Source organism: Staurois parvus, unplaced genomic scaffold (assembly GCF_062004578.1).
Source record: "Staurois parvus isolate SC_StPar_1 unplaced genomic scaffold, SC_StPar_1.0 ptg000720l, whole genome shotgun sequence".
NCBI classification, from domain to species: Eukaryota; Metazoa; Chordata; class Amphibia; order Anura; family Ranidae; genus Staurois; species Staurois parvus.
In genome coordinates, this window is record NW_028318516.1 from 1,550,343 (window position 1) to 1,838,700 (window position 288,358).

A 288,358-nucleotide genomic window follows, 5' to 3' on the forward strand; every position below is an offset into this window, starting at 1 on the left:
GACGATTGCGAGGGCTTGGAAGACTCCTGTTCTTAGCTTTGGGGCTGTCAAAAATCGGATGAACTTCATAATGGTCAATGAAAAACTGACGGCCATATTATTGGATACCCATACAAAATTTCTGCAGGTATGGCGTCCCTGGCTGGATGTAGCCCAGCCCTCGAGATTCGACCAGTCCCTTCTATCGATATGAGGATGGATTCTGCCGTGATCCCCCCGGAGCCCCTCCCTCTTCGTTTTTTTTTTTTTTTTTTTTTTTTAGTGTCTGTGTGTGTTGTCCGTGTATCTCTACTATTTGTCTTTTTCTACTCTTCTGTTTACTCTGTCCTAACACATAATTTACAGTTTGTGCCTGCTGTTCTCTGTGCTGCATCCACAAGGCTATTTATGCAATCTAGATTTCTTTTTACATTCTAGGTCATGAATATGTATTGTTTTTTTTTTTTGATGCAGTCTTTTCTCAGGCCTTTCCTGTTTTTTATAATGTTGATGTAGCAATACTTCCCTTTGGAGTTTATATTGTTATTGACCCATAAAGGTCTGTTATCTGTTCCTTCCCAACCTCCCTCCTCATCCCCTCCCTCAGGGCACCTATGTAAACTTTTCGGATTTTGCTTTTATCTATGCATGCCTTGCATCAGTTCCCCTTCATTCATTGTAATGTGTACATGTTGGTCATTGAATTCTTGCTTTGACTGCCTGTTCATCTTTGCTTGTTATTCAATAAAGCTTTTTGTAAAAGAAAAACAAAAAACAATTTAATAAAAAATTTAAAATAATAAAAAAATTAAAAAAAAATTTAAGAAAAATGTATATATATATTTTTTCATACTGTCACCAGTCAGTGTCCCTGATCACCGCCATGCCAGTAATATGATGACGCTGTACTGCACTGGTGACAGTATGTAAAAAAAAAAATTGTGAAAATTATTTTTTGCATTTTTTCATTTTCCGAAAAATGATGACAAAAAAAATACAACTTCAAACAACTTGCCATGCCTCTTATGAAGTACGTCAGACTGTCTACTCTGCAAAAAGGGGTCATTTGGGGATATCTGTACTGTTTTGACATTCTGGGACCTCAAGATATTAGATTGGCCGTCAGTACTTCAGGATTGATCAATTTTCAGATCTATCCCATAGTTTGTGAACTCTATAACTTTCCTACAAACTAAAAAATACATTCTAATTTGGGTTATTTTCACCAAAGACATGTAGCAGAATACATCTTGGCCTAAATTTATGAAGAACAATAATTTATTTGCAAACTTTTATAACAGAAACAAAGAAAAACGTGGGGTTTTTTTTCAAAATTTTCGGTCTTTTTTTTGTTAATTTAGCAAAAAATAAAAACCCAAGCGGTGATTAAATACCACCAAACGAAAGCTCTAGTTGTGTGAAGAAAATGATAAAAAAAGAAAAATGATAAAAATGATAAAATCACCCAGTGGTGATTAACCGCTTGCCGCCCTGCCACTGTATATATACGTGTGCAGGGCGGAACTCAGGCGCAAAACCACGTTTTAAAACGGGTTCCGCGCTCCCGACATTTTCGCCGGCAGGGGGTGCGCGCGCTCCCGCCGACCGGCGGGTGACACCATTCGATCCCGGAGGGATCAATCATTAGATTTCAGCCAGGGATGTCTGGCTGAAATCAGATGATCGGTCCCTGTCCTATCCTGTCCTGTGTTGAAGTTTACACAGGACAGGATATGATGTCATTCTTCTCTGCCTGGACACATTCCGTTCCAGACAGAGAAGAAGAAACAGTAAAAGTGAGTAAAACACAACACATTTACAGTTAGAACACACCTAGGTCACATTTACCCCCTGATCGCCCCCCCCCCAGTTAACCCCTCCCAGATAGCACCAGTTTGCCCGCCAGTACACCAGTAATCCCGTTTAACCCCTTAATCCCCCCCCAGTTAACCCCTTCACTGCCCTGTCACCAGTGTCACTGATCAGTGAACCGATTTTTACTGATCACTGTATCAGTGTCGCTGGCGACTTCCGATAGGGTTAGCGCCCCTCCCAGATAGCACCAGTTTGCCCGCTAGTACACCAGTAATCCCATTTAACCCCTTAATCTCCCCCCCCAGTTAACCCCTTCACTGCCCTGTCACCAGTGTCACTGATCAGTGAACCGATTTTTACTGATCACTGTATCAGTGTCGCTGGCGACTTCCAATAGTGTTAGCACCCCTCCCAGATAGCGCCAGTTTGCCCGCCAGTACAACAGTAATCCCATTTAACCCCTTGATCGACCCCCCCCCAGTAAACCCCTTCACTGCCCTGTCACCAGTGTCATTGATTACAGTGAACAGATTTTTACTGATCACTGTATTAGTGTCACTGGTGACTTCTGATAGTGTTAGCGCCCCTCCCATATAGCGCCAGATTTCCCGCTAATACACCAGTAATTCTGTCTAACCCCTTGATCGCCATCCCCCCCTCCAGAGTTAACCCCTTCACTGCCCTGTCACCAGTGTCATTGATCAGTGAACAGATTTTTACTGATCACTGTATCAGTGTCGCTGGCGACTTCCAATAGTGTTAGCGTCCCTCCCAGATAGCGCCAGATTTCCCGCTAATACACCAGTAATCCCGTCTAACCCCTTGATCGCGCCCCCCCCCCCCGAGTTAACCCCTTCACTGCCCTATCACTAGTGTCATTGATTACAGTGAACAGATTTTTACTGATCACTGTATTAGTGTCACTGGTGACTTCCGATAGTGTTAGCGCCCCTCCCATATAGCGCCAGTTTGCCCGCTAATGCACGGGAAAAACATGTAGCAGAATACATTTTGGCTTAAATTTATGACTAACTTCCAGTTTACGATATATTTTTTATAGCTGAAAGTAGAAAATATTGTTTTTTTTCGAAATTTTTGTGTTTTTTTTGTTTATAGCGCAAAAAATAAAAAGCGCACAGATGATAAAATACCATCAAAAGAAAGCTCTATTTGTTTGAAAAAAGGATGTAAATTTCGCTTGGGTACAGCATTGCATGACCGCGCAATTATCATTTGAATTAGCGCAGCGCCAAACAGCAAAAAAAGGCCTGGTCATTAAGGGGGGTAAATCCTCAGGAGCTCAAGTGGTTAAATACCACCAAAAGAAAGCTCTAGTTGTGTGACAAAAATGGTCAAATTTTAGTTTGGGTACAATGTTGTATGAGCGCGCAATTGTCATTCAAAGTGTGAGAGCGCTGAAAGCTGAAAATTGGCCTGGGCAGGAAGGGGGTAAAAGTGCCCGGTATGGAAGCGGTTAAGCACTGCACTATAGCTACTTGACATTGGGCAGCTGACAGTTGGCAGTTTTTGAAAACAAGGGTCAGTTTGACAGAGTCTATACCTGGTAACCTCCATAGCACAGTGGTTAGAGTGCCCGTCTAAAGAGTGCATGGTCGTAGGTTCGAGGCTTACCTCTGCCAAGTGCGTCTTTCAGCATGACTATGCAGTACTGGACATGAGATAAATGGATGTTACCAAATTTTTTTTTTTTGGGCTTTGTTTTTTTTTTTTAACATTCATTTTCTCTCATTTTATCTATTTGGAAAGCCTTTCATGGTCCCAGTGCGGGTAAAAGAGTCCGGACTGGAAGTGGTTAACCACTTGAGCTCCTGAGGATTTACCCCCCTTAATGACCAGGCCTTTTTTTGCTGTTTGGCGCTGCACTAATTGAAATGATAATTGCGCGGTCATGCAATGCTGTACCCAAACAAAATTTACGTCCTTTTTTTCACACAAATAGAGCTTTCTTTTGGTGCTATTTGATCACCTGTGCGCTTTTTATTTTTTGCGCTATAAACAAAAAAAACACGAAAATTTTGAAAAAAAAACAATATTTTCTACTTTCAGCTATAAAAAATATATCGTAAACTGAAAGTCATAAATTTAAGCCAAAATGTATTCTGCTCCATGTTTTTGGTAAAAAAAAATCCCAATAAGTATATATTGATTGCTTTGTGTGAAAGTTATAGCGTCTACAAACTATGGTATAGATAATTTGAAATTTACACAGCTTTTACTTTCTGACCGCCCATCACATCTCTTGAGGTGGTAAAATACCAGGATAGAACAGACACCCCCAAATGACCCCTTTTCGGAAAGCAGACACCCTAAGCTATCTGCTGAGAGACATATTGGCCCTGATTCACTAAGATGTGAGTGTAATAGCAGAGACTGACCATTCAGGCAGACTCCGGTCAATCAATCAGTCGTCTGACCAGCGTCTAGCAAGCTCATTGACGAGCGTCTATTGACTACTTTGCTATCACTGGCACATTTTTAGGTGCAATACCGGATATGTTCGCTAGATGGCGCACAAGCGCGGGCTTTATTTACATTGGCGTTTTCATGATGGCAAAAGAATTCTTAGAATGTTATAAATACACCTGTACACCTGTATTAGAATTTTCTATTTTCTTCTATTTATTTTCTTGCTGTGTCTCCAAAATGATCAGGAAACTAATGCATTTACTAATGAATGTCATACATTCTGTATTCAAATGTTAAACATTTTCACACTTATATCTCAAATAATTTATATACTTCTAATTTCCCAATATAATTATATATCTTCATTCTCTTTAATCACGTAACTATTCTATGGTAAAGACAAGTGCAGCGCTATAAATGCATGTGATCAATAATGAACGCATGTAAAAACCAAAAAGTGCAAAGAATTGCAACAATGATGTAATATTGTAAATGGTGCTAAAATAAGTTCATAGAATCATTCCTGAATAATGGAATGTCCTTGGTGTGAGAGTACCAACTCAGAGAGTGCCTATGAATGGCACGTGTGGTCTCTCCGTGACGGACAGTAGTGCATGAACTCGTGAAAGGTAAACCACCCTTGGGACTGGTCTACACTCACCAGAACAAAAGTATTAACGTGTATGGGTTATACACTCCACACATCTGGGGGTGCAGCGGTATGCTGGCAGTTATGGGTTAGTCATCCAGCTCCATCCATCCATCCATCCATCCATCCATCCATCAGGGTGGGTGCCCAAATGGTCCTGGGGAGGAATTAGCTCAGCCACAGGAGCCAGAAAGGTGCTCAATAGTGTAGTACACTGTCACAGGGGTGGATGACCTTTCACGAGTTCATGCACTACTGTTCGTGGTTATATTTATCTTGTGTAATACCATTTTACTAGTCTATATCATTTGACCAGCGCTCGCTCTATCATTTTCAAACAATGGAACTATTCTACATTATAGCTCAATCTGTGTCTCCCACAGTGGTTTAGTGGTTAGAGCTCAGAACTTACAGCACTTGGGTCATGGGTTCTAATCCCAGTCATGGCTACATCCTAAAAAATGGAGATCAATTTTCTGGGTTGTGTCAGTGCCAGGAATATTGATCAAACAATTATGATTTTGCCTAATGACTAGAAAGTGGATGAATGTACTCTTCTGCCAATTAGGAAATGTGCCATTTTCATGCCGTGTATATTTCATTGTAACATTTTTCTCTTTTAAATCTGTCTCCTTATACAACTTGACCCCCTCCCCCACCCCATCATCACCTGTCCCATATGCAAATCTATGGATCACCGCCCCACTCTTTAACTATCTATTTACTGATCAAGTGAATGTGTCTCATTTTCTATCAGCTACAGCTCAGATCTCACATTATTATACAATTGCTGATTGTATTTCACCACTAGTCTGATTGAATTCACAATTCCTGGTCAGTCCTGTTCCCTGACCTCTAATAAACTTTAGGGCCAGTTCACACTACATGTGTTTCAGTTGCTTTTTCGGCATCACAAACGCACAGAAAGAAGGTTATATGGTTGTCAATGTCATAGTTCACATCAGCACTTGCATTTTCAGTGCATTGCAGGTGCTGTAAACAAAGTTGACCACGCTGCATTGTTTCTGCACAGAACTGTACTGGAACACATTGAAACGTCCTTGAATGTACTAAAACGCACATGTCCCTAACTACATTGAATACAAAGAAAATAGAAAAAAATAAGTGGAAGGGATATAAAAATGCAATGTAAACATGTCCAAAACGCATTCAAAATGTACTGGAACACACTAAACATGCATGCCAAAAGGGCATGAAAAAAACCCATCAGGAACACATCTAGACTGTTTCTATAGTGTGAACCAGCCCTTAGGACTTGTTCACACCATTAGTGGTGCAGAAACGCATGCAAGAACACACATTTTCCAGCACAGCAAAGAAATGCAATGCCCTATGTAGATGTGCGCAGGTACCATGATGAAAACGTTGTTGCACCTACACACGTCTATTAAAAACAGCCCCATTCACAGCCACAAATACGCATGGCACCACACTACTGTGCGGTTAGGTGCGACACACTTGGAAAATAACATAAAAATAAGCCAACATGGCTAAAACATATCTTGAAAATATGGGGACTCTGATATCCGGCGACAGTCCGTTCACCAACGAGAAGCAATTCTGCACCCCTAAAACCAACATAGAGGAAAGGGATGGTCAAATTGCTGTGCTGCTTCCAAACCACCTCTGGCATGCCAGGGTCATTATGCAGGTCCTCGATGCCAGTTCTTGCCTGCAGCCACAAAATATCCACTGGCCACGAGTGAAGGTGAGTGGAGGACGTGAAGGTGGATTTCTACCAGCTTCAACCGCAAGCAGTACCACTCCTGAAAAATGAGAGCAAATAATCATTGACACGTCATCATGACAGTCAATTCTCAGTGCAGGCTATCTAGAGTGTCTTTCCTTTTTAACCATTTCAAGAGTTCAAGGAAACATTCTTGGAGCATCTACTGTGTTTGGAAAGGCCAAAGGTCCCCCCCTCCCCCAGGCACACTAATGCTTATGCAGGTCATAGACGGGGAGAAAAACAGCCGATTTTTCTTTTAAAAAATGAAAAATTGGTTGTTCAAGCGGCCGACGTTGCCAGCAATGGTAAAAAAAAAATCGGCCGATTTTCATCCCGTCTACAGCCGGCAAAAAGTGTCTCTGCAGAGAGCTCCGCTATTTCTTTGACAGTTCCTTGACATTTACAGCGGTTGCAACAATGTATCTATTTGTATCCATTTAGGATACAGATGTTTTTATTCGGAAACAAATAGATACAATGTTGCAACCGCTGTAAATGTCAAGGAACTGTCAAAGAAATAGCGGAGCTCTCTGCAGGGACACTTTTTGCCATACTGGAATTCCTCTCATTTTTCATCCTTCTTCTTCTTCTTCTTCATCATCATCCTCTTCTTCTTTTTCATCATCATCCTCTTCTTCTTTTTCATCATCATCCTCTTCTTCTTCATCCTCTTCTTCTTCATCATCTTCATCCTCTTCTTCTTCATCCTCTTCTTCTTCATCATCTTGATCATCATCATCCTCTTCTTCTTCTTCTTCATCATCATCCTCTTATTCTTCTTCATCATCATCCTCCTCTTCATCATCATCATCTTCTTCTTCTTCTTCTTCTTCTTCATCATCATCCTCTTCTTCTTCATCATCATCCTCTTCATCATCATCATCATCCTCTTCTTCTTCTTCTTCATCATCCTCTTCTTCTTCTTCTTCTTCTTCTTCATCATCATCATCCTCTTCTTCTTCATCATCATCATCCTCTTCTTCTTCATCATCATCATCATCATCCTCTTCTTCTTCATCATCTTCTTCATCATCATCATCCTCTTCATCATCATCCTCTTCTTCATCTTCTTCTTCTTCATCATCATCATCATCATCCTCTTCTTCTTCTTCTTCTTCATCATCATCATCCTCTTCTTCTTCTTCATCATCATCATCATCCTCTTCTTCTTCTTCATCATCATCCTCTTCTTCTTCTTCATCATCATCCTCTTCTTCTTCATCCTCTTCTTCTTCTTCATCATCATCATCCTCTTCTTCTTCTTCATCATCATCCTCTTCTTCATCCTCTTCTTCTTTTTCTTCTTTTTGTCTTCCTCTTGCAGGTCACTGCTCATGTGCAGATTTTTTATCAGTAAAAAATCGGCCAATTTGCCCATCATTGCCGCGAAAATCGGCCGATCGGCAAATTCGGCCGTTTTTTTTTCCAACTTTACCGAAAAAAAAAATCTGCCAAAATACCGAAAAACGGCCGAACAAATAGCCCACTAACGATCCGAAAATCGGCCGATTTTATTTTCGGACGAAAAATCGGCCAATTTTCGACCCATCTATGGCCTGCATAAGATATGGTGTGGCCCTAGGGTCAATGTGTGTTTAGAATACTTCCAAAATGCACATACAAAAACACTCCATCCAAATGCATGTTGCATGTCTATAGCATGTTAAACAGAAAAAAAATGCACTTACATAATGTTAACATGCGCAAGTAAAAGTAGACAAAATCCACATCCTTTTATTGTGGCTTCACATACATGCATTGTGGTCTAACACCGCACTCCTGGGCAAATCACATGCAATTTGTGTGCGTTGCAATTAGAGACAAACATTTTGCACACCTCAAATTGCACCGCATCCGGGCCAAAAATGTGCAGGACCCTTTTTCAGGGTATGCACATGTATTGTACTGTCCAAGGCATTGCACACTAAAATGAGAGCAAATAATCATTGACACGTCATCATGACAGTCAATTCTCAGTGCAGGCTATCTAGAGTGTCTTTCCTTTTTAACCATTTCAAGAGTTCAAGGAAACATTCTTGGAGCATCTACTGTGTTTGGAAAGGCCAAAGGTCCCCCCCCTCCCCCAGGCACACTAATGCTTATGCAGACCATAGACGGGGAGAAAAACGGCCGATTTTTCTTTTAAAAAATGAAAAATTGGTTGTTCAAGCGGCCGACGTTGCCAGCAATGGTAAAAAAAAAATCGGCCGATTTTCATCCCGTCTACAGCCGGCAAAAAGTGTCTCTGCAGAGAGCTCCGCTATTTCTTTGACAGTTCCTTGACATTTACAGCGGTTGCAACAATGTATCTATTTGTATCCATTTAGGATACAGATGTTTTTATTCGGAAACAAATAGATACAATGTTGCAACCGCTGTAAATGTCAAGGAACTGTCAAAGAAATAGCGGAGCTCTCTGCAGGGACACTTTTTGCCATACTGGAATTCCTCTCATTTTTCATCCTTCTTCTTCTTCTTCTTCATCATCATCCTCTTCTTCTTTTTCATCATCATCCTCTTCTTCTTTTTCATCATCATCCTCTTCTTCTTCATCCTCTTCTTCTTCATCATCTTCATCCTCTTCTTCTTCATCCTCTTCTTCTTCATCATCTTGATCATCATCATCCTCTTCTTCTTCTTCTTCATCATCATCCTCTTATTCTTCTTCATCATCATCCTCCTCTTCATCATCATCATCTTCTTCTTCTTCTTCTTCTTCTTCATCATCATCCTCTTCTTCTTCATCATCATCCTCTTCATCATCATCATCATCCTCTTCTTCTTCTTCTTCATCATCCTCTTCTTCTTCTTCTTCTTCTTCTTCATCATCATCATCCTCTTCTTCTTCATCATCATCATCCTCTTCTTCTTCATCATCATCATCATCATCCTCTTCTTCTTCATCATCTTCTTCATCATCATCATCCTCTTCATCATCATCCTCTTCTTCATCTTCTTCTTCTTCATCATCATCATCATCATCCTCTTCTTCTTCTTCTTCTTCATCATCATCATCCTCTTCTTCTTCTTCATCATCATCATCATCCTCTTCTTCTTCTTCATCATCATCCTCTTCTTCTTCTTCATCATCATCCTCTTCTTCTTCATCCTCTTCTTCTTCTTCATCATCATCATCCTCTTCTTCTTCTTCATCATCATCCTCTTCTTCATCCTCTTCTTCTTTTTCTTCTTTTTGTCTTCCTCTTGCAGGTCACTGCTCATGTGCAGATTTTTTATCAGTAAAAAATCGGCCAATTTGCCCATCATTGCCGCGAAAATCGGCCGATCGGCAAATTCGGCCGTTTTTTTTTCCAACTTTACCGAAAAAAAAAATCTGCCAAAATACCGAAAAACGGCCGAACAAATAGCCCACTAACGATCCGAAAATCGGCCGATTTTATTTTCGGACGAAAAATCGGCCAATTTTCGACCCATCTATGGCCTGCATAAGATATGGTGTGGCCCTAGGGTCAATGTGTGTTTAGAATACTTCCAAAATGCACATACAAAAACACTCCATCCAAATGCATGTTGCATGTCTATAGCATGTTAAACAGAAAAAAAATGCACTTACATAATGTTAACATGCGCAAGTAAAAGTAGACAAAATCCACATCCTTTTATTGTGGCTTCACATACATGCATTGTGGTCTAACACCGCACTCCTGGGCAAATCACATGCAATTTGTGTGCGTTGCAATTAGAGACAAACATTTTGCACACCTCAAATTGCACCGCATCCGGGCCAAAAATGTGCAGGACCCTTTTTCAGGGTATGCACATGTATTGTACTGTCCAAGGCATTGCACACTAACGCATTGCACACTAAAAATGTCAAATACGTTAGTGTGTACAGTGCATGAGTGTAAAATGCGTTAGTGTGTACAGTGCATGAGTGTAAAATGCTTTAGTGTGTACAGTGCATGAGTGTAAAATGCTTTAGTGTGTACAGTGCATGAGTGTAAAATGCTTTAGTGCACACTGCAGTGTACAACGCATTGCACACTGTAATACACTGTAATACCGTGTACACCCACACATTGTAGACTGTAATGCACTGTACACTATCATGCAGGATGGAGCAACGCATTGCACACTGTGATACCGTGTACACCCACACATTGTAGACTGTAATGCACTGTACACTGTCATGCAGGATGGAGCTACGCATTGCACACTGTGATACGCTGCCCACTGTCATGCAGAATCCAGCAACGCATTGCACACTGTAATACCATGTACACCAACACATTGTAGAATGTAATGCATTATACGCAGTATACATGTCCAGATATTCAAAGATTAGCCATGAAGGCCTAGCTGGTTACCTATTGGGCGACCGCAGATAGCCGAATAACGCTACACTGCATCCAGGCAGCTCTGGGAGGGTGTCATATGACATCCTGGCAGAACGCACTCTCCATGATTGCTGTGTCCTAAGGACACAGCTGATCACGTGATGTGGTAAAGGCCAATCACAGCGGCTTTTTACCATGTGATCAGCCATGTCCAATGACACGCTGATCACCGGGAAATGCATTTGCCGGGTCTTGGCTGCACTTTCATCACGCTATCAGAATGTGTGGAAAGTACTGCCGAGAACCAGCAGTTATCAAAGCAGGGGTCGGCCCCGATGATCAGTGCCCACCAGTGCCACCCAACAGTTACGCCCACCTGTGGCCAGCAGTGCCACCCACCAGTGCTGCCTCATCAACGCACATCAGTGTTGCTAAATTACCAGTTTACCAAATGTTATAATATAAACAGACTTTTATTCATTATGAGCTATTTTGTGGTTTATCGAGCAAAAAGTAAAACACACAGCAGCAAGTCAATACCACCCAAAGAAAGCTCTATTTGTCTGAAAAAACTGATATAAATTTAAGATGGGTACAATGTGGCATGACCGCACAATTGTCATTCAAAGGGTAACAGTGCAGAAAGATGAAAATTGGCCAGGACAGGAAGGGGGTAGGAGTACCCAGTAGGCAAGTGGTTAATATCATTGACCCATCAATACCCAGGAGCTAATGTACAGATAAGTAGCATGTGCACCAAGTGAGATTCTGCTAGGCCCCACCCACAAAATTGCAATTACCTGTCCCTCACATGTTATAAACATGTTTGCAATGGCCACACTTACTGTACATATAAGGATCATCTCCTCAGTTGATAACTGTGCTCTCGCCATGTCCAAATGCCAATAAGGTTATCAAAATTTTCAACCAACACAAAACCTCCAACCACTTCTCATCCACTTACACTCCCCACAACCACTTCCGGGTGCGCGCGCACGTGATGACGGACTTCCAGGATAGCCGTTCATGCGCCATGCGGACACCTGTTTGGTGCTTATTTGTTTGCAATCGCGCATTTTTATGTGCGGCTATGATAGCTTTCGCAAATGTGTGTTTCTTATTGATTTGTTTTTTTTAACCTTGGCTAATATTTGTTGCCAAAGGCCAAAAATCAACAAAGTGTGGACTATTTTATTACTGTAAATCGAATTGTAGAAAACCTGTAGCTGGCTGCACAGTGAATGTGACATTCATTAGTACATAATATTGTGGTGCAAGTGGGTTTTTTTTTTTGGTTTTGAAAAAGCCAGTTTGCACCCACTTGCATATTCACGCTCTTACAAACTACATTTGAGCAGATTATATAAGTATACAAAGTAACTATTAAGGTTGTTCATATATTGAACATAAAATAAACACAAAAACATCGGTCAAATATTTATTGATCAAATATATCGTCATTTATTTGGTCAGCAGGAACAAGTAGGTACAGTCAATATCTTGGTGAGTCACAAAAATAGGATTGATGTGGCAAAAATAAAACACTCCTGCTCATAAGAGCTTACAATCTAAAGATACTTCTAGTGAACTGTGTGTGCTCAGGTTATAGCAGTAAACAAAGGGGAAGATGAATCAAGTAACATTTTCATGCACATAGGATTTACTTACACAATCACGTAGTATAAAGATCCATTCAAAAAAAAAAAGTCTTCAGATCAAAATATCAAGAAAACAAAGCATGTGAAAAAAAACCCTCCCACCTCTACAAATCCCCTCCCACCTCTACAAATCCCCTCCCACCTCTACAAATCCCCTACACATACATTTGTCAGCAGGTTTGTAAGAAAAATGCATTGGAGTCTAAATAAGCAAGCAAAATTAAAACAAGAGCAGATTTTAAACAAAACGATTGACATGTGTGAGGCTTTCAATGCAAAGAGAAAAAACACAATCATTGTGCAATAACACACAAACACTTTACAAGGCCAAAAATATGCCAACATTTCCAGCCCACTTCCAAACACAGCCTGAGTGGTGTCTGGGGCAATTCAGCACAAAATCTCTTCCTCCCCCAAACCACTACAAGCAAGGACTTAGTCACAAACCACCCGGCCTAGTAACAGGCCAAATCACTCCCTACTGCACATGTTTATATAAGCTAGGTTGTATTTGGAGCACGCCAAACAAGGCCCCACCCCCAATGAAGCCACACCCACCACTGACCTTAATTTGGTCAGTGAAAGTGTTTTCACCTGATGAATCCGCTTCCTACCTGCATTAACCCTTGGTATACAGGCCCCACCCCCAATGAAGGCCACACCCACCACTGTCAGTGAAAGTGTTTTCACCTGATGAATCCCCTTCCTACCTGCATTAACCCTTGGTATACAGGCCCCACCCCCAATGAAGGCCACACCCACCACTGTCAGTGAAAGTGTTTTCACCTGATGAATCCGCTTCCTACCTGCATTAACCCTTGGTATACAGGCCCCACAAATCAGAAAGATATATACAGTGAAATGTACGTGTGCAGCATACAACAGAACATTGAGCAGGGATGTGAAAGGGAACCCCAATTGGAACCTTTATTGCTACTATGGTCACAATTCCCTCCAGATTCTCGCATGAGTTAAGACAGTCACATGACCACATCTTGTATGCAATACTGAAAATGACAAATCGATTTGACTAGTATGGTGAATTTCCCATCAATTGGCAAAACACTCCAGAAATCAAACATCACCAAACATTACACTCTGGGCAAAGCTGATTTACAAATCCTGCGACTTACAGTAAAGTTGACCATTTCAATGCAATTTTCAAGACATCTGACACAGATCTCTATGCAAATTGCCACTAAAGTAGTACATGTACTACTATAGAAATCAGTGTTTGAAACGCACCCATGTGGTCGCTCTAATAGCAGACAATAGGGTGCGACTTTGCAGACGATTTACAACTTGCATGTTGTGCAAATCACATGCCAAGTCCCACTCAATGAGCTGCTATTGGAACGTTCATATTGTTGTGGTTCAAACTTGGTAGGAGCCGCAAGTAATAATAGAGTAATGAATACACTACTTTTCATGCAATTTGCTGAGAGATCGATGTCGAATGTCTTGCAAATTGCACTTGAAATCACCATGTACCCCGACTTTGAAATCATGCAACTTCTATGCAAGTCACATGATGTGACTGTGGTGTCAATAACACCACTTAGAAATCTGCTTTAATGTGACCGGGTAGCCCCCAGTAACATTGTTTGCGATTGCCATGCAATTGGCATGACAGGCGACTTGCAAATCGTAGACCAAGTCGCACCCTATTGGCCACTGTAGGCTCTGTTCACATCCAATTGGATTGTGAACTTGTGCAACTTCACTGTAAGTTGGGCAATTGCCGCATCGGATTAGATGTGACAGTGGTGTTAGCCCCCAGTAACATTGTGTGCAATTTGCCATGCAAAGGGCAAGCTGCTGGCCATGCCAATCACATGACAAGTCGCATCCAGGGTGTGCAATTTCAGGTGCGATTTGTGCATTGACATCGTACCTGATATTGGATATAATGAATGTGAATGTGAGTGTATTAACGTACGCCATTTGTTGCAGTGAGAGTTCAAAGGTATTTGAAGATTTTGGCCATTTATTAGCAATTTAACATCTAGACTCAAATAGAAATCGCAATGCTACACACAATTGAAAACACAACTAGTTAGTAATTCTCTAGAAAACACAGTAAAATTGGCAACTTAAACAGTAATTTTCATTTGCATATAGTGTGAACGAAGCAGGAGAATTAACAAAGGAAATAAATCTTTGAAGGCGTGCGGTACCTGCCTGCTGGGATAAGGGTCTGCTATGCATTTGGTGGAAAAATCCATACCAGTATTTGTGACAAGTTTGATGTGTGGATTCACCAACCAAGTCTTTTCTCTCTCGCTCACTCTTCTTTGTCTCACTGGCTCGCTCTTCTCTCTCGCTCACTCTTCTGTATGTCTCTCTTTATCACTCTTCAGTATGTTTTTCTCGCTCCCTCTTCTTCATCTCACTGGCTCGCTCTTCTCTCTCTCTGTCAGCTCTTTGCTTGCCAAATCCTTCACAAATGTGGGTTGAGTGTAAACCATCATTATCAAATCTATTAGTGCTCCAGGCTCTTATCTTACCCCATTGTATGACATTCACATAAGGTGCAGCTTTGATGGTGTTTCAACAGACAAGGCCTCATTCTAATTCACATTTTAGGGATCACTTAGACAGAAAGCAAAGATGTTGCCAGAACATGTATGTGAAGACAGCCACACACGGAGATCATACTACTTCCTTGCCGGGGTTGGGATTCAAACCGACAACTCTAGAGTTGTGAGGCAGTAGTGCTAACCACTAATCCACGGAGCTACATTGCTAATCCAGCCTGTATTTCTGTGCTGTGAATCAATCTTAGGTCCCTGGGCAAGTTCAGTGTAACTACCAGATATCTCCAATGTGACACAAATGTTGTGCTATGTTGCCAATTCACATGTATGATGGTTCTATGTATCCCAATACAAAGGATTGCAATACTAATACAGGCGTACCTCGGTTTACCAATGCCTCAGGGAACGTCATATTTGGGGTACAAATGCCAAACCATTTCAGTTAATTGGTCTGTTTACAAATGTTTGAATAATTTGGTATGGGCATGTGGCCTGGTATGGTTCAGGAGGGGGGGAGGCGCTCGCTTGTCCCCCCCCCCTTTCCTGACCTGCTGGGCTGCATGCTCAGATAAGTATGTGTTATGGATTTTGGGGGGTACCCCATGCTGTTTTTTATTTAATTTCAGCGTGGAGTTACCCCTTAACATCCATACGAGACCCGAAGGGCTTAGTATGGATGGGAGGGGGGACCCCACGCCGGGTTTTTTACAAATTGTTTATAATTCCCTGCAATACTTTTACATCAACTGTCAGTGGGGAACTCCGCCGACAGCTGAAACATGAGCGCTGCATTGGTTTTCGCTACTAAAATGCTGCATGAGTTGATAACATAACTCATGCGGGATTGTAGGAGCAACAGCCATGTGTTAATGTTTCAACTGTCAGCGGGGTTCCCCACTGACAGCTGAATGTAAAAAAAAAAAAAAAAAGCGTGGGGTCCCCCCTCCCATCCATACCAAGCCCTTCGGATCTGGTATGGATATTAAGGGGGAACTCCACGCTGAAATAAAAAAAAACAGCTTGGGGATCCCCCCAAAATCCATACCAGACCCTTATCCGAGCATGCAGCCCGGCAGGTCAGGAAAGGGGGGGGCGAGCGAGCGCCCCCCCTCCTGAACTATACCAGGCCACCTGCCCTCAACATGGGGGGGTGCTTTGGGGAAGGGGGGCTCCCCCCCAAAGCACCTTGTCCCCATGTTAATGGGGACAAGGGCCTCTTCCGTTATTGGGATAATTGGTCAGCCATTTTTTGGGATTTTAGCATATTTTGTTTACCAGTAAAGTTGAAAATTTTTTGTTCCAAATTTACTGATAAAAAAAATGTGCCAAAATCCCGAAAAACAGCTGACCAATTAACCCACTAACGGCCCGAAAATCGTTCGATTTTCTTTTCGGCAGAAAAATCGGCCGATTTTAGACCCATCTATGGCCTGCTTTACATGGGTCTAAAATCGTCCGCAAAAAAAATCGGCTGATTTTCAGCCCGTTAGTGGGTTAATTGGTCAGCCATTTTTGGGGATTTTGCAACTTTTTTTAATTGGTAAATTTGGATAAAAATTGGCCGATTTTGCAGATCGGCCGATTTTAGCTGCAATGATCGGCAAATTGGCTGATCTTTTAACAGATAAATAATCTGCACATGAGCCATGGCCTGCAAGAAAAAGAATAAAAAAAAAGAATAAGAAAAAGAAAAATGCAGGCCTTAGATGGGGCGAAAACTGACCGTGTTAAAAAAAAAAAATCGGTTGTTCAATGGGCCGACGTTACCACCAATGGCAAAAAAATTGTTCTGATTTTCGCCCCGTCTACGGCCTGCAAATATAATAGCGAAGTAATTACTTCTGTCCCTGCAGAGAGCTGCGCTATTATATTTGACATTAAAAAGTATAAAGGTTGCAACATTGTATCTATTTGTATCCGAATAAAAACATCTATATCCGGAATGGATACAAATGGATACAATGTTGCAGTCTCTATACTTTTTAATGTCAAATATAATAGCGGAGCTCTCTGCAGGGACAGAAGGAATGTTTCAGCTGTCATCGGGGTTTCCCACTGACAGCTGAATTTTAAATTATTTCCGTGAATTAAATAAATAATAAAAAAAACAGCGTGGGTCCCCCCTCTCATCCTTACCAAGCCCTTCAGGTCTGGTATGGGTATTAAGGGGGAACTCCACGCTGAAATTTAAAAAAAAAACAGCGTGGGTCCCCCTCAATATCCATACCAGACCCTTATCCGAGCATGCAGCCCGGCAGGTCAGGAAAGGGGGGGGGACGAGCGAGCGCCCCCCCCCCCTCCTGAACCATACCAGGCCACATGCCCTCAACATGGGGGGGTGCTTTGAGGCAGGGGGGGCTCCCCCCCCCAAAGCACCTTGTCCCCATGTTGATGAGGACAAGGGCCTCTTCCCCACAACCCTGGCCGGTGGTTGTGGGGGTCTGCGGGCGGGGAGCTTATCAGAATCTGGAAGCCCCCTTTAACAAGGGGGCCCCCAGATCCCGGCCCCCCCCCCCTACGTGAACGAGTCTGCGGTACATGGTCCCGCAGACTCCTTCACAAAAAAACTAAGTGTGGTGTAAAAAAAACACAGTACAGGGTCTTTGACAAGTCCTTTATTAAAACAATGTCCCCCGAAGTAGATCCAACGTCAATCACGGCGGCGGCGGCAGGGACCCGAAAAAAGAAAAAAAAAAAAGGTTCCGCTCCCGTCGGAGGCTCCCAGCCTTGTGAAGAAGAGGCTAGCTGACAGTTCTTATATAGGTATGGGGCGGGGCCAGCCGGGCACATCATCCTCCGCCCCTTACCTATTTGAGAAATGTCACCCTGTCTCTCCACTGAGGCTAACTAGCTGAATGCAGGAGACAGTCTGACATTTCTTATATAGCTATGGGGCGGGGCCAGCCGGGAACAGCAAGCATGTGACATGGGGCGGGTCACTCGGATGATGTCCCCGGCTGGCCCCGCCCCATAGCTATATAAGAAATGTCAGACTGTCTCCTGCATTCAGCTAGTTAGCCTCAGTGGAGAGACAGGGTGACATTTCTCAAATAGGTAAGGGGCGGGGATGATGTGCCCGGCTGGCCCCGCCCCATACCTATATAAGAACTGTCAGCTAGCCTCTTCTTCACATGGCTGGAAGCCTCCGACGGGAGCGGAACTTTTTTTTTTTTTTCTTTTTTCGGGTCCCTGCCGCCGCCGCCGTGATTGACGTTGGATCTACTTCGGGGGACATTGTTTTAATAAAGGACTTGTCAAAGACCCTGTACTGTGTTTTTTTTACACCACACTTTTTTTTTTTGTGAAGGAGTCTGCGGGAGCATCTACCGCAGACTCGTTCACGTAGGGGGGGGGCCGGGATCTGGGGGCCCCCTTGTTAAAGGGGGCTTCCAGATTCTGATAAGCCCCCCGCCCGCAGACCCCCACAACCACCGGCCAGGGTTGTGGGGAAGAGGCCCTTGTCCTCATCAACATGGGGACAAGGTGCTTTGGGGGGGAGCCCCCCTGCCTCAAAGCACCCCCCCATGTTGAGGGCATGTGGCCTGGTATGGTTCAGGAGGGGGGGGGCGCTCGCTCGTCCCCCCCCTTTCCTGACCTGCCGGGCTGCATGCTCGGATAAGGGTCTGGTATGGATATTGAGGGGGACCCACGCTGTTTTTTTTTTTAAATTTCAGCGTGGAGTTCCCCCTTAATATCCATACCAGACCTGAAGGGCTTGGTAAGGATGAGAGGGGGGACCCACGCTGTTTTTTTTTTGTTTTTTTTTATTGTGGACCTTTATTTTTACATTCAGCTGTCAAAATATATATTATCTAGACCTTTGAAATAAGTAAAATCATTACAGAAATAATTATAAAGGATAAGAAACAAAAATAGAATCACTAGAACTAAGGAAATCTAATTAGATTACATGAAGATATGCCGAGTGCTGTTTATTAAACACAATAGTCGCGAGCGAGTGCCGGCTCTCAGAGGAATCCACAATCAGATTCACTATTAGTCAGTGGCTAAAAAGCAAACGCCCATGGCAGAAGTCTAAAATGTGTTCTGCACATGCTCAGTTGTATCTGCCAAAGACACTGCACGGGCTTCTAGATTTTTACTGTGTCGATTTCCTTGAAAAAAACGATTTTTAACACATTTTTAATTTTTTTGGAAATAGCAGATATTGTTTAAAGTGAAGTCCTGATATTTGGCAAAGCAAATTTCTAAGTGAACATGTCTCTGCAGTGATTTTTCATGGTTTTAGACTTGCTTCTTAGCAAGTCTGTTTTGTGAGTCTGATTTCGGGCGTGTGTCTCTTTGTGAATTAGATTGGGCATCTGCTTATGGGCTCTGCTCAATAGTGAATTAGGTTGCAGGGTAAAAAATGACGGACGCCCATGAAAATTGGGCTTAAGCCCATAAATATGCGCCCACGCCCAATAGTGAATCAGGGCCTAAGAGATTGTATAAACACAGTGCAGTCATTGACCAGACAGGCTTTGTGTAAGCTCAGCTTTGTTCAACCCATACTGCAGACATGGACAGATTTGTTGCACCCAGCCTCAGTCAGCTTACAAAAACCCAGTCCTGTTTCTAACTCTACTCCTGTGTTCCCAACAGCTCCTCCAGTTACAGCCCAGTATACTTGGCTATCTACCGCATGTCAGTACCCTGTTCCCACTCGCTGCACCTATCCTGCCTTTAACCCTGTAAAAAAGCCCTCTGTAGCAACTGCTCCCTCTCCTGTTCCATCCTCCAGTTTTTCTCTGTCTCCAGCTGCTCCATTCGTTTGCAGACCTGCGTTTACTTGCAGTGCTCCAGTAGTTAAAACCAGAAAAAAGCGAAAATTCTTTCCAACCAATACCATCCTGCCAGTATCCAAACCGGTGAGCCTGCCTTCCGTGACTCGGCCTGAAGCCTCTACTCAGCCTGTCCTGCCTTCTCTGCAGTTATGAAAGGGTTACAGAGGATTACAGGCAGTATAACCTTTGATGTCCACACAGTAACGAGTCGATGATTGATAACCGATGATCTTTTACTGATAACATGTGATCATAATGAGAATGAATGAATGTGCGGATGAATGTGAATAAATGCGGTAAAACTGAAATACAAACAGAATAAACAAACATAAGTACATATCTAACTTCCTAGCTATGTGCATAACATTCCACAGTACATAGGAAGGGTACTTACAGACTTTGGGGGTCTAATCAAGCCCATATATGAAGAGGGAACAGCATCCCACATGTACTTGCATTGTAGAATTTCTTTAGTCTGAAGAGATGAGGTCACTTCCTCCCAAGTTAGCAAACAGGACGTCCCTAGCCTTAAAGGGACAGACACTGCTGAATGCTAAAGAATGCCTTGTGTAATACAAGGCAGCACACTCCCCACCTGGCATAATAATGATATGCCACTATTAAACTCCTGGAAGGAGTAAAACGACTTCCGTGATGGGTCTAAGGTACACCTTAGGGGTGCCCTGTTTTACTACTCTGACCTCTACTTTCCTGACTCTGCTATCACTACTAGCATCAGTCCCCACAATGAGTCCAATTGGCCACTCGTTCCTGTGGGCCTGAGAGTCTTTTAGTAGAACAACATCTCCAACTTGTAAGTTGGGCTTGTCGGCTTGCCATTTGTTGCGTGGTTGGAGGGTCATCAGGTACTCCTGTCTCCATCTCTTCCAGAAGATATCACATCTGATAATGGTGACATTGGCTTGCTCAAGATAGTCATTGTTACCCTGGTCAACACTGGCTGTTTTGCTGAAGGATCTGGCCAAGCAGATGAGTTTCCCTATGGCACGGAAGAGTGACTTCCAGCTGGAAAACCTTTCGAACCTACATGAGCCAAGACCTTCTCTGGTGGTTAGAGTCTTGTAAACTGCAACTAGAGGTCTTACCTCTTTGTCTTGGTCTGGTTCTACAAGCTGAAAAGTTCCTTTCTGATCAGTCTCTTCAGTTTCTGGTCCAGTCAAGAAGGATGGACCTGTGAACCAGTTAGTCTGTTTGAGGACAGCAGCTGGTACCAGTCTAGTCCCATGGTCAGCAGGGTTCTTGTCTGTACTGATGTGATGCCACTGTTCTGGACTTGTACACTTTCTGATACGTGTTACTCTGTTTGACACGTATGTGTAGAATCTTCTTGAAGCGTTGTGGATATAACCTAAAACAATCTTGCTGTCTGTGTAGAAGTTCACTGCATGGATCTCGATGTCCAGTTCTGCAATGAGTAAGTCTGCTATCTCCACAGCTAGGACAGCAGCACAAAGTTCTAAGCGTGGAACCGTGTGAGCAGGTCTTGGAGCCAGTTTGGACTTTCCCAAGATGAATCCTGCATGGCTTTGTCCCTGAGTGTCTATGACTCTAAGGTAGGCTACAGCTGCTATAGCCACGGTGGATGCATCTGAAAACACGTGTATCTCTCTTCGTTTTGTAACAGACAAAGAAACAGAGACGTATGGTCTTTGGATGCTAAATCGCTCAAGCTCCAGCAAAGAGTCTTTCCACAACTTCCACTGCATTTCTTTCTTTTCAGGTAGAGGTGTGTCCCAATCACTTTGTTCTAGCTCAGTTGTAATCTCTCTCAAAAGAGCTTTGCCTTGCATGGTGATGGGTGCTACGAACCCCAAGGGATCGTAAAGACGGTTGACCGTAGACAAGACACCTCGCTTTGTGAAAGGCTTCTCTTCCCTGGATACTCGGAAGGTGAAGCTGTCAGTTTTCAAGTCCCAACTAAGCCCTAAGCTTCTTTGAAGGGGTGGTGAATCTGTACCTAGATCTAGGTCTTTGAGGTCTTTTGCACGGTCTTCTGCTGGGAATGCTTCCATTACTTTGCTGTTGTTGGAAGCCACTTTGTGCAGTCTTATGTTAGAGTCTGCTAGCAAGTCTCTAGTGCTTTTCAAAATGTCAATGGCTTCTCCACTACTGGAGAAGGAAGCAAGTCCATCATCTACATAAAAGTTTTTCATAACAAATTGTTTGGCTTCAGGGTTGTGTCTGTCACCTTGCTGCGCTGCTCGTCTCAAGTTATAGATAGCGACAGCTGGTGAGGGACTGTTCCCAAACACATGTACTTTCATCCTATACTCTATGATACCTTTGTTGAGGTCGTTGTCTTCATACCATAGGAACCTCAGGTAGTCTCTGTGGTCTTCACGGACAAGGAAACAGTAGAACATCTGCTGTACATCTGCTGTTACTGCAACAAGTTCTCTTCGGAATCTGATAAGGACTCCAAGAAGTGTGTTGTTCAGGTCTGGTCCGCTGAGAAGTACATCATTAAGGGAAATACCTTCATGCTTTGCACTGGAATCAAATACTACACGTATCTGACCTGGTTTTTGAGGATGGTACACTCCGAATATTGGCAAGTACCAGCGTTCTTGTTTTTCATGCAGTGCTGGTGCTTTTTTAGCTTGATCTTTGTCAAAGATTTTCCGCATGAATTCTTGGAAGTGTTCTTTCATGTCTGGCTTTCTTTCAAGAGTGCGCTGCAATAGCGCAAGGCGTTTCTCTGCTTGCACTCTGTTGTTGGGAAGACGATGCCGTGGTGTACGGAATGGTAGTGGGGCTACCCAACTGCCTGCTTTGTCTTTGAAGACTTCTCTATCCATGATCTCAAGGAAGAGGTTATCTTCAACAGATGGTGCTAGTTTGTCATCATCTTGAGTTCTCTCAAACACTTTGTGGCCTAGCTGATCTGAATCTTCAGCTGAGGCTGTATCTTCCAGGAACCTCTGGATGTTCTGGGGATGTGTTGGGTTAGATAGTTTCTCTTTAATCTCCATGCTGTTGTTACATGGGCAAAGACATGATGTGCGACCGTTCTGCAGCAGATTTGTTCTGTAGACATTCACCTTTGCGGGTTTGTGAAGTCCGTTCAGACATACATTTCCAACGATAACCCATCCAAGATCAAGACGTTGAGCAAATGGTGCATTGTGCGGCCCATTGTATTGTTCTCTGACCTTGTGCACTCTCAGTATGTCTCTTCCTAGTAGAAGGACGATTGCAGCATCTGGGTTGAGTGTTGGGATCTTGTCTGCTATTCGCACGAGATGAGGGTAGTGACGTGCCACTTCAGGTGTGGGAATCTCTGACCTGTCATCTGGTATCATGTCACATTCTATGAGGGTAGGAAGAGTCAGCTGTGTCTTTCCATCTAATGACTCGATGGTGTAGTTGTTTGCTCTTCTCCCTGATGTCTCTATAACTCCAGAACATGTCTTCAAGGTGTATGGAGTTGAACTTCCTTTGTCACCAAAGAGGTCGAAGAACTCTGTCTTTGCTAGAGACCTGTTGCTTTGTTCGTCTAGGACTGTATACATCTTCACTGCCTTTTCTCTGAGACCGTTGGGATACACTTTGACTAAGCATATCTTGGAGCATGATCTAGAGAGTCCTGGTTCTGTACAGATCTCAGTACACTTTGAAGTTATCGCTGGTGTTGCACTTTCTTTTTGCTCCCCACCATGATCTTCTTGAGTTGCTGGAACTTCTGATCTCCATGGTTGTGGTCCTGGGTGCAGTGCTGACAGATGTCGGTCATTGTTGCATTCTGTGCACCGTATTTCTCTCTTACAGTCTTTTGCAAGATGTTGCATTGAGGCGCAGCATCTGAAACAAATGTGATTGTCTTTAAGGTAAGCCTTGCGCTCCTCTAATGTCTTACTTCTGAAACTGCGACATTTTCTTAGTGGATGAGGCTTGTTGTGTATTGGGCACTGTTTGTCTGGATCCTCAACTTCTTTGGTTGTGTTGTCTTCCTGATTGGCTGCAGCCTCAGGCGGGACTTCTGTCTTCCGCACAGACACTGTTGCTCTGCGTTCTTTGTAGTGTACTGGCAGCTGCTTCTCTGTCCTTGGGGAGCTTGCAACTCTCTTGTTCAGGAAGGCGAAGCTTGGGTCATTGCGTGTCTTAGCTTGGTCTACAACGAATTCAGCGAGGAAGACAAACGGTGGAAATGCAACTCGATAGTCTTTCTTGTATCTGGATGCTTGAGAGACCCACCTTTCTTGCAGGTTGAAAGGGAGCTTCTCGATTATGGGCTCTACTCCACGTGCTGTGTCTAAGTATAAGAGACCTGGCAGAGTTCCACTAGTCTTTGCTGCTTCTATCTCTAGGAGTAGGTCTCCGAGCTCTCTCAGCTTCTGATTGTCTTTGTTTGTCATTTTTGGGCAAGTTTCAATTTTCTTTAAAAGTGCTTCTTCTATTACTTCAGGTGACCCATAGCAGTCTTCCATTCTCTGCCAGACCATCGCAAGTCCTGCTGTTGCATCATGGACATGCACTGACCTGATTCTTTTGGCCTGCTCTGAGGACTCTGGTCCTAGGTATTTGGCAAGTAGGTCGAGCTTCTCTCTGTCTGTCAGCTCTAAGTTTTGGGTGCTGCTTAGGAAGGATGACCTCCAGGCCCAGTAGTTTTCAGGACGATCGTCAAACTTCAAGAGACCAGTGCTCACCATCTCACGGCGCATCAGGTATTTCGACATGTCTGTAACCCTTGCTGTGTCAGGTGCGTTTGTTCTGGGTACAAACGCGGGACTACTGGCTGATAGTGACTGATGGGTTCGTTGAGGTATTTGACTAAGTCTATTTTGATCAGATGGTTGCTCTCCTCTATTGTAGTCTAGATCTGGTCTTGCACGAGGAGAGGTTATATCGCCATCTACTTGGTTTCTTAGCGTGTTGGCGGTTTGGTATCTGAGCACGTGATTGGTTGACTTATCACGTGGCGGTTCAGGTTCAGTCTTGTAGTGATGCGTAACATCAAAGCTGTCTGCTCCCAACTGGGTCCTTGATGGTTTCGGTGCGTCACTAGGCTGTTTATCAGGGTATAGGATTGCTTGTGATTGTACATACTCACGGGTGCGTTGGAATGTACTGAGAGGTGTTATCAGGGTTTCCAGTACATCGCTCTCTACAAACTGAATATCTGCAGCTCTCGCGAGAACTTCGGCTTCAGCTATGGCTGCTGCAGCTATTTTCTGTTGCTGAAGTATGTGTAAAGAGGCTTGCACTTCTGCCTTTCTCCTAAGCGTTTCTGCTTTTCTCCTAAGCGTTTCTGCTTCTGTCCTTTTTATTTCAGCTTGACTCTTCTGCTGCTCTTCATCTAGGTAGCCTTGCTCTTTCATAAGCTCTGCTTCCTGTATGGCATAGGAGGCCATGGCGCATGCGGCCTCGGCCTTGGCTTGTGCCCTGGCGGCGATAGCGCTGACTGAAGACAAGTTTGTGACGCTAGAATGTCTGGAACTTGTATGCTTACTCCTGGCTGCCCCAGCACTGACTGACGATAGGTCTGTGACGTTTGAATGCCTGGAACTTGAACGCTTAGATCTGGCGGTTTCTGCTTTGGATGACGACAGATCCGATTTGTTATAAGTTCTCGGCGTGCTGCATTGTGACCTAGTTTCCAGCGTACTGTGCATATTTTCTTCCTGTTTGCACGAGATTTTAGGAAGGGTTAATTTAGTGATATCTTTCATATCTTTCTCTGTGTCTGCGTGCTGCATTGTGCTTGAGTGGAGTACACAGTGTGTACACGAAGCTGAGTTAGTTTCACTTTGCTATGCCTAGACTGGCTGTGCTGTGGGGATTTCACACACACGTGCTGCTGTATTAACAGTTAAGAGTCTTTTCTGTGTTGTGGGGCTTGCTGTAGTGTTTTCACACAATGTGCTCTGAAGTAACCGAGTAAGTCTTTTTACTGTCCTGCCTTCTCTGCAGTTATGAAAGGGTTACAGAGGATTACAGGCAGTATAACCTTTGATGTCCACACAGTAAAGAGTCGATGATTGATAACCGATGATCTTTTACTGATAACATGTGATCATAATGAGAATGAATGAATGTGCGGATGAATGTGAATAAATGCGGTAAAACTGAAATACAAACAGAATAAACAAACATAAGTACATATCTAACTTCCTAGCTATGTGCATAACATTCCACAGTACATAGGAAGGGTACTTACAGACTTTGGGGGTCTAATCAAGCCCATATATGAAGAGGGAACAGCATCCCACATGTACTTGCATTGTAGAATTTCTTTAGTCTGAAGAGATGAGGTCACTTCCTCCCAAGTTAGCAAACAGGACGTCCCTAGCCTTAAAGGGACAGACACTGCTGAATGCTAAAGAATGCCTTGTGTAATACAAGGCAGCACACAGCCTGAAGCCTCTACTCAGCCGGATGCCGGTACGCAGCCTGATGCCTCTCTTCAGCCTGATGCCTCTCTTCAGCCTGAAGCCTCTCCTCAGCCTGAAGCCTCTCCTCAGCCTGATGCCTCTCTTCAGCCTGAAGCCTCTCCTCAGCCTGAAGCCTCTCCTCAGCCTGATGCCTGCATTCAGCCTGATGCCGCTACTCAGCATGATGAACTGATCCAGCCCGACGATCCTATTAGGCCAGTTGACTCGATGCCCGCTGTTGATCCAGATGATCCGGTACCTGATCCAGTGCCCGCTGTCGTGCCAATTGACTCAGAGCCCGCTGTCATACCTGGTGACCCGGTGCCCACTGCCTTGCCAGATGACGCGGTGCCCGCTGGCAAGCCAAATGACCTGATGCCTGGTGACCCAGTGCCCGCTGTCATACCTGGTGACCCGATGCCCGCTGTCGAGCCAGACAATCCGGTACCTGATGCCCCGGTGCTCACTGTCGTGCCTGTTGACTCGGAGCCCACTGCCTTGCCAGATGACGCGGTGCCCGCTGTCGAGCCAAATGACCTGATGCCTGGTGACCCAGTGCCCGCTGTCCAGTCAGACGATCCAATGTCTGACCCAGTGCCCGCGGTCATACCAGTTGACTTGGAGCCCACTGCCTTGCCAGATGACGCGGTGCCCGCTGTCGAGCCAAATGACCTGATGCCTGGTGACCCGATGCCCGCTGTCCAGCCAGACGATCCAATGTCTGACCCAGTGCCAGCGGTCATCCCAGTTGACTCGGAGCCCACTGTTGTGCCTGGTGACTCGGTGCCCGCCGCCCCGCCTGGGGGCCCGAGACCTGTCGTTCCGCCTAAGGGCCCGAGACCTGTCGCTCCGCCTGGGGGTCCGGCACCTGCCACTCCGCTTGAGGGCCCGAGACCTGTCGCTCCTCCTGGGGGTCCAGCGCCCGCCGCTCCGCCTGAGGGCCCGAGACCTGTCGCTCCACCTGGGGGTCCGGCGCCCGCCGCTCCGCCTGAGGGCCCGAGACCTGTCGCTCCACCTGGGGGTCCGGCGCCCGCCGCTCCGCCTGAGGGCCCGAGACCTGTCGCTCCGCCTGGGGGTCCGGCGCCCGCCGCTCCGCCTGGGGGCACGATGCCTGTCGCCCCGCCTGGGGGCACGATGCCTGTCGCCCCGCCCGGGGGCCCGGTGCCTGTCGCCCCGCCCGGGGGCCCGGTGCCTGTCGCCCCGCCCGGGGGCCCGGTGCCTGCTGCCCCGCCCGGGGGCCCGGTGCCTGCTGCTCCGCCCGGGGGCCCGGTGCCTGCTGCCCCGCCCGGGGGCCCGGTGCCTGCTGCTCCGCCCGGGGGCCCGGTGCCTGTCGCCTTGCCCGGGGGCCCGGTGCCTGTCGCCTTGCCCGGGGGCCCGGTGCCTGTCGCCTTGCCCGGGGGCCCGGTGCCTGTCGCCTTGCCCGGGGGCCCGGTGCCTGTCGCCTTGCCCGGGGGCCCGGTGCCTGTCGCCTTGCCCGGGGGCCCGGTGCCTGTCGCCCCGCCCGGGGGCCCGGTGCCTGTCGCCCCGCCCGGGGGCCCGGTGCCTGTCGCCCCGCCCGGGGGCCCGGTGCCTGCTGCTCCGCCTGGTGGCCCGCTGCCTGCTGCTTCGCCTGGTAATCCGATGTGCCTCTGCCCGGAGTCCTGCCCGATGTGCCTCTGCCCGGAGTCCTGCCCGATGTGCCTCTGCCCGGAGTCCTGCCCGATGTGCCTCTGCCCGATGTGCCTCTGCCCGGAGTCCTGCCCGATGTGCCTCTGCCCGATGTGCCTCTGCCCGGAGTCCTGCCCGATGTGCCTCTGCCCGGAGTGCCTCTGCTCGATGTGCCGCTGCCCGGAGTCCAGCCCGGTGTGCCGCTGCCCGGAGTCCTGCCCGGTGTGCCAGTCTTTGCTATCCCGCCAGTTGCCAGACCCGGGCGGTGGAACATTTTGCCCAGCTAGGACTGTTTGGAGCGTCCTGAGGCCGCTCCTTGAGGGGGGGGGGGGTACTGTTAGGAATGGACTGGCCAGCAATGGTGGGACTCACCTGCCTTTTGATCTGCAGTACCAGGGCTGGCCAGCGGGTGCTCCCAGCAATCAGAGACTCAACCTTTCAGCCAGCTAACACCTGGAACTGATGATACTGGGGTATTTAAGGGATGGCCAGACTTGCAGACTCTGCCTTGGTGTTGTGTTTGTCCTGGGCCCTGTATCTGTCCTGCATCCTGTTTCTGTTCCTTTGCTGACCCTGATCTGAACTGCTGCTGACTTCTCCTGCTCTGATCCTGGCTTGTGACCCTGACCATCCCTCTGTCTGACCCTCTGTACCTCGCTGCTTGCTACCTGCTGAACCTGGCCTGTGACCCCGACCATTCTCTGCTTGCTCCCCCCGTACCTACCTGCCCAATTGATATTGACCCGGCCTGCCTGACGACGCTTGCTTGTATGTACTGTTATCTGTGGGTGGTTGGTTTGGTTTGTTTGCACTGTATTATGTTTAGTATTGCCCTGCGTTTATGTTTGTATGGTTAGTGTTAATAAATTATATTGTTTATCACATTTCTGAAGTCTGCGTTTCCCTGCATCAGTCACACATCTCTGGTCATACCTGGGAGCCCTGACAGCTGGCCTGGTACAATGATCTGTCATCTGGTGGACACAGCAGGTGACATATCAAGATACAGCAGAGCCACTAGACTTGGAGGACTTCATATGATGTCCACCCAGGATGGGAGAGATCCCGCTCAGCTGTCATTCTGCTATAGGCCTGGGGGGAAGCAGTTCATTACAGGGGACAGGGGACACTACAGGGGACACTGTACAGGTTCTATATGTAGTCTGAGGGCCCCTGTGGAAGTCCATGTGTGGACATTCCTACCTATGATAAATGACAGGCTAAACCCACCTGGAGACTTTCTCCACACCTGGAGTGTGCTGAGTTCTTGGAGAACGTCTACACAGTGTTTCCAGATTGGCTTTATCACCCCAACGAGCTCGCTCCAGTTCATGGATGTCATCATTATGTTTGGAGGATCTCACCAGTCAGGAGCCTTTCCTGTCATCCTACATGTTCCCTTCTGAGGATTGTTCTATCCTTCCAAACAAATGTATGAAATCATGGATGAGTCCTCCTTCTATGTGATCTAGAAGATCTTCAATCACAATGTCTTTATGGATGAAGTGGATGGCCCAGTTTATATATTATTTATTGCTTTACAGCTTTATTCCCTCCAGGATTCATTCTTTATTTATAGAACCATTCAAGGAAGTGTTCTTACTGTGAGAGATCTCCACCACCATTCCTCTGTGACCATTACATCCTTGTCATTTATGTCTAACATCTTCATTATCAGTGGATTGATAGATATTATTATACTTTAGGATGTATTTTTGCATTTTTTTTACCCAAAAAGATCTGTTTTGGAGGTCTCTGTTTTATTATGTATTTTGTTTTTATCTTGTGTTCTGTGTCTTTAAGACTTTTCTATCTGTAGTAAAATATATTATATAAACAGTTGGTTGCATAAGAGTTAGGTTTATTGTTTCTTACTTTTTTTAGTTCTTTTTGATCTTCCCTGGTATCTCTGTAAGGTAGATACAATGCTGGAATGGTTATTAGGGGATGTTTCTCAGGGCTGCAGGTCACCACAAGATGGTGATCTCATTTCTCCCCAGACAGGACTTCTCTATGGAATACAGACAGGAAGTGATGTCAGGGACAGAGAGGACATTCGGAGAGGTGAGTTGGGAGGAAATAGATCAGAGACATTGGTGGACGTGGCAGCAGAGGAGGTAATAAGATGTTATTTCCTATTTACACTCAGTAACCCCCCGTCATGTCCGTCCTCTTCCTCCATAGTCGTGTCCGTCCTCTTCCTCCATAGTCGTGTCCGTCCTCTTCCTCCATAGTCGTGTCCGTCCTCTTCCTCCATAGTCGTGTCCGTCCTCTTCCTCCATAGTCGTGTCCGTCCTCTTCCTCCATAGTCGTGTCCGTCCTCTTCCTCCATAGTCGTGTCCGTCCTCTTCCTCCATAGTCACGTCCGTCCTCTTCCTCCATAGTCACGTCCGTCCTCTTCCTCCATAGTCACTGTGACGTCTTTTATCTCCAGCAGATGATGATACACACATATATAGTGTGGGAACCCAGATGAACCCCTTCAGGGGCAGAACATTCCCCCACTTCCGGGGCCGGAACATTCTCCTCATTGTGGAGATAAATTCTAGTAATATGGTCCTCTAAACAAACAGCACTGACAATAAATAGACAAGACAAGGACCATCCTGACCATACATGGCCTACAAAGGGCAATGATGACACTACACAGGCAGCCAATGGGCAATCATTACACTATGCAGCCAACACAATGATGGAGTGCCGGGGTCAGGAGTATGGAGCATAGAGCCCCTTACATTGCTGCTCAGGAGGAAGAAAATATTCCTTTGTAACAGAAAATGTATATAAATCTGAGGCTCTTTTAGGAATGTCCGGGGAGTTAAAAAATGAAAGGGGCTTTATAGCGATTAAAACATTTAATATGTGTAACATTGCGCTGTTTATCTCCTCCTCCCCTCCCCCGCCTGTCTCCAGCACCGCACCCGGGGACTAGCAGGGAGGGGAGAGACCTTGCAGTGTAATGAGAACCGATTGGCTGCTCCTCAGGAAAGGGGAGTGTCCGGCTTATCCTTTCTCCCTTTCACTCCCAGAGCCATTTTTGCATTTTTTGCACATTTAAAAAATCATTTTATCCTGAAGATGACACAAAACCCCCCAAATATAGGTTTTCTAAAAGTAGAGACTTTAGAGAATAAAATAGCGGCAGTTCTATTTTTTTATGTCACAAAATATTATCACAAAGTCTAGGAAATGCCAAATTTCACTAAAAAATATACTTACGTTAATTTCAGGGCACAAAAAAGCAATAAATGACCCATTTATGTGTAAAAATATAAAAGCCGAGGTTGCAGCGAGTAAATAGATATCCAACATGTCAAACCTTAAGTTGTGTGTGCTGAAATGGTGACAACCTTTAGTCCCCGGTATTATCTATAGGTGACACATTTATAGCCCCTTCTAGGTCATCAGTATAGAGTACGGAGGAGGTCTGCTCCTAGAATTATCCTCTCATTCTGGTGTGACCGGCGATATGTAACGTTTATCACAATCAATGTTATCACATGTAGGCCCTCCAGCGTGTGCTCTTACATTTGGGCGTGCATATATGTGGGGGAGGGGGGGCCTTAAAATTTTTTAAAGGGATGAGTTATGTACTTGGGTGTAACTTTAATTGTTTGCATTTAAAAAAACATTTTTACTTAAGGGGACAAAGTCCTCTATGAGATGACTTTTGATGAGAGGTTCTCTTTATTGAGACATCCAGGGTCTAAAAGACCCCCAATGTCTCCCCTGTACTGCATTGGATGTAATGTAGCGCACATCGCACCGCATTACATTCTTTGCTGGCCTCAAGTGTGGGGGAAATCTGTCATAACGTCACTTCTGGGTCAGGACAAGAAGGGAGTGAATGTGTCCGCTCTCCTCCGTCCCCTCTACCCTCCGACACCCGCTGACCCGGGCCCACAGATGGGCAAGCAGAGCCGGGGAAGCATAGTAGGTACAGGAGAGGTTCACACACACGGGGTTGCAGAGGCTGGCACCTGAAAGGAGAGCCCTGCGGCTTGCCCTCAGCAGGGATAAAGATTAAACACAATACTTGCCCGGCCCCCAGAACTACATGTCCCGGGCGTCGGGTGATGTAAAGTGACCATCCCGGCATGATGAGCCGACATTGACCTCACAGCACTGCCTCAGAGCAAACTAGTCATAGGAAGGATCAGATTTATCATTCCTTGTCTGCAGATCTAAAACTCATCAAAACCAGTTCAGAGACCAAACAAACCCAACAGAGAAAAGGGGCCCCGGACCTCAAAATTGTAGTAAACACTAAACAGTCCAAACAAAATGTCTTCCCATGAGGGGAGTAGTTCTTCAATGTCCATCAACCCTCCTATTCCCCCCTCACATCCACATCCTATTATTGTGTGACCAATACCATCCAAATCATTCTTACTTTCATTTCCCAAAGTTATCCGTCTACAAGGAGACCTGTATAGATCACATGATGGCACCAATGAGGATGGAGGAGGACCGGAGTCACATGACTGAGAAGATACTAAACCTCACCCTGGAGATCATCTACCTGCTGACCGGAGAGGTGAGGAGGATTCTGGGAGGTCACATGACATCACTCTCATCTCTATTAATAAAACACAGACCTGACCGGAGAGGTGAGGAGGATTCTGGGAGGTCACATAACGTCACTCTCATCTCTATTAATAAAACACAGACCTGACCGGAGAGGTGAGGAGGATTCTGGGAGGTCACATGACATCACTCTTATCTCTATTAATACAACACAGACCTGACCAGAGAGATGGGGAGGATTCTGGGAGGTCACATGACATCACTCTTTTCTCTATTAATAAAACACAGACCTGACCGGAGAGGTGAGGAGGATTCTGGGAGGTCACATGACATCACTCTTGTCTATTCTGGTCAATAGACCATTTTATTTTTGCACACATTTAGATGATGTCAGGTGGTTGATATTGTTTTATTTGTCTCCTGATCTGTAGGATTATGTTGTAAAGAAGAAGTCTAGTGGGGAGCCAATCTCAGGAGGATGGAGCAGAACCCAGAGCCTCACCATGGTGCCTCCATCTCATTCTCTGATACCTGAGAGGGAGAAAGAGCAGAAGATTCTGGAACTGACCACCATGATGGTCCATCAGCTGACAGGAGAGGTGAGCGGTGCCGGGAATTCTGGGACATTCTCCAGTAACAGACAAGGGATGTGTCTGGATGGTGACTGTATCATTGTGTGTGTCAGGTTCCTATAAGGTGTCAGGGTGTCACTGTCTATTTCTCCATGGAGGAGTGGGAGTATTTAGAAGGACACAAGGACCTCTACAAGGACGTCATGATGGACAATCAGCAGACTTTGGGTTTTGTGAAGATTGTAAGGAAGGAATTTCCCCGGAATGAGACGATATTGAAGCTCACCCTGGAGATCCTCAGCCTGCTGACTGGAGAGGTGAGTGTAATGAAGGGGTTAAATCTGACTCGGCTGTACACTGGGAGGGATTCAGAGTCACTTGAAGTCTTCTGATGTTCTGTAATCAAAAACGACATCCACACAAGTACTATGAATACATAAAGTGTCCGGACTCTATGAGATTTGGTTATAGAACAAGATGGCGGCATTGGTTATAGAAGAGAACAATCTCAGCTTTAGTCCAATCAGGGAGACCCATGATTACCAGCATGCCACGCCCACTGACCACTAAATCCATGGGTGACATTTCCTGGTGGGTCAGTGAGCCTTACTAGTAAACCATTAGTGACTCTATTATATGACTTCTAGAAGGAGCTATAAATCTGACCCCATTGTCATCATATCATTGGATGGAGATGTCTGTCCTTTGCTGAGTCGGCACATTGTGGCCAATCCCTGGAGAATAAATCTAGAGCTGACCATAGAAGTGAGGGATTATGGGAGAGTGAGATTTATCTTTGTATCACACAGAACTGTACAGGAGTCATGAAGAAATCTACCGACAATGACACCAGAAGGAGATCTCATCGTATGACCACAAGATCCTCGAGAATCCAGAATCCCATCACCATCCCCCCACCTCCATCCCTGATCCCTACAAGACAGAAGACACAGAAGATTCTAGAAGTCACCAAGAAGATGATGGAGCTGCTGACAGGAGAGGTGAGCGGTGCCGGGAATTCTGGGACATTCTCCAGTAACAGACAAGGGATGTGTCTGGATGGTGACTGTATCATTGTGTGTGTCAGGTTCCTATAAGGTGTCAGGGTGTCACTGTCTATTTCTCCATGGAGGAGTGGGAGTATTTAGAAGGACACAAGGATCTCTACAAGGACGTCATGATGGACAATCAGCCGCCCCTCACATCACCGGGTAAGAGGAGACTTTATTGTAAAGGAGAGAGCAGTACGGAGGATCCACCTAGATCCCCCATCATCTGATAAACACATAGAAACAATGGATTCAGTCAGTGTGTGTGTTTCCTACAGATGGATCCAGTCATGGGAACCCACCAGAGAGATGTCCCCGTCCTCTGTATTCCCAGGATTCCACACAGGAAGGTCACACCATCCCTCACCATCATCAGGTAGATGATGACAATTATTGGTAGTTGTGATTTATACACAGCATGTTTGTTACAATGAATGTTTTATTATATCTTTCAGAGTGGAATCCTCGGGGATGATAATATTGATGTTAAAGAAGAGTATAAAGAGGAGGATGAGGAGTATGGAGTGATGGAGGAGTTTTCAGAAGGACACAAGGATATGATGGAGCCACCTAATACCAGGAACCCACCACAGAGATGTCCCCGTCCTCTGTATTCCCGGGATTCCACACAGGAAGGTCACACCATCCCTCACTATTACAAGGTTGGTGGGATGGAGAATCTAGAACATGGACTTGTAGAGACTATGGGCTCCAATCACAAAGCGGTATCTTCCCGTATCCCAGTATGTAGTAAGATGCTGCATTCTGTTTTTTAGTAGTGAAGCCTGCGGGTAATTTACCACTGGTGTCCATAGCAACACTTGTAAATAGCTTGTTGTTAAGGAGAGGGCAGCCGCCAGTGTCCTCAGCAACCAGTAAACAAGGAGCGGACGGCCACCAAGTTCCCCGCTGACAGCTGTGACAGGTCTGGTATGGATTTTGAGGGGATCCCCGATGCCAAAATAATAAAAATAAAGGCGTGGTTTCCCCTCCAAAATCAATACCAGACCCTTAGTGAGTGCCCACCTTCCTCCTGAACCATACCAGGCCACATACCCTCAACATGGGGTGGGTGCTTCAGGGCAGGGGCGCTCTATCCTCCCAAAAGCACCTTGTCCCCATGTCGATGGGGACAAGGGTCCTTCCCCACAACCCTGGCCAGTGGTTGTGGGGGGCATATTGGAATCTAGAAGTCACCTTTAACATGGAGGCCCCCAGATCCCGGCCCCCCACAATGTGAATGAGTATAGAGTACATAGTACCCCTATTCATTCACCAAAAAAAAGTAGTTTAAGAAAAAACGAAGTCATTTTTGAAAAAACAAAAATAAAGAACAATATCCCCCTGATGTAGATCCATCGATGATCCAATCACGATACTCACTGTCATTGCCTTCTTGTGACATCACCAATACAACATGCCCCGGTCAGTGACATCACCAATACAACATGCCCCGGTCAGTGACGTCACCAATACAACATGCCCCGGTCAGTGACGTCACCAATACAACATGCCCCGGTCAGTGACGTCACCAATACAACATGCCCCGGTCAGTGACGTCACCAATACAACATGCCCCGGTCAGTGACGTCACCAATACAACATGCCCCGGTCAGTGATGTCACCAATACAACATGCCCCGGTCAGTGTCGTCACCAATACAACATGCCCCGGTCAGTGTCGTCACCAATACAACATGCCCCGGTCAGTGATGTCACCAATACAACATGCCCCGGTCAGTGACATCACCAATACAACATGCCCCGGTCAGTGACGTCACCAATACAACATACCCCGGTCAGTGACATCACCGAGTGGCACCGTCCCTCAGTATATTTAGTGGCAGGAGGTAGCAGAGCTGTCAGACAGAGGGGAGTCTTCATTGGGAGCGGAGCTTTTCTTTCTGAGTCAGCGGTGACAGCGAGCATCGTGATTGATGATGGATCTACACCGGGGGGGGACATTTTGCTTTAGTTTTGCTTTTTAATAAAGGACTTGTCAAAAACTGCCTGCTGTCTATTTAACAGAATACTTTTTGGGGGTGAATAATTAGGGGTACCATGTACCCCATACTCATTCACATGGCGTGAGAGATCTGAGGGCCCCCTTGTTACATTTTGTAAGTCCTCTGCCTGCAAACCCCCACAGCCACTAGCCTGGGTTGTGGGGAAGAGTCCCTTGTCCCCATCAACATGGACAAGGTGCTCTGGGGGAGCAAAGCCCCCCCGCCCCAGAGCATCCACTCCATGTTAAGGGCATGTGGCCTGGTATGTTTCAGGAGGGGGGTCGCTTGCTCATCCCCCCCTTTCCTGACCTGCCAGCAGCATGCTCAGATAGGGGTCTGGTATGTGTTTCTTTCATTTAGGCAAGGGGTCCACCTCAAAATCCTTACCAGACCCCAGGGGGGGGGACCTTACAACATTTTCTTAATATTTTGTTGCCGGTAATTTTTTTTTTTTTTCGTGATTTATCGGTTGGTTAGGACGCAGCGGCCGCTCGCTCCCTAACAACCATGTTGTTTACTGGTTGTTAAGGATGCCAGCGTCCGCCCACTCTTTACCAAGCAGTACACATTTCCTGAATGCCGCATGTCTCCACCACTAATTAATGACCGCATGCATTTCATTCTTTATTTCCTTCTGTGAATGTAACGCCTGTTCATGCGGTATTTACTGAGCGTGTTCAGTGTTTGTGGTCAATACCGCAACACGGGATAGGAAATGGACAGTTTCAGGATGGCATGCGGTATTTAGGGGAAATGTACCCACATATCACATGTGATCTGCTTCTGTGAAGGGAGACAATGTGTGGATTTTGTGTGTGATGTCACAATCATAAATCTTACATTTTACAGATGATATTTTCTCTCATTTCCTTGATTTAGAGTGGAGATCCAATCGATATAGAATTTGAGGTGAAAGCAGAAGAAGAAGAGGCGTATGTGAGGGATGATCAGCAGTCTATGGAGGAGGATGGAATAACGGGGACATTTATAGAGGAGGACACTCCTACAGAGATCAGCACAGGTGGGTCATGAACACTAAATCCATTCCTCCACCCATACTGCTCACTGATTGGTCCAGAGTAGGGCGGGGACTGGGTGATATCAGCCTGTAATCCCCTGGTCACTTTCCTGAGCTGTGTTCCCCGTCCTGTATTCCTGGATTTCTCTCGGATAATCTTCCTTCTCTGTGCTGCAGACACAATTTATGTATCTAGACTGGATTTATGGAGGTTCTGGGGTTCAGCTGGCAGCAAAATGTTCATTTCACCATAAGTGTTACTAGACCTAGGCACCTGGGGTGTGTGTATTGGGTGTCCTTCCTCATGTCCAGATCTATTAAGATCTCTGACAGAACATTTCTCCCAGGGTTCCTTGCTCTGTGGTCTGCTGGCTGTGCCGGGTGGAGGGATATGTCTGTAGTGTCTCAGACCCAAGTCACTGAGTGCAGTCTCAGGAGATGGGAGGCAGCGGTGTGGGATCTCTGCAACTTGTCTACAGTAAACATTTAATATTCCACTGATTACTGAATACCAATATTATGAGTCCTGACCCTTACACTGTATATTGTACATTACATACTCCTGACCCCTGCACTATATACTCCATGTTGTACATTACATACTCCTGACCCTGCACTATATACTCTATGTTGTACATTACATACTCCTGACCCCTGCACTATATACTCTATGTTGTACATTACATACTCCTGACCCTGCACTATATACTCTATGTTGTACATTATATACTCCTGACCCCTGCACTATATACTCTATGTTGTACATTACATCCTCCTGACCCCTGCACTATATACTCTATGTTGTACATTACATCCTCCTGACCCCTGCACTATATACTCTATGTTGTACATTACATACTCCTGACCCCTGCACTATATACTCTATGTTGTACATTACATACTCCTGACCCCTGCACTATATACTCTATGTTGTACATTCCATAGTCCTGACTTCTGCTCTCCCCCTCCCCCTCCCCCCACTGCTATATATACACATAATATGGATTATCTTTTGTTCTACCAGCTGGACATTTTATATCGGACGATGTGATTGGAGCACAGACTTTTACATGGTGATAATAATGTGATAACATCCTCCAACTTTGGACCCTTAAACAGAAAGTGATAATGAGGGAGGAGTCAATACCCCAATGATGGTGGTCTTCAGGATCAGTCCAGTCTCCATCTTGGTTGTTCTCCCCCCATCCTCACTCTCTGACCTCTGGTGGGGCTCAGCCCCGCTGTTCTTCATGACTAAATCATGGACTTAATAAGGAAGTGCAGTACTTCTTGTGTTGGGAAGATGGCGATGAGTGATAGAGGGGGTGGGGACCCTCGTCCTATAATCCCCTCATCACTGTCCCTCCTATAAAAGACAGTTCTGGTTGTTTCCTCACTCTCTGACTAAGGTCCATGAATAAAGAAATGACCTGGTAGGAGATCAGAGGAGCCATTTCCTAGTTCCCTTGAGGGTGGAATTGTAAGCTCCTCGGAGAACAAGCTGCCTGATGTGGGCGGAGTCCTGGTTTGGGGGAACCAATCAGCTCCTGTCTAGTAATCCTCTTTGTCTTTGTATTTTAGTCCATGGCCGGGAGATGAGGAAAACCTCCGAGGATTGTCTCACTTTGTCTCCAGACTGGAAAGTAGAAGATGAGGACATCACACAGTATAGTCCAGGAGAAAACCCGGCTCCCTCCAATGTCCATCCGGCACCACCCAGTGTAGATGGACCATCGGATTCCTCGTATCCTGAGGAACCTCAGACTGTGCGGGACCGGGCTGGCCTTCCAACAGGGAAGAGCTTCTCCTGTACTGAGTGTGGGAAGAGGTTCCGTTCTAAATCCTATCTTAATGTGCATAAAAGATCTCACACAGGGGAGAAGCCACATTCCTGTCCTGAGTGCGGGAAATGTTTTTCAGTGATGTCCAATCTTTACAGACATCAGAGATGTCACACGGGGGAGAAGCCGTATTCCTGTCTTGAGTGCGGGAAATCTTTTTCTAGTAAGTCAAATCTTTACACACATCGACGGTGTCACACGGGTGAGAAGCCGTATTCCTGTCCTGAGTGTGGAAAATGTTTTTTAGACAAAGCTAGTCTTCACGCACATCAGAGATCTCACACGGGGGAGAAGCCATTTTCCTGCCCTGAGTGTGGGAAATGTTATTTATCAAAGTTCCATCTTTTCAGACATCAGAGATCTCACACGGGAGAGAAGCCATATTCCTGTCCTGAGTGTGGGAAATGTTTTTCAGAGAAGTACAGTCTTTACACACATCACAGATCTCACACAGGGGAGAAGCCATATTCTTGTCCTGAGTGCGGGAAATGTTTTTCACAGAATTCCAGTCTGCACAAACATAAGAGATCTCACACAGGGGAGAAGCCATATTCCTGTCCTGAGTGCGGGAAATGTTTTTCAGAGCATTCCAGTTTGTACAAACATCAGAGAACTCACACAGGGGAGAAGCCATATTCCTGTCCTGAGTGCGGGAAATGTTTTTCAGAGAATTCCATTCTACACAAACATCAAAGATTTCACACAGGGGAGAAGCCATATTCTTGTCCTGAGTGCGGGAAATGTTTTTCAGACAAGGCTAGTCTTCACACACATCAGAGATCTCACACTGGGGAGAAGCCATATTCCTGTCCTGAGTGTGGAAAATGTTTTTCAAAGTCATCAAATCTTTACACACATCAGAGATCTCACACTGGGGAGAAGCTGTATTCCTGTTCTGAGTGCGGGAAATGTTTTATAGAAAAATCAAAACTTGTCAGACATCAAAGATCTCACACGGGGGAGAAGCCATTTTTCTGTCCTGAGTGTGGGAAATGTTTTTCAGAGAAGTCCAGTCTGCACAAACATCAGAGATCTCACACGGGGGAGAAGCCACTTTCCTGTCCTGAGTGAGGGAAATGTTCCTCACTGAAGTCCTGTCTTCCTGTACATCAGGGGTCCCACACAACCCTGGAGGTGTATTAGTGCCTTGAGTGCGGGAAATGTCTTCTAGATGAATGTTGCTGGACATCCCAGCTCTCATGTGGGGAAGAAGCACACCCTGATATACACCTCAGATATACTCCATGGCTGATCTTCATCATGGAAGAAACAGTTCATAAGGAGATCAGAGGCCCCCAAAGACATGGATGAAGTGTGGGACCGGGTTGGCCATTGATGGCAGGAGAAGAATAAAAATGGAGTCCTGCCCTGTGATTGGCTGAGTACATTTTGTGGTAGGAGATTTCACAAACACTTGGAGGTCTATGGAGAACAATGTTGAATGGATGTGACCGGCATTCTCCAGCTGGGAGGAGTTTTGTCTGTATTTTATTTCTTATGATCATTGGCTCCATCTAGTGGCCATAATATCATATTGGGCTAGTTTTACTGATGGAGATATTTCAGAAAAATCACCTCATTGTGGCCACTAGATGGAGCCGGCGATCATAGGAAATCACTGTGTTACTTAACATAGGGCCGGATGTTGTCACAGCTGGAGGAATGATTGTCTCATTGGTCCAATGAATGTTCTATAAATAGAGCCCTTGGTTTCCTTCATCAGACAGGGCTCCATACTAATCCCTGAGGTCACACTCGCACTCTGAGGTCACACTCCCGCACTCTGAGGTCACACTCCCGCACTCTGAGGTCACACTCCCGCACCCTGAGGTCACACTCCCGCACTCTGAGGTCACACTCCCGCACCCTGAGGTCACACTCCTGCACTCTGAGGTCACACTCCCGCACTCTGAGGTCACACTCCCGCACCCTGAGGTCACACTCCTGCACTCTGAGGTCACACTCCCGCACTCTGAGGTCACACTCCCGCACTCTGAGGTCACACTCCCGCACTCTGAGGTCACACTTCTGCACTCTGAGACCCATAAATCTTTATTTTGGTGGTATTTATTCACTGCTGGAATTTTTTATTTTTTTTGCTATATAAATGAAAATGTCCAAAAAGTTTGTAAAAAAAAGTGTTTCTCTTATAAAATATTGCAAATAAATCTTTCTCCATAAATTTTGGCCAAAATGTATTCAGATATCTTTTTAGTAAAAAAAAAACCCAAATTAGTTTATAACCAAAAATTATAATTTTTTAAAAAAAATTACATTTTTATTTTTTTATATTATTATGTTTTTTTACACCCATAAAGGCTGTAAAAGCAATAATTTCTCCTTCTCTCCAGCTGCATTCCTGCAGCCATTAAGAAATACTGTGAGAGCTGTGATTGGTCACAGCTTGTCACATGGAACAAGTCTGTTGGGAATAGCCCTGTACCATGTGACCTCGTTGATCACTCACAGATTTCACTGGTAGTAAGCAATGATATCAAGAAGTGACATTCTCCTTACTACTGTTCATGTGATCACTTGTCTTCAGTTCACTGGTCTTCCCAGTGAATGGCTGTGCAGGGAGGGGAGATGTCAAGACAAGTCTAATGATTGGAGGAGAGCAGACTGAGCTCCCAGCACAGCTACAGAACTGACCATGCTGAGCTCTCATACCTACTGTGGTCAGTTTTTAATAGGAAATCAGAGGGACTGGCAGGATCACCGGGGATCTCACACAAAGGAAGCAATACAGAGAGAAGAGGAATACATATCAGGAATAGGACATGTTGGAGGAACATATTCTTTGAAGGAGAAGTTCAGGCAAAGCTCTTTTGTCTGTACTTCTCCTGTGGATCAGAGGAGTTCAGTTCATTCTGATCTCCTGTGACCCATTTTCAGGTGAAGCCCGCTGTCAGCTGACGTCACTCAGCCGGTCCAGGCTGGGGAAAGATCCCGACATCAGAGTCTGGACCAGCCGCACCCTCCCCCTCCACAGCCCAGTGAGTGTGGGGGGGGCAGGGCAGAGAGCGGTGACTGACAGTCACCACTCTCTGCTCAGAACGGCTGTGAGAACTCATGGTCAGTAATCACGTGATCGCTGAGTTCTCACACTTGGAGCCGGCGGGGGATGGGTGCAGCACCCACCTAGGGGCAAGGATGATTTTACAAAGTCAATAAATAAATGCCATACTTTTCTGGCCTTTAGATGGCGCTAAGTATCATAGAAATTAGAACCATCTTATTGCCAAATGTGGTATTCTCCATTTTATATCCATGGAAACCATTCACCCCGCCCAGCACAGAGCCTACTCCCTCTACTCCCCCCATCCCATTCACACAGAGGGAATGACAGGCACATTCACCGGGTGTATTGCTGTGCAATTGTTTTATGAACAGACTCCTAGATGATTACAGCTACTTATGTAGGGACATCAATTTACATATTTATTACCCATCAATCCCCGCCCTTGAGGAGCCTATAGTCTAAGGTCCCTAACATTCATACATACACATACTAGGGGCCAATATAGACAGGAGCCAATTACCTTCCAGCATGTCTTTACCCACGCAGGTACCTGGAGGAAACTAATACAGGCACAGGGAGAACATGCAAACTCCAGCCAGGTATAGCAGTGATTGGGATTTAAATGCCAGTTCTGCTAGGAGGAAGTGCTAACCATTTATATGTTTCTATAAAGATGGGAAGTATGTAGCAGTGAATAGACCTCCCAGCAATGTTATTACCAGGCTGCAGCTAGGGGGCGCTCTAATGTGTACAGTGTGACCCCAGCAGAGTGATCCCATCTAGCCCACATTAACCCTCTCACTGCCAGAGCTGTTTCTGCATTATTTTGCACACATGGGAAAATGCAGATTTTAGGCCTGAAGATGAGATAAACCCCCAAACATCTATTAGCAGAGGCCCTGGAGAATAACGTTTTGGTAATTTTCGGGGAATTCGGGATCATCATATACTAAGCAGGATTTGGATCCCGGGGAGAACTTTCACCCCAAGAAAAAATGAGGGTGAGGTCAGCAGAGGAGCCCATAGTAAAGGAGGAAACTCTGAAATGTTTTCTTCAGAAGGTCGGAGTTTACTGGACAAGTGAATGTAAAATACACCATCAACGCGTTTCATGGCTTCAAAGTGTCACTTCATCAGGACAGGTGTAAGAAGACGATATAAAAATAGGGAATGAAGTAACAGTCCAGTATATCGTATTATAAAGACCCGAGTCACATACAATTCATGGACAGGACTGAGATTTATAGCATTCAGGATTTGTATGATGTTAGACAAGGTGAAGAGATATATGGAGAGGATGATCAATACATGGAGAAATCAATCTATTCTATCATAGAAGGGAATCAATACATCAATCAATGACATCAACCAATCAATAGGATCCATTTCATGGGATAGATTTATCATTCTGTGCACTGGTTATGTTGGAGGATCAAACCGTGATCACTGGATATTGGAAACATTCCTATTGATCTGATGATTGCTGGCATGGATTCCTGATTGATTATTGCTGGGAATAAAGTCCAATAAACACGCAGATTTGATGGGATTATTGATAGAAAAATCTCTTCATATTCCATGGAATAAATATGTGTAGAATAGTTTGGATTTGATGGAATAAATCTCTATAAAAAGACTTTGTGGGGTTTGTTGGTTCTTTTCTATTCCTCTCTAGGTCTGGATTTCAGGAAGAAGAAACAATTCCTCCAATTTCTAGTGGATGGTGAGGAGGGGAGAGATTTGGGGGAGTTTTGTACATACAGGAGGTAATAGAGAGAATCCGGCTAGTAATTGATGAGAGGAGATTTCACTGGAGAGTTCCATTGGTGAGAATTCAGGGCTGGGGGCGCCGCTGGGGCCTGGAGGGTTCTGATTGGACCACCAGTACATGTGTCATATAAATCTGGGGGTGTGCACTGCTGGGGCCTGGAGGGTTCTGATTGGACCACCAGTACATGTGTTGTATTAATCTGGGGGTGTGTACTGCTGGGGCCTGGAGGGTTCTGATTGGCCCACCAGTACACGTGTCATATTAATCTCTTTTCCTGATCCTGTTCTGGTGACACCCCAAATCTCAGGATTTTATATCACTTTCGGTAATAATTGTAAACAGGACAAATAGAGAGGCTGAATCTCCCTAAAGGAGGCCGAGGCAGCAATAGAAACCAACAGGAGGTCTAATCCCTCTCCACTCTCCAGAAAATCAATGCCTTTAGTTCTTCTGTAAAACAACCCAGTGAAGGGATGGGGGGGGGGAATATGTTTGTCTTTTCCAGAAGGTTGGATGCAGAATACTTTCATGTCCAGCATACTAAATGGGTCCAATACTGGAATCATCTGAGAAAATGTGTTCTGTATTCCTGGGAGGGAGGCACCTATGGGTTGGTGTTTGTAGAAAATGAACACAGTGAGGACAATGGCAAGTGTTGAATGGCAGAGGTGACTGCATGGAGTCTGTAGTGCCAGAAACCTACTCAAATGTATTCCCCTCCCATCCTCTCCATGGCCCTTCCCCTCCCCATCCTCTCTAGGTTCCTTCCCCTCCCCATCCTCTCTATGCTCCTTCCCCTCCCCATCCTCTCTAGGTTCCTTCCCCTCTCCATCCTCTCTATGCTCCTTCCCCTCCCCATCCTCTCTAGGTTCCTTCCCCTCCCCATCCACTTTAGACTCCTTCCACTCCTCATCCTCACTAGGCTCATTCCCCTCTCTATGCTGTCTAGGCTTCTTCCCCACTCCATCCTCTCTAGGCTCCTCCTTTCCATCCTCTCTAGGCTCCTCCTTTCCATCCTCTCTAGGCTCCTTCTCCTCCCCATCCTCTTTAGGCTCCTTCCCCTTCCCATCCTCTCTAGGCTTTTCCCTTCCCCATCCTCTCTAGGCTCCGTCCTCTTTCCCATCCTCTCGGTTCCTTCCCCTCCCCATCCTCTCTAGGTTCCTTCCCCTCCCCATCCTCTCTAGGCTCCTCCTTTCCATCCTCTCTATGCTCCTTCTCCTCCCCATCCTCTTTAGGCTCCTTCCCCTCCCCATCCTCTCTAGGCTCCATTCCCTCCCCATCTTATCTAGACTCCTTCTCCTTCCCATCCTCTCTAGGCTCCCTGGCGGGATGATTATTTCAGATTTTTGGTTCTGAAAGCGGTACATTATTTTGCATGGAAATATGTAGTTTTTTATTGTAGGCTGTGATTTTTAGGAATAACTCACTGAAATCTGTCTGAACAAGAGTCTAGTAAACATCCCGGGGAGGATAAAACTTGAAACACAAAATCATAAATTATAATTTAATAAATTCTCATAAAAAATAATAATATAATAATAATAAATGTAATTCAATAATATAATCAAACCAAAAACACTGATATTGGAAATATGGAACCAAGTTCGCACATCGCTGAGCAAAGTCGCAGAATCGTTTTCAGTGTCTGATGAGGAATTTCCCCCACGAATCATTATCACTCAATTCTGCAAGTGGTTCTGATTTACTATCGCTGTTCTCTAGCCGGTCTAAAACCGCGTCTGACCTAAAGGGACGCTTTTTGGACGCCATGGACGTTTCTGTTTCCAGGCAGAAAGAACAGTCAAAATGCAGGCAGGACACAGGACAAAGCACTCGGGACAAAATGTATGTGAAATGGTTTGATACAGGAATGTTTTACTATGTAATATTTGTTTGGAAAAAAATGTTTTTTTAAATTTGCCGCCGGTTCCGGCACCCATACGTCCCGACGTCACAGTGACAGGAACACGGAAGCCGGATGCCGGTATCGGCCGGAGGAGATGGCCGGGGATGCTGCAGGGGACACATCGTGGGAGTGAAGGACAAGGTAATTGCTGCAGCGACTCCCTGAACAATGCCGCATGGTAAGCCAGAGTGTAGCTCGGGGTTACCTCTCTTGATACTGAAATTTTACCCCGAGCTACACTCAGGAATACTGCTGGGGAGGCTAGGCTTCTTTCACTCCTCATCCTCGTTAGGCTCCTTCCCCTTCCCATCCTCTCTAGGCTTCTGTCCCCTCCCCATCCTTTCTAGGCTTCTTCCCCATCCTCTATACTTTCCTTCCCTTCCTTTTCCACCCTTCTCTCCAATTCTCCTTAGGTTTCTACCCCCCTCCCATCCTCTCTAGGCTCCTTCCCCTCCCATCCTCTCTAGACTCCTTCCCCTCCCATCCTCTCTAGGCTCCTTCTCCTCCCCATCCTCTCTAGGCTCCTTCTCCTCCACATTCTCTCTAGGCTCCTTCCCCTCCCATCCTCTCTAGGCTCCTTCTCCTCCCCATCCTCTCTAGGTTCCTTCTCCTCCACATCCTCTCTAGGTTCCTTCTCCTCGACATTCTCTCTAGGCTCCTTCCCCTCCCATCCTCTCTAGGCTCCTTCTCCTCCCCATCCTCTCTAGGCTCCTTCTCCTCCCCATTCTTTCTAGACTCTTTCTCCTTTCTAATCCTCTTTTGGCTCCTTCCCCTTCCCATCCTCTCTAGGCTCCTTCCCCTCCCCATCCTCTCTAGGCTCCTTCTCCTCCTCATCATCTCTAGGGTCCTTCTCCTCCTTATCCTTTCTAGGCTTCTTCACCTCCCCATCCTTTCTAGGCTTCTTCACCTCCCCATCCTTTCTAGACTTCTTCACCTCCCCATCCTTTCTAGGCTTCTTCACCTTCTCATCCTCTCCAGGTTCCTCCTGCTCTCCATCCTCTCTAGGCTCCTTCTGCTTCCCATCCAAGTGCTGTTTGCTAATACATTGTCTTCCCGCTGCATAGTGGAAGTGTAGAGGTATGCCGTGTAGTCATCTGTGGATAATTAGTCTGCAAAGAGGTCTAGTGTGTCCGGTGTGGTGTGGGCTGAAGAAGCTCACGTGACGAAACATGTTGACATCACAACATCATGACGCCCGCGTCCCCGGCATCCAGGCATCTCCACACGGCCTCACCACCTGGCCACACCGCTCTGGACACACTAGACCTCTTTGCAGACCTCCTCATCCACAGATGTTTACACGGCGTGCCTCTACACTTCCACTATGCAGCGGGAGGACAATGCATTAGCAAACGGCACTTGGATGGGTGAGCGGACTCTGTTTTTTGGACTAAGGCACTAATACACTGCGGGAGTCCCCATTCATGGAAATTGCTTGGCTGAGCTCCACCTGTCTGATGTCCTTGTTCCTATCGCTGGCACACAGGGCTCTATCAGTCTCATATTTCTGCTCACCCACTGCCTACTGCACTATCTATCCTGTCATTATAACCCGCCATCCATATACTGGCAACACTGCTATTACCACAATTATCCGTGGATGACTACGTGGATTACCCCCTATGGGATCTATATGGGTCTGCCATGTATGTATATGACCTCACTGAGGATTGAGGGACTCTCCTGTGCTGAAAGTGAATGGTGACCGCTGCCTCCTTTGACTCTACAAGTGCCCCGTTCCGTCATCTCTTTACATCCATCTACTGGCTGTCTTTGTGCCAAGTGTGAGATAGCAGCGTGTGGCTTTATCTGATATCTCAGTGACTATCATCTACATATGAGGATACCTGAGGATTGTCCTCCATGACACCACAAGGGTCTATTATACATGTATGTGACCCCATGAGGACTGATCGGGTCTGCCTCTACTATCAAGGAGCTTGATTCTGCCTGTCCCTTCATCACCTTCCATTGACTACAATGTCCACATTATCTATCCATTCTATTCTATTTCATGTTGTGTCAGTAATAAAAGTCACGGAGGGTTGGGAACCCTGCAAGGGGGGCAGAGATATGTGACTGCCTAGTCCAGCCTTTCTCAGCCAGGGTTCCTCCAAAGGGTTCTAGGGCTTCCTTGTCACTTCATTGGGCTGTATATGGAAGTGTCACCAACCAGCCGTTTCTGGATACACAGCTTTGTCATCATTGCACTCACACAGGATTTTGTTTTTCATTCAATACATTTTTATTATAATTTCACTTTCAACAGGATTGCAAAAAAAAAAAATCAGGAAATAGTAAAGGAAGAAATCCGATTGGTCAGGAAGATCCCTTGTCTGGAATGTGGGGGCGGAGTCATTATTATTGGTGTACATTACAATAACGTTGCTGGGAGGTCTCTTCATTTCTCTGCTCCATACTTCCCGTCTTTATAGAAACGTCTCCTGACATTTGGGGGTCTATTCATAGAATGTGTAGAACCATTCACCTGGTGAAAGTGCATGTCCATTCCTTAGCAGATCCGGAGAGGTAAGTGTGCATGGATGGGGTGTAGGTCAGTCCTTCCCCTAGATGAAATCTCTCATACAGACACAATGGGACTCATGAGACTTTATAAAGAGGAACTCCAGAAAAACATATCAATAAAGATCTTCCAATGTTTTCTTCCCAATCAGCGTAGAAATCATAAAACCCTCCCAGCAGGTGTACAAGGCCATGAAATCTCTCACAAAGTCCATCAATGGACAATTCCTGGACAACAATCACCGTGGGACAGAATTCTGAGCACCATAAGGAGGATCCAGCAGCGTCATCCATCTCCACGCGTTTCGTGGTGCAGCGCTCACTTCTTCAGGAGAAATGATTCCTGCTGATCAGAGTATACACCAATAATAAAACAAATGTCGGCAGGACCATCACTGGCTGGATGGAAAGTGGAGCAGGAAAGTGGCGTCAGGTAAGTCTTCTCAGGAGTTCTGTGCTGGGCCAGCTCCCTTGTTTATGGCAGCTGGTGGACATGCTGGTGCTCGGGCCTAAGACACTTCCTGCCTACCATGGTAAGACAGCCCCCCTCTGTGTTCTCACTGGATGTCCCTGGGTCTGCCCCTCCCCCCATGTGTACGCAGATTGCACAAAACACATTGGAAGATTTGATTGATGTGATTTTCTGGCGTTCCTCTTTATAAAGTCACATGACCATTCTGTCTGTATGAGAGATTGTATCTCCTGTCCATTCCTTCTCTGTGAATGGGGCTAAAACACCGATGTCATTAGGAGATTTGCTGAGCCGGGGGAATGTTTTCCATCATTACAGAGCATTTCACACTCCATTTATATTCTTCTCCTGATATCAATAGTCAACCCGGTCCCACACTTCATCCATGTCTTTGGGGACCTCTGATCTCCTTATGAACTGTTTCTTCCATGATGAAGATCAGCCATGGAGTATATCTGAGGTGTATATCAGGGTGTGCTTCTTCCCCACATGAGAGCTGGGATGTCCAGCAACATTCATCTAGAAGACATTTCCCGCACTCAAGGCACTAATACACCTCCAGGGTTGTGTGGAACCCCTGATGTACAGGAAGACAGGACTTCAGAGAGGAACATTTCCCTCACTCAGGACAGGAAAGTTGCTTTTACCCCGTGTGACATTTCTGATGGATGGAAAGATTGGACTTCTGTGAAAAACATTTTCCGCACTCAGGACAAGGATATGGCTTTTCCCCTGTGTGAGATCTCTGATGTATGTAAAGGTTAGACATATGTGAAAAACATTTCCCGCACTCAAGACAGGAATAGGGCTTCTCTCCCGTGTGAGATCTCTGATGTTTGTAAAGGTTGTACTTCACTGAAAAACATTTCCCGCACTCAGGACAGCAATATGGCTTCTTACCCGTGTGAGATCTCTGATGTATGCAAAGACTGGACTTCCATGAAAAACGTTTCCCACACTCATGACAAGAATATGGCTTCTCCCCCGTATGAGATCTCTGATGTGAAACAAGCTCTGATTTTTGAAAAAAACTTTTCCCACAATGAGAACAGGAAAATGGCTTCTCTCCTGTGTGCAGTCTTTGATGTGTGCTAAGGTGAACCTTCTGTGAAAATGTTTTCCCGCACTCAGGGCAGGAATATGGTTTCTCAGCTGTGTGAAGCCTCTGATGTTTTTTAAGATTAGACTTTTTTGAAAAACATTTCCCGCACTCAATACAGGAATACGGCTTCTCCCCCGTGTGAGATCTCTGATGTGTGTAAAGATTGGACTTCACTGAAAAACATTTCTCGCACTCAGGACAGGAATACGGCTTCTCTCCCGTGTGAGATCTTTGATGCCTATTAAGATAGGATTTACAACGGAAACATTTCCCGCACTCAGTACAGGAGAAGCTCTTCCCTGTTGGAAGGCCGGCCCAGTCCCGCACAGTCTGAGGTTCCTCAGGATACGAGGAATCCGATGGTCCAGCTACACTGGGTGGTGCCGGATGGACATTGGAGGGAGCCGGGTTTTCTCCTGGACTATACTGTGTGATGTCCTCATCTTCTACTTTCCAGTCTGGAGACAAAGTGAGACAATCCTCGGAGGTTTTCCTCATCTCCCGTCCATGGACTAAAATACAAAGACAAAGAGGATTACTAGACAGGAGCTGATTGGTTCCCCCAAACCAGGACTCCGCCCACATCAGGCAGCTTGGTCTCTGAGGAGCTTACAATTCCACCCTCAAGGGAACTAGGAAATGGCTCCTCTGATCTCCTACCAGGTCATTTCTTTATTCATGGACCTTAGTCAGAGAGTGAGGAAACAACCAGAAGTGTCTTTTATAGGAGGGACAGTGATGAGGGGATTATAGGACGAGGGTCCCCACCCCCTCTATCACTCATCGCCATCTTCCCAACACAAGAAGTACTGCACTTCCTTATTTAGTCCATGATTTAGTCATGAAGAACAGCGGGGCTGAGCCCCACCAGAGGTCAGAGAGTGAGGATGGGGGGAGAACAACCAAGATGAAGACTGGACTGATCCTGAAGACCACCATCATTGGGGTATTGACTCCTCCCTCATTATCACTTTCTGTTTAAGGGTCCAAAGTTGGAGGATGTTATCACATTATTATCACCATGTAAAAGTCTGTGCTCCAATCACATCATCCGATATAAAATGTCCAGCTGGGAGGAAATGGGTGTAACAAAAGAGAATCCATATTATGTGTATATATAGCAGTGGGGGGAGGGGGGAGAGCAGAAGTCAGGAGTATGTAATGTACAACATAGAGTATATAGTGCAGGGGTCAGGAGTATGTAATGTACAACACAGAGTATATAGTGCAGGGGTCAGGAGTATGTAATGTACAACATAGAGTATATAGTGCAGGGGTCAGGAGTATATAATGTACAACAGAGTATATAGTGCAGGGGTCAGGAGGATGTAATGTACAACATAGAGTATATAGTGCAGGGGTCAGGAGTATGTAATGTACAGCATAGAGTATATAGTGCAGGGGTCAGGAGTATGTAATGTACAATATAAATTATACAGTGTAAGGGTCAGGACTCATAATATTGGTATTCAGTAATCAGTGGAAGATTAAATGTTTCCTGTAGACAAGGTGCAGAGATCCCACACCGCTGCCTCCCATCTCCTGAGACTGCACTCAGTGACTTGGGTCTGAGACACTACAGACATATCCCTCCACCCGGCACAGCCAGCAGATAACAGAGCAAGGAACCCTGGGAGAAATGTTCTGTCAGAGATCTTACTAGATCTAGGCATGGGGAAGAACACCCAAGACACACACCCCAGGTGTCTAGGTCTAGTATCGCTTGTGCTGAAAAACATTTTGCTGCCAGCTGAACCCCAGAACCTCCATAAATCCAGTCTAGATACATAAATTGTGTCTGCAGCACAGAGAAGGAAGATTATCCGAGAGAAATCCAGGAATACAGGACGGGGAACACAGCTCAGGAAAGTGACCAGGGGATTACAGGCTGATATCACCCAGTCCCCACCCTACTCTGGTGTCAAGGTCCTACCTTTCCCCAGAGGTTATGTTACTCCATGTGCTGGCATCCATCTTGGATTTCTGCTGAGCATGATGGGAATATTTTATGCCTTCAGGTCTCTGAGGTCCATCCCCCAGAGGGGTGTGGCTGAGTACATATAAGCCTGTGGCCCGCACATGCTCTTTGCACTTGTGTCTTGTGTCTTTGTCTTGCTACAGCTCTGTGTATACTCTCGTGACTCTTCTGGTATCTGACTTGACTTGTGACTAAGACCATTCTCTTTGTTTTCCTTCGATCTGACCTTCCGTTGCTGAACCCGGCCTGTGATCTGTGATTCTCTGTCTACTGTTCTGTACCGTTTTGTCCCGTTGCTGTCGACCCGGCCTGCCTGACTACGCTATTATCATTCTTACCAGCTACACGCCATTGGCGGCGGCCATTACTGCAGCCGGGGTGTCTCGGGGGCTGCAACCTGGTTCCTGGCTGCGTCAAATCCATCCCCACCATCAGGGGCCCTGGTGAAGGGCAGCCTGGGACTTAGACTCCGCGCCCTGAGGGACTTCGGTCTGTTGGTGGTGGTTGTCGTCAGCCAGTGCGTTACCCTGCCACTAGGCCTACCTGTCCGTTCCACAGCCCTGCCCTGACATCTGGACCAATCAGTGAGCAGTATGGGTGGAGGAATGGATTTAGTGTTCATGACCCACCTGTGCTGATCTCTGTAGGAGTGTCCTCCTCTATAAATGTCCCCGTTATTCCATCCTCCTCCATAGACTGCTGATCATCTCTCACATACGCCTCTTCTTCTGCTTTCACCTCAAATTCTATATCGATTGGATCTCCACTCTAAATCAAGGAAATGAGAGAAAATATCATCTGTAAAATTTAAGATTTATGATTGTGACATCACACACAAAATCTACACTTTGTCTCCACAAGCTCATGTTCTAGATGCTCCATCCCACCAACCTTGTAATAGTGAGGGATGGTGTGACCTTCCTGTGTGGAAATCCGGGAATACAGAGGACGGGGACATTTCTCTGGTGGGTTCCTGTAGGTGGATGACTCCACCATGATGTTCTGGTACAGATCTTTATGATCCTTTAGAAGTTCTGACTCCTCCATCCCCCCATCCTCATCATCTCCCTCTTTTATCTCTTCTTTAACCTCAACTTTAGGATCTCTCAGGTTTCCACTCTGAATATATAATAAAAATGCCATCAATGGTAACAATGCAGATAATGTACAGATCCTAATGATACTAGAAAGAAAATAATAACCACATATCTTTCTAATCAAACTAATAAGACATATAATATAGACAAATTCATCGGCTGTAATAGGAAATATGTAGTCTATCTATTAGAATGCCCCAAACAGTATGTGGGTCGTACCACGAGAAGGTTGAGGGACCGTCTCCGGAGCACATTTATAATATTAAAAAAGGATATAAGGAGCATTCCCTCTCCTTACATTATAGGTGATATCAGAAGAGAGATCCCTCCTCACTTATGTTCATAGGGATAGATACTATCATCCCGCACTGGAGAGGGACATATAAGACTCGGGCAGTATCCCAACTGGAGACCAAACAAATTTACGAGTTAGGTACCCTGCACCCGGCAGGACTCAATATTGAGTTAGATGTTAATTGTTTTATCGATAATAGTTAATTTCATTTGAACATTCTTTAATGTGTACTTTTAGCATAAATATTTTAATTCTTGTGTATTATTCTTACAATACGGTTATATTCATATCATATGTGATTTCAGTCTTAGTACATTCGTTAACACTCATCGGATCTTTTGCCAAATCCTTTTAAAGTCCATTTCTTGTTCTAAAAAATTTTTTTTTATATAATTATTTATAATTTTACTATAATGGACACCAGTATATATTTAAATTATTTTATTATTTGAATACAAAAGGTGTTTTAATGGTATCATTATTTGACTTTATTATTTTTTTATTATGATTTTGCTGATATTGTTATACAATTTTTTTTCTTCTTTTACTTATTAATTATTAATATCCTTTATCGATATTAATATACAACAGTTGATCAATAAAATTTAATGAACAGCAATCACTTCCAACACTCATATAAGTGCTATACCTTTGACATCTGAAATGGTTTATCTAATCATATAAAGCATTACCACACCTGCATCACCAATATATTTCAATATATTAGGAGTTTTTATTATATTCTACTCTTTTGACATTTAGAATTTAAGGTAATATACCGCATAAGCGAACAAATGTACATACTCTTTTTATCTATATAAAAAACCTCTAGTAAAATGGCGCATCAGCGTACGAGAGTAAGCAATCTGTTTAGGCTTCAGCAAAATGTCGCCGGCTTGATACGCATGCGCCATTCTGCCTATTTAAAGCCTTATGTCACGTCATGGCGCCAATGGTATCTTCCTCTGATGATGTGCGTGTGCACGTAACGTGTAAGGAGGAGCCAAGTCACGCCGTGATGTCACGCCATCAGAGCATCATGGAGCTCCGGTGGCCATCTTTATTCGGGGACGACACCCAGTACCAGTCCATTACCTCCAGAGAGGGAGCCTCCAGTTAACCCTTGTGAGCTGCACCCACCTATCCCTTAAGGGGAACTCTGGACACCCCTGGATCATCAACATTTAAAGTCCTGGGACCCATCCACCTTGAGATGAAGCCTTTTTCCACAACTGGCTCAGATGACTACCTTGATGACACCAGGATATGATATAACACGCACTAATATTGTGTGTCTGGTGAGTGCGCATTTCTTCTGTTTCCACGAGCACAAGCACCAATTGAAGCTTTTGGGACTATATGGGCTCTATCTAGTCACTGACACAAATTATTTGCCCCATATACTTATAGTTGTATATTTTCAGTCACTGATACGAACTATATGTCATATTTATTTATTTATATGATCTTTACGCATATTTCATTTTATCAATTGTGAGTACTGCACTTATATACTTTATGTTCATTTAAAGGTTTTATCTAGTTACCTTTGTGCTAATCTGATAACTAGTCTCCATTTGAATTTTTTAAGTGCGTTCACATATATTGTTTATTTACATAAAATTTTATTATTTATTGTTTATTTTTACCTCCCTTTCATCTGAATCATTATTTTAGCGCTGCACTATTTTATTTATTCTATTGTAAGGTTTATGTTGGTTACCTTCAGTGCTTAGCTGCTGACTGGATGGCACTCGCTTTGTACATTTTTTTATAATGTAAAGATCCTAATGATACTATCATTGATTGTTCCTCATCTACCTGATGATGGGGAGGGATGGTGTGACCTTCCTGTGTGGAATCCCGGGAATACAGAGGACGGGGACATCTCTCTGGTGGGTTCCTGGTATTAGGTGGCTCCATCATATCCTTGTGTCCTTCTGAAAACTCCTCCATCACTCCATACTCCTCATCCTCCTCTTTAAATTCTTCCTTAACAACAATATTATAATCCCCGAGGATTCCACTCTGAAAGATATAATAAAATGCCATCAATGGTAACAATGCAGATAATGTACAGATCCTAATGATACTATCAGTGATTGTTCCTCATCTACCTGATGATGGTGAGGGATGGTGTGACCTTCCTGTGTGGAATCCCGGGAATCCAGAGGACGGGGACATCTCTCTGGTGGGTTCCCATGACTGGATCCATCTGTAGGAAACACACACACTGACTGAATCCATTGTTTCTATGTGTTTATCAGATGATGGGGGATCTAGGTGGATCCTCCGTACTGCTCTCTCCTTTACAATAAAGTCTCCTCTTACCCGGTGATGTGAGGGGCGGCTGATTGTCCATCATGACGTCCTTGTAGAGATCCTTGTGTCCTTCTAAATATTGATGTGTATCCTCTGCTGGAGATAAAAGATGTCACAGTGACTATGGAGAAAGAGGACGGACATGACTATGGAGGAAGAGGACAGACATGACTATGGAGGAAGAGGACAGACATGACTATGGAGGAAAAGGACGGACAGGACTATGGAGGAAAAGGACGGACATGACTATAGAGGAAGAGGATGGACATGGCTATGGAGGAAGAGGACAGACATGACGGGGGGTTACTGGGTGTAAATAGAACATAACATCTTATTACCGGTTTATGACTATGGCCTGTGTCTGGTCTGTTTGAGAATAACCCCCCCCATTCATGTTATCTGTATCAGTTCCTAATTGGGGCGGAGATGAGTGCTCATTTGGCCATCTCCCTATAAATTTAGAACAGCTTATGGGGGGAGATCACTGATGGTGGGGCACAGTCACTGATGGGGGGCTGCATTTGAGTGAGTGCTGCGTTGATGAAGTGCTAAGAAGAAGTTGAACTAAAGTAGAAGGAAGATAAAACATCAAGAAACTCTCCTGCATGCTGGACAGACTGCAAGCAAACACCCCGGGAAACATCTCCTACAAGTCTGAGTGCCACTCCGTGTACCTTTCATATGTCCCCTCTACTCCTCCTTTTCATATTACTTTCCTGCGTTCTCAAAATCTCACTTCTTTACCCCTCTGCTCCACCCCAAAACTTGTACATCTCCCCCTCACTGCTACCATCTCCCTACTACTGCTCTCATCACCTCCTGCTGATACTTCACTCTCCTGCTGACCCAAATACCAGGACTGGAAGGCATGTGCGCTCGTGTACATCCTGCTCCCATCTTACTTTCTGCACCCTCCTTCTCCTAACCTCTGGGGATATCTCCCCAAACCCTGGTCCTCCACTATCTCACCCCCACACCAGGCACCCTCCTTCTCCTAACCTCTGGGGATATCTCCCCAAACCCTGGTCCTCCACTATCTCACCCCCACACCAGGCACCCTCCTTCTCCTAACCTCTGGGGATATCTCCCCAAACCCTGGTCCTCCACTATCTCACCCCCACACCGGGCACCCTCCTTCTCCTAACCTCTGGTGATATCTCCCCAAACCCTGGTCCTCCACTATCTCACCCCCACACCGGGCACCCTCCTTCTCCTAACCTCTGGGGATATCTCCCCAAACCCTGGTCCTCCACTATCTCACCCCCACACTGGGCACCCTCCTTCTCCTAACCTCTGGTGATATCTCCCCAAACCCTGGTCCTCCACTATCTCACCCCCACACCGGGCACCCTCCTTCTCCTAACCTCTGGGGATATCTCCCCAAACCCTGGACCTCCACTATCTCACAACCACACCGGGCACCCTCCTTCTCCTAACCTCTGGGGATATCTCCCCAAACCCTTGACCTCCACTATCTCACCCCCACACCGGGCACCCTCCTTCTCCTAACCTCTGGGGATATCTCCCCAAACCCTGGTCCTCCACTATCTCACCCCCACATCGGGCATCCTCCTTCTCTTAACCTCTGGTGATATCTCCCCAAACCCTGGTCCTCCACTATCTCACCCCCACACCAGGCACCATCCTTCTCCTAACCTCTGGGGATATCTCCCCAAACCCTGGTCCTCCACTATCTCACCCCCACACCAGGCATCCTCTTTCTTCCATGGAATAGCCACAATCCCCTCAATTTAATATCAGTCCCTGTGCTCCCAAAAACCAGGCTCCCTTTTTCATAAGCGCTCTGGAATGCCCGCTCGTCTGTAATAATCTCACCTCTGTCCATGACCTTTTTGACTCCCGCTCCCTTAACCTACTAGCAATTACAGAAACCTGGCTCCAAGCAGCAGATTCTGCTTCCCCCACAGCACTCTCCTATGGAGGCCTCCTCTGGACCCACTCACCCAGACCCAGTGGTCAGAAAGGTGGTTGGTTTGCTTCTATCACCACTGAGTACCTTTCAAGTCCTCCCTAACCCTCCCTCTCTATCCTTCTCTTCTTTCCAGACTCACAGCATCCGGCTGTTTTCTCCGATCTCTCTGAGGATTGCAGTGATCTATCGGCCTCCTGGACCCGTGTCCCGCTTTCTTGATGATTTCGCCGCCTGGCTACCATACTTTCTCTCCTCTGAACTACCCGCTATCATCCTCAGAGATTTTACCATCCCCATTAATGTCAACAACCCGGCTACATCCCAACTCTTCAACATAACCTCATCTTTTGCATTAGCACAATGTACACCGTCCTCCACTCACTCTGATGGGAATACATTAGACCTTGTTTTCTCCCATCTTTGCACTCCCTACAACCTCACAAACACCTCCTTTCCTCTCTCTGATCACAATCTCATCACCTTCACAGTCTCCTCGTCTTCAAACACCTATCCCTCCAAGCAGCCAACAATTACCTGCAGAAACCTTCACAACTTGAACCCGGCTCCTTTCCACTCTGCAACTGACCAACTCTATGACAGAATCTCTCCCCTGTCCTGCCCTGACCTGGCCACTGCTTTCTATAACAGTTCACTTTCATCCACATTAGACTGACTTGTTCCTCTAACAACATGAAGCATCAGGCCCCGACCGTTACAACCTTGGCAGACTGAAGACACCAGAAATCTTAAGTGACATAGTGGTGCGTTGGAGCGATTGTGGCGTAAAACCAAATCTCAGCAAGCATTCACCCGATATAAATCTGCTTTCTTCACATACAATTCCTCCCTCCATGCTGCCAAACAAGACGACTTTGTCCCTCTCATCAATACCTTCTCATTTAGTCCTCGTTGTCTCTTCTCTACCTTTAACTCTCTACTTTCTCCACCTCCACCCAGTACCTCACTCACTGCTCATGAGATTTCAAAACATTTCAAAAACAAGATTGATGCAATTCGTAGGGGCATCTCCACTGCACAGACATCCATCCCACTTAGCATTCCTTATACTAAACCTCCCTCAACACTTTCCTCTTCTGACCTCGCTACTACCGAAGAGGTCACTAAGGTTTTCTCAGAAGCCTGTCTCACCACCTGCCCCCTGGATCCTGTCCCCTCACAACTACTACAGTCACCCTCTTCTTCCATCCTATGCTCCCTCACTCACATCTTCAATCTTTCCCTCTCTCCTGGTGCCTTCCCCTCCCCTCTAAAGCATGTGCATATAACTCCCATGCTTAAAAAGCCCTCCCTGGACCCCATCAACCTGAACAACATAAGACCCATCTCCCTGCTGCCATTTACCTCTAAACTCCTAGAACGCTTAGTCTACAATCGCCTGAGCTCCCACCTCACTGACAACAACCTTCTCGACCCTTTACAGTCTGGCTGTCACTCACTACACTCCACTGAAACTGCCCTACTAAACCTCACTAATGATCTACTAACTGCTAAAACCAATGGTCACTACACCATACTCATCCCAACCAATGGCCACTACTCCATACTCATCCCAACCAATGGCCACTACTCCATACTCATCCCAACCAATGGCCACTACTCCATAATAATCCCAACCAATGGCCACTACTCCATACTAATCCAAACCGATGGCCACTAATCCGTACTCATCCAAACCGAGGGCCACTAATCCGTACTCATCCCAACCGAGGGCCACTAATCCGTACTCATCCCAACCGAGGGCCACTAATCCGTACTCATCCCAACCGAGGGCCACTAATCCGTACTCATCCCAACCGAGGGCCACTAATCCGTACTCATCCCAACCGAGGGCCACTAATCCGTACTCATCCCAACCGAGGGCCACTAATCCGTACTCATCCCAACCGAGGTCCACTAATCCGTACTCATCCCAATCGAGGGCCACTACTCCGTACTCATCCCAACCAAGGGCCACTAATCCGTACTCATCCCAACCGACGGCCACTAATCCGTACTCATCCCAACCGACGGCCACTACTCCGTACTCATCCCAACCGACGGCCACTACTCCGTACTCATCCCAACCGACGGCCACTACTCCGTACTCATCCCAACCGACGGCCACTACTCCGTACTCATCCCAACCGACGGCCACTACTCCGTACTCATCCCAACCGACGGCCACTACTCCGTACTCATCCCAACCGACGGCCACTACTCCGTACTCATCCCAACCGACGGCCACTACTCCGTACTCATCCCAACCGACGGCCACTACTCCGTACTCATCCCAACCGACGGCCACTACTCCGTACTAATCCCAACCGACGGCCACTACTCCGTACTCATCCCAACCGACGGCCACTACTCCGTACTCATCCCAACCGACGGCCACTACTCCGTACTCATCCCAACCGACGGCCACTACTCCGTACTCATCCCAACCGACGGCCACTACTCCGTACTCATCCCAACCGACGGCCACTACTCCGTACTAATCCCAACCGACGGCCACTACTCCGTACTCATCCCAACCGACGGCCACTACTCCGTACTCATCCCAACCGACGGCCACTACTCCGTACTCATCCCAACCGACGGCCACTACTCCGTACTCATCCCAACCGACGGCCACTACTCCGTACTCATCCCAACCGACGGCCACTACTCCGTACTCATCCCAACCGACGGCCACTATTCCGTACTCATCCCAACCGACGGCCACTACTCCGTACTCATCCCAGCCGACGGCCACTACTCCGTACTCATCCCAGCCGACGGCCACAACTCCGTACTCATCCCAGCCGATGGCCACTACTCCGTACTCATCCAAGCCGACGGCCACTACTCCGTACTCATCTCAGCCGACGGCCACTACTCCATACTCATCCCAACCGATGGCCACTACTCCGTACTCATCCCAATCTATGGCCACTACTCCGTACTCATCCCAACCGATGGCCACTACTCTGTACTCATCCCAACCTACGGCCACTACTCCGTACTTATCCCAACCAACGGCCATTACTCCGTACTCATCCTAACCAATGGCCACTACTCTGTACCCATCTCAACCAATGGCCACTACTCCGTACCCATCCCAACCAATGGCCACTACTCCATACTTATCCCAGCCACTGGCCACTACTCCATACTCCTCCCAACCAATGGCCACTACTCCATACTTATCCCAGCCACTGGCCACTACTCCATACTCCTCCCAACCAATGGCCACTACTCCATACTTATCCCAGCCACTGGCCACTACTCCATACTCCTCCCAACCAATGGCCACTACTCCATACTCTTACTACTTGACCTCTCTGCAGCTTTTGATATGGGTGACCATCCTCTCCTCCTCAAAAAACTCCACTCTCTGAGTCTCAGAGACTCTGCTCTCTCCTGGTTCTTCTCCTACCTATCACAGCGCTCCTTCAGCGTTACCTATAATGCTGCCTCCTCCTCTTCACTCCCTCTTTCTATAGGGGTGCCTAAAGAATCTGTCCTTGGACCACTTCTCTTCTACATCAACACCTCCTCCCTTGGTCACTTGATAAACTCCCATGGCTTAAAGTACTATCTCTATGATAATGATACACAAATCTATCTTTCTACTCCTCACCTCACCCCTTCAGTCTCCTCCTCACCTCACCCCTTCAGTCTCCTCTCACATTACTAACCTACTAAGCGACATATCGGCATGGATGTCACTCCACTTCCTCAAACTCAATCTTTCCAAAACTGAGTTTTTAGTATTCCCCCCAGCCCGTGCCCCCTCCCCTGACATCTCCATCAAGATCAATAACAAAATCATCAGTCCCTCCCCTCATGCCAGGGTACTAGGTGTAATCCTAGACTCCCATCTGTCCTTTCAACCCCAAATCCAATCACTGTCCAAATCTTGTAGACTTCACCAAGACAACATCTCCAAGATACGCCATTCCTAACCTCGGAAACCACTAAGCAACTTATTCACTCCCTTGTTATATCTTGCCTTGACTATTGTAACTCCCTCCTCATTGGCTGACCTCATCGCAGGCTATCCCATCTTTAGTCTATCATAAATGCTTCTGCCAGACTCATCCACCTTACTATCCATTCTGTATCTGCCACCCCTCTATGCCAATCCCTTCACTGGCCCCCACTCAGTGTCCTCCACCCCTCTCTGCCAATCCCTCCACTGGCCTCCATTCACTGTCCTCCACCCCTCTCTGCCAATCCCTCCACTGGCCTCCATTCAGTATCCTCCACCCCCCTCTGTATATCCCTCCACTGGCTTCCCGTTGCCCAATGGATATAATTCAAAACATTAACAATAACATGTAAAGCCATTTATAACTCTGCCCCAAATTACATCACCAATCTTGTCTCCAAATATCACCCAAACCGTCCTCTCCGCTCCTCACAAGACCTAATACACAATTTATCAGACTATCGCCTACTCTACTTTTAGGTGATCTCTGAAAACCGATCTCTTCAGGGAAGTCTATCCCGCCCTCAACTAATAATGGAATCTTCTACTCCTCCTACCAGTCCATCCCCCACAGTTACTACCTTTTGTACCCCTAGCCCCTCCCTTTTAGATTGTAAGCTCCCAAGATCAGGCCCTCCTATCCCTCTTGTATTGAACTGTATTGTTGCTGTATTGTCTCCCGTTATATTGTAAAGTGCTGAGAAAACTGTTGGCGCCATAAATCCTGTATAATAATTACCTCCTCTACTGCCAGGTCCACAAAGCTCTCCGATCTCCTTCAGACCACATAGAACTTTGTGTCTTTATTCCAGATCACTTCCTGTCTGTTCCTGACATCACTTCCTGTCTGTATTCCATAGAGGAGTCCTGTCTGGGTAGTAGAAATGAGATCACCATCTTGTGGAATTCAGAGGAACTGCAGCCCCAAGAAATGTCCCCTGATAACCATTCCTGCATTGTATTACCTTACAGGGATATCAGTAAAGTGACAAAATACCTAAAAAAAAGTAAGAAACAATAAACCTAACTCTTATGCAACCAACTGTTTAAAACAGTTACTTAATTACAGATAGAAAAGTCTTAAAGATACAGAACACAAGATAAAAACAAAGGTATACATAATAAAACAGAAACCTCCAAAATCAGACACACTACCCAGAATGTCTCGTCCTTCCTATCAGAGAAAGAGACAGACTACCCAGAATGCCCCATCCTTCCTATTAGAGAGAGACAGATTACCCAGAATGTACCGCCCTTCATATCAAAGAGAGACAGACTACCCAGAATGTCCGACCTTCATATCAGAGAGAGACAGACTACCCAGAATGTCCCATCCTTCATATCAGAGAGAAACAGACTACCCAGAATGTCCCATCCTTCCTATCAGAGAGAGACAGACTACCCAGAATGTCCCGTCCTTCATATCAGAGAGAAACAGACTACCCAGAATGTCCCATCCTTCCTATCAGAGAGAGACAGACTACCCAGAATGTCCCATCCTTCATATCAGAGACAGAAACAGACTACCCAGAATGTCCCGTCCTTCATATCAGAGAGAGAAAGACTACACAGAATGTACCGCCCTTCATATCAGAGACTGAGACAGACTAGCCAGAAAGTCTCATCCTTCCTATCAGAGAGAGACAGTCTACCCAGAATGTCCCGTCCTTCCTATCAGAGAGAGGCAGACTACCCAGAATGTCCCGTCCTTCATATCATAGAGACAGACTACCTAGAATGTCCTGTCCTTCCTATCAAAGAGAGAGACAGACTACCAAGAATGTCAAGTCCTTCCTATCAGAGAGACAGACTAACCAGAATGTCCCTTCCTTCCTATCAGAGAGAGAAAGACTACCCAGAATGTCCTGTCCTTCATATCATAGAGACAGACTACCCAGAATGTTCCGTCCTTCCTATCAGAGAGAGAGACAGACTACCCAGAATGTCCAATCTTTCATATCAGAGAGAGAGACAAATAACCCAGAATGTCCCGTCCTTCATATCCAAGAGAGACAGACTACCCAGAATGTCCCATCCTTCTTATCAGAGACCGAGACAGACTACCCAGAAAGTCCCGTCCTTCATATCAGAGAGAGACAGACTACCCAGAATGTCCCGTCCTTCATATCAGAGAGAGACAGACTACCCAGAATGTCCCGTCCTTCATATCAGAGACCGAGACAGACTACCCAGAATGTCCCATCCTTCATATCAGAGAGACAGACTACCCAGAATGTCCCATCCTTCATATCAGGGAGAGAGAAAGACTACCCTGAATGTCCTGTCCTTCCTATCAGAGAGAGACAGACTACCCAGAACGTCCCGTCCTTCCTATCAGAGAGAGACAGACTACCCAGAATGTCCCGACCTTCCTATCAGAGAGAGACAGACTACCCAGAATGTCCCCTCCTTCATAACAGAGAGAGAGAGACTATCCAGAATGTCCCGTCCTTCATATCAGAGAGAGAGACTACCCAGAATGTCCCGTCCTTCCAATCAGAGAGAGAGACAGACTACCCAGAATGTCTCGACCTTCATATCAGAGACAGACTACCCAGAATGTCCTGTCCTTCATATCAGAGACAGACTACCTAGAATGTCCCGTCCTTCAAATCAGAGAAAGACAGACTAACCAGAATGTCCCGTCCTTCATATCAGAGAGAGAGAGACAGACTACCCAGAATGTCTCATCGTTCATATCAGAGACTGAGACAGACTACCCTGAATGTCCCGTCCTTCCTATCAGAGACCGAGACAGACTACCAGAATGTCCCATCATTCATATCAGAGAGACAGACTATCCAGAATGCCCCGTCTTTCCTATCAGAGAGAGACAGACTCCCCAGAATGTCCCGTCCTTCATAACAGAGAGAGACAGACTACCTACAATATCCAATCCTCCATATCAGAGAGAGATAGACTACCCAGAATGTCTCATCCTTCCAATCAGAGAGAGACAGACTACCCAGAATGTCTCTTCCTTCATATCAGAGACAGACTACCCAGAATGTCCTGTCCTTCAAATCAGAGAGAGACAGACTAATCAAAATGTCTCATCCTTCATATCAGAGACTGAAACAGACTACCCTGAATGTCCCGTCCTTCCTATCAGACAGAGACAGACTCCCCAGAATGTCTCGACCTTCATATCAGAGACAGACTACCCAGAATGTCCTGTCCTTCATATCAGAGACAGACTACCTAGAATGTCCCGTCCTTCAAATCAGAGAAAGACAGACTAACCAGAATGTCCCGTCCTTCATATCAGAGAGAGAGAGACAGACTACCCAGAATGTCTCATCGTTCATATCAGAGACTGAGACAGACTACCCTGAATGTCCCGTCCTTCCTATCAGAGACCGAGACAGACTACCAGAATGTCCCATCATTCATATCAGAGAGACAGACTATCCAGAATGCCCCGTCCTTCCTATCAGAGAGAGACAGACTCCCCAGAATGTCCCGTCCTTCATAACAGAGAGAGACAGACTACCTACAATATCCAATCCTCCATATCAGAGAGAGATAGACTACCCAGAATGTCTCATCCTTCCAATCAGAGAGAGAGACAGACTACCCAGAATGTCTCTTCCTTCATATCAGAGACAGACTACCCAGAATGTCCTGTCCTTCAAATCAGAGAGAGACAGACTAATCAAAATGTCTCATCCTTCATATCAGAGACTGAAACAGACTACCCTGAATGTCCCGTCCTTCCTATCAGAGAGAGACAGACTACCCAGAATGTCCCATCCTTCATATCAGAGAGAGACAGACTACCCAGAATGTCCCGTTGTTAAATCTAAATTATGATTCCGCATTTATATTGATGGCAAGCTTGCAAAATATATTTGGTTTTTATGATTAGTCATAATTGATATTAATATATGTAAGTGGTCTGTGACAAATGGTAGTATTTATTATTCTTCAATTATAGCTGAGACCAAAAGATATACAAGTTAAGCTGAAATAGTATATACCAGTTGAAAGTTGAGTAGACTATATTTAGAGATAGTTGGTTAAAAGTATTTGGTAGTTATGTCAAGGTTATTAGAAGTGACTTACTATTACATTACGTATTTTCTGTGTATATTTAGTATACGTTTCTAACACTGATACATATATAGTTTAGTGATTATACATTCATATGTTCTTAAGCTATACTATCTTTTAAATATATAGCTAAGGGTTACATCATTGGTACATCAGCATACATACAGTATGTGTCTAAAAATCCAACATTTTGGCGAGCCAGCCACCGCCGAACGTTTTTTCTACGGTTTTTCCCATACCTTGTTAAGGGGGAAAAACGCACGATTCTGTGATTGTCAAGTTTTGGGAAAAACACGGTGAAAAGTACCTAGCAGAACAGGCGATTAAACAGACTTGGACGAGACTTCCAGTGATTGAGCCGGGTCAAACGAGAAAATCTTCTGATTACGGTGAGTAACAATTATGGAATTTATTGATGACTTAGTTAATGAAAGTAAGCTAGAATTTAAAGATGTTTCTTTATATCCTGAAGACAGTCAGCTATGGCATTATATGTATAACGAATGTTTACAGGCCAATATTCAGATAGATAAATCTAGATTTACTGTGCACAGACAGCGTAAAAAGATATCTAACATCTTAAATTTAGTAAGAATATTCAACAAAATGATTTTGAATGTTGATTTACCTGTTAAAAAAGCTTGTACCTTAAAACAGACAGAATGTAGCACTGTACAGCACGAAAATTTGTCTCAAGATGCTCCTAGTTGTCCAAATTGTGACATTTTCTGTAATTACGTAGAGAATCTTGAGGAACAAATTGCCTTAAAGACAAATCTTTTGTTAAGACTGCAGAATGACAGTAAACAGGTTGCCATGATTAACACAGATGACAAACAGAGTGATTCAAGATCAGAGCCACGTCTGTCCGATTTCTCTGAAAGTTCGGATATTGACTCTGATGACGAAACACAAATTAAACATAAAGAATTGTTATGTAAAACTGCAAAACTTAAGTTGCAAATACATAATCAATTAATGAAAGTTTTAAAAGACATTCCTGCTTATGATCCAGATAAAGATATCTATAGCAACATGGAAGTATATGAAATGCATGTCAAATGCCATCAGATTTCAGATCATGACATAAATTATTTATTTCCGATGTGGCTACCAATTAAATTTATGTCTCGAATTAAAAATTCTGTTGTTAACGATAAAGATCAGAAAAAACATAATGACGCGACAGACAGACTGCGACAATTGCTGTTATGTTCAACAGGTGAAGACGTACCTTCTGTAGAAATGCTCGACTTACTGCAGACTACTGCTGACGAAGACCCTTTTGAATTTAAAAGCAAGTTTTCCAAAGCATATAAAATTATATTTGGAGTAGAAAATGAGGAAGACTCAGCTATGATCAAAGCTTTTGTAAAGAAATTCACGTATTTAGACCCAGTAACCATTGTCATAGCCGAGGAAAAACAAAATTTGAATGATATAGTAAGTTTCATTGACAAAATTCGAAGAAAATTGAAAAATAGCAATATCAATTATGAGGTAGCTGCGCTTCAAAGTGACAAAAATAGTCAGATTACAGTTATGCCAGGAACTACAGGTCCCAGTAAGAATGACAACGACAGATGCAAGCAAGCGAGTCATAATGAGGATACCACATGTTTTCACTGTCATAAACAAGGTCATATCAGGCGCCATTGTTGGAAGTTTAAATTTGAAGCACAAATAAAGAATATGGAAATAAAAAGTGAAAATGCAGCTTTTGTACAACCTGCTGTGTTGTGTAATGATGAAAGTTTAACTGAATTGCCTTATGCCTCATCAGTTAAACAAATCCACACTTTGACTAGAAACAACTGTTCTGACAATAGGGTGAGAAGGGCTGTCACTGACAGAAATGGTTTATTACCAGTTCCAAAAATAGAATCACGTCCACATTCATCCCCGATATCGTTAGAATTTGTCGCTCCAATTGTATTGGATGACAATGGAAGGCCTTTTATAGACGGATTACTAAATGGTAAAAAGATCAAATTCCTAATTGACAGCGGATCTGAGATTAATCTGACCAGAGAAAACGTACCTGTGAAACCAAATTCACCCATGTGTAAAATAAAAGGTTTTAATAATACAGGTCATTCCACTGCTAGACAGGTGCCTAATGTAACATTTGAAATACCTGGGCTAGTGAAAACTAACATTGATATTTGGTATAGTAATGCCACCGAGAATATTCTTGGCATTGATTTTATCAATAAGCAAAAGTGGATTATTGATATTCCGACTAAAGTTATTTGGAGGAATCCATCTAGGCCCAAATCAATGTTAATGGATCCTTCTATATACAGTGATGTTGGTTCAACTCTAAAATGTCTACAGCACAAAAATGGCCTGATATTGATGGTAATTATGCTTTACAAGAATTGGTACAACGTTTTCCAAGTTTGTGGTCAAAATTTAAAAATGACATAGGAACTTTCAAAGATACAGAATTGAATATTGAGGGTAAAGATCCCATACCATTTACTCAATATGAATTACCACGAGAATCAATAGGACCACTTTCTGCCATTATTCAAGAGTTTGTACAACTTGGCATTTTAAAGAAAACACAATCAGTAGTAAATAACTGTATTTGGCCTATCAAAAATGCTGACAATTCATATTCTTTGTCAGTTGATTTCAGGACACTGAATAAACATATTACAAATAACAAAGCAGTTGTTCCTGATCATTCTAATATCAAGTTACATTTAAAGGCCGAATCCAAAGTGTTTTCTGTTTTGGAAATCGATAACAGTCATTTTTCGATCCCCATAGCTAAAAGTTGTCAATACAAGTTAGCTTTTAAGTTTCAGAAAGAGACCTATGCATTCACTCGATTAGTAGCTGGTTTAGACATCAGTGATGGTATAGTCCATGATTCCATAGCAAAAATTCTATCACAATTTTCAAGGCCAGAATGCATTTTTCAGCATGTAAATACAATTATGCTAAGTACGCAGAATGTTAACGAACATATTACTCTTTTGTCTGAGCTATTTATGTTGTTACAGGATGCAGGCCTAAAATTAAACCCGGAAAGAGTTCAGCTGATGAAAAGTCAGGTGAAATGCTTTCACATGCAGATTAGTCAAGGAAAGAGACAATTATTGCAGGAAACAGTCAGAGCTATCACTGCCTTTCCAGTTCCTACAACACATAAAGCATTGCAACAATTTTTGAAAAACATAAATCATTGTAAAGAGTTTATAGATGGTTTTGCAGAGAAAGTTAAGCCATTACATCATCTTTTGAAGAGTAAAAATAACTTAGTTGACCAATGGGGTCCAAATGAGAATAATGCTTTAAAAGTGTTGAAAAAGGATTTGCAGAATGCGCCAGCATTAGGTACTATGGAGGTTTGTTCCAATGCTCCTTTTGTTGTGAAAACTCATGTATCTGATAATGCAATTTCAGTAACTTTGTCTCAATTAAAAGAAGGTAATGAGAGACTAATTAGATACTTCTCCAGAAATTTATCACCATTGGAAAGAACTTTTACACCTGAGGTACTGCAACTGCTAAGTTTCTTTTATGCAATCAAAGCATCAGAAAGCACAGTGAAGTCACATAGTATCATATTACAGTCTCCTGACAGTTCACTAAGAAGAATTCTTGAGGAAGATACATTCAGAGAATGTGGTGAAAGGTATCCTCAGTGGATAAGAGCACTGTTAGCCAAACACATTGTGATAGGTACAGCTGCATCAGACAAGTCTCTACCTCACATTCACAGCAACACATGTATTACTGAAGAACACTCTAACACCAGAATAATGACATCAGCACAGAAAACAGCTACGCATATTTCTAATATTATAGGGATGAGAACAAAGGCATAATCCTGTCATCTCTGGGGTGATACAAAACCTTTCTTTGTTTAGTAAAACAGGGTTTTGAGGTCATGACCTATGATGAAATATTGCGTCCTGTCATACCTAAATATCACACTACTTTTGTATTCTAGTTTAGGTCATTTTAGACAGGATTAGGACAGTATTTTGATTGATATATAGAGGTTTTCTGTAAAAGGAAATAGGAAGTAATGTTACTTCACAATATGTGTTTCAAACTCATAAACTGATTGTTCCATAATCTTTCATATTTGTTGAAATAGGTGCAAGAATAATGTAATGTTTGTGCCAAAGTAATGATACTGCATTTCTTTACAGAAATGACATCTAAAATCAAACATGAAGCGTAACAATCTCCTACAAGCCAACGTGAAGGAATTTGGACGTTTAAGAAGAGATCTTCATATGGGCAGAAGATTGAACAAAAGCTTAATACTTCACACTTGTGACTGATTTATCGCGTTCAACAAAAATGTTTCTACTTTACAGAACTTAAAGAAGATATTGTATAGACATTGCATGAAGAAAAGATTCATCAAGAGGAAATCTATTTATTAATGATAAAACAATTTATTATTGAAAATATTGTTATAGGTCATATATACATTTTAATGATCCTTTTATTTCGATACTTACATCCATATTGGGATTGGTTAAAACTTCATAGAGTTATTCCAGTTATTAGAATATCTTTTGATAAAAGGTTAAGAAACATATTACTCTTATAGGAGCAATATAAACTTATGACACATTGTAGAATGGAAAGTATATTTCCGGAGCGTTAAAATATTATACAAATATGGAAATATACTACATTAATTATTATTACATCATTTAATTATTTTTATTATTATTATTATTACTATTATCATATATCATTTAAAATTATCATTATGATTAAGAATTTTTAGGAAGAGAAACTGAAAGATAAGGTATAGAGTTTTGAAGGAAAGTTATTTTTGATTGGTCCAGTTATGAGGAATATATACGATCATTTGGTATAAGACGGTGTGTATGGGACATGAATGAAGTGTGCATTGATTTGGCATTAATTTTGAACTAATCATAATAAGGGGGACATGTTAAATCTAAATTATGATTCGGCACTTATATTGATGGCAAGCTTGCAAAATATTTGGTTTTTATGATTAGTCATAATTAATATTAATATGTGTGAATGGTCTTTGACAAATGGTAGTATTTACTATTCTTCAATTATAGCTGAGACCAAAAGATATACAAGTTAAGCTGAAATAGTATATACCAGTTGAAGGTTGAGTATGAGTAGAGTGAGAGAGTGGACGTCCGGCGAGACGGACGTGTCTCGGCGAGCTCCTGCTCCCCCGGCCCCAATCCGCTGCCATCTGGGCGGCAGCGGACCCTGACGGGGGCCCCACGACCCTCCGGTCCCTGTTCGCCAGCCAGGGAAGGCCACTGGACCTTTCTCCCGGAGCTCCGGGACTTGCGGCCTACCCGGCACCTGAAGCCGCGGCCTCGATTTTTGGCGCGGCCGACCAGGATCGCCGGACATCAGCCCGGACTACTGCCGCTCCGCTCCTCGGTCCCCGCCGATCAGCCAGCCTCCCCAGGGCCCCCCTCACCGACTCTGGGTCCATCCCTGACCACCGGGTACCAGATCGCCCGGAGCAGCCACTGGATGGTCAGCTTAAGCACCCCTGCGCCCCTACCGCTGCCATCAGGGCCCATCCGGGCCCCTGTGCCTGCTGCCGAGAACCCCACCAACACCCACAGTCACTCCGTCCCTCCAGCGGAGCTCCGGCGGTTCGCAGCAGCTTGAGGCCTACCACGGCACCCGAAGCCGCGGTGTTTCCTGCCAGCCGTGGCTGGAATCGCGGCGGGACGCCTCCGCTCCTCCGGGAAGCTACCACCACCACCAACGGTCCTGCTAACCCAGGAGGGATCCACCTCCACCCCGACGCTCCAGGACACCAGGTACTTCACCAGGGGCGCCCATTACCCACCAGGGAGCCCAACCACCATCACACCGCCAGCCTCCAGGGACTCACTCAGGGATCCCACCATCCACCTGAAACCCCAAACCACCAGGGACCCTAAGCCACTATCCCTCCAGGGATCGCCACTACCCCACCAGGGATAGCACGGCCACCATCCCACTGGGGATCCCCTGCCCACCACCCCACCTGGGACTACCAGCCAGCCACCACACCAGGGACCGCTCGCCCAGCACCCTGCCTTCCGGCACGCTATTCCCTCTGGCGATGCCCCGGCGACTAATGGCCCACCTCGACCCTTGAAGCCGCGGTCTCTCCTGCCGGCCGCAACAGATCACGGTTGAGCACAAACCACGCAGGGCCAACGATCGCTACCGCAACGCCCCGCTCGACCCTGATGACGATCCTTCAACACCTTCAGCGCCTCACGACGCCGAGCCCTCAGCACCCGACGCCTGGCCTCAACAACCCCAGTCACCGAGCCGCCAGCATCACCAGTCGCCGTGCCTACCATCGCCCCCAGCCATCGCACCCTACGACCCCTCCACTAGCCGAACCACCGTACCCACTGAAGACATGCCACAGCACCCATGGTCGCCAGCTTACTGCACCCACAGACTGCTGCCAACCAGCTGCCGCCCTCCACCCTCACTCTACCCCTACAGAAGGACTCAAATGACTCTCCCACGGTAATACAGATTCCCCACACCACCTTGCCCTGACCTGTATCCCTTCACCTCCCCTGACCCAACTGTCACCCCACCCACCCCAACATGCCTCCTGCACTCCTCCTCCTCATTTTCCTCTCCACCATCCCAAAAATCACCTCCCTCTACCCGCCTACCCCCCCAAAACAGCTCTACATTGCCCCTTCACTTCTCCCCTCTCCCCACTACGGCACTCACCACCTCCTCCTGCTACTCCACTCCCCCGTCGACCCACGTGCCACCACTACCAGACCCACACGCTCCTACACTTCCCATCCCCATGCCACCTTCCTCACCCTTCTCCTTCTCCTATCTGCTGGGGACATCTCCCCGAACCCTGGCCCCTCGCCACCTCACCCCTCCTCTAGGGACCCCCCTGCTCCCGCCAGCTGCCGTAACCCCCTCAACCTCATATCTGTGCCCCTTCTCCCCGCATCCATCCCCCCTCTCTCGGTTGCACTCCTGAACGCCCGCTCGGTCTGCAACAAACTTACTGCCATCCATGACCTCTTCATCTCCCGCTCCCTTAACCTCCTAGCCATCACCGAAACCTGGGTACAGGCCACTGACTCCACCTCCCCTGCGGCACTCTCCTATGGAGGTCTCGTCTGGTCCCATTCACCAAGACTGAGCGGTCACAAACGTGGTGGGGTCGGCCTGCTCCTATCACCGCTGAGCACCTTCCAGGTCCTCCCTAATCCTCCCTCCCTAACCTTCTCCTCCTTCGAGGCTCACTGCATCCGGCTCTTCACCCCGACCCCCCTAAGGATCGCAGTGATCTACAGGCCGCCCGGATCCATACCCCGCTTCCTGGATGACTTCGCTGCCTGGCTTCCCTTCTTCCTCTCCTCTGAGCTACCAACCATCATCCTCGGGGACTTCAATATCCCCATCAACGACAACAGCCTGGCTACTTCCCAACTCCTCCACCTAACCTCCTCCTTCGCGCTCACACAGCACACGCACTCCTCCACCCACATCGGAGGGAACACCCTGGACCTCGTCTTCTCCCACCTCTGTACCCTCAACCAGTTCTCTAACACCCCCTTCCCTCTCTCCGACCACCACCTCCTCACGTTCTCCATCTCCCCTTCCCCTAACTCCCCCCCCCCAGAGCGCCAAACCATCACCAGCCGCAACCTCCGCAACCTGAACCCGGCCCCCCTCCACTCAGCTGCCGACCGCTTACACGACAGCATCCTTCCACTGTCATGTCCTGACCTAGCCACCACCGCGTACAACGACTCACTATCAGCTGCCCTAGACTCTCTGGCACCCCTAACCACACGCTACATCAAACCCAGACCGCTCCAACCATGGCAGAACGACCACACTAAATGCCTCAAACGTCGCAGTCGCGCGCTAGAGAGACTATGGCGCAAAACCAGGTCCCCCCGTTCATTCTCCCTCTACAAATCTGCCTTCCTCACTTACACCTCCTCCCTCCACGCCGCCAAGCAGGCTTACTTCGTAAACCTGATTAACACCCTCTCCTCCTGCCCTCGCCGACTCTTCTCCACCTTCAACTCCCTGCTCTCCCCCCCCCCTCCTCCACTCAGTACCTCACTCACCGCCCACGAAATTGCCACTCATTTCCATAACAAAATTGATGCAATCCGTCAGGACATAGTCAACTCGCAATCTACCTCCCCACCTAGCCTCCCCCCCCTATCTCCCCCTCATCTCTTCCCTCCTCTGACCTCGCAACCGCACTGCCCCCCTCCACACCCAAGACCCCGCTTACCGTAACCCCACCAGCTCTGCACTCCTTCAGCCCTACTACCACTGAGGAAGTCACCAGGGTCTTCTCAGAAGCCCGCCTCACTACCTGCCCCCTGGACCCTATCCCCTCTCGACTCCTCCAGTCACCCCCCTCTTCCCTCATCTGCTCCCTCACCCACATCTTCAATCTCTCCCTCTCTACCGGCGTATTCCCCTCCCCCCTAAAGCATGCGCACATCACCCCCATACTCAAAAAGCCCTCCCTGGACCCCTCTGACCCAAACAACCTCAGACTCATCTCCCTGCTGCCACTCACTTCCAAACTCCTGGAGCGCTTAGTCTACAACCGCCTAAGCGCCCACCTAACTGACAACAACCTCCTTGATCCACTACAGTCCGGCTTCCGTCCCCTACACTCCACTGAAACCGCCCTCCTCAAAATCACCAACGACCTACTAACCGCCAAAGCCAAAGGCGACTACTCTGTCCTCCTCCTCCTGGACCTCTCCGCGGCCTTCGACACAGTTGACCACCCCCTCCTCCTTAATAAACTACTCTCCCTTGGCATCAGAGACACCGCTCTCTCCTGGTTCTCCTCGTACCTATCCCGACGCTCCTTCAGTGTCACCTACAATGGTGCCACCTCCCCCTCACTCCCCCTCTCTGTTGGGGTCCCCCAGGGCTCTGTCCTTGGACCCCTTCTCTTCTCCATCTACACCTCCTCCCTTGGCAAACTCATACACTCCCACGGCTTCAACTACCATCTCTATGCTGATGACACTCAAATTTACCTCTCCACCCCTCACCTCACCTCCACTTTCTCCGCCCGCATCACTCACCTCCTAAACGACATCTCTGACTGGATGTCGCTCCATTTCCTCAAACTCAACCTCTCCAAAACCGAGCTTCTCGTTTTCCCTCCTGCCCGTGCCCCCCCCCCATCCTATCCATCACTACTAACATCACCACCATCAATCCCGCCCCGCAAGCCAAAGTCCTTGGAGTCATTCTGGACTCTAACCTCTCCTTCCAACCTCATGTCAAATCACTCACAAACACATGCAGGCTCCACCTCCGCAACATCGCCAAAATACGCTCCTTCCTTACCCCAGACACCACTAAACTACTTGTGCACTCCCTGATTATCTCACGCCTTGACTACTGCAACTCCCTCCTCACCGGCCTACCCCAGTGCAGGCTCTCCCCGCTTCAGACCATCCTCAACTCAGCGGCTAGACTCATCCACCTCACCACCCGCTCCACCTCTGCCACCCCCCTCTGCCTCTCCCTCCACTGGCTCCCTATCGCCCAACGCATCAAATTCAAACTACTCACTCTGACCTACAAAGCCATTCACAACACTGCCCCTAACTACCTCACCGACCTGATTCCCAAGTACCACCCTACCCGTACCCTTCGCTCTTCACAAGACCTCCTTCTATCTTGCTCCCTGGTCTCCTCCTCCCACGCACGACTGCAAGACTTCTCCAGGTCCTCCCCCATCCTCTGGAACTCACTACCCCAATCCATCAGACTGTCACCTTCCCTCCTCACCTTCAGGCGCTCCCTGAAAACCCACCTCTTTAGGGAAGCCTACCCCACCCTCACCTAACTGAACGTTCTCCTTCATTCCTCCTACCACTCCATCCCCCACAGCCACTTCCTCCTGTACCTCTACCCCCTCCCTCCTAGACTGTAAGCTCGAAAGAGTAGGGCCCTCTAACCCCTCGTGTGCTGTTTGTAGTTACTGTACTGTTTCATGTATTGTCCCCCCTCTATTGTACAGCGCTGAGCAAACCCTTTGGCGCTATATAAACTCAATGTAATGTAATGTATGCTATATTTAGGCATAAAAGTATTTGGTAGTTATGTCAAGGTTATTAGAAGGGACTTACTATTACAGTACGTATTTTAATGGTATTTGTTTGTATTTAGTATACGTTTCTAACATTGATACATATATACATTGATATGTTCTTAAGCTATACTATACTTTAAATATAACTGAGGGTTACGTCATTAGCTTATAATATTGGTACATCAGCATACATATGTTCCTGTCCATCAAGCATCATATGTACAGTATAGCATCTTTTCCTTATATGAAATGGCTTTGCTAAGCAGTAATACTTTCCATAGAAGGTATTGAGATCACTAACTATGACGTACATTTGCCTCTTAAAAGTCCATGAGACGACGGACATGGAACATTCACTCACGCTCACACACTAATATTGACACTTTGACATACACGTACACACACGGATGAGATGCTGGAACAGGTGCTGCAAGACGAGATCATCATTAACGTCACGTCCGGCTCTTTCTTTCTCAGACTCTGAGTTGGAAAAGGACATAAGAATCGCACATGGCAAGGACAGCCATGACAGATAATGGTGACTTTGTTTTAAACCTTCGCTTGTCATTTTTACAGTAGTTGTATCTCCATGGAACTGTTCATAATACGCTTTACATTGTTTATTTGACACCATTGTGTGATAGAATAAAATCACACTTCATTTTTTTATTTCAATGGCTCTTTCATTCATAATCGCCTCAAGACACTAGAAGAAGTATTATATGTGTCTAAAAATCTAACAGCTTCTAATTGGTCATGTCCATACAAGGCAAACTTCCTTCAGGGCTCCTGGTGATCTCCTCTTAGGTGTTATCTTGGAAAGAAAATATTTTTGTTCTTCAAGTTCACTCGATGGGAGGGGTTGCCAAGCAGCCACTTTTTGAGCAAGGATTTCTTAAAGTACCACAAAGCCCAGCAGGAAAAAGATATACACACAACATATATATATTCATACAAAGCATTTAGAAAAATAAAAAGTATAAAAGTAGATATGTATAAAAAAATGTAAATATTCAACAGGAAACCAAATAGGCATTTTACCATATCCATCACAGGGGCATCCAAGCAGGCTCGAGAGCGAGCCACTGCTCTGTGTCCACAGAGTCCCCTCTCCCTCCTCCTTGGCTCACTGGATGTGATTGACAGCAGCAGGAGCCAATGGCCCCTGCTCCTGCCTCAGCCAATGAGAAGGGAGAGTCCCCAGACTGCTGAGGATCTTGAGCACATTGCTGGATCAGGATGGGGCTCAGGTGAGTATTGGGGGGGCTGCTGCACAGAGAAGGGTATTTACCTTCATATATAGAATGCATGGAGGTAACAAACCTCCTGACTTTACACCCCCTGTAATCACACTCCTCCTACTCCGTCTTATTCCACATTTCTTAGGCATAGCCCACCAATCTGGTCCTCCCGGCTGTCGCTGGATACCTGCATTCCTTACAAGGGTTTATATTCTTCACCAGTGTACTCTGTATACCGGGCTGTATACCCCAAAATCCTGACCATTGTACTATGCATGCTGGGCTGTATATGACATACTCCTGACCACTGCACTCTGTACACAAACCTAAGACATACTCCTGACCACTGCACAATATATACAGGGCAGTATATGACATGTTCCTGACCACTGCACAATATACACAGGGCAGTATATGACATGCTCCTGACCACTGCACTCTGTACAAAGGGCTGTATATGATATACTCCTGACCACTGCACTCTATACACAGGGCAGTTTATGACATGTTCCTGACCATTGCACTCTGTACACAGGGCTGTATATGACATGTTCCTGACCACTGCACTCTATACACAGGGCTGTATATGACATGTTCCTGACCACTGCACTCTGTACACAGGGCAGTTTATGACATGTTCCTGACCACTGCACTCTGTACACAGGCCTAAGATATAATCCTGACCACTGCACTCTGTACACAAGGCTGTATATGACATACTCCTGACCACTGCATTCTGTACACAGGGCTGTATAGGACATACTCCTGACCACTGCACTCTGTACACAGGGCTGTATATGACATACTCCTGACCACTGCATTCTGTACACAGGGCTGTATATGATATACTCCTGACCACTGCATTCTGTACACAGGGCTGTATATGATATACTCCTGACCACTGCACTCTGTACACAGGCCTAAGATATAACACTGACCACTGCAGTCTGTACACAGGGCTGTATATGATATACTCCTGACCACTGCACTCTACATAGGGCTGTATATGATATAGTCCTGACCACTGCACTCTGTACACAGGGCTGTATATGATATACTCCTGACCACTGCACTCTGTACACAGGGCTGTATATGATATACTCCTTACCACTGCACTCTATACACAGGGTTGTATATGACATACTCTTGACCACTGCACTCTGTACACAGAGCTGTATATGACATACTCCTGACCACTGCACTCTGTACACAGAGCTGTATATGATATACTCCTGACCACTGCACTCTGTACACAGGGCTGTATATGACATACTCCTGACCACTGCACTCTGCACAAAGGGCTGTACATGACATACTCCTGACCACTGCACTCTATACACAGGGCTGTACATGACAGGTTCCTGACCACTGCACTCTGTACACAGGGCTGCATATGATATACTTCTGACCACTGCACTCTATACACAGGGCTGTATATGACATACTCCTGACCACTGCACTCTGCACAAAGGGCTGTACATGACATACTCCTGACCACTGCACTCTATACACAGGGCTGTACATGACAGGTTCCTGGCCTCTACACTCTGTACACGGGCCTAAGATGTACTCCTGACCACTGCACTCTGTACACAGAGCTGTATATTATGTGCGCCTGACCACTGAACTCTGTATGATGGGCTGTACGTGACGTTCCTAACCACTACATTCTTTTTTTCTGAGCCGTGTATGACATGTTCCTGACCGATGACCACTTCTAAATGCTGGGCTGTATCCTCTCCCATCCTCTGGAACTCCCTACCACTGTATGTATGGTCAGCCCCTCACCCTCTCTGCCTTTAGGTGATCTTTGAAAACTCACTTATTCAGGGAAGCCTACCCCACCCCCACCTAAGAACTGTACTTGAATCACCTCCACCAGATCATCCCCCGCAGCCATCACCTTTTGTATCCCCTCCCCCTTCCTTCATATTGTAAGCTCCACGAGCCGGGCCGTCCTATTCCTTCTGTACTGAAATGTATTGTAATTGTACCGCCCCCCTTATATTGTACAGCGCTGTGCAAACTGTTGGTGCCATAAATCCTGTATAATAATAATAATAACCCCAGCTGGGAGTAAAGGGTGGACATGGCTGTTGACCCCCAGATTTGGGCAATGATGTCATCACTATAAATGGATAAAACCCGCGCTATGTGTAACAACTCCAAACCTACAAAAACCTTCTAGCGGACTGCTGCTGTAACAAAGGGAAGGATTCCCTGTCATCTAGAAGAGCATTATGTGTCACAGCGCTGTCCTATTGTGTGTGCACAGAAATCATCACAAATACACTACAAATATGTGGAGACATTCAGAGATAAAGAGCTCGGGGCTCCAAATCCTATTCTCTGCACATCCACTGCTTTCACTTTACACCCACTTCATTGGTCTTATGGGGTTTATCAATAAATGAAGGAAACTGAACCGTGTGCAAATCCATCCACAACATAAAGTGCTTTGTGCTCAAGATGCTGCTCCCTGCACATCCACTGCTTCCACTTTACACCCACTTCATTCATCTCATCAGATTTGCTGCTATAGGAAATCATCTCAAATCCTGTGCAAATCCATGGAGACGGACAATATTGTGTGCTCAGTATAGTGTTCTCTGCAAGTCCACCGCTTCCACTTTGCATCTACTTCAATCCACTTATTTTACTCCAAATATCCACCAATCAGTGAAAAGTTGATAAGGTGTGAAAGTGCTCCGCCTTCCAAACTGTGTCAGCTGTAGTGTAGCCCCGCCTTCTTCCACCTCTTGTACATGGGATGGTGAGGGCGCCCCCTAGTAGTGCTTCCCCCTCACCACACCAATAGGACTCCCAGCTTTTCAGCTCCCAGAGTCACAAACATCCTTCACACTCTCCTCATCTCCGATGGTAAAGGAACCGGATCCTCCTCGCTCACTCCTGCAAGTCTGCTGCGGGTTCTGTCAGTGTCCCTCCTAGACTCCGCCTCCAACCGCCATTTCAGCAGGAGCTCCGCCTCTAAATACACACTCAGGGAGGAGAGAAAGGGGAACCCGACATCGTGTGACACCTTTTATTACATGGAAATACGAAAATCAACGGGACTAATGCAATCACATTTACTGCAAAATCAGAGGGGCCAAAATCCCTCCCCCGAGCAGTCAGGCTGCAGGAGATCTGCTGAAACATAGAGAGGGAAATGGGAGCTAATAGGCTGCAGGAGATCTGCTGAGACGTAGAGAGGGAAATGGGTGCTAATAGGATGCAGGAGATCTGCTGAGACGTAGAGAGGGAAATGGGTGCTAATAGGCTGCAGGAGATCCACTGAGACATAGAAAGGGAAATGGGAGCTAATAGGCTGCAGGAGATCCACTGAGACGTAGAAAGGGAAATGGGAGCTAATAGGCTGCAGGAGATCCACTGAGACGTAGAAAGGGAAATGGGAGCTAATAGGCTGCAGGAGATCCACTGAGACGTAGAAAGGGAAATGGGAGCTAATAGGCTGCAGGAGATCCACTGAGACGTAGAAAGGGAAATGGGAGCTAATAGGCTGCAGGAGATCCACTGAGACGTAGAAAGGGAAATGGGAGCTAATAGGCTGCAGGAGATCCGCTGAGACGTAGAGAGGGAAATGGGTGCTAATAGGATGCAGGAGATCTGCTGAGACGTAGAGAGGGAAATGGGTGCTAATAGGCTGCAGGAGATCTGCTGAGACATAGAAAGGGAAATGGGAGCTAATAGGCTGCAGGAGATCTGCTGAGACAGTGAAATGTGTATGAAATGGATGGATGTGCAGACACTCCCAGAAGATGATGTCATTATGAGTGGATTGATATATATTTTTGCATTGTCCCCCCCAGAAGGATCAGGTTTGGCGGGATCGCTCTCATTAGCTATACATTTGTATTTTGTGTTCTGTGTTTGTAAGACTTTTCTATATGTAATAAGAGATGTTTGTTGAACAGTTGGTTACATAAGAGTTACATTTATTTCTTCTTCCTTTATTCAGTAATGTTTCATCTCCCGTAGTATCCCTGTAAGGTACATATTATACAGGAAGGGGGATTATGGGATGGATCTCGGGGCTGCAGTTCCTCTGAACTCCACAAGGTGCTGATCTCACTTCTACCCAGACAGGAAGTCTCTATGGAATGCAGACAGGAAGTGATGTCAGGGACAGACAGGAAGTGATGTCAGGGACAGACAGGAAGCAGAGAGGAGACATTGGTGGACATGGCAGCAGAGGAGGTAATAAGATGTTATGTTTTATTTACACCCAGTAACCCCCCGTCATGTCAGTCTTCTTCCTCCATAGTCACGTCCGTCCTCTTCCTCCATAGTCATGTCCGTCCTCTTCCTCCACGTTTACGTCTGTCCTCTTCCTCCATAGTCACGTCCGTCCTCTTCCTCCATAGTCACGTCCATCCTCTTCCTCCATAGTCACGTCCGTCCTCTTCCTCCATAGTCACGTCCGTTCTCTTCCTCCATAGTCACGTCCGTCCTCTTCCTCCATAGTCACGTCCGTCCTCTTACTCCATAGTCACGTCCGTCCTCTTACTCCATAGTCACGTCCGTCCTCTTACTCCATAGTCACGTCCGTCCTCTTCCTCCATAGTCACGTCCGTCCTCTTCCTCCATAGTCACGTCCGTCCTCTTCCTCCATAGTCACGTCCGTCCTCTTCCTCCATAGTCACGTCCGTCCTCTTCCTCCATAGTCACGTCCGTCCTCTTCCTCCATAGTCACGTCCGCCCTCTTCCTCCATAGTCACGTCCGTCGTCTTCCTCCATAGTCACGTCCGCCCTCTTCCTCCATAGTCACGTCCGTCCTCTTCCTCCATAGTCACGTCCGTCCTCTTCCTCCATAGTCACGTCCGTCCTCTTCCTCCATAGTCACGTCCGTCCTCTTCCTCCATAGTCACGTCCGTCCTCTTCCTCCATAGTCACGTCCGTCCTCTTCCTCTATAGTCACGTCCGTCCTCTTCCTCCATAGTCACGTCCGTCCTCTTCCTCCATAGTCACGTCCGTCCTCTTCCTCCATAGTCATGTCCGTCCTCTTCCTCCATAGTCACTGTGACGTCTTTTATCTCCAGCAGATGATGATACACACATATATAGTGTGGGAACCCAGATGAACCCCTTCAGGGGCAGAACATTCCCCCACTTCCGGGGCCGGAACATTCTCCTCATTGTGGAGATAAATTCTAGTAATATGGTCCTCTAAACAAACAGCACTGACAATAAATAGACAAGACAAGGACCATCCTGACCATACATGGCCTACAAAGGGCAATGATGACACTACACAGGCAGCCAATGGGCAATCATTACACTATGCAGCCAACACAATGATGGAGTGCCGGGGTCAGGAGTATGGAGCATAGAGCCCCTTACATTGCTGCTCAGGAGGAAGGAAACATTCCTTTGTAACAGAAAATGTATATAAATCTGAGGCACTTTTAGGAATGTCCGGGGGTATCCAAAATGAAAGGGGCTTTATAGGGACTAAAACATTTCATATGTGTAACATTGTTCTGTTTATCTCCTCCTCCCCTCCCCCACCTGTCTCCAGCACCGCACCCGGGGACTAGCAGGGAGGGGAGAGACCTTGCAGTGTAATGAGAACCGATTGGCTGCTCCTCAGGAAAGGGGAGTGTCCTGCTTATCCTTTCTGCCTTTCACTCCCAGAGACGTTTTTGCATTTTTTGCACGTTTAAAAATCATTTTAGGCCTGAAGATGACACAAAACCCCCAATATATTGATTTTCTGAAAGTAGAGACTTTAGAGAATAAAATAGCAGCAGTTCTAATTTTTTATGTCACAAAATATTATCACAAAGTCTAGGAAATGCCAAATTTCATAAAAAAATACAGTTAAGCTGATTTCAGGGCACAAAAAGCAATAAATGACCCATTTATGTGTAATAATATAAAAGCCGAGGTTGCAGCGAGTAAATAGATATCCAACATGTCAAACCTTAAGTTGTGTGTGCTGAAATGGTGACAACCTTTAGTCCCGGTATTATCTATAGGGGACACATTTATAGCCCCTTCTAGGTCATCAGTATAGAGTACGGAGGAGGTCTGCTCCTAGAATTATCCTCTCATTCTGGTGTGACCGGCGATATGTAACGTGTATCACAATCAATGTTATCACGTGTAGGTGCTCCAGCGTGTGCTCTTACATTTGGGTGTGCATATATGTGGGGGTGGGGAGCCTCAAAAATTTTTAAGGGAAGAAGTTATGTACTTGGGTGTAACTTTCATTCTTTACAATTAAAAAAAAACACATTTTACTTAAGGGGACAAAGTCTTCTATGAGATGACTTTTGATGACAGGTTCTCTTTATTGAGACATCCAGGGTCTAAAAGACCCCCAATGTTCCCCTGTACTCCATTGGATGTAATGTAGAGCACATCGCACCGCATTACATTCTTTGCCGGCCTCGATGGTCAGGAAATCTGTCATAACGTCACTTCTGGGTCAGGACAAGAAGGGAGTGAACGTGTCCGCTCTCCTCCGTTGTCACTTACCTGGTGTGAGAGGCCAATGGAGAGAGGGCTTCCCTTGCAGCTAAGTTCCAGACTCCCCTGAGAGTGGGACAGCAGGAGTCAGGACCAGAGTGGCACAGGTCACCTGTAGGAGTGCTTGTTGGTGGTCCACTCAGGAGCACAGCTGATGCACTGAGATGCAGACAGGTGGCACCTGTGTGAGGTATGGAAGCCCTTCCGGGGAACAGAGGATTACTGGATAGCCGGTTCAAAGCCAAGGTTCCGTACCAGGTGGAGATCAGAACAGACATAGTCAGATGTGATAGCCAAGGTCATACACAGAGGAGCAAGAGAGAATATCCATTAGCCAAGCCGAGGTCAGGTCAGGGTTTAAGCAGAGAAGACAGGTCCAGGAGCAAGCCGAGTCAGTAACAGGAAATCACAGATCACAGTAGTACAGGAACAAGGTACTGGGGAGCCAGAGAGTAGTGCAGGGCTTCCTTATAAAGTCTATTTGCTGCCAAATTTGAGCCGATGTGAACTTCTGCGGCCATGCAAGGTACTGGCAGGGGTGTCAGGTCGCCTAACACCTCTGCCAAGGACAGAGCCCTGACAGTTCCCCCCCCCCATAAAGGGCAGCCTCTGGATGCCTACTTGAGCCATCTTGTCTGGATATTTGGAGTAGAACTCCTGGAGAAGTCTGGGGGCATGTACAGTGGGGATCGAAAGTTTGGGCACCCCAGCTAACAATTTGTATTAATGTGCATAAAGAAGCCAAGGAAAGATGGAAAAATCTCCAAAAGGCATCAAATTACAGATTAGACATTCTTATAATATGTCAACAAAAGTTAGATTTTATTTCCATCATTTACACTTTCAAAATAACAGAAGACAAAAAAATGGCGTCTGCAAAAGTTTGGGCCCCCTGCAGAGTTAATATCTTGTACTGCCCCCTTTGGCAAGTATCACAGCTTGTAAACACTTTTTGTAGCCAGCCAAGAGTCTTTCAGTTCTTGTTTGAGGTATCTTTGCCCATTCTTCCTTACAAAAGTCTTCCAGTTCTTTGAGATTTCTGGGCTGTCTGTCACGCACGGCTCTTTTAAGGTCTATCCATAGATTTTCAATGATGTTGAGGTCAGGAGATTGTGAAGGCCATGGCAAAACCTTCAGTTTACGCCTCTTGATGTAATCCCCCGTGGATTTCGAGGTGTGTTTAGGATCATTATCCATTTGTAGAAGCCATCCTCTCTTTAACTTCAGCTTTTTCACAGATGGCATCAAGTTACCATCCAAAATTTGCTGAAATTTTATTGAATCCATTTTTCCTTCTACTCATGAGATGTTCCCTGTGCCACTGGCTGCAACACAACCCCAAAGCATGATTGATCCAACCCCATGCTTCACAGTTGGACAGAGGTTCTTTTCATTCAATTCTGTGCCCCTTCTTCTCCAAACGTACCTTTGCTCATTCCGGCCAAAAAGTTCCATTTTAACCTCATCGTTCCACAGAACTTGTTTCCAAAATGCATCAGGCTTGTCTATATGTTCATTTGCAAAGTTCAAACGATGATGTTTGTGGTGAGGACGTAGAAGAGGTTTTCTTCTGATGACTCTTCCATGAAGACCATATTTGTACAAGTATCTCTTTATAGTGGAATAGTGTACCACAACTCCAGTGTCTGCCAGATCTTTCTGGAGGGATCGTGCAGTCAAACGTGGGTTTTGAATTGTTTTTCTCACAATCCTGCGAGCTGTTCTGTCTGATATTTTTCTTGGTCTTCCAGATCTTGCTTTAACTTCCACTGTTCCTGATGACTGCCATTTCTTAATTACATTCCGAACAGAGGATATTGACATCTGAAAATGCTTTGCTATCTTCTTATAGCCTTCTCCAGCTTTGTGAGTGTCAACTATTTTCAGTTTCAGTTTTCTAGACAACTGCTTAGAAGAACCCATGGTGCTGATTGTTGGGGCAAGGTCAGATGAGTCTGGGCATTTAAAACCTTTGAGATTGACATCACCTGGTCTTCCCAGACGATGATTGACAACAATCCATGACATTGGCAGGTATCAGCTTTGCAAAGGGGGCAGTGCATGCTATAAATTCTGCAGGGTGCCCAAACTTTTGCAGACGCCATTTTTTTGTTTTCTGTTATTTTGAAAGTGTAAATGATGGAAATAAAATCTAACTTTTTTTGACATATTATAAGAATGTCTAATCTGTAATTTGATGCCTTTTGGAGATTTTTCCATCTTTGCTTGGCTTCTTTATGCACATTAATAAAATTTTTTAGCTGGGGTGCCCAAACTTTCGATCCCCACTGTATGTTGTCTTTTGGTTCCCAGGAGCCTTCTTCAGGAGTTACCCCTTCCATTTGATCAAGTACTGGATCTGCCTTCCTCACTTCTTGCAGTCCAGGATTGATTCTATCTCATATTCTGCATCCTCCCCAACTGTTATTGGTGGCGGAGGAGGTTCCACTCTTCCCGGAAATGGATCATGAACTGCTGGCTTGAGCAGAAAAACATGGAAGACTGGGTGAATCCCATATGATTCGGAAAGAGATAGCTCATATGCCACTGGATTGATTACTTGTTTGATCCGAAAGGGCCCAATGTATCTTGGTCTTAACTTCCACGATGGGCAAGGAAGTTTTAGGTTGGCTGTTGATAACCAAGCCTGGTCTCCAACCTGCAGAGAAGGATTTCCCCTCCGTTTCTTGTCATAGTATCTTTTGTAGTCAGTTTGCAATCTTTGTACGGATTCCTGGAGAGCTCAATAGTTGTCCTGTATCCTGCTGATTCTGTCATGAACTGCAGGTACCGAGGTTTTGAGTATGGTATCCAGCAGGCAAGAAGGGTGGAATCCGTAATTGGCCCAAAATTGTGACTGATTCGTAGCGAAATGGACGGAATTATTGTATGCAAATTATGCTAATGGGAGTAGAGATGTCCAATCATCCTGGGAAAAGGCGGAGAAACATTGTAGATATTGTTCCAACGTTTGGTTAGTTTGTTCACTTTGTTTGCCCATTACTTTGAGGGTGGTAGGCCAATGATAGGCAGAGTTCAACTTTCAGAGTTTTACATAAGGCTCTCCAGAACCTGGAGGTAAATTGAACCCCTCGGTCAAACACGATATTGCTGGGCAGTTCGTGTAGCTTAACGATTTCCTTAATAAAGATATGTGCCGTCTCAGGCACCAAAGGAGTTCCTATCATTGGCAGAAAATGGGTCATCTTGGATAGCCAATATATCACTACTAGGATGGTAGCAAACCCCTCAGAAGATGGCAAGTCTACAATAAAGTCCATTGCGATCATTTCCCAGGGATGATTAGGAATGGATAGGGGCCTCAGCAACCCCCATGCCTTGGCTTTGTCTCCCTTGCTACGTAGACATACTGTGCAGGATTTTACATAGGTTCTGCAGTCCTGACTTAAGTTGGGCCACCAAAACGATTGCTGGATCAGATCCATTTTTTTTGGGCTCCAAAGTGACCAGCCAGTTGATGGTCATGGAATGTCTTGAAAACTTGGGATCTTACCTCATGGGGTGCAAAGATCTTATCCTGGTACCACAGAAAGCCATCCTGCCTTCTTAACAAGTTCTGCTCAGGTTCGGCGCACCATGCAGATGCCTGTTCAATCAAAAGCTTCAGACTGGGCTGGATCAACAAAAAATGTTGGGCCGACAGTATGGTATCAGGAGGCGGTAGGTGATGTGAAAATTGAACCTGGAGAAATATAGGGTCCATCTAGCTTGCCGTAATCTTAGGCGCTTGGCAGATCTTAAATATTCTAGATAATTATGATTTGTGAAGATCATGATTGGGTGACTAGCTCCTTCCAAAAGGTACCTCCATTCTTTGAATGCCATTTTGATCGCCAAACGTTCCCTGTTGCCTACGTTGTAGTGCCTTTCAGCTTGGCTTAGTTTATTAAAGCAAAAAGCTACCGGATGGAGCAGAGCTTTTGGGCCTTGGCTCCTGTAGCCACCTCTGATGCGTCAACCTCCAGGATGAAGGGAAGTGTTGGCTCTGGGTGTTGTAATACAGGAGCAGAAGTGAACTGCTTTTTTAGCTGCTCAAAGGCTGTCTGTGCTTCCTGGCTCCAGAGAAAACTTGCATGCTGGCGAGTGAGTTGGGAAATGGGGGCTATAATGGTTGAGAAGCCCTTGATGAACTTCCGATAAATGTTGGCAAAGCCCACAAATCTTTGGACCACTTTTTTGTCACTAGGTGCAGGCCAATCCAATATGGCTTAGATTTTCTGAGGATCCATAGAGATTCCTTCAGTAGAGATTATGAGCCCAAGGACCTGGATGGACTGCTTCTCGAATTCGCACTTTCCCGCCTTAGCATACAGACCATGCATCCTTAGTGTAGTCAGTACCCTTTTAACATGGTCTCAGTGGAGTTCCAATGAGTTGGAGAAAATCAGGATATCGTCCAGGTAGGCGATCAAGAAGAGATTGAAGTATTCCCTGAAGATATCATCCACAAAGTGTTGGAATGTTGCAAGGGTGTTGCACAATCCAAACGACATCCCTAGGTACTCAAAGTGCCCAAAGCGTGTTCTGAAACTGGTCTTCCACCCATCGCCCTCCCTAATCTGACTAAATTGTAGGCTCCTCATAAATCTAGCTTGGTGAACACTCGGGCTGTCCGAAACCTCTGAAATGACTCAGGAACAAGAGGGAGTGGGTACCAATTTTTAATGGTGGTCTTGTTGAGTTCCCTATAATCTGTACAGGGACAGAGAGACTAGTGCTTTTTTTCAATGAAAAAAATACCTGCCCTGGCAGGTGAGGAAGAGGGACGGATGAATCCTTTGGCAAGGTTCTCGTCAATATATTGCTGGAGAGCTTTCAGTTCTATTTTGGATAGTGGGAGGCTTTGCCCAAAGGGTATTTCTGCCCCTGGAAGCAGCTCAATAGGGCAATCATGGGATCGATGAGATGGTAAAGTGTCAGCTTTCCCTTTATCAAATACATCAAGGAAATGGTGGTAGGCAGGGGGAACAGATTGACTGGCATCTGATGTAGGCTGAACTGAGAGGTACACAGGGAAATTGGTGGGTGTGCAAGTGCCGCAGTGCTGAAGGCAGTAATTTGATGTGGAGGTGACTTCTTTCTTGAGCCAGTTGATTTAAGGATTGTGAGCTTGCAACCAAGGTATTCCTAGGATGGCTGGAAACATGGGAGATCTCAGGACGTTGAAGCAAATGAATTCCTGATGGACAGAGTCAGTTGTGGCTAGGATGGGAATGGTTTCTTGGGTAATGGGTCCTGAGCTAGGAGCGGTGCCATCTGCTAGGAGTACATCAAGCCTTTGTGTTTTAGGACAAAGAGGAATACCTAGGTTCTGGGCAAGGTGGATGTCCGAGAAACAACTACATGCTCCCGAATCAATGATTGCCCGCAACTTGACTTCCTTTCGAGCCACCTGTAATGACATGGGTAGAATGACATGGGTGGTTTAGGTTCTGGATAACTGGATATATGAAGGATGAGGCTGGCTGGACTTACTTGGTCGCACTGGGCAGTTGCATAAGAAATGGCCCATGGCCCTGTGACATAAATGTAAGATTTGAGTTGTTGAGATGTGATCAGTAGAAATATGTCATTGTAAATTTAGTTTCAGTCCATGTTATTAAAGATAAGTGTTCCGAATTCAGTCAGAGACATATGTTCACCAATTAGCATCTGAAAGGACAGAGCATGTCAAAAAAAACGTTGTCACCTATGTAGCCAGAGATTGCCACCTTCTTGAAATCTAAAAGAAGAGATCCAACCATTTCAGCTTCGGGAAGCAGCAGGAGAGCAGGAGAGGGCTCCACTTTGTCTGCTAGCTTTGATTTATATCCACAGATCAGAGGAATATATTTCTTCTCTCATAAAAGATACAATATTAGTTGCAGAGAGATGAAAATACTTCCTTCTGATTGGACACACTGTAAGCTACATCTGCATGTAAAACTGTATTTATAGCCTCTGTAGAATCCCAGAGAAATGCAGAAAACAGTTATATGGCACCTGATTGCAACAGCTGAACAGTGATTGGTACTGTCGCGATCAGATTGATGCGCTGGCGTCGGAAATTCTATCCCTGACTTGGTGATTAAAACTGTTCCTGGTCCAATCGACTTTGGGTACTTCAGTACCCAGAACGTCCTGTGGGCTGGTACAGGGTTGATTGGCCAAGGGCTAATGTCCAGCCTATGTCCATATTTCAATAAATTGAGGACCCTGAGATATGGACGGGGTGATTCGTACAGAGCCATTTCTATTTTACTGGCGAATCGCGGACTTTCTCTAACTTGCTCCAGTCACAGGATAACTCTTAGCAAAAGTTTTATTTCTGTTTTTATTCCCTTTTATTTTATAGTCAATAGCCAATTGTGTGTCTTTTTGTATTTTCTGTATTATTTGTAACTTTTTATACTTTGTACATATTCTATGCACAGCTCACTTTCAGGATATTAAATCATAAAGTTAATAAGTGATTTCTGAATACTTAAGCTCGGGCTCATATCTCCAGAGAGATTATTGTATTACAGTGTCTATATATGCTCGGTCTAAGTTCATTGCCAATCTGTATGCAATTGCACTGTGTGTTGGCAAATTGCATGCAGATTGTAAAGTAGCAGATCTGCCAGACAGAGATCTGTGTGTGTGGTGGCCCAGCAGACCAGTCTGCCGACAAACTGTTGGATGGTGGCAAGCTACCGTTTGTTGTGTGACTGGTGTGGGGGGGTGTGGACAGTGGAATCGTCATTCACTCCGGGGTTCTAGCTTGTAGGATAGCTGGAGGAATGCTAGAAGTGTTTGCCAATTGCTAGACTGCTCCCCAACCCTTAGATTGCACCAGATTGTGTATAAGATTTGTATCTGCCTGTGTGTGGTCAGCCAGCTGGATTGGAGTGGAGTCTCCCTCTAGTAGTGGCCAGATGCAGTGCAGGCTGTGAATGCGTATCATGGCCAGTCTTATATGCTCAAAGTAAGACCCCTCATTCCCTCTTTACCCCAAGTCATGGCCGGACGTCCACACCTCAGTTAGCTAGGCGCCGTGGGCATGTGTGTGCGGTGTGGATCCATGACAGCCCCGCAGTAAAGGCATAGGTTGCCTTGCCGTCTGCGTAATCTTTCCTCTGGAGATAAGGCAGGTCAGAGAAGGCCAATTAGCATGGGTTTTACTTCAGGAGTGCTGATAGGCGGAGAAATAGGGACAGAATCCACTGGTCTTGGAACCCTTGGCAAAACCCTTGGCAAAGGGTCTGGGTATGTTCAGAATGTCTCTCCTGTAGCCGTTGATCCAATTAGGTAGCGAGTTGAATTAGATTCTCCAAGGAGGAGGGAGACTCCACCCTAGCTAATTAGTCCTTGAGGGACTCAGACAGACCTAGATGGAACTGGTATTTTAGGGCTGCGTCATTCAACCCGGTATTGGCGGACCATTTGCGGAATTCCACAATGTAGTCCTCCACATGCCGTCGGCCTTGTTGTAGAGCATGAAGGGTGGATTCAGCAGTAGAGGTCCTCTGGGGGTCATCATAAAGAGCTGCCATGGCTTCAACGAATGTGATCACTGAGTTTAGCGCTGGTTCTTTTTGTTCCAGTAAGCTGTGTGCCCATGATTGAGGTTCGTCAGATATGACAGAAATGATGAACCCCACTGTAACTGCCTCAAGTGAGAAGGTCCTGGGTTGCAGTGCAAAATACAACTCACAAGCATTCTTGAAGGCTCGGAATTTACGTCGGTCCCCAGGAAGCGTTCCGGAATGGTAACCCTGAGTAGTACCACAGCGGGTGTAACAGTGGAAAGCGAACTGGCTGGTGCCACTGTAGGGATAGGACTAGGCAATGGATTCTGGTCTGCAGAAGTCACAGCAGTAGTGAGCGAATGAAGATGTCCCTCCAGCTGAAAATATTCCTCCTGCAGATCCTTGACCACTTGCGTAAGTGCCGTCATCTGTTGGCACAAGGCCTCTAATGCAGAAGCACCTCTCTCGGCCTCAGACATAATGGCTGATTGATACTGTCACGTACCTGGTGAGAGATGCCAATGGAGAGAGGGCTTCCCTTGCGGCTAAGTTCCAGACTCCCCTGAGAGTGGGACAGCAAGGAGTCAGGACCAAAGTGGCACAGGTCACCTGTAGGAGTGCTTATTGGTGGTCCCCCCAGGAGCACAGCTGATGCACTGAGATGAGGTCTGCAGACAGGTGGTGCCTGTGTGAGGTATGAAAGCCCTTCCGGGGAACAGGATTACTGGATAGCCGGTTGAAAGCCAAGATCTGGTACTGGGTGGAGATCAGAACAGACATAGTCAGATGGGATAGCCGAGATCATACACAGAGGAGCAGGAGAGAGAATATCCGTTAGCCAAGCCAAAGTCATACACAGAGGAGCAAGAGAGAATATCCGTTAGCCAGCAGAGGTCAAGTCAGGGTTTAAGCAGAGAAGACAGGTCCAGGAGCAAGCCGAGTCGGTAACAGGAAATCACAGTAGCACAGGAACAGGAAATAACAGTAGAACAGGAACAAGGTACTGGGGAGCCAAAGATCAACCAGCACTTGAGACTAGTGTAGGGCTTCCTTATAAAGGTAGTTTGCCACCAAATTTGAGCCAATGTGAACTTCTGCGGCCATGCAAGGTACTGGCAGGGTTGCCAGGTCTCCTAACACCTCTGCCAAGGACAGAGCCCTGACATCTGTCCCCTCTACCCTCTGGCACCCGCTGAACTGTGCCCACAGATGGGCAAGCAGAGCCAGAGAAGCATAGTAGGTACAGGGGAGGTTCACACAGATGGGGTGGCAGAGGCTGGCACCTGAAAGGAGAGCCCTGTGGCTTGCCCACAGCAGGAATAAAGAATAAAAACAATACTTGCCCGGCACCCAGAACTACATGTCCCGGGCGTCGGGTGATGTAAAGTGACCATCCCTGCATGATGAGCCGACATTGACCTCACAGCACTGCCTCAGAGCAAACTAGTCAAAGGAAGGATCAGATTTATCATTCCTTGTCTGCAGATCTAAAGCTCATCAAAACCAGTTCAGAGACCAAACAAACCCAACAGAGAAAAGGGGCCCCGGACCTCAAAATTGTAGTAAACACTAAACAGTCCAAACAAAATGTGTTCCCATGGGGGGAGTAGTTCTTCAATGTCCATCAACCCTCCTATTCCCCCCTCACATCCACATCCTATTATTGTGTGACCAATACCATCCAAATCATTCTTGCTTTCATTTCCCAAAGTTATCCGTCTACAAGGAGACCTGTATAGATCACATGATGGCACCAATGAGGATGGAGGAGGACCGGAGTCACATGACTGAGAAGATACTAAACCTCACCCTGGAGATCATCTACCTGCTGACCGGAGAGGTGAGGAGGATTCTGGGAGGTCACATGACATCTCTCTTATCTCTATTAATAATACACAGACCTGACCGGAGAGGTGAGGAGGATTCTGGGAGTCTAACATGATATTCCTATTGGTTCCTCAATACAGAGATTTCCTCTTCTGAAGTCAGGTGATCATATGACCATCACAGTGCCTCCATGTGACTCCCTAAACCCTGAGAGACACAACATGCAGAAGATTCTAGAAGTCACCAAGCAGATGATGGAGCTGCTGACAGGAGAGGTGAGCGGTGCTGGGAATTCTGGGATATTCTCCAATCACTGATCATTATCAGTATCATTAGGATCTGTACATTCTCTGCATTGTTACCATTGATGTCATTTTTATTATATATTCAGAGTGGAAACCTGAGAGATCCTAAAGTTGAGGTTAAAGAAGAGATAAAAGAGGAGGAGGATGAGGATGGGGGGATGGAGGAGTCAGAGCTTCTAAGAGAACACAAAGATCTGTACGAGGACACCATGGTGGAGTCATCCAGCTACAGGAACCCACCAGAGAGATGTCCCCATCCTCTGTATTCCCGGGATTCCACACAGGAAGGTCACACCATCCCTCACCATCATCAGGTAGATGAGGAACAATCACTGATAGTATCATTAGGATCTGTACATTATCTGCATTGTTACCATTGATGTCATTTTTATTATATATTCAGAGTGGAAACCTGAGAGATCCTAAAGTTGAGGTTAAAGAAGAGATAAAAGAGGAGGAGGATGAGGATGGGGGGATGGAGGAGTCAGAGCTTCTAAGAGAACACAAAGATCTGTACGAGGACACCATGGTGGAGTCATCCAGCTACAGGAACCCACCAGAGAGATGTCCCCATCCTCTGTATTCCCGGGATTCCACACAGGAAGGTCACACCATCCCTCACCATCATCAGGTAGATGAGGAACAATCACTGATAGTATCATTAGGATCTGTACATTATCTGCATTGTTACCATTGATGTCATTTTTATTATATATTCAGAGTGGAAACCTGAGAGATCCTAAAGTTGAGGTTAAAGAAGAGATAAAAGAGGAGGAGGATGAGGATGGGGGGATGGAGGAGTCAGAGCTTCTAAGAGAACACAAAGATCTGTACGAGGACACCATGGTGGAGTCATCCAGCTACAGGAACCCACCAGAGAGATGTCCCCATCCTCTGTATTCCCGGGATTCCACACAGGAAGGTCACACCATCCCTCACCATCATCAGGTAGATGAGGAACAATCACTGATAGTATCATTAGGATCTGTACATTATCTGCATTGTTACCATTGATGGGTTTTGTATTATGCATTTAGAGTGGAATCCTCGGGGATGATAATATTGATGTTAAAGAAGAGTATAAAGAGGAGGATGAGGAGTATGGAGTGATGGAGGAGTTTTCAGAAGGACACAAGGATATGATGGAGCCACCTAATACCAGGAACCCACCAGAGAGATGTCCCCGTCCTCTGTATTCCCAGGATTCCACACAGGAAGGTCACACCATCCCTCACTATTACAAGGTTGGTGGGATGGAGCATCTAGAACATGGACTTGTGGAGATAATATTTGGATTTTTCATGTTAGCTTATATTTATATATTATGTGAAATTTCTAATTTTCTTGGTTTAGGGTGAAGATCTGATAGATATAAAAGTTGAGATTAAAGCAGAAGAAGAAGAGGTGTATGTGAGGGATGATCAGCAGTCTATAGAGGAGGATGGAATAACGGGGACATTTATAGAGGAGGACACTCCTACAGAGATCAGCACAGGTGGGTCATGAACACTAAATACACTATATACTCCATGTTGTACATTACATACTCCTGACCCCTGCACTATATACTCTATGTTGTACATTACATACTCCTGACCCCTGCACTATATACTCTGTGTTGTACATTACATACTCCTGACCCCTGCACTATATACTCTATGTTGTACATTACATACTCCTGACCCCTGCACTATATACTCTATGTTGTACATTACATACTCCTGACCCCTGCACTATATACTCTGTGTTGTACATTACATACTCCTGACCCCTGCACTATATACTCTATGTTGTACATTACATACTCCTGACCCCTGCACTATATACTCCATGTTGTACATTACATACTCCTGACCCCTGCACTATATACTCTATGTTGTACATTCCATAGTCCTGACCCCTGCACTATATACTCTATGTAGTACATTACATACTCCTGACCCCTGCACTATATACTCCATGTTGTACATTCCATAGTCCAGACTCCTGCTTTCCCCCCTCCCCCCACTGCTATATATACACATAATATGGATTCTCTTTTGTTCCCCCCATTTCCTCCCAGCTGGACATTTTATATTGGATGATGTGATTGGAGCACAGACTTTTACATGGTGATAATAATGTGATAACATCCTCCAACTTTGGACCCTTAAACAGAAAGTGATAATGAGGGAGGAGTCAATACCCCAATGATGGTGGTCTTCAGGATCAGTCCAGTCTTCATCTTGGTTGTTCTCCCCCCATCCTCACTCTCTGACGTTTGGTGGGGCTCAGCCCCGCTGTTCTTCATGACTAAATCATGGACTAAATAAGGAAGTGCAGTACTTCTTGTGTTGGGAAGATGGCGATGAGTGATAGAGGGGGTGGGGACCCTCGTCCTATAAACCCCTCATCACTGTCCCTCCTATAAAAGACAGTTCTGATTGTTTCCTCACTCTCTGACTAAGGTCCATGAATAAAGAAATGACCTGGTAGGAGATCAGAGGAGCCATTTCCTAGTTCCCTTGAGGGTGGAATTGTAAGCTCCTCAGAGACCAAGCTGCCTGATGTGGGCGGAGTCCTGGTTTGGGGGAACCAATCAGCTCCTGTCTAGTAATCCTCTTTGTCTTTGTATTTTAGTCCATGGCCGGGAGATGAGGAAAACCTCCGAGGATTGTCTCACTTTGTCTCCAGACTGGAAAGTAGAAGATGAGGACATCACACAGTATAGTCCAGGAGAAAACCCGGCTCCCTCCAATGTCCATCCAGCACCACCCAGTGTAGATGGACCATCGGATTCCTCGTATCCTGAGGAACCTCAGACTGTGCGGGACCGGGCTGGCCTTCCAACAGGGAAGAGCTTCTCCTGTACTGAGTGCGGGAAATGTTTCCAATCTAAATCTGATCTTAATGTGCACAAAAGATCTCACACGGGGGAAAAGCCATATTCCTGTCCTGAGTGTGGGAAATGTTTTTCACGGAAGTCCAATCTTCACACACATCAGAGATCTCACACGGGGGAAAAGTCATATTCCTGTCCAGAGTGTTGGAAATGTTTTTCAGTGAAGTCCAATCTTTACACACATCAAAGATCTCACACGGGCGAGAAGCCGTATTCCTGTCCTGAGTGCGGGAAATGTTTTTCAGAGAAGTCTGGTCTTCATAAACATCAGAGATCTCACACGGGGGAGAAGCCATATTCCTGTCTTGAGTGCGGACAATGTTTTTCAGAGAAGTCCAGTCTTCATAAACATCAGAGATCTCACACGAGGGAGAAGCCGTATTTTTGTCCTGAGTGCGGGAAATGTTTTTCACAGAAGTCCAGTCTTCGTAAACATCAGAGATCTCACACGGGGGAGAAGCCATATTCCTGTCCTGAGTGTGGAAAATGTTTTTCAGATAAGTCCAATCTTCACAGACATGAGAGATTACACACGGGGGAGAAGCCATTTTCCTGTCCTGAGTGAGGGAAATGTTCCTCACTGAAGTCCTGTCTTCCTGTACATCAGGGGTCCCACAAAACCCTGGAGGTATATTAGTGCCTTGAGTGCGGGAAATGTCTTCTAGATGAATGTTGCTGGACATCCCAGCTCTCATGTGGGGAAGAAGCACACCCTGATATACACATCAGATATATTCCATGGCTGATCTTCATCATGGAAGAAACAGTTCATAAGGAGATCAGAGGCCCCAAAGACATGGATGAAGTGTGGGACCGTGTTGACCATTGATTGCAGGAGAAGAATAAAAATGTAGTCCTGACCTAGAGCACTGGGCTGACTTTTGGGGTGCAGCCTACAGTGAAGGAAATGTGTATTTTCTCCCCTGCTGATGTTGAATGTTTGCCCCTCACACAGAAATGATTGGTCTAACAATGGAATGTTCGCCCCTCACACAGAAATGATCGGTCTAACAATGGAATGTTCGGTGTAACACTGAGAGACAGAATACAACAACAAATTCAGCAGAAATGCGTCTAACAAATGATGACTGATCTGCATGTTCATGAGGGAAAGAAGTATTTGATCCCCTATCATTCAGCAGGATTTCTGGCTCCCAGGTGTCTTTCATACAGGTAACAAGCTGAGATTAGAAGCAGTCTTTTAAAGGGAGTTCTGCTAATCTCATTGTGTTACCTGTATAAAAGACACCTGTCCTCAGGAGCAATCAAACCATCAGATTCCAAACTCTCCACCATGGCAAAGACCAAAGAGCTGTCCAAGGATGTCAGGGACAAGATTGTAGACCTACACAAGGCTGGACTGGGCTACCAAACTATGTCCAAGCAGCTTGGTGAGAAGGTGACAACAGTTGGTGCAATCATTCACAAATGGAAGAAACACAAAACAAGTGTCAGTCTCCCTAGGTCTGGTGCACCATGCAAGATCTCACCTCGTGGAGTGTCAATGATAATGAGAACAGTGAGGAATCACCCCAGAACTACACGTGAGGATCTTGTCAATGATCTCCAGGCAGCTGGGACCGCAGTCACCAAGAAAACAATTGGTAACACACTACGCCGACAAGGACTGAAATCCTGCAGTGCCTGCAAGGTCCCTCTGCTCAAGAAAGCACATGTCCTGGCCCGTCTGAAGTCTGCCACTGAACATCTGAATGATGCAGAGGAGGACTGGTGGAAAGTGTTGTGGTCAGAGGAGACCAACATCCAGCTCTTTTGCATCAACTCAACTCGCCGTGTTTGGAGGAGGAGGAATGCTGCCTATGAGCCCAAGAACACCATCCCAACTGTGAAACATGGTGGTGGAAACATTCTGCTTTGGGGGTGTTTTTCTGCTAAGGGGACAGAACAACTGCACCGCATCAAAGGGACGATGGACGGGGCAATGTACCATCAAATCTTGGGTGAGAACCTTCTTCCCTCAGCCAAGGCATTGAAAATGGGTCGTGGATGGGTGTTCCAGCATGACAATGACCCAAAACACACGGCCAAGGCAACAAAGGAGCGGCTCAAGAAGAAGCACATTACGGTCCTGGAGTGGCCTAGCCAGTCCCCACACCTTCATCCGATTGAAAATCTGTGGAGGGAGCTGAAAGTTTGAGTTGCCAAACATCAGCCACCAAACCTTAATGACTTGGAGAGGATCTGCCAAGAGGAGTGGGCCAAAATCCCTTCTGAGATGTGTGCGAACCTGGGGGCCAACTCCAGGATACATCTGACCTGATTGCCAACAAGGGATTGGCCACCAAGTACTAAGTCATGTTTTGTGAAGGGGATCAAATCCTTCTTTCCCTCATGAACATGCAGATCAGTCATCATTTGTTAGACGCATTTCTGCTGAATTTGTTGTTGTATTCTGTCTCTCAGTGTTACACCGAACATTCCATTGTTAGACCGATCATTTCTGTGTGAGGGGCGAACATTCCATTGTTAGACCGATCATTTCTGTGTGAGGGGCGAACATTCAACATCAGCCGGGGAGCAAATACACATTTCCTTCACTGTATATGCTAGAGATGGTCTGCACATAAATGGAAGGGGGTCTGCTGTGCTGGGGGAGGGTTTTATGGGAAGGCTGGATGAGTATATAAACTAGGGTGGAGGGGGGAGGGAGAATTCAGTTTTAACGGGGTAGACAGATCAGACAGGGGTCAGTACTTGTTGGTGTTACAACCAGTGGAATTGGTACCATTTGTATGAAAATAAAAAATACACAAAATCCGTGTGAACAAGGTGTCAGTGAATGAACAAGGTGTCGGTGAATGGACAAGGTGGCAGTGAATGAAGAAGGTGTCGGTGAATGAACAAGGTGTCAGTGAATGAAAGTGTTTGTTCCCCAATGCCAGAAGTCTGCCCAGCACAATAGGTGAGTTGGAAGGTTTGGTGCATGAAGAGAACTAGGATTGAATTGGTATTGCTGAATCTTGGCTTCATTCTTCACATGACTGGGCCATTCATATTCCTGGCTAGGTTCTCTTTCGGAGAGACGGGGGAAATAGGAAAGGTGGTGGTGTCTGTCTCTATGTGAGAAGTGATCTCAGAGCGAGTGTGAAAGAGGACCTAGATGATGGAGAGTGTGATGAGGCTGAAGGATTATGGGTGGAACTGCACATGGGGGGCGGTACTACAAAGGTCATCATTGGAGTTTGTTATAGGCCTCCCAGTGTTAATGAGGAGGTGGAGACTCAGCTCCTCCCACAGATGGAAAGGGCTGGGACAGTGATAATAATGGGGGATGGTAACGTCCCGGAAAGTGACTGGAGTAATGGGACTGCGGGTGTAAACACAAAACAACCCCTCCTGCCCTCTATGGCCCAGAACAAGGGTGGATAGATGGACCCGGAACTTGAAGAAATTCCCCACCAAGGCATCAAAGGTTGTGCGGCTCTAAACAAGGCTGGGGAAGTCCCACCAATACTGGAAAGCGAAACAAAAAGCACACCAACCTTGTGCATTACCTCAGTAAAATGTGATTTTATTGGATGTGAAAATATCCTCACAAACAGAGAAGTATAACAAGCGTGTAAAGTCCTTAGTGAGACTTGACCAATCAGAGACCAGCGCGAGTCTAAACACGAGGGAAGGTTCTCAGAGTCAGGCTGACGCGTTTCGAAGGGAGTCCCTTCTTCATCAGAGCTGACTTGCAATGACAGCCCTCTTCAATATATACCCTGGGACAGAGGTTGGACCCTCCCACTTGGGTTGGGCAGTCCCAGGAATGGAGGCGGGACAAAGGTGACATCACAACATGCTCACACAAGCAACAATACATTACACATCAAGAAGTATAGTAAAAGACATTAGAAACATTCACCGGCATTAAAGCTGTAAGAAACGCAGGGCAGTGTAATATATACATGAGGAGGTCATATAGTCTGTGTATATATATATATCCCCATATAATAAATAATGACATATTGGGAATGCTGCATTGGGGTTCATGGGGATAATATTGTTGGATCAGCACAATGTATAAAAAGTAAAAATGAATGAACTGAATACATAATTCCTTTGGATAAAGCCTGCTGTTTCCTCAATTGTTGGCTTCTTTCCATGGAGATAAATGTGAACACAAAGTAGGTATACACATACATTTCAATGGCAGCCAGAATGTCCTTGCTTTGTGTGGGCTGTCAGTGGGGTCATTGGGCAGATCTTTGTCTTTAGATGTATGGAGTATTCATGAGTAGTGTTACTATACTGGCAGCAGAGGGAGATCAAGTGCTGCCATTGCCAAATATAGCTTCTGGAGGTGAATTGGAATGCACGCCAATAGGTGCGTGGCTGTGGGGGCGCATGTGCAATGAGGCGATGGCACGCTGGAGTAGTCATGGAGATGGGCCTCCAACAGGCTATCGCACATGCGCAGTGAGGCGACGGCACGCTGGAGTAGTCATGGAGATGGGCCTCTGATGGGCTATCGCACATGCGCAGTGAGGCGGTGGCACGCTGGAGTAGTCATGGAGATGGGCCTCCGACGGGCTATCGCACATGCGGAGTGAGGCGACGGCACGCTGGAGTAGTCATGGAGATGGGCCTCCAATGGGCTATCGTACATGTGCAGTGAGGTGACGGCACGCTGGAGTAGTCATGGAGATGGGCCTCCGATGGGCTATCGCACATGCGCAGTGAGGCGACGGCACGCTGGAGTAGTCATGGAGATGGGCCTCCGACGGGCTATCGCACATGCGCAGTAAGGCGACGGCACGCTGGAGTAGTCATGGAGATGGGCCTCCGACGGGCTATCGCACATGCACGCCAAAGTCAGCTTATCATTTACCTAGTGGAGTGCACTCCGGACATCCCGGAAGGACGGCTGTGAGATGTGTTCCAGTCGTGACTGTAAAGTTGGACCTCTACCTACAACTCTTGGGACAATTAGCCTGCATGTGACCTCGCTGTCTCCATCTACAGCATCAAGTCTGGGGTGCTCTTCCTTTATGTCTCCACCTGTTTTCCAAACCAAGAGGTCCTCCCCTAAACCTTGGGGTGTTGGTGGGATTGACCTGAGCCTTTACATAGTTAATAGGGTAGATCCGTGATGAATTTGCATCTTGCATCACGCCTGTCCCAGACTTGTGTTCTACTCCTAGCGCTCTGGGTCACACTCCTTAGAAACAGACTATTAAATTCTCACAGGTCATTCCCTTGGAGAATGTCAAAAGAAAGTCCTGCCATTACCCCAACAGAAGAAATTCCCTGTAGAATTCACCTCACAGGGATCAATGATGGTCAGGAAAGCACCTGTATCACAGAAACCAACGACTTTTTGTACATCTATGCAGAGCTCCTGTAACTGCTGCTGCCTTATCTTGGGGTAAGTGGCTGGACTCCATAAACTAGAAGGGCACCAGTTGTTGTTGGAAGCATCAATTCACTTTAAGATGGTGAAAGGCTCTTTCCTTCTGGCACCAGAAATACACTGGGATCAGGGCAGGTGTTTTGATTCTGGGGAGGGTGAAGTTCCTTGGGCATCTAGCCTGGAGATGCCTGGGTTATCCACATCTGTAGCATGGGTGGTCCAAGGGTGACCAGAGGGCTGGGGTTGGAGTGGAATTTCTTCAGAAGCTTGGTACATATCCACATAGTGCACCAGCTTGGGAGAGGTGGACCTGAGAGTCTTTTTCTAACAGGGCAGCTGGCCTGGCAGTGACCGGTTTGTCCGCAGCCAAAGCAGAGTCTCTCTGTAGAGATAATGTTAGTGGATCAAATTATCCTCCCAGCACTTCAAGTGTGTCCCTAAGCCAACCGCTTCCATACCCCAAAGTGATGTCCTGCTGGAACGAGCATTAATAACCATGTGGCCCTCAGATGAAAAGCCATCCCATGGATACTTTTGTAGTTTTGCTGCTGAACTGGGACATGTACCTTGCAGAGGCATGTTGAGGCCTCTTGCTGGTACATGTTTGGAAGGGGCAGGGGTTGTAGCGGAGGGAAGAAATATATATTTTTTTGTGTGTTGTTTGTTGAAGCACAGACAGCATTGTGTCCTGTAGCTGAATAAAGCCAGATGGGCCAGCAGCAGGTTTGGATGCTTAAGGCTTGGCTGAACTCAAAGGACAATATAATAACCCTATGCTGGCAGAAAGGGTCAGACGTTTCTGAGTTTACTTCTGTGATGGACACACAGGACTGAGGGCTGCATGTCTTCCTAGAAAGAGGTTACCTGGTGCACAGAATTGCTGAGACAGATAGCTTCCTGGACACTGGGACTCTGCTCTACTCTCTGATCTTCTGGCAGCGTCTGTCTGTGTGGCCCAGATGCTGGGGCAGGACACACAGCCTTCTGAGGACCCATGATGTGCATATGAAGAACCTCTGCCCACCAGACCTCCTGTTCCCTGCCAAGCTGCCTGGACTTCTGTTGACTGGTGAGTCCCTGAACCTATGTTGTGTCTATTGCTGCTCATCCCTCATAGTGCCTGGACTCTGGACTAAGTGGCTGCTGGATCCGATTGCTGCAGTTTGCCAGTCTATACCCTTGATGTGCCATACCATGCTGCCCTGGTCTCTGCCCTGTGCTTGAATCACCCCACTTTTCTGTCCAGTTCCCTATACTGTGCTGACTTAGCCCCTTGTCTGTCCAGATCCCTGTCCTGTGCTGGACTCAACCACATGTCTGCCCAGATCCCAGCCCTGTGCTGGACTAAACCACTTGTCTGCCCAGATCCCTGCCCTGTGCTGGACTAAACCACTTGTCTGCCCAGATCCCTGCCCTGTGCTGGACTCAACAACTTGCCTGCCCAGATCCCTGCCCTGTGCTGGACTCAACCACATGTCTGCCCAGATCCCTGCCCTGTGCTGGACTCAACCACTTGTCTGCCCAGATCCCTGCCCTGTGCTGGACTAAACCACTTGTCTGTCCAGATCCATGCCCTGTGCTGGACTCAACCACTTGTCTGCCCAGATCCCTGCCCTGTGCTGGACTCAACCACATGTCTGTCCAGATCCCTGCCCTGTGCTGGACTCAACCACTTGTCTGCCCAGATCCCTGCCCTGTGCTGGACTCAACCACATGTCTGCCCAGATCCCTGCCCTGTGCTGGACTCAACCACTTGTCTGCCCAGATCCCTGCCCTGTGCTGGACTCAACCACTTGTCTGCCCAGATCCCTGCCCTGTGCTGGACTAAACCACTTGTCTGCCCAGATCCCTGCCCTGTGCTGGACTCAACCACATGTCTGCCCAGATCCCTGCCCTGTGCTGGACTCAACCACTTGTCTGCCCAGATCCCTGCCCTGTGCTGGACTCAACCACTTGTCTGCCCAGATCCCTGCCCTGTGCTGGACTCAACCACATGTCTGCCCAGATCCCTGCCCTGTGCTGGACTCAACCACTTGTCTGCCCAGATCCCTGCCATGTGCTGGACTCAACCACTTGTCTGCCCAGATCCCTGCCCTGTGCTGGACTCAACCACTTGTTTGCCCAGATCCCTGCCTTGTGCTGGACTCAACCACTTGTCTGCCCGGATCCCTGCCCTGTGCTGGACTCAACCACTTGTCTGCCCGGATCCCTGCTGTATCAGCTGGATTTGACCCTTGCTACATCCTACCCTGGTCCGCCTAGATCCCTGCCTAGTGTGCTGGACTTAACCACTGCTACGCTGTATTCACCCTGTGGGCTGGGTACATTCCCCTTGCCATACCGTCTGGTGGCCTGGTGTACTGGTTCTCCATTTTGCTTGGCCATCCTACATGGACTATCTATGTGGTATTACATTGCTACCTGGTGGACTATTTTGTTGTGCTGTGTCTTGTTATCCATACTGTGCCCTCACATTCCCCAATATACCCCGTATGTCGGGTTTTGTGTGATCTGCTCTGTGTGCTCTCTCTCTGCACTTCTAGTGTATCACTAGTGATGGGCTGAACACCCTCCGGTTCAGTTCATGTTAGAACATTCGAACAGACCAAACGTTTGCCGCCAACATCGAACCTATGGGACTCAAACTTGAAAATTCAAAAGTGCCCATTTAGAAGGATTATATGCTAGGTGTCAGCAATAAAAGTGGTATGGGGACTCGGGAACTGCCCTGATGGACATGAATCAGTGGAAAATAAATTCTAATAGTACAGTTTTTAAAGGGGCAGTTATTTTTCATTGCTTAAAGCAGTGCTTCTCAATTATTTTCTGTCATGCCCCCCCTAGGAAGAAGAAAACATTTTGCGCCCCCCCGCGCGACTGTAAATAGTATCATTTGTCTATAAAATTGTTATAAGTAGGAATAGTGCCCCATCATTGGTGTCAGTGGGAGGAATAGTGCCCCATCATTAGTGTCAGTGGGAGGAATAGTGCCCCATCATTGGTGTCAGTGGGAGAAATAGTGCCCCATCATTAGTATCAGTGGGAGGAATAGTGCCCCATCATTGGTGTCAGTGGGAGGAATAATGCCCCATCATTGGTGTCAGTGGGAGGAATAGTGCCCCATCATTGGTGTCAGTGGGAGGAATAGTGCCCCATCATTGGTATCAGTGGGAGGAATAGTGCCCCATCATTGGTGTCAGTGGGAGGAATAGTGCCCCATCATTGGTGTCAGTGGGAGGAATAGTGCCCCATCATTGGTGTCAGTGGAATAGTGCCCCATCATTGGTGTCAGTGGGAGGAATAGTGCCCCATCATTGGTGTCAGTGGGAGGAATAGTGCCCCATCATTAGTATCAGTGGGAGGAATAGTGCCCCATCATTGGTGTCAGTGGGAGGAATAATGCCCCATCATTGGTGTCAGTGGGAGGAATAGTGCCCCATCATTGGTGTCAGTGGGAGGAATAGTGCCCCATCATTGGTATCAGTGGGAGGAATAGTGCCCCATCATTGGTGTCAGTGGGAGGAATAGTGCCCCATCATTGGTGTCAGTGGGAGGAATAGTGCCCCATCATTGGTGTCAGTGGAATAGTGCCCCATCATTGGTGTCAGTGGGAGGAATAGTGCCCCATCATTGGTGTCAGTGGGAGGAATAATGCCCCATCATTAGTATCAGTGGGAGGAATAGTGCCCCATCATTGGTATCAGTGGGAGGAATAGTGCCCCATCGTTGGTGTCAGTGGGAGGAATAATGCCCCATCATTAGTATCAGTGACACCAATGATGCGGCACTATTCCTCCCACTGACACCAATGACACTTGCTGACCCCTGTTGCAGTATGGTGCTGCTGCAGCCAGCATATGTGGTTGCAGCAGCACCTCTGCACTGCACACTTACCGGCTTTTCCCTCACTCGATTTTCGCGGGTCCGCTCAGCTCCGCCTCCTCGCCCATGATTGGCCGCCTGTGTACCTTTCCTGAGCTACAGTTCTGGCGGCCAATCACCGGTGAGGAGGCAGAGCCGAGCGGCAGGAGTGAGGGAGTGGCCGGAGTGACGGAAGGAGCAGCGCTTCCTGGATGGATCATCGTGGGAGCCAGGTAAGAGACAGCAGCCCTCTGCCCACCCCTGTACGCACCCCCCTTGATGGAGCCTCGGGGGGCGCGCCCCACTATTTGAGAAGCACTGGCTTAAAGTAAAAAAAAAAAAATATTCATTTAAATATCATGCCTGGGGGTCCCTTAAACTACCTGCAAAGTTGCACATCTGTACAATGTATAGAACCTGCTGCAGCAGGACTCACACTGTAACCCTTCAGAGTTATTCTTGACAAGTGCAGGATTGGACCCGGCTCTAAAAATTCTAATTATATGTAATGCACCTCTCATACAGGTATAGAAAAATGTGGCCTTCAGTGTTGATGGTACCTGAACACTGTGTCCCCTCACAGTTACTATTGCTGGGTGCAGTCATGGGCCCTGCAGTTGAGAACTGTTAAAAATTATAGAAAAATTATCCAGGATTGATTCATGTTGATAAATGTCAGTTGGTCAGCGGAGTCTGTGGACAGACGCACTCTTTTATCCATCACAAAACCTCCAGCAGCACTGAATGTCCGTTCGGAAAGCACGCTGGGTGCAGGACAGGCCAGTAGCTTGATGGCATATTGAGCAAGTTCTGGCCAGTGATCCATCCTCAAGACCCAGTAACCCAGTGGATGCTCAGTTGGAAAGGTCTCCAAGTCTGTTCTTGCCCCTAGATAATCCTGCACCATATGATGCAGACCCTGCCGATGGGTGCTTAAACCTAACAGCCCTGGGCGCTGAGGACTAAAGAACTGTTTAATCGGTCAGCTGGCCGCCTTCTCCACCGCTCTTCCTTTAACAGAATGAAGCCTCAGAAACACGTTGTCCAGGAAATGGTGACCTCCCAGTGTCTGGAAAGGTGTTACACAATTTCAAGGTGTCCTCAGGATGTTTCATCCTCTGCTCCCTCTGGGAAGACTGGATGAGCTCTGCACCTTGACCCTTGTAACGTGGATCAAGAAGGGTTGCCAACCAGTAAAGATCTCGCAGACACTTTGAGGAAATCTTGAAAATGAAAGATGTACACACAGTGCGCTGGTTATGCAGCAAAGTTGAGGCCTTGTGTGCTTTTCTGCAACACTGGAAGACAGTAGGGAGCCATTCTGAGCAGATATCATCTGAGGGATCATGTGAATCTGCTAAAGTTAAAGGCATCCTGAAAGACCTGAAACAGATGAAGTTTGTGAAACTTTTACATTTCCTATTCGATTTTCTAGCAAGCTGAAACCTTTGTCAGAGGGTCTTCAGAACAAGGAACTTATGATCTGTCAGGTAAAAAACAAACTAGAACAAGCAGCTAAAACTCTTCAGAATCTTTCTGATGGGAAAGAAAAAAACGAACTTGAATTTCTTAGTAAGTTTACAGAAGATGGAAAACGACATGGGCTGCAGCTGACCAACCTTCAAGCTGCTGACAGAATTTCAGTCTATAGGCCAATCTGTATTGGCCAAAGCAGAAAGAGATTTCATTTTGAGGCTTTCCTCGTTCTCCTCAGATATTGTACAATCTGTCCATATATTGAACAGCGTGTCTTGGCCAGACAAAGCTCACATCCCCAACTTTGGATGGACTGAGTTGCACAGAATTGCAAAACATGTTTTTGATAATCAGTTTGAAGACAAAATTGAGCTGTTAGAAGCAGAGTGGGCTGACCTCAAACTCTCCATTCCAAATGGACTCTTTTAATGAGACTCTGAAAAGACTGAATCAGCAGAAAGAAAGATTCAGCAACATACTCCCTCTGGTCAATTTCTGTGCCGTACTTCCCCAACAACCGCCTCATGTGAACGTGGCTATAGCTACCAAATCAGAATAAAGACGGTCTATCGTTCATCACTGACACGGGAGACTTTGGATGATCTTCTGATGATTGCTGTTAATGGACCACCACTAAAAGATTACAATCCACACACAGCCATTGGAGTGGTATTTTGTATCAGAAAGGGGACGTTACACAAGTCTTGGTCCTGCTGTACAATGAAAACCATAGCAAATCTTGATGTGAAACTGGCTTCCTACTGCTTTTTGGCATCCAAAAAATCATTTTTTGGTGTTTTTTTTTTCTTAATTGAATAGATTGCAATCCACACACAGCCATTGAAGTGGTATTTTGCATCAGAAAAAGGGTATTACACAAGTCTTGGTCCTGCTGTACAACACAAACCATGGCTGCTCTATGTTACAATGGTTACTATTGTTATGCCATGTTTTTTGGCATCTAAATACGCACTTCTTTGTTTTTTCTTAATGCACTACTTCTCTAAGCTCTCTTTTAATAAGATGCTGGAGATAAAAAATGCAAAATGTTTACTATTGTTATTTATTTTATTTAATATTTTTTGGCCATCAATAGAGGCACTTTTTTCTTTTTTCTTAATGCCGCACTTCTCTAAGGTCTCTGCTGGAGATAAAAAATACAACATGTTTACAGTTATTATTCCATGTTTTTGGCATCAAAATAAGCACTTTTTCTTATGCTATACTTCTGTAAACTAAACTTACATCCTTTAAAAGAGACTTTACTGCAGTTACTAAAGATGCAGGAGATAAACAAAAGAAATACAAAATGTTCACTGCAGGTTTAAAGCTGTAAAACTTGATATTTTGATTGCACCCGATTGATATTAAGCTATTGCTGTGATGTTTAAATTGACATAATAAAGTTATAATTGCAGTTTTTTTATATTTTGGACTCTTTATTCTAAAGAAAAATGTAATTTCATAAGCTTTAAGGGGGTGTGGTTGGGGGCAGGGCTAGGGACAGGGTTGGGGGATGGGCTGGGGGTGGGGTTAGAGGTGGACCTGGGCAAGGTTGGGTGGGGCAACTGGTGAAGAGTAAGGATTGTGCCTGGCTAGTAGGTCTAGACTCAAAATGGTTTATCCGGATGTATACAGTATATATATGACAAGGCAGACTACTTCATGTAACATTACATCTTCATCTCAGATTGTAAGCGGATTGGATTGGCCTGTGTATGGGATTCCAGATCAAGTCATGGCAAGGTACACGTTGAGCGTTGAATATCTGGGTGTAGAGAGATCACGGGGGGATTTGTATATCTGTTGTCACATGTTGCTGAGTTACTGATTTCTTACACCACATTTCCAGACAGTTGGATGTAATTCATTAATATTTGGAAGTAATTGCTGGCTTGTATTTCTCCCCATTATTGTGGATTAGATCATTGTACTGTTATCTTGTATTGTTTATTATTTATCATCACCTATTATATTTCATCCCCATTTTGTACTGATTTATATTATTAATAAATATATATTTTTGCACATTATTGTGTTTTATTTTGTCTTCCAATTATCACAAATACAGAACTGGGATGTCGGTTACTTTGTGAGAATTAGTAGGGAATCTCCTTCATTCCAGATCCCGCCTGTTTCCATGAATTGTAGACGGATTATTTCCTCACAGATAAAGTTCTGACAATTTGTACCGTTCTGGTGTTTTTGGTCCTCAGAAATGAGATCTGCCATCATCAGACATGATGGATTTTCAGACATCTATCCCATAGTTTGTAGACTCTATAACTCTCCTACACACTGAATCATAGACACTGATTGGGGTTATTGTACCCAAGAAATGGCGCAGAATACACCTTTGTCTACATTTATAAGGAAAGACCATTTATTTGTAAAAACAAGAAACAAGAAAAAATGGTAAAAAGTGGTGTTTAAATACCACCAAAATAAATATCTATTTGTGTGAAAAAATTACAAAAATATAATTTGGGTACAATGTTGCATGACTGTGTAATTGTCATTCAAAGTGTGAGAGTGCTGATAGTTACCAGTCGGCCTGGGCAGGAAGGGGGTGGAAGTGTCCGGTATACAGGAGGTAGAAATATTTATTTTTAAACAGACCTCTAAGTGTTTGTGAAATCTCCCACCACAAAATGTACTCAGCCAATCACAGGGCAGGACTCCATTTTTACTCTTCTCCTGCCATCAATGGCCAACCCGGTCCCACACTTCATCCATGTCTTTGGGGACCTCTGATCTCCTTATGAACTGTTTCTTCCATGATGAAGATCAGCCATGGAGTATATCTGAGGTGTATATCAGGGTGTGCTTCTTCCCCACATGAGAGCTGGGATGTCCAGCAACATTCATCTAGAAGACATTTCCCGCACTCAAGGCACTAATACACCTCCAGGGTTGTGTGGGACCCCTGATGTACAGGAAAACAGGACTTCAGTGAGAAACATTTCCCTCACTCAGGACAGGGAAGTGGCTTCTCCTCATGTGAGATCTCTGATGTCTTGAAAGATGGGACTTCACTGAAAAACATTGCCCACACTCAGGACAGGAATACGACTTCTCCCCTGTGTGAGATCTTTGATGTGTGTAAACACTGGACTTATGTAAAAAACATTTCCCACACTCAGGACAAAAATACGGCTTCTCTCCTGCGTGAGATCTCTGATGTCTGTAAAGATTGGACTTATGTGAAAAAGATTTTCCACACTCAGGACAGGAATATGGCCTCTCCCCTGTGTGAGATCTCTGATGTCTGTAAAGATTGGACTTATCTGAAAAACACTTTCCACACTCAGGACAGGAATACGGCTTCTCCCCCGTGTGAGATCTTTGATGTGTGTAAAGACTGGACTTATCTGAAAAACATTTGCCACACTCAGGACAGGAATGTGGCTTCTCCCCCGTGTGAGATCTCTGATGTGTGCAAAGACTGGACTTCTGTGAAAAACTTTTCCCACACTCAGGACAGGAATACGGCTTATCTCCCGTGTGAGATCTCTGATGTGTGTAAAGATTGGAATTCTGTGAAAAACTTTTCCCACACTCAGGACAGGAATACGGCTTATCTCCCGTGTGAGATCTCTGATGTGTGTAAAGATGGGTCTTCATTGAAAAACATTTCCCGCACTCAGGACAGGAATATGGCTTCTCGCCCGTATGAGATCTCTGATGTGTGTGAAGACTGAACTTCCTTGAAAAACATTTCCCACATTCAGGACAGGAATACGGCTTATCTCCCGTGTGAGATCTCTGATGTGTGTAAAGACTGGACTTCTGTGAAAAACTTTTCCCGCACTCAGGACAGGAATACAGCTTCTCCCCCATGTGAGATCTTTTATGCACATTAAGTTTGGATTTAGAACAGAAACCCTTCCCACACTCAGTATAGGAGAAGCTCTTCCCTGTTGGAAGGCCGGCCCGGTCCCGCACAATCTGAGGTCCCTCAGGATACGAGGAATCCGATGGTCCATCTACACTGGGTGGTGCCGGATGCACATTGGAGGGAGCCGGGTTTTCTCCTGGACTATACTGTGTGATATCCTCATCTTCTACTTTCCAGTCTGGAGACAAAGTGAGACATTCCTCGGAGGTTTTCCTCATCTCCCGGCCATGGACTAAAATACAAAGACAAAGAGGATTACTAGACAGGAGCTGATTGGTTCCCCCAATCCAGGACTCCGCCCACATCAGGCAGCTTGGTCTCTGAGGAGCTTACAATTCCACCCTCAAGGGAACTAGGAAATGGCTCCTCTGATCTCCTACCAGGTCATTTCTTTATTCATGGACCTTAGTCAGAGAGTGAGGAAACAACCAGAACTGTCTTTTATAGGAGGGACAGTGATGAGGGGATTATAGGACGAGGGTCCCCACCCCCTCTATCACTCATCATGACAGAGGCATGCCTGTGTTAGCAACATCACGGGAACATATGCCCAGCAATCATCTTTGCAGTCATGGATTTTCTCCTGTTGCCCCTTTACTACACTTTCCAGTTCGGAACATTTTTCTTGGTAGGCTATAGCGGCCTCCATGTTTGGGTCAGATTTTTCTGTGCTGGTCAGAGCTCAGGCTCAGAGACCAGTAGTTATAGCAGAAGACCAACCAACAGGATAGGTATACAGGCAGGTCACCCTGACAGATGACGTAGGCTCACCTGAGGTGCGGGGTCTAAGCACTAACCAGTATCACCAGAGCTCCAGATGGTGGGTATGGGTTTTACTGCGTGTTAGTACCAGGTCACAGTAGTAGTAGTCAATAAACAAGCCAAGGGTCAGTAACAAGTGGTTCCAGGTCAGTAGTGAAGGTACAGAAGGTAGCAGGAGAGACAAGGGCAAGATATTGGATGGAGAAGGAACAAATATCTGCCAACCAGGAAGTGCAGAGACATGGCTTAAATCAGGAAGTTCATGGGAGGAGCAAAGAGTTCAAGGCTCAGCAGAAAACAAAGCAATGGATTGAGCAAAGTGCCGTCCATTATATCAGGTAATTCAGTGAGAAGAGTTACTGCCAGACACAGTAGAGGTTCTGGGTTCAAGTCCAGGCTCTGACAGGTGTCTACGTTGAGCAGAGGCAATGAATTAATATTTAGCTTCCAGCTGAGCCCCAGAACCTCCATAAATCCAGTCTAGATACATAAATTGTGTCTGCAGCACAGAGAAGGAAGATTATCCGAGAGAAATCCAGGAATACAGGACGGGGAACACAGCTCAGGAAAGTGACCAGGGGATTACAGGCTGATATCACCCAGTCCCCGCCCTACTCTGGACCAATCAGTGAGCAGTATGGGTGGAGGAATGGATTTAGTGTTCATGACCCACCTGTGCTGATCTCTGTAGGAGTGTCCTCCTCTATAAATGTCCCCGTTATTCCATCCTCCTCCATAGACTGCTGATCATCCCTCACATACGCCTCTTCTTCTTCTGCTTTCACCTCAAATTCTATATCGATTGGATCTCCACTCTAAATCAAGGAAATGAGAGAAAATATCATCTGTAAAATGTAAGATTTATGATTGTGACATCACACACCAAATCCACACATTGTCTCCCTTCACAGAAGCAGATCACATGTGATATGTGGGTACATTTCCCCTAAATCCCGCATGCCATCCTGAAACTGTCCATTTCCTATCCCGTGTTGCGGTATTGACCACAAACACTGAACACGCTCAGTAAATACCGCATGAACAGGCGTTACATTCACAGAAGGGAATAAAGAATGAAATGCATGCGGTCATTAATTAGTGGTGGAGACATGCGGCATTCAGGAAATGTGTACTGCTTGGGAAAGAGTGGGCGGCCGCTGGCATCCTTAACAACCAGTAAATAACATGGTTGTTAGGGAGCGAGCGGCTGCCACATCCAAACCAACCGATAAAACTTGAAAAAAAGAATTACTGGCAATGAAATATTAAGAAAATGGTATGGGGTCCCCCCCTTTGGGGATCTAGTATGGATTTTGAGGGGGACCCCTTGACAAAATGAAAGAAATACATACCAGACCCCTATCTGAGCATGCAGCTCAGGAAAGGGGGGACAAGCAAGTGACCCCCCCTCCTGAAACATACCAGGCCATGTGCCCTTATCAAGTATCATGATTGGATCATCGATGGATCTACATCAGGGGGATATTTTTCTTTATTTTTGTTTTGTCAATAATTACTTCCAGTGTTTGTTTACACGATATGTTTTTTGGTGAATGAATAGGGGTACTATGTACTCTATACTCATTCACATTGTGGGGGGCCGGGATCTGGGGGCCTCCATGTTAAAGGTGGCTTCCAGATTCCAATAAGCCCCCCACCCAAAGACCCCACAACCACTGCCCAGGGTTGTGAAGAAGGGACCCTTGTCCCCATCGCCATGGGAACAAGGTGCTTTTGGGGGCGCAGAGTGCCCCTGTCCTGAAACACCCACCCAATGTTGAGGATATGTGGCCTGGTATGGTTCAGGAGGAAGGTGGGCACTCACTAAGGGGCTGGTATTGATTTTGGAGGGGAACCCACGCCTTTAATTTTATTTTTTTGGCATCGGGGTTCCCCTCAACATCCATACCAGACCTGTCACAGCTGTCAGCGGGGAAATTGGCGGCCGTCCGCTCCTTGTTTACTGGTTGTTGGGGACACTGGCGGCTGCCCTCTCCTTAACAACAAGCTATTTACAAGTGTTGCTATGGACACCAGTGGTAAATTCCCCGCAGGCTTCACTGCTAAAAAACAGAATGCAGCATCTTACTATATACTGGGATACGGGAATATACCGCTTTGTGATTGGAGCCCATAGTCTCTACAAGTCCATGTTCTAGATTCTCCATCCCACCAACCTTGTAATAGTGAGGGATGGTGTGACCTTCCTGTGTGGAATCCCGGGAATACAGAGGACGGGGACATCTCTCTGGGGGGTTCCTGGTATTAGGTGGCTCCATCATCTCCTTGTGTCCTTCTGAAAACTCCTCCATCACTCCATACTCCTCATCCTCCTCTTTATACTCTTCTTTAACATCAATATTATCATCCCCGAGGATTCCACTCTGAAAGATATAATAAAACATTCATTGTAACAAACATGCTGTGTATAAATCACAACTACCAATAATTGTCATCATCTACCTGATGATGGTGAGGGATGGTGTGACCTTCCTGTGTGGAATCCCGGGAATACAGAGGACGGGGACATCTCTCTGGTGGGTTCCTGTAGCTGGGTGACTCCACCATGGTGTCCTGGTACAGATCTTTGTGTTTTCTTAGAAGCTCTGACTCCTCCATCCCCCCATCCTCATCCTCCTCCTCTTATCTCTTTTTTAACCTCAACTTTAGGATCTCTCAGGTTTCCACTCTGAATATATAATAAAATGACATCAATGGTAACAATGCAGATAATGTACAGATCCTAATGATACTATCAGTGATTGTTCCTCATCTACCTGATGATGGTGAGGGATGGTGTGACCTTCCTGTGTGGAATCCCGGGAATACAGAGGACGGGGACATCTCTCTGGTGGGTTCCCATGACTGGATCCATCTGTAGGAAACACACACACTGACTGAATCCATTGTTTCTATGTGTTTATCAGATGATGGGGGATCTAGGTGGATCCTCCGTACTGCTCTCTCCTTTACAATAAAGTCTCCTCTTACCCGGTGATGTGAGGGGCGGCTGATTGTCCATCATGACGTCCTTGTAGAGATCCTTGTGTCCTTCTAAATACTCCCACTCCTCCATGGAGAAATAGACAGTGACACCCTGACACCTTATAGGAACCTGACACACACAATGATACAGTCACCATCCAGACACATCCCTTGTCTGTTACTGGAGAATTTCCCAGAATTCCCGGCACCGCTCACCTCTCCTGTCAGCAGCTCAGTGATCTCTCTGGTGACTTCTAGAATCTTCTTCTTCTTTCTCTCTTCTATCAGGGAGGGAGGTGGAGGCAATGTGATGTCATATGATCTCCAGACTTCACAGAAGGAAAACTCTACATCTGAACACAAATAGTCACATCAAATGATATTCCCAGAATCCTCCTCACCTCTCCATTCAGGTCTCCATTTTATTAAAGCCCCACTTCAGGCTGAGGTATAATTCCCCCCCACAGGACCCCCACACTACGCAGGGTATAGGCTTGTTGCAGCATTATGATGTCATCACATACAACACAGGACCAATAGAACAAAAGCCAGATGGAGGGACATTGGGAGGAGGAGCTGTGAGGTCAGTGTGATGTCATAGGATTCTCTGACTCTGAATGGAGGAACATTGGGAGGAGGAGCTGTGAGGTCAGTGTGATGTCATAGGATTCTCTGACTCTGGATGGAGGGACATTGGGAGGAGGAGCTGTGAGGTCAATGTGATGTCATAGGATTCTCTGACTGTGGATGGAGGGACATTGGGAGGAGGAGCTGTGAGGTCAGTGTGATGTCATAGGATTCTCTGAGTCTGGATGGAGGGACATTGGGAGGAGGGCCTGTGAGGTCAGTGTGATGTCATAGGACATATAGACTCTGGTTGGAGGGACATTTGGATGGGGAGATTTGAGGGGTCCTCTATATGAGGCTCCCATGCAAACCAAATCATTGTTCCTGGGTGTGTCCTACCTCTCCTAAACTGAAGAGTGACCTTTGACCTTTACCATCCAGAAATCTGTCCGGAATCTGTGGAAGTAAGCTGTCATGTGATCAGATGACGTGCGGAGGAACGGAGTGTAAATAGCAGACAATTGTCTCCAGAGCCCCTAATGGTGGGGATGGATTTGGCGGCGTGCTGGTGCCAAGTTTCCTCCCCCCAGGGTCACTGCAGGTGTGGAGAAAAGCTGTGTAAGAGGATATGGAGGAGAGATGAGGAGGAGATCCAGGAATCAGGAGAAAGGTCAGGGCAAGCAACAGACGAGCGCATCCAAGAGACCAAGCCGGGGTCACTACACAGAAAATCAATCCAAGGAAACAACAGGCAGGACGAGGAATAGCAAGAAGGAGCTGAGAGACCAATGAGAATATTGCTCAGCCAATGGGAGATGATCTCAGCATGACTTCCATCATGAAGGAGATGAGGGGGAGGGGAGGAAGTCACTGAAGGTGACCATAGATCCATGGAAATTCAGCTGGTTCAGCAGGGATCGCTCACATTTCCATCCATGTGTGGCCACTGCCGGATAAAAGCCACTCCCCCAGCGGCTGCAGCCAATAGCTTCAGTGCTGATCTGTGTATTCTGAGAGCGGAGGAGTCCCCCCATTGTCAGAATACAAGAGTGCAGCGGGGAGGATTCCCCCATCCACCTCCAATGTGTGGATGGGGGAATCACTTCAGTTTTTATGGTCATCCCGCTGGCTGAACGATAAAACTGAACCATGTAGGCCAGCTTTGGGAGCAAATATATTATCATCAACTCCTCCCCCTGAAGGGGTTCATCTGGGTTCCCACATTATATATGTGTGTATCATCATCTGCTGGAGATAAAAGACGTCACAGTGACTATGGAGGAAGAGGACGGACATGACTATGGAGGAAGAGGACGGACGTGACTATGGAGGAAGAGGATGGACATGACTATGGAGGAAGAGGATGGACATGACTATGGAGGAAGAGGACGGACATGACGGAGGGGTTACTGGGTGTAAATAGAACATAACATCTTATTACCTCCTGTGCTGCCACTTCCAGAAACGTCTCCTCTCAGCTTCACTTCCACACTGAAAGTCTTGTCTGTACCTGACATCACTTCCTGTCTGTACCTGACATCACCTCCTGTCTTTACCTGACATCACTTCCTGTCTGTACCTGACATCACTTCCTGTCTTCCATAGAGACTTCCTGTCTGGGTAGAAGTGAGATCCCCACCTTGTGGAGCTCAGAGGAACTGCAGCCCCGAGAAGCGTCTGGTAGTGTGACCCCGGCCTTGTGCTGGGTGTGTATGGACTGTAGATCCTTATAGAGGGGTCACCTCCACTCCCACCAAGGGGGACAGAAATATATGACTCCTCGGGGGAGGGGTTTTGGCCCCTTTGATTTTTCAGTAACATTGATTGCAGATTTAGTCCTGTAGAACATCTGGTATATGGATACAAAGCCCCCCAGCTGGGAGTAAAGGGTGGAAATGGCTGGTGACCCCCAGATTTGGGCAATGATGTCATCACTATAAATGGATAAAACCCGCGCTATGTGTAACAACTCCAAACCTACAAAAACCTTCTAGCGGACTGCTGCTGTAACAAAGGGAAGGATTCCCTGTCATCTAGAAGAGCATTATGTGTCACAGCGCTGTCCTATTGTGTGTGCACAGAAATCATCACAAATACACTACAAATATGTGGAGACATTCAGAGATAAAGAGCTCGGGGCTCCAAATCCTATTCTCTGCACATCCACTGCTTCCACTTTACACCCACTTCATTGGTCTTATGGGGTTTATCAATAAATGAAGGAAACTGAACCGTGTGCAAATCCATCCACAACATAAAGTGCTTTGTGCTCAAGATGCTGCTCCCTGCACATCCACTGCTTCCACTCTACACCCACTTCATTCATCAGATTTGCTGCTATAGGAAATCATCTCAAATCCTGTGCAAATCCATGGAGACCGACAATATTGTGTGCTCAGTATAGTGTTCTCTGCAAGTCCACCGCTTCCACTTTGCATCTACTTCAATCCACTTATTATACTCCAAAAATCCACCTATCAGTGAAAAGTTGATAAGGTGTGAAAGTGCTCCGCCCACCAAACTGTGTCAGCTGTAGTGTAGCCACGCCTTCTTCCACCTCTTGTACACGGGATGGTGAGGGCGCCCCCTAGTAGTGCTTCCCCCTCACCACACCAATAGGACTCCCAGCTTTTCAGCTCCCAGAGTCACAAACATCCTTCACACTCTCCTCATCTCCGATGGTAAAGGAACCGGATCCTCCTCGCTCACTCCTGCAAGTCTGCTGCGGGTTCTGTCAGTCTCCCTCCTAGACTCCGCCTCCGACCGCCATTCCAGCAGGAGCTCCGCCTCTAAATATACACTCAGGGAGGAGAGAAAGGGGAACCCGACATCATGTGACACCTTTTATTACATGGAAATACGAAAATCAACGGGACTAATGCAACCACATTTACTGCAAAATCAGAGGAGCCAAAATGTGTCCCCCGAGCAGTCAGGCTGCAGGAGATCTGCTGAGACATAGAAAGGGAAATGGGAGCTAATAGGCTGCAGGAGATCCGCTGAGACATAGAGAGGGAAATGGGAGCTAATAGGCTGCAGGAGATCTGCTGAGACAATGAAATGTGTATGAAATGGATGGATGTGCAGACACTCCCAGAAGATGATGTCATTATGAGTGGATTGATATATATTTTTGCATTGTCCCCCCCAGAAGGATCAGGTTTGGCGGGATCGCTCTCATTAGCTATACATTTGTATTTTGTGTTCTGTGTTTGTAAGACTTTTCTATATGTAATAAGAGATGTTTGTTGAACAGTTGGTTACATAAGAGTTACATTTATTTCTTCTTCCTTTATTCAGTAATGTTTCATCTCCCGTAGTATCCCTGTAAGGTACATATTATACAGGAAGGGGGATTATGGGATGGATCTCGGGGCTGCAGTTCCTCTGAACTCCACAAGGTGGGGATCTCACCTATACTCACACAGGAAGTCTCTATGGAATACAGACAGGAAGTGATGTCAGACACAGACAGGAAGTGACGTTAGACACAGACAGGAAGTGATGTCAGGTACAGACAGGAAGCAGAGAGGAGACATTGGTGGAAGTGGCAGCAGAGGAGGTAATAAGATGTTATGTTTTATTTACACCCAGTAACCCCCGTCATGTCTCTCCTCTTCCTCCATAGTCACATCCGTCCTCTTCCTCCATAGTCACGTCCGTCCTCTTCCTCCTTAGTCACGTCCGTCCTCTTCCTCCATAGTCACGTCCGTCCTCTTCCTCCATAGTCAGGTCCGTCCTCTTCCTCCATAGTCACGTCCGTCCTCTTCCTCCATAGTCACGTCCGTCCTCTTCCTCCATAGTCACATCCGTCCTCTTCCTCCATAGTCACGTCCGTCCTCTTCCTCCATAGTCACATCCGTCCTCTTCCTCCATAGTCACGTCTGTCCTCTTCCTCCTTAGTCACGTCCGTCCTCTTCCCCCATAGTCACGTCTGTCCTCTTCCTCCATAGTCACGTCCGTCCTCTTCATAGTCACGTCCGTCCTCTTCCTCCATAGTCACATCTGTCCTCTTCCTCCATAGTCACGTCTGTCCTCTTCCTCCATAGTCACGTCCGTCCTCTTCCTCCATAGTCACGTCCGTCTTCTTTCTCCATTGTCACGTCCGTCCTCTTCCTCCATAGTCACGTCCGTCCTCTTCCTCCATAGTCACATCTGTCCTCTTCCTCCATAGTCACGTCCGTCCTCTTCCTCCATAGTCACGTCCGTCCTCTTCCTCCATAGTCACGTCCGTCCTCTTCCTCCATAGTCATGTCCGTCCTCTTCCTCCACAGTCACGTCCGGCCTCTTCCTCCATGGTCACGTCCGTCCTCTTCCTCCATAGTCACGTCTGCCCTCTTCCTCCACGGTCACGTCCGTTCTCTTCCTCCATAGTCATGTCCATCCTCCATAGTCACTGTGACGTCTTTTATCTCCAGCAGATGATGATACACACATATATAGTGTGGGAACCCAGATGAACCCCTTTAGGGCAGAACATTCCCCCACTTCCGGGGCCGGAACATTCTCCTCATTGTGGAGATAAATTCTAGTAATATGGTCCTCTAAACAAACAGCACTGACAATAAATAGAGAAGACAAGGACCATCCTGACCATACATGGCCTACAAAGGGCAATGATGACACTACACAGGCAGCCAATGGGCAATCATTACACTATGCAGCCAACACAATGATGGAGTGCCGGGGTCAGGAGTATGGAGCATAGAGCCCCTTACATTGCTGGGAAGGAGGAAGGAAACATTCCTTTGTAACAGAAAATGTATATAAATCTGAGGCGCTTTTAGGAATGTTGGGGGGGTTAAAGAATGAAAGGGGCTTTATAGCGACTAAAACATTTAATATGTGTAACATTGCGCTGTTTATCTTCTCCTCCCCTCCCCCGCCTGTCTCCAGCACTGCACCCGGGGACTAGCAGGGAGGGGAGACACCTTGCAGTGTAATGAGAACTGATTGGCTGCTCCTTGGGAAAGGGGAGTGTCCTGCTTATCCTTTCTCCCTTTCACTCCCAGAGCCATTTTTGCATTTTTTGCACATTTAAAAAATAATTTTAGCCCTAAAGATGACACAAAACCCCCAAAATATCGATTTTCTGAAAGTAGAGACTTTAGAGAATAAAATAGCGGTAGTTCTAATTTTTTATATCACAAAATATTATCACAAAGTCTAGGAAATGCCAAATTTCTGTAAAAAATACACTTAAGTTAATTTCAGGGCACAAAAAAAGCAATAAATGACCCATTTATGTGTAACAATATAAAAGCCGAGGTTGCAGCGAGTAAATAGATATCCAACATGTCAAACCTTAAGTTGTGTGTGCTGAAATGGTGACAACCTTTAGTCCCCGGTATTATCTATAGGGGACACATTTATAGCCCCTTCTAGGTCATCAGTATAGAGTACGGAGGAGGTCTGCTCCTAGAATTATCCTCTCATTCTGGTGTGACCGGCGATATGTAACGTGTATCACAATCAATGTTATCACGTGTAGGCGCTCCAGCGTGTGCTCTTACGTTTGGGCGTACATATATGTGGGGGTGGGAGGCCTTAAAATTTTTTAAAGGGAAGAGTTATATACTTGGGTGTAACTTTAATTGTTTACAATTAAAAAAAAAAACATTTTTACTTAAGGGGACAAAGTCCTCTATGTGATGACTTTTCATGACAGGTTCTCTTTATTGAGACATCCAGGGTCTAAAAGACCCCCAATGTCTCCCCTGTACTCCATTGGATGTAATGTAGTGCACATCGCACCGCATTACATTCTTACCGTCCTCGATGGTCGGGAAATCTGTCATAACGTCACTTCTGGGTCAGGACAAGAAGGGAGTGAACATGTCCGCTCTCCTCCATCCCCTCTACCCTCCGACACCCTCTGACCCGGGCCCACAGATGGGCAAGCAGAGCCGGGGAAGCATAGTAGGTACAGGAGAGGCTCACACACACGGGGTGGCAGAGGCTGGCACCTGAAAGGAGAGCCCTGTGGCTTGCCCTCAGCAGGGATAAAGATTAAACACAATACTTGCCCGGCCCCCAGAACTACATGTCCCGGGCGTCGGGTGATGTAAAGTGACCATCCCTGCATGATGAGCCGACATTGACCTCACAGCACTGCCTCAGAGCAAACTAGTCATAGGAAGGATCAGATTTATCATTCCTTGTCTGCAGATCTAATACTCATCAAAACCAGTTCAGAGACCAAACAAACCCAACAGAGAAAAGGGGCCCCGGACCCCAAAATTGTAGTAAACACTAAACAGTCCAAACAAAATATCTTCCCATGGGGGGAGTAGTTCTTCAATGTCCAGCAACCCTCCTATTCCCCCCTCACATCCACATCCTATTATTGTGTGACCAATACCATCCAAATCATTCTTACTTTCATTTCCCAAAGTTATCCGTCTACAAGGAGACCTGTATAGATCACATGATGGCACCAATGAGGATGGAGGAGGACCGGAGTCACATGACTGAGAAGATACTAAACCTCACCCTGGAGATCATCTACCTGCTGACCGGAGAGGTGAGGAGGATTCTGGGAGGTCACATGACATCACTCTTATCTCTATTAATAAAACACAGACCTGACCGGAGAGGTGAGGAGGATTCTGGGAGGTCACATGACATCACTCTCATCTCTATTAATAAAACACAGACCTGACCGGAGAGGTGAGGAGGATTCTGGGAGGTCACATGACATCACTCTTATCTCTATTAATAAAACACAGACCTGACCGGAGAGGTGAGGAGGATTCTGGGAGTCTAACATGATATTGCTATTGGTTTCTCAATACAGAGATTTCGTCTTCTGAAGTCAGCTGATCATATGACCATCACAGTGCCTCCATGTGACTCCCTAAACCCTGAGAGACACAACATGCAGAAGATTCTAGAAGTCACCAAGAAGATGATGGAGCTGCTGACAGGAGAGGTGAGCGGTGCCGGGAATTCTGGGATATTATCCAATCACTGATAGTATCATTAGGATCTGTACATTATCTGCATTGTTACCATTGATGTCATTTTTATTCTATATTCAGAGTGGAAACCTGAGAGATCCTAAAGTTGAGGTTAAAGAAGAGATAAAAGAGGAGGAGGATGAGGATGGGGGGATGGAGGAGTCAGAGCTTCTAAAAGAACACAAAGATCTGTACCAGGACACCATGGTGGAGTCATCCAGCTACAGGAACCCACCAGAGAGATGTCCCCGTCCTCTGTATTCCCGGGATTCCACACAGGAAGGTCACACCATCCCTCACTATTTCAAGGTTGGTGGGATGGAGCATCTAGAACATGGACTTGTGGAGATGATGTGTGGATTTTATATGTGATGTCACAATCATAAATCTTACATTTTACAGATGATATTTTCTCTCATTTTCTTGATTTAGAGTGGAGATCCAATCGATATAGAATTTGAGGTGAAAGCAGAAGAAGAAGAGGCGTATGTGAGGGATGATCAGCAGTCTATGGAGGAGGATGGAATAACGGGGACATTTATAGAGGAGGACACTCCTACAGAGATCAGCACAGGTGGGTCATGAACACTAAATCCATTCCTCCACCCATACTGCTCACTGATTGGTCCAGAGTAGGGCGGGGACTGGGTGATATCAGCCTGTAAGACACAATTTATGTAACTAGACTGGATTTTTGGAGATTCTGGGGTTCAGCTGGCTGCAAAATGTTAAGTTTTCACCATTAGCATTAACCTAGGCACCTGGGACATGTACTTTGGGTCTCCGGCCCCATATCTGGTTCTAGCAAGATCTCTGACAGAACATTTCTCCCAGGGTTCCTTGCTCTGTGGTCTGCTGGCTGTGCCGGGTGGAGGGATATGTCTGTAGTGTCTCAGACCCAAGTCACTGAGTGCAGTCTCAGGAGATGGGAGACAGCGGTGTGGGATCTCTGCAACTTGTCTACAGTAAACATTTAATCTTCCAATGATTACTGAATACCAATATTATGAGTCCTGACCCTTACACTGTATAATTTATATTTTACATTACATACTCCTGACCCCTGCACTATATACTCTATGTTGTACATTACATACTCCTGACCCCTGCACTATATACTCTATGTTGTACATTACATACTCCTGACCTCTGCACTATATACTCTATCTTGTACATTACATACTCCTGACCCCTGCACTATATATACTATGTTGTACATTACATACTCCTGACCTCTGCACTATATACTCTATCTTGTACATTACATACTCCTGACCCCTGCACTATATACTCTATGTTGTACATTACATACTCCTGACCCCTGCACTATATACTCTATGTTGTACATTACATCCTCCTGACCCCTGCACTATATACTATATGTTGTACATTACATACTCCTGACCCCTGCACTATATACTCTATGTTGTACATTACATACTCCTGACCCCTGCACTATATACTCTGTTGTACATGACATACTCCTGACCCCTGCACTATGTACTCTATGTTGTACATTACATACTCCTGACCCCTGCACTATATACTCTATGTTGTACATTACATACTCCTGACCCCTGCACTATATACTCTATGTTGTACTTTACATACTCCTGACCCCTGCACTATATACTCTATGTTGTACATTACATACTCCTGACCCCTGCACTATATACTCTGTTGTACATTACATACTCCTGACCTCTGCACTATATACTCTATGTTGTACATTACATACTCCTGACCCCTGCACTATATACTCTATGTTGTACATTACATCCTCCTGACCCCTGCACTATATACTATATGTTGTACATTACATACTCCTGACCCCTGCACTATATACTCTATGTTGTACATTACATACTCCTGACCCCTGCACTATATACTCTGTTGTACATGACATACTCCTGACCCCTGCACTATGTACTCTATGTTGTGCATTACATACTCCTGACCCCTGCACTATATACTCTGTTGTACATTACATACTCCTGACCTCTGCACTATATACTCTGTTGTACATTACATACTCCTGACCCCTGCACTATATACTCTGTGTTGTACATTCCATAGTCCTGATTTCTGCTCCCCCCACTGCTATATATACACATAATATGGATTCTCATTGTTCCCCCCCATTTCCTACCAGCTGGACATTTTATATCGGATGATGTGATTGGAGCACAGACTTTTACATGGTGATAATAATGTGATAACATCCTCCAACTTTGGACCCTTAAACAGAAAGTGATAATGAGGGAGGAGTCAATACCCCAATGATGGTGGTCTTCAGGATCAGTCCAGTCTTCATCTTGGTTGTTCTCCCCCCATCCTCACTCTCTGACCTCTGGTGGGGCTCAGCCCCACTGTTCTTCATGACTAAATCATGGACTAAATAAGGAAGTGTAGTACTTCTTGTGTTGGGAAGATGGTGATGAGTGATAGAGGGGGTGGGGACCCTCGTCCTATAATCCCCTCATCACTGTCCCTCCTATAAAAGACAGTTCTGGTTGTTTCCTCTCTGACTAAGGTCTATGAATAAAGAAATGACCTGGTAGGAGATCAGAGGAGCCATTTCCTAGTTCCCTTGAGGGTGGAATTGTAAGCTCCTCAGAGACCAAGCTGCCTGATGTGGGCGGAGTCCTGGTTTGGGGGATCCAATCAGCTCCTGTCTAGTAATCCTCTTTGTCTTTGTATTTTAGTCCATGGCCGGGAGATGAGGAAAACCTCCGAGGATTGTCTCACTTTGTCTCCAGCCTGGAAAGTAGAAGATGAGGACATCACACAGTATAGTCCAGGAGAAAACCCGGCTCCCTCCAATGTCCATCCGGCACCACCCAGTGTAGATGGACCATCGGATTCCTCATATCCTGAGGAACCTCAGACTGTGCGGGACCGGGCCGGCCTTCCAACAGGGAATAGCTTCTCCTGCATTGAGTGTGGGAAGAGATTGCAATCTAAATCTGGTCTTAATGTGCATGAAAGATCTCACACGGGGGAGAAGCCTTATTCCTGTCCTGAGTGCGGGAAATGTTTTTCAGACAAGTCCAATCTTTACAAACATCAGAGATCTCATACGGGGGAAAAGCCATATTCCTGTTCTGAGTGTGGGAAATGTTTTTCAGTGAAGTCCAGTCTTTTCACACATCAGAGATCTCACACGGGGAACAAGCCGTATTCCTGTACTAAGTGTGGGAAATGTTTTTCAGTGAAGTCCAGTCTTTTCACACATCACAGATCTCACACAGGGGACAAGCCATATTCCTGTCTCGAGTGTGGGAAATGTTTTTCCCAGACGTCCCATCTTTACAGACATCAGAGATCTCACACGGGGGAGAAGCCGTATTCCTGTCCTGAGTGCGGGAAATGTTTTTCAGATAAGTATCATCTTTCCAGACATCAGAGGTCTCACACGGGGGAGATTCCATATCCCTGTCCTGGGTGCGGGAAATGTTTTTCACAGAAGTCTGAACTGTACATACATCAGAGATCTCACACGGGGGAGAAGTTGTATTCCTGTTCTGAGTGTGGGGAATTTTTTTCCACAGAAGTCACATCTTTACATACATCAGAGATCTCACACAGGGGAGAAGCCGTATTCCTGTCCTGAGTGCGGGAAATGTTTTTCAGTTAAGTCCCATCTTAACACACATCAGAGATCTCACACAGGGGACAAGCCACTTTCCTGTTCTGAGTGCGGGAAATGTTTTTCAGATAAGTCCAATCTTTACATACATCAGAGGTCTCACACGGGGAGAAGCCATATTCCTGCCCTGAATGTGGGAAATGTTTTTCGCAGAAGTCCCATCTTTCCAGACATCAGAGATTTTACACAGGGAGAAGCCACTTTCCTGTCCTGAGTGAGGGAAATGTACCTCACTGAAGTCCTATCTTCCTGTACATCAGAGGTCCCACACAACCCTGGAGGTGTATTAGTGCCTTGAGTGTGGGAAATGTTGCTGGACATCCCAGTTTTCATGTGGGGAAGAAGCACAACCTGATATACACCTCAGATATACTCCATGGCTGATCTTCATCATGGAAGGTACATTAGACCAGGAGATCAGAGGCCCCTAGAGATGTAGAAGAAGCAGGAGATCATAGGTCCCCAGAGAAATGGATGAAGTGGTGGAAGAAGCAGTAGACCAGAAGATCAGAGGCCCCCAGAAACATGGATAAAGTGGTGGAAGAAGCAGTAGACCAGGAGATCAAAGGTCCCCAGAGACATAGATGAAGTGGTGGAAGAAGCAGGAGATCATAGGTCTCCAGAGACATGGATGAAGTTGTGGAAGAAGCAGTAGACCAGGAGATCAGAGGCCCCCAGAGACATGGATGAAGTGGTGGAAGAAGCAGTAGACCAGGAGATCAGAGACATGGATGAAGTGGTGAAAGAAGCAGGAGATCAGAGGTCTCCAGAGACATGGATGAAGTGGTGAAAGAAGCAGGAGATCAGAGGCCTCCAGAGACATGGATGAAGTGGTGGAAGAAGCAGGAGATTAGAGGCCCCCAGAGACATGGATGAAGTGGTGGAAGAAGCAGTAGACCAGGAGATCAGAGGCCCCCAGAGACATGGATGAAGTGGTGGAAGAAGCAGTAGACCAGGAGATCAGAGGTCCCCAGAGACATGGATGAAGTGGTGAAAGAAGCAGGAGATCAGAGGCCCCCAGAGACATGGATGAAGTGGTGGAAGAAGCAGTAGACCAGGAGATCAGAGGCCCCCAGAGACATGGATGAAGTGGTGGAAGAAGCAGTAGACCAGGAGATCAGAGGCCCCCAGAGACATGGATGAAGTGGTCACAATACAATAGTACGATGGAAATCTATCAATCTCTTATGTTTCACCACAAATTGAAAAAATAAAGCAAGTGTGAAGCCAAAAACAATGAATTGTGTGGTTCTCTGATGAGGGAAATGACAGATGTGGATGCCACGACACTTCTTCATGATGAAGCACACAGCACATCAGGGTACAACACTGGGGGGCTTCCCAGAATCCTATGACCCCCAATTCAGAGGGATCACCCAGCACTTGTCTATCAATCCAAGATCTCCAGCTTTCCTCCAACCCCCATCTCAGACGATGGCAGTGCTTCGTCCCATCAGATCGCTGTGCAGATAGACTGTGATATAGTAGAAAAGACACTCTCCATGGTGTCATCAAACACCAATTAATACATTTTGACTGAAATTTATGATGAAATTTGTTTTTTTATTGTTTAATAGTAAAAAGTCCAAAATATTTTTTTTTCTCAATTGTCTCGTGACACTCAGGATCATTAATCAGGAATTAATAATTGGCCGGGGCCCCTATACCGTGATGGGGTAAATCCTCAGAAGGTGGAGGGGTTAATGTGGTAAATGGCTTGGTCAGGAAGGGGGGTACATCCTCAGAAGGGGGAGGGGTTAATATGGTAAATGACCTCGTCAGAAAAAAGGGGTACATCCTCAGAAGGGGGAGGGGTTAATATGGTAAATGGCCTGGTCAGGAAAGGGGGGTACATCCTCAGAAGGGGTTAATATGGTAAATGGCCTGGTCAGGAAAGGGGGGTACATCCTCAGAAGGGGGAGGGGTTAATATGGTAAATGGCATGGTCAGGAAGGGGGGTAAATCCTCTGGAAGGGGAGGGGTTGATGTGGTAAATGACCTGGTCAGGAAGGGGGGGGGTTAATCCTCTGGAGGGGTTAATGTGGTAAATGGCCTGGTCAGGAAGGGGGGGGGGGGTTAATCCTCTGGAGGGGTTAATGTGGTAAATGGCCTGGTCAGGAAGGGGGGGGGGTAAATCCTCTGGAGGGGGAGGGGTTAATGTGGTAAATGGACTTAAAATGAAAAGATGACAATCAAGCTATCATATAAACAACTCGCTTTCCAGAATCCAAGATGGCGGCAGTGGGATCACGTATGTGTAGGGTCATGTGTTCCATGTTTGCCCCGGAGAGGAAGAGTCGTAGTCTGTACACGGAGTCCTAGCGTGGTTTATTTCCTTCTCATGGATGAAGTGTGGGACCGGGTTGGAGTATATTTTGTGGTGGGAGATTTCACAAACACTTAGAGTTCTGTTCATAAAACAATGAGCTGAATGAATGTGAGCCGTGTTCACCCAGCTGGGACGCGTTTTGGCCATGTTTTATTTCACATCATCATTGGCTCCATCTAGTGGCCATATTATTGTATTGCACTATTTTTACATCAGGAGGTATTTCAGGGAAGATACAGCATTATGGCCACTAGATGGAGCTGACGATTATAGGAAATCACTTTAACCTCTTAAGGTGGAACTTCACTCTCCCAATCAGCATTGACTATTTCTAGTCCTTACACTGCTAGTATCGGTATATAGATAGGAAAGTAGATCATATTTACTTGTTTTGAATGTTTTTTTTACATATTGTTACTCACTTCCTGGTTTCCTGCCTAGGAAAATGATGTCATACACCCCAACAGTCTTCGGAAGGGGAGGGGGGGTTCTCCGCTCAGCCAATGCCTAAGCTAAGGGCTGATGGATTCCAGGAAGTAAATGCTACAGGAATCATCTGCCCTTACTCAAGATGGCTACTGACAAATGCTGGGGTGATGTTTTTCAAAATGATTTCTCAGCAAAGTAAATCCTGAAGACACGGATGGATGGATGGATGGGGGAGTTTGCTTTGAATATTACCAATGAATTAAATAGTATTTTTGGTTTGTAGTGTTCAGATGAAGTGCAGATCCACTTTAACCGCTTGCCAACCGCGCTATAACTGAATGACGGCTACAGCATGGTTGTCCAGTCCTGGGAGGGCAACATATGATGTGCTCACAGAGATGCACCCTTGGGGCGTGCACCCGGTGATCTCTGCGTCCTACGGACACAGCTGATCATGTGATGTGGTAAAAAGCCAATCACAGCGGCCTTTTAGCACGTGATCAGCTGTGTCCAATGACAGCAGATCACCGGGAAATGCAGTTGCTGGTTATTGGCTGCACTTTCCTCACACTGTCACAGCATGAGGAAAGTACTGGCAATAACTGGCAATTGTCAGAGGAGGGATCAGCACCGATCATCAGTAGTGCCTACCAGCTGTGCCCAGCAGTGCCTAGTAGTGCCATCCACCTGTGCCCAGCAGAGCCACCCATCAGTGCTGCCCAGTAGTACCACCCATCAGTACCCATCAGTCAGTGCCGCCTATCAGTGCCCATCGTTGTTGCATATCAGTGCCGCCTATCAGTGCAGCCTCATCAACGCACATCAGTGGAGGAGAAAACTTACCTGTTTATAAAATTTTATAATAGAAACAAAGAAAACTTTTTTCAAATGTTTTGCTCTTTTTTTGTTTATATCGCAAAAAATAAAACACCCAGCAACAATTAAATACCACCAAAAGAAATCTCTATCTGTCTCAAAAAATGATAACAATGTCATATGGGTACAGTGTTGCATGACAGCGCAATTGTCATTCAAAGTGCAACAGCGCTGAAAGCTGAAAATTGGCCTGGGCAGGAAGGGGGTATAAGTGCCCAGTAGGGAGGCGTTATTTTTTGCTATTTGGCACTACGCTACTTGGTAATTGCTCAGTCATGCAACAATGTGTGCAAATGAAATATATATAGAATTTGTTTCACATAAATAGAGCTTTGTTTTGGTGTTATTTGATGCCCACTGAGGTTTTTATTTTTTATTATATAAATGAAAAAAATGAACATTTAAGAAACCCCCCAATATTTTCTGTTATAAAACATCCAAAAGGAAAAAAAATGTTTCCTTATAAATTTCAGCCAAAATGTATTCTGCTACGTCTTTGGTAAAAATAAATCCTAGTTTTTTTGAAGTTGGCAGTTTTGGTCACAATTTTTGGGAAAATAAAGAAATTAAATAAATATTTTTTCACTTTTTTTTCTACAAACTCACCAGCGCAGTACAGCGTCATCACATGACTGATGTGGTGGTGATCAGGGACCTGACTGGTGACAGTATGATAACAAACAGAACCAAAAAAACCAATAAAAACATTTTCAATTTTTTAAACTTTTTTTCTCTCAGAGTAGTGTCCATAACAGCACTGCACTACTCTAGGGGGGATCAGGGATTCTCTTTACAATGATGATCACCGTGTCAGCAATGCTTTATACAGAGTGTCATTCATGACAGCTGTGATTACTAGTGATCTGTGATTGGCTACCACTACATCAGATAGTAGAGGGTGCTATGACTGGCCCAGGTACCATGTGATAGCTGTGGGCCAATCACAGCTCACTAGTATCAGAATGAGATTCATTCATACCATGTTTGGTGACATTGTGATCCTGATATTAGCACAATGCTGTATCCAGGGTACTCTTCAGTACAGAATCATTATCATCGGATTATTATACAGGATCTATAGAGTGACAACAGTCTGCACAGCGCTTTACAACATGATGGAAGACAGTACAGCTACAATATAATTTGGTACAGGAGGAATCAGGGGGCCGGCTCATGAGAGCTTACAATCTAAGAGGGAGGGTGAAGTGATACAAAGGTCATAACTGGGCAATGGGCCGATGGAGGAACTAAAACACAGTGTATTTGTTAGAAGCAGGAGAGGCTTCTTTACAGAGAAGGATTTCAGGGATCCTCTAAAGGTGGATAAAGTAGGAGATAGTTGGACAGATTGGGGTAGGGAGTACCATAGGATGGAAGAGGCTCAGGGAAAGTCCTGGAGGTGAGCATGGGAGCCAGAGAGCAGGAGGTCTTGAGAGGACCGAAGAGACCGGTTTGGTTGGTATTTTAAGACCAGGTTGGTGATGTAGCTGGGGGCAGAGTTGTGGATGGTTTTGTAAGTTGTTAGTATTTTGAATTGGATTTATTGGGTGAGCAGAAGCCAGTGGAGATGACAATTCAGCAGAAGAGGCCATAGAGGAAGAGGAAGGGGAGGGGGTGGAGCAGACAGATGTGGCAGAATCACCACCAGGTTTTTGGAGGCATGGTGGTGGAACAAGCTCCAGAACTGAACCCTGTCCTGCATCCTTCCCAGCTGCTAGCAGAGTTACCCAGTGTGCCGTGACGGATATGTACCATCCCTGACTGTGCCTGCTGGACCACGTGTCAGTAATGTGGACCTTGCTGCTGACCGCCTTGTCCAACAAGGCCAAAACATGACCTTCCACATGATGGTACAGAGCTGGAATGGCCTTGCATGAAATGAATTGTCTTTTCGGAACCTGTCACTGTGATACAGCACATTCTGCAAATTCCCGGAAGGGGGAAGAGTCTATCAGATGGAAAGGCAGCAGTTGTAAGGCAGCAATTTGGCCAGGATAGAATGTGGATGGGTGGGACAGTCTTTTTTTCATGGTTCAGCAAATGGGGTAGTGAAATGTTCCTGCTGAAATGAACAGGTGGTGTCCTGCTGTCAGATGGGCCACCCACTGCTGTACCATCACTCCTCTCAGTGGAGGCTGTTGAGAAGACCTGACGTTTTACAGTAGAGATCCCAGATGAGGAGCAAGGAGAAGTCTGCACTTTTTCTGGGTCTTTCAGGTGCTGTTACCAGCGGGCTGCATGGCAGCTCATCATACGTCTTGTCAAGCATGTGGTGCCCAAGTGGCTGGTGTTTTGGCCACGCTTGGTCTGCTTCAGTCAAAGACTGCAAACAGCAATGCTGCACATGTGTTGAAGAAAGCCCACACCAGAGAACTTGTGGAAGTCTGCATGGAGTCAGCAGCGCCCCCCACCTGTGGAGCTCTGTCGTGTGATGCCATTGGTTGGCTGCCCTTATGCCTGTCCCTGGAGGACATCCTGCCTTGTTGGAGTTCTGCCTCCTCCTCACTGTCCTCCTCTGATCTCTCAGGCACCCAAGTATGGTCAGTGACCTCATCATCCCCATCCTCCTCATCAATGGAGCCAACTTGGCAGTGTGCTGCGGCTGGGGGAACAGGACTGACAATTTCTTTTCCCTCACTGGCGCCCCCTCTCTCTAGGCTCACGTCACTCCTTTCCTCATCCTGGGAACCAACATCACAGCATTCAGATTGCTGCACATCCTCCAGCAGCATGGAACTGACACTATGATCCAATCATTCTGGTGACTCCTCCATGCATGATGGTGGGGCTACGGAAGGAGCAGCTGTGGTGGACAAGGAGCCGGAGGAACAGGACACTTTGGCAGCTGTGGTGGAAGGCAAAATAGTATGAGCCTGGATGACAGAGGATGAGGATGACTGACTTATCCACTCCACCACCTCTTCTGCATGTTGTGGCTCAATAATACGGCCAGCACTTTGGCCAATCATGGCTCTCCCTGAGAACTCACCTGTTATTGGCCAAAGCTTTGCACCTGACCACAGGTCAGGTGCAATGTTTTGGCCAATCACAAAGCATGTTTTACATTGTTTGGGCACGCGGGCAAACTTCCTGCATAATGGTGAACACTCAAACAGTTAATGTTCGATTCAAACTTATGTTTGACTTGAACCGTCAGCCCATCCCAACTCAAAATATTATTCTCTGTGGATCTACTGCTTCCACTTTACACCTACTTCAATTGATCTTGTGTTGTTTGCCAGTAAATTAAGAATACTGAACAATATGCAAATCCATATACAACAAAGTGTTTTGTGCTCAAGATGCAGTTCCCTGCAGATCTACTGCTTCCACTTTACACCGACTTCATGTAGCACTACCTCAGAAGGAGCTGAATGTTGCCCCTGGTTCCCCTTTGCTTTGCCCCACAGCAAGGCAAACACACACACTTCTGCTCGTTGTCTCCAATGACCAGTCTAGGGGATGTTTTGTGTTTGGAGTTTATTGTAGAACTGGGGATAGGGATGGGGAATGTAGTCGGATCCTCCAGAATCAGAACTCTTCACACTGAGGACATCTAGCTGATCTCTTAGTAGAACACTTGTGAAGTCTCGGCTGACAGGAGATAGCAGACTTCTCAGTAACAAATAGCAGCAAGTAGTTGTAGGAGAGCGAAGTCCCATTAGCAGTAGCAATACTTGGACAAGCTCTGCAGAACACTAGGCAGGGCTCCCTTTCTCAGACCCAGGCTGACTATCAAGCACCAGAGGGGTAACAAGCACACAGAGCCCCCCAGATCTCTCAGAGTTTGCACTCACAGGTCCAAGGACAGAATGGTTGCCTCCTTCCAATCTTCCAAGCCACTCTCTCCAGTGATACCAGACAGAGCTTTGGCAGACAGCTCCCCTCAGTCAGCTTACTGTAGAATCAGGGTCACTCTCTCTAACTTCAGGCCCTCAGGTCACCCACCCGAGGCCACATAACAGCAAGTGCCAGGCGAGGCAGCCTGCCTCCAGCCTGTCTGGTGCAATCCTCTCCGAGGAAAGACACTGAACCCATGTGCTCTCAGAGTATAAATACCACTCCCAGCATGCAATGGGGCCACCCTCCCCTGTAATTGGCCAGGACTGTATCCATATTCATGCTGGTCATTTGTCTAGCCAATTCCCATGTTCTGGAAGACTCTCATAGCTTCCTGAAGGCGGGCAGAACTCAGACAAACTCCAACAGAACCAGAGCAGCATGAGCAGACCTGACTAATCAATCACAGCTCTCTGTAACTCAGAATACCGACTGAATTTACCTGACAGCCTCTCTGGTGAGCAGAGAAACACAGCTATGCTTTACCTGACTCTACACATCCTAGACCTGACCAGGAGGGGGCGCTACATTCATTCATCTCATCAGATTTGCTGCTATAGGAAATCATCTCAAATCCTGTGCAAATCCATGGAGACAGACAATATTGTGTGCTCAGTATAGTGTTCTCTGCAAGTCCACCGCTTCCACTTTGCAGCTACTTCAATCCACTTATTTTACTCCAAAAATCCACCAATCAGTGAAAAGTTGATAAGGTGTGAAAGTGCTCCGCCCTCCAAACTGTGTTGGCTGTAGTGTAGCCACGCCTTCTTCCACCTCTTGTACACGGGATGGTGAGGGCGCCCCCTAGTAGTGCTTCCCCCTCACCACACCAATAGGACTCCCAGCTTTTCAGCTCCCAGAGTCAGAAACATCCTTCACACTCTCCTCATCTCCGATGGTAAAGGAACCGGATCCTCCTCGCTCACTCCTGCAAGTCTGCTGCGGGTTCTGTCAGTCTCCCTCCTAGACTCCGCCTCCAACTGCCATTCCAGCAGGAGCTCCGCCTCTAAATACACACTCAGGGAGGAGAGAAAGGGGAACCCGACATTGTGTGACACCTTTTATTACATGGAAATACGAAAATCAACGGGACTAATGCAATCACATTTACTGCAAAATCAATGGAGCCAAAATCCCTCCCCCGAGCAGTCATATATTTCTGTCCCCCTTGGTGGGAGTGGAGGTGACCCCTCTATAAGGATCTACAGTCCATACACACCCAGCACAAGGCCGGGGTCACACTAACAGACGCTTCTCGGGGCTGCAGTTCCTCTGAGCTCCACAAGGTGGGGATCTCACTTCTACCCAGACAGGAAGTCTCTATGGAAGACAGACAGGAAGTGATGTCAGGTACAGATAGGAAGTGATGTCAGACACAGACAGGAAGTGATGTTAGGTACAGGCAGGAGGGATAGAGGAGACCTTGGTGGAAGTAGCAGCAGAGGAGGTAATAAGATGTTATTTTCTATTTACACCCAGTAACCCCCGTCATGTCTGTCCTCTGACTTCTACCCAGACAGGAAGTTCCATGAATAAGGAAGCAGAAAGGAGACATTCCTGGATCTGGCAGCAGAGGAGGTAATACGTAGATGAACCCCTTCAGGGGGAGGAGTTGATGATAATATATTTGCTCCCAAAGCTGGCCTACGTGGTTCAGTTTTATCGTTCAGCCAGCGGGATGACCATAAAAACTGAAGTGATTCCCCCATCCACACATTGGAGGTGGATGGGGGAATCCTCCCCGCTGCACTCTTGTATTCTGACAATGGGGGACTCCTCCGCTCTCAGAATACACGGATCAGCACTGAAACTATTGGCTGCAGCCACTGGGGGAGTGGCTTTTATCCGGCAGGGGCCACACATGGATGGAAATGTGAGCGATCCCTGCTGAACCAGCTGAATTTCCATGGATCTATGGTCACCTTCAGTGACTTCCTCCCCTCCCCCTCATCTCCTTCATGATGGAGACTATTGTCTGCTATTTACACTCCGTTCCTCCGCACGTCACCTGATCACATGACAGCTTACTTCCACAGATTCCGGACAAGTTTCTGGATGGTAAAGGTCAAAGTTCACTCTTCAGTTTAGGAGAGGTAGGACACACCCAGGAACTAGGATTTGGTTTGTACAGGAGCCTCATATAGAGGACCCCTCAAATCTCCCCATCCAAATGTCCCTCCATCCAGAGTCTATATGTCCTATGACATCACACTGACCTCACAGCTCCTCCTCCCAATGTCCCTCCATCCAGAGTCAGAAAATCCTATGACATCACACTGACCTCACAGCTCCTCCTCCCAATGTCCCCCCATCCAGAGTCAGAGAATCCTATGACATCACACTGACCTCACAGCTCCTCCCCCAATGTCCCCCCATCCAGAGTCAGAGAATCCTATGACATCACACTGACCTCACAGCTCCTCCCCCAATGTCCCCCCATCCAGAGTCAGAGAATCCTATGACATCACACTGACCTCACAGCTCCTCCTCCCAATGTCCCTCCATCCGGAGTCAGAGAATCCTATGACATCACACTGACCTCACAGCTCCTCTCCCCAATGTCCCTCCATCTTGCTTTTTTCTGATTCTCTTAGGATGTGGGGTCGCTTGGTATCCTCACATGTAAAGTGGGACTGTTGGTCCTGCGTTGTATGTAATGACATCAGAATGCTGCAACAAGCCTATACCCTGCGTAGTGTGGGGGTCCTATGGGGGGGAATTATACCTCAGCCTGAAGTGGGGCTTTAATAAAATGGAGACCTGAATGGAGAGGTGAGGAGGATTCTGAGAATATCATTTGATGTGACTATTTGTGTTCAGATGTAGAGTTTTCCTCCTGTGAAGTCTGGAGATCATATGACATCACATTGCCTCCACCTCCCTCCCTGATAGAAGAGAGAAAGAAGAAGAAGATTCTAGAAGTCACCAGAGAGATCACTGAGCTGCTGACAGGAGAGGTGAGCGGTGCCGGGAATTCTGGGACATTCTCCAGTAACAGACAAGGGATGTGTCTGGATGGTGACTGTATCATTGTGTGTGTCAGGTTCCTATAAGGTGTCAGGGTGTCACTGTCTATTTCTCCATGGAGGAGTGGGAGTATTTAGAAGGACACAAGGATCTCTACAAGGACGTCATGATGGACAATCAGCCGCCCCTCACATCACCGGGTAAGAGGAGACTTTATTGTAAAGGAGAGAGCAGTACGGAGGATCCACCTAGATCCCCCATCATCTGATAAACACATAGAAACAATGGATTCAGTCAGTGTGTGTGTTTCCTACAGATGGATCCAGTCATGGGAACCCACCAGAGAGATGTCCCCGTCCTCTGTATTCCCGGGATTCCACACAGGAAGGTCACACCATCCCTCACCATCATCAGGTAGATGATGACAATTATTGGTAGTTGTGATTTATACACAGCATGTTTGTTACAATGAATGTTTTATTATATCTTTCAGAGTGGAATCCTCGGGGATGATAATATTGATGTTAAAGAAGAGTATAAAGAGGAGGATGAGGAGTATGGAGTGATGGAGGAGTTTTCAGAAGGACACAAGGATATGATGGAGCCACCTAATACCAGGAACCCAACAGAGAGATGTCCCCGTCCTCTGTATTCCCGGGATTCCACACAGGGAGATCACACCATCCCTCACTATTACAAGGTTGGTGGGATGGAGAATCTAGAACATGGACTTGTAGAGACTATGGGCTCCAATCACAAAGCGGTATCTTCCCGTATCCCAGTATGTAGTAAGATGCTGCATTCTGTTTTTTAGTAGTGAAGCCTGTGGGGAATTTACCACTGGTGTCCATAGCAACACTTGTAAATAGCTCGTTGTTAAGGAGAGGTCGCCAGTGTCCCCAACAACCAGTAAACAAGGAGCGGATGGCTGCCAGGTTCCACGCTGACAGCTGTGACAGGTCTGGTATGGATTTTGATGAGAATCCCCGATGCCAAAATAATAAAAAAAAAGGCGTGGGTTCCCCTTCAAAATCAAAACCAGATCCTTAGTGAGTGCCCACCTTCCTCCTGAACCATACCAGGCCACATATCCTCAACATGGGGTGGGTGCTCTGCCCCCCCAAAAGCACCTTATCCCCATGTTGATGGAGACAAGGGTCCCTTCCCCACAACCCTGGGCAGTGGTTGTGGGGGGCTGTGGGTGGAGGACTTATTGGAATCTGGAAGCCACCTTTAACAAGGAGGCCCCCACATCCCGGCCCCCCCACAATGTGAATGAGTATAGAGTACAGGTGAAACTCAAAAAATGAGAATATGGTGCAAAAGTTCATTTATTTCAGTGCAGCAACTTAAAAGGTGAAACTAATATATGAGACTCATTACATGCAAAGCAAGATAGTTCAAGCCGTGATTTGTCATCATTGTGATGATTATGGCTTACAGCTCATGAAAACCCCAAATCCACAATCTCAGAAAATGAGAATATTGTGAAAAGGTGGAATATTCTCGGCTCAAAGTGTCCCACTCTAATCAGCTCATTCAGCCATAACACCTGCAAAGGGTTCCTGAGCCTTTAAATGGTCTCTCAGTCTGGTTCAGTAGGAATCACAATCATAGGAAAGACTGCTGACCTGACACCATCACTGACACCCTCCATAAGGAGGGAAAGCCTCAAAAGGGAATTGCAGAAGAAGTTGGATGTTCTCAAAGTGCTGTATCAAAGCACATTAATAGAAAGTTATGTGGAAGGGAAAAGTGTGGAAGAAAAAGGTGCACAAGCAGCAGGGATGACCGCAGCCTGGAGAGGATTGTCAGGAAAATGCCATTCAAAAGTGTTGGGGGCTTTCACAAGGAGTGGACTGAGGCTGGAGTCAGTGCATCAAGAGCCACCACACACAGACAGATCCTGGACATGGGCTTCTAATGTCGTATTCCTCTTGTCAAGCCGCTCCTGAACAACAAACAACGTCAGAAGCGTGTTACCTGGGCTAAAGAAAAACAGACCTGGTCTGCTGCTCAGTGGTCCAAAGTCCTTTTTTTCTGGTGAGGCAACTTTTGCATCTCATTTGGAAACCAAGGACCCCGAGTATGGAGGAATAATAGAGAGGCCCAAGGACCCCGAGTATGGAGGAAGAATGGAGAGGCCCAAGGACCCCGAGTATGAAGGAAGAATGGAGATACTCAAGGACCCCGAGTATGGAGGAAGAATGGAGAGGCCCAAGGACCCCGAGTATGAAGGAAGAATGGAGATACCCAAGGACCCCGAGTATGGAGGAAGAATGGAGAGGCCCCAGGACCCCGAGTATGGAGGAAGAATGGAGAGGCCCAAGGACCCAGAGTATGGAGGAAGAATGGAGAGGCACAAGGACCCCGAGTATAGAGGAAGAATGGAGAGGCACAAGGACCCCGAGTATGGAAGAAGAATGGAGAGGCCCAAGGACCCCGAGTATGGAGGAAGAATGGAGAGGCACAAGGACCCAGAGTATGGAGGAAGAATGGAGGGGCCCAAGGACCCCGAGTATGGAGGAAGAATGGAGAGGCCCAAGGACCCCGAGTATGGAGGAAGAATGGAGAGGCCCAAGGACCCAGAGTATGGAGGAAGAATGGAGAGGCCCAAGGACCCCAAGTATGGAGGAAGAATGGAGAGGCTCAAGGAGCCCAAGTATGGAGGAAGTATGGGTAGGCACAAGGACCCCGAGTATGGAGGAAGAATGGAGAGGCCCAAGGAGCCCAAGTATGGAGGAAGAATGGAGAGGCACAAGGACCCCGAGTATGGAGGAAGAATGGAGAGGCCCAAGGACCCCGAGTATGGAGGAAGAATGGAGAGGCACAAGAAGCCTGAGTATATGACAACTAATAGAGGGTGGAGCCTGAACATGGCGGCATGGGAGAGGGTGTAGTAAGCACTCTCCGATAGCCTCCCCTCGTTTATCCTCCCTATGAATCCCTGATTGAATGGCCAGCAGCACTAATTGAGTGCAGAGACCCACCTGCAGGAGAGGATTCGTGGAAGCCCGAGGACGATCGGACCCAGGAGAGTGTCAGGAGAGAGACGGGAGGGGGATACCTCTGGGTTTTCCCCCGACGCCCAGCAGCTGTTATCGAGGAGGAGCAGGGTTGCCAGGGAGACGGTCGGGCAGCCTGGAACCTGGAGAGAGCTGAGAGAGGGAAACCTCGTGGTATCTTCTGGCGTCTCGCGGTGTCACGCGGTGGCTTCGGAGGAGCAGGGTTGCCAGGGAGACGGTCGGGCAGCCTAGAGCCAGCTGAGAGAGGGAAGCCTCGTGGTATCCTCCGGCGTCTTGCGGCGGCTTCGGAGGAGCGGGGTCGCCAGGGAGACGCTGGTGAGACGGGCAAGGTATTGGAGCGGCACCGACACGTGGGAAGCCGCGGAGGAGCTCTGGGAGCTCAGAGAAGGAGAGAGATTGCCCGATAGCAGTGCAGGTGGAGGAGAGCAAAAGACATATTGCCCCCACAATATACACCACGTATAAACATATACCTGTCTCCTCTACTTAACCTACCTCCACCCCATATCACCTCCTAACCATTCTCAACTTTACAGTCTTATAAACTTTATATCTTCATTTTCATAAAAGGGTTAAAAAGTATACCTCCTACACTACTCCTTTCTCTATTAAGTATTAACCTGTATATCAACTCCAACTTAAGAGGACTTGTGACCTAAAGATAAGCTACATGAGCTACGTGAGACCCCTAGGAATCCTTTCAAGAGGCTATAAGTGGACAAAAATACAGAGGAGATCTGCTTCTGGAGTGAGGTTCCAACGCGGTGGGTGAGTGATGACCGTGGGTTAGTCTTCAGCCTACAGGTCCCCTTTTTATACACCATTTACATTGGGTTCGTATATTAGACTTTTATATATATTGAGCTCCTGCACTACTTTCCCAAGTATCCAGAATAAGACAGTGTTTTAAAAATTCATCCTGAAAATAAAAGAATTAGGGGATTCCTAGGATAGGTCTGAAGATCGGGAGGAGTAAGAGAACCGAAGTTGCATGAAACAAGAGTAAATATTTCAATAACAACATGAAAGGTAAAAATATAAAAGGGAGCGGGCCTAAGAATACCCAAACTGGTACAATTAAGAAATATGTGTCACAAGGAAATGTTACCCCAGAAAGAACTCAGGGAATAAATGAAAAAAGTGAATTGGATATAAGTGTGGATAATAGTCCGAGACTTTCCCTGGGCCCAGTTTATAACAATCAAATGGAAGGTATTGAACCAAGAGAGTTGGAAAGAGATATGCAAATACCTAACAAAAAAGAAATGGTGGAGATGTTTAAAGGTTTGGAAAACTCAATAAAGCAAGAGATGGGGATGATCCGGGAAGATCTGGGACAACTGTTAACTAGGGTGGAGGAAGTGGAGGAGAAGGTACAAGCCCAGGCTCAGAATATCCTAAAATTAGAGAAATGGATAATTGAAGATAAAAAAGAATACAAGAGATTGCTTTATAGGATGGAAGAACAAGAAAATAGAGAAAGTAGAAATAATATCAGAGTAAGAGGAATCCCGGAACTGACAAAGGGGGAAGATTTAAAAGAATTATCTGGCAAAATCTTGAACTTCATAATGGACAACTCGGATGAGGAGATGTTCAAACTGGATGAAGTATACAGGATTGGGAAGTACCAACAAGGAAAAGGGGTAGAAAAACCGAGAGATATAATTGTTAAATTTCATAATTATGGAGATAGAGAAGAGATATGGAAAAAGATCAAAGGAAAAACAAATATTACATATGGAGGGAAAAATATCCAAATTTTTGCAGATCTGACAGCAGAGACTCTGAGAAGGAAGAGATCACTGAAACCCCTATTAGAAGAGATGAAAAAACAAAATGTGAAATACAGATGGGGTCGTGACTTAAGTTTAATTGGGTGGAGGGATGGAACTACAGCTATTTTAAAATTCCCGGAAGACATGGAGGAATTTTGTGACAAACTTGGACTGCAGAGACAAACGATACCTGGTTGGGAAGTGGAGGAGGGAGAGTTGGATTTTTGTGGGTCAGGAAAGTGGCAGCTGGTCAAAAGAGGAAATAGAGAATTAACAGATAAGGGGATATTGGGGAGGAGGGGGAGGTAAGCGGTCATGGGCAGAGTCAAACCCCCATAGAGGGATCAAAGGTGGAATATGATCCAAAGGCATGGGAAGCCTGGGGGGGGTGGGGAGGCGGGAGGGAGGGGGGGGGGGGAGCTGGCAGGGGGGGAGGGTTAGGAAGGGTAGGGGTTGGGGAGAGTTGAGGGAGGGAGGGAGGGAAAAGAATAATAAAGGAAATACTCTGCAGGATAGAGAGAGGTATAAAAAGCAAGGGTAAAGAGGAGGATAGTTATGTGATCTCTAAAAAAAAAAAAAAAAAAAAAAAAGATGGAAGATTTACAAGTTATCACTTATAATGTAAAGGGATTAAATTGTCCTGGGAAGAGATTTAGGTTATTTAAGGAATTACATCATCAAGCAGTTTCGGTGGTCTTTTTGCAGGAGACACATCTTGAGATAGAATCTAAGGTGAAGCTGAAATCTAGAGATTACCCAATATGGTATTTTGCAGATTCCCCAATTAAGAGAGCTAAAGGGGTGGCAATAGGGTTCAGAAAAAATATAAGATTTGAATTAAAGGACAGAAAAGTGGACCCAGAGGGGAGATATCTGTTTTTGAAGGGTAAAATACAAGGGGTGGAGTGCACAGTAGCTAATATATATTGTCCAAATAAAAAACCAGAGGAGTACTTGAAGGGTGTGTTAAAAAAGTTGATGGATTTTAAAGAGGGTTGTATAATAGTGGCGGGAGATTTTAATTTTTGTATGGATCCACAAATTGATACAAATTCTAAGGTACAAAGAGAGGGGAGTAGATCTCTGAGACTATTAAAGAAGGTGATCCATGGATGCCAATTGGTAGATTCATGGAGAATCTTGCATATGAAAGATAGAGACTACACATTTTTCTCAAATGCACATCAGATATACTCAAGGTTGGACTATATATTGGTAGAACATCACTTTATAGACTCAATGGTTAAAGCAGACATAGGAGTAATGACGCTCTCGGATCATGCCCCTGTTGTATTGAGGATGGGATGGGGGAGGAGAACAGAAGGGGTAGGTTGGAGGCTGAATGAAGCACTTCTCATGGACAAGGATAATGCACAGAGGATTGGGAAGGAAATTGAGAGATTCTTTAAAGAGAACGAGACAGAGGATGTGTCTAAAGCAACAGTATGGGAGGCTCATAAGGCATATATAAGAGGAGTTCTGATTGCAATTGGGGCAAGAAAAAAAAGAGAAAGAAGAGAAAAAATTAGTGGGTTCTTAAAAGATATATCGGAGTTAGAACAACTATATAAAAATAAAATGCTAATAGAAATTAAGCAGAAGATAATAAAAAAGAAAGAGGAACTGGAAACCCTGATGGAAGAGGAGAGAAGGAGAGTGTATAATAAAGTGTTAAGCGAAAACTATAAATGGGGAGATAGGCCAGGAAAATATTTAATGAGAACCTTAAGGAAAAAAAAAAATAGGAATTATATAGATAAAATAAAAAGCCCTAAGGGAGAAATGGTCCACTCAAATAAAGAAATTGCAAAGACGTTCGCGGACTATTACAGGAAGTTGTATAATATCACCCCATACGATGAAGTAAATAATATGGATAAGGAAAAAAAGAAAAAAAAAAGGAAGATTTATCTAAAAAATGCAGGATTACCAAAAATAAAAGAAGACCAACTAAACTCCCTTGAAGCAGAGATTACACAAGAAGAGATAAGGATAGTAGTAAAAAGTATGGAGATGGGGAAGAGCCCAGGCCCAGATGGCTATACAGTAGGGTATTATAAAAAATTTAGTGAAATATTAAACCCCAAATTGGAAAAATATATGAATGCCCTGGGAGGAGAGATGGACATGAGGGGAGAATCTTTGCAGGCTCATGTGGTACTGTTACATAAAGAAGGGAAAGACGTCTCGCAATGTTCAAGTTATAGGCCCATTTCACTGTTGAATTTGGACACCAAGATATATGCAAAGGTCCTAGCGAATAGGTTGAAGGAGTTTATGCCTACATGGATACATGGAGATCAGGTGGGCTTTGTCCCAGGAAGAGAGGGCAGGGACAATGGGTTGAGATCCCTGATGCTGATTCAGAGAAGTAAAAATGGGGAGGTACCAGCGGTGGCCCTTTCAATTGATGCAGAAAAGGCCTTCGATAGAGTAGACTGGGGCTTCATGATGGATACCTTAGAAGATCTAGGAATAGGAGGTAGAATGAGGGAATGGATTGGAAAACTGTATAGTAAACCCTCGGCAGTGGTAATAGTAAATGGGGAAAAAACAGAACCCATTGGGATGTCAAATGGAACGAGGCAGGGCTGCCCTTTGTCTCCCTTATTATATGTTTTGTCATTAGAGCCTCTTTTATCAACAATAAGGAAAAATGGAGACATAAAGGGAATTCAGATAGGAAGTGTAGAACATAAAGTGGCAGCTTTCGCTGATGATCTGCTGTTTTATGTGGGGAGCCCCAGGATCACACTCCCAAATCTAATGAAATTGTTGAAGGAATATGGAGAATTATCAAATTTAAAAATCAATCCAACAAAAACTGAGATCTTAAACATAAATATCCCAAAAAGTGAACAGGAAAAAATACAAGAAGAGTTTCCCTTTATTTGGAAAGAAAGTGATATAAAGTACTTGGGTGTAAGGCTCAGCACGTCGTATAAAAACTTGTATAAGCTAAACTATATTTCACTATTGAATGAAGTAAAAGGGGAATTAAAAGCGTTAGAGAGAGGAACCCCATCGTGGTTAGGACGTATAAACTTGGTAAAAATGATAATCGTACCAAAAATTTTATACAGATTCCAAATGATACCAATTAAACTCCCGGAAGCTTTTTTTAAAGTGATAAAAAAAATGATAACGGGATATATCTGGAGGAAGAAAAAACCGAGGGTGTCCCATGAGGTATTAAGTAGAGATAAAGAGCAGGGTGGCCTGGGAGTTCCAGATATAAAGAGATATTATAAAGCAGTAATATTAGGAAGAATCTTTGATTGGACGTTCAATGTAGAGGGGAAAAGCTGGGTAAAAATTGAGAATACACTTAGTGGAACTAAACTGAATAGTATAATATGGTTACCGACACAATATAGAGGACTGAAGGAGGATTTAAGTTTGTACACTGTAAATGTATTAAGGGAATGGGATAAAATACACAAATATATGAAATGGGAATTTAACTCTATACTTATGCCACTAAGAAATACAGAATTTTTTCCACCAGGTAGAGAAGAAATAGCAGGTAGATGGTTTACAAAGGAGGACGTCCAACTCAGAGATATAATGGGGGATGGGAAATTGAAGACCTTTAAAGAGCTGGAAAAGGAAAAGGGAAATATTTTCACTAGGCTGGATGAGTGGCGATACTATCAATTAAAACGTTTTTGGGGAAATCTAAAAAAACCCCTGAGAATGAAAGAGGATTGGAATTTGTTTGAAAGGTTGCTGGACACACGGGGTGATGGGAAACATGGAATAGCCAAAGTATATAGAATCCTCACAGATTTAGGCACAAATATTAAACCACTGCACATAGTGAATTGGGAAAGAGACATGGGGGTGGTACTAGATGAAGGAAAACAGAAGAAAATAAATAGATTAGTTCACGGAAATGTAAGTTTGAGGGATGTGGAATTAAATTATAAATGTCTGACAAGATGGCACATTGTTCCGAGTGTGGAGGGAAAGATAAGTGCGGAGAAATCACAGTGGTGTTGGCGAGAGTGTGGGGAAGTGGGGACAGTTTATCATATTTGGTGGGAATGTCCAAAGATTCAAATATTCTGGAAAAAAATAATATATTTAATAGAGAACATCATTGAAATGAATATCGGGTTAGACCCTGGGATATGCCTGTTACATAGTTCAGAAATACCAATTAGTAAATATAAGAAATTAGGTTTAGGGTACTATTTGAACGCAGCAAAAAGCCTGATCCCCAAATATTGGAAGAAAAGAGAAATACCGAAAGAGGAGGAATGGATAGAGAGAGTAAACTGGACTAGGGAGATGGAGAGGATATTTTATATACAGGAAGATAAGATGGAGATACATCTCGCGAGATGGGAAAAATGGGAAAATTTTGTAACAAGTAGGAGAAATTGAAAAATAGAACGTCATAGAGAACAAACTAGTAGGATACGCTTGCTTTGGATACAAGACAAGGGAATGCAGAGCGGGGGGGGGGGGGGAGGGGTCAAGGTTTTAAGAGGGGGGGTTATTGAAAACATAAGAAATAATTGTATATTTATGAGGATAGAGTTGAAAATGTCTTTTCGTTATTTTTTTTTCTATTGTTATTTCTGTGCAAATACTAATAAATATTTAAATAAAAAAAAAAAAAAAAAAGAAGCCTGAGTATGGAGGAAGAATGGAGAGGCACAAGGACCCCGAGTATGGAGGAAGAATGGAGAGGCCAAGGACCCCGAGTATGGAGGAAGAATGGAGAGGCACAAGGACCCCGAGTATGGAGGAAGAATGGAGAGGCACAAGGACCCCGAGTATGGAGGAAGAATGGAGAGGCACAAGGACCCCGAGTATGGAGGAAGAATGGAGGGGCACACACTGCAAGATGCTTGAAGTCCAGTGTGAGGTTCCCACAGTCTGTGTTGATTTGGGGAGCCATGTCATCTGCTGGTGTTGGTCCACTGTGCTTCATTAAGTCCAGGGTCAATGCAGCCGTCTACCAGGAGATTTTGGAGCACTTCATGCTTCCTTCTGCAGACCAGCTTTATGGGGATGCTGACTTCATTTTCCAGCAGGACTTGGCTCCGCCCACACTGCCAAAAGCACCAAAACCTGGTTCAATGACCGTGGGATTACTGTGCTTGATTGGCCAGCAAACTCGCCTGACCTGAACCCCATAGAGAATCTATGGGGCATTGCCAAGAGAAAGATGAGAGACATGAGATGGAACAATGCAGAAGAGCTGAAGGCCGCTATTGAAGCATCCTGGTCTTCCATAACACCTCAGCAGTGCCACAGGCTGATAGCTTCCATGCCACGCCGCATTGAGGCAGTAATTGCTGCAAAAGGGGCCCAAACCAAGTACTGAGTACATATGCAGCTTCTACTTTTCAGAGGTCGGATATTGTTCTATGTACAATCCGTGTTTTATTGATTGCATGGAATATTCTCATTTTCTGAGATTGTGGATTTGGGGTTTTCATGAGCTGTAAGCCATAATCATCACAATGATGACAAATCACGGCTTGAACTATCTTGCTTTGCATGGAATGAGTCTCATATATTAGTTTCACCTTTTAAATTGCTGCACTGAAATAAATGAACTTTTGCACCAGATTCTCATTTTTCCAGTTACACCTGTACATAGTACCCCTATTCATTCCCCAAAAAAAGTGTCGTGTAAAAAAACTCGAAGTCATTTTTGGCAAAACACAAATAAAGAACAATATCCCCCTGATGTAGATCCATCGATGATCCAATCACAATACTCGCTGTCATTGTTGACTCGAAGAAAAAACAAAGCTCCACTCCTGCCGTCTGACAGCTCCGCCGCCTCCCACTTCTAAATAAACTAAAGAGCGCTACCACCCTGTGACATCACCAATACAACATGCCCCGGTCAGTGACGTCACCGAGTGGCACCGTCCCTTAGTATATTTAGTGGCAGGAGGCAGCAGAGCTGTCAGACAGAGGGGAGTCTTCATTGGGAGCGGAGCTTTTCTTTCCAAGTCAGCGGTGACAGCGAGCATCGTGATTGATGATGGATCTACACCGGGGGGACATTTTTGCTTTATTTTTGCTTTTTTAATAAAGGACTTATCAAAAACTGCCTGCTGTATTTAACAGAATACTTTTTTGGGGTGAATAATTAGGGGCACCATGTACTCCATACTCATTCACATGGGGTGAGGGATCTGAGGGCCCCCTTGTTAAATTTTGTAAGTCCTCTGCCTGCAAACCCCCACAGCCACTAGCCTGGGTTGTAGGGAAGAGTCCCTTGTCTCCATCAACATGGACAAGGTGCTCTGGGGGAGCAAAGCCCCCCCTTGCAACAGAACATCCACTCCATGTTAAGGACACGTGGCCTGGTATGTTTCAGGAGGGGGGGTTACTTTCTCATCCCCCTGTTTACTGACCTGCCGAGCTGCATGCTCAGATAGGGGTCTAGTATGTATTTCTTTTTTTTTGGCAAGGGGTCCCCCTCAAAATCCATACCAGACCCGGGATGGGAACCCACGCCATTTTCTTAATATTTCATTGCCGGTAATTCTTTTTTTTAGATTCATCTTTTGGTTAGGACGAAGTGGCCGCTCGCTCCCTAACAACCATGTTGTTTACTGGTTGTTAAGGATGCCAGCGGCCGCCCACTCTTTACCAAGCAGTACACATTTCCTGAATGCCGCATGTCTCCACCACTAATTAATGACCGCATGCATTTCATTCTTTATTTCCTTCTGTGAATGTAACGCCTGTTCATGCGGTATTTACTGAGCGTGTTCAGTGTTTGTGGTCAATACCGCAACACGGGATAGGAAATGGACAGTTTCAGGATGGCATGCGGTATTTAGGGGAAATGTACCGACATATCACATGTGATCTGCTTCTGTGAAGGGAGACAATGTGTGGATTTTGTGTGTGATGTCACAATCATAAATCTTACATTTTACAGATGATATTTTCTCTCATTTCCTTGATTTAGAGTGGAGATCCAATCGATATAGAATTTGAGGTGAAAGCAGAAGAAGAAGAGGCGTATGTGAGGGATGATCAGCAGTCTATGGAGGAGGATGGAATAACGGGGACATTTATAGAGGAGGACACTCCTACAGAGATCAGCACAGGTGGGTCATGAACACTAAATCCATTCCTCCACCCATACTGCTCACTGATTGGTCCAGAGTAGGGCGGGGACTGGGTGATATATCAGCCTGTAATCCCCTGGTCACTTTCCTGAGCTGTGTTCCCCGTCCTGTATTCCTGGATTTCTCTCGGATAATCTTCCTTCTCTGTGCTGCAGACACAATTTATGTATCAGTTCTGGTTGTTTCCTCACTCTCTGACTAAGGTCCATGAATAAAGAAATGACCTGGTAGGAGATCAGAGGAGCCATTTCCTAGTTCCCTTGAGGGTGGAATTGTAAGCTCCTCAGAGACCAAGCTGCCTGATGTGGGCGGAGTCCTCTGGTTTGGGGGAACCAATCAGCTCCTGTCTCGTAATCCTCTTTGTCTTTGTATTTTAGTCCATGGCCGGGAGATGAGGAAAACCTCCGAGGATTGTCTCACTTTGTCTCCAGACTGGAAAGTAGAAGATGAGGACATCACACAGTATAGTCCAGGAGAAAACCCGGCTCCCTCCAATGTCCATCCGGCACCACCCAGTGTAGATGGACCATCAGATTCCTCGTATGCTGAGGAACCTCAGACTGTGCGGGACCGGGCCGGCCTTCCAACAGGGAAGAGCTTCTCCTGTACTGAGTGCGGGAAGGGTTTCCGTTCTAAATCCTATCTTAATGTGCATAAAAGATCTCACACGGGGGAGAAGCCACATTTCTGTCCTGAGTGCGGGAAATGTTTTTCAGTGATGTCCAATCTTTACAGACATCAGAGATCTCATACGGGGGAAAAGCCATATTCCTGTCCTGAGTGCAGGAAATCTTTTTCTAGTAAGTCAAATCTTTACACACATCAAAGATGTCACACAGGTGAGAAGCCGTATTCCTGTCCTGAGTGCGGGAAATGTTATTTATCAAAGTTCCATCTTTTCAGACATCAGAGATCTCACACGGGAGAGAAGCCATATTCCTGCCCTGAGTGCGGGAAATGTTTTTCAGAGAAGAACAGTCTTTACACACATCAGAGATCTCACACGGGGGAGAAGCCATATTCTTGTCCTGAGTGTGGGAAATGTTTTTCTCAGAATTCCAGTCTGCACAAACATAAGAGATCTCACACAGGGGAGAAGCCATATTCCTGTCCTGAGTGCGGGAAATGTTTTTCAGAGCATTCCAGTATGTACAAACATCAGAGAACTCACACAGGGGAGAGGCCATATTCCTGTCCTGAGTGCGGGAAATGTTTTTCCGAGAAGTCCATTCTACACAAACATCAAAGATTTCACACAGGGGAGAAGCCGTATTCCTGTCCTGAGTGTGGGAAATGTTTTTCAAGGTCATCAAATCTTTACACACATCAGAGATCTCACACTGGGGAGAAGCTGTATTCCTGTTCTGAGTGCGGGAAATGTTTTATAGAAAAATCAAAACTTGTCGGACATCAAAGATCTCACACGGGGGAGAAGCCGTTTTCCTGTCCTGAGTGTGGGAAATGTTTTTCAGAGAAGTCCAGTCTGCACAAACATCAGAGATCTCACACGGGGGAGAAGTCACTTTCCTGTCCTGAGTGAGGGAAAGGTTCCTCACTGAAGTCCTGTCTTCCTGTACATCAGGGGTCCCACACAACCCTGGAGGTGTATTAGTGCCTTGAGTGCGGGAAATGTCTTCTAGATGAATGTTGCTGGACATCCCAGCTCTCATGTGGGGAAGAAGCACACCCTGATATACACCTCAGATATACTCCATGGCTGATCTTCATCATGGAAGAAACAGTTCATAAGGAGATCAGAGGCCCCCAAAGACATGGATGAAGTGTGGGACCGGGTTGGCCATTGATGGCAGGAGAAGAATAAAAATGGAGTCCTGCCCTGTGATTGGCTGAGTATATTTTGTGGTGGGAGATTTCACAAACACTTAGAGGTCTATGGAGAACAATGTTGAACGGATGTGACCGGCATTCTCCAGCTGGGAGGAGTTTTGGCCGTATTTTATTTCTTATGATCATTGGCTCCATCTAGTGGCCATAATATCATATTGGGCTAGTTTTACTGATGGAGAGATTTCAGAAAAATCACCTCATTGTGGCCTCTAGATGGAGCCGGCGATCATAGGAAATCTCTGTGTTACTTGAGGTCACACTCCTCCACCCTGAGGTCACACTCCCACACTGTGAGGTCACACTCCCGCACTGTGAGGTCACACTCCCGCACTCTGAGGTCACACTCCTGCACTGTGAGGTCACACTCCCGCACCCTGAGGTCACACTCACGCACCCTGAGGTCACACTCCCGCACTGTGAGGTCACACTTCCGTACTCTGAGGTCACACTCCCACACCCTAAGGTCACACTCCCGCACTCTGAGGTCACACTCCCGTACTCTGAGGTCACTCTCCCGCACCCTAAGGTCACACTCCCGCACCCTGAGGTCACACTCCCGCATCCTGAGGTCACACTCCCGCACCCTGAGGTCACACTCCCGCACCCTGAGGTCACACTCCCGCACTCTGAGGTCACACTCCCGCACTCTGAGGTCACACTCCCGCACTCTGAGGTCACACTCCCTCACCCTAAGGTCACACTCCCGCACCCTGAGGTCACACTCCCGCATCCTGAGGTCACACTCCCGCACCCTGAGGTCACACTCCCGCACTCTGAGGTCACACTCCCGCACTCTGAGACCCATAAAACTTTATTTTGGTGGTATTTATTCAGTGCTGAAATTTTTTTTTTTTTTTTTGCTATATAAATGAAAATGTCCAAAAAGTTTGTAAAAAAAAGTGTTTCTCTTATAAAATATTGCAAATAAATAATCTTTCTTCATAAATTTTGGCCAAAATGTATTCAGATATCTTTTTAGTAAAAAAAAAAACCCAAATTAGTTTATAACCAAAAATTATAATTTAAAAAAAAAAATTACATTTTTATTTTTTTATATTATTATGTTTTTTTACACCCATAAAGGCTGTAAAAGCAATAATTTCTCCTTCTCTCCGTCTGCATTCCTGCAGCCATTAAGAAATACTGTGAGAGCTGTGATTGGTCACAGCTTGTCACATGGTACAAGTCTGTTGGGAATAGCCCTGTACCATGTGACCTCGGTGATCATTCACAGATTTCACTAGTAGTAAGCAATGATATCAGGAAGTGACATTCTCCTTACTACTGTTCATGTGATCACTTGTCTTCAGTTCACTGGTCTTCCCAGTGAATGGCTGTGCAGGGAGGGGAGATGTCAAGACAAGTCTAATAATTGGAGGAGAGCAGACTGAGCTCCCAGCACAGCTACAGAACTGACCATGCTGAGCTCTCATGCCTACTGTGGTCAGTTTGTAATAGGAAATCAGAGGGACTAGCAGGATCACCGGGGATCTCACACAAAGGAAGCAATACAGAGAGAAGAGGAGACGTCTTCATACCAGGACATGGGACAGCCAGCACAGATCAGGAATAGGACATGTTGGAGGAACATATTCTTTGAAGGAGAAGTTCAGGCAAAGCTCTTTTGTCTGTACTTCTGTGGATCAGAGGAGTGCAGTTCATTCTGATCTCCTGTGACCCGTTTTCAGGTGAAGCCCGCTGTCAGCTGACGTCACTCAGCCGGTCCAGTCTGGGGAAAGATCCCGACATCAGAGTCTGGACCAGCCGCACCCTCCCCCTCCACAGCCCAGTGAGTGTGGGGGGGAGGGCAGAGAGCGGTGACTGACAGTCACCGCTCTCTGCTCAGAACGGCTGTGAGAACTCATGGTAAGCAATCACGTGATCGCTGAGTTCTCACACTTGGAGCCGGCGGGGGATGGGTGCAGCATCCACCTAGGGGCAAGGATAATTTTACAAAGTCAATAAATAAATGCCATACTTTTCTGGCCTTTAGATGGCGCTAAGTATCATAGAAATTAGAACCATCTTATTGCCAAATGTGGTATTCTCCATTTTATCTCCATGGAAACCATTCACCCCGCCCAGCACAGAGCCTACTCCCTCTACTCCCCCCATCCCATTCACACAGAGGGAATGACAGGCACATTCACCGGGTGTATTTCTGTGCAATTGTTTTATGAACAGACTCCTAGATGATTACAGCTACTTATATAGGGCCATCAATTTACAGATTTATTACCCATCAGTCCCCGCCCCCGAGGAACCTACAGTCTAAGGTCCCTCACATTCATACATACACATACTAGGGGCCAATATAGACAGGAGCCAATTACCTTCCAGCATGTCTTTGGTGTGTGGGAGGAAACCGGAGTACCCAGAGGAAAGCCACGCAGGCACAGGGAGAACATGCATACTCCAGACAGGTAGGGAAGTGGTTGGGATTCAAATCAATGACATTAGAGCTGCTAGGAGGAAGTGCTAACCACTGAGCCACTGTGCTGCAGAATATGTTTCTATAAAGGTGGGAAGTATGTAGCAGTGAATAGACCTCCCAGCAATGTTATTACCAGGCTGCAGCTAGGGGGCGCTCTAATGTGTACAGTGTGACCCCAGCAGAGTGATCCCATCTAGCCCACATTAACCCTCTCACTGCCAGAGCTGTTTCTGCATTTTTCTTTTGCGTACATATTAAACCGCAGACTTTGGGCCTGAAGATTAGTTAAACCCCCAAACATATATATCATGAAAGGAGAGGCCTGGAGAATAAAATGGTGATATTTTCGAATTTTTGAGAATACAGATACATTATTTTACCAATTTGTTAGTAAAATATAAAAGATGAGGTTGTGCCAAGTCAATAGATACCCAACATGTCCAGACCTAAAATGGGGCGTGCCACTGAGATGATGAAAAACATTTTATATATATACACTGCTCAAAAAATAAGAGGTACACTTTGAAAACCCATCAGATCTCAATGGGGAAAACTCTCTTGCTGAATATGTATACTGATATGGACAGGGCAATGTAAAGACGCCCCATCGTTTGAAGGAAATGAAAATGATCGATCTACAGAGAACTGAATTCAGACACCATGAAAATCAAAGTGAAAAAATGATGCAGCAGGCGAGTCCATTGTGCTGAAATTTAATTGCAGCAACTCAGAATGATACTCAGTAGTTTGTATGGCCCCCACGTGCTTGTATGCATGCCTGACTGACAATGTCGGGGGAGGCTCCTAATGAGACGACCGATGGTGTCCTGGGGGATTTCCTCCCAGATCTGGACCAGGGAACCACTGAGCTCCTGGACAGTCTGAGGTGCAATCTGGCAGAGTTGGAGGAACCAAAACATGACATCCCAGAGGTGTTCTATTGGATTTAGGTTTGGTGGCCATTCAATGGTGTCAATTCCTTCATTCTCCAGGAACTGCCTGCATACTCTCACCACATGAGGCCAGGCATTGTGATGCACCAGGAGGAACCCAGGACCCACTGCACCAGGAGGAACCCAGGACCCACTGCACCAGGAGGAAAACAGGACCCACTGCACCAGCGTAGGGTCTGACAATGGCCTAATAGCAGTCAGGGTGCCATTGTCTAGCCTGTAGAGGTCTGTATGTTCCTCCATGGAGATGCCTCCCCAGACCATCACTGACCCACCACCAAAATAGTTATGCTGAACAATATTATGGGCAGCATAACATTCTCCACGACCTCTCCTGACCATTGCATGTCTGTCACATGTGCTCAGGGGGAACCTGCTCTCATCTGTGAAAAGCACAGGGTGCCAGTGGTGGACCTGCCAATTCTGGTGTTCAATGGCAAATGCCAATCCAGCTCAATGGTGCTGAGCAGGGAGCATAGGACCCACTAGAGGACGTTGGGCCTTCAGTCCACCTTCATAAAGTCTGTTTCTGATTGTTTAGTCAGAGACATTCCCATCAGTGGCCTGCTGGAGGTCATTTTGTAGGGCTCTGGCAGTGCTGTTTCTCCTTCCACAAAGGAGCAGATACCAGTCCTGCTGATGGGTTAAGGACCTTCTATGGCCCTGTCCAGCTCTCCTAGAGTAACTGCCTGTCTCCTGGAATCTCCTCCATGCTCTTGAGACTGTGCTGGGAGACACAGCACTTCTGGCAATGGCACGTATTGATGTGCCATCCTGGAGGAGTTGGACTGCCTGTGCAACCTCTGTAGGGTCCAGGTATGGCCTCATGATACCAGTAGTGACACAGACCCTAGCCAAATGCAAAACTAGTGAAAAACAGTCAGAAAAGATGACTGGGAAAAAATGTCAGTGGCCTGTCAGTGACGATCACGGCGTCAGACCCCAGCCCCTCTCACCAAACTCGTGACCAAAGGACTAGCCAATCTAAAACCATGCTGTCACGTACGTAACAATACCACACCCAGCACAACGATTTTCCAGCTAATGGACTGCATATCGACGTACCGGCAGCCTGAATGCGCTTGTTACTGGGTCAGGTTAATTACGCAATTAACCCTTTACACTGCCACCACCTCCTTTTTATACAGAGAAAGAGGAAACTCAGCAATACACTAGGATGATTGGTTAATTGACAGTATACCGCTATCTCTACAGACTGGTTGTACAGAGGGTTAAACACTCATTTATTTATTTTGGTACTTATATAGCGCTGTCAATTTACACAAAGCTTTCAACATATATATATAGAACATTCACATCAGTCTCTAACCCTCAAGGGGTGTACAATCTAAGGTCCCTAACTTACATTCATGCATACACATATTACGGTCAATTTAGACAGGATCCAATTAACCTACCAGCATGCCTTTGGAGTGTGGGAGGAAACCCACGCAAGCACAGGGAGAACATGCAAACTCCATGCAGGAGGCACCATGGTCAGGAATCGAACCCATGACCCATTTACTGCAAGGCAGATGTGCTAACCACTAAGCCACTGTGCCACCCACAGCAGGGACTCGTAAATTGCAATTAAGAGCTATAGAAACAATTCAACACTTTTAGAAAGTAAGATTTATTACTAAAAGGTCAAAAGGGTGCAGTAGAAATATTTACAGGAAGAAGATGTAACATATATATATATATATATAAATATACAGAGCAATACAGCACAGCAAACAGATAACAGAAAGAAGTTTAGGTTAGTAAGTACTTGCCAAATAAATTCCTGGGGTTAAGCAGTTTCAAGTCTGATGAGCTAAAAAAGGGGTTTCTGGTCTCTCATTGGGTTTCGTTGTTGCCGTGAGATTCTCCTTTGCTTTCTGTCCGATAGATGTTATATTGAACGGTCCTCACTTGTCTGACTCCTCACAAGAACTAACTGCATCTTTTTCCTACACAAAACCTCTTCCCACGATGGACAAGCCAAGCCTTATTTGGCAAGAGGATTGTATAGACAGCCCCTTAGCAAGGTACGCTGAATGCGTTCCTGAGGGAGGGGGGAAATCGGAGGAGAGAGACTGATTTGGGAGTTTAAGAGAAATACCAAAATGTAGTTGTTTGGAGCAGAATGGATGACCGCGCCCATCTCTGTGTGCATGATTGTGACAGCCTCCACCTGTAAAACCATGTCTGTTTTGGGGGTCGTCTCATTTTTGCCCATCTAGTGTACCTGTTGTTCATTTTATTAACACCAAAGCAGCTGAAACTGATGAACAACCCCCTCTGCTACTTACCTGACCAGATCAATATCCCAGGAGGTTCATTGGCTTGGTGGTAGACTCTCATTAAAAAGTCTTCCTTTCATATTTTTGAGCTATATATATATATCTATTCATATGTATGATTTGACTGTCTGAGTGTCAGCTCTTTATAATCCCATTTTTCTGACTGCTCTTCTTTATCAATGTCACACGTGAAGATCTCTTTGTATCATCTCAGCTTGAGTCTAGTAGGAACGTGTGGATTCTGTTCATTCCTTCCACCTTCCAGTGACAATGTTGCTGCATATTCTTCTCAGGAAATTGTTGGCCTCATGGATCTGTTGCTACTAGAAGGTTTGTTATGGAATGACTGAGGCTCTGTTTTCATCTAAAATATAAAATCTATAAAAGAGATAACATCAGCGCAGAGTTGGAGGAAACAGAACAGACCTCCCTGTTGGCCCCAAACTGATCCCCAAAAACTACCCATGAACCCCAATCCCTTCATCCTGGGGGGAGTAAAGATGATCAAACCTGATAAGGACACCCCGTCCTGGACTCATCTCCATCCCATCTCTTTCCTAAATGTCGATGTCTAAATCCTCATCCAATTTCTATCTAAATGGCTGAATTTATCCCCAAATCTCCTCATTTATAAAGTCTAAGTGGGCTTTGTTCCCTATAGACAAGCAGCCGACAATGTCTGACACACAATCCTCCTGAACCATCGAGTCCATCAGAGATCAGAACAGATGCTGCTTTCTTTGGATATGTACGAAGCAGATGAGACACCATCATGGTCCTATCTACCCCCCACCCTAACTCACTGGGGTCTAGGTGATGTCTTCCTGAAATGGGTCATGGCTCTATACAACCCCCATCTGTGATGAGTCAATGCCATGGAGTCCAGTCTTCCTGCTTTCTGATTTGTTATTGAACATGTCAGGGATGTCACCCCCCCTCCCCCATTCATTCTAGCACCAGAACCGCTGGCTGCGCAGATCAGATCCAACCTGTGCATTAACCCTTTCTCTGCCGGGCCCTGAGATCCCCTTTTAACCCCTTGCCTACCGTGCACTGTCACCCCTTCCTGCTCAGGACAGTTTTCAGCTTTCAGCGCTCTCACACTTTGAATGACACCAACTTTTCATCATTTTTGAGACAGATAGAGCTTTCTTTTCTTTTCTTTTGTTGGTATTTAATCACCACCGGGGGGCTTTTATTTTTTGCTAAACAAACTAAAAAATGACACAATTTTGAAAAAAGTTTCTGTTATAAAATGTAAATAAGTAATTTTTCTCCTTCACTGATGTGTGCTTATGAGGCTGCACTGATAGATGGTACTGATAGGTGACACTGATGGGTACTGACAGGCATCATTGATGGGCACTGATAGATGACACTGACTGGCACTGATAGGCAGCACCAACTGGCACTGATAAGCAGCCCTGATGGGTACTGATAGATTGCACATATGAGGAGGCATTGATGGGCAATGACAGGTATCAGTGATGGGAACTGAAAGGCAGCACTGAAAGGCAGCACTGATGGGCACTGATAGACTGCACTGATGAGGAGGCACTGATGGACATTGACAGGCATCACTAGTGGACACTGAAAGGCTGCTCTGATGGGCACTGATATTTGGCATCGATGGACACTGATTGGAGGCAAAGGTGGGCTCTGAAAGGCAGCACTGATGGAGCTGCACTGATGATCATTGCCCTGATTAAAAGTGTAGAGGAGAGGACTGCCGATAGCCAGCATTTCCTGTTTACATGTGATCAGGTGTGATTGGACACAGCTGATCACATGGTAGAGCCTACATCATTGGCTCTTTACCATGATCAGTGATCCACTGTGTCCCCGGGGGTGTGCATGTGCAGATAGAGTGGGAGGATGTCATATGTCCTCCCAGAACAAGAGAGCTCCCCCCCATCCCTCATTTCTCTGTACGGTGGGCAGGAAGCGGTTAAACTCAGGTGGTCAGACCATTTTTGAAATGTTTCCATTTTTTTATTTTTTACAAACAGCCTTGAAAATTGAGAAAATCAAATCTACACAAAACTGTCAAAGAGCAATTTTGTCTAAAAATTATAATTTTTCACTTACAGTTTCCAAAATGTATAAAACCGTACATTTTATGAAAGCATAGGACGGGTAGAATGAAAAGAAGGTGACACCCCAAATCACACATTTTCTGAAAGCATAGGATTGGTAGAATGAAGAGAATTTGCCCCCCCCCCCACAAACTACATTATATGAAAGCATAGTACCGGCAGAATAAAAAGAAAGTGACCTCCCCCCCAAACTGTACATTTTCTGAAAACATAGAAGCGGGAGAATAAAAACGTGACCCACCCAAATCGTAAATTTTCTGAAAGCATGGAAGCGGGAGAATAAAAAGGTGACCCCCCCCTAAATCGTACATTTTCTGAAAGCATAGAAGCGGGAGAATAAAAAGGTGACCCCCCCTAAATCGTACATTTTCTGAAAGCATAGAAGCGGGAGAATAAAAAGGTGACCCCCCCTAAATCGTACATTTTCTGAAAGCATAGAAGCGGGAGAATAAAAACGTGACCCCCCCTAAATCATACATTTTCTGAAAGCATAGAAGCGGGAGAATAAAAAGGTGACCCCCCCTAAATTGTACATTTTCTGAAAGCATAGAAGCGGGAGAATAAAAAGGTGACCCCCCCTAAATCGTACATTTTCTGAAAGCATAGGGCAGGTAGAATAAAAAGAAGGTGACCCCCCCAAACTGTACATTTTATGACAGCTTAGGACCAGTAGAATAAAAGAAGGTGCTAGTGATTTTTCAGGTCCCGTGATATTTGTGCAAATGTTAATAAAAATATATATATATTTTCACTAAAAAAATACATAAAAGTCATTGTTAGCCGAGACAAACAACAAAACTCACAAAATTCCCGCTAACTTCCCACTAAATCTAAAACTGAACTGCGGTAATCAATAAGAAATATTTGTACATTTTAGATTGCGCCTTTTTGGGAAATGGTGAAAATCTAATAGTTGCGAAACTGTAAATGTGCAATTTAGTCTAAAAATCTGAAGATTATAATTTTTCACTTAATATTTCCAGAATTTGTAAACGACCCCCAAACCAGACATTTTCTGGAAGCATAGAACCAGTGGAATAATAAAAAGTGCTACAGATATATTAGACCCGCAATAGTTGGGAAAACGTTTATCCAATCTCTATTTTCACTAAAAATACACTAAAATCATTATTAGAGACATAAACACAACACAACGTACAACATTCCTGCTATAGTCCTACTAAGGCCTCGTTCACACAGGAAATCCTATAGTGTACGACCTGCCAGGCCTCGGTTCCCCACACGGTGATGGACACGTGCTGTGCGGTCCCATTGGTGTCATTGGGGATTCAGTGGCTGCATGGAGGACACAGCTGCTGCCCCCACCCTGACATCCATGAGGGTGCACAGCCCTGAATGCAGACAGTGTGACTTCTGGGACATGCATCCACATGGATGTCAGATTGAGATCAGCAGCTGTGTGTGTGCAGCCGCTGCGTGCCAATTGGCATCAATGGGACTGCTTGTGCAGGGATACACAGAGCACCGCTGTATACACATGCGGGTGAACAAGGCCTGACATGGGCCTATGCTGTAATGTGCCCTGTAAGGATGAGGCCCCACTTTTTTATTATTTTAATTGTTTTTATAATTTTATTGTATTTATTTTTTTGTGGGGGAGGGGGATGGTTACATATCAGAGGACTAAAGAAATCCTCGGAGTCCTCAATGCAACCTCAGCTGCACTGTAGATGAATAAATAGGAGTCTACTGTACAGAAGCTTCTATTCATTCATGAAACTAAAGCACAGAAAACACTCTTTACTATGCTTCAGTGATGAATGACCACATGAGGGATTGGTACTGATCACTCATTGTGTTCATTCAGGAAGGGGCTGGTAAACATGACATGCCCACCCCCCACTCTCCATCCTGAACACGACACTGATCTCCCACTCCAGCAGCAGCTACAGCCATGGGCGGTGGTAGAGGGGAGGCTGGCCAGCAGTACTGCAGGGAAGGTGCTTCAAGGGAACAGTAAGAGGTCTAAGGACAAGGGGGGAGTCTGAGCGGCAGAGGGAAATATTTAGACATTTTGATTCCCCGTAGCTCCCCTGCAGCAGCTGAAGCTGGTGGGAGGGGAGAGGAGAATAGGCCAGCAGCAGGGAAGCTAAAGGTAGATCTGTGCTGTGGGCGAGCAATGGGTGCTGCGTGGGGGGATCAGTGCTGCGGGGGGGATGTTAGAGGTACAGGGAACCATTCTAGAGGACAGGCAGAGGGTCTGTGGAGTGGAGGGAAGCTCAGGAGACCATGAGGTTATAGCAGAAGGGGAAAGCCATGGACATATGAAGTACTGACCTGGCTAGCTGGAAGCAGTTCTATAGGTCAGTACAACACCCATCCATGGCAGCACAAGGGTTAATGATCACCTCGGGGGGGTTTTAGGGCGCCAACATTTTCCATCATTTCATCAGCACACACCATTCTAAGGATGGACATGTTGGGTGTCTATTTACTCGGCACAACCTCATATTTTACCCCACAAAAAATGAGTAAAATCTTACATTTGTGTTCTCTAATATGACATTTAGTGTATTTATTTACTGACATTTAATCTTGATAAATCATTGAGCTTAATCATGTGACATACAAAACTGGAACTACCACCATTTTATTCTCCAGGGCCTCTGATGTCACAGAATAGATGTTTGGGGGTTTATCTCATCTTCAGGACCAAAATCTGCATTTTCCCATGTGTGCAAAATCATGCAGAAACAGCTCTGGCAGTGAGAGGGTTAATGTGGGCTAGATGGGATCCCTCTGCTGGGGTGACATTAGAGCTCCCCCTAGCTGCAGCCTGGTAATAACATTGCTGGGAGGTCTATTCATTTCTCTGCTCCATACTTCCCGTCTTTATAGAAACGTCTCCTGACATTTGGTGGTCTATTCATAGAATGTTTGTATAGCAATTCCCTCAGTGAGAGTTCATGTCCATTCCTCCTGTGTGAATGGGGGAACCAATGTTATTAGGATCACATCTGAGCTGCTGGAATGTCTTCCATTGATGGAAAATACATTGAAAACTTCTTCTCCTGCCATCAATGGCCGACCCGGTCCCACACTTCATCCATGTCTTTGGGGGCCTCCGATATCCTTATCAACTGTTTCTTCCATGATGAAGATCAGCCATGGAGTATATCTGAGGTGTATATCAGGGTGTGCTTCTTCCCCACATGAGAGCTGGGATGTCCACCAACATTCATCTAGAAGACATTTCCCGCACTCAGGGCACTAATACACCTCCAGGGTTGTGTGGGACCCCTGATGTACCGGAAGACAGGACTTCAGAGAGGAACATTTCTCTCACTCAGGACAGGAATATGGCTTCTCCCCTGTGTGAGATCTCTGATGTTTGTGCAGACTGGACTTCACTGAAAAACATTTCCCGCACTCAGGACAGGAAAGAGGCTTCTCCCCCGTGTGAGATCTCTTATGTTTACAAAGACTGGACCTGTCTGAAAAACATTTCTCGCACTCAGGACAGGCATACGGTTTCTCCCCCGTATGAGTTCTCTGATGTATGTAAAGATTAGACTTCTGTGTAAAACATTTCCCGCACACAGTACAGGAATACGGCTTTTCACCAGTGTGAGATCTCTGATGTCTGGAAAGATCGGACTTCTGTGAAAAACGTTTCCAGCACTGAGAACAGGAATATGGCTTTTCCCCTGTGTGAGTTCTCTGATGTTTGTAAAGACTGTATTTTTGTGAAAAACATTTCCCGCATTCAGGGCAGGAATACGGCTTTTCCCCCATGTGAGAGCTCTGATGTATGTAAAGTTGGGACTTCCTTGAAAAACATTTCCCGCACTCAAGGCAGGAATAAGGCTTCTCCCCCGTGTGCAATCTCTGATGTGTGTAAAGATTAAATTTATGTGAAAAACATTTCCCGCACTCAGAACAGGAGTGTGGCTTTTCACCTGTATGAGATCTCTGATGTGTGTAAAGATTAGCCTTCCTTGAAAAAAATTTCCCACACTGAGGACAGGAATATGGCTTTTCAACCACATGAGACTTCTGATGTCCGACAAGTTTTGATTTTTCTACAAAACATTTCCCACACTTAGAACAGGAATATGGCTTCTCCCCTGTGTGAGATCTCTGATGTTTGTACAGACTAGATTTTTGTGAAAAACTTTTCCCGCATTCAGGGCAGCAATATGGCTTTTCCCCCATGTGAGAGCTCTGATGTATGTAAAGATGAGACTTCTTTGAAAAACATTTCCCACACTCAGGACAGGAATATGGCTTCTCCCCCGTGTGCAACCTCTGATGTGTGTACAGATTGGATTTATGTGAAAAACTTTTCCCGCACTCAGGACACAAAAACGGCTTTTCACCTGTGTGAGATCTCTGATGTGTATAAAGATTAGCTTTCCTTGAAAAAAATTTCCCGCACTCAGGACAGGAATATGGCTTTTCAACCGCATGAGACTTCTGATGTCCAACAAGTTTTGATTTTTCTATAAAACATTTCCCACACTGAGAACAGGAATACAGCTTCTTCCCCATGTGCAATCTCTTATGATGATAAAGGTTAGACTTATCTGAAAAACATTTCCCACATTCAGAACAGAAATATGGCTTCTCCCCCGTGTGAGATCTCAGATGTTTGTACAGACTGGACCTAGCTGAAAAACATTTCCCGCACTCAGGACAGGAATGTGGCTTCTCCCCCGTGTGAGATTTTATATGCAAATTAAGATGGGATTTATAATGGAAACCTTTCCCGCACTCAGTACAGGAGAACCTCTTCAATGTTGGAAGGCCGGCCCGGTCCCACACAGTCTGAGGTTCCTCAGGATACGAGGAGTCCGATGGTCCATCTACACTGGGTGGTGCCGGATGGACATTGGAGGGAGCCGGGTTTTCTCCTGGACTATACTGTGTGATGTCCTCATCTTCTACTTTCCAGTCTGGAGACAAAGTGAGACAATCCTCGGAGGTTTTCCTCATCTCCCGGCCATGGACTAAAATACAAAGACAAAGAGGATTACTAGACAGGAGCTGATTGGTTCCCCCAAACCAGGACTCCGCCCACATCAGGCAGCTTGGGCTCTGAGGAGCTTACAATTCCACCCTCAAGGGAACTAGGAAATGGCTCCTCTGATCTCCTACCAGGTCATTTCTTTATTCATGGACCTTAGTCAGAGAGTGAGGAAACAACCAGAACTGTCTTTTATAGGAGGGACAGTGATGAGGGGATTATAGGACGAGGGTCCCCACCCCCTCTATCACTCATCGCCATCTTCCCAACACAAGAAGTACTGCACTTCCTTATTTACTCCATGATTTAGTCATGAAGAACAGCGGGGCTGAGCCCCACCAGAGGTCAGAGAGTGAGGATGGGGGGAGAACAACCAAGATGAAGACTGGACTGATCCTGAAGACCACCATCATTGGGGTATTGACTCCTCCCTCATTATCACTTTCTGTTTAAGGGTCCAAAGTTGGAGGATGTTATCACATTATTATCACCATGTAAAAGTCTGTGCTCCAATCACATCATCCGATATAAAATGTCCAGCTGGGAGGAAATGGGTGTAACAAAAGAGAATCCATATTATGTGTATATATAGCAGTGGGGGGAGGGGGAGAGCAGAAGTCAGGACTATGTAATGTACAACATAGAGTATATAGTGCAGGGGTCAGGAGGATGTAATGTACAGCATAGAGTATATAGTGCAGGGGTCAGGAGGATGTAATGTACAACAGAGTATATAGTGCAGGGGTCAGGAGTATGTAATGTACAACATAGAGTATATAGTGCAGGGGTCAGGGGTATGTAATGTACAACATAGAGTATATAGTGCAGGGGGCAGGAGGATGTAATGTACAACACAGAGTATATAGTGCAGGGGTCAGGAGTATGTAATGTACAACACAGAGTATATAGTGCAGGGGTCAGGAGTATGTAATGTACAACATAGAGTATATAGTGCAGGGGTCAGGAGGATGTAATGTACAATATAAATTATACAGTGTAAGGGTCAGGACTCATAATATTGGTATTCAGTAATCAGTGGAAGATTAAATGTTTACTGTAGACAAGTTGCAGAGATCCCACACCGCTGCCTCCCATCTCCTGAGATTGCACTCAGTGACTTGGGTCTGAGACACTACAGACATATCCCTCCACCCGGCACAGGTAACAAATACTGGGAGAATTGCTATGTCACCACCATGAGGAATAAGATCAAAATCACACACCCCAGGTGCCTAGGTCTAGTGATGTCTATGGTAAAAATCAACATTTTGCTGCCAGCTGAACCCCAGAACCTCCATAAATCCAGTCTAGATACATAAATTGTGTCTGCAGCACAGAGAAGGAAGATTATCCGAGAGAAATCCAGGAATACAGGACGGGGAACACAGCTCAGGAAAGTGACCAGGGGATTACAGGCTGATATCACCCAGTCCCCGCCCTACTCTGGACCAATCAGTGAGCAGTATGGGTGGAGGAATGGATTTAGTGTTCATGACCCACCTGTGCTGATCTCTGTAGGAGTGTCCTCCTCTATAAATGTCCCCGTTATTCCATCCTCCTCCATAGACTGCTGATCATCCCTCACATACGCCTCTTCTTCTTCTGCTTTCACCTCAAATTCTATATCGATTGGATCTCCACTCTAAATCAAGGAAATGAGAGAAAATATCATCTGTAAAATGTAAGGTCACATAAAAAATCCACACATCATCTTTACAAGTCCATGTTCTAGATGCTCCATCCCACCAACCTTGTAATGATGAGGGATGATGTGACCTTCCTGTGTGGAATCCCGGGAATACAGAGGACGGGGACATCTCTCTGGTGGGTTCCCATGACTGGATCCATCTGTAGGAAACACACACACTGACTGAATCCATTGTTTCTATGTGTTTATCAGATGATGGGGGATCTAGGTGGATCCTCCGTACTGCTCTCTCCTTTACAATAAAGTCTCCTCTTACCCGGTGATGTGAGGGGCGGCTGATTGTCCATCATGACGTCCTTGTAGAGATCCTTGTGTCCTTCTAAATACTCCCACTCCTCCATGGAGAAATAGACAGTGACACCCTGACACCTTATAGGAACCTGACACACACAATGATACAGTCACCATCCAGACACATCCCTTGTCTGTTACTGGAGAATGTCCCAGAATTCCCGGCACCGCTCACCTCTCCTGTCAGCAGCTCCATCATCTTCTTGGTGACTTCTAGAATCTTCTGCATGTTGTGTCTCTCAGGGTTTAGGGAGTCACATGGAGGCACTGTGATGGTCATATGGTCACCTGACTTCAGAAGAGGAAATCTCTGTATTGAGGAACCAATAGGAATATCATGTTAGATTCCCAGAATCCTCCTCACCTCTCCGGTCAGGTCTGAGTTTTATTACTAGAGATAACAGTGATGTCATGTGACCTCCCAGAATCCTCCTCACCTCTCCGGTCAGGTCTGTGTTTTATTAATAGAGATAAGAGTGATGTCATGTGACCTCCCAGAATCCTCCTCACCTCTCTGGTCAGGTCTGTGTTTTATTAATAGAGATAAGAGTGATGTCATGTGACTTCCCAGAATCCTCCTCACCTCTCCGGTCAGCAGGTAGATGATCTCCAGGGTGAGGTTTAGTATCTTCTCAGTCATGTGACTCCGGTCCTCCTCCATCCTCATTGGTGCCATCATGTGATCTATACAGGTCTCCTTGTAGACGGATAACTTTGGGAAATGAAAGTAAGAATGATTTGGATGGTATTGGTCACACAAAAATAGGATGTGGATGTGAGGGGGGAATAGGAGGGTTGCTGGACATTGAAGAACTACTCCACCCTTGGGAAGATGTTTAGTTTGGACTGTTTAGTATTTGCTACACCTTGGAGGTCCCGGGACCGTCTTGTCCTTCCAGATCAAAAATCCCCTTTTCTCTGTTGGGTTTGTTTGGTCTCTGAACTGGTGTTGATGAGTTTTAGATCTGCAGACAAGGAATGATAAATATGATCCTTCCTATGACTTGTTTGCTCTGAGGCAGTGCTGTGAGGACAATGTTGGGTCATCGTGGTGTCCAGGAAGGGGAACTTGATGACTATTGGCTGGATTTACTGGCTAATCAGGATAATTGCCAGAACTCCAGCTGCAAGGCTCCAATCTCTGACAGCTTTCTAACTGACAGGAGTGATGTCACTGTCACTCTCTGCAGTATGAGAAGGGATTGGATAGAATAGAAGGATGGTGCTGGTGGAGTAGAGAGCTGTGAGGGAGGGGTCTGTTCTCTTTCCTCCAATGGTAGCCCAGTATGGGTAGGAGGAGAATGGCAGGGGGTAGGGTCTTGTTTTCATCATTGGCAAGTATACTGTAATATCCAAAACATTGTACAGAGTGGTGGTGGGTTCCTGGGGCTCTGAATTCCAGCACCGGGCACTGCCAGAGCCTGTGTCATGGGAGGTATTGGAGTGTCTCCTGAAGATGTTCAGCACTGACCCCTGACTACCTTTTAGTCAATAATACACCAACAGACCCCCTCTAAGAACAAGTACCCACCAAGGGGCAAAAGACTTCCCTTCTTCATTCCACTTGGTATCTTGGAAAATGTTACTTGACTGGTCAGATGATATGAAGGTGAAGGTTGCCTTCCTTTCCTGGCTGGAGTTCTGTAAGAAGGTCTGGAAAATAAGTGCAGGTGGGAGGACAACCAGAGACCAAGAGCCCCCCTCCCTACCTCAGAGTCCCCCTGAGCCCTACAACCTTCTCTTCCCTCAGAGACATGTTACCTGCCAACCCTATCAACCCAGATTTCACCATCTACTCTACACCCTCAGGGGTCCCAAAGTCTCTCATCCTTAGTACCTCCGTGAGTCCTCTCAGCTCCCCTTCATCCCTCAGACCCCTTATTTTTTTCCTCCCTCTGACACCAATGATTGAACATATTCTTCATGGCAGGCTGGGGAATGTTTTGTTCTGGGTAGAGAAGAAAAATCTGTTTGGCTGCACATCCAAAAAAATAAATCACCTTTATTTGGACATATTCAAACCAGACCCTCCACAATGTATAAAAGAGGGAACATAGCACTTCAGTGGTGATTACTCTTCATTCATTTGGAATGTTTCCTTCCTCCTGAGCAGCAATGTAAGGGGCTCTATGCTCCATACTCCTGACCCCGGCACTCCATCATTGTGTTGGCTGCATAGTGTAATGATTGCCCATTGGCTGCCTGTGTAGTGTCATCATTGTCCTTTGTAGGCCATGTATGGTCAGGATGGTCCTTGTCTTGTCTATTTATTGTCAGTGCTGTTTGTTTAGAGGACCATATTACTAGAATTTATCTCCACAATGAGGAGAATGTTCCGGCCCCGGAAGTGGGGGAATGTTCTGCCCCTGAAGGGGTTAATCTGGGTTCCCACACTATATATGTGTGTATCATCATCTGCTGGAGATAAAAGACGTCACAGTGACTATGGAGGAAGAGGACGGACATGACTATGGAGGAAGAGGACAGGCGTGACTATGGAGGAAGAGGACGGACGTGACTATGGAGGAAGAGGACGGACGTGACTATGGAGGAAGAGGACGGACGTGACTATGGAGGAAGAGGACAGGCGTGACTATGGAGGAAGAGGACGGACGTGACTTTGGAGGAAGAGGACGGACGTGACTATGGAGGAAGAGGACGGACATGATGGGGGTTACTGGGTGGAAATAGGAAATCTTATTACCTCCTCTGCTGCCACTTCAACCAATGTCTACTCTTCTTTGAGCCACATGAAATGTCCTGTCTTTGTTCAGATCACTTCCTGTCTGTACCTGACATCACTTCCTGTCTGTACCTGACATCACTTCCTGTCTGTATTCCATAGAGACTTCCTGTCTGGGTTTACATGAGATCACCACCTTGTGGAGTTCAGAGGAACTGCAGCCCTCAAAATATCTCATAATAGCCATTCCTGTATATTATCTACCTTTGAGGGCTACCACTGAAGATCAACAATTATTTTAAAAATAAAGAAAAATAAATCTAGATCTTTTGCAACCAACTGTTTATGTAATAAAATATCTAAAGAAAAGTCTTAAAGACACAGAACACAAGTTAAAAACAAAAGGTAAACCCAATGAAACAGATACCTCCGAAATGTATATTTTTGTTGAAGAAAATGCAAATATACATCCTAAAGTATAAGAATATCTATCAATCCACTCATAATGAAGATGTTAGACATAAATGACAAGGATGTAATGGTCACAGAGGAATGGTGGTGGAGATCTCTCAAAGTAAGAACACTTCCTTGAATGGTTCTATAAATAAAGAATGAATCCTGGAGGGAATAAAGCTGTAAAGCAATAAATAATATATAAACTGGGCCATCCACTTCATCCATAAAGACATTGTGATTGAAGATCTTCTAGATCACATAGAAGGAGGACTCATCCATGATTTTATACATTTGTTTGGAAGGATAGAACAATCCTCAGAAGGGAACATGTAGGATGACAGGAAAGGCTCCTGACTGGTGAGATCCTCCAAACATAATGATGACATCCATGAACTGGAGCGAGCTCGTTGGGGTGATAAAGCCAATCTGGAAACACTGTGTAGACGTTCTCCAAGAACTCAGCACACTCCAGGTGTGGAGAAAGTCTCCAGGTGGGTTTAGCCTGTCATTTATCATAGGTAGACATGTCCACACATGGACTTCCACAGGGACCCCCGAGACTACATATAGAACTTGTACAGTGTCCCCAGGTCTCCAGGTGGGTTTAGCCTGTCATTTATCATAGGTAGACATGTCCTCACATGGACTTCCACAGGGACCCCCGAGACTACATATAGAACTTGTACAGTGTCCCCAGGTCTCCAGGTGGGTTTAGCCTGTCATTTATCATAGGTAGACATGTCCTCACATGGACTTCCACAGGGACCCCCGAGACTACATGTAGAACCTGTACAGTGTCCCCAGGTCTCCAGGTAGAATTAGTCTGTAATTAATAATGCACAAATGTCCATATATATGGATTTCTACAGGGACCACTGATACCATCTATGCATGGCTTGGATGTCACCCAGATTACTAGGAGCCCATAAAGCAGATGACCATAAAAAGATATAAAAGTCCACTCACTGTCATGGAGCTTCAGATCAAAGGACCTTTGATCCAGGAAAGAACCAAAGTGTAACCATCATGGAGAGATATAGAGAGCACCATCATAGGATAAGATGGGAAAAGACTGACATGTGACTGGTTTGGTTGGTATCCCAAAAGGACAAACAAACTGGAACATGGGAGCCAATAAACACCAGACACTAGTGCCAAAAAAGTGTACTTTACATTAAACATACAAAACACCCCAAAGCCACCCAATACCAACACAAATACAGAGGTACCATTCTCCATATTCTGGATAGTCAAATCCAAAAGTGTAATGGTGCTAGCATGGTAGGTATACGTGGATTTCAAATTGAACTAATTTTATTCCAATAAATCTACAAAACTCTCATCTTCCTGAGGTTCACCGTGCCAGAGAATGAGAACGTCATCGATGTACCTGAACCAACCAGTGATGTTGCTCAGGTACCCTGACAAGGCCTCATCCCCAAGCACTGACTTCTCCCATTCTTCAACATAAAGGTTAGTGTAGGCCGGTACACATATTTTTCCCCATTGTAGTGCCTTGTGCTTGGCAATAACATTTATATCCAACAGGAATGGATTATTTTCCAACAAAAACTTGAGTAATCCGAGAACAAAATGTCTATGTGCAAACATGATTCTAGGTCTGCTGTTGAGTGATTTTCTATAACCTTTAAATCCTTCTTATGAGGGATAGAGGAATATGTCACGGTCCCCCCTCGCTCTCCCTCATCTTCCTCCCCCCTCCTGTCACGGCTTCCCCCTCGATCCCTTTCATCCTCCCCCCTCCCTTCCCCTTACAGGTTCCGACATCCCGCACAAGCCTACATCAAAGGCTGTGCAGGAGGTCAGGAACTGTTCCCTGTGATGTGGTTAGCACCTCTCCCCAGCTCTGCCAGGGAGGAGTCTGACACCCCGCTGTGCCTGCACATGGATTCTTCATGTGCAGGCCACCGGGGTGTCTCTGCGCACGCCCCTTCCTTGTCCTGGTGGGCGCAGTGTGGCCCTAAAGCTTCCCGTGCTCTGCGCCTGCCAGAGACAAAGGCCGCACTCCCTGGGCGCAGCCAGAGTGAGTGGAGCTCACCTCATTGCCCCGGCAACCTGACACAGGGCTGGCCTTTACCAGGGCAAACAGGAAGCATCCTGCTCCGGGATAAGAGGACAGGAGCAGGACCCAGGTGTTTGTTGGTCCCCTGCTCAGAGAGAGAACAGCTGTGTGTGGTCTGAGCCAAGGCCAGACCCCATTGCCCAGACCCCGCTGAGTGCTCTGCTGATTGCTGTGTCCCTGGGGGTTACCCCTGCCTGCTGCCACTGTGTGCCTAGAAGTTACCCCTGCCTGCTGCCACTGTGTGCCTGAGGAGTTACCCGTCTGCTTCCGCTGTGTGCCTGAAGAGTTACTCCTGCCTGCTGCTGCTGTGTTCCTGAGAAGTTTCCCCTGCCTGATGACCGCTGTGTCTCTGGGGAGTTACTCCTGCCTGCTCTGCTGATCGCTGTGTGCCCAGGAAGTTACCCCTGCCTGCTGACCGCTGTGCCTGAGAAGTTACCCCTGCCTGCTGACCGCTGTGCCTCAGAAGTTACCCCTGCCTGCTGACGCTGTGTGCCTGAGAAGTTACCCCTGTCTGCTGCTGCTGTGTCTCTGGGAAGTTACCCCTGTCTGCTGCTGCTGTGCCTGAGAAGTTATCCTTGCCTACTGACCACTGTGTCTCTGGGAAGTTACCCCTGCCTGCTGCTGCTGTGTGCCTGAGAAGTTACCCCTGCCTTCTGACCGCTTTGACTCTGGGAAGTTACCCCTGCCTAAAACCATGAGTGTTCATATTTCCCCCACCTGGACTACCCCATTGAATCTCTATATTGCCCTGTCTGGACTGCCCCATTGAATGCTCATATTTTCCTTGCCTGGACTGCCCTGTTGAATCTCCATATTGCCCTTGTCTGGACTGCCCTATTGAATTCCCATATTCTCCCTGCCTGGACTTCCCCATTGTACACCCACATTCTCCCTGCCTGGACTACCCCATTGAACACTTGGATTAATACTTGCTTGGACTGCCCTATTGCATGCCTGGATTTTTATAGCTACCTGGACTGCCCCACTGAGTGTTTGGGCCATCGTTACCCAATTCACCCTATTGTGGGCCGGATTATCGCTGTTCTGACTCCTCCCCCCCTCTTCCCCCCTTTTTTGGGTACCCGGATGCTACCTTATTACCTTGATTGAGTGTCTTTCCCATTTCAATAATACTTTGTGTGTTTATCATCCTCCGTGTGTGTTCTGTCCTGCCTACGCTTCCATCACAGAATATAATGCCTCTACATCTAATGTAAGATGACATCATCAGGTACTGACAAATCATTTACAACTTTTAGGAAGTGCAAAGTGTCTCTCACATAGGAGGGTAAAGCCACCACAAAAGGTTGTAGCAATTCATCAATATACTCATTGACTTTCTTGTGAGGGACCCCCTCCCTGAGATAATAGTTCTTCCAGGAAGGGGTCAACCACTGATTTATGGACTTTTGGAAGTCTATTAAAATGGTATCTGGATTTAATACCTTAAAGAAGGTTGTGGTCTTTTTATCAGTGTTACCCTTCTCAGAAGCTTCCTCAATCACACCAGAGAGGACCTTCTGACCATTCTCCAGGTTGATGGTTGTTGTCTTAGTGTACCTTTCCTTATGTTTTATGATCTGTTGACACATCAACACATATCTTTGTTGCTCCATGATGACAAGGTTCCCCCCTTGTCAGTAGGCATGATCACAATGTCATGACAGTTCATAAGCTGTTCCAAAGCAACACGTTCTTCACCCATAGGATCATCATAGGCCATCTTCCCAAAATTCACCGTTTTTACTTCTCTGATAACTGCAGCCACAAAACACTGAACTCCAGCTACTGCCGACAAGAAGGGAAAGAGAAGATTCAACACGTAAACCCTCATCATCGGATCTCATTTCATGATAACAGATGAACGATCTCTTATCAAAGTTGGGACCGTTTCTCCAACCGATTAAACACGCTGGGAATCCCCAGCTATATCTAACGTTCTGCTTTCTCATTTGTTCAAGTAATGGTTCAATATTCTCCTTCTTATTAAAGTTTCCACTGCTAGGTCAGCAAAGATCTGCAAATTTATATCTCCATATTTTATTGCTGCCCTTCCTTTTATCTCCTTCCAAAGCTCCTCTTTATCCCGGTAATAATGGAATTGTACAATCACATCTCTCAAATGTTCTCTTCTACCTTCTTGCCATAATCTTCCGATTCTATATACTTCATCAGTTTTAAGTGGCTCTGTTGCAGGTCTGTCCATTACTATTACAAGCATTTTCCCTGTTCTTTCCATTACATTTTCTCCTTGGGAGGTCTCTGGGAAACCTTGAATCCTTAAATTGCATCTTCTATCCCTGTTCTCCTGATTTTGCAGTTTATATAGCAGATTTCTCTGTTCTTTTCTCATTTCCGTCATCTTTCTCTATAAATTTAATATGTCTTGGGCATGTTTATCCAATTCTTCCTCCGTCTCTTCTACCCTCTTCAATACCTGCCCCAAATCTTTGTGCTGTTTCTCCATCTCCAGTTTTATTGACTTTTCTAACCCTTTAAACATTTCTGCAATGTCTGTTTTAGTGGGTAATTGAGAGTTCTTTTTTTGTTCTTCTATGTTCTCCAAATCCGCTGTTTTTCCTGTATCTCCTTCCTCTATATCCTGACCAACGTTGGTCATGTCCAGGACAATCTAGAGCATTCTCCAGTGCTTCCATCTCTGTTCTCCATCTCTGTTCTTCCACTTATTCCTTGCTGTCTCTCGGGGGTCTGTTTCTCTTGTTGGGGTATATTTTGTAATTGAGCTTGTCTGGGAGGCCTTTGGCCCTCCTCCTTTTATCCCTTTATTTTTCATCCTGTTGACATTTTTCACCACTTCCTGCACTCCTTCACACCGGCCAGCTTCTCCTACCTCCCAGGACTCCTTTGCAGCGAGTCATGTGACCGCTCGGCATCCACGCTGGATCTCTGCTCTCCTCCTCCAGCCTCAGCTGCACTCTCACTCTCTATCACCGGCCGGCCAGTCAAACCTGGAAGGGTCCGCACTCCTCGCTCTCCTCCACAGGGGACCACTCCTGATCCCAGGTAGGTCACGGCAGCTGCTCCTAGGGGATTTCCTCCTGTGCTGTAGTGGGACATTGGAGACGCCTGGTACTGGGAGATCTCACATTGATCTCCCAATTGGCGCCATGTTCAGGCTCCTCCTCTGCAAACTAGTTTCCTTCATTTATTGATAAACCCCATAAGACCAATGAAGTGGGTGTAAAGTGGAAGCAGTGGATGTGCAGGGAGCAGCATCTTGAGCACAAAGCACTTTATGTTGTGGATGGATTTGCACACGGTTCAGTTTCCTTCATTTATTGATAAACCCCATAAGACCAATGAAGTGGGTGTAAAGTGGAAGCAGTGGATGTGCAGAGAATAGGATTTGGAGCCCCGAGCTCTTTATCTCTGAATGTCTCCACATATTTGTAGTGTATTTGTGATGATTTCTGTGCACACACAATAGGACAGCGCTGTGACACATAATGCTCTTCTAGATGACAGGGAATCCTTCCCTTTGTTACAGCAGCAGTCCGCTAGAAGGTTTTTGTAGGTTTGGAGTTGTTACACATAGCGCGGGTTTTATCCATTTATAGTGATGACATCATTGCCCAAATCTGGGGGTCACCAGCCATTTCCACCCTTTACTCCCAGCTGGGGGGCTTTGCATCCATATACCAGATGTTCTACAGGACTAAATCTGCAATCAATGTTACTGCAAAATCAAAGGGGCCAAAACCCCTCCCCCGAGGAGTCATATATTTCTGTCCCCCTTGGTGGGAGTGGAGGTGACCCCTCTATAAGGATCTACAGTCCATACACACCCAGCACAAGGCCGGGGTCACACTACCAGACGCTTCTCGGGGCTGCAGTTCCTCTGAGCTCCACAACGTGGGGATCTCACTTCTACCCAGACAGGAAGTCTCTATGGAAGACAGACAGGAAGTGATGTCAGGTACAGACAGGAAGTGATGTCAGGTACAGACAGGAAGTTCCAGGGGAAACATGAGTAAGTAGGAAGCAGAGAGGAGACATTGTTGGATCTGGCAGCAAAGTAGGTAATATGTAGATGAACCACTTCAGGGGGAGGAGTTGATGATAATATATCTTGCTCCCAAAGCTGGCCTACATGGTTTAGAAGGACACAAGGATCTCTACAAGGACGTCATGATGGACAATCAGCCGCCCCTCACATCACCGGGTAAGAGGAGACTTTATTGTAAAGGAGAGAGCAGTACGGAGGATCCACCTAGATCCCCCATCATCTGATAAACACATAGAAACAATGGATTCAGTCAGTGTGTGTGTTTCCTACAGATGGATCCAGTCATGGGAACCCACCAGAGAGATGTCCCCGTCCTCTGTATTCCCGGGATTCCACACAGGAAGGTCACACCATCCCTCACCATCATCAGGTAGATGATGACAATTATTGGTAGTTGTGATTTATACACAGCATGTTTGTTACAATTAGAGATGAGCGAATCGAAGTATCCGAAGTGGAATTCGAGTCGAATTTCGGAAAAATTTCGATTCGTGCCGAATCCGAAAAACAGCCTAATTCGGACGCGCGAATCGAAATTTTTCCGAAAATGGCGGCTGACATGTGCGGCGACGGAGCGGGGATGTCGGGGAAGGCGCGCAGACAAGGCGCGCTGCCCCATAATGCATTCCTCAACGACATGTGATCGCATCAGCCAATCAGCAGCCAGCCAGCCAGCACTGTGTAATGGTCGAGGTATATATAGCGGCCATTTTGGAAATCTTCATTTGCCTGCAGTCATTGAACAGAGGCAGACCGCTCTGTACTAGGGACAGGGACAGAGTTAGGGCCACAGAAACGAGAATTGGGGACAGAGAGAAGTTACTTAGGGACAGAGAACCATTACTCAGGGACACAGACTTGTTAATGAGGGCCACAGAATCGTTATTTAGGGACAAAGAAACGCTAGTTAGGGCCACAGAATTCATACTCAGGGACAGACAGAATTGTTACTCAGTGCCAGAGAATTGTTACTTAGGGCCACAGAAACGTTATTAGGGCCACAGAATTTTTACTCAGGGACAGACAGAATTGTTACTGAGTGCCAGAGAATTGTTACTCAGGGACAGACAGAATTGTTACTGAGTGCCAGAGAATTCTTACTCAGGGCCACAGAATTCATTCTCAGGGACAGACAGAATTGTTACTCAGGGACAGACAGAATTGTTACTGAGTGCCAGAGAATTGTTACTCAGGGACAGACAGAATTGTTACTGAGTGCCAGAGAATTGTTACTCAGGGACAGACAGAATTGTTACTGAGTGCCAGAGAATTGTTACTCAGGGACAGACAGAATTGTTACTGAGTGCCAGAGAATTGTTACTCTCACAGACACAAAATTGTTACTTGCACAGACACAGAATTGTTACTTGCACAGACACACAATTGTTACTCAGGGCCACAGAATTCATACTCAGGGACAGACAGAATTGTTACTGAGTGCCAGAGAATTCTTACTCAGGGCCACAGAATTCATACTCAGGGACAGACAGAATTGTTACTCAGGGACAGACAGAATTGTTACTGAGTGCCAGAGAATTGTTACTCAGGGACAGACAGAATTGTTACTGAGTGCCAGAGAATTGTTACTCAGGGACAGACAGAATTGTTACTGAGTGCCAGAGAATTGTTACTCTCACAGACACAAAATTGTTACTTGCACAGACACAGAATTGTTACTCGCACAGAGACAGAATTGTTACTCAGGGCCACAGAATTCATACTCAGGGACAGACAGAATTGTTACTGAGTGCCAGAGAATTGTTACTCAGGGACAGACAGAATTGTTACTGAGTGCCAGAGAATTGTTACTCTCACAGACACAAAATTGTTACTTGCACAGACACAGAATTGTTACTTGCACAGACACACAATTGTTACTCAGGGCCACAGAATTCATACTCAGGGACAGACAGAATTGTTACTGAGTGCCAGAGAATTCTTACTCAGGGCCACAGAATTCATACTCAGGGACAGACAGAATTGTTACTCAGGGACAGACAGAATTGTTACTGAGTGCCAGAGAATTGTTACTCAGGGACAGACAGAATTGTTACTGAGTGCCAGAGAATTGTTACTCTCACAGACACAAAATTGTTACTTGCACAGACACAGAATTGTTACTTGCACAGACACACAATTGTTACTCAGGGCCACAGAATTCATACTCAGGGACAGACAGAATTGTTACTGAGTGCCAGAGAATTGTTACTCAGGGACAGACAGAATTGTTACTGAGTGCCAGAGAATTGTTACTCTCACAGACACAAAATTGTTACTTGCACAGACACAGAATTGTTACTCGCACAGAGACAGAATTGTTACTCAGGGCCACAGAATTCATACTCAGGGACAGACAGAATTGTTACTGAGTGCCAGAGAATTGTTACTCAGGGAAGACAGAATTGTTACTGAGTGCCATAGAATTGTTACTCAGGGACAGACAGAATTGTTACTGAGTGCCAGAGAATTGTTACTCTCACAGACACAAAATTGTTACTTGCACAGACACAGAATTGTTACTCGCACAGAGACAGAATTGTTACTCAGGGCCACAGAATTCATACTCAGGGACAGACAGAATTGTTACTGAGTGCCAGAGAATTGTTACTCAGGGACAGACAGAATTGTTACTGAGTGCCAGAGAATTGTTACTCTCACAGACACAAAATTGTTACTTGCACAGACACAGAATTGTTACTTGCACAGACACACAATTGTTACTGAGTGCCAGAGAATTGTTACTCAGGGACAGACAGAATTGTTACTGAGTGCCAGAGAATTGTTACTCAGGGACAGACAGAATTGTTACTGAGTGCCAGAGAATTGTTACTCAGGGACAGACAGAATTGTTACTGAGTGCCAGAGAATTGTTACTCTCACAGACACAAAATTGTTACTTGCACAGACACAGAATTGTTACTCGCACAGAGACAGAATTGTTACTCAGGGCCACAGAATTCATACTCAGGGACAGACAGAATTGTTACTGAGTGCCAGAGAATTGTTACTCAGGGACAGACAGAATTGTTACTGAGTGCCAGAGAATTGTTACTCTCACAGACACAAAATTGTTACTTGCACAGACACAGAATTGTTACTTGCACAGACACACAATTGTTACTCAGGGCCACAGAATTCATACTCAGGGACAGACAGAATTGTTACTGAGTGCCAGAGAATTGTTACTCAGGGACAGACAGAATTGTTACTGAGTGCCAGAGAATTGTTACTCTCACAGACACAAAATTGTTACTTGCACAGACACAGAATTGTTACTCGCACAGAGACAGAATTGTTACTCAGGGCCACAGAATTCATACTCAGGGACAGACAGAATTGTTACTGAGTGCCAGAGAATTGTTACTCAGGGAAGACAGAATTGTTACTGAGTGCCATAGAATTGTTACTCAGGGACAGACAGAATTGTTACTGAGTGCCAGAGAATTGTTACTCTCACAGACACAAAATTGTTACTTGCACAGACACAGAATTGTTACTCGCACAGAGACAGAATTGTTACTCAGGGCCACAGAATTCATACTCAGGGACAGACAGAATTGTTACTGAGTGCCAGAGAATTGTTACTCAGGGACAGACAGAATTGTTACTGAGTGCCAGAGAATTGTTACTCTCACAGACACAAAATTGTTACTTGCACAGACACAGAATTGTTACTTGCACAGACACACAATTGTTACTGAGTGCCAGAGAATTGTTACTCAGGGACAGACAGAATTGTTACTGAGTGCCAGAGAATTGTTACTCAGGGACAGACAGAATTGTTACTGAGTGCCAGAGAATTGTTACTCAGGGACAGACAGAATTGTTACTGAGTGCCAGAGAATTGTTACTCGCACAGACACAAAATTGTTACTTGCACAGACACAGAATTGTTACTCGCACAGAGACAGAATTGTTACTCAGGGCCACAGAATTCATACTCAGGGACAGACAGAATTGTTACTGAGTGCCAGAGAATTGTTACTCAGGGACAGACAGAATTGTTACTGAGTGCCAGAGAATTGTTACTCTCACAGACACAAAATTGTTACTTGCACAGACACAGAATTGTTACTTGCACAGACACACAATTGTTACTCAGGGCCACAGAATTCATACTCAGGGACAGACAGAATTGTTACTGAGTGCCAGAGAATTCTTACTCAGGGCCACAGAATTCATACTCAGGGACAGACAGAATTGTTACTCAGGGACAGACAGAATTGTTACTGAGTGCCAGAGAATTGTTACTCAGGGACAGACAGAATTTTTACTGAGTGCCAGAGAATTGTTACTCTCACAGACACAAAATTGTTACTTGCACAGACACAGAATTGTTACTTGCACAGACACACAATTGTTACTCAGGGCCACAGAATTCATACTCAGGGACAGACAGAATTGTTACTGAGTGCCAGAGAATTGTTACTCAGGGACACCTAATCGTTGAATTAAATAGTATGTCAGACAACATGCAGAGGAGTGGCAGAGGAGGCAATGTTTTAGGAGCGAGCAGACGTGGCAGCAGAGGAAGGGGTCGAGGCAGCAGTATTCGCAGCCAGAGGCCAGTGCTCCCGGTGTCATCCAGCGGTCGTGTCTCCACCGACAACCCTGCCGTCATTGATTGGTTGGCTCGGTCGTCTTCCTCTTCCCAGGTCACCTCTGACACCTACAGCCAACGGTCGGTGGGTACGTCAGACACAACCGTTAGTTGGCATGGCCCGGGACCAAGCCCACTGAAATCACGTGTCCTCTACCTGCCCCTGTCCTTTGCTGTTCCCTCACCAAGCGAAGTATCGCATGCTGTGGGCTCAGCCCCACTGTACAGTGAGGAAGAGCTAACAGAGGGCGGTCAGGAACGGGGGGAGACATCGGCCTTTTCAGCAGCCAAGCGAACAAGTACTGGCGAGGAGAGTGGCTCGGTAGCCGGTCTAGAGACAGGTCTGTCTCCTGTCTCATGTGCCACTTTCAGGTCTCTTCACACTGCTGGTGTGTTTAATTTTTTGACATAGGGTGCAGGCAGATTACGGGCCTCACATAGCTGCTGCCAGGCCCCTAATCTGCCATGGGCCCCTATATACCGCCTCCTCATGCTGCTGCCAAGTCCAGAGTCTGTCATGGTCCCTGTACGGCCTCCCATTGCTGCTGTCTCCATCGCCACACTCTGCTGCCATGTGCCACTTTCAGGTCTCTTCACACTGCTGGTGTGTTAAATTTTTTGACATAGGGTGCTGCAAGATAACGGGCCTCACATAGCTGCTGCCAGTCCCCTAATCAGCCATGGGCCCCTATACCGCCTCCTCCTGCTGCTGCCAGGTCCAGAGTCTCTCATGCCATGTGCCACTTTCAGGTCTCTTCACACTGCTGGTGTGTTAAATTTTTTGACATAGGGTGCTGCAAGATAACGGGCCTCACATAGCTGCTGCCAGGCCCCTAATCTGCCATGGGCCCCTATATACCGCCTCCTCATGCTGCTGCCAAGTCCAGAGTCTGTCATGGTCCCTGTACGGCCTCCCATTGCTGCTGTCTCCATCGCCACACTCTGCTGCCATGTGCCACTTTCAGGTCTCTTCACACTGCTGGTGTGTTAAATTTTTTGACATAGGGTGCAGGCAGATTACGGGCCTCACATAGCTGCTGCCAGGCCCCTAATCTGCCATGGGCCCCTATATACCGCCTCCTCCTGCTGCTGCCAGGTCCAGAGTCTCTCATGGGTCCCTGTACGGCCTCCCATTGCTGCTGTCTCCATCGCCACACTCTGCTGCCATGTGCCACTTTCAGGTCTCTTCACACTGCTGGTGTGTTAAATTTTTTGACATAGGGTGCTGCAAGATAACGGGCCTCACATAGCTGCTGCCAGGCCCCTAATCTGCCATGGGCCCCTATATACCGCCTCCTCATGCTGCTGCCAAGTCCAGAGTCTGTCATGGTCCCTGTACGGCCTCCCATTGCTGCTGTCTCCATCGCCACACTCTGCTGCCATGTGCCACTTTCAGGTCTCTTCACACTGCTGGTGTGTTAAATTTTTTGACATAGGGTGCTGCAAGATAACGGGCCTCACATAGCTGCTGCCAGGCCCCTAATCTGCCATGGGCCCCTATACCGCCTCCTCCTGCTGCTGCCAGGTCCAGAGTCTCTCATGCCATGTGCCACTTTCAGGTCTCTTCACACTGCTGGTGTGTTAAATTTTTTGACATAGGGTGCTGCAAGATAACGGGCCTCACATAGCTGCTGCCAGGCCCCTAATCTGCCATGGGCCCCTATATACCGCCTCCTCATGCTGCTGCCAAGTCCAGAGTCTGTCATGGTCCCTGTACGGCCTCCCATTGCTGCTGTCTCCATCGCCACACTCTGCTGCCATGTGCCACTTTCAGGTCTCTTCACACTGCTGGTGTGTTAAATTTTTTGACATAGGGTGCAGGCAGATTACGGGCCTCACATAGCTGCTGCCAGGCCCCTAATCTGCCATGGGCCCCTATATACCGCCTCCTCATGCTGCTGCCAAGTCCAGAGTCTCTCATGGGTCCCTGTACGGCCTCCCATTGCTGCTGTCTCCATCGCCACACTCTGCTGCCATGTGCCACTTTCAGGTCTCTTCACACTGCTGGTGTGTTAAATTTTTTGACATAGGGTGCTGCAAGATAACGGGCCTCACATAGCTGCTGCCAGGCCCCTAATCTGCCATGGGCCCCTATATACCGCCTCCTCATGCTGCTGCCAAGTCCAGAGTCTGTCATGGTCCCTGTACGGCCTCCCATTGCTGCTGTCTCCATCGCCACACTCTGCTGCCATGTGCCACTTTCAGGTCTCTTCACACTGCTGGTGTGTTAAATTTTTTGACATAGGGTGCTGCAAGATAACGGGCCTCACATAGCTGCTGCCAGGCCCCTAATCTGCCATGGGCCCCTATATACCGCCTCCTCATGCTGCTGCCAAGTCCAGAGTCTGTCATGGTCCCTGTACGGCCTCCCATTGCTGCTGTCTCCATCGCCACACTCTGCTGCCATGTGCCACTTTCAGGTCTCTTCACACTGCTGGTGTGTTAAATTTTTTGACATAGGGTGCAGGCAGATTACGGGCCTCACATAGCTGCTGCCAGGCCCCTAATCTGCCATGGGCCCCTATATACCGCCTCCTCCTGCTGCTGCCAGGTCCAGAGTCTCTCATGGGTCCCTGTACGGCCTCCCATTGCTGCTGTCTCCATCGCCACACTCTGCTGCCATGTGCCACTTTCAGGTCTCTTCACACTGCTGGTGTGTTAAATTTTTTGACATAGGGTGCTGCAAGATAACGGGCCTCACATAGCTGCTGCCAGGCCCCTAATCTGCCATGGGCCCCTATATACCGCCTCCTCATGCTGCTGCCAAGTCCAGAGTCTGTCATGGTCCCTGTACGGCCTCCCATTGCTGCTGTCTCCATCGCCACACTCTGCTGCCATGTGCCACTTTCAGGTCTCTTCACACTGCTGGTGTGTTAAATTTTTTGACATAGGGTGCTGCAAGATAACGGGCCTCACATAGCTGCTGCCAGTCCCCTAATCAGCCATGGGCCCCTATACCGCCTCCTCCTGCTGCTGCCAGGTCCAGAGTCTCTCATGCCATGTGCCACTTTCAGGTCTCTTCACACTGCTGGTGTGTTAAATTTTTTGACATAGGGTGCTGCAAGATAACGGGCCTCACATAGCTGCTGCCAGGCCCCTAATCTGCCATGGGCCCCTATATACCGCCTCCTCATGCTGCTGCCAAGTCCAGAGTCTGTCATGGTCCCTGTACGGCCTCCCATTGCTGCTGTCTCCATCGCCACACTCTGCTGCCATGTGCCACTTTCAGGTCTCTTCACACTGCTGGTGTGTTAAATTTTTTGACATAGGGTGCAGGCAGATTACGGGCCTCACATAGCTGCTGCCAGGCCCCTAATCTGCCATGGGCCCCTATATACCGCCTCCTCCTGCTGCTGCCAGGTCCAGAGTCTCTCATGGGTCCCTGTACGGCCTCCCATTGCTGCTGTCTCCATCGCCACACTCTGCTGCCATGTGCCACTTTCAGGTCTCTTCACACTGCTGGTGTGTTAAATTTTTTGACATAGGGTGCTGCAAGATAACGGGCCTCACATAGCTGCTGCCAGGCCCCTAATCTGCCATGGGCCCCTATATACCGCCTCCTCATGCTGCTGCCAAGTCCAGAGTCTGTCATGGTCCCTGTACGGCCTCCCATTGCTGCTGTCTCCATCGCCACACTCTGCTGCCATGTGCCACTTTCAGGTCTCTTCACACTGCTGGTGTGTTAAATTTTTTGACATAGGGTGCTGCAAGATAACGGGCCTCACATAGCTGCTGCCAGTCCCCTAATCAGCCATGGGCCCCTATACCGCCTCCTCCTGCTGCTGCCAGGTCCAGAGTCTCTCATGCCATGTGCCACTTTCAGGTCTCTTCACACTGCTGGTGTGTTAAATTTTTTGACATAGGGTGCTGCAAGATAACGGGCCTCACATAGCTGCTGCCAGGCCCCTAATCTGCCATGGGCCCCTATATACCGCCTCCTCATGCTGCTGCCAAGTCCAGAGTCTGTCATGGTCCCTGTACGGCCTCCCATTGCTGCTGTCTCCATCGCCACACTCTGCTGCCATGTGCCACTTTCAGGTCTCTTCACACTGCTGGTGTGTTAAATTTTTTGACATAGGGTGCTGCAAGATAACGGGCCTCACATAGCTGCTGCCAGGCCCCTAATCTGCCATGGGCCCCTATATACCGCCTCCTCATGCTGCTGCCAAGTCCAGAGTCTGTCATGGTCCCTGTACGGCCTCCCATTGCTGCTGTCTCCATCGCCACACTCTGCTGCCATGTGCCACTTTCAGGTCTCTTCACACTGCTGGTGTGTTAAATTTTTTGACATAGGGTGCAGGCAGATTACGGGCCTCACATAGCTGCTGCCAGGCCCCTAATCTGCCATGGGCCCCTATATACCGCCTCCTCCTGCTGCTGCCAGGTCCAGAGTCTCTCATGGGTCCCTGTACGGCCTCCCATTGCTGCTGTCTCCATCGCCACACTCTGCTGCCATGTGCCACTTTCAGGTCTCTTCACACTGCTGGTGTGTTAAATTTTTTGACATAGGGTGCTGCAAGATAACGGGCCTCACATAGCTGCTGCCAGGCCCCTAATCTGCCATGGGCCCCTATATACCGCCTCCTCATGCTGCTGCCAAGTCCAGAGTCTGTCATGGTCCCTGTACGGCCTCCCATTGCTGCTGTCTCCATCGCCACACTCTGCTGCCATGTGCCACTTTCAGGTCTCTTCACACTGCTGGTGTGTTAAATTTTTTGACATAGGGTGCTGCAAGATAACGGGCCTCACATAGCTGCTGCCAGGCCCCTAATCTGCCATGGGCCCCTATACCGCCTCCTCCTGCTGCTGCCAGGTCCAGAGTCTCTCATGCCATGTGCCACTTTCAGGTCTCTTCACACTGCTGGTGTGTTAAATTTTTTGACATAGGGTGCTGCAAGATAACGGGCCTCACATAGCTGCTGCCAGGCCCCTAATCTGCCATGGGCCCCTATATACCGCCTCCTCATGCTGCTGCCAAGTCCAGAGTCTGTCATGGTCCCTGTACGGCCTCCCATTGCTGCTGTCTCCATCGCCACACTCTGCTGCCATGTGCCACTTTCAGGTCTCTTCACACTGCTGGTGTGTTAAATTTTTTGACATAGGGTGCAGGCAGATTACGGGCCTCACATAGCTGCTGCCAGGCCCCTAATCTGCCATGGGCCCCTATATACCGCCTCCTCCTGCTGCTGCCAGGTCCAGAGTCTCTCATGGGTCCCTGTACGGCCTCCCATTGCTGCTGTCTCCATCGCCACACTCTGCTGCCATGTGCCACTTTCAGGTCTCTTCACACTGCTGGTGTGTTAAATTTTTTGACATAGGGTGCTGCAAGATAACGGGCCTCACATAGCTGCTGCCAGGCCCCTAATCTGCCATGGGCCCCTATATACCGCCTCCTCATGCTGCTGCCAAGTCCAGAGTCTGTCATGGTCCCTGTACGGCCTCCCATTGCTGCTGTCTCCATCGCCACACTCTGCTGCCATGTGCCACTTTCAGGTCTCTTCACACTGCTGGTGTGTTAAATTTTTTGACATAGGGTGCTGCAAGATAACGGGCCTCACATAGCTGCTGCCAGTCCCCTAATCAGCCATGGGCCCCTATACCGCCTCCTCCTGCTGCTGCCAGGTCCAGAGTCTCTCATGCCATGTGCCACTTTCAGGTCTCTTCACACTGCTGGTGTGTTAAATTTTTTGACATAGGGTGCTGCAAGATAACGGGCCTCACATAGCTGCTGCCAGGCCCCTAATCTGCCATGGGCCCCTATATACCGCCTCCTCATGCTGCTGCCAAGTCCAGAGTCTGTCATGGTCCCTGTACGGCCTCCCATTGCTGCTGTCTCCATCGCCACACTCTGCTGCCATGTGCCACTTTCAGGTCTCTTCACACTGCTGGTGTGTTAAATTTTTTGACATAGGGTGCTGCAAGATAACGGGCCTCACATAGCTGCTGCCAGGCCCCTAATCTGCCATGGGCCCCTATATACCGCCTCCTCATGCTGCTGCCAAGTCCAGAGTCTGTCATGGTCCCTGTACGGCCTCCCATTGCTGCTGTCTCCATCGCCACACTCTGCTGCCATGTGCCACTTTCAGGTCTCTTCACACTGCTGGTGTGTTAAATTTTTTGACATAGGGTGCAGGCAGATTACGGGCCTCACATAGCTGCTGCCAGGCCCCTAATCTGCCATGGGCCCCTATATACCGCCTCCTCCTGCTGCTGCCAGGTCCAGAGTCTCTCATGGGTCCCTGTACGGCCTCCCATTGCTGCTGTCTCCATCGCCACACTCTGCTGCCATGTGCCACTTTCAGGTCTCTTCACACTGCTGGTGTGTTAAATTTTTTGACATAGGGTGCAGGCAGATTACGGGCCTCACATAGCTGCTGCCAGGCCCCTAATCTGCCATGGGCCCCTATATACCGCCTCCTCATGCTGCTGCCAAGTCTAGAGTCTGTCATGGGTCCCTGTACGGCCTCCCATTGCTGCTGTCTCCATCGCCACACTCTGCTGCCATGTGCCACTTTCAGGTCTCTTCACACTGCTGGTGTGTTAAATTTTTTGACATAGGGTGCAGGCAGATTACGGGCCTCACATAGCTGCTGCCAGGCCCCTAATCTGCCATGGGCCCCTATATACCGCCTCCTCCTGCTGCTGCCAGGTCCAGAGTCTCTCATGGGTCCCTGTACGGCCTCCCATTGCTGCTGTCTCCATCGCCACACTCTGCTGCCATGTGCCACTTTCAGGTCTCTTCACACTGCTGGTGTGTTAAATTTTTTGACATAGGGTGCAGGCAGATTACGGGCCTCACATAGCTGCTGCCAGGCCCCTAATCTGCCATGGGCCCCTATATACCACCTCCTCCTGCTGCTGCCAGGTCCAGAGTCTCTCATGGGTCCCTGTACGGCCTCCCATTGCTGCTGTCTCCATCGCCACACTCTGCTGCCATGTGCCACTTTCAGGTCTCTTCACACTGCTGGTGTGTTAAATTTTTTGACATAGGGTGCTGCAAGATAACGGGCCTCACATAGCTGCTGCCAGGCCCCTAATCTGCCATGGGCCCCTATATACCGCCTCCTCATGCTGCTGCCAAGTCCAGAGTCTGTCATGGTCCCTGTACGGCCTCCCATTGCTGCTGTCTCCATCGCCACACTCTGCTGCCATGTGCCACTTTCAGGTCTCTTCACACTGCTGGTGTGTTAAATTTTTTGACATAGGGTGCAGGCAGATTACGGGCCTCACATAGCTGCTGCCAGGCCCCTAATCTGCCATGGGCCCCTATATACCGCCTCCTCCTGCTGCTGCCAGGTCCAGAGTCTCTCATGGGTCCCTGTACGGCCTCCCATTGCTGCTGTCTCCATCGCCACACTCTGCTGCCATGTGCCACTTTCAGGTCTCTTCACACTGCTGGTGTGTTAAATTTTTTGACATAGGGTGCTGCAAGATAACGGGCCTCACATAGCTGCTGCCAGGCCCCTAATCTGCCATGGGCCCCTATATACCGCCTCCTCATGCTGCTGCCAAGTCCAGAGTCTGTCATGGTCCCTGTACGGCCTCCCATTGCTGCTGTCTCCATCGCCACACTCTGCTGCCATGTGCCACTTTCAGGTCTCTTCACACTGCTGGTGTGTTAAATTTTTTGACATAGGGTGCAGGCAGATTACGGGCCTCACATAGCTGCTGCCAGGCCCCTAATCTGCCATGGGCCCCTATATACCGCCTCCTCCTGCTGCTGCCAGGTCCAGAGTCTCTCATGGGTCCCTGTACGGCCTCCCATTGCTGCTGTCTCCATCGCCACACTCTGCTGCCATGTGCCACTTTCAGGTCTCTTCACACTGCTGGTGTGTTAAATTTTTTGACATAGGGTGCTGCAAGATAACGGGCCTCACATAGCTGCTGCCAGGCCCCTAATCTGCCATGGGCCCCTATATACCGCCTCCTCATGCTGCTGCCAAGTCCAGAGTCTGTCATGGTCCCTGTACGGCCTCCCATTGCTGCTGTCTCCATCGCCACACTCTGCTGCCATGTGCCACTTTCAGGTCTCTTCACACTGCTGGTGTGTTAAATTTTTTGACATAGGGTGCTGCAAGATAACGGGCCTCACATAGCTGCTGCCAGGCCCCTAATCTGCCATGGGCCCCTATATACCGCCTCCTCATGCTGCTGCCAAGTCCAGAGTCTGTCATGGTCCCTGTACGGCCTCCCATTGCTGCTGTCTCCATCGCCACACTCTGCTGCCATGTGCCACTTTCAGGTCTCTTCACACTGCTGGTGTGTTAAATTTTTTGACATAGGGTGCAGGCAGATTACGGGCCTCACATAGCTGCTGCCAGGCCCCTAATCTGCCATGGGCCCCTATATACCGCCTCCTCCTGCTGCTGCCAGGTCCAGAGTCTCTCATGGGTCCCTGTACGGCCTCCCATTGCTGCTGTCTCCATCGCCACACTCTGCTGCCATGTGCCACTTTCAGGTCTCTTCACACTGCTGGTGTGTTAAATTTTTTGACATAGGGTGCTGCAAGATAACGGGCCTCACATAGCTGCTGCCAGGCCCCTAATCTGCCATGGGCCCCTATATACCGCCTCCTCATGCTGCTGCCAAGTCCAGAGTCTGTCATGGTCCCTGTACGGCCTCCCATTGCTGCTGTCTCCATCGCCACACTCTGCTGCCATGTGCCACTTTCAGGTCTCTTCACACTGCTGGTGTGTTAAATTTTTTGACATAGGGTGCTGCAAGATAACGGGCCTCACATAGCTGCTGCCAGGCCCCTAATCTGCCATGGGCCCCTATATACCGCCTCCTCATGCTGCTGCCAAGTCCAGAGTCTGTCATGGTCCCTGTACGGCCTCCCATTGCTGCTGTCTCCATCGCCACACTCTGCTGCCATGTGCCACTTTCAGGTCTCTTCACACTGCTGGTGTGTTAAATTTTTTGACATAGGGTGCAGGCAGATTACGGGCCTCACATAGCTGCTGCCAGGCCCCTAATCTGCCATGGGCCCCTATATACCGCCTCCTCCTGCTGCTGCCAGGTCCAGAGTCTCTCATGGGTCCCTGTACGGCCTCCCATTGCTGCTGTCTCCATCGCCACACTCTGCTGCCATGTGCCACTTTCAGGTCTCTTCACACTGCTGGTGTGTTAAATTTTTTGACATAGGGTGCTGCAAGATAACGGGCCTCACATAGCTGCTGCCAGGCCCCTAATCTGCCATGGGCCCCTATATACCGCCTCCTCATGCTGCTGCCAAGTCCAGAGTCTGTCATGGTCCCTGTACGGCCTCCCATTGCTGCTGTCTCCATCGCCACACTCTGCTGCCATGTGCCACTTTCAGGTCTCTTCACACTGCTGGTGTGTTAAATTTTTTGACATAGGGTGCAGGCAGATTACGGGCCTCACATAGCTGCTGCCAGGCCCCTAATCTGCCATGGGCCCCTATATACCGCCTCCTCATGCTGCTGCCAAGTCTAGAGTCTGTCATGGGTCCCTGTACGGCCTCCCATTGCTGCTGTCTCCATCGCCACACTCTGCTGCCATGTGCCACTTTCAGGTCTCTTCACACTGCTGGTGTGTTAAATTTTTTGACATAGGGTGCAGGCAGATTACGGGCCTCACATAGCTGCTGCCAGGCCCCTAATCTGCCATGGGCCCCTATATACCGCCTCCTCATGCTGCTGCCAAGTCCAGAGTCTGTCATGGTCCCTGTACGGCCTCCCATTGCTGCTGTCTCCATCGCCACACTCTGCTGCCATGTGCCACTTTCAGGTCTCTTCACACTGCTGGTGTGTTAAATTTTTTGACATAGGGTGCAGGCAGATTACGGGCCTCACATAGCTGCTGCCAGGCCCCTAATCTGCCATGGGCCCCTATATACCACCTCCTCCTGCTGCTGCCAGGTCCAGAGTCTCTCATGGGTCCCTGTACGGCCTCCCATTGCTGCTGTCTCCATCGCCACACTCTGCTGCCATGTGCCACTTTCAGGTCTCTTCACACTGCTGGTGTGTTAAATTTTTTGACATAGGGTGCTGCAAGATAACGGGCCTCACATAGCTGCTGCCAGGCCCCTAATCTGCCATGGGCCCCTATATACCGCCTCCTCATGCTGCTGCCAAGTCCAGAGTCTGTCATGGTCCCTGTACGGCCTCCCATTGCTGCTGTCTCCATCGCCACACTCTGCTGCCATGTGCCACTTTCAGGTCTCTTCACACTGCTGGTGTGTTAAATTTTTTGACATAGGGTGCTGCAAGATAACGGGCCTCACATAGCTGCTGCCAGGCCCCTAATCAGCCATGGGCCCCTATACCGCCTCCTCCTGCTGCTGCCAGGTCCAGAGTCTCTCATGCCATGTGCCACTTTCAGGTCTCTTCACACTGCTGGTGTGTTTAATTTTTTGACATAGGGTGCAGGCAGATTACGGGCCTCACATAGCTGCTGCCAGGCCCCTAATCTGCCATGGGCCCCTATATACCGCCTCCTCATGCTGCTGCCAAGTCTAGAGTCTCTCATGGGTCCCTGTACGGCCTCCCATTGCTGCTGTCTCCATCGCCACACTCTGCTGCCATGTGCCACTTTCAGGTCTCTTCACACTGCTGGTGTGTTAAATTTTTTGACATAGGGTGCTGGCAGATTACGGGCCTCCTATAGCTGCTGCCAGGCCCCTAATCTGCCGTAGGCCCCTATATACCGCCTCCTCATGCTGCTGCCAGGTCCAGAGTCTCTCATGGGTCCCTGTACGGCCTCCCATTGCTGCTGTCTCCATCGCCACACTCTGCCATGTGCCACTTTCAGGTCTCCTCACACTGCTGGTGTGTTCCATTTTTTGTCATAGGGTGCTGGCAGATTATGGGCCTCCCATAACTGCTGCCAGGCCCCTAATCTGCCATGGGCCCCTATACCGACTCCTCATGCTGTGACGTTGCAACAAGGTGGAATTCAACCCTACATATGTTAGACCGCCTTTACGAACAGCAAAAGGCCATCACAGATTTCCTGATGTTAAAAGCAGATAAAGGTACTCCCTGTGTAACTTAGATGTCAGCCATTGGCAGCTCATGCGTGACACCTGCGCTTGCTCAGGCCCTTTGAGGAGGCCACGCTATTCGTGAGTCGGCAGGACTATGGGATGAACGACGTCATTCCTCTGTTGCACGTCCTGGAACAAATGCTGTTAACAATGGCTGGTCAGGGTGCGGTAGACGTGGCGCACAGATCTCAACGCCACATGGCCCCTGTGGGGGCAGGACTGGAAGAAGAGGAGGAGGTAGAGGAGGACATTGGTGCTCAGGAATTATTGAGTGAAATGGGTGGTTTTTCCACTCAGCGGACAGGAGTGGAGGAGCAGGAGCATCTGGTAGAGGAGGAGGAAGAGGAGACAGAGGACCTAGACGCACCGTGGCAGTATGCTGTGGAGATGGAGGCAGGGAGTCCCTCGCATTCCTTGGCACAAATGGCCCATAGCATGCTCGGTTGCTTGCGTAGCGACAGCCGAATAATAACCATCAGACAGAGGGATGACTTTTGGCTGTCCACCTTGTTGGACCCTCGCTACCGTTCAAAAATGGTGGCCTTTTTCACACCTGCTGAGAGGGAGGCCAAAATAACGTACTATAAAAAACACCTATGTAGTCAGCTGGTCTCTGCCTGTCTGCGCCAACGTCCATCCTCAGACACTGTGGGCCCTGTGCGCTCGTGTTCCGCTGCCATGGCAGCAGGGGAGGGGTGGGGTGGTAGGAGCAGTGGCAGCTCCACCAGCAGCGGCTGCCTCAGTCTGCAGTCGATGATGAGTAGCTTTCTTCACCAGCGCAGTGAGGAAACTACTAACCAGCCGCAGCAGCAGCAGCAGCATCAGGTGGACCTGGAGCAGGACCTCAAACAACAGGCTTAGGCCTACTTGGACAGCACCCTGCCAACCGAGGTAGACAATCCCCTTGACTACTGGGCAACGAAACTTGACCTTTGGCCCCAACTAGCTGAATTTGCCCTTGAAAGGCTGTCATGCCCGGCCAGTAGCGTGGCATCGGAGCGCGTGTTTAGTGCGGCAGGAGGTATTGCAACTCCGCGGAGGACACGACTGTCCACCCAAAGTGTGGAGAGACTCACGTTTGTGAAAATGAATCAGGCGTGGATTAGTCTGGATTTCAAACCACCAGTTCCTGACACAACTGACTAAATCCGCCATGAATCATGCCCCAAACATGTGCCACTTTCAGGTCTCCTCACACTGCTGGTGTGTTCCATTTTTTGTCATAGGGTGCTGGCAGATTACGGGCCTCCCATAGCTGCTGCCAGGCCCCTAATCTGCCATGGGCCCCTATACCGCCTCCTCATGCTGCTGCCAAGTCCAGAGTCTCTCATGGGTCCCTGTACGGCCTCCCATTGCTGCTGCCTCCATCGCCACACTCTGCCATGTGCCACTTTCAGGTCTCCTCACACTGCTGGTGTGTTCCATTTTTTGTCATAGGGTGCTGGCAGATTACGGGCCTCCCATAGCTGCTGCCAGGCCCCTAATCTGCCATGGGCCCCTATACCGCCTCCTCATGCTGCTGCCAGGTCCAGAGTCTCTCATGGGTCCCTGTACGGCCTCCCATTGCTGCTGTCTCCATCGCCACACTCTGCCATGTGCCACTTTCAGGTCTCCTCACACTGCTGGTGGGTTCCATTTTTTGTCATAGGGTGCTGGCAGATTACGGGCCTCCCATAGCTGCTGCCAGGCCCGTAATCTGCCATGGGCCCCCGTACCGACTCCTCATGCTGCTGCCAGGCCCGTAATCTGTCATGGGCCACTGTTGTCGCTTGTTGGCATATTCCGCTCGTTCAGATGCTCCTTCTCCTGCTACTCCTCTTCACGGATTCCGTCAGCAGTCTTTCTTGGAATCCGTTTCCAAGAGACAACAGTTTGCGAGCACGCACCCGACGGTGCAGAAGCTGAACGTCCTCCTGTCCAAGTTGCTGCTGCCAGGCTCGTAATCTGTCATGCGCCCCTGTACCGCCTCCTCATGCTGCTGCCAGGTCCAGAGTGTGTCATGGGCCCCCGTACCGACTCCTCATGCTGCTGCCAGGCCCGTAATCTGTCATGGGCCCCTGTACCGCCTCCCCATGCTGCTGCCAGGTCCAGAGTGTGTCATGGGTCCCTGTACGGCCTCCCATTGCTGCTGCCAGGCCCGTAATCTGCCATGGGCCCCTGTACCGACTCCTCATGCTGCTGCCAGGCCCGTAATCTGTCATGGGCCCCTGTACCGCCTCCTCATGCTGCTGCCAGGTCCAGAGTGTGTCATGGGTCCCTGTACGGCCTCCCATTGCTGCTGTCTCTATCGCCACACTCTGCCATGTGCCACTTTCAGGTCTCCTCACACTGCTGGTGGTTTCCATTTTTGTCATAGGGTGCTGTATGGCCTCCCATTGCTGCTGCCTCCACCGCCACACTGTGGCTCCACACTCTGGTTTTGGCCCCGTGACTGCCCAAATGAGTGAAGTGTGCGGTGATTCTAAGATCGACGGCACTCATCTGCATGTCATACTGACTGACAGTATTATTTCTCTTCCCCAGCAGACTCCAAGGGCATTTAAATTAAAGGTACAGTGTTCTGCACTAATATTAAGTCTCTCTGAAGCCTAGAAACACCCTTTTTTAAGTTAAATTCACAGCGAATTTATTCGACTCGAATCGAATATTGTCCACGAATTCGCCGAATCAGTCGAATCGAATTTTTCATTTCTTCGCTCATCTCTAGTTACAATGAATGTTTTATTATATCTTTCAGAGTGGAATCCTCGGGGATGATAATATTGATGTTAAAGAAGAGTATAAAGAGGAGGATGAGGAGTATGGAGTGATGGAGGAGTTTTCAGAAGGACACAAGGATATGATGGAGCCACCTAATACCAGGAACCCACCAGAGAGATGTCCCCGTCCTCTGTATTCCCGGGATTCCACACAGGAAGGTCACACCATCCCTCACCATTGCAAGGTTGGTGGGATGGAGCATCTAGAACATGGACTTGTGGAGATGAAGTGTGGATTTTGTGTGTGAACTTTTATTTTACAGATTATATTTTCTCTACTTCTCTTGGTTTAGGGTGAAGATCTGATAGATATAAAAGTTGAGGTTAAAGCAGAAGAAGAAGAGGCGTATGTGAGGGATGATCAGCAGTCTATGGAGGAGGATGGAATAACGGGGACATTTATAGAGGAGGACACTCCTACAGAGATCAGCACAGGTGGGTCATGAACACTATCTAGATCACCTCTATGGGGGAGGCACATGCCAGGGTGGTGCATGTTGGGGTTCTCCCAATATAGTGGGTTTGTTAATTAGGTGGCACGTCTCCTCTTCCACTTCAGCAATGCATGAAGCGATAATCTACAGCAAGCTACTTTGTAAAACATCAGACTGCAGATGATCTCATTTCCCCATTCGGCTCTCCTTCCTCTCTGTAACATGCACCCTCTACCTCTCCTTTTCACAGTCGTGTCCTCTCTCCTCAAACTCTGTTTCCTTCACTCCTCCACCCCACAATCTGTATATATCACCCTCACTTCTGTCCTCTCCTTATCACTGCACTCATCATCTCCTCCTCATTCTATGCCCACATGCTAATAACCCCCCAGGATGCTGAGGCATGTCTCCTCATATAAGTCGTACTCTCAGATTACTTCCCTCACCCTTCTGCTTCTCCTCTGGAGACATATCCCCAAACCCTGGACCCCTGTTACCAATGCACCCATCCCCTGCACCCTCAGGCAGTAGCCACAATCCACATAATCTGGTTTCCATTCCTCTTCTTCCCAGAACCAGTCTACCCTTCTCTTGTACCCTCTGGAATGCCCGCTCTGTCTGCAACAAACTCGCCTCTGTTCAGGACCTCTGTGTCACTAATTCCATTCATGTACTTACTGTCAATGAAAATTGAATGAACATGAATCCAACACTGCTTCTCCTGCTTCCCTCTCCCATGGTGGCCTTCTCTGGACTCCCCCAGACCCAGTGGCTGCAAGGGAGGTGGAGTGGGAATCCTCCTATCCTCACAGAGCACCTTTCAGGTTCTTCACTCTCTGCCCTCTCTGTCTCGGTTATCATTTGAAGCTCACTGTGTACGTCGATTTTCTCCAACTTTAAGAATTGCTGTCATCTGCTGGCCCTCTGGACCTGTACCAACTTTCCTTGATGACGTCTCTGCCTGGCTACCCACATCCTCTCTTCTGAAATCCCCACAATCATTCTCGGTGACTTCAACATCCCTGTAATACTAACACTCCTGCTACTTCTTAGTCTACTCTCCTCATTTGACCTGAAGCAATGGGTGGATGGTCCTCACTCTGAGGGCAATGCCCTTGACCTTGTATTCTCCTACCTATGCACTCCATTCATCCTCTCCAACAATCCTTTCCTGCTCTCTGATCACTACCTTATTAGTTTGCTCTCTCCCTGTCTTCCACCTCCTCTCCTATCAACCGCCTAACCATTACCTGTAGAGACCTTCACCACTTTAACCCTTCTCTTCTCCACTCTGCTACTGACTACCTCTATGACAATATCTCACCCCTGTCCTTCCCCCAATCTAGTCACTTCTGTCTACAATAGATCCCTGTCCTCCACCCTGGATGAGCTCACTCCTCCCACTACACACAGAATCAGGCCCCGACCCCCACAACCCTGGCAAACAGATGACACCAGAAGTCTCAAAAAATGCAGCCTGGTCTACAACCAACCAAGTGACCACCTCATTCAGAATATCCTTCTTGATCCCTTTCAGTCTGGATTTTGCCCTCAACACTCCACAGAAACTGCTCTCCTAAAACTTACAAATGATTTACTAATAGCAAAAACCAATGGACACTATTCTGTACTCTTACTTCTGGACCTTTCAGCTGCCTTTGGTACAGTTGACCACCCCCTCAGCAAAAAAAAAAACTTTATTCTCTTGGTATCCATGACTGTGCTCTTGTTGGTTCTCACCCTAACTATCTCATCACACCTTCAGTGTCACTTACAACATACAATTTTAGTTCCTCCTCTTCTCTTCCTTTGAACCTCCGGGTCCCACAAGGTTCTGTTCTTGGATGCCTCCTATTCTTGATCTACATATCCTCCCTGGGTCAGCTGACAACCTCCCATGGCTTCCAATATCATTTCTACGCTAACAACACCCAAATCTGTCTCTCTAGCCCTCAGCTCACATCAGTCTCCTCACAGATCACTAATTTACTAACAGACACATCATCCTGGATGTCACACCACTTCCTCAAACTCAATCTATCCAATAACAGGTCCTACTATTCCCCCCCCACATGCACCTTCCCCTGACCTCTGTCAAGACCAATGGCACAAGTCTCCACATGCCAGGGTGCTAGGGGTAACCGTGAACTCTGAACTTTCCTTTCGGCCCCAAATTCAGTCTCTTTGAAAAGCTTGCCAACTCAACCTCCGCAACATCTCCAAAAACGCCCCTTCATAACCAATGACACCACAAAGCTCCCAATTCACTCCCAGGTTATCTCTCCCCTCGACTACAGCAACTCCCTCCTCATTGGCTTACCTTTACATAGGCTATACCCCTCTAGTCCATCATGAATGCTGCTGCTAGACTCATCCACCTTACCAACTGCTCAGTGTCTGCCACCCCTCTCTGCCAATCCCAGCATTGGATGCCACTCGTCCAATGAATTAAATTCAAAATAATAACAACCACTTACAAAGCCATCCACAACTCAACCCCCAGAGACATCACCAACGTGGTCTCAAAATTCCAACCAAATTGCTCTCTTCATTTCTCCCAAGACCTTCTGTTCTCTAGCTCCCTTGTCACCTCCTCCCATGCTTGTCTGAAGAACTTCCCCTAAGCCCCTCCCATCCTATGGAATTCCCTCCCCCAATCTGTCCGACTATCTTCTACTCTGTCAACGTTTAAGCGATCCCTGAAAACTTTTCAGAGAAGCCTATCCTGCCTCCGCCAATCAACTGTACATGTATTTTCTGCATCAGTCCATCCCCCACAGTTATTACCTTTTGTGTCACGTGACCCTCCTCTTTTAGATTGTAAGCTCTAACGAGCCGGGCCCTCTGATCCCTTCTGTATACAATTGTATTGTAACTGTATTGTTTGCCCCCACATGGTAAAGCACTATGCAAACTGTTGGTGCAATATAAATCCTGTATAATAATTACATTCCTCCACCCATACTGCTCACTGATTGGTCCAGAGTAGGGCGGGGACTGGGTGATATCAGCCTGTAATCCCCTGGTCACTTTCCTGAGCTGTGTTCCCCGTCCTGTATTCCTGGATTTCTCTCGGATAATCTTCCTTCTCTGTGCTGCAGACACAATTTATGTATCTAGACTGGATTTATGGAGATTCTGGGGTTCAGCTGGAAGCAAAATGTTGATCTCCTTCATAGGCATTCTATGACATAGGTACCTGGGGAATGTACCTGAGGTCTTCTTCCCCATATCCTGGATTTAAAAGGCTCTGTGATAGAGCAATTCTCCCAGGGTTCCTTTGTTGTCTGCTGACAGTGCCGGGTGGAGGGATATGTCTGTAGTGTCTCAGACCCAAGTCACTGAGTGCAGTCTCAGGAGATGGGAGGCAGCGGTGTGGGATCTCTGCAACTTGTCTACAGTAAACATGTAAACTGCCACTGATTACTAATACCAATATTATGAGTCCTGACATACTATATAGTTTATAATGCACATTACATACTCCTGACCCCTGCACTATATACTCTATGTTGTACATTACATACTCCTGACCCCTGCACTATATACTCTATGTTGTACATTACATACTCCTGACCCCTGCACTATATACTCTATGTTGTACATTACATACTCCTGACCCCTGCACTATATACTCTATGTTGTACATTACATCCTCCTGACCCCTGCACTATATACTCTATGTTGTACATTACATACTCCTGACCCCTGCACTATATACTCTATGTTGTACATTACATACTCCTGACCCCTGCACTATATACTCTATGTTGTACATTACATCCTCCTGACCCCTGCACTATATACTCTATGTTGTACATTACATACTCCTGACCCCTGCACTATATACTCTATGTTGTACATTACATACTCCTGACCCCTGCACTATATACTCCATGTTGTACATTACATACTCCTGACCCCTGCACTATATACTCTGTTGTACATTACATACTCCTGACCCCTGCACTATATACTTTATGTTGTACATTACATACTCCTGACCCCCACACTATATACTCTGTTGTACATTACATACTCCTGACCCCCGCACTATATACTCTATGTTGTACATTACATACTCCTGACCCCTGCACTATATACTCTATGTTGTACATTACATACTCCTGACCCCTGCACTATATACTCTATGTTGTACATTACATACTCCTGACCCCTGCACTATATACTCTATGTTGTACATTACATACTCCTGACCCCTGCACTATATACTCTATGTTGTACATTACATACTCCTGACCCCTGCACTATATACTCTATGTTGTACATTACATCCTCCTGACCCCTGCACTATATACTCTATGTTGTACATTACATACTCCTGACCCCTGCACTATATACTCTATGTTGTACATTACATACTCCTGACCCCTGCACTATATACTCTGTTGTACATTACATACTCCTGACCCCTGCACTATATACTCTATGTTGTACATTACATACTCCTGACCCCTGCACTATATACTCCATGTTGTACATTACATACTCCTGACCCCTGCACTATATACTCTGTTGTACATTACATACTCCTGACCCCTGCACTATATACTTTATGTTGTACATTACATACTCCTGACCCCCACACTATATACTCTGTTGTACATTACATACTCCTGACCCCCGCACTATATACTCTATGTTGTACATTGCCTACTCCTGACCCCTGCACTATATACTCTATGTTGTACATTACATACTCCTGACCCCTGCACTGTATACTCTATGTTGTACATTACATACTCCTGACCCCTGCACTATATACTCTATGTTGTACATTACATACTCCTGACCCCTGCACTATATTCTCTATGTTGTACATTACATACTCCTGACCCCTGCACTATATTCTCTATGTTGTACATTACATACTCCTGACCCCTGCACTATATACTCTATGTTGTACATTACATCCTCCTGACCCCTGCACTATATACTCTATGTTGTACATTACATACTCCTGACCCCTGCACTATATACTCTATGTTGTACATTACATACTCCTGACCCCTGCACTATATACTCTATGTTGTACATTACATACTCCTGACCCCTGCACTATATACTCCATGTTGTACATTACATACTCCTGACCCCTGCACTATATACTCTGTTGTACATTACATACTCCTGACCCCTGCACTATATACTTTATGTTGTACATTACATACTCCTGACCCCCACACTATATACTCTGTTGTACATTACATACTCCTGACCCCCGCACTATATACTCTATGTTGTACATTGCCTACTCCTGACCCCTGCACTATATACTCTATGTTGTACATTACATACTCCTGACCCCTGCACTGTATACTCTATGTTGTACATTACATACTCCTGACCCCTGCACTATATACTCTATGTTGTACATTACATACTCCTGACCCCTGCACTATATTCTCTATGTTGTACATTACATACTCCTGACCCCTGCACTATATTCTCTATGTTGTACATTACATACTCCTGACCCCTGCACTATATACTCTATGTTGTACATTACATCCTCCTGACCCCTGCACTATATACTCTATGTTGTACATTACATACTCCTGACCCCTGCAATATATACCTTATGTTGTACATTATACAGGTGAAACTCAAAAAATTAGAATATCGTACAAAAGTTCATTTATTTCAGTGCAGCAACTTAAAAGGTGAAACTAATATATGAGACTCATTCCATGCAAAGCAAGATAGTCCAAGCCGTGATTTGTCATCATTGTGATGATTATGGCTTACAGCTCATGAAAACCCCAAATCCACAATCTCAGAAAATGAGAATATTGTGAAAAGGTGGAATATTCTCGGCTCAAAGTGTCCCACTCTAATCAGCTCATTCAGCCATAACACCTGCAAAGGGTTCCTGAGCCTTTCAATGGTCTCTCAGTCTGGTTCAGTAGGAATCCCAATCATGGGAAAGACTGCTGACCTGACACCATCATTGACACCCTCCATAAGGAGGGAAAGCCTCAAAAGGTAATTGCAGAAGAAGTTGGATGTTCCCAAAGTGCTGTATCAAAGCACATTAATAGAAAGTTATGTGGAAGGGAAAAATGTGGAAGAAAAAGGTGCACAAGCAGCAGGGATGAGCGCAGCCTGGAGAGGATTGTCAGGAAAAGGCCATTCAAAAGTATTGGGGACTTTCACAAGGAGTGGACCGAGGCTGGAGTCAGTGCATCAAGAGCCACCACACACAGACAGATCCTGGACATGGGCTTCAAATGTCATATTCCTCTTGTCAAGCCGCTCCTGAACAACAAACAACATCAGAAGTGTCTTGCCTGGGCTAAAGAAAAACAGACCTGGTCTGGTGCTCAGTGGTCCAAAGTCCTCTTTTCTGGTGAGACAACTTTTGCATCTCATTTGGAAACCAAGGACCCCGAGTATGGAGGAAGAATTGAGAGGCCCAAGGACCCCGAGTATGGAGGAAGAATTGAGAGGCCCAAGGACCCCGAGTATGGAGGAAGAATGGAGAGGCCCAAGGACCCCGAGTATGGAGGAAGAAGGGAGAGGCCCAAGGACCCAGAGTATGGAGGAAGAATGGAGAGGCCCAAGGACCCCGAGTATGGAGGAAGAATGGAGAGGCCCAAGGACCCCGAGTATGGAGGAAGAATGGAGAGGCCCAAGGACCCCGAGTATGGAGGAAGAATGGAGAGGCCCAAGGACCCCGAGTATGGAGGAAGAATGGAGAGGCCCAAGGACCCCAAGTATGGAGGAAGAATTGAGAGGCCCAAGGACCCCGAGCATGGAGGAAGAATGGAGAGGCCCAAGGACCCCGAGTATGGAGGAAGAATGGAGAGGCCCAAGGACCCCGAGTATGGAGGAAGAATGGAGAGGCCCAAGGATCCCGAGTATGGAGGAAGAATGGAGAGGCCCAAGGACCCCGAGCTTGGAGGAAGAATGGAGAGGCCCAAGGACCCCGAGTATGGAGGAAGAATGGAGAGGCCCAAGGACCCCGAGTATGGAGGAAGAATGGAGAGGCCCAAGGACCCCGAGTATGGAGGAAGAATGGAGAGTCACACACTGCAAGATGCTTGAAGTCCAGTGTGAAGTTTCCACAGTCTGTGTTGATTTGGGGAGCCATGTCATCTGCTGGTGTTGGTCCACTGTGCTTCATTAAGTCCAGGGTCAACGCAGCCGTCTATCAGGAGAGTTTAGTTTCACCTGTATACTCCTGACCCCTGCACTATATACTCTATGTTGTACATTACATACTCCGGAACCATGCACTATATACTCTGTGTTATACATTACATCCTCCTGACCCCTGCACTATATACTCTATGCTGTACATTACATACTCTTGACCCCTGCACTATATACTCTGTTGTACATTACATACTCCTGACCCCTGCACTATATACTCTATGTTGTACATTACATACTCCTGACCCCTGCACTATATACTCTATGTTGTACATTACATACTCCTGACCCCTGCACTATATACTCCATGTTGTACATTACATACTCCTGACCCCTGCACTATATACTCCATGTTGTACATTACATACTCCTGACCCCTGCACTATATACTCCATGTTGTACATTACATACTCCTGACCCCTGCACTATATAGTCTATGTTGTACATTACATACTCCTGAACCCTGCACTATATACTCTATGCTGTACATTACATACTCCTGACCCCTGCACTATATACTCTATGTTGTACATTACATACTCCTGACCCCTGCACTATATACTCTATGTTGTACATTACATACTCCTGACCCCTGCACTATATATTCTATGTTGTACATTACATACTCCTGACCCCTGCACTATATATTCTATGTTGTACATTATATACTCCTGACCCCTGCACTATATACTCTATGTTGTACATTACATCCTCCTGACCCCTGCACTATATACTCTATGTTGTACATTACATACTCCTGACCCCTGCACTATATACTCTATGTTGTACATTACATACTCCTGACCCCTGCACTATATACTCTATGTTGTACATTACATACTCCTGACCCCTGCACTATATATTCTATATTGTACATTACATCCTCCTGACCCCTGCACTATATACTCCATGTTGTACATTACGTCATTCTGATACTATATAGTCATATCTGTTGTATCTTATACAATATATTGTACATTCCATAGTCCTGACTTCTTCTCTCCACCCTCTGCTACAGTATCCCCCAGAAGTGAGTCCCCCCTCACATTTGTGTCAATATTTGATTCTCTCTTTTCATGTGACAACACTGAAGAAATGACACTTTGCTACAATGTGACGTAGTCAGTGTACAGCTTGTATAACATGGAAATTTGCTGTCCCCTCAAAATAACTCAACACACCGCCATTAATATCTAAACTGCTGGCAAAAAAAGTGTGCCCACTCCTAGGTAAAAATGTCCAAATTGGGCCGAAAGTGTAAATATTTTGTGCCATTATTTTCCAGCACTGCCTTCACCCTCTTGAGCATGGAGGTCACCAGAGCTACACAGGTTGCCATTGGAGTCCTCTTCCACTCCTCCATGACGACATCACTGAGCTGGTGGAGTTGCGCTCCTCCACCTTCCATTTGAGGATGCCCCACAGATGCTCAATAGGGTTCAGGTCTGGAGACATGCTTGTCCAGTCCATCACCTTTACCTTCAGCTTCTTTAACGAGGCAGTGGTGGTCCTGGAGGTGTGTTTGGGGTCGTTATGTTGGAATACTGCCCTGCATCCAGACTCTGAAGGGAGGGGATCATGCTCTGCTTCAGTATGTCACAGTACATGTTGGCATTCATGGTTCCCTCAATGAACTGTAGATCCCCAGTGCCGGCAGCACTCATGCAGCCCCAGACCATGACACTCCCACCACCATGCGGCCCCAGACCATGACACTCCCACCACCATGCTTGACTGTAGGCAAGACACACTTGTCTTTGTACTCCTCACCTGGTTGCCGCCACACACGCTTGGCACCATCTGAACCAAATCAGTTGATGTTGGTGTCATCAGACCCCAGGAGACGGTTCCAGTAATCCATGTCCTTAGTCTGCTTGTCTTCAGCAAACTGTTTGCAGGCTTCCTTGTGCATCATCTTTAGAAGATTCTTCCTTCAGGGATGACAGCCATGCAGACCAATGTGATGCAGTGTGCGGCATATGATCTGAGCACTGACAGGCTGACCCCCCACCCCTTCACCCTCTTCAGCAATGCTGGCAGCACTCATACGTCTATTTCCCAAAGACAACCTCTGGATATGATGCTGAGCACATGCACTCAAATTCTTTGGTCAACCATGGCGAGGCCTGTTCTGAGTGGAACCTGTCCTGTTAAACCGCTGTATGGTCTTGGTCACCGTGCTGCAGCTCAGTTTCAGGGTCTCGGCAATCTTCTTATAGCCTCGGCCATCTTTATGTAGAGCAACAATTCTTTTTTTTCAGATACTCAGAGAGTTCTTAGCCATGATGTGCCATGTTGAACTTCCAGTGACCAGTATGAGAGAGTGAGAGCGATAACACCAAATTTAACACACCTGCCCAAGAGGGTTAAGGCAGTGCTGGAAAATAATGGTGGCCATGCAAAATATTGACACTTTTGGCCCAATTTGGACATTTTTAATTAGGAGTGGGCACACTTTGTTTGCCAGTGGTTTAGACATTAATGGCTGCATTGAGTTATTTTGAGGGGACAGCAAATTTACATGTTATACAAGCTGTACACTGACTATGTCACATTGTAGCAAAGTGTTATTTCTTCAGTGTTGTCACATGAAAAGAGAAGATGGCGATGAGTGATAGAGGGGGTGGGGACCCTCGTCCTATAATCCCCTCATCACTGTCCCTCCTATAAAAGACAGTTCTGGTTGTTTCCTCACTCTCTGACTAAGGTCCATGAATAAAGAAATGACCTGGTAGGAGATCAGAGGAGCCATTTCCTAGTTCCCTTGAGGGTGGAATTGTAAGCTCCTCAGAGACCAAGCTGCCTGATGTGGGCGGAGTCCTGGTTTGGGGGAACCAATCAGCTCCTGTCTAGTAATCCTCTTTGTCTTTGTATTTTAGTCCATGGCCGGGAGATGAGGAAAACCTCCGAGGATTGTCTCACTTTGTCTCCAGACTGGAAAGTAGAAGATGAGGACATCACACAGTATAGTCCAGGAGAAAACCCGGCTCCCTCCAGTGTCCATCCGGCACCACCCAGTGTAGATGGACCATCGGATTCCTCGTATCCTGAGGAACCTCAGACTGTGCGGGACTGGGTCGGTCTTTCAACAGAGAAGAGGTTTTCCTGTACTGAGTGTGGGAAGGGTTTCTGTTTTAAATCACATCTTAACATGCACAAAAGATCTCACACAGGTGAGAAGCCATTTTCCTGTCCTGAGTGCGGGAAATGTTTTTCATTAAAGACCAATCTTCAAATACATCAGAGATCTCACACAGGAGAAAAGCCATATACCTGTCCTGAGTGCGGGAAATGTTTTTCTGGTAAGTCCAATTTTTACAGACATCAGAGATCTCACACAGGGGAGAAACCATTTTTCTGCCCTGAGTGCGGGAAATGTTTTTCATTAAAGACCAATCTTCAAATCCATCAGAGGTCTCACACAGGGGAGAAGCCATATTCCTGTCCTGAGTGCAAGAAATGCTTTTCACAGAAGTCTGATCTTTACACACATCAGAGATCTCACACGGGGGAGAAGCCTTACTCCTGTCTTGAATGTGAAAAATGTTTTTCAGAGAAGTCCAGTCTTTACAAACATCGGAGATCTTACACAGGAGAGAAGCCGTATTCTTGTTCTGAATGTGGGAATAGTTTTTCAAGAAAGTCCAATCTTTACACACATCAGAGATCTCACACAGGAGAGAAGCCGTATTCCTGTCCTGAGTGCGGGAAATGTTTTTCAAGGAAATCACATCTTCACAGACATCAGAGATTGCACACAGGGGAGAAGCCACTTTCCTGTCCTGAGTGCGGGAAATGTTTTTCTAGGAAATCGCATCTTTACAATCATCAGAGGTCTCACACGGGAGAGAAGCCACTTTCCTGTCTTGGATGAGGGAAATGTTCCTCACTGAAGTCCTGCCTTCCTGTACATCAGGGATCCCACACAACCCTGGAGGTGTATTAGTGCCTTGAGTGTGGGAAATGTCTTCTAGATGAATGTTGCTGGACATCCCAGCTCTCATGTAGGGAAGAAGCACACCCTGATATACACCTCAGATATACTCCATGGCTGATCTTCATCATGGAAGAAACAGTCCATAAGGAGATAAGTGTGGGACCGGCTTGGCCATTTTTCAGTGTAATCTTTCACAAATTCTTAGAGGTCTATATTTATAAAATGAGTGGAATAAATATGAAATGTGTTTGCTCAGCTCAGCACATATTGTCCGTATTTTATTTCATATAGTGGTTTCCTATGACCATCTAGTGCAGGGCTGTCAGACTCTGTCACTGTGGGCACACCAAAATTGTTGGTCATTGATAAGAGTAGGAAAATAAAAATGGAGTCATTGCCTTTCATTGGCTGAGTACATTTTGTGGTGAGAGATTTCATAACTATTTAGAGATCTATTTAAAAAATCTTAGTTGAATGAATGTGACGATCCTTCCCCCAGCTGTGATGCGTTTTGGCCATTGTTAGGATAGATCGGTTTCATGCCGGCACCCTCCGTCCAATCACGCCGGATACAAAGTACTCTGGGAATAATGCAATTCAGACACTGAGGTGTGAAACGCAGAATTCAAAGTCTTCATTGTTTGAGGTGAAAACCAGAGATAACAATGGAAACCCACGAGTAAAGGACTCACTGGAAGAGAAGTCCTCAAGAGAACAGAGCTGCGGCTTGAAACACAATTTGTATTGAAATTGACATGACAACAATAGAAAGCTGACAATGCCCTCCACCCAGCACAATAAAATCATGACAACGTTGCCATATAGAGAGGCACCCACCTGGGCACCCGGGTCCACGCTACACGCACACATACAGCACTAAGATTGGCCAATATAATGAGGGACTGTGAAACCCAAAGAGGGTCATTCCACATCAAACATAGAAATCAAGGGAGATCAAGAATAATTTTAAAAAAAATTGGAAGTAGAGTAATCACGGAAGTCAGTGGAGCCAAATGTAGATCGTGGCAGGATCAAAAAACTTCAACACAATAAAACAGACTCAGACAGTCCTTGTGTAGGTGTATATGAATCCCAGTATATCCATAGAAGGCAGTCCAGAACACGCCACATGTGTGAAAGATAATTGTAAGGATAGGAATACAGCCCGTTGCTCCTATAAACCAAGTAGATGGACCCCCAATAGAGGGAAATGATAAAACAACCAGAAGCAGTATATAGAAATGGGGAGACAAACGGTTATCATTTACTAGACCACATGGATCAATCCCTTGATGGTTGTTGAGGTCATAGATGCATGACAGACCCATATACTTCCCATAGAGGACAGTCCACTAAATCATCCTTGATTGGAGATGTAAATGGCCATAATCTCAGTATGTATGATTGGCAGTATACAGGATACAATAAATGGGGGGTGAGCTGTTGTACAGATCTGTAATGAATCGCTTTCCCACCATAAGGATAAATACATCCAATAAGTAACTCAACCGAGCAATTTGCTATTGTGGGGAATTTTCCAATATATTGATGCCTTACTGTGAAAACAATGTCTGCTCAGCCAACCATATACCGACATCTATGGTGATCTTGACTTGCTGCAACATGAGAGCTGCAGGAGCATGCCATGTGGTTGTCCAGGGACAGAGAGTCTGTCAGATGGTCCGGTGTGGTCAGATTGTAGAGCCGCCAAGGAGGACCCGGATGGTGAGGAAGTGAGTGTTACAATGCTGTGATGTCAATGCATTTCGCCCATTGAGTCACGTGAGCTTCAGGATGTAGCGGCCATATTGTTGAAGACATTTATAGGGGACACAGTCGTCACACAGGAAAAATGGCCACTACAGAAAAGTCATTCCAGCAATGCAAAAATGCTACAAATCATATAATTAAAACAAAATGAGGGGATTCAAATATACATAATTGGGCAAACATTCCCATACATAGGGGCAACTAGAACCCCATATAAAGTACAGTATGTGCCATAGTGAGCCAGAGTAACCAAATGGCCAAACAGGAAAGAGATAGGATTAGTCAGCATATATAACCGATTGTTAACAAATGGGAATTATAGCAGTGAGTAGGGGGCAAAAAGGACAGTTATGGGTCAAGAAAGACCTGTAAACTGAATTCAGTATTTAAGCCACTAAGTGCTGGGGATCCAATTTTAAAGAGCCATTCCTTCTCCTTACGTAAAAGAATTGTATCAAAGTCACCCCTACAATTGGGCAAATTGAGTGCATAAATGGCCTTCACACGCAAACCGACAGGAGATGAATTGTGGAATTTATCAAAATGTTCAGCTATTGGAGTTCGATCGTGTTTATTACAAAAGCGTCCTAAATGTTCACCCATTCGTATACGTGATTGCCGTTTTGTTTTTCCAATATATATTTTGTCACAAGGACACTGGAGCATATATTTCACATGTGTGGTGGCACAGTTCCTGAATTGCTTGAAATGAAAAACTTTCTGTCTGTTGACAGCAGAAAATCTGTCTGTCCGGTCAACTTACCTGCATATACTACATCGTTCACAGGGAAACATTCCTATGAGCGGAGCTAAATCTGTTAGCCAATTGTTTGTTGGTGTGAATTCAGATTTAACTAGATTGTCCCTCAGGTTCATTGCTCGCTTAGTGACCATAAGGGGTCTAGGGCCTACAATCTGAGATAATTCAGGGGACTGAGTAAGGATGTGCCAATGCTTAGTAAGAACTTCCCGTACCGCCTCCCACTGGACCCCAAACCGGGTAATAATACGCACAGAAGACAGATCATGAGAGACAGAATTGTCAGTACATGTATGTAATAACTTCCCGCTTACATTTAGAGGCTTCACTTTGGATTGTCTAAGAGTACTATGTTGATACCCATTTCCTGAAATCTGTTATAGAGGCCATCTGCTTCTTGTTCATAGTCGTCACCACAGGTACAATTTCTGCAAATACACAGACATTGTCCAGTGGGGATCCCCCGGATCAGAGAATGTGGATGGGGGCTAGAGGTGAGGAGCAAGGAATTGACAGCTGTAGATTTCCTATACGTTTTAATATGGAGGGCATCACCCTCAATCCATACTGAGAGATCAAGGAACGAGGTTCCCTATAGTTAAAGGTATAGGTGAGTTTGATATTATGATTGTTATTATTGAGTTCAGACAAAAACGCATGAAGCGTCGACTCAGTGCCTTCCCATAGCATGAGGACATCATCGATGTACAGGGGGATGAATAAACAATTTGTTCCTCCCACCAGCCAACGTGCAAGCACGCTGGCAGGGATCGCCACGGCGCTGGTCCTGGCGCAGGCGCAGTGCGCCACCTCACACAGGAATGCGGGCACTAGGTCCGGGCCAGCCGCGGCGAGCTTGCACATGCGCACTGAGTGACGCGGGCGCGCGCTGGGCACCAATGACAGCGCAGGGCGCGGTATTTAAATTGCCCTGAGCTGTCATTGAATGCCATTCGGTCTATTCTGTTCCTGTGTTACCTGATTACTGTGAGTACTTACCTGGTTCAATCTTTAACAAGCTTGTGCAGACTCCACCTCCGCAACATCGCTAAAATCCGCACGTTCCTAACCCCAGAAACCACTAAACAGCTCATCCACTCCCTCATCATATCACGACTCGACTACTGCAACTCCCTCCTCACTGGCCTGCCTCACCACAGGCTATCCCCACTTCAGTCCATCCTGAATACGGCTGCCAGACACATTCACCTTTCCAACCGCTCCGTCTCCACCACCCCCCTCTGCCAATCCCTCCACTGGCTTCCGATTGCGCAACAGATCAAATTCAAAATCCTAACACTGACGTACAAAGCCGTCCACCATACTGCCCCGAACTACATCACTGACCTAATATCCAAGTACCACCCAACACGCACACTCCGCTCCTCACAAGACCTCCTTCTCTCTAGTTCCCTGGTCTCCTCCTCCCATGCCTGCCTCCAGGACTTCTCCAGGGTGTCACCCATCCTCTGGAACTCCCTGCCCCAACCCATCAGATTATCACCTACTCTCCTCTCCTTTAGGCGCACCCTGAAAACCCATCTCTTCAGGGAAGCCTACCCTACCCACTGCTAACTTGACCGACCTCCTCCACTCTCCCTACCACCCCATCCCCCACAGGTATCTCCTCCTGTGCCACCATCCCCTCCCTCCTAGATTGTAAGCTCCAAGGAACAGGGCCCTCAATCCCCTCATGTTTTGCATTGTATTGTTGTTGTTTTGTCACATGTTCTGTCCCCCTTTGTAATGTACAGCACTGAGAGAACTATTGGCGCTTTATAAATACTGTATAATAATAATAAAAAGACAGGGTTGTCTACCTATAAAATCTACTAAAATGCCCCAGATCCGGAAAAATCGATGGCTGGGAGTATTCCTTGATCTGGTTCATCGTGACTTGGCACAGCTTGATTGGAGACCAAGTGGTGTTGATAACCTTTCACAGCATGAGAGACAGGTACTCAGGGAACTTAAGGAAGCACCCAACCTTGTGACAAAGGTGGTAATGTGGTGTTCATGTCCACAGATGACTATGAATGTGAGATCAAAAGGCAGCTTCAATATACTTCTACATACAGTAAACTAGAGAGGAATCCTTTTCCCAGGGTGGTCTCGCTCCTTAATCATGAACTATCCCTGGCATGTGAGGTGGGCCTTATCACCAAGAAGGAATACAGTTATCTACATGTGGAGGATTATAACATCCCCACTATCTACATTATCCCCAAGGTACATAAGAAGTTGGTTATTCCATCAGGGAGGCCCATCATCTCAGCCATTAAAGGACCCTTGGAGTGAATTGGAAAATACATTGATGCCCTTATTAAGGATTATTAATAATAAAGTAATTATTTCTAAGGTCTCTGGGTTTCCTAAAGATCAAGCTCGGCTTCTGTGGAAGTGAGTGACCCAGGGCAGGATCATTTTTGAGAATGTTCCAACTTTTGGAAAGAATCTGTTTGATGGCCCAGGATCTATTATTAAATCTCGCACAGAACCATATTGAATCTCATACCTTAGATGTATCCTAGCTCCCAGTAGGCTACTCAAGACTACGAGCCTCCCTAAATCTGTTCCAGGCCCATGGTCTGGTCTCTTTGACCAAAAAGGGAATTATAGATGTGATGTTCCCAACTGTGGCACCTGCGAGATCACTTGGGATCATTAAATGTAGTACTTCTTTTGTTGTGTATGGACTTTAGTGCCCATGCGGCTTACTCTATATAGGCCGTACTTCCTGTCCTTTGAGAATTCACATCAGTGAAATAAAAGCAGTATCAAAAAATGGTAAAAAAAAAATGCTCTGTCCCCCATCATTTTAAAGACGTCCCCCGAGGTAGTTACTGTGGTATCAGAGTCTTTGGGGTGGAGGCCATACCGAAAGATCTGGACAATGGCAGGAGACACCAAAGACTCTGCAGGAGAGAAAACACTTGGATTTTTACACTAGATACTTTATCCCCAAAAGGTTTGAATGATGATCTTGAAACACATGCCTTGATATAGTCCATGAAAAGTCTCCATCTGTTTTAAACAGCAGTTACATCACATGAATTCTACCCATTCTTTTCATGAACAATTTATCTCCAGCCCAATGTCTTTTCTTATTTCTTTATTCATTTATCCCCAAAATTCATAGAGGCCTGGAAGGTTCTCGGTTTTTGGTCTTTTAATTATTTTTATCATTCATCATTTATTATGATTCATCATAAATTCATGAATTAATTATTTAATTAATTTATTATTATTATAGTCTTCCTGTTTTATTTTTGTCTTTATTTTTCATATTTACTGTATATACTAGTTTCTGTTTCATTCCCTTCTATTCATTCATTTTTATTTATTCAGTCATTAACTATCATTTATTCAATTTATATATATATATATATATATATATATAAAAATATATTTTTATCATTATTTTAAATATTTTCCAATATTTTTCATTATCGTTATTCATCAATTCAATTTACCAGTGTTGTGGTCCATCAATTGTTAGTTAATCATTTATTTTATTTTTTATTTTTTGAGTTATTTGCATAATTTCCCCTTTTTTTCCTTCCTCCTTTGGATCATAATCCATAAACTCTTCCATCTAGTGCAAGGTGGGCGCTGTGCCCCTCCATCCCTCCTTGTGTTGTGAGATGGAGGCGTTGGTTCCTGGGCTCTCCATCCCGCAAGTGACGACGCAGTGAGCAGTAGACTGTGGCTGTGTGCAGCCACCCTCCGTCTGTTCGGATTTACATATGGGCGGTTTCAGAGGCTTCTCGGTTGCACCTCCTGTGATATGCCCTCCAGTGACAAGTAAAGATGGCGGCTGGAATGCATTGAGCAGGCACCCATTAGTGGTTACATTCCGGCGTGCATTCCACCGCCATCTGAGCAGCCTCTGCTGTTGATTGTTTGTTTGAAGTTCCTCTCTCCACTGCCGTTGTTACAATTCTGACACATCGAACACAATACTTCCTCATAATATTCCTGTAAACCCATCTGATCACTTGGAAAGAGTTCTAAAGAGTTGCTGAAGCATTTTAAGAGCTCTAATAACATGGATTTAATGCAAATCACTCAGCAAAAGATCGATATGCTCTGATCACAATGTACAGGTAAAGCTGAATCATGGATTTATTACTACACCGTGTTCCAAATTATTCTGCAAATTCTATTTAAGTGTCACAAAGATGAAATATTTTGTTTTTCAGTGTAACTCATGGATGGCATTGTGTGTCAGGGCTCTTTTGATCACTGAAAACAATCTCGGACATCTGTGATAATTAGATTGGCCGGTGAGCCAAATTTAAGGAAAAACTCCTAAAGGACGGCGTTCCACATTATTAAGCAGAGCACCATTTTCAAGCAATATGGGGAAGAAAAAGGATCTCTCTGCTGCTGAAAAGAGTGAAATAGTTCGATGCCTTGGACGAGGGATGAAAACATTCAATATTTCAGGAAAACGTAAGCGTGATCATCGCACTATGAAGAGATTTGTGGCTGATTCAGAGCACAGACGGGTTGGTGCAGATAAAGGCACATTGAGGAAGATTTCTGCCAGATCCATGCATCGGATCAAGAGAGCAGCTGCTAAAATCCCATTACATAGCAGCAAACAGATATTTGAAGCTGCTGGTGCCTCTGGAGTCCCACGGACATCAAGGTGTAGAGTCCTCCAGAGTCTTGCAACTGTGCATAAACCTTCCATTCGGCCACCACTAACCAATGCTCACAAGCAGAAACGGCTGCATTGGGCAGAAAATACATGAAGACTCATTTTCAAACAGTCCTGTTCACTGATGAGTACTGTGCAACTCTGGGTGGTCCAGATGGATGGAGTAGTGGATGGTTGGTGGACGGCCACCCTGTTCCAACAAGGCTGTGATGTCAGCAAGGCGGTGGTGGAGTCATGTTTTGGGCCGGAATCATGGAAACAGAGCTTCTCAGCCCCTTTAGGGTCCCTGAACGTATAAAGATGACCTCTGCAAAGTATGAGGAGTTTATGACTGACCACTTTCTTCCCTGGTACAGAAGGAAGAACTATGCTTTCCGTAATAAAATCATCTTCATGCATGACAATGCACCATCTCATGCTGCAAAGAATACCTCTGCATCAATGGCTGCTATGGGGATAAAAGGAGAGAAAGTCATGGTGTGGCCTCCATGCTCCCCTGACCTCAATCCTATTGAGAACCTTTGGAGCATCCTCAAGCAAAAGATCTATGAGGGTGGGAGGCCGATTACATCCAAACAGCAGCTCTGGGAGGCTATTCTGACATCTTGCAAACAAATTCAAGCAGAAACTGTCCAAAAACTCCCAAGTTCAATGGATGCAAGACTTGTGATCTGCTATCAGATAAGGGGTCCTATGTTACAATGTAACGTGACCGCTTCAAATGTTTACAAAGTTACAATGTTGTTAAAAGTTGGATTGAAATAGCTTTTGATTTCAGTAAATTTGCTGCAAACACAACAAATGACAATTTTCAGTTCTTTACAACCTAGAAAGTGTTTTGAAACTTCCTGTGCGGAATAATCCGGAACAAAAATCCTGTTATCATTAGGAGGTTTGTTCAATTAAATGTGAATTGTCCTCTTATAGTTGTCACCTGAGAATTATGCCGACTGATATTTACATCAATTATTGAGGGAAATGAGAAAAATATCATCTGCAGAATCATTTGGAACACGGTGTATTTGTATTCATACTTTTGTTATTCATTTCAGTGATCAACATCATTATTTTATGGCAATTATGTGCTGAGCATTATATATTATATATACACACTATATACACATATACATAAACACACACACATACATATAGACATATATATATACACAGTTGTGCTCAAAAGTTTGCATACCCTGGCAGAAATTGTGACATTTTGGCATTGATATTGAAAATATGACTGATCTGCCAAAAAACTGTCTTTTATTTGGGGATAGTGATCATATGAAGCCATTTATTATCAAATAGTTGCTTGGCTCCTTTTTTAAATCATAATGATAACAGAAATCACACAAATAACCTGGATCAGAAGGCTCCGCCCCCAGGATCAGAAGTCTCCACCCCCTGGAATGTTTGGCCTTGGTACAGACACACAAGGTGACACACACGGGTTACAATGCCAATTAGAAGTTAATGTCCCACATCTGTGGCTTTTTAATTTGCAATTAGTGTCAGTGTATAAATAGTCAATGAGTTTGTTAGCTCTCAAGTGGATGCACTGACTAGGCTAGATACTGAGTCATGGGGACCAGAAAAGAACTGTTAAATGTCCTGCATAACAAGGTAATAGATCTTTATAAAGATGGAAAAGGACATAAAAAGATATCCAAAGCCTTGAATATGCCAATCAGTACTGTTAAATCACCTATTAAGAAGTGGAAAGTTCGGGGATCTCTTGATACCAAGCCAAGGTCAGGTAGACCAAGAAAGATTGCAGCCACAACTGCCAGAAGAATTGTCCGGGATACAAAGAAAAAACCTCACAGACAACCTCAAAACAAATCCAGGCTGCTCTGGAAAAAGATGGTGTGGTTGATTTTAAGGAGTACAATACGGTGATACTTGAACAAAAATGAACTGCTTGGTGGAGGTGCCAGGAAGAAGCTTTTACTGCACCAATGCCACAAAAAAGCCCGGTTATAATATGCCTGACAACACCTTGACATGCCTAACCGGGCCATCTTGTGTCATTGATGCAGTAAAGGCTTCTTTCTGGTACCTCCACCATGCAGCTCATTTTTGTTCAAGTGTCATCATATTGTGCTCCTTCAAAACAACCGCACTGTCTTTTTCCAGAGCAGCCTGGATTTTTCTTGCAGTTACCTACGGGTTTCCCTTTGTATCCCAAACAATTCTTCTGGCAGTTGTGGCTGCAATCTTTCTTGGTCTACCTGACCTTGGCTTGGTATCAAGAGATCCCCGAACTTTCCACTGCTTTAATAGGTGATTTAACAGCACTGATTGGCATATTCAAGGCTTTGGACATCTCTTTATGTCCTTTTCCATCTTTATAAAGTTCATTTACCTTGTTATGCAGGACTTTTGACAGTTCCTTTCTGATCCCCATGACTCAGTTTCTAGCCTAGTCAGTGCTTCCACGTAAGAGCTAATAAACTCATTGACTATTTATACACTGACACTAATTGCAATTTAACAAGCCACAGATGTGGGACATGAACCTCTAATTGGCATTGTAATCCGTTTGTGTCACCTTGTGTGTCTGTACCAAGGCCAAACATTCCAGGGGGCGGAGACTTCTGATCCAGGGGGCGGAGCCTTCTGATCCAGGCTATTTGTGTGATTTCTGTTATCATTATGATTTAAAAAAGGAGCCAAACAACTATTTGATAATAAATGGCTTCATATGATCATCATCCTTCAATAAAAGAGCATTTTTTGGCAGATCTGTCATATTTTCAATATCAATGCCAAAATTTCACAATTTCTGCCGGGGGAGGAAAACTTTTGAGCACAACTGTACCATGTTCACTGCCACCCCTCTGTCCAAGTATACCACGTCCACCGCCACCCCTCTGTCCAAGTATACCACGTCCACCGCCACCCCTCTGTCCAAGTATACCACGTCCACCACCACCCCTCTGTCCAAGTATACCACGTCCACCGCCACCCCTCTGTCCAAGTATACCACGTCCACCGCCACCCCTCTGTCCAAGTATACCACGTCCACCGCCACCCCTCTGTCCAAGTATACCACGTCCACCGTCACCCCTCTGTCCAAGTATACCACGTCCACCGCCACCCCTCTGTCCAAGTATACCACGTCCACCGACACCCCTCTGTCCAAGTATACCACGTCCACCACCAACCCTCTGTCCAAGTATACCACGTCCACCGCCACCCCTCTGTCCAAGTATACCACGTCCACCGCCACCCCTCTGTCCAAGTATACCACGTCCACCGACACCCCTCTGTCCAAGTATGCCACGTCCACCGCCACCCATCTGTCCAAGTATACCACGTCCACCGCCACCCCTCTGTCCAAGTATACCACGACCACCGTCACCCCTCTGTCCAAGTATACCACATTCACAGCCACCCCTATCCAAGTATACCACGTCCACCACCACCCCTCTGTCCAATTATACCATGTCCACCGCCACCCCTCTGTCCAATTATACCATGTCCACCGCCACCCCTCTGTCCAAGTATACCACAACCACCACCACCCCTCTGTCTAAGTATACCACGTCCACCGCCACCCCTCTGTCCAAGTATACCACGTCCACCGCCACCCCTCTGTCCAAGTATACCACATTCACGGCCACCCCTATCCAAGTATACCACGTCCACCACCACCCCTCTGTCCAAATATACCACAACCACCACCACCCCTCCGTCCAAGTATACCACCACCACCCCTCTGTCCAAGTATACCACATCCACCACCACCCCTCTGTCCAAGTATACCACATCCACCACCACCCCTCTGTCCAAGTGTACCACATCCACCACCACCCCTCTGTCCAAGTATACCATTTCCACCGCCACCCCTCTGTCCAAATATACCACATCCACCACCACCCCTCTGTCCAAGTATACCACTGCCACCCCTCTATCCAAGTATACCAAGTCCACCGCCACCCCTCTGTCCAAGTATACCATGTCCACAGCCCCCCCCTCTGTCCAAGTATACCACATCCACCACCACCCCTCTGTCCAAGTATACCATTTCCACCACCACCCCTCTGTCCAAGTATACCACAACCACCACCACCCCTCCATCCAAGTATACCACATCCACCACCACTCCTCTGTCCAAGTATACCACTGCCACCCCTCTATCCAAGTATACCAAGTCCACCGCCACCCCTCTGTCCAAGTATACCACGTCCACAGCCCCCCCCCCCTCTGTCCAAGTATACCACGTCCACTGGCACCCCTCTGTAGAAGTATACCACGTCCACCGCCACTCATCTGTCCAAGTATACCGCGTCCACCGCCACCCCTCTGTCCAAGTATGCCACAACCACCACCACCCCTCCGTCCAAGTATACCACAACCACCACCACCCCTCCGTCCAAGTATACCACAACCACCACCACCCCTGTGTCCAAGTATACCACAACCACCACCACCCCTCTGTCCAAGTATACCACAACCACCACCACCCCTCTGTCCAAGTATACCACAACCACCACCACCCCTCTGTCTAAGTATACCACGTCCACCGCCACCCCTCTGTCCAAGTATACCACATTCACAGCCACCCCTATCCAAGTATACCACGTCCACCACCACCCCTCTGTCCAATTATACCACAACCACCGCCACCCCTCTGTCCAAGTATACCATGTCCACCGACACCCCTCTGTCCAAGTATACCACGTTCACCACCACCCCTCTGTCCAATTATACCACAACCACCGCCACCCACTGTGCAAGTATACCATGTCCACCGCCACCCACTGTGCAAGTATACTATGTCCACCGCCACCCCACTGTCCAAGTATACCATGTCCACCGACACCCCTCTGTCCAAGTATGCCACAACCACCACCACCCCTCTGTCCAAGTATACCACATCCACCACCACCCCTCTGTCCAAGTATACCATTTCCACCGCCACCCCTCTGTCCAAGTATACCACAACCCCTCCATCCAAGTATACCACAACCACCACCACCCCTCTGTCCAAGTATGCCACAACCACCACCCCTCTGTCCAAATATACCACAACCACCACCACCCCTCCGTCCAAGTATACCACCACCACCCCTCTGTCCAAGTATACCACATCCACCACCACCCCTCTGTCCAAGTATACCATTTCCACCACCACCCCTCTGTCCAAGTATACCACAACCACCACCACCCCTCCATCCAAGTATACCACATCCACCACCACTCCTCTGTCCAAGTATACCACTGCCACCCCTCTATCCAAGTATACCAAGTCCACCGCCACCCCTCTGTCCAAGTATACCACGTCCACAGCCCCCCCCCCCTCTGTCCAAGTATACCACGTCCACTGGCACCCCTCTGTAGAAGTATACCACGTCCACCGCCACTCATCTGTCCAAGTATACCGCGTCCACCGCCACCCCTCTGTCCAAGTATGCCACAACCACCACCACCCCTCCGTCCAAGTATACCACAACCACCACCACCCCTGTGTCCAAGTATACCACAACCACCACCACCCCTCTGTCCAAGTATACCACAACCACCACCACCCCTCTGTCCAAGTATACCACAACCACCACCACCCCTCTGTCTAAGTATACCACGTCCACCGCCACCCCTCTGTCCAAGTATACCACATTCACAGCCACCCCTATCCAAGTATACCACGTCCACCACCACCCCTCTGTCCAATTATACCACAACCACCGCCACCCCTCTGTCCAAGTATACCATGTCCACCGACACCCCTCTGTCCAAGTATACCACGTTCACCACCACCCCTCTGTCCAATTATACCACAACCACCGCCACCCACTGTGCAAGTATACCATGTCCACCGCCACCCACTGTGCAAGTATACTATGTCCACCGCCACCCCACTGTCCAAGTATACCATGTCCACCGACACCCCTCTGTCCAAGTATGCCACAACCAACACCACCCCTCTGTCCAAGTATACCACATCCACCACCACCCCTCTGTCCAAGTATACCATTTCCACCACCACCCCTCTGTCCAAGTATACCACTGCCACCCCTCTGTCCAAGTATACCACATCTACCACCACCCCTCTGTCCAAGTATACCATTTCCACCACCACTCCTCTGTCCAAGTATACCACTGCCACCCCTCTGTCCAAGTATACCACAACCACCACCACCCCTCCATCCAAGTATACCACATCCACCACCACCCCTCTGTCCAAGTATACCACGTCCACCACCACCCCTCTGTCCAAGTATACCACGTCCACAGCCACCCCTCTGTCCAAGTATACCACATCCACCACCACCCCTCTGTCCAAGTATACCACGTCCACCACCACCCCTCTGTCCAAGGTTTTGCTCACCTCCTCATAAAAAGAAATCAGATTTGTGTGACAACTTCTGTCTTTCATGACTCCATGCTGTCTGTGGCTTACAATATTTGTTTCCAGCAAGAACTCCTCTCTGTGGTCTTTTATTAAACTCTCCAGTATCTTCCCAACTATAGAAGTTACACTAACAGGTCTATAATTACTTGGGAAAGATTTTGTCCCCTTTATAAATATTGGCCCCACATTGGCCTTACACCAATCCAGTGGTACTATGCCAGTCATTAAAGAGTCCCTAACAATGAGAAACAATGGCTGTGAGATGACAGAGCTGAATTCTGTAAGGCCCCGTGGGTGTCTGCCATCCGGTCCAGGGGCTTTATTCACCTTTATTCTGTATAAATATTTCTGCATCATATCAATTGTGAGCCAATGTGGATCATCTGGGGGGTGTCAGTACCACCCCCCATTATGGACAAGAGCCCCCCATGCTCCTTTGTATACACAGAGCTGAAGAAGGGATTTCATACATTGTCCTTCTCTTTGTCCCCCCCCTCTAGATGGTTCTGTAAAGGGCCTACATGCTGGGACCGGACCTTTCTACTATTCATATATTGGAGGAATGTTTTGGGGTCGTCCTGATATCTTTCTGTCGTTTGTTTTCAGTTTTTGCTCCTTTATTTCCTTTTTGCATATTCTGTTCTATTCTTTGTAATGTGTAAACGATGATCGCGTTCCTTCATTGTTATATTTAATAAAGGCTCTTTTCTTATTATCTGTAGCTTTTATAACTTTGGCCGTGAGACACATAGGTTCTCTCCTCACCCCCACTATCTCCGCCCGCATCACTCACCTCCTAAACGACATCTCAGACTGGATGTCGCTACATTTCCTCAAGCTCAACCTCTCCAAAACCGAGCTCCTCGTCTTTCCCCCTGCCAACACCCCCCCCCCCCATCCTATCCATCATCACCAACAACTCCACTATCACTCCCGCCCCGCAAGCCAAAGTCCTTGGCGTCATTCTTGACTCGAACCTCTCCTTCCAACCGCATGTCAAATCACTCACAAACACATGCAGGCTCCATCTTCGCAACATTGCCAAGATACGCTCCTTCCTCACCCCAGACACCACCAAACTTCTAGTACACTCCCTCATCATCTCACGCCTTGACTACTGTAATTCTCTTCTCACCGGCCTACCCCAGTGCAGGCTCTCCCCACTCCAGACCATCCTGAACTCAGCGGCTAGACTCATCCACCTCACCACCCGCTCCACCTCTGCCACCCCCCTCTGCCTCTCCCTCCACTGGCTCCCGATTGCCCAACGCATCAAATTTAAACTCCTAACCCTGACCTACAAAGCCGTTCACAACACTGCCCCTGACTACCTCACCAACCTGATCCCCAAGTACCGCCCTACCCGTACCCTTCGCTCCTCACAGGACCTCCTTCTATCCTGCTCCCTGGTCTCCTCCTCCCATGCACGACTGCAGGACTTCTCCAGGTCCTCCCCCATTCTCTGGAACTCACTGCCCCAATCCATCAGACTGTCGCCTTCCCTCTTCACATTCAGGCGCTCCCTCAAAACCCATCTCTTCAGGGAAGCCTACCCCACCCTCACCTAACGGCCATTCTCCCTCTTTCCTCCCACCCCTCAGCCACTTCCTATTGTACCTTTACCCCCTCCCACCTAGATTGTAAGCTCGAAAGAGTAGGGCCCTCTTACCCCTCGTACGTTGTTTGTTGTTGTTGTTGTACTGTGCCATGTATTGTCTCCCCCTCTATTGTACAGCGCTGAGCAAACCCTTTGGCGCTATATAAACTCGATGTAATAATAATAATAGGTTGGATTTTTATCCTTTTATACTTGTTGCCCATGGGAATATATTTTGCAGTGTGGTCACATACAGTCTTTTTGAAGGACTCTCATTTCTGTGTTGTGTTCATCGATACCAATATTCCCTCCTAGTATAAGTCTTGGAGAGCAGCTCTCAGCCTTGGAAAATTAGCTCTCTTAAAGTTGAGCGTTTTTATTTTCCCGTATATGCTCGCTGTTTACAGCTAACATTATATGGATATTTGTAATAAGCTCAGCATGGTTGGAGATGACCAGGTCCAGCAGATCATCATTCCTAGTTGGGGCCTCTATGAGCTGGACCATAAAATTGTCCTGTAGTAGGTTTATACATTTTTGCACCTTAACTGTTCCTGCAGTACCATTACTCCAGTCAATTTCCAGGTAGTTGCGATCCCCCATTATCACTGTCCCAGCCCTTTCCATTTGTGGGAGGAGCTGAGTCTCAACCTCCTCATTAACACTGGGAGGCCTATAACAAACTCCAATGATGACCTTTGTAGTACCGCCCCCCATGTGCAGTTCCACCCATAATACTTCAGCCTCATCACACTCTCCATCAACTAGGTCCTCTTTCACACTCGCTCTGAGATCACTTCTCACATAGAGACAGACACCACCACCTTTCCTATTTCCCCCGTCTCTCCGAAAGAGAACCTAGCCAGGAATATGAATGGCCCAGTCATGTGAGGAATGAAGCCAAGATTCAGCAATACCAATTCAATCCTAGTTCTCTTCATGCACCAAACCTTCCAACTCACCTATTGTGCTGGGCACACTTCTGGCATTGGTGAACACTTTCATTCACTGACACCTTGTTCATTCACCGACACCTTGTTCATTCACCGACACCTTGTCCATTCACTGACACCTTGTTCACATGGATTTTGTGTATTTTTTATTTTCATACAAATAGTACCAATTCCACTGGATGTTTGTAACATGGGAACCTTCTTATCATCTGCCATAGCCCTAACCCCATCTTTCCTCATTCCACCCCCCAATAAGTACTGACCCCTGTCTGATCTGTCTACCCCATTATAATTTAATTCTTCCTCCACCCTCCATCCTAGTTTATATTCTCCTCCAGCCTTCCCATAAACCCCTCCCCCAGCACAGCAGACCCCCTTTCATTTAGGTGTAGACCATCTCTAGTATATAGGCTGCACCCCAATGAGAAGTCAGCCCAGTGCTCTAGGGTAGGACTCCATTTTTATTCTTCTCCTGCCATCAATGGCCAACCCGGTCCCACACTTCATCCATGTCTTTGGGGGCCTCTCATCTCCTTATGAACTGTTTCTTCCATGATGAAGATCAGCCATGGAGTATATCTGAGGTGTATATCAGGGTGTGCTTCTTCCCCACGAGAGCTGGGATGTCCAGCAACATTCACCTAGAAGACATTTCCCGCACTCAAGGCACTAATACCTCTCCAGGGTTGTGTGAGACCCCTGATGTACAGGAAGACAGTACTTCATTGAGGAACATTTCCCTCACTCAGGACAGGAAAGTGGCTTCTCTCCCAAGTGACATCTCTGATGTCTGTAAAGATTGGACTGAGCTGAAAAACATTTTCCACACTCAAGACAGGAATATGGCTTCTCCCCCGTGTGAGATCTCTGATGTGTGTAAAGACTGGCTTTCTGTGAAAAACTTTTCCCACACTCAGGACAGGAATACGGCATCTCTCCCGTGTGAGATCTCTGATGTGTGTAAAGTTGGGACATCTGTGAAAAACTTTTCCCACACTCAGGACAGGAATACGGCTTCTCCCCCGTGTGAGATCTCTGATGTATGTAAAGATGGGACTTCCTTGAAAAACATTTCCCGCACTCAGGACAGGAATATGGTTTCTCCCCCGTGTGAGATCTCTGATGTGTGTAAAGATGGGACTTCCTTGAAAAACATTTCCCGCACTCAGGACAGGAATATGGCTTCTCCCCCGTGTGAGATCTCTGATGTGTGTTAAGACTGGACTTCATTGAAAAACATTTTCCGCACTCAGGACAAGAATAAGGCTTCTCCCCCGTGTGAGATCTCTGATGTGTGTAAAGACTGGACTTCACAGAAAAACATTTTCCGCACTCAGGACATGAATATGGCTTCTCCCCTGTGTGAGATCTTATATGCAAATTAAGATGGTATTTATAATAGAACCACTTCCCGCACTCAGTACAGGAGAAGCTCTGAGAAGCTGTTGGAAGGCTGGCCTGGTCCCGCACAGTCTGAGGTTCCTCAGGATACGAGGAATCCGATGGTCCATCTACACTGGGTGGTGCCGGATGGACATTGGAGGGAGCCGGGTTTTCTCCTGGACTATACTGTGTGATGTCCTCATCTTCTACTTTCCAGTCTGGAGACAAAGTGAGACAATCCTCAGAGGTTTTCCTCATCTCCCGGCCATGGACTAAAATACAAAGACAAAGAGGACTACTAGACAGGAGCTGATTGGTTCGCCCAAACCAGGACTCCGCCCACATCAGGCAGCTTGGTCTCTGAGGAGCTTACAATTCCACCCTCAAGGGAACTAGGAAATGGCTCCTCTGATCTCCTACCAGGTCATTTCTTTATTCATGGACCTTAGTCAGAGAGTGAGGAAACAACCAGAACTGTCTTTTATAGGAGGGACAGTGATGAGGGGATTATAGGACGAGGGTCCCCACCCCCTCTATCACTCATCACCATCTTCCCAACACAAGAAATACTGCACTTCCTTATTTAGTCCATGATTTAGTCATGAAGAACAGCGGGGCTGAGCCCCACCAGAGGTCAGAGAGTGAGGATGGGGGGAGAACAACCAAGATGAAGACTGGACTGATCCTGAAGACCACCATCATTGGGGTATTGACTCCTCCCTCATTATCACTTTCTTATCACATTATTATCACCATGTAAAAGTCTGTGCTCCAATCACATCATCCGATACAAAATGTCCAGCTGGGAGGAAATGGGTGTAACAAAAGAGAATCCATATTATGTGTATATATAGCAGTGGGGGGAGGGGGAGAGCAGAAGTCAGGAGTATGTAATGTACAACACAGAGTATATAGTGCAGGGGTCAGGAGTATGTAATGTACAACATAGTATATAGTGCAGGGGTCAGGAGTATGTAATGTACAACATAGTGTATATAGTGCTGGGGTCAAGACTATGTAATGTACAACATAGTATATAGTGCAGGGGTCAGGAGTATGTAATGTACAACATAGAGTATATAGTGCAGGGGTCAGCAGTATGTAATGTACAACATAGAGTATATAGTGCAGGGGTCAGGAGGATGTAATGTACAACAGAGTATATAGTGCAGGGGTCAGGAGTATGTAATGTACAACATAGTGTATATAGTGCTGGGGTCAAGACTATGTAATGTACAACATAGTATATAGTGCAGGGGTCAGGAGTATGTAATGTACAACATAGAGTATATAGTGCAGGGGTCAGGAGTATGTAATGTACAACATAGAGTATATAGTGCAGGGGTCAGCAGTATGTAATGTACAAAATAAATTATACAGTGTAAGGGTCAGGACTCATAATATTGGTATTCAGTAATCAGTGGAAGATTAAATGTTTCCTGTAGACAAGTTGCAGAGATCCCACACCGCTGCCTCCCATCTCCTGAGACTGCACTCAGTGACTTGGGTCTGAGACTATACAGACATATCCCTCCACCCGGCACAGCCAGCAGACCACAGAGCAAGGAACCCTGGGAGAATTGTTCTGTCAGAGATCTTACTAGACCCGGGCATGGGGAAGGAGACCGTAGACACTTATGTCAGGTGATAAGGTCTTGTAATGCCTGTGCTGAAAATCAACATTTTGCTGCCATCTGAACCCCAGAACCTCCATAAATCCAGTCTAGATACATAAATTGTGTCTGCAGCACAGAGAAGGAAGATTATCCGAGAGAAATCCAGGAATACAGGACGGGGAACACAGCTCAGGAAAGTGACCAGGGGATTACAGGCTGATATCACCCAGTCCTACTCTGGACCAATCAGTGAGCAGTATGGGTGGAGGAATGGATTTAGTGTTCATGACCCACCTGTGCTGATCTCTGTAGGAGTGTCCTCCTCTATAAATGTCCCCGTTATTCCATCCTCCTCCATAGACTGCTGATCATCCCTCACATACGCCTCTTCTTCTTCTGCTTTCACCTCAAATTCTATATCGATTGGATCTCCACTCTAAATCAAGGAAATGAGAGAGAATATCATCTGTAAAATGTAAGGCCACATAAAAGAACTGCACACATTGTCTCCACAAGTTCATGTTCTAGATGCTCCATCCCACCCACCTTGTAATAGTGAGGGATGGTGTGACCTTCCTGTGTGGAATCCTGGGAATACAGAGGACGGGGACATCTCTCTGGTGGGTTCCTGGTATTAGGTGGCTCCATCATATCCTTGTGTCCTTCTGAAAACTCCTCCATCACTCCATACTCCTCATCCTCCTCTTTATACTCTTCTTTAACATCAATATTATCATCCCCGAGGATTCCACTCTGAAAGATATAATAAAACATTCATTGTAACAAACATGCTGTGTATAAATCACAACTACCAATAATTGTCATCATCTACCTGATGGTGGTGAGGGATGGTGTGACCTTCCTGTGTGGAATCCCGGGAATACAGAGGACGGGGACATCTCTCTGGTGGGTTCCCATGACTGGATCCATCTGTAGGAAACACACACACTGACTGAATCCATTGTTTCTATGTGTTTATCAGATGATGGGGGATCTAGGTGGATCCTCCGTACTGCTCTCTCCTTTACAATAAAGTCTCCTCTTACCCGGTGATGTGAGGGGCGGCTGATTGTCCATCATGACGTCCTTGTAGAGATCCTTGTGTCCTTCTAAATACTCCCACTCCTCCATGGAGAAATAGACAGTGACACCCTGACACCTTATAGGAACCTGACACACACAATGATACAGTCACCATCCAGACACATCCCTTGTCTGTTACTGGAGAATGTCCCAGAATTCCCGGCACCGCTCACCTCTCCTGTCAGCAGCTCAGTGATCTCTCTGGTGACTTCTAGAATCTTCTTCTTCTTTCTCTCTTCTATCAGGGAGGGAGGTGGAGGCAATGTGATGTCATATGATCTCCAGACTTCACAGGAGGAAAACTCTACATCTGAACACAAATAGTCACATCAAATGATATTCCCAGAATCCTCCTCACCTCTCCATTCAGGTCTCCATTTTATTAAAGCCCCACTTCAGGCTGAGGTATAATTCCCCCCCACAGGACCCCCACACTACGCAGGGTATAGGCTTGTTGCAGCATTCTGATGTCATTACATACAACGCAGGACCAACAGTCCCACTTTACATGTGAGGATACCAAGGGACCCCCACATCCTATGAGCATCAGAAAAATGCCAGATGGAGGGACATTGGGAGGAGGAGCTGTGAGGTCAGTGTGATGTCATTGGATTCTCTGACTCTGGATGGAGGGACATTGGTGGGAGGGGCTGTGAGGTCAGTGTGATGTCATAGGATTCTCTGACTCTGGATGGAGGGACATTGGGAGGAGGAGCTGTGAGGTCAGTGTGATGTCATTGGATTCTCTGACTCTGGATGGAGGGACATTGGGAGGAAAAGCTGTGAGGTCAGTGTGATGTCATAGGACATATAGACTCTGGATGGAGGGACATTTGGATGGGGAGATTTGAGGGGTCCTCTATATGAGGCTCCCATGCAAACCAAATCCTTGTTCCTGGGTGCGTCCTACCTCTCCTAAACTGAAGAGTGAACTTTGACCTTTATCATCCAGAAATCTGTCCAGAATCTGTGGAAGTAAGCTGTCATGTGATCAGGTGACGTGCGGAGGAACGGAGTGTAAATAGCAGACAATTGTCTCCAGAGCCCCTAATGGTGGGGATGGATTTGGCGGCGTGCTGGTGCCAAGTTTCCTCCCCCCAGGGTCACTGCAGGTGTGGAGAAAAGCTGTGTAAGAGGATATGAGGAGGAGATCCAGGAATCAGGAGAAAGGTCAGGGCAAGCAACAGACGAGCGCATCCAAGAGACCAAGCCGGGGTCACTACACAGAAAATCAATCCAAGGAAACAACAGGCAGGACGAGGAATAGCAAGAAGGAGCTGAGAGACAAATGAGAATATTGCTCAGCCAATGGGAGATGATCTCAGCATGACTTCCATCATGAAGGAGATGAGGGGGAGGGGAGGAAGTCACTGAAGGTGACCATAGATCCATGGAAATTCAGCTGGTTCAGCAGGGATCGCTCACATTTCCATCCATGTGTGGTCACTGCCGGATAAAAGCCACTCCCCCAGCGGCTGCAGCCAATAGCTTCAGTGCTGATCTGTGTATTCTGAGAGCGGAGGAGTCCCCCCATTGTCAGAATACAAGAGTGCAGCGAGGAGGATTCCCCCATTCACCTCCAATGTGTGGATGGGGGAATCACTTCAGTTTTTATGGTCATCCCGCTGGCTGAACGATAAAACTGAACCATGTAGGCCAGCTTTGGGAGCAAATATATTATCATCAACTCCTCCCCCTGAAGGGGTTCATCTACATATTACCTCCTCTGCTGCCAGATCCAGGAATGTCTCCTCTACTTCCTCATTCATGGAACTTCCTGTCTGTACTTGACATCACTTCCTATCTGTACCTGACATCACTTCCTGTCTGTGCCTGACATCACTTCCTGTCTGACATCACTTCTGTCTGTCTTCCATAGACACTTCCTGTCTGTACCTGACATAACTTCCTGTCTGCACCTGACATCACTTCCTGTCTGTACCTGACATCACTTCCTGTCTTCCATAGAGACTTCCTGTCTGGGTAGAAGTGATATCCCCACCTTGTGGAGCTCAGAGGAACTGCAGCCCCGAGAAGCGTCTGGTAGTGTGACCCCGGCCTTGTGCTGGGTGTGTATGGACTGTAGATCCTTATAGAGGGGTCACCTCCACTCCCACCAAGGGGGACAGAAATATAGGACTCCTCGGGGGAGGGGTTTTGGCCCCTTTGATTTTGCAGTAACATTGATTGCAGATTTAGTCCTGTAGAACATCTGGTATATGGATACAAAGCCCCCCAGCTGGGAGTAAAGGGTGGAAATGGCTGGTGACCCCCAGATTTGGGCAATGATGTCATCACTATAAATGGATAAAACCCGCGCTATGTGTAACAACTCCAAACCTACAAAAACCTTCTAGCGGACTGCTGCTGTAACAAAGGGAAGGATTCCCTGTCATCTAGAAGAGCATTATGTGTCACAGCGCTGTCCTATTGTGTGTGCACAGAAATCATCACAAATACACTACAAATATGTGGAGACATTCAGAGATAAAGAGCTCGGGGCTCCAAATCCTATTCTCTGCACATCCACTGCTTCCACTTTACACCCACTTCATTGGTCTTATGGGGTTTATCAATAAATGAAGGAAACTGAACCGTGTGCAAATCCATCCACAACATAAAGTGCTTTGTGCTCAAGATGCTGCTCCCTGCACATCCACTGCTTCCACTTTACACCCACTTCATTGGTCTTATAGTCTTTATCAATAAATGAAGGAAACTAGTTTGCAGAGGAGGAGCCTGAACATGGCGCCAAGCGGCAGATCAATGTGAGATCTCCCAGCACCAGGCGTCTCCAATGTCCTGCTATAGCACAGGAGGAAATCCCCTAGGAGCAGCTGCCATGACCTACCTGGGATCAGGAGTGGTCCCCTGTGGAGGAGAGCGAGGTGTGCGGACCCTTCCAGGTTGGGCTGGCCGGCGATGGAGAGTGAGAGCGCGGCTGAGGCTGGAGGAGGAGGAGAGCAGAGATCCAGTGTGGATGCCGAGCGGTCACATGCAAAGGAGTCCTGGGAGTTGGGAGAAGCTGGCCGGTGTGATGGAGTGCAGGAAGTGGCAGACCTCTCTCCCCTCTCCTTACCACCCCCCCTCCTGGATACCATCAGGCTGGAGCTGTCGGGTCCCCTGTAGGGGCACCAAGGGAGCCCCCCCCCCCCCCCCGGAAGCTGTACCAACAGCCAGGGAAGCAGACATCTCACTCATTCAGGAGAAGACCCATCTGAAGACTGAATCATCTGGTGTGGAGGAAGAAGAGATCAGGATGGTGACTGAGATGAAATGAAAAAGGAACATTTAAATGAAATAACTTATTATAATTGATTGGAACTGTGAAGTAAGTCTGAGGGGGGGGGGGGGGGGCACCCAGGGGACAGAACCCCGGGGATCATGAAAAAGAAGAAGGGGAAGGAGGATAAACTAAAATCAATAGGACCCACAAGGGGACTGGATACTAACAGAGGTTTATAGGAGGGGAGAGAAAGGAGAAAAGGGAAAAAAATGTCAACAGTATGAAAAATAAAGGGATAAAAGGAGGAGGGCCAAAGGCCTCCCAGACAAGCGCAATTAAAATATATACCCCAACAAGAGAAACAGACCCCCGAGAGACAGCAAGGAAGAAGTGGAAGAACAGAGATGGAGAACAGCACTGGAGAATGCTCTAGATCAGTGATGGCGAACCTATGGCACGCAGAGCCATCTCAGTGGGCACGCCAGGAGGAAGAGGAAGAGAACGCGCTCTCCTGCGCACCTCCGGGGGCGCGCACCGGGCGATCTCCGTGATCGCTGTGTCCTGCGGACACAGCTGATCACGTGACATGGTAAAAGACCAATCACAGCGGCCTTTTACCACGTGATCAGCCGTGTCCAATGACACGCTGATCACCGGGAAATGCAAATGCCGGTTCTCGGCTGCACTTTCCTCACGCTGTCAGATCGTGAGGAAAGTACTGCCGAAAACCGGCAGTTGTCAGAACAGGGATCGGCACCGATCATCAGGGTCACTGATCATCAGTGCCCTGATGATCGGTGCCCACCTGTGCCACACACAAGTTCCGCCCACTTGTGCCCAGCAATGCGCCCACCTGTGCCCAGCAGTGCGCCCACCTGTGCCCAGCAATGCGCCCACCTATGCCCAGCAGTGCGCCCACCTGTGCCCAGCAATGCACCCACGTGTGCCCAGCAGTGCGCCCACCTGTGCCCAGCAATGCACCCACCTGTGCCCAACAGTGCGCCCACCTGTGCCCAGCAATGCACCCACCTGTGCCCAACAGTGCACCCACCTGTGCCCAGCAATGCGCCCACCTGTGCCCACCAGTGCCCATCAGTGCAGCCCAGCAGTGCTGCCAGTCAGTGCCACCAGTCAGTGCCCAGCGGTTGTGCCAGTCAGTTCCCAGCAGTGATGTCAGTCAGTGCCACCTATCAGTGCTGTCTATCAGTGTCGCCTATCAGTGGCACCTATCTGTGACACCTCATTAGTGCTGCCCATCAGTGCCACCCATCAATGATGCGCAGCAGTGCCGCCGGTCAGTGCCGTCTGTCAGTGCCTCCAGTTGGTGCTGTCAGTGCCGCTTATCAGTGCCCATCATTTCCTGCATATCAGTGCATCATCAGAGCCTCCTCATCAATGCTCACCAGTGCCGCCTCATCAGTGCTACCTATCTGTGCCGCCTCATCAATGCCCATCAGTGCTGCCTATCAGTGCAGCCTCACCAACGCACATCAAAGAAGAAATATTACCTGTTTGCAAAATTTTAGAATAGAAGCAAAGGAAACCTTTTATGTTTTTAATTTTTTGCTCTTTTTTCATTTATAGTGCAAAAAATAAAACACCCAGTGGTGATTAAATACCACCAAAAAAAGCTCTATTTGTGTGAAAAAATGATAAAAATTGCATATGGTTACAGTGTTGCATGACCGCACAATTGTCTTTGTTAAGTGCAAGAGCACTGAAAGCTGAAAATTGTCCTGGGCAGGAAGGGGGTAGAAGTGCCCGGTAGGCAAGTGATTAATTCCAGTGTTGGCACTTTGAAATAAAAAAGTTGGTTTTGTGTTGCAGTTTGGGCACTTGGGCTCAAAAAGGTTCGCCATCACTGTTCTAGATTGTCCTGGACATGACCAACGTTAGTCAGGATATAGAGGAGATACAAGAAAAACAGGATTTGGAGAACATAGAAGTACAAAAAAAGAACTCTCAATTACCCACTAAAACAGAAATTGCAGAAATGTTTAAAGGGTTAGAAAAGTCAATAAAACTGGAGATGGTAAAACAGCACAAAGATTTGGGGCAGGTATTGAAGAGGGTAGAAGAGACGGAGGAAGAATTGGATAAACATGCCCAAGCCATAATAAATTTATAGAGACAGATGACGGAAATGAGAAAAGAACAGAGGAATCTGCTATATAACCTGCAAAATCAGGAGAACAGGGAAAGAAGATGCAATTTAAGGATTTGAGGTTTCCCAGAGACTTCCCAAGGAGAAAATGTAATGGAAACAACAGGGAAAATGCTTGTAATAGTAATGGACAGACCTGCAACAGAGCCACTTAAAACTGATAAAGTATATAGAATCAGAAGATTATGACAAGAAGGTAGAAGAGAACATTTGAGAGATGTGATTGTACAATTCCATTATTACCGGGATAAAGAGGAGCTTTGGAAGGAGATAAAAGGAAGGGCAGCAATAAAATATGGAGATATACATTTGCAGATCTTTGCTGACCTAGCAGTGGAAACTTTAATAAGAAGGAGAATATTGAAACCATTACTTGAACAAATGAGAAAGCAGAACGTTAGATATAGCTGGGGATTCCCAGAGTGTTTAATCGGTTGGAGAAACGGTCCCAACTTTGATAAGAGATCATTGATCTGTTATCATAAAATGAGATCCGATGATCAGGGTTTACGTGTTAAATCTTCTCTTTCCCTTCTTGTCAGCAGTAGCTGGAGTTCAGTGTTTTGTGGCTGCAGTTACCAGAGAAGTAAAAACGGTGAATTTTGATAAGATGGCCTATGATGATCCTATGGGTGAAGAACGTGTTGCTTTGGAACAGTTTATGAACTGTCATGACATTGTGATCATGCCTACTGACAAGGGGGAAACCTGGTCATCATGGAGCAACAAAGATATGTGTTGATGTGTCAACAGATCATAAAACATAAGGAAAGGTACACTAAGACAACAACCATCAACCTGGAGAATGGTCAGAAGGTCCTCTCTGGTGTGACTGAGGAAGCTTCTGAGAAGGGTAACATTGATAAAAAGACCACAACCTTCTTTAAGGTATTAAATCCAGATACCATTTTAATAGACTTTCAAAAGTCCATAAATCAGTGGTTGACCCCTTCCTGGAAGAACTATTATCTCAGGGAGGGGGTCCCTCACAAGAAAGTCAATGAGTATATTGATGAATTGCTACAACCTTTTGTGGTGGCTTTACCCTCCTATGTGAGAGACACTTTGCACCTCCTAAAGTTGATAATGATGTGTCAGTACCTGATGATGTCATCTTACATTAGATGTAGAGGCATTATATCCTGTGATGGAAGCGTAGGCAGGACAGAACGCACACGGAGGATGATAAACACACAAAGTATTATTGAAAGACACTCAAGGTAATAAGGTAGCATCGGGGTATCCAAAAAAGGGGAGAAGAAGGGGAGGAGTCAGAACAGCAATAATCCGGCCCACAATAGGGTGATTTGGGTAGCGAGGGCCCGAGCAATCAGTTGGGCAGTCCAGGTAGCTATGATAATCCAGGCATGCAATAGGACAGTCTGAGCAAGTAATAATCCAAATGCTCAATGGGGTAGTAGTCCAGGCAGGTAGAATGTGGGCATTCAATGGGGCAGTCCAGACAAGGGCAATAGGGAGATTCAATGAGGCAGTCCAGGCAGGGAGAATAGGGCATTCAATGGGGCAGTCCAGGCAGGGAAAAAATGGGCATTCAATGGGGCAGTCCAGACAAAAGCAATATGGAGATTCAATGGGGCAGTCCAGGCAAGGAAAATATCAGCATTCAATGGGGCAGTCCAGACAGGGCAATATAGAGATTCAATGGGGCAGTCCAGGCGGGGGAAATATGAACACTCACGGTTTTAGGCAGGGGTAACTCCTCAGGTACACAGCGGCAGCAGGCAGGGGTGCCTTCATAGAGACACAGTGGTCAGCAGGCAGGGGTAACTTCTCAGGCATAGCGGTCAGCAGGCAGGGGTAACTTCTCAGGCACAGAGGTCAGCAGGCAGGGGTAACTTCCTGGGCACACAGCGATCAGCAAAGCAGGCAGGAGTAACTCCCCAGAGACACAGCGGTCAGCAGGCAGGGGTAACTCCTCAGGCACACAGTGGCAGCAGGCAGGGGTAACTCCTCAGGCACTCAGCAGCAGCAGACAGGGGTAACTCCTCAGGCACTCAGCAGCAGCAGACAGGGGTAACTCCTCAGGCACACAGCAGCAGCAGACAGGGGTAACTCCTCAGGCACACAGTGGCAGCAGACAGGGGTAACTCCTCAGGCACTCAGCGGCAGCAGACAGGGGTAACTCCTCAGGCACACAGCAGCAGCAGGCAGGGGTAACTCCTCAGGCACACAGTGGCAGCAGGCAGGGGTAACTCCTCAGGCACACAGTGGCAGCAGGCAGGGGTAACTCCTCAGGCACTCAGCGGCAGCAGACAGGGGTAACTCCTCAGGCACTCAGCAGCAGCAGACAGGGGTAACTCCTCAGGCACACAGCAGCAGCAGGCAGGAGTAACTCCTCAGGCACTCAGCAGCAGCAGACAGGGGTAACTCCTCAGGCACACAGCAGCAGCAGGCGGGGTAACTCCTCAGGCACTCAGCAGCAGCAGACAGGGGTAACTCCTCAGGCACACAGCAGCAGCAGGCAGGGGTAACTCCTCAGGCACACAGCAGCAGCAGACAGGGGTAACTCCTCAGGCACTCAGCAGCAGCAGGCAGGGGTAACTCCTCAGGCACACAGTGGCAGCAGGCAGGGGTAACTCCTCAGGCACACAGCAGCAGCAGACAGGGTAACTCCTCAGGCACACAGCAGCAGCAGACAGGGGTAACTCCTCAGGCACTCAGCAGCAGCAGGCAGGGGTAACTTCTAGGCACACAGTGACAGCATGCAGGGGTAACTCCCAGGGACACAACGATCAGCAGAGCACGCAGTGGGGTTTGGGCTGTGTGGTCTGGCCTTGGCTCAGACCTCACACAGCTGTTCTCTCTCTGAGCAGGGGACCAACAACCACCTGGGTCCTGCTCCTGTTCTCTTATCCCGGAGCAGGACACTTCCTGGTTGCCCCAGCAAAGGCCAGCCCTATGCCGGGTTGCCGGGGCAACGAGGCGAGCTACCCTCACTCCGGCCATGCCCAGGGAGCACGGCCTTTGTCTCTGGTGGGCGCAGAGCACGGGAAGCCTCGGGTCCACGCTGCACCCACCAGGACAAGGAGGGGGGCATGCAGAGACAATCTGGTGGCCTGCACGTGAAGAATCCACATGCAGGCACAGCGGGGTGTCAGACTCCTCTGTGGCATCACCAGGGAGAGGTGCTAACCACACCACAGGGGGCGGTTCTTAACATCCTGCACAGCCTTTGATGTAGGCTTGTGCCAGACCTTGGAACCTGTAAGGGGAAGGGAGGGGGAGGATGAAAGGGAGTGAGGGGAAAGCCATGACAGGAGGGGGGAGGAAGATGAGGGAGAGCGAGGGGGGACCATGACATATTCCTCTATCCCTCATAAGAAGGATTTAAATGTTATAGAAAATCACTCAACAGCAGACCTAGAATCATGTTTGCACATAGACATTTTGTTCTCGGGTTACTCAAGTTTTTGTTGGAAAATAATCCATTCCTGTTGGATATAAATGTTATTGCCAAGCACAAGGCACTACAATGGGGAATAATATGTGCACCGGCCTACGCTAATCTTTATGTTGAAGAATGGGAGAAGTCAGTGCTTGGGGATGAGGCCTTGTCAGGGTACCTGAGCAACATTGCAGGTTGGTTCAGGTACATCGATGACGTCCTCATTCTCTGGCATGGTGAACCTCAGGAAGATGAGAGGTTTGTAAATTTATTGGGATAAAATGAGTTCAATTTGAAATCCACGTATACCTACCATGCTAGGACCATTACACTTTTGGATTTGACTATCCAGAATATGGAGAATGGTACCTCTGTATTTGTGTTGATATTGGGTGGCTTTGGGGTGTTTTGTATATTTAATGTAAAGTACACTCTTTGGGCACTAGTGTCTGGTGTTTATTGGCTCCCATGTTCCAGTTTGTTTGTCCTTTTGGGATACCAACCAAACCAGTCACATGTCAGTCTTTTCCCATCTGATCCTATGATGGTGCTCTCTATACCTCTCCATAATGGATACACTTTGGTTCTTACCTGGATCAAAGGTCCTTTGATCTGAAGCTCCATGACAGTGAATGGACTTTTATATATTTTTATGGTCATCTGCTTTATGGGCTCCTAGTAATCTGGGTGCTATCCAAGCCATGCATAGATGGTATCAGTGGTCCCTGTAGAAATCCATATATATGGACATTTGTGCATTATTAATTACAGACTAAATCCACCTGGAGACCTGGGGACACAGGTTCTATATGTAGTCTCGGGGTCCCTGTGGAAGTCCATGTGTGGACATTTCTACCTATGATAAATGACAGGCTAAACCCACCTGGAGACCCGGGGACACTGTACAAGTTCTATATGTAGTCTGGGGGTCCCTGTGGAAGTCCATGTGTGGACATGTCTACCTATGATAAATGACAGGCTAAACCCACCTGGAGACTTTCTCCACACCTGGAGTGTGCTGAGTTCTTGGAGAACGTCTACACAGTGTTTCCAGATTGGCTTTATCACCCCAACGAGCTCGCTCCAGTTCATGGATGTCATCATTATGTTTGGAGGATCTCACCAGTCAGGAGCCTTTCCTGTCATCCTACATGTTCCCTTCTGAGGATTGTTCTATCCTTCCAAACAAATGTATGAAATCATGGATGAGTCCTCCTTCTATGTGATCTAGAAGATCTTCAATCACAATGTCTTTATGGATGAAGTGGATGGCCCAGTTTATATATTATTTATTGCTTTACAGCTTTATTCCCTCCAGGATTCATTCTTTATTTATAGAACCATTCAAGGAAGTGTTCTTACTTTGAGAGATCTCCACCACCATTCCTCTGTGACCATTACATCCTTGTCATTTATGTCTAACATCTTCATTATCAGTGGATTGATATATATTTTTATACTTTAGGATGTAGTTTTGCATTTTCTTCAACAAAAAGATACATTTCGGAGGGATCTGTTTCACCTTTACCTTTTTTTCTAACTTGTATTCCGTGTCTTTAAGACTTTTATTTATGTAATAAAATATCTTTATTAAACAGTTGGCTGCAAATGATCTAGATTTATTTTTTCTTCTGTTCTTCTGATCTTCTGTGGTAGACCTGTAAGGTATATATTATACAGGAATTGTTATTATGAGACATTTTGGGGGGCTGCAGTTCTACTGAACTCCACAAGGTGGTGATCTCACTTAAACCCAGACAGGAAGTCTCTATGGAATACAGACAGGAAATGATGTCAGGTACAGACAGGAAGTGATGTCAGGTACAGACAGGAAGTGATCTGCAATAAAGACAGGAAGTTACATGTTGCAGAAATAAGAGGAGACGTTGGTGGAAGTGGCAGCAGAGGAGGTAATAAGATGTTATTTCATATTTACACCCAGTAATCCCCTCCCATTATGTCTGTCCTCTTCCTCCATAGTCACGTCCGTCCTGTTCCTCCATAGTCACATCCATCCTCTTCCTCCATAGTCACGTCCATCTTCTTCCTCCATAGTCACGTCCGTCCTCTTCCTCCATAGTCACGTCCGTCCTCTTCCTCCATAGTCACGTCCGTCCTCTTCCTCCATAGTCACTGTGACATCTTTTATGTCCAGCAGATGATGATACACACATATATAGTGTGGGAACCCAGATGGACCCCTTCAGGGGCAGAACATTCCCCCACTTCCGGGGCCGGAACATTCTCCTCATTGTGGAGATAAATTCTAGTAATATGGTCCTCTAAACAAACAGCACTGACAATAAATAGACAAGACAAGGACCATCCTGACCATACATGGCCTACAAAGGACAATGATGACACTACACAGGCAGCCAATGGGCAATCATTACACTATGCAGCCAACACAATGATGGAGTGCCGGGGTCAGGAGTATGGAGCATAGAGCCCCTTACATTGCTGCTCAGGAGGAAGGAAACATTCCAAATGAATGAAGAGTAATCACCACTGAAGTGCTATGTTCCCTCTTTTGTACATTGTAGAGGGTCTGGTTTGAATATGTCCAAATAAAGGTGATTTTATCAGATGTGCGGCCGGACTGATTTTTCTTCTCTACCAGGAAGAAAACATTCCCCAGCCTGCCATGAAGAATATATTCCATCATTGGTGTTAGAGGAAAAAAATGAGGGGTGTGAGGGATGAAGGGGAGTTGAGGGGCCTCCAAGGGGGTACTGAGGATGAGAGACTTTGGGACACCTGAGGGTGTAGAGTAGATGATGAAATTTGGGTGGATGGAGTTGGTAGGTAGCATGTCTCTGAGGGAAGAGAAGGTTGTTGGGCTCAGGGGGACTCTGAGGTAGGGAGGGGGGCTCTTGGTCTCTGATTGTCCTCCCACCTGCACTTACTTTCCAGACCTCCTTACAAAACTCCTAGCAGGAAAGGAAAGAAACCTTCACCTTCTTATCTCACTGGTCAAATAACATTTTCCAAGATACCAAGTGGAATGAAGAAGGGAAGTCTTTCACCCCTTGGTGGGAACTCGTTCTTAGAGGAGGTCTGTTGGTGAATTATCAACTAAAAGGTAGTCAGGGGTCAGTGCTGAACATCTTCAGGAGACACTCCAATACCTCCCATGACACAGGCTCTGGCAGTGCCCGGTGCTGGAATTCAGAGCCCCAGGAACCCACCACCACTCTGTACAATGTTCTGTGTACTACAGTATACTTGGCAATAAAAAAAAACAAGATCCTCCCCCCTGCCATCCTCCTACCTACGCTGCGCTGTCATTGGAGGGAAGAGAACAGACTCCTCCCCCACAGCTCTCTACTCCACCAGCACCATCTTCCTGCTATCCCATCCAATCCCTTCTCTTACTGCAGAGAGTGACAGTGACATCACTCCTGTCAGTCAGCAGGCTGCCAGAGATTGGAGCCTTGCAGCCGGAGTTCTGCCAATTGTCCTGATTATCCAGCAACTCCAGCCAATAGTCAGCAAGTTCCCTTCCTGGACCTCATGATGAGCCGACATTGACCTCACAGCACTGCCTCAGAGCAAACAAGTCATAGGAAGGATCGTATTTATCATTCCTTGTCTGCAGATCTAAAACTCATCAAAACCAGTTCAGAGACCAAACAAACCCAACAGATTAAAGGGGATTTCTGATCCTGCAGGTCAAGAGGGTCCCGGGACCTCCAAAATGTAGCAAATACTAAACAGTCCCAAATAAGCATCTTCCCATGGGGGGAGTAGTTCTTAAATGTCCAGCAACCCTCCTATTCCCCCCTCACATCCACATCCTATTATTGTGTGACCAATACCATCCAAATCATTCTTACTTTCATTTCCCAAAGTTATCCGTCTACAAGGAGACCTGTATAGATCACATGATGGCACCAATGAGGATGGAGGAGGACCGGAGTCACATGACTGAGAAGATACTAAACCTCACCCTGGAGATCATCTACCTGCTGACCGGAGAGGTGAGGAGGATTCTGGGAGGTCACATGACATCACTCTTATCTCTAGTAATACAACACAGACCTGACCGGAGAGGTGAGGAGGATTCTGGGATTCTAACATGATATTTCTATTGGTTCCTCAATACAGAGATTTCCTCTTCTGAAGTCAGGTGATCATATGACCATCACAGTGCCTCCATGTGACTCCCTAAACCCTGAGAGACACAACATGCAGAAGATTCTAGAAGTCACCAGAGAGATCACTGAGCTGCTGACAGGAGAGGTGAGCGGTGCCGGGAATTCTGGGACATTCTCCAGTAACAGACAAGGGATGTGTCTGGATGGTGACTGTATCATTGTGTGTGTCAGGTTCCTATAAGGTGTCAGGGTGTCACTGTCTATTTCTCCATGGAGGAGTGGGAGTATTTAGAAGGACACATCACCCCCCACCCTTCCCATCACCGATAAGAAGACACTTTAGAGGGACGGAGCTTCTAGAACATGGACTTGTGGACACAATGTGTGGATTTTTTATGTGATGCCACAATATTGAAGCTCATGTCTTACAGATGACCTCTTCTCTCATTCTCTTGGTTTAGGGTGAAGATCTGATGTATATAAAAGTTGAGGTAAAAGCAGAAGAAGAAGAGGCGTATGTGAGGGATGATCAGCAGTCTATGGAGGAGGATGGAATAACGGGGACATTTATAGAGGAGGACACTCCTACAGAGATCAGCACAGGTGGGTCATGAACACTAAATCCATTCCTCCACCCATACTGCTCACTGATTGGTCCAGAGTAGGGCGGGGACTGGGTGATATCAGCCTGTAATCCCCTGGTCACTTTCCTGAGCTGTGTTCCCCGTCCTGTATTCCTGGATTTCTCTCGGATAATCTTCCTTCTCTGTGCTGCAGACACAATTTATGTATCTAGACTGGATTTATGGAGGTTCTGGGGTTCAGCTGGCAGAAATATGTTCATTTTCACCATAGATGTCTGTGGACATAGACATGTCCAAGATCTCTGACAGGACATTTCTCCCAGGGTTCCTTGCTCTGTGGTCTGCTGGCTGTGCCGGGTGGAGGGATATGTCTGTATAGTATCAGACCCAAGTCACTGAGTGCAGTCTCAGGAGATGGGAGGCAGCGGTGTGGTTATAAACTTTCCATATATTCAGTGAAGTGACTGGCCTCAGGTTATACACAGAGATGAAACAAATCCTCCTACATACGTTGTACCTTTTTATCTTCAGCCCTCTCTTCTCTACATCTGTTCAAAGTCCAGAATTTATACAGCTTGTCTGAGAAGTCAGAAAAAAAGGAGCAGAGAGCTGGTCACATTCTGCAGAGCTCAGTAAAGTGAGCTCTGAGAGATGATTGGAGGGAAGGGACACACCCCCTTCACACAGGAACATAGCTGAGGCTGTCAATCACAGGCTGTGAGCTGGAGTTCCTCCCTTATCATACTTTTTCTCTTGGTGTCAGGAAGACTTGTCAGAAGTGACTCATGCTGATTGTATAGGAAGGAGACAGCAGACAGAAATGACACTTCGTGCTCTGGAGTGAGACAAGTACACACTGTAGAGGGGTATGCTTTGCTCATATTCCATGTCTGAGGGTTACAACCCCTGTAAGTGATCTCTATTTACTAAACACCAATTTGATGTGATCCTTACACTATTTATTAGTGTGGCCCCTTGTCCTGAATAGAGGTACTATGTGGGTTTAGTTTGTGGCTGGGCTGTACTTGGCTCAGACTGATTGTATAGTTCTTCACTTGGTTTCTCCCTAAGTTTAGGTTGTCTTGTGATGTCTCACTGTGGCCAGTAGATGTCACTGCTATCACTGGACATAGGATGAGATTTCACCAACCAAACTAAAGGGATATTAGACCACAAATGTCCCATATTGCTGCTTACCAATCATTGGGTGTGGCGGCTGCATTCTTTTTCTTTGGCTTTTTTCCCTCTGTTTTCACCTGGTGATCTGGCCAGTAACACACCTTCTGTATTAGAGCGCCCCCACTGTGGAGACAGCAGCATGGTCAGTCTGGGGGGAGGGGAGTGTTAGATGTATTAGCAGATATAAAAACAGCAACTAATTGAAGCCAAACTCCAGATCACACTTCATAATCAGTTACATCAAACAGTTTTTTTTTCCTTTTGGGATAAAAGTTTCACATGAATAAATAAAAGCTGCTCATTGTAAGCCCCCTGTCAGTGGTAAGTGGTCTGCCTCATGGTAAGTGGTCTGCCTCATCCCTGGAACTGATACATTCTGCTGTAGAGTTTTTATAAAACAGATTTACTGGTTAGATCACCAGATGAATATAGAAGAAAACTAATGCAGCCATCACATCTCAGAATCGGTAAGCTGGAATATAATAAATGTTTTCTTTGTGTTTAATATGGATTAAGTTAATGTTTATATTTTCTTCAGCCAATCCAGTAGGAGGTTTATGCCCCTGGAGCATGCTGGGGCAGGAAATAAATATTAGGGCCAGGCCATGTGCTCTTTCCATGGGCTGAGGTCTAGGGAGGTGCTGCTGGATGGAGCTCTGCTGTTAGGCCCAATAGCCTGTTTTGGGACCTAATGTGTGAAGTGGTCCTGAAGCTGTCCTGTCTGGTCTGGAGGAAGCTGTGCCAAGGAGGAGGCCCAGGGGAGGAGAGAGCCATGAAGAAGGCTGGTCTCTCAGAAGGACCCGGTGACTCTCTTGGAGGACGCACTGACATTTGGGAATGTGTTTACAGAGTCATTCGGTCGGCTTAAAGGTTCAGATACTGTGAGGCTGGACATTGATCTGCAGAGTCTGTCAGTGATCTGTCATGATATCTGGGTCCCCTAACCCTCACCTCCCCAACCCTTCTAAATAAAACTTTAAGAAGACAATAGTGACTGGTGGCCAATATCCTTTCTCAGTTCCCGTATTTTACCCATGGACTTGGCCCTGGGGTGAGCACCCCTGACCTTTGGAGGTGCCATCCTGCCTTTGGGGTGTCAGAGGGGTTCTACATTCATATTGCACATTACATAGTACTGACCTCTATACTATACATATTTGTTGTATGTTAGAGTCCTGACCCCTGCACTATATACTCTATGTTGTACATTACATACTCCTGACCCCTGCACTATATACTCTATGTTGTACATTACATACTCCTGACCCCTGCACTATATACTCTATGTTGTACATTCCATAGTCCTGACCCCTGCACTATATACTCTATGTTGTACATTCCATACTCCTGACCCCTGCACTATATACTCTATGTTGTACATTACATACTCCTGACCCCTGCACTATATACTCTATGTTGTACATTACATCCTCCTGACCCCTGCACTATATACTCTATGTTGTACATTACATACTCCTGACCCCTGCACTATATACTCTATGTTGTACATTACATACTCCTGACCCCTGCACTATATACTCTGTGTTGTACATTATACTCCTGACCCCTGCACTATATACTCTATGTTGTACATTCCATAGTCCTGACCCCTGCACTATATACTCTATGTTGTACATTACATACTCCTGACCCCTGCACTATATACTCTATGTTGTACATTACATACTCCTGACCCCTGCACTATATACTCTATGTTGTACATTACATACTCCTGACCCCTGCACTATATACTCTATGTTGTACATTACATACTCCTGACCCCTGCACTATATACTCTATGTTGTACATTACATACTCCTGCCCCCTGCACTATCTATGTTGTACATTACATCCTCCTGACCCCTGCACTATATACTCTGTTGTACATTACATCCTCCTGACCCCTGCACTATATACTCTATGTTGTACATTACATCCTCCTGACCCCTGCACTATATACTCTATGTTGTACATTACATACTCCTGACCCCTGCACTATGTACTCTATGTTGTACATTACATACTCCTGACCCCTGCACTATATACTCTATGTTGTACATTACATCCTCCTGACCCCTGCACTATATACTCTGTTGTACATTACATCCTCCTGACTAGAGATGAGCGAAGTATTCAAAAATTCGATTCGGCTGATTTGGCGAATTTCAGGAAGAAATTCGATTTGATGCGAATTTATTCGCTACGAAATTAACTTATTAAAAGGGTTTCTAGGCTTCAGAGAGCCTTTATATTAGTGCAGAACACTGTACCTTTAATTTAAATGCCCTTGGAGATGAGGAAGGAGAAGGATGAGAAAAGGAGAAGGATGAGAAGAAGGAGAAGGAGAAGGATGAGAAGAAGGAGAAGGATGAGAAGAAGGAGAAGGAGAAGAAGGAGAAGGATGAGAAGATGGAGAAGGAGAAGGATGAGAAGATGGAGAAGGAGAAGGATGAGAAGAAGGAGAAGGAGAAGGATGAGAAGGAGAAGGAGAAGGATGAGAAGAAGGAGAAGGAGAAGGATGAGAAGAAGGAGAAGGATGAGAAGAAGGATGAGAAGAAGGAGAAGGATGAGAAGAAGGAGAAGGATGAGAAGAAGGAGAAGGATGAGAAGAAGGATGAGAAGAAGGAGAAGGATGAGAAGAAGGATGAGAAGAAGGATGAGAAGAAGGAGAAGGATGAGAAGAAGGAGAAGGATGAGAAGAAGGAGAAGGATGAGAAGAAGGATGAGAAGAAGGAGAAGGAGGAGAAGAAGGAGAAGGATGAGAAGAAGGAGAAGGATGAGAAGAAGGAGAAGGATGAGAAGAAGGACAGTTCTGTGACAGTTTCTGTCTATTTCTGACAGTTCTGGGACATTCACTCCATACAGCGGTTGAAACATTGTATCTATTTGTTTCCATAAATGACATTCTGCAAATACACTTAGAGGAGCTCTGCAGATACACTTTTTGCCGGCTTGGAATTATTCTTATTTTCATCCTACTTCTTCTTCTTCTTCCTCTTCATCCTTATCCTCTTCTTCTTCTTCTGAGGATGAAGAAGAAGTAGGGTGAAAATAAGAATAATTCCAAGCCGGCAAAAAGTGTATCTGCAGAGCTCCTCTATTTCTGACAGTTCTCTGACAGCTCCTTCACATGTACAGCGGTTGAAACATCTGTATCCTAAATGGAAACTAATAGATACAATGTTTCAACCGCTGTACATGTGTTCCTTCTGTCAGAGAACTGTCAGAAATAGCGGAGCTCACTGCAGGGACACTTTTGCCGGCTGATCGGGAAAAATCCGATTCGCGCACCCGAAGTAGGCAAATGTTCAGATTCGCCGCAAATCGAATTTTTCCTGAAATTCGTATCGAATTCCGGTTCGCCTGGTTCGATTCGCTCATCTCTACTCCTGACCACTGCACTATATACTCTGTTGTACATTACATCCTCCTGACCACTGCACTATATACTCTTATGTACATTACATCCTCCTGACCCCTGCACTATGTACTCTATGTTGTACATTACATCCTCCTGACCCCTGCACTATGTACTCTATGTTGTACATTACATACTCCTGACCCCTGCACTATATACCCTATGTTGTACATTACATACTCCTGACCCCTGCACTATATACCCTATGTTGTACATTACATACTCCTGACCCCTGCACTATGTACTCTATGTTGTACATTACATCCTCCTGACCCCTGCACTATGTACTCTATGTTGTACATTACATCCTCCTGACCCCTGCACTATATACTCTATGTTGTACATGACATACTCCTGACTCCTGCACTATGTACTCTATGTTGTACATTATATACTCCTGACCCCTGCACTATATACTCTGTGTTATACATTACATACTCCTGACCCCTGATAGAGGGGGTGGGGACCCTCGTCCTATAATCCCCTCATCACTGTCCCTCCTATAAAAGACAGTTCTGGTTGTTTCCTCACTCTCTGACTGAGGTCCATGAATAAAGAAATGATCTGGTAGGAGATCAGAGGAACCATTTCCTAGTTCCCTTGAGGGTGGAATTGTAAGCTCCTCAGAGACCAAGCTGCCTGATGTGGGCGGAGTCCTGGTTTGAGGGAACCAATCAGCTCCTGTCTAGTAAACCTCTTTGTCTTTGTATTTTAGTCCATGGCCGGGAGATGAGGAAAACCTCCGAGGATTGTCTCACTTTGTCTCCAGACTGGAAAGTAGAAGATGAGGACATCACACAGTATAGTCCAGGAGAAAACCCGGCTCCCTCCAATGTCCATCCGGCACCACCCAGTGTAGATGGACCATCGGATTCCTCGTATCCTGAGGAACCTCAGACTGTGCGGGACCGGGCCGGCCTTCCAACAGGGAAGAGCTTCTCCTGTACTGAGTGTGGGAAATGTTTCCATTCAAAATTCCTTGTTAATAGGCATAAAATGTCTCACACAGAGGAAAAGCCGTATTCCTGTCCTGAGTGCGGGAAATGTTTCCGTTTTAAATTCCATCTTAATGTGCATAAAAGATCTCACACAGGGGAGAAGCTGATTTCCTGTCCTGAGTGCGGGAAATGTTTTTCATGTAAGTCTTATCTTTCCATACATCAGAGGTCTCACACGGGGGAGAAGCCGTATTCCTGTCCTGAGTGCGGGAAATGTTTTTCACAGAAGTCCCATCTTTGCACACATCAGAGATTGCACATGGGGGAGAAACCGTATCCCTGTCCTGAGTGCGGGAAATGTTTTTCAGAGAAGTCATATCTTTGCAAACATCAAAGATGTCACACGGGGGAGAAGCCATTTTCCTGTCCTGAGTACGGGAAATGTTTTTCACAGAAGTCCAGTCTTTACACACATCAGAAATGTCACACGAGGGAGAAACCTTATTCTTGTCCTGAGTGTGGGAAATGTTTTTCACGGAAGTTCAATCTTTACACACATCAAAGATCTCACACAGGTGAGAAGCCGTATTCCTGTTCTGAGTGCGGGAAATGTTTTTCACAAAAGTCTGATCTTTACAGACATCAGAGATCTCATACAGAGAGAAGCCACTTTCCTGTCCTGAGTGAGGGAGGGAAATGTTCCTCACTGAAGTCCGGTCTTCCTGTACATCAGGGGTCCCACACAACCCTGGAGGTATATTAGTGCCTTGAGTGCGGGAAATGTCTTCTAGATGAATGTTGCTGGACATCCCTGCTCTCATGTGGGGAAGAAGCACACCCTGATATACACCTCAGATATACTCCATGGCTGATCATCATGGAAGAAACAGTTGATAAGGAGATGAGAGGCCCCCAAAGACATGGATGAAGTGCAGTAAATGTCGGTGTGCAGAGTGGTCAGTAGATCCTGGAAATGAAGGACACAACTTCAGCCCTTCTTGGGTGTCGGAGTTGCGTTTCCTGATAATGATATTGCGGGTTACAGAGCTAGAAGCCGGGAGAGCCCAGATCTCGTTATCGGGGAACTTTACACAGACAACAAGAACTTCTGAAGTTGATGTCCTTCATTTCAAGGCTCTACAGAACAGTGGTGACCCCGAAGCGTCTCTCTGTCTTCAGTCCATCCTTCTCCCATCCCCCAACAGGAGGGAAGGAGAACTCCGCCCCAAACTAGGGGGGAACTTTCCTCTCATTATTTCCCTTGGCTTCTGTGTGGGTTTGGGTGGTTGGAGGAGTGCGGCACGAGAGGGAACACAGCTTGTTGTTCTATGTCTACATATGGGGTCTGGGTAGAGGGGATCCACCGGAAAATATTTCTACTGTTTGATTTTGTGCAAATCGTTTCTGTTTTCACTTTGAAGGGGGATATTATGTGTGGTTTGTAAAAGGGATTGGCCCAATAGATACCGCCCCACTTAGAGAATAGATGAACTAATATGACCAGCATTCATTCAGCCATGTCACATGTTGGGATCTTTTCTACAATACTTTGTTATAATAATGGAACACGTTGTGTATTGTATTGTACACCAATAATAATGACTCCGCCCCCACATTCCAGACAAGGGATCTTCCTGACCAATCAGATTCCTCCCTTTGTTATTTCCTGATTCTATGATTACAATCTTGTTGGAAGTAAAACTATAATAAAGAATTTATTGAGTGAAAAGAATTGTGTGTGTCGGGGCCACGATGGGGATCTTTGGGGCCAAACATTTCTCACAGGAGACACTTTACAAGCCTTTACAGGTCATCCAGTTTCTGGTTCACCATGAATAATGGCCCAGAGTGCAGGGGTCAGGAGACTACTTCATACAGCCCTGCAAACAACGTGCAGTGCTCAGCAGTAAGTGATTTACATCCCAGAGTACAGAGTGTAGTGGTCAGGAGTATGTGATTTACATCCCAGAGTGCAGTGGTCAGGAGTATGTGATTTCAATTCCAGAGTGCAGTGGTCAGGAGTAAGTGATTTACATCACAGAGTGCAGTGGTCAGGAGTATGTGATTTCCATCCCAGAGTGTAGTGGTCAGGAGTATGTGATTTCCATCCCAGAGTAGAGTGTAGTGGTCAGGAGTATGTGATTTCCATCCCAGAGTACAGAGTGTAGTGGTCAGGAGACTACTTCATACAGCCCTGCAAACAACGTGCAGTGCTCAGGAGTTACATTCCAGAGTGCAGTGGTCAGGAGTATGTGATTTACATCCCAGAATACAGAGTGTAGTGGTCAGGAGTATGTGATTTACATCCCAGAGTACAGAGTGTAGTGGTCAGGAGTTACATCCCAGAGTACAGAGTGCAGTGGTCAGGAGTATGTGATTTCAATCCCAGAGTGCAGTGGTCAGGAGTATGTGATTTCCATCCCAGAGTACAGAGTGCAGTGGTCAGGAGTATGTGATTTCCATCCCAGAGTGTAGTGGTCAGGAGTATGTGATTTCCATCCCAGAGTGTAGTGGTCAGGAGTATGTGATTTCCATCCCAGAGTACAGAGTGTAGTGGTCAGGAGACTACTTCATACAGCCCTGCAAACAACGTGCAGTGCTCAGGAGTTACATTCCAGAGTGCAGTGGTCAGGAGTATGTGATTTACATCCCAGAATACAGAGTGCAGTGGTCAGGTGTATGTGATTTCCATCCCAGAATACAGAGTGTAGTGGTCAGGAGTATGTGATTTACATCCCAGAGTACAGAGTGTAGTGGTCAGGAGTTACATCCCAGAGTACAGAGTGTAGTGGTCAGGAGTATGTGATTTACCTCCCAGAGTACAGAGTGTAGTGGTCAGGAGTATGTGATTTACATCGCAGAATACAGAGTGCAGTGGTCAGGTGTATGTGATTTCCATCCCAGAGTACAGAGTGTAGTGGTCAGGAGTATGTGATTTCCATCCCAGAGTACAGAGTGTAGTGGTCAGGAGTATGTGATTTCCATCCCAGAGTACAGAATGTAGTGGTCAGGAGTATGTGATTTCCATCCAAGAGTACAGAGTGCAGTGGTCAGGAGTATGTGATTTACATCCCAGAGTACAGAGTGTAGTGGTCAGGAGTATGTGATTTCCATCCCAGAGTACAGAGTGTAGTGGTCAGGAGTATGTGATTTCCATCCCAGCATACAGAGTGTAGTGGTCAGGAGTATGTGATATACATCCCAGAGTACAGAGTGTAGTGGTCAGGAGTATATGATATACAGTCCTTATACAGAGTGAAGTAGTCAGAAGTAGTATGTCACAGTGGGTAAGATAATGTCTTATACAGCCCAGCATTTAGAAGTGGTCATCGGTCAGGAGCATGTCATACATGGCTCAGAAAAAAAAGTGCAGTGGTTAGGAACATGTCATGTACAGCCCTTTGTACAGAGTGCAATGGTCAGGTTTATATCTTAGGTCTGTGTACAGAGTGCAATGTTCAGGAGTATATCATATACAGCCCTGTGTATAGAGTGCAGTGGTCAGGAGTATGTCATATACAGCCCTGTGTATAGAGTGCAGTGGTCAAGAGTATATCATATACAGCCCTGTGTACAGAGTGCAGTGGTCAAGAGTATATCATATACAGCCCTGTGTACAGAGTGCAGTGGTCAGTGTTATATCTTAGGCCTGTGTACAGAGTGCAGTGGTCAGGAGTATATCATATACAGCCCTGTGTACAGAGCGCAGTGGTCAGGAACATGTCATAAACTGCCCTGTGAATAGAGTGCAGTGGTCAGGAGTATATCATATGCAGCCCTGTGTACAGAGTGCAGTGGTCAGGAACATGTCATAAACTGCCCTGTGTATAGAGTGCAGTGGTCAGGAGTATATCATATACAGCCCTGTGTATAGAGTGCAGTGGTCAGGAGTATATCATATACAGCCCTGTGTACAGAGCGCAGTGGTCAGGAACATGTCATAAACTGCCCTGTGAATAGAGTGCAGTGGTCAGGAGTATATCATATGCAGCCCTGTGTACAGAGTGCAGTGGTCAGGAACATGTCATAAACTGCCCTGTGTATAGAGTGCAGTGGTCAGGAGTATATCATATACAGCCCTGTGTATAGAGTGCAGTGGTCAGGAGTATATCATATACAGCCCTGTGTATAGAGTGCAGTGGTCAGGAGTATGTCATATACAGCCCTGTGTATAGAGTGCAGTGGTCAAGAGTATATCATATACAGCCCTGTGTACAGAGTGCAGTGGTCAAGAGTATATCATATACAGCCCTGTGTACAGAGTGCAGTGGTCAGTGTTATATCTTAGGCCTGTGTACAGAGTGCAGTGGTCAGGAGTATATCATATACAGCCCTGTGTACAGAGCGCAGTGGTCAGGAACATGTCATAAACTGCCCTGTGAATAGAGTGCAGTGGTCAGGAGTATATCATATGCAGCCCTGTGTACAGAGTGCAGTGGTCAGGAACATGTCATAAACTGCCCTGTGTATAGAGTGCAGTGGTCAGGAGTATATCATATACAGCCCTGTGTATAGAGTGCAGTGGTCAGGAGTATATCATATACAGCCCTGTGTACAGAGCGCAGTGGTCAGGAACATGTCATAAACTGCCCTGTGAATAGAGTGCAGTGGTCAGGAGTATATCATATGCAGCCCTGTGTACAGAGTGCAGTGGTCAGGAACATGTCATAAACTGCCCTGTGTATAGAGTGCAGTGGTCAGGAGTATATCATATACAGCCCTGTGTATAGAGTGCAGTGGTCAGGAGTATATCATATACAGCCCTGTGTATAGAGTGCAGTGGTCAGGAGTATGTCATATACAGCCCTGTGTATAGAGTGCAGTGGTCAAGAGTATATCATATACAGCCCTGTGTACAGAGTGCAGTGGTCAAGAGTATATCATATACAGCCCTGTGTACAGAGTGCAGTGGTCAGTGTTATATCTTAGGCCTGTGTACAGAGTGCAGTGGTCAGGAGTATATCATATACAGCCCTGTGTACAGAGCGCAGTGGTCAGGAACATGTCATAAACTGCCCTGTGAATAGAGTGCAGTGGTCAGGAGTATATCATATGCAGCCCTGTGTACAGAGTGCAGTGGTCAGGAACATGTCATAAACTGCCCTGTGTATAGAGTGCAGTGGTCAGGAGTATATCATATACAGCCCTGTGTATAGAGTGCAGTGGTCAGGAGTATATCATATACAGCCCTGTGTACAGAGCGCAGTGGTCAGGAACATGTCATAAACTGCCCTGTGAATAGAGTGCAGTGGTCAGGAGTATATCATATGCAGCCCTGTGTACAGAGTGCAGTGGTCAGGAACATGTCATAAACTGCCCTGTGTATAGAGTGCAGTGGTCAGGAGTATATCATATACAGCCCTGTGTATAGAGTGCAGTGGTCAGGAGTATATCATATACAGCCCTGTGTACAGAGCGCAGTGGTCAGGAACATGTCATATACTGCCCTGTATATATTGTGCAGTGGTCAGGAGTATGTCATATACTGCCCAGCATGCATAGTACAATGGTCAGGATTTTGTGGAAGAACAAAAATATTTTCTTTCCAAGATAACACCTAAGAGGAGATCACCACGAGCCCTGAAGGAAGTTTGCCTCGTATGGACATGACCAATTAGAAGCGTATACGTAGCCCGGTAACACTGCTCACCACCCTTGCATTATCTTGTATATATAAACTCACTTTTTCATTCCAATAAACTAGAAGTTTTCATAGACTACACGTGTGTCAGTGTGGCTTTCTTCATGTGTGCACTAAAGAGCTAGCATGATTAAATAGGACAGGAACAGATAATCATCGGACACTTAGTCCGGACTAAATCACTCCCATAACAAGCTGCTTGCTGTGGGGGCACTCAACAGGAGGGAGGGGCCAGGAGCACCTGTGGGGGACCCAAGAAGAGGAGGATCCAGGCTGCTCTGTGCAAACCCATCACACACAGCAGTAAGTATGACATAAACATAAAATTAGTGAAGCGCTTGTATCTCATGAATACAATCATGTGTCTCCATAAAGTATAATAGTAAATCAAAGTGACCACGATATATATTAAAAATATGTGAACTCCCTCTAGTGGATAGAAAAAATAATGTCAACCGAAATGACTATAATGGCTAAATATCACACATTAAGAACCTAAATAAGTAGCGCATAAATCAGATATACTAAACAAAGTATATATACATGAAAACAGAATAATTGGCCACATACAATGGTGTCTAAATCAAACATAACTAATATATGCCATAAGTGAAAAAGACAATATCAAAGGTGAAAAAATATTCCATGCATGTGACTGTGCTTTAAGCTGGAACACACACGTGATCTCCACTTCTAAGTGCAAGTACTCTCCTTCAAATGGCAGCAATGCCTGCTCACCTCCCTTCCTCGACCCACACAGGGCCTCAAAGCAGTTACCACCTCAGTGGTGTATTCCTCTGGCAGACTCCTTAATCCTCCTCCTCTCTTATGCAACTCATAAAAAGATAAGAAAGCCTTCCATAGTGTAGTAAGTTTTAATAGGCAAAGTAAAAAGTGACAAAGTAAACCACTCACATGCTCCTTTCCATAAACAAGCGTTTTTCCCAGCCTGTGGGTAGATATGCATGCACCTGGGGGAATCCAATATGGCCACTGTGTCCGGACATACGTCACCAGGAAGTAGACAAACCGACGCGTTGCGTCACGTGCGTCATGACTTCATCAGGGTCAACGCGTCGGTTTGTCTACTTCCTGGTGACGTATGTCCGGACACAGTGGCCATATTGGATTCCCCCAGGTGCATGCATATCTACCCACAGGCTGGGAAAAACGCTTGTTTATGGAAAGGAGCATGTGAGTGGTTTACTTTGTCACTTTTTACTTTGCCTATTAAATTTACTACACTATGGAAGGCTTTCTTATCTTTTTATGAGTTGCATAAGAGAGGAGGAGGATTAAGGAGTCTGCCAGAGGAATACACCACTGAGGTGGTAACTGCTTTGAGGCCCTGTGTGGGTCGAGGAAGGGAGGTGAGCAGGCATTGCTGCCATTTGAAGGAGAGTACTTGCACTTAGAAGTGGAGATCACCTGTGTGTTCCAGCTTAAAGCACAGTCACATGCATGGAATATTTTTTCACCTTTGATATTGTCTTTTTCACTTATGGCATATATTAGTTATGTTTGATTTAGACACCATTGTATGTGGCCAATTATTCTGTTTTCATGTATATATACTTTGTTTAGTATATCTGATTTATGCGCTACTTATTTAGGTTCTTAATGTGTGATATTTAGCCATTATAGTCATTTCGGTTGACATTATTTTTTCTATCCACTAGAGGGAGTTCACATATTTTTAATATATATCGTGGTCACTTTGATTTACTATTATACTTTATGGAGACACATGATTGTATTCATGAGATACAAGCGCTTCACTAATTTTATGTTTATTTCTTGCACTTATTGGTATTAGTTAAAGTGACAGCAGCTGTATTGTGTCAGTTATTCCCATGAGCGCAGGAGGATCCCATACTATTTAGTAAGTATGACATGTTTGTTTTAAAAGAAAAAAAAATTTGCCTTTACAATCGCTTTAAGAGGAGTTTACTAATGGACACGACACCCTCCGACACCCACAGACCATAAACAAAGCAAAAGTGACACATAAATGTGACAGCAAATAACCAACCCAACAACCTGACTATAATACATTGTGTACAATGGAGGGAAGCTGACATACACCGGGCAGACCCAGGACTAGTAATCGGGAGCAGAGATGGGGGGAACAGGATGCAGGAAACCAGAATCAGGGGAAAGTATACAAGATACAGGACACAGGATCCAGCAGGGAAGCAGCTCACAGGCAGAACACTGAGGCACTGATGAAAACTACAGGGGGGGATTATATACCTTCCCAGCAGCCAGCATCAGGTGGAGCCTCATTACTGACATCTTCTGTCTGCTGGGAGACACAGCAATGTCTCCTCTCCACTTCCTTCCAACTCACCTCTCACCCAGAGCATCCTGTCTGTACCTGACATCACATCCTGTCTGTACCTGACATCACTTCCTGTCTGTACCTGACATCACTTCCCGTCTGTACCTGACATCACTTCCCATCTATACCTGACATCACTTCCCATCTGTACCTGACATCACTTCCCGTCTGTACCTGACACCACTTCCCGTCTGTACCTGGCATCACTTCCCGTCTGTACCTGGCATAATTTCCCATCTGTACCTGACATCACTTCCCATCTGTACCTGGCATTACTTTCTGTCTGTACCTGACATCACTTCCCATCTGTACCTGACCTCCTGTATGTACCTGACATCACTTCCCATGTGTACCTGACATCACTTCCCATTTGTACCTGACATCACTTCCTGTCTATACCTGATATCACTTCCCATCTGTACCTGACATCACTTTCCATCTGTACCTGACATTACTTCCTGTCTGTACCTGACATCACTTCCCATGTGTACCTGACATCACTTCCCATTTGTACCTGACATCACTTCCTGTCTATACCTGATATCACTTCCCATCTGTACCTGACATCACTTCCTGTCTGTACCTGACATCACTTCCCATCTGTACCTGGCATCACTTCCCATCTGTACCTGACTTCCTGTATGTACCTGACATCACTTCCTGTCTGTACCTGACATCACTTCCCATCTGTACCTGGCATCACTTCCCATCTGTACCTGACATCACTTCCCATCTGTACCTGACATCACTTCCCATGTGTACCTGGCATCACTTTCCGTCTGTACCTTTCATCACTTCCCATTTGTACCTGACATCACTTCCCATCTGTACCTGACATCACTTCCCATGTGTACCTGACACCACTTCCTGCCTCTACCAGACATAATTTCCTGTCTGTACCCGACACCACTTCCCATCTGTACCCGACATTATTTCCCGTCTGTACCTGACATCACTTTCCATCTGTACCTGACATCACTTCCTGTCTGGGTAGAAGGGTGCTCACCACCTGGTGGAGCTCAGAGGAACTGCAGCTCCAAGAAATGTCTCATAGTTTGAACCTTGTTGTTGTTTCCAAGTGTTCTCCAATGTTCATGTCCATGTCTGGCAGGTTCCAGGACTCTTCAGAGTGGCAGTGAGGTGACGACTCCGGAACACTCTCTGGGTTCCATCACCAGGCACTGCAATTATACCCGACTGCTGGGAGCCACCATCTCCTTTCCTACAGTGAAAGTATAATTGTGACATCAGCAGAGAGGTAGTGGGAGGGTGGGATCAGGTAAGTACCACCACTGACCACCAATGCTGGGCTGGGGGTACACTTTGTTCTCACTGACACCAACAATGGGGCTTATTTTATCTCACTGACACCAACAATGGGGCTTATTTTATCTCACTGACACCAACAATGGAGCTTATTTTATCTCACTGACACCAACAATGGGGCTTATTTTATCTCACTGACACCAACAATGGGGCTTATTTTATCTCACTGACACCAATGATGGATGTCAAGGAAATCATGCCCACGGTGACTGGCTAACTGGAGTGAGATCCTTGATTGGTGGAGAAGGAAAGAGGGTGGAGCTTTCTCTGAATTCTCTAGAATTCTCATCTGCTGACAATTGATGGACTGATCTGAATTCTGTGTGAAATATATCTGGTTGTTAATGATTGGCTGGAAATCAGGAGGTCACACCCCTAACCGATGACTCCTCATCTGTCGGCAGGTTTCCCCACTGACAGCTGAATGTCCACAAAAGAATTGTCAGCAATTACAAAGTGTGGAAAACCCCTCAGAATGTCTCTGAGAAGAAATGATATTTTATCTTCTCTCCAACTCAGACTATATTTGTCTTAGACGTAAGAGGCCCAAAATCCCGAGTCCCTGTCAGGTCTGAGCTCCAGCCGGATACAATCACCTTCTCCACTCACATAGTTTGCTTTTGTAAATGAAGTGAGTACAGAATTGAGGAAAGCGAGGACACCCGGCAACAATGGGATTCTGTCCTATCTCCTGCACCCGGAGCAAATGAACAACATGTACCAGCCTTCACAGCCCCATCAATGTACACTGTGGAGGCATCTTGTATGTAGACTCTGGATTCAACAAACCAGCAGCCTGGCCATTCAGGAACGTACCATTGTTCAGCTCTGGGGGGGAACAAACATCTCTCATGGAAAGGAGCTCTGGGGAGTCAACAGACCAATCTTTCATCTATACATATGTTTCCATCTCTCCACATCACTCCATTCTTTTTCTGGACAAAACCATTATAAATATCAGCGACAGATTTACAAATCTAGGATTTTACAATGAGAACACAATGTCACAAGGGATCTATAAAAGATTTTATCCGGACACAAGATCCCATTGTAAGAAAGGAGTTCTGAATATGAACAGCGACTGTTATGTGGGATCCCATTATATTCAGTGCGGGGAAATGTATCTTTTATATTTTACTGAAACCTTCGATAATAAATTACATTTATGTCCCAGAAATTAACTTTACTGTATTTTTAACTGAAATTGTACTTTTCATAAATCATTGCACTAATATTGTGTAAAATAATAAAACTCATAAAACATCAGAACTACTAACAATTTATCCTCTAGTGTGTCTGCTGTTGCGAAGAAATATATATATTATTTGGGGGTTTAAGTAATTTTAAGGTATAAATGGCTTTTAAACATGTAAAAAAAAAAATTAAAAATGTCTCCAGGACTCCATGGACCCCTTCATTCCACACAGTCTCCAGGAACTGGGAAACCACAGAGAAACCAAGTGTCCCCCGACTTCCTCTCCAGGCTGGGATGTCCCCCTGGTTGGGTGCCCCCTACAGTAGAAGAAGCAGACTGCACCTGCCTACATCTTCTTTATGCTTTGTCTGATCAGGATGGCGGTCATTTCTCCCTGAACACGGAGCGCCCTAAACACGAGGTAAACGTGGTGCAGCATTGAGCCCCGTCCAGCTGTAGTGTAGACTTTGACAGGCTGCAGGCAGCGGGGCTGGACGCTGTACCTGTGCCTACCAGGTGTATTATAATGCCAGCATTGCACCCACAGGGGCTGGACCCCCCATGTACAAGGGGCCTAAGAGATACCATCAGCTGGTGTCCCATTCCACCAGACCCCTATAACTGGAAGAGGACATTTTGGGGGGGATGTGTTGTAGAAGAACCCAGACCACGGTATTGTGTGATGAAATTATAATTCAACTTTATTAATCATATATATGTGACACTTTAACAACAGAAGGAAGTAGATAGATTGTTTACATTTCAAGGATCTATTTATACCATTTATATCATCTATGCTAAGAAACTGATTAAAATATGACACACCCCTCATTAGTACCAGCCCCGCCCACTTATGTAACCCTGTAAACATCCAAATCCCTGTAAATTCCCAGAAGACACTTTCATCTTTTATCCACAACAAGCTGATTGGGTACAAGAGAACCCCGAGCCCCTCTTGCTCATTCCCACACAAGTCCATGTCACCATCTACAAGGTGAGAGGACCTGATGGAGAACAAGACCATGACCACCAGGACCATCGCCTGACTGAAGCCAAGCTCACATTTCTTTCTAATGCTGATTCTATGGTCTCCTCAGATACAGATTTGGCAGATGTACATTAGTGGAACCCTTTCTCTCCGGCCAACGTAAGGTTTCCATCAGCAGCAGCACGGCCTTATAGCTACAGCACCCGGGGGTTGTCTACATTTGTTAGGCCAACTGTCAGCTTTCTGGTGGAAGTGATTCAGCTGCACTGAAGGTCCTCCCCCCGCCATGTATACCGGGCTCAGCTGTCCTTCCTGCAAGCCCAAGACAGGCATGGTGGGTGTCAGCGGTGAGAGCAGAAGGAGATCAGCAAACATCTGATCTCTGATCTCCCCTTCAGTGAATGGATGTGGGAGGTGGGAGATTATGTCATTTCTGGGTTCAGCGCTGTCATTCTCCAGTCACTATGGTTTGGGAAGGAGCTGATTAGGCATGATCTGTGCTTGACCATCTTTCTTGGGGTACAGAGGTGACATTGGGGGTCTAATAAGGTTCTGATGTCTCTTTAAAGAGGACCTGTGACCAGAAATATGTACCAACCCCCTATCTGATATAAGCCATTTTAAGTGAAAAAGAGCTGAACAAAAATTAAAGTAACACTATAAAAATAAAAACCCACAAAACAAATTATACGACACATTTTACATATCATTGCACAAGCGAGAGTGAGAACAATCATTCTGAGGCCATCGTTCACGGGTAACTATCTGAACTGATAACCTATAAAGGCTCTTAAAGCGTCAACTTTGAACAATTTTTTGTACTGAAGTTTGTCACCATTTCACAAGTACGCACAATGTGTAAAGTTTGACATGTTTGGTATCTATATACTTGATGACAACCCCATATTTTATATTTCACCAAACAAATTGGGTCATATATTGTGTTCTTTGTGCACTAACATTATCTTTATTTGTTTTTACAGAAAATATGTATTTCATAAACAGCTGTACTAATATTCTGTGACATGAAAAATGGCAACTACCACCATTATATTCTCCAGAGTCTCTGCTTTCAGAAAATAAAATAAATGTTTGGGGTTTAACTAATCATATGGCCTAAAATGTGAATTTAACTTAAAAAAAAGCAAAATAATCTGTCAGTGAAAGAAAATACAGCAATATATAACATTTTAAAATCAAAAACTATGGTAGCAACTAATGGCTTAAGAAGCAAACCCACCATATTACTCAACCAGGTTCCAACTAAACCCACCCAAAACATTGGATCCCACCTCCCCCCACCCAGGTTCCTATTGGAACTCCTTTACCTTGTGTAGATATCCCCTTCTGAGATCCTCATGATCTAATATAAATGTACAACACTCTCTATCTGACACCATTTGTAGAGCCCACCTTGGTCTGCCAAGAGATAGTCAGCTGCCAAGCAGTTCTGTGACACCACCTTAGGTGGTGGAGCCACTTCTGCTGTCAGCTCTGCTATAACATCAATGGTGTCATTGGTTATCTGATCCATGACTCCAGTACACCTGTCCATCTTACTTATCTTAGATTCCCCATCCCATCTATGAAGGGCTCACTGCATAAAGCATCTCCAATCCAGAGAAAATGTTTCTTCTCACTGGAAGGCCAGGGGAGTATTGGGAGAAATTGAGGCTTCCCCATACAGATATGGGGGGAGGGGCAACTTAACCTCAAGTACAGCTATGGGTGGAATTGAAGGGAAGAAATTTTAAGGTGCTCCTTCCACAAAAGAAGCAAATGTTATCTGGAAGGACTAGGAATCCATTGGACCAATGGGGATTAAACATTCTGAAATTACATTGAGAAACCATGAAATGTTACTGGCCTGTGATTGGCTCTCCTATTGTTGGTGAAGTGAGACTCCCCTTGTCGGTGCCATTAATGGAAAGAAACCATGTGAAATGTTTCTTCCAAATCCAAAAAGGTGACCCCCTTGGGTAAGAACCCATCCTACTATTCCTGATATGAGGTTGTATTCCCTGCTATACAGGAAACATGTGGGCAATCATTTACACCTTTTACAGCAGGACAGTAAATATCAGAACACAATTCAAACAGAAGACCAACAGCAGGAAGTCTGCTAACTGAATGTGTAATGCAATCTGTCATTAGCATTCCCAGAGTTCCCTCTGCAACATAGTTGTATCAGCTGTTGGTCCTGTCTGTAGATCTGTTATTTCCCACCTTCTGTAACAGGGTGACAACCCTGATCATTCTGCAGGAACATTACACAGCAGCGTTGTCACCCTGTACAGGGAAGTCTTAGATAGATTATAAGTAAGACACACAACAAGTAAAGTCCAACTTCAGCTAACGCTTCTACAGCAGTTACAGCACCAGGATTTCTATGAGGTTCAACCCCCCATATGAATGGAAGATGACAGTTGTAAGCACCCCCAGCAGTGTTATATGGTGTTTCCCAACCCCCCCAACTTTAATTTTTGCCAAATAGCTTGGCCTTCTACAGGAAGCAGAAAAAAACATCTACTGGGAGGGTAAACAGGTAATAAAAATGTTATGAGGGGAGACTTGGAAAAACATAAAACGTTTATGCTAATGACAGATTCCACCATTTATGTAATTATTGATTTTGCCCATTGTTACACTTTAGTGTCGATGTCTTAGCATTTCCAGGAATAATTAGCACTCTTTGCACACTTTGCCCCAAAAAGGGACCTGTTCATTCAGAGTCATTAAGGTGAACCCCAATAAGAGGAATTTCAGTCTCCCAGAAGAAGTGGTAGGAATATGACCGCACACTTAGCACTTTGTAAGTTCAGATCTCTTGCAGTTGTACCGTGTGAATAGTTTATGGAGATGAGCAATAGCTGGACAGAAAAAAAAAGGATAACAAGGACATCCAATCATCACCTGATAGAATCCCTTTTGAGAAAACCAGATGAAACATAAGTGGCCAGCTGGTATTAGGTGATACTGTTGAATATGTCCCCTAAAACAGCATTAACTCCGTGTTGGAAGGCCTACACCAGCTTAAGAAGTTACTCTCTAACCACACAGAGACCTCTATCTGGCTGGTATCTCAGCTACAGACCTGCCTGCAAAGATGTCATCCATGAGAGGAGATGGAACATGGAAAGGAGGCATTGATCATGGGAGAGGAGGTGGTACATGTAATGGGAGGTGTGGACAAAGTGGGCTTAGCTGGAGCCCTCAAGCCAGCTTATGGTGTATCAGTTCTCAAAAGAACCTGGAATGGACTCTCCTAATGAGTTTTCAGAGGCTTGGCAAGAATCCATAGGACCCCATCCTAGACTCTGGTACTGAGGCAATGTTGGTCATGTATTGGTTGGTCAGATTCTGGCAATGAAGAAAACACATGGGAACATAGCTCAGTTAGTGAATGATGAAAATGCATTACATGTTCAGTCAATGCTCCATAAAAAAGGATAAAGATGAGAATGATGAAGAATACAGTTCAGTCATTGCTGCTTATCTGAAGAAATGTCCAAAGGTGAAATATTCACAGGCCTTCTAGGTGTGTTTCTGATGGACATAATCACTAAACCCAATGAATCTGATCATTAGAGTTCTGTTTGTTCAAAGTTTTTTTTTTAAGTAGCATCATGTCTTCCTTAGTTTGTGGGAAGACATTGGGCCTGTGAACCTAATGGGACAGCTGCAACTTTTTTAATATTGCCCCTTCTTCTGGAGTTTCCTCTATGCAGCTCAAGCTTGTGAATCCTCTGGTGACAGATTAGCCCGGCATTACCTGTAAAAGCTTTGCCACATTCTGAACATTGATATGGCTTCTCTCCAGTATGAACCCTCTCATGTATGACAAGGTTTCCTCTCCATTTAAAAGTTTTCTCACATTCAGAACAATGATATGGCTGCTCTCCAGTGTGAATCCTCTGGTGTGCTATGAGAACTGACTTCTGTGTAAAAGCTTTGTCACATTCAGAACATTGATATGGTTTCTCTCCAGTGTGGATCCTCTGGTGTGTGATAAGATCTGACTTCCATGTAAAAGCTTTGTCACATTCAGAACACTGATATGGCTTCTCTCCAGTGTGACCTCTTTTGTGTATGATAAGATATGACTCCCATGTAAAAGTTTTGTCACATTCAGAACACTGATATGGCTTCTCTCCAGTGTGCATCCTCTGGTGTGTGATAAGATATGACTTCTGTGTAAAAGCTTTGTCACATTCAGAACATTGATATGGCTTCTCTCCAGTGTGCATCCTCCGGTGTATGATAAGATGTGACTTCTGTGTAAAAGCTTTGTCACATTCAGAACACTGATATGACTTCTCTCCAGTGTGAATCCTCTGGTGTGTGATAAGATGTGACTTCCGTGTATAAGTTTTGTCACATTCAGAACATTGATATGGCTTCTCTCCAGTGTGAATCCTCTGGTGTGATATAAGATCTGACTTATGTCTAAAAGCTTTGTGACATTCAGAACACTGATATGACTTCTCTCCAGTGTGGATCCTCTGGTGTATGATAAGATGTGGCTTCCTTGTAAAAGCTTTGTCACATTCAGAACACTGATATGGCTTCTCTCCAGTGTGACTCCTCTGGTGTATGATAAGATTTGACTTCCATGTAAAAGTTTTATCACATTCAGAACACTGATATGGCTTCTCTCCAGTGTGAACCTTCTGGTGTGTGATATGTTTTGCCTCCATTGTAAAATCTTTGTCACGTTCCAAACAAGAAATCGCTTGAAATGACTCCTCTTATGTATACATGGGTTGGACTTTACTGTAAAGCAATTGTCACATCCAGAGCACTGAAATGACTTTTCTCTTGTTACCCTCTGAGGTTGGATCAGTGTTGAAGAGGACCCAAAGCACTTATGACATGTAGAACACGGATATGACTTGTGTCCTGTGTGACTCCTCCAGTGAACTGCAATAAAAACTTTCCATCAATTAAGACCCAGATGTTTGGTTTCCCATGTGACTGAGATGTATTCACGAAGACCAGCATGACCGAAAACGTGATTCGTCAATCCACCTGTACAAAAAAAAATAAAAATCAGAATTCTATATAAAAGGGCTAAAGTTGGTTTTTATTTTTAATGATCATTAATAAATATATCATATATATCATCGCAGGCTGTGTCAGCATTATGGTTGTCCTCAAAGGGCCAGTTGTAACTGTAAGACTAGATGTCCAGAGCACCTCACCCCCCCATTACATCAGATGCCAAGAACCCCACACCCACCCTAACATCACCGTGCACCTCCTTTGGGGGCAGAACTGGAAAGAAGAAAGTGCAGGGTCTGGAGGAGGACCAGAGGAGGAGTGGAGTCAATTACCAGAGTCTGCTGAATGCTGAGACCAAGGGAGGTGAGGATGAGGGGATGATGCAGCTGCACTGAGAAGTGCAGGATTTGGCAGAGGAGTTCTTTTCTCCTCTCTGCTGCCGACTCCTGAGACAAGGTGGGGGAGGAGACAAGGGGTACCTGCAGGAGAGATGCAAGGGCCACATGAAATAACCTGGATGGCAGGATCCGGATACAAGTGTTTGTGGCGAACCTTTTTGAGCCCGAATGCCCAAACTGCAACACAAAACCACCTTTTTTTATTTCAAAGTGCCAACACTGGAATTAAACACTTGCCTACCGGGCACTTCTACCCCCTTCCTGCCCAGGACAATTTTCAGCTTTCAGTGCTGTTGCACTTAACAATGACAATTGTGCGGTCATGCAACACTGTAACCATATGCAATTTTTAGCATTTTTTTCACACAAATAGAGCTTTTTTTGGTGGTATTTAATCACCACTGGGTGTTTTATTTTTTGCAATATAAATGAAAAAAGAGCAAAAAATTAAAAACATAAAAGGTTTCCTTTGCTTCTATTCTAAAATTTTGCAAACAGGTAATGTTTCTTCTTTGATGTGCGTTGGTGAGGCTGCACTGATGGGCATTGATGAGGCGGCACAGATAGGTAGCACTGATGAGGCGGCACTGGTGATGCACTGATATGAAGGAAATGATGGGCACTGATAAGCGGCACTGACTGATAGCACCAACTGGAGGCACTGACAGACGGCACTGACTGGCGGAACTGCTGGGCATCATTGATGGGTGGCACTGATGGGCAGCACTGATGGGCGGCACTGATCAGTGGCACTGCTGGGCAGCACTGACAGGCGACACCGCTGGGCACTGATGGGTGACACTTCTGGAAGGCATTGCTGGGCACTGCTGAATGGCACAGATAATCAGTGCCCTGATTATTAGTGCAGATTTCCCCTGTCACATTTGCCGGTTATCTGCAGTACTTTCTTCAATGTGTGACAGCGTGCAGCCGATAACCAGCAACTCTATTTACACTGTGATCAGCTGTGTCATTGGATACAGTTGATCACGTGGTAAAAGGCTGCTGTGATTGGCCTTTTACCTTATCACGTGATCAGCTGTATCTGTAGGACACAGCGATCACTGGCAGTGCAGGGTGTGTGCCACTGGGTTTGCGTTGTGGGACGCCCTCCCAGAACTAGACAACTGTGCTGTAGCCATCTTTTGGCTATAGCATGGTTGGCAAGCAGTTAACCACTTGCCTACAGAGCACTTCTACCCCCTTCCTGCCTACCGGGCACTTCTACCCCCTTCCTGCCTACTGGGCACTTCTACCCCCTTCCTGCCTACTGGGCACTTAGACCCCCTTCCTGCCTACAGAGCACTTAGACCCCCTTCCTGCCTACAGAGCACTTCTACCCCCTTCCTGCCTACAGGGCACTTCTACCCCCTTCCTGCCTACCGGGCACTTCTACCCCCTTCCTGCCTACAGGGCACTTCTACCCCCTTCCTGCCTACAGGACACTTCTACCCCCTTCCTGCCTACCGGGCACTTCTACCTCCTTCCTGCCTACAGAGCACTTATACCCACTTCCTGCCTACCGGGCACTTCTACCCCCTTCCTGCCTACCGGACACTTCTGCCCCCTTCCTGCCCTCAGGACACTTCTGCCCCCTTCCTGCCCACAGGACACTTCTGCCCCCTTCCTGCCCACAGGGCACTTCTGCCCCCTTCCTGCCCACAGGACACTTCTGCCCCCTTCCTGCCCACAGGGCACTTCTACCCCCTTCCTGCCCACAGGATACTTCTGCCCCCCAGGCACTTCTACCCCCTTCCTGCCTACAGGGCACTTCTGCCCCCTTCCTGCCTACCGGACACTTCTGCCCCCTTCCTGCCCACAGGACACTTCTGCCCCCTTCCTGCCCACCAGGCACTTTTGCCCCCTTCCTGCCTACAGGGCACTTCTGCCCCCTTCCTGCCCACCGGGCACTTCTGCCCCCTTCCTGCCCACAGGACACTTCTGCCCCTTCCTGCCCACAGGGCACTTCTATCCCCTTCCATCCTACAGGGCACTTCTACCCCCTTCCTGCCTACAGGGCACTTCTACCCCCTTCCTGCCTACCGGGCACTTCTACCCCCTTCCTGCCTACAGGACACTTCTACCCCCTTCCTGCCTACCGGGCACTTCTACCTCCTTCCTGCCTACAGAGCACTTATACCCACTTCCTGCCTACCGGGCACTTCTACCCCCTTCCTGCCTACCGGACACTTCTGCCCCCTTCCTGCCCTCAGGACACTTCTGCCCCCTTCCTGCCCACAGGACACTTCTGCCCCCTTCCTGCCCACAGGGCACTTCTGCCCCCTTCCTGCCCACAGGACACTTCTGCCCCCTTCCTGCCCACAGGGCACTTCTACCCCCTTCCTGCCCACAGGATACTTCTGCCCCCCAGGCACTTCTACCCCCTTCCTGCCTACAGGGCACTTCTGCCCCCTTCCTGCCTACCGGACACTTCTGCCCCCTTCCTGCCCACAGGACACTTCTGCCCCCTTCCTGCCCACCAGGCACTTTTGCCCCCTTCCTGCCTACAGGGCACTTCTGCCCCCTTCCTGCCCACCGGGCACTTCTGCCCCCTTCCTGCCCACAGGACACTTCTGCCCCTTCCTGCCCACAGGGCACTTCTATCCCCTTCCATCCTACAGGGCACTTCTACCCCCTTCCTGCCTACAGGGCACTTCTACCCCCTTCCTGCCTACCGGGCACTTCTACCCCCTTATTTACCAGGCCAATTTTCAGCTGTCAGCGCTGTCGCACTTTGATTGACAATTGCGCGGTCATGCAAGGTTGTACCCATATGAACAATTGTTTCGATTATAACATTTTTCAAACAGGTAATTTTTCTCCTTCACTGATGTGCGTTGATGAGGCAGCACTGATGGGCACTGATAGGCGGCACTGATAGGCGGCATTGATAGGCGGCACTAATGAGGTGGCACGGATAGGCGGTACTGATAGGCAGCACTAATGAGGTGTCACAAATAGGTGGCGCTGATTGGTGGCACTGATAGGCGAAACTGATAATGGGTACTGATAGACAGCACTGATAGGTGGCACTGACTGACATCACTGCTGGGCACTGACTGGCGGCACTGCTGGGCACTGACTGGCACAACCACTGGGCATTGACTGGTGGCACTGACTGGCAGCACTGCTGGGCTGCACCGATGGGCACTGGTGGGTGGCACAGGTGGGTGGCACTACTGGGCACAGGTAGGCGGCACAGGAGGGCACAGGTGGGTGCATTGCTGGGCACAGGTGGGTGCATTGCTGGGCACAGGTGGGCGGAACTTGTGTGTGGCACTGCTGGGCACCGATCATCACTGATGATCAGTGCCCTGATGATTGGTGCTGATCCCCGCTCTGACAACTGCCGATTTTCGGCAGTACTTTCCTCACGATCTGACACCGTGAGGAAAGTGCAGCCGAAAACCGGCATTTGCATTTCCCGGTGATCAGCGTGTCATTGGACACGGCTGATCACGTGGTAAAAGGCCGCTGTGATTGGCCTTTTACCACGTCACGTGATCAGCTGCGCACGGTGCGGAGCCCCTAGGGGTGCGCAGGAGAGCGCGTTCTGGGAGGACGTCATATTACGCCCTCCCAGAACTGGCCGGCCGCAGTGCAGCCGTCATTCGGCTATCTGCGGTCGGCAAGTAGTTAATCTCACCTCTGGCAGTGTCTGTGTAGCTTCCAACCCAGCAGCTCATTCCCATCCACGCTGAACACGTCGCCCCTGGCCCGGAGCAGTGTGGGAGCCTCTTCCTCTCTTCCACACCCATCCCCGCTACATCACCCCTGGTGCCAGATCCGCATAGGAGCCGTTTCCTCTCATCCATGCCCACCCTGGCCCCAGAGACATGTGGGAGATGTAGTTCGATGGGGGTCCAGTGTGGACGAGATCTGGATGGCCGGTCACTGTGCGTGGTCCGTGTGTGCTCATCTTCCTCTTCTTCCTGGCGTGCCCACTGAGATGGCTCTGCGTGCCATAGGTTCGCCATCACTGATATATATATATATATAAAATATTTTTTTTTAATTAAACTAAATTGTATTGTTTAAGTTTTTAAGTACACACAGTATATCCAACATCCAGCCCAGACAATGGAGTCATACATTCTCATGTATAAGCAGTTGTGGCAATGTTACAGATCATACAGAACAATAACTTGCTTTGTCTCTGGTGTCACTTTTATTTTCTATAAACAAATGAAAAGAGAAAAAAGAAGCAACGTAGAACAATTCACCTGTACATGGCAAGTAACTCTCTCCAGTACATACATAGAGAGCTGACACCGTTCAAGTAGGCCTGTGTCTACAGGATCATACACCAAGTATCGGCCTCCAATGTAGTCACCATTTAGTAGGGTACAGTTGGCCGGGTCCATTTTTAGGGGCCTAAAAAAGTTAAACCTATAAAAAGCTATGACAAATGAAGTATGGGGAGTGAGTACCGGAGTATCCAGCCAGTTCTGCCAGAGAGCCATAAGTCTCCTAGGAGAAGTTAGGTTTTCATGTATTATTATGGGGTTCACCTGCTCAATCCATGCCTGGTGGGAGTATGAGTTGATAACCAGAATGCTTGGTTTCGATTTGCAGGTTCGTTCAGAAAGTGCATCTAAGAATCCAAAAATTACAAGCTTAATCTCAGCTAGAGACTTTGTTCAATTAAAAGAAAAACTTCAAAGACAAGTGAGAAAATGTAAATGAGAAGCTGAGAGAAGAGCTAAAAACACTAAAAATACCCCTACAGATCTATCCTAGAAATTCAGTCTAAAATGTAACAATTACACCAAGAAAACCCTCAACTGAGAGAAGAGATAATGACACCAAAGATACAAATGGAGCTCAACAACCAGGAAAGAGAATCAAAGAGGATGATTTATACAAAGTACCCATCAAGGAACAACAGACCGGTGAGACCAATCAGCTTCCGAAATGTAACAAGACAAAGACCAGCAATAGCCAAGACAACTCTACTAATCCTGAGACCACAAATAGTGATGGCCGAACACCCCCCTGTTCAGGTCGCGGTCAAACATCCGAACCTACAGAATGTTCTACAGTGAATGTCGAACACGAAGGACTGAGAGGTGTCTTACCGCATCTGAGTATGAAGATCCCGCTCAGTTACTAATATCCGGCATGAGTTATGTGATGAAGTCACGCGGTATTTTAGTAGTGAGACATTCATTCATGTTCCTGGTCTCAGTGGGGTTTCCTGCCGACAGCTGAATGTCAAAAGAATTGTCAGCATTGCCCAACAATTAAAAAAAAAACAAGCCCATCGAGACTGGTATGGATTTTGAGAGGAACCTTCCATGACAATTTTTTTTTAACCATTTCCATATCGGACACTTTTACCCCCTTCCTGCCCAGGCCAATTTTCAGGTTTCAGCGCTCTCACACTTTGAATGACAATTGCGCGGTCATACAACATTGTACCCAAACTAAAATGTTATCATTTTCTTCACACAACTAGAGCTTTCTTTTGGTGGTATTTAATCACTGCTGCAGTTTTTGTTTTTTTGCTAAATTAACGAAAAAAGACCGAAAATTTTGAAAAAACACATTTTTCTTTGTTTCTGTTATAAAAGTTTGCAAAATAAATAATTGTTCTTCATACATTTAGGCCGAGATGTATTCTGCTACATGTCTTTGGTGAAAATAACCCAAATTAGGATGTATTTTTTAGTTTGTAGGAAAGTTATAGAGTTTACAAACTATGGTATAGATCTGAACATTGATCAATCCTGAAGTACTGACAGCCAATCTAATTTCTTGAGGTCCAAGAATGTCAGAATGTACAGGTATCCCCCAAATGTCAGGACAGTACAGATATCCCCCAAATGTCAGGAGAGTACAGATATCCCCCAAATGTCAGGACAGGACAGATATCCCCTAAATGTCAGGACAGTACAGATATCCCCCAAATGTCAGGAGAGTACAGATATCCCCCAAATGTCAGGACAGGACAGATATCCCCAAAATGTCAGGACTAGAGATGAGCGAATTTTTCAAAAATTCGATTCGGCTGATTCGGCGAATTCCAGTATGAAATTCGATTCGATGCGAATAAATTCGCTACGAAGTTAACTTATAAAAAGGGTTTCTGGGCTTCAGAGAGCCTTTAAATTAGTGCAGAACACTGTACCTTTAATTTAAATGCCCTTGGAGATGAGGAAGGAGAAGGAGAAGGATGAGGAGAAGGAGAAGGAGAAGGATGAGAAGAAGGAGAAGGATGAGAAGAAGGAGAAGGAGAAGGATGAGAAGAAGGAGAAGGATGAGAAGAAGGAGAAGGAGAAGGAGGAGAAGGAGAAGGATGAGAAGAAGGAGAAGGATGAGAAGAAGGAGAAGGAGAAGGATGAGAAGAAGGAGAAGGAGAAGGATGAGAAGAAGGAGAAGGATGAGAAGAAGGAGAAGGATGAGAAGAAGGAGAAGGATGAGAAGAAGGAGAAGGATGAGAAGAAGGAGAAGGATGAGAAGAAGGATGAGAAGAAGGATGAGAAGAAGGAGAAGGATGAGAAGAAGGATGAGAAGAAGGAGAAGGATGAGAAGAAGGAGAAGGATGAGAAGAAGGAGAAGGATGAGAAGAAGGAGAAGGATGAGAAGAAGGAGAAGGATGAGAAGAAGGACAGTTCTGTGACAGTTTCTGTCTATTTCTGACAGTTCTGGGACATTCCCTCCATACAGCGGTTTCAACCGCTGTATGGAGGGAATGTCCCAGAACTGTCAGAAATAGTCTATTTCTGACAGTTCTGGGACATTCCCTCCATACAGCGGTTTCAACCGCTGTATGGAGGGAATGTCCCAGAACTGTCATAAATAGTCTATTTCTGACAGTTCTGGGACATTCCCTCCATACAGCGGTTTCAACCGCTGTATGGAGGGAATGTCCCAGAACTGTCATAAATAGACTATTTCTGACAGTTCTGGGACATTCCCTCCATACAGCGGTTGAAACATTGTATCTATTTGTTTCCATAAATGACATTCTGCAGATACACTTAGAGGAGCTCTGCAGATACACTTTTTGCCGGCTTGGAATTATTCTTATTTTCATCCTACTTCTTCTTTTTCTTCTTCTTCTTCATCCTCATCCTCATCCTCTTCTTCTTCTTCTGAGGATGAAGAAGAAGAAGTAGGATGAAAATAAGATTAATTCCAAGCCGGCAAAAAGTGTATGTGCAGAGCTCCTCTAAGTGTATCAGCAGAGCTCCTCTAAGTGTATCTGCAGAATAGAGGAACTCTGCACATACACTTTTTGCCGGCTTGGAATTATTCTTATTTTCATCCTACTTCTTCTTCTTCTTCTTCTTCATCCTCATCCTCTTCTTCTTCTTCTGAGGATGAGGAAGAAGAAGAAGAAGAAGTAGGATGAAAATAAGATTAATTCCAAGCCGGCAAAAAGTGTATGTGCAGAGTTCCTCTATTTCTGACAGTTCTCTGACAGCTTCTTCACATGTACAGCGGTTGAAACATCTGTATCCTAAATGGAAACTAATAGATACAATGTTTCAACCGCTGTACATGTGAAGGAACTGTCAGAGAAATGTCAGAAATAGCGGAGCTCTCTGCAGGGACACTTTTGCCGGCTGATCGGGAAAATTTCGATTCGCGCACCCGAAGTAGGCAAAATTTCGGATTCGACGCGAATCGAATATTTCCTGAAATTCGACTCGAATTCCGGTTCGCCTGGTTCGATTCGCTCATCTCTAGTCAGAACAGTACAGATATCCCCCAAATGTCAGAACGGTACAGATATCCCCCAAATGTCAGGACGGTACAGATATCCCCCAAATGTCAGAACAGTACAGATATCCCCCAAATGTCAGGACGGTACAGATATCCCCCAAATGTCAGGACAGTACAGGTATCCCCCAAATGTCAGGACGGTACAGATATCCCCCAAATGTCAGGACAGTACAGGTATCCCCCAAATGTCAGGACAGTACAGATATCCCCCAAATGTCAGGACAGTACAGATATCCCCCAAATGTCAGGACGGTACAGATATCCCCCAAATGTCAGAACGGTACAGATATCCCCCAAATGTCAGAACAGTACAGATATCCCCCAAATGTCAGGACGGTACAGATATCCCCCAAATGTCAGGACAGTACAGATATCCCCCAAATGTTAGGACGGTACAGATATCCCCCAAATGTCAGAACGGTACAGATATCCCCCAAATGTCAGAACGGTACAGATATCCCCAAATGTCAGGACGGTACAGATATCCCCCAAATGTCAGAACAGTACAGATATCCCCCAAATGTCAGGACGGTACAGATATCCCCCCAAATGTCAGGACGGTACAGATATCCCCCAAATGTAAGGACGGTACAGATATCCCCCAAATGTCAGGACGGTACAGATATCCCCCAAATGTCAGAACAGTACAGATATCCCCCAAATGTCAGGACAGTACAGATATCCCCCAAATGTCAGGACAGTACAGATATCCCCCAAATGACCCCTTTTTGCAGAGTACACAGTCCGACGTATTTCATAAGAGGCATGGCGAGTTTTTTGAAGTTGTATTTTTTTGTCAGAATTATTCAGAAAATGAAAAAATTAAAAAAAATTATTTTCACTATTTTTTTTTTACATCCTGTCACCAGTGCAGTACAGCGTCATCATATAACTGGCATGGCGGTGATCAGTGACACTGACTGGTGACAGTATGAAAAAAAAAATATATATTTTTTTTTTATTAGTTTTAATTTTTTATTACATTTTTTTCCTTTTTTAATATTTTTTTTTCTTATTTCACTATGTCCAAAGTAGTATAATGTTAGCATAGTAACATTGTACTACTTTGGGGAAGTGATCAGTATTTTGTTTTTTTTTACACAATTTGCTTATAGCAAATAATTACTTCGCTATAAGCAAGCATTTACCTCAATGACATCGATTCATTCAGGGTTTTTTTTTTGTGCTTAGCTGTGATTTGGCCACAGCTAATCACATGACATGTGCATGTGATCGCTGTGACCATTCACAGCTAGACACTAGTATACAATGGATAGCACGAATGAAGCCATCCATTGTATATAACTGTCATGTGAAGTGCTGTGATTGGTCACAGCAGGTCACATGGTACCAGCAACTGGGGCTGGTACACAGATCTGTCATCGGCCATGTTCGAGGTACACGGCCAGTGACAGATAGCTCCGCTGTGCGCTCTGCAAGTGCGCAAAATGTGCATGTGTGGGAGGACGCCATATGGCTTCCACCTGGAAATCTACAGCCTTTTCCTGGCCACCAAACGGCTATTGGCCGGATGGCTATTGGTTAAAAATGGCATGGGGGTCCCCCCAAAATCCATACCAGACCCTTATCTGAGTATGCAGCCCGGCAGGTCAGGAAAGGGGTGGTGAGCGTCCCCCTTCCTGAACCATACCAGGACACATGCCCTCAGCATGGAGGGGTGCCTTGGGCCAGGAGCCCCCCAAAGCACCTTGTCCACATATTGATGGGGACAAGGGCCTCTTTCCGACATCCGTAGCCTGTGGTTGTGGGGGTCTGTAGCCTGGGGGGCTTATTGGAATCTGGAAGCCCCCTTTAACAAGGGGGCCCCAAGATCCCGGCCCCCTCCTATGTGAATGAGTAGGCAGTATATGGTACTGCTACCCATTCACAAAAAAAAGTGTAGTGTAAAAAGTGATAGGAGTCAGTCATTGACAAGTCCTTTATTAAAAAAAACATTTTAAAAAATGTCCCCCAAAGTAGATCCAACGTCAATCACGATCCTGACACCATCGCTACCCAACAAAGAGGAAAAAAGCTCTGCTTGTGATGCTGGCTCCTAGCTGTCTGACAGCTGGGGCCGTGACAACAGTTTTTATATACCCCGCCCCCTTGTGACATCACCACGCACTGTGATTGGTCAAAGTATTACACCTGACTTGTGGTTAGGTGCATTGCTTTGTCCAATCACAATGCATTGTCAGGGCGCAGTGCATTGTGGGGCATGGTGGTCAAACAGCCCACTGAATGCCCTTACTATTTGTGTTTGCTGAACACACGAACGGCCCATGTTCAAATCAAACTTAGGTTCAACTGGAACATGAAGCCCATCCCTACAAACAATCATCAAACCACAAGAACAGCCAACAGACTCCGGATTCTTTTTGTAATAATAGACTCCAATGGGAAATATCTAAACACCAAACGGCTCTTCCCAGGAACAAGAGACAACAAAATTCAAGTCCAACAACTGAACAAACGATAGGAGTCATCAATGATCCGTATTTCACCAACCCCAAACATATCATCATACACACCGACCCAAACATATCATCATACACACCGACCCAAACATATCATCATACACACCGACCCAAACATATCATCATACACACCGACCCAAACATATCATCATACACACCGACCCAAACATATCATCATACACACCGACCCAAACATATCATCATACACACCGACCCAAACGTATCATCATACACACCGACCCAAACGTATCATCATACACACCGACCCAAACGTATCATCATACACACCGACCCCAAACATATCATCATACACACCGACCCCAAACATATCATCATACACACCGACCCAAACGTATCATCATACACACCGACCCAAACGTATCATCATACACACCGACCCAAACATATCATCATACACACCGACCCAAACATATCATCATACACACCGACCCAAACATATCATCATACACACCGACCCAAACATATCATCATACACACCGACCCAAACGTATCATCATACACACCGACCCAAACGTATCATCATACACACCGACCCAAACATATCATCATACACACCGACCCAAACATATCATCATACACACCGACCCAAACATATCATCATACACACCGACCCAAACATATCATCATACACACCGACCCAAACATATCATCATACACACCGACCCAAACATATCATCATACACACCGACCCAAACGTATCATCATACACACCGACCCAAACGTATCAACATACACACCGACCCAAACGTATCATCATACACACCGACCCAAACATATCATCATACACACCGACCCAAACATATCATCATACACACCGACCCAAACATATCATCATACACACCGACCCAAACGTATCATCATACACACCGACCCAAACATATCATCATACACACCGACCCAAACATATCATCATACACACCGACCCAAACATATCATCATACACACAGACCCAAACATATCATCATACACACCGACCCAAACATATCATCATACACACCGACCCAAACATATCATCATACACACCGACCCAAACATATCATCATACACACCGACCCAAACATATCATCATACACACCGACCCAAACATATCATCATACACACCGACCCAAACGTATCATACACACCGACCCAAACATATCATCATACACACCGACCCAAACATATCATCATACACACCAACCCAAACATATCATACACACCGACCCAAACATATCATCATACACACCGACCCAAACATATCATCATACACACCGACCCAAACATATCATCATACACACAGACCCAAACATATCATCATACACACCGACCCAAACATATCATACACACCGACCCAAACATATCATCATACACACCGACCCAAACATATCATCATACACACAGACCCAAACATATCATCATACACACCGACCCAAACATATCATACACACCGACCCAAACATATCATCATACACACCGACCCAAACATATCATCATACACACCGACCCAAACGTATCATCATACACACCGACCCAAACATATCATCATACACACCGACCCAAACATATCATCATACACACCGACCCAAACGTATCATCATACACACCGACCCAAACATATCATCATACACACCGACCCAAACATATCATCATACACACCGACCCAAACATATCATACACACCGACCCAAACGTATCATCATACACACCGACCCAAACATATCATCATACACACCGACCCAAACATATCATCATACACACCGACCCAAACATATCATCATACACACCGACCCAAACGTATCATCATACACACAGACCCAAACATATCATACACACCGACCCAAACATATCATCATACACACCGACCCAAACATATCATCATACACACCGACCCAAACATATCATCATACATACAGACCCAAACATATCATCATACACACCGACCCAAACATATCATCATACACACCGACCCAAACATATCATCATACACACCGACCCAAACATATCATCATACACACCGACCCAAACATATCATCATACACACCGACCCAAACATATCATCATACACACCGACCCAAACATATCATCATACACACCGACCCAAACATATCATACACACCGACCCAAACATATCATCATACACACCGACCCAAACATATCATACACACCGACCCAAACATATCATCATACACACCGACCCAAACATATCATCATACACACCGACCCAAACGTATCATCATACACACCGACCCAAACATATCATCATACACACCGACCCAAACATATCATCATACACACCGACCCAAACATATCATCATACACACCGACCCAAACATATCATCATACACACCGACCCAAACATATCATCATACACACCGACCCAAACATATCATCATACACACCGACCCAAACGTATCATCATACACACCGACCCAAACGTATCATCATACACACCGACCCAAACATATCATCATACACACCGACCCAAACATCCTCCAGGGATAAAAGGAAACCTCTGAGAATAAACTATTACAACTAACAGAGACCACACAACAAAAATGTCCTCACTCCAACATCATACTGTCCTCCCTAATTCCAAGGATGGACATAACAAACAATAGAAAACTCAGCGAATCAACACAGAGCTGGCAGATAAAACTAGGTCAGAGCCTACCATTCACCTGACACAACATCATTCCATCATGACCCAACACCTCTATGACTACAAACACCTCAACTAACAAGGGGGCAGTCAACTAGCAAGAGAACCCAAAGACATTGTACTGAATGGAACCCACAACCCGGGATCTGGCATAAACCATCTCAATGGGGCTGATTTACTAAAACTGGAGTGTGCAAAATCTGGGGCAGCTGTGCATGCGGGCCAATCAGGTTCTGACTTCAGCTTGTTCAATGAAGCTTTGACCAAAAACCTGGAAGCTGATTGGTTCCTATGCAGAGCTGCACCAGACTTTGCTCTCTCCAGTGTCTCATTGTCATCACATGCTGTGTCCATAATGACCACCCATCCCCCCTTATCAGCTGGCTTCAATGTTATATCTCCCGTTGCTGCTAATGATGGCAATGCACCTTTCTCCTCAATGGTGCCATTATTAGGATATGACCCCAGAGTTCCTGATTATAGACTGTCATACTTCACCATCTTTATCATCCAAATGAAGGAACATTTCTGCTGCTGCATATGTAGTGGGTGGTGGAAACTTCCATTTTGTCTGTAAACCTCAGACAGACCTACTCAGTGGTGTGACTACAGATGATCCCTCAATATCACCTCTCCAAGAATAATGTCCCTTCAATCTAATATTCCTGAGACATCTATACAAGTCCTGTGCCAACAAAAACTTCTTCATGATACCTTTAGGGCTAAAGCCCAAACCTTTCCCCAGAAGGTCCATCTTACCCGATGTCAGTCCAGCTGAGGAGAAGGTGACAATTCCATCTATTTCTGTTGATGATGAATCATCTGTTGGGATGGTTGGATGAGTGGGAGATCCCTTGTTGCAGCGTTGATGTTTCCTACCTCCCCTGTGGCCGGATCTCTGCTGTTTCCTTGATTCCGATGGACAAAATGAGGTCGGAGTTGTCCCTCTATAGATCCTAATAATGTGCCTCCAGCAGAGGAGGGAAGTGATGGGTCAGAGGCTGTAGAAGAAGCTCTAGTGAGCAGTCTAGATGGACGAGGTGAGTCTTGTGTAGGTGGTGCTCCAAGAGTACGCCTGATTAGTAGACGGTTAGATGTTGGACTCCTTCAGCTGCTCGGCTGACAATGCAGACTGCAGTGTAGACTCCACCTGTGTGATCTGTACAGCCAGACCAGCTTCTTCCTTCTGGAGAAAGGAAACTGGAGAACAATGGAGCTTTTGTTTAGGAATTGTGTAAACAGACCACTGGACCCCTCCCTGTAGGCAAACAAAGCCGGGGTCAGTTTACCTTGTAGCCCCTTGGAATAGGCTGTGCTTTCTAAGATTCAGCTAAAGTTCTGCCATGTCACCCCAATGACCATTGTTTTTTTAGGAACTTCTCAGGAGGATTTAGATTTGGTGTTATTTACCCAAAAAACCATTCCCCTCCTCCACTAAGAACACCCCCTCCACAGAGGACACCCCTCTTTTCCTTCTCTGAAGACACCCCTCCTTTCCTGCACTGAGGACACCCCTCCCCCTCCCCTTCTGAGTACACTCCTCTCCCCTAGTGTTGACACCCCTCCCCCGCTCAAGACCCTCTTTCCACTGATATCACCCCCTCCCCTCCTTTCCTGAACTGAGGATCCCCCTCCCCCTCTTACATGGAGCTGCAGCCAGAGACAGACAAGAAGCTAAAGGAGAAATGTCTGGGGAGGTCAGGATGTGAGGAGCCATAGAGGGAGACTACTGGGGTGACAGCAGCTATTGTAGTGAGAGAGGAGAACCATGGGGGGCAATGTGGAGTCACTCAGAGGTGAGGAGACGGGAACCATGGGGGCAATGTGGAGTCACTCAGAGGTGAGGAGACGGGAACCATGGGGGGCAATGTGGTGTCACTCAGAGGTGAGGAGACGGGAACCATGGGGGGCAATGTGGAGTCACTCAGAGGTGAGGAGACGGGAACCATGTGGGGCAATGTGGAGTCACTCAGAGGTGAGGAGAGAGGAACCATGTGGGGCAATGTGGAGTCACTCAGAGGTGAGGAGACATGATCTATGGGGGACAATGTGGTGTCACTAAAAAGGGAGGAGAGAGGAACCATGGGGGGCAATGTGGTGTCACTAAGAGAGGAGGAGAGAGGAACCATGGGGGCAATGTGGTGTCACTAAGAGAGGAACCATGGGGGGTGTTGTGCTTTTGAATAATTATTAATAATTCATCCAGCAGTGCCTCTAAAAATAGTATGTTCTGCCAGGTAATGCCTGGGCAAATAAAGTCAGCTAAAGGTGCTTGCACATATAATAATAATTTATAAAATAATTTATCTGACTTAATTAATAATTCTGAGTAATTTAGAGCCAACCACAATCATTTAAAAACACAGATTAGATCAGTGGAAATATGGCCTACGGGTTATGAAATAAATGATTATTTATTTACAATAAGGGACTGCAAGACTGTGGCAGACATTCTGACACTGGGGGGGCTGACTTGGTGTCACTGACATCCCCAGTGACACCAATACATTTAAAAGCACTGACCCTGTACTAATGGCACTAGGCAGGAAGGGGTTAACATGAGGGGTGAACAAAGGGTTAACTGTGTGCTGGGAGTGTTTTACTAGGGGGCGGGGGGGTGCATCATTGTAAGCTCACTGTTCTGGATGGCTGTGCTGTGCAGTGTGCCCGAGCTGACAGGGAGGAAGATTGTTAGTAAACAAAACAGTCCTCCTCCCCATCAGAGATACTCGGTAATCACTGGGTGCCGGCGGGTAATTACTGGCCGGGATCCGGTGATTGACAGCCACACACACTATTTCTATCATTTCTGATTGGTGGGAGATATGACATCACACACACGCTATTTCTATCGCTCCTGATTGGTGGGAGATATGACATCACACACACGCTATTTCTATCGCTCCTGATTGGTGGAGATATGACATCACACGCACGCTATTTCTATCGCTCCTGATTGGTGGGAGATATGACATCACACGCACGCTATTTCTATCATTCCTGATTGGTGGGAGATATGACATCACACGCATACTATTTCTATCGCTCCTGATTGGCGGGAGATATGACATCACACACACGCTATTTCTATCACTCCTGATTGGTGGAGATATGACATCACACGCACACTATTTCTATCACTCCTGATTGGCGGGAGATATGACATCACACACACACTATTTCTATCACTCCTGATTGGTTGGAGATATGTCATCACACACACTATTTCTATCACTCCTGATTGGCGGGAGATATGACATCACACACACACTATTTCTATCACTCCTGATTGGTTGGAGATATGACATCACACACACTATTTCTACAATCAGATACATTTCCCCGCACTGAATATAATGGGATCCCACATAACAGTCGCTGTTCATATTCAGAATTCCTTTCTTACAATGGGATCTTGTGTCCAGATAAAATCTTTTACAGATCCCTTGTGACATTGTGTTCTCATTGTAAAATCCTAGATTTGTAAATCTGTCGCTGATATTTATAATGGTTTTGTCCAGAAAAAGAATGGAGTGATGTGGATAGATGGAAACATATGTATAGATGAAAGATTGGTCTGTTGACTCCCCAGAGCTCCTTTCCATGAGAGATGTTTGTTTCCCCCCCAGAGCTGAACAATGGTACGTTCCTGAATGGCCAGGCTGCTGGTTTGTTGAATCCAGAGTCTACATACAAGATGCCTCCACAGTGTACATTGATGGGGCTGGGAAGGCTGGTACATGTTGTTCATTTGCCCCGGGTGCAGGAGATAGGACAGAATCCCATTGTTCCTGCACTGAGGTGTCCTCGCTTTCCTCAATTCTGTACTTGTCCAATAGATACTATATACATGACAATCAGAGGACAATCTCCTAGACTTCATGTTGGGAGAGATCCATTGTTCTAGATGAGCTCCATAAAATAGCTTTGTTTGCAAAAAAACAAAAACAAACAATGTAACTCTGACTATTGGGAAGGAGATTGTATCCGGCTGGAACTGACACCTGGAAGTCACTTTGGATTTTTGGGCCTCTTCAGTGTAATACAATTCTAGTTGGAGAGAAGATAAAATATCATTTCTCTCATAGAAATTCTGGCAGAATAAATGAGTTTCTGCTTTAGAAAGTTCACGCTGGAGAGTCAACTTCTGATGGTTATTATCCCATTTAAGATGGGCTCCAACAGAAATACATGGACCCCTAAAGAATGCCTCATGTGCCCCCCACAGCGTGTCCACCCTGTCCACAGTACCAGTGTTCAGTCTACACCATTCCTCCAAAGAAGCCTGCAAGTCATATTGGATTTCCGGGTGTTGAAGTAAAATGTCGATCAGCCGACAATAACATGTTCTACTAGACATATCGGGAACCAGAAAATCCAATGATGTGGCCGTGTGATCAGACCAAGGAAATTATTTCAGAGGAGATGATATTCTTTATCCATGGAGCTGAGACAAATCAATCCAGTCCAGAGTGGACCCGATGACCCCCGGAGAATAAAGAATATTGTTTGTGGGGAGGGTGTTTGGTCCTCCACCAGTCATATAGGTGATATTCCCTCGTAAGATCGGGAAAAGACATAGATAAAGCAATCAGACCTTTAGATGGTAATCCTCCAATGGCTGAAGGTCTGTCCCTATACAGGACATATGTGCATTGATGTCCCCACCAACCATAATATGTGGACTAGAAAACTGGTGGAGCTTTTCCAGGGTTGGCTATAAAACTGAATTTGTCCAGAATTGGGAGGACAGATAATCAGCAATATTATCATTTTGCCAGCGTAGGTGCAGTTCAATAGGATACAGTGGATATAAAAAGTCTGCACACCCTGCTGAAATGTCAAGTTTCTGGGATGTAAAAAAATGAGACAAAGATAAATAATTTCAGATTTTTCCACCTTTAACCCCTCCCCCTCCAGAGGATTTACCCCCCTTAATGACCACGCCTCTTTTTGCTACTTGGCGCTGCAGTAATTCCACTGATAATTGCGCGGTCATGCAATGCTGCACCCAAACAAAAGTTACGTCCTTTTTTCACAAAAATAGAGCTTTCTTTCAGATGTATTTGATCACCTGTGCTATTTTTATTTTTTGTGCTATAAACAAAAAAAACATTTTTTTGAAGAAAAACAATTCTTTTTACTTTCAGTTATAAAAAAATATACAATAAACTCAAAGTTAGTCATAAATTTAGGCCAAAATGTATTCTGCTCCATGTTTTTGGTGAAAAATCCCAATAAGTGTATATTGATTGGTTTGTGTGATAGTTATAGCGTCTACAAACTATGGGAGAGATAATGGAATTTACACCATTTTTTTGCTATACAGCGCTGCGCTAGTTTAACTGACAATTGCGCGGTCATGCAACATGGTACATAAATGAAACTTATGCACTTTTTTCACACAAACATAGCTTTCTTTTGGTGGTATTTGATCTCCTGTGCATTTTTAATTTGTGGCGCTATAAACAAAAAAATTTAGAAAAAAAAAAGATTTTCTCAATTCTGTCAAAAAAATATCCAAAAAACTCAAATTTCATCAAAAAATGTAGACCACAATGTATTCTGCTCCATGTTTTTGGTTAAAAAAAACCAGTAAGTGTATATTGATTGTAGATGCTATAACTTTCACACAAAGCACTCTATGGGAGAGATAATGGAATTTTACTTTCTGACTGCCCATCACATTTTTTGAGGTGCTAAAATACCAGGACAGTACAAACACCCCCAAATTACCCCTCTCCAGAAAGTAGACACCCTAAGCTATCTGCTGAGAGGCATATTGAGTCCAAAGAAGATTTATTTTTTTTCCAAAAATTTTTGGTAAATTACAAAAACCTTTTTTTTTTTTTTTTTACACAAAGTTGTCATTTAAATTATATATTTCTCACACAAGCCATTGGTATACACCGCGTTCCAAATTATTCTGCAAATTCTATTTGTGTCACAAAGATGAAATATTTTGTTTTTCAGTGTAACTCATGGATGGCATTGTGTGTCAGGGCTCTTTTGATCACTGAAAACAATCTGGGACACCTGTGATAATTAGATTGGCCGGTGAGCCCAATTTAAGGAAAAACTACTAAAGGACGGCGTTCCACATTATTAAGCAGAGCGCCATTTTCAAGCAATATGGGGAAGAAAAAGGATCTCTCTGCTGCCGAAAAGAGTGAAATAGTTCGATGCCTTGGACGAGGGATGAAAACATTCGATATTTCAGGAAAACTTGAGCGTGATCATCACACTGAAGAGATTTGTGGCTGATTCAGGGCACAGACGGGTTGGTGCAGATAAAGGCACATTGAGGAAGATTTCTGCCAGATCCATGCATCGGATCAAGAGAGCAACTGCTAAAATCCCATTACATAGCAGCAAACAGATATTTGAAGCTGCTGGTGCCTCTGGAGTCCCACGGACAAGGTGTAGAGTCCTCCAGAGTCTTGCAACTGTGCAGAAACCTTCTATTCGGCCACCACTAACCAATGCTCACAAGCAGAAACGGCTGCATTGGGCAGAAAATACATGAAGACTCATTTTCAAACAGTCCTGTTCACTGATGAGTGCCGTGCAACCCTGGATGGTCCAGATGGATAGAGTAGTGGATGGTTGGTGGACGGCCACCCTGTACCAACAAGGCTGCGACGTCAGCAAGGCGATGGTGGAGTCTTATTTTGGGCTGGAATCATGGGAACAGAGCTGGTCGGCCCCTTTTGTGTCCATGAAGGTGTAAAGATGACCTCTGCAAAGTATGTGGAGTTTATGACTGACACTTTCTTCCCTGGTACAGAAGGAAGAACTATGCTTTCCGTAATAAAATCATCTTCATGCATGACAATGCACCATCTCATGCTGCAAAGAATACCTCTCCATCAATGGCTGCTATGGGGATAAAAGGAGAGAATGTCATGGTGTGGCCTCCATCCTCCCCTGACCTCAATCCTATTGAGAACCTTTGGAGCATCCTCAAGCAAAAGATCTATGAGGGGGGGAGGCAGTTTACATCCAAACAGCAGCTCTGGGAGGCTATTCTGACATCTCGCAAACAAATTCAAGCAGAAACTGTCCAAAAACTGACAAGTTCAATGGATGGAAGACTTGTGATCTGCTATCAGATAAGGGGTCCTATGTTACAATGTAACGTGACCGCTTCAAATGTTTACAAAGTTACAATGTTGGGAAAAGTTTGATTGAAATAGCTTTTGTTTTCAGTAAATTTGCTGCAAACACAACAAATGACAATTTTCAGTTCTTTACAACCTATAAAGTATTTTGAAACTTCCTGTGCGGAATAATCCGGAACACAAATCCTGTTATCATTAGGAGGTTTGTTCAATAAAATGTGAATTGTACTCTTATAGTTGTAACCTGAGAATTATGCCGACTGATATTTACATCAATTATTGAGGGAAATGAGAAAAATATAATTTGCATAATAATTTGGAACAGGGTGTATGTGGAATTACACCCCAAAATACATTCTGCTACTTCTACCGAGTATGGGGGTACCACATGTGAGACTTTTTGGGAGCCTAGCCACATACAGGAGCCTGAAATCCAATGACCACTGTGAAAGCCTGAAGGTGTGTAACTTCCTCATTACCTATCAGTTTCAGAGGCCTTGAAATTCCAGGATAGCCCCAACCCCCCCCCCCCCCAAATGACCCATTTTTGGAAAGTAGACACCCCAAGGAATTTAAAAAGAGGCATGGTGAGTATTTTGCAGATCTCATTTTTTCTCACAAGGTTTTGAAATATAAAAAAATAGAAAAAAATATGTTTTTGTTTTCTTCATTTTCCAAAGAATTGTTGCAATAAACGAGATCTGCAAAATACTCGCCATGCTTCATTTCCCAAAAACTTTTGGTAAAAAACTTAATTCTTCTATTGACTCAACATGCCTCTCAGAAAATAGTTTGGGGTGGTCTACTTTCCAAAAATTGGTCATTTTGGGGGGTGGGGGCATTCTATGCCCAGCATTAGAAGTTTATGCCACACATCATTCACTCTTCTAACCACCTGAAGACCAAGCCTTCTCTGACACTTTTGGTTCACATGAACCATATTTTTTGCTTTTTTTTTGCATATTTTTTGCTAGGAAATTACTTTGAACCTCCAAACATTATATATTTTTTTAAAGCAGACAACCTAGTGAATAAAATGGTGGGAGCTGCAATTTTTTATGTCACATAGTTCTCACGCAGCGATCTTTCAAATGTAATTTTTTTTTAAAAATACACTTTTTTCACTTTTAATGCACAAAACAAAATATGTTTGGTAAAATATAAAAGATGATGGTATGCCGAATAAATAGATACCAAACATGACATTATTTAAAACTGCGCATCCCCTGTGCAATGGTGACAAACTTAATATCCATAGGCAATGCTTTAAAAGCCGTTACAAGTTACCGCGCTCGAGGGGGCTTTTTTAAATGTTATTTTGATTTGTTTTATTATTTTTACATTGTCCCTTTCATTTTTTTTATATCCCTTTTAATGCTATCACAGGTTCCCCTGATGGCACAGGACTGCCCAAGAAGACCGTGGAAGGAAGGGGCATCTATTCCACTGCTTGTAAAAGCAATTTTGCAGCTAATTAGCCACTAGGATTGCTTTTACATGAAGGCTGATTGCCGGATGAATAAAATGATACCAGGATGATGCCTGCCACTGTAGGCATCATCCTGGTATAACCATTCAAAGTCCTCTGATGTACCAGTACGTCTCTGGTCCTTGTTGGGTATATATGATATGTTCTTTTTTATGTATGCAGCCAGTGGGCTGAATGAAAAATAGAGAAGAAATCTCTGGACGAAAAAGTGTTTGGTGTGCCCACCATTAGAATATACCACCCTGAATCCACCCACTTCTAATGGTGGGTACATATTAGGTCGCACGGTGTCACATGCGCCAATTCCAAGATTGTACAAATGTCTAAATAGTGGAACGCTTGAATAAAAATTGTCCACGTATAAGTGGAACCCCATAAGGAAAAATGATGACACCAAGTCCCAAACTATCTTGCCACTGCTCCCCATATATTCTGGGCATCCAGGGGCTCCACGTGACTATCTTTTCCCTCATAAATCTGAAACATATGTATAGCCTGTTGTCCTCTCACAGGTCTTATAGATCGTGAGCCCATATCTGGCACGCTTGCTGGGGAGAAATTATTTGAATGCATGGCGGCCAGAAAAATGAATGAGGGACTCATCAACACAGATGTTTTGCTGGGGAGTATAAACATCTGCAAATTTTTGGTTAAGGTGATTTACGAGGGGCTGAATTTTGTGGAGCCGGTAAAATTAAGGGTCACCTTGAGGATGATAGTGTATTGTCGTTGAAATGCATAAAACACATTATACTCTAATATCTATGCCTGGCCATGGCAGCAGAGAACACGGCATATGATGAATCGGGTCTGCGGACCAATACAATCGCAATTCATTTTTTTAGTAATGCCCATGTTGAGGGTTAGGCCCAAAAAACTTTACATTCGGGAACCGTAATGGGTTTCCATGGGAATGGTCTGGCAAGGTTCGAATTTGGGTTGGAGGCCATAAATTGTTCTGCATATAAATAGCTTTGATCCACAATTAATGCATACAGATCTTCTGTGAAAAACAGTTCCAAAAAATCAAGGGGAGGAGTTAAATTTGCTGTTTCCACCTTAATTCCAGGTTTGGCAGTGAATGAGGGAAGTACGGATGCTGCAGAATTTGTAGGCTGCCAATTGGGATTTGCAAGCACACCCGGAAGGACACTAGGTGCTCTATGGGCCTGTGTGCAAATTCTTGGTGGTTGTGAGACAATACTTGTGCTCACCACCGCACCAGCTTGTACTGCACTTATGGGACTCACCACGTCACCAAGTGATACTGCAGTGCTGGTATAAGAAAGACCAGGATGTACTAGACTGCTGGTGCTCACCAGTTTACCAAAAGGTAGTGTGGCACTAGTACTGGCACTCTGCTGCATATGAGAGTCATCATGTGATTGTAACATCTCAGCAACCTGGGAACGGGGTCGGGTACACCTGACCTTAGTAGGGACCTCTTCTCCATCGTCTGAGCTATCTGTCAGGGTGCCGCTGCTGTCTACAGGATCGTATTGTGAGACAGATTCCGTCAGTGAGTCTTCCCCTTCACTCTCATCTGACATACTAAGAATCCTGTAGGCCTCTTCACTAGTGTACCTTTTGTTGGACATATTGGACACTAAATTTATAGGTACCTAGTGTGACTCACGGATAAAAGAGCACTTGGCTTTCAGGGACTGCATGAACCCCTACAAGCAAATGTACCTGCAAGTGCTAGCAGAGATCAGGCTTGATTCTGTGAACACTGCAGTTTTGTGTGCAATGTATCAAGTGACAGTGACCTACTGACACTGCACTTGCTGGGGGAGAAGAGGGGTTAAGCGTAGGGGCTAAACACAGATGCTGGCAGGTGCCGGGGCTGATCCCACTAATGCTGCATTTTTGAGGACACTATACTAATTTGAATGCTGGTATGGTGTTGATCTGATCAAAGATATTGATCCGTTCAGACACTATACTAGCAGCGGTGGTTTATTGTGTATGTGAACATGTTCCTGGCAATCAAGGGGTTAAATGTGATGAGTGGTGTACTGATGGGCAATCTGACTCTATCTGAAAGGGGCACTGATGCTATGTGAAGTCGCCGGCGTCACTAACACAGCGATCAGCAAAAAGCTGTGTACTGTACTAATGACACTGGTGACACGACAGTGAAGGGGTTAACTGGGGGGGGTTAAGGGGTTAAATGTGTCCTAAAATGTTCTAACTGTGTAAGTGTGCTGTTTTACTGACTGTCTGCTTTCTTCTCTCTTTGGGACGGAATGGGCTTCTTGTGAATCTCTTCACAATTTCTTTGTTGTTCTTGTGGGCCCTGGCACAATGCTGTGGTTGTTCTTGTGGGCCCTGACACAGTGATTGGGGTTGTTCTTGTGGGCCCTGACACAGTGATTGGGGTTGTTCTTGTGGGCCCTGACACAATGCTGTGGTTGTTCTTGTGGGCCCTGACACAGTGATTGGGGTTGTTCTTGTGGGCCCTGGCACAGTGATTGTGGTTGTTCTTGTGGGCCCTGACACAATGCTGTGGTTGTTCTTGTGGGCCCTGACACAATGCTGTGGTTGTTCTTGTGGGCCCTGACACAGTGATTGGGGTTGTTCTTGTGGGCCCTGACACAGTGATTGTGGTTGTTCTTGTGGGCCCTGGCACAATGCTGTGGTTGTTCTAGTGGGCCCTGACACAGTGATTGGGGTTGTTCTTGTGGGCCCTGGCAAACTGATGTGGTTATTGTGGCCCTGACATTTGCTGGGGTAATTTAGTAATGCTACCACTGACACCAACAATGGGGCTTATTTTACTCCCACACTCTCTTCAGTGTACCCCATGGACAATCTCTTCAGTGTACCCCAAGGACAAGCTCTTCAGTGTACCCCAAGGACAATCTCTTCAGTATACGCCAAGGACAATCTCTTCAGTGTACCCCAGAGACAATCTCTTCAGTGTACCCCAAGGACAATCTCTTCAGTCTACGCCAAGGACAATCTGTTCAGTGTACCCCAAGGACAATCTCTTCAGTGTGCCTCAAGGACAATCTCTTCAGTGTACCCCAAGGACAATCTCTTCAGTGTGCCCCAAGGACAATCTCTCAGTGTACCCCAAGGAAAATCTGTTCAGTGTACCCCAAGGACAATCTCTTAAGTGTACCCCAAGGACAATCTGTTCAGTGTACCCCAGAGACAATCTCTTCAGTGTACCCCAAGGACAATCTTTTCAGTGTACCCCAAGGTCCTATTCCGCCTCTACCATAGCAATACACCAGAAGGGAAGGTGGCACCATACCAACCATACCATGTGAAGCAACACCCAGTTTATTGACTATGGCCACTTTTTCAGTCATGCCCACAAGCATGTATAGGAAGCGTGCTATACCAGCCAAATGTTTTCTTGCTAATACCTTACAAAGCAGTGGGCAGCAGCATGCATAGGGCACCACTTTTCTCTTGTCAGTTCCTTCAAGGCGTTGCTCTTCATCCCATCAATGTTAGGGATGCTTTAGACAACTGCCCTCGGCACTCACCTAACAATATTCAAGAGGGACCGTCTTCTCATTGCACTGTGAATGGTTTCTACATAACATTGCTTTGTTCATTTCTGACTAAGCATTTCCATGTATTCTCCAAGCACCAGCATAGCACCCCCAAAAGATGCCTGGAGCCCCCCTCACCATGCACAAGGCTCTATGCTGCAGGAACCAACTTACATCTCCTGATCTGGAAATTCCACAATGTTGTGGTGGTTTATGTAAGGATATATTCTATTTATAAAGGGCGTGTCCCTTTCCCTTAGATGAAATATTACAGTGCCTCCAGCCGTTAAAATACGGCAAATATTTAGTAACCCAATAATTTGGACACCTTGATAATTTGATCACCACTTATTATTATACCTTGAATTCTTCTAGCCAATATGATTTCGTACCATACACACAAAATTTGCCTTATAATAGATAAATATAAAAATTTATTTATGTACAAAAATTATATATATATATTAACACAAAACACAAAAGACTGGTGATAAATGAATATTGGTACACACAATCAAAAATATATCCTACCAATGTAAGACACACTAATAATGTCTCTAACTAATTACATCAATCACAAATTTTTTAATGATATGATATTTATTAAATTTATTAATAATTAATAATTTCGAATATCTCAAAGGTTATATTCTCGCACGCCGTGGCCATAGGATTGCAAGAAGTAAGCCCTTGATATGTGATACTCTGGTTATTAATATTCAATAAATTATGAAATATGAAAAAATTTATAATATGGCAATAAACAATTTTTAACAGTAACACAGTATCTTTCTACATATATCTAACTACCCAATATTGTTATGATACACTGAGGTAATTTTATGATTCTACACAACAGAGAAAATAATTAATACAAAAATCAAATAAATATCTCACCACACCCGGAATTCAGACTAGGCAACTCTCCCGTGGATTTAGCTGGCAGTGGAACGCCTTTAGACTGATATATAGGCAAGTGAGAGATTCAATAGGGGAGAATGTAGGAAGTTATAAGTTTAGAGGTTTAAAGTTTTAAGAAGTTTGAAAAGATGGAAGAGTAATTATTTCAGCAGAGATCTTCTTCAGATGTCAGGTCTTTCCATGAGGTCTTTATGAGGGTTCTTTTTTTCATGAGGTTTTTTTTCTATGTTACAGCACATGGGCTTTTTATATCCACTAGTCCATTGTTCTAAGATACCTTCCCACCAGGCTTCCTGATTGGCTAGTTGAGAAATGTGTGTACATAAGCTATTTCTCACCTGCCCGCCAGGTGGCGGTCATGTATCACAGAACAATGTGAGTATTTGAGATGACTCATACCTTGGGTGGAATCTTCAGGTAATTTCAGGAATAAAATATACGGCTCTATCCAGATATAGCAGTGATACCTATATTATTCTAAATAGGGACCATGGAATATAGGTGTATATTCGGTTATTCCTCCTTGAAGTACCATCCTGTTTGTTTCCTGATAAGACATGTAACTAATGCTAGTTTATAATACATCTTACTTCCCATCATCTCAATACTCAAGTTAGTGATATATATAGTTCCCATTGCTGAGTATTTAATGGTGTTTTAAAGTCTATGACATCTTATTTATAATCTGTTTCTGTAGTACATTTTTGTAATGATATACAGTGAACTTTTAGACTTAAATGTCCTGAATTTCACCTCTTGGTTTCAGCATCAACATTTCCTCTGTGTAGGGGAAAAAAATTCTCTGTTTGCCTAGCCCTTGTATTGGACTCATGGTAAACAATTGTTAATGCTTTCACCCTTGGTGAACAATAGTAGATGGTAATAGTTTCAGAGGTTTGTTGGTTCATCACACTCTACAGGTTTTGGTTAAGCTTTCAAACAGTTGAGTTCCCGTCTCATTATTGTTGAAATGTTTACAAGTCAGAGTCCTATGTGTTTGACTTTCTGTAGGTGCATTCTTTTCACTTCCATATACAAATAGTCCTTGTTGACAGTTTAAACAATCCCATTGTCTTGGAAAAGTCTTAATTCCCTGTTCTCTTCAGTTCTTTAACTAGAATTCTTGAAGGTTCAACCAAGACAAAATTAACTCTTAACATACGGTTCTGCTGAGCTGTTTGCTATATAACATTATGTCTTGATAAAAGTCATATTCTTGAGACATGATTCAAAAGCCCACAACAAAATCCCCCTTTGTTTTTGGGGTATAGGCACGCGTAGAGGGGTGTCTGTATCGAAAAACATGTGTGAGGCTTTTGGCTAGAGTGATTGTTCGTCTTCTCCGGTGAAGGGAATGAAATAATAAAAAAAAAATTTCCGATAATAAAATGGCAGCGGTCATGCTGGTTGTTCCTCAACTTGACTCGGCGTCTTTAGATGGACACTTCCGATGACGATCCTGGTCTTGTGATGAGGCCGGCCTGGCCTGGCACATCCACCTTGGGGTCCATGGGTCCTCCGCACGACAGGTCTCTTAGACGGTCTCCTAGGCGGGTTTTTTCCTCTGGACTGGCCCTTGGTGGCCTGGGACATCAGGTTATCGTCTCCGGATCGATCTCTGGCATCTGGTCTTTCCCACAGGACATTATAGCTTCCTTCTAGGGTCTGGTCATTGACACCTCCGATTGCCGGTCTGGTCATAGTCTGGGCCTTCCTTTCTAAATTATTAAAAATGAACAGTTTGAGTAATGGATATACATAAAATTATATTACCGGATCCTGTAAGGCAAAATATGAATTATATGTTTAAAGGAAGTTTAAGAATGATCTCAATATCTCCAGATAGGAATTGGTGGGTTTAGTCTTCCAACAACTGCAATTGAGACTTCGGATGGCAAGCACGTAATTGGTTGATGTGCACCCATCTATCACTGATTTCACCATACCGTGTCACCTGCAATTTATATGCGACCGGAGAGATTTTATCAATGATAGAGAACGGACCTTTCCAAGATGGAAGGAATTTCCGTTCCTTGATCTGGTCTCTTGCAAAGTTGTATAGATAGACCTTGTCACCAATCTCATATTCCTTCTTGGAGGTTTTGAGATCATAGTATGTCTTAGCACTAGTTGCAGCTCTTTCCAAATTTCGCTGGGCAAAGGCAAAAGCATATTGCAGATGTTTACGTAAATCCTCTATGTACTGGTGTGTGGTGGTAGCATTGATCAAATTTTGATCTGTAGTGCGATACAATAAGTGCTGGGGCAGTACCATCCGTCTACCTGTCATCAGTTCAAAAGATGACATTTTTGTAACTGTATTCGGAGTAGCCCTCAACGCCATCAGGACCAGCGGGAGTTTGACATCCCAATCTTTGCCTGTTTCCTTAACAAATTTCTTAAGGACATTAACGATGGTCTGATTGTATCGTTCTACACCACCACTAGAGGCTGGCCGATAGGCGATATGCAATTTCCTTTTAACCCCCAAAATTTTCCACAATTTGGCCATCACTTCGCTAGTGAAGTGCGATCCTCTATCAGACTCTATCCTCTGAGGTAAACCAAAACGGGAAAATACATGATTTATTAGCAATGCAGCACATGTCTCGGAGCTGTTATTTGGTGCTGGTATACATTCGACATACTTGGTGAATAAACATGTAACTGTTAACATATACCGATTTCCTCGTGAAGATTTTGTTACTGGCCCAATAAAATCCATCTGAAGGTCTGACCAAGGCATACATATCCCCCTCTTCTGGAGAGGTGCTCTGTGAGTTGGCTTGGTAGGTTGAAATTGGGGACATATTAGGCAACCTTGGCAGTATTCCTTCACATCACGTAACATATGAGGCCAGTAGGCATAATCCCGCAGGATCTCATACGTGATCTTCTCTCCACGATGACCGGAAGTGGGAGCATCATGGGCATGCTGTAGCATCAAACCTCTAAAT

At 46.1% G+C, this 288,358-nt stretch overlaps 5 protein-coding genes and 1 long non-coding RNA gene across 6 annotated transcripts; 1 reads left to right on the forward strand and 5 right to left on the reverse strand.

Annotated features, from left to right (window-relative positions):
• Positions 1-20,115: 20,115 nt before the first annotated feature.
• LOC149445480 (uncharacterized) lies at positions 20,116-24,629 on the reverse strand. The gene is made up of 2 exons (XM_089653798.1): positions 20,295-24,629; positions 20,116-20,202 (listed from the first exon to the last, which is right to left on the reverse strand). The coding sequence occupies exon 1, from the start codon at positions 24,595-24,597 to the stop codon at positions 20,521-20,523; it is 4,077 nt and encodes a 1,358-aa protein (XP_089509924.1). The 5' UTR covers positions 24,598-24,629; the 3' UTR covers positions 20,116-20,202; positions 20,295-20,520.
• Positions 24,630-25,899: 1,270 nt separating this feature from the next.
• On the reverse strand, positions 25,900-26,266 carry LOC149445481 (uncharacterized). The gene is made up of 2 exons (XR_016306402.1): positions 26,079-26,266; positions 25,900-25,986 (listed from the first exon to the last, which is right to left on the reverse strand). It is a non-coding gene; the product is annotated as an uncharacterized LOC149445481 (long non-coding RNA).
• Positions 26,267-29,973: 3,707 nt separating this feature from the next.
• LOC149445482 (uncharacterized) lies at positions 29,974-40,738 on the forward strand. Its single transcript, XM_089653778.1, has 4 exons — positions 29,974-30,003; positions 33,152-33,355; positions 33,848-34,116; positions 39,116-40,738. The coding sequence occupies exons 1-4, from the start codon at positions 29,974-29,976 to the stop codon at positions 40,020-40,022; spliced, it is 1,410 nt and encodes a 469-aa protein (XP_089509904.1). The 3' UTR covers positions 40,023-40,738.
• A 7,133-nt stretch (positions 40,739-47,871) lies between these two features.
• Positions 47,872-50,255, reverse strand: LOC149445483 (uncharacterized). The gene has a single exon (XM_089653801.1). The coding sequence runs from the start codon at positions 50,243-50,245 to the stop codon at positions 49,289-49,291; it is 957 nt and encodes a 318-aa protein (XP_089509927.1). The 5' UTR covers positions 50,246-50,255; the 3' UTR covers positions 47,872-49,288.
• Positions 50,256-107,031: 56,776 nt separating this feature from the next.
• LOC149445484 (uncharacterized) lies at positions 107,032-221,159 on the reverse strand. Its single transcript, XM_089653779.1, has 4 exons — positions 220,259-221,159; positions 160,589-161,992; positions 109,576-110,488; positions 107,032-107,081 (listed from the first exon to the last, which is right to left on the reverse strand). Exons 1-4 carry the CDS (start codon positions 221,147-221,149, stop codon positions 107,032-107,034), a joined length of 3,258 nt encoding a protein of 1,085 aa, XP_089509905.1. The 5' UTR covers positions 221,150-221,159.
• A 36,430-nt stretch (positions 221,160-257,589) lies between these two features.
• On the reverse strand, positions 257,590-258,790 carry LOC149445485 (uncharacterized). Its single transcript, XM_089653780.1, has one exon. The coding sequence runs from the start codon at positions 258,788-258,790 to the stop codon at positions 257,729-257,731; it is 1,062 nt and encodes a 353-aa protein (XP_089509906.1). The 3' UTR covers positions 257,590-257,728.
• Positions 258,791-288,358: the final 29,568 nt, after the last annotated feature.

What these genes read in the sequence shown, in the direction of transcription:
- LOC149445484 (XM_089653779.1), bottom strand. Translation starts at nt 221,149, where the DNA reads ATGAGGAAAACCTCTGAGGATTGTCTCACTTTGTCTCCAGACTGGAAA. An exon ending in GAGAGAAGCCACTTTCCTGT is followed by an intron (nt 161,993 to 220,258) that starts CCTGAGTGAGGG and finishes TCCTGTACTGAG; the next exon opens with TGCGGGAAAGGTTTCCATTA. An exon ending in ATGTTTTTTACATAAGTCCA is followed by an intron (nt 107,082 to 109,575) that starts GTGTTTACACAC and finishes GTCCATTAACAG; the next exon opens with CAATCATCAGAAGATCATCC.
- LOC149445480 (XM_089653798.1), bottom strand. Translation starts at nt 24,597, where the DNA reads ATGTCGAAATACCTGATGCGCCGTGAGATGGTGAGCACTGGTCTCTTG.
- LOC149445485 (XM_089653780.1), bottom strand. Translation starts at nt 258,790, where the DNA reads ATGGAGGCAAAACATATCACACACCAGAAGGTTCACACTGGAGAGAAG.
- LOC149445482 (XM_089653778.1), top strand. Translation starts at nt 29,974, where the DNA reads ATGTCAGGGACAGAGAGGACATTCGGAGAG. An exon ending in TCAGCCTGCTGACTGGAGAG is followed by an intron (nt 33,356 to 33,847) that starts GTGAGTGTAATG and finishes TGTATCACACAG; the next exon opens with AACTGTACAGGAGTCATGAA. An exon ending in GATGGTGACTGTATCATTGT is followed by an intron (nt 34,117 to 39,115) that starts GTGTGTCAGGTT and finishes ATCTTTTTCTAG; the next exon opens with TAAGTCAAATCTTTACACAC.
- LOC149445483 (XM_089653801.1), bottom strand. Translation starts at nt 50,245, where the DNA reads ATGAGGAAAACCTCCGAGGATTGTCTCACTTTGTCTCCAGACTGGAAA.